We start from the raw sequence: 273,744 nt of genomic DNA, 5'->3' as shown, positions 1-273,744 counted from the left end.
GCTTGGACGTTCACTCTAGAAGGAAAAAATACATGCGACTATAATTAAGTAGAATAATCCATCCATCCATTATCTGTACATCTTATCCTCAGTAGGGTGGCGGGGGTGCTGGAGCCCATCCCAGCCATCTTCGGGCAGTGGGCAGGGGACACCCTGAACTGGTTTCCAGCCAGTCGCAGGGCACACAGGGACAGACAATTCACTCGCTCATTCACACCTAGGGACAAATTGGACCAGCTAATTAACCTGACATGCATGTTTTTGGAATGTGGGAGGAAACCAGAGTGCCCGGAGGAGACCCACGCAAGCACAGGGAGAACATGCAAACTCTACACAGGAAGGTTGGTAGCTGGATTTGAACCCATGACCTCAGAACTGTGCCGGATACGTGCTAACCACCGCGTCGCCGTGCTGCCCCTTTCTTATTCAAATTATTAATTCATTTTCTGCATTAAATTATTGTTGGTAATATACTGAATAAAGGGACAACCACAAACCTGTCTTTTTTCATTTGCTCCTTTTATACTTCCTTTTTCTCTTCACTTCTTCTTACAACACAATAATTCGTAATATAAGCAAGTGAGCCGTTTGAGAGCCGGCTCTCTTTAATGAATTGAGCCAAAAAAGCCGGTTCTCTAAAAAGAGACGGACTTCCTTTCACTACACAACTACCACAGAATGATGCATGATGGGAAATCCCCAGGCGGCAGACGCATGCGCACAGTAGCATCAAGCCAATCGCTTCGTTTGCAACGGAAAAAACGATACCGACGATAGAGGCTACCGCGGCGAACTGACTTGATTGATTTGCCGTTTCATGATAGTCGGTGTATACCGGATGGTACCCACTATTGACAAATTTGCGTTTTTCCGTACAGATTTTCTTGTACGTCGTACACGTCTTAAAATGCATAATAAACGTACTTTGTAGGGCAAAAACATACAGGTTGACAGGTATGATTCAGACGCATTTGGCCGGCATTTCCACGAGTATTTGCTTTCTGGGTTGTATACTGTATTCCAATTTGCGACAGTACACAGTTTTAAAATTTAGGAATGGGAAGGAAGAACGAACCTGGGATGGATGACAGGACAAATGGGGGTACCGAATGAGATGTTACAGAAATGCATGAATAAATGAAAAAAACGTATGTACGTGTGAAAAAGGAAGGATAAAATAGATGGAGAACTAGAATAGCTGTGCGCTGTTGGATGCGAAACCAATTTCATCCTCTTCAGTCATCCTCTTGCTCTTTTTATTTTCAAGCCAGAGGCGTCCAGGCCCACCGCAATTAGACCTTCTTTTTTTTTTTTCCCGTTTCCCTTTTCTCGTGGGTTATTAAGACTGTAGCACTGGACGAGGGGAATGTCTTGTTAAAAATCTGCTGAGTCAGCTTAAACAAAAATGCCAAGTCAGCTTTTGTTGTTGTTGCCGTTTTCACATTTGGGGTAACCTACCTGGTAAGCTCTAAAAGATGGTGTTGATGTTTAATGTCATTCTGGCCTGGGAGAGTGGAATGTCTTTCCGGAAAAGATGTTGGGTCAACACAACAGCTCATTTTCTAAACACAAAAGTGTTAAGGGTGAATAAATCAAATATTCTTTAAAAAAATATTAATGTACTTTAAAGGGACAGTGTGTAGTATTTTGATGTTCATTGTAGTTAAAAAACATTTAGCTCAGGAGGTAGAGCACTCATCTTGGGATCAAGAGGTCGCAGGTTTGATTCCCGGCTCCTCTGTGTTATATGTCGAAGTGTCCTTGGGCAAGACACTGAATCCCTAATGCCCCCAATAAGCAGGTAGGACTCCCTATTGATAGTTGAGTATGTGTGTGAGAATGGGTAAGTGTAAAGCACATTGTTAAGCGCTTTAGGAGGACTTCCTTGACTTGAAAAGGGATATATAAATGCAGACCATTTACCATTCATTAAAATAACAAACGGTGCAGCATCTAATGGCTATCCAGCTAGTTTTTTTTTTCTCACTGCTATCTTATCTTTCCTACTTTCATGCCTATATTTGCCATGATATCTTTAAAAAACTATTATTTAAGCCAGTGTCTAAGAACTACCTTGTAACATTTTTCTTATTTATCGTTAATATTCAGTTTCATCTTATTTTTCTCTTTTATGCTTTTATTACATGCTTGTCCAGTAACGCCGTGTCTAATCTCGTAGTAAACACTGTTTGCTATGTTGTTATCAATGACAATGAAGACTATTCTAATTTCTGAAACAACATTTTAATGAATGCATTGCATACATGTACTTCAAAGAGCCAATGCATTATTTGACCACTAGATGTTGCTGTATTGTGTAGTGCAACCAAAACCGAGTGCTGAAAGGCACAAGAAAGAATACAAACTAGAGAGACTCAAAGTGACCAAACCTCACTAAATTTCGTGTATTTTTATGGTGCCCAGCCTTTCGCATGCTTTTTGTTTTCTTTGGGCACCCGTAGCAGCAAGATGTCGGACAATTATGTCAGATTTCGTTGGGTATGGCTCAGGTTATGTATGATGGATAGAATTTTCTTGATCTATGGGTATTTTTCAAATGCACATTTGTGATAGTTCATGTATTTTTGTAATATTTTTTTAATGAATTAATTTTGTTATTTGCCCACAAGGAGGAGCTAAACAATTGTAATTGTCCTTTTAAGGAGCTAAATCCACTAATTTGTATCCATTTTATTTGGTCAATCTTGAGCAATAATTTGGGGTTGGCCTGGAGAGCCATGGGCACCACCAGGCTGGAATTGCTGAAGACACACCACAGGAAATGTTGCCCTTCGGACCCTAGAGGTTAAGGGACTAATCCCACCAACACCCACCCACCCAGCATGGCTGCTACTAAAGTAAAGAAGCAATTTGCATTTTAATTGATGCATAACGAACGCAATATTATTCAGAACATTATGTTTGGACGAGTGGGGGGGCAGGGAGCACAGCAGATGAGTGTGTAGCACGTCCGCGGCACAGGACTGGGGTCATGGGTTTAAATCCAGCCACCAGATTCAGATTCAGATTCAGATTCAGATATACTTTATTGTCATTCTTGTAACGTGTATACAGAACGAAATGTCGATACATCTGACCTGCACAGTTTCCTTGAATGTACAGATAAAAATACAATGTTGTATTGAGTTGGAGTATTGAAGTACTAATAATATACTAAATGATTACAGCTATGTATAGCATTATACATTAGTGCAAAGAGTGCAAGATGAGCAGCTAACCAGATGTGCAAAATGGGCAGTCAGGTAAACAAGTCACTATACAATAACAATAACACTGCAGTACGATAGTGCAGAGGAGAACATATGTGCAAAGGAGTGGCTAGGTATAAGAGAGCTTTTCTGTGCAGAGTTTGCATGTTCTCCCCGTGCTTGTTGGGGTTTTCTCCAGGCACTCCAATTTCCTTCCACATTCCAAAAAAACATGCATATCCAGTTGATTGGCCAGTCAAAATTACCCAAGATGTGAATGAGTGGGTGTGTTGTCCGTCTCTGTGTGCCCTTCAACTAGCTGGCAATCAGTACAGGTTGTCCCCTGCCCATTGCCCAAAGACAGCTGAGATGGACTCCAGCACTCCCGCGGTCTTACTGAGCATAAGCAGTGCAGATAACGTATGAGTAGACGAGCAAAATGTACACTTTTTTGTTGACTTCTGTTTTAAATATTTCTGCATGGATACTAAATACTTATTTTTATTTATTTATATAAAATACCTAAAATAATTGTCAAGGTAATTAACAGGATGAAATAATCTACAGTTTAACGTAAAACTTCCTTTATCATTTATCTTTAATCCCGTTCGTTTCCGTTATATACCGGAAGTGACGCAACGTTCAACCCCGGGTTTGTCAAGTGTGGGCGAAGTTTTGTCAACAGACTACCGCAGTCTGCAGCTTTAAGATAATAGCGATGGATTTCTGCCTTCTTTCTACACTTTGCTACTTGATATTACTTTATATATTCTTCAACCTTCTGGTGTTTGTCTTTGCGGATGCAGACTTGAGTTTATTGTGGGCGAGTGTGTTCGGACGAAAGTCAGGTGAGCGCACAGTAACATGCATCAAAGTTCGGACTAATATAATATTTTTGTAATTTTTTTACTTTTTTATTTTATGCATTTAGTCAGTTAACCCGATTGAACCTACCGAAAACCTAACAACTATATTCCAATAGCATCAGATTACTGAAACAATATTCCCTTATGCTTTTGTCAGAAGTCTTGACTTTGGCACGAAAGAAACATTTCCTTAATATAAAAATCACAAAAACACATAACATTAACATTAAATGTAATCATCTCCCATTAGCCAAAAGTGTGGTAAATTTACTTAACAACATTACAGCAATTTTATATCATTCAGATAGATTATCGTTTTTAATGTAATTTGTTTATTTAGAATACCTAAAATAATTGTCAATTTAATTATAACTGATTGAAATACAATAAAGTGCAAAAATATAAAAACCCTGCTTTCTTCAAGGAGGAGTAATTCCTGCTATATGATACAACACAAGACAAGATCATACATGGCCTGCGGGCCTTGATTTTGACGTATGTGTTCTTGCAAATACGGTATACAAGTTTCTCTTTGTTTTGCCTTTTTAATGAGTAACAAGGAAATACAGTATTTAAGATGATTTTTTGTTTGACTGTAAATATTTCACAAATCGAGGCACATTTTGAATGTTGCAAATAGGCCTGCAAGTAACGACTGTTAATGTTCGACTAGTCATCGACTCTTGAAACGATAATTCGTATTTTCTTCTTAAATTTCGCATGAAGTTCATTAAATTATATGGCAAATGATTATAAACACAAGACAATGAATACCTTGAAGTTGAAAGAAAAATCTCCTAGATGCAATTGGAACGCATCATCAGTGATGTATCCTGCGTTCAAAATTCGGGCCCCGCAACATCAGACACACTATCTACGACGGTAAAAAAATAAAGCTTTTATTAAAAAAAATACTCCACATTCTTACAAAAATCAAATAAAAGTGCACTGAAACCAAATAGGCTCTGTGCTCGATCAGTATAGACATACAAACATAAAGCTGTCCATCTTTAGGGAGAGGTCAAGTCATGTTTATTTGTATAGCCCTTAATCACAAAGAGTATCAAAGGGCTGCACAGACCAAAGACCATTGCGAACTATTATTACAGACTATTATGACACCATCCCCTCATCTAAAACTTACATGAGGGCAAATAATACACATATTATCAACATGAAATATAGATTATTCATATGGTCTAGAGTATAAGTGTGTTTTAAGCTTAGATTTAAACGTTTCCACTGAGGTTGCAGATCAAATATCAGGGGGAAGAGCATTCCCCAGCACCCGGGCCCGGATGGAGAACGCTCTCGAACTTGTGGATCTCTTCTTGGCTCTTGGGATCACTAGTAGACCAGCATTTTCAGAGCGAAGGCTCCGAAATGGAACATAGGGGGAAATTCAATCTGAAAGATATGAGGGAGCAAGTCCCTTGTATCATACCATCATAACCCTAAAATCCCTAAAACCCTAAAATCACATCTTAAGCTATCAGGGACCCAATGCAGGTTAGCTAAAATTGGGGTAATGTGATCAAAATTTATTGTCTTCGTTAAAAGCCTCGCTGCAGCATTTTTCACAAGCTGAAGGCTCTTGATTTTGGACTTAGGGAGGCCGGAGAGTAGTGCATTACAGTAATCGAGACAGGAAGTAACAAACGCGTGAATTCTAATCCCCGCATCTGACTGAGACAGCATAGGACGAATTTGAGCAATGTTGCGAAGATGAAAGAAAGCTGTTCTAGGAATATTCTTCACGTGTGTTTGAAAGGATCGCCAAATATGACACTTAATTTTTAACTGAGTCACTCTGGATGATATTACATTTGTCAATGGTCGCAGCAGTTTTTGAGAACAAGTCATGGCATTTAGATGGACCAATAACTAACATTTGGGTCTTTTCAGAGTTAAGGCGCAAGAAGTTGAGTGACATCATTATTTTATCTCGGTGAGGCAGGCCTCCAAATTTCCACAATTTAGTGTGGCAGATTCCTCCATCGGAAGATATAGTTGAGTGTCATCTGCGTAGAAATGGAAACTGATATTATACTTGCGAATAATATCACCCAATGGAAGCATGTAAATGCTGAAAAGAAGGGGGCCAAGTACTGAACCATGCGGAACACCACAGGTAACACTAAAGGGCTCAGATGTCATTTCACCATATTTAACACAGTGCGTCCTATCTGAGAGGTAGGATCTGAACCATAAGAGGACGGTTCCTGAGAGGCCAATCTGTTTTTCCAACCGTTCTAGTTAGATATTATGGTCCACAGTGTCAAAAGCAGCACTAAGGTCCAGCAGCAGCAAGAGTGATGAAGCGCCAGAGCCCATTGCCAGTAGAAGATCATTGGTTACCTTAATCAGAGCTTTCTCAGTAGAGTGGTTAGCCCTGAATCCTGATTGCATTGATTCAAAAAGATTGTTCTCGAATATAAAATCATTCAGCTGCTGTGCCAGGACTTTTTCAAGTAATTTAGAAAGAAACGGTAGGTTTGACACAGGTCTATAATTACATAAGCTTTCTGGATCAAGGTTGGGTCGTTTCTTTGTAGATTTAATAACAGCGGATTTAAAAGCTGCTGGAACTACACCTGAGGCGAGTGATATGTTTATAATATTTAGAACTGAAGGTCCAAGGACCCCCAAAATACCTTTAATAAGCAAACCCGGAAGCGGGTCAAACAGGCAAGTCATCGGTTTGGCCGTAATCACCACCTGTTTAAGATTATCGAGTGACAGATCACTAAATCGGGACAAATTCCCTGGACAGCCACCATGTCGTGCATCTATACATTTCAGCCCTTTAATATGTGATGTATTGAAGACCATAAAGTCATGGGCTGAGTGGGTAGAACTATCTAGGATAATCTGTTGCCTCGTTAGCGATGCTACAATGTTGAAAAAGATTTTGGGGTTATTCTTTCGTGCCGCAATCACCTTCGAAAAATAGGCTGATTTTGCAGATGCAAGGGCTACTTTATACTAACAAGTTGTCACACCAGGTAAATGCAAACTGAATGCAGGCAATAAACCGTAACTAAATAAACTAAAATCAAGTACGTTTTGTCCCTGTAAACTCAGAACAGGCTCATCAGCAGCAGTAAAACAGTAATTAAAACAATTACGATGTCCATTTTGTGAAGTACATTCAGAGGTCAACCGCCAATTCCGTAACAAACTACCTAACGATTCTCATCAGTTTGTACTTGAACGGTTTAACTACTGACGTTTGTTCTTCGGATTTGATGCGTTTAATTTCAAATACGTTTTTTAAGAACAGTCTGGCATAACACTCAAGCTCTTTTATAGCCAAATATACACATACGAAATGTACAATTAAAAAACATATTGGCTTGAACATAGTTGAATCTTACCAAGATGAGTCAAACTCTGTTTCGTTCAACTGTCCGACATGCTCTATAAATGTTCGTGTGTCACGGATACACCGCCATGATATGCAAGGTCTGCTTTGTAAGCCTCAGAAGTAGTCTTTTCATTAGTTGTATGCAGGTGTAACAGAGTTGAAATTTGATTGTTTTGAGTTTTTTTTTAATTCTCACGAAATCTGTTTTTGTTGCATTACTGTTAAAATTCTGGTACCGCATTCATTTGTTAAGCCATGGGCGTGTGCGACTGTCTTTTTCGTTTGGTACTTTATGGTCTTCTGCGCTTGCAGTACTTTCAGCTCAATAACATCGTGATGAAGATGTATGCAGTCGTGCACAGACGCCCTGACTTTTGTATTGTTTTGTTTACCGAATGCAGGCAATAAACCGAGTGACCGTGAACCCTTGTGTCGCGCATGATTGAGGGTCGTTACACAGGCTAAAATGCTTCAAAACATTTTGTATGCGTGGTTGACCTTAAGGCCGCCATTTTTGTATGTTTATGTTACCCCTTGAGACCCTATTGCGCATGACCGACTCTTAGCAGAGATAATTTTCATGTAGAGATGCCTCACTCTGTTGGTAAAAACGTGCCTGGCGAAAATAGTCGACATTTAATTTCATTTTCGACTATTTTTATTATTGATTTTTATGGACGACAACTATTTGTTGCAGCGCTAGATGCTAACGATTCGCTTTGCGAACCTTTCAAGAGTGTGCTTGTTTGTTTTTTCCCGATCAGAGGCGAAGTTGAAAGGTAAGGTGGTTTGGATCACCGGCGCCTCCAGCGGGATCGGCGAGGAGCTAGCATACCAGCTGGCCCGCTGTGGATCACGACTCATTCTCTCCGCCCGTCGCGAAGATGAGCTAAAGAGAGTTAAACGGCAATGCTTGGGTAACATTCACAGCTGACTTTTTCAATTTTCTTAACATGTTAAATGACTGTTGAAGCTCTTCTCTGTAGTTGTTGATGATAGGAATAGTGTCACGTAGAAGTCTTTTAAAAATGGTGCAATGTTTTCCTTTGTAAATGGTAAATTGACTGCATTTATATAGCGCTTTACAAGTCATTGAAGACCTCCTAAAGCTATAATGTATTTCACTCTTTCTTACACACACTCACACACCAATTGGGAGTCAGCACTACGAAACGCCTACCTGCTTACCGGAGGTATCAGGAGTTCAGTTTCTTAGTACTGGGTCATAAGCCCAAAGAACGAAAGACTTTATCAGTAAAGGGACAGTGTATTATTTAAAAAGCCAGCAGAGCACAGCAGAGCGGTAGGGGTGGGCAAACCTTTGCACACAGCTCGGTCTGCACTGAACGTAAATACGTCAGGATCCTCATTTGCAGTACTTTGTTACATTTTTAAAGAATAACTCTGCTTGCACATTGTTTTGAAACAACTATTTATGACAAAGATGAGGATGAAAATGAGCCTGAATGGACTTAAGTAATTGCAGGAGGGAGACCATTTATAAGTGGTATATTTGCAGGTTTGGGTAGGGTTTTTATGACTCAAAACACATGGTAAGCTTTCTCTCCTGGCTTTGATCTCCGGCAAAACTAACATAAAATGCGACAGAAACAAAATGAAAATAAATCCAAACAGCTTGCCAACATCATTTTTGCCGTTCCATGTATTCCAAGCCTGCACAAAATTTTGTAATTGTATTCATATTTAGTTTCTTTTGTCTTTTATTAGCATATTTGGTATTGGAGTAATCCAAAAGTAATTGAAAGTAATCCAGTTAAAGTAACCCTACCCAACCCTGTATATTTGTTTATATGGGACACAGGCTCTGGCCTTATTCTTATTTCATAAATGTAATCAAATCATCACACTAAAATCACACATTAAAATCAAATGCGCCGAAAATTTTGATTTTGTCTGGATTTGGTTTCGCAGTTTTGATTAAATTTGTCTTAAAATATATGATATGTCTCTCGCTCCCACCCAAAAAAAAAATATTTAGCTATTATGGTTCTTTGGGGTTAAAAAGGTTCCTGGCGCATGAAAAAAAACAAACTCATACGTCAAGGAATTTGTATTTATTTTAAATAACATGGGATCACCTGAGGGAGCTTGACAAAACTGTCGGCTGTTTTGGTTCTACGGGTACCCCTAAAAGACAAAAACCTCACAAAAGTTTAAGCAAAATCGAGAAGCAATCATTTTGTCTTTCGGTCACTGAATCTCCGTAGTTTGTACTCTTGTGCTTTGTAGCATATGTTTTTGGTTGCACAAGACAATTCAGCGACATCTAGTAGGTGAATATTACAGTGTCCCTTTAAGTCTGTCTACAAATGTCAATCTTAGAAATGGAAAATTGATCCGATGTATTAACCAGCCCCAGTTTTTCACGCCTCAATTAGATTTTTAAACATTTGATCACTGTATTTCTCTTTTTCAATACTCGCAGAGTCGTCAGGACTTAAAGATGAGGATATCCTTGTTCTCCCCTTGGATTTGTTGGAGAGAAAAACACATGAGGCCAAAACTCTAACGGCAATAGAGTTCTTTGGACAAGTATGAAACTTATTTTATACTTAAATATGCTTCAGCGTGCCAAAGCTCTTTTTTTTTTTTTTTAGGATAAAAATACAATCTGTGAACATTAGGGCTGAAATTAACGACTAAAAAAAATTATCTGAAATATCAGATATTTTTTTTCTTAAATTTAGCATGAGGTTGATTTAAATATGTGGCCAATTATAATAAACACGATAAAATGTGTGAAAAACACATCTTTTGTTGAACCTACAGGTGATCGTGGAAAAAAAACAGATAATTCTGGGTCTAAAATATACATACAGCAACACGAATTATCAATTTTGTTCAAGTCAACGATTCGCTTTTTCAGATCCATGCTGAGCTCCTTTGACTCTCTCATTGTAGCGTATGTGGGCGTTTGCATCCAATGAGCCCTATTTAAATGGCCTCAGAGAAGTCACCAACTGTAGTCACTCATAATCACTCACAAGAAGTTAAGAGAGCATGCTATGAAACTCATTTCCCTGACACGGCTTTTTAAGTCACCAAAATTGCTAATTCGTGTTGCTGTATGTATATTTTTGATCCAGCAGATTTGATCACTTTTTCTGTAAACCCAGGGGTGTCCAAACTTTTCAAAATGCGGGCCAGATTCGGTAAGCTTAAATTGTGTGAGGGCCGATCGAATTTTCTCTTTTTATGACACAGTCTTTAATAAATTCACCTTCCGAGAAAGGTTTGACGTGCTTGGCAATCGGTGTCTTGACCTCGTAGCTCGCCTTTGTAGAATTTTCATTTGGCTCGAGGCGTTCGTTTTTTTTATTGCTTCCCAAAGAAACAAAATCAGTGTTACTCTAGGTTTGATTTCCTTTATTGGATCCACCAACACCATTCAGTCATTCAGGTAGTCATGTATGTTATAAACCTATAATGTAATATACATACAGTGGAACCTCGGTTCTCGACCATAATCCGTTCCAGAACCCTGTCCGAGAACAGATTTGTTCAATCACCGAAATCATTTTTCCCATTAAAAGTCATGTAAAGCGTTTTAAACCGTTCCAACACCCTGAATGTTTACCATGAATGTTTAACGTAAACATGAAGCTAACCCAGGCTAATTGTACGTTCGTGTTATCGTAATCTTCCGTACGAAAGATTACGCTAACATTAACGTGTAAAAATAAAAAAATCAGGTCGTTTACAAGTCATTTAGCACCACAAGTGGCTAGCGCTTCATTGGAAAGGGGGCTCCGTTCCAACACCCTGAATTTTGGGCACAGTTCCAACACCCTGAATGTTCAACGTAATCATAAAGCTAACCCAGGCTAATCGTACGTTCGCGTTATCATAATCTTCCGTACGAAAGATTACGCTAACACGAACGTGTAAAAAAAAAAAAAAAAAAAGATAAAGAATTGTGAATAGGATTTCTTACCTTTGTGGTGGTCAGCAGAAGGCGCATGCTGTATTCTCTAGCAAGATCAGAAACTCGCACACCTCTTTCATATTTAGCTATTATGGCTTTCTTAAAGGCAATAGTTGTACAAACAACTTTTCTTTTTTCACCTGTCCTGCTTGCACCGACCTTCTTCGGAGGCATAGTTAGGGGCTAAAACACTCCGTTCACCGATATTAAACGCAAAAGCAAAAAGAGGCAAGTGCGCACGTGATATCAGTTGTGTCACGAGGGGTGGGGGCGAGCTACACGATCTACACCCGTACGCCGCTCAGCATCGCACTCTAGCGTACGCACTCACGCATTACCGGCGTTCGAACTCCGAATTTTTGACCGAACAGCGAAGCAAGAATTTCTGGAAATTTTTGGTCGACCGCCGATTCGTTCGAACTGAGAGGCGTTCGAAAACCGAGGTTCCACTGTAATTTACTTTACTTACATTTCAAGTACCAAATAAACAATAAGGCGGTTAAATGATATATATTTTAGAGCAGCATTAGCTATCCTAACTCCCCACAAACGTTTGAACAGAACAACTACAATACCCATACATCACTGCACTGAATGTGACCTTGCCGATTCTTTATATTTGAAAAACGCAAAACTGAACTAAAACAGTGATCACAAAGACAGCGGTGTTTAACGGCTTAAAGTAACAAAAGCCGACGAGTGCTCACAGTAATAATAACAGTCGAACTATAGCAAAATAAAGGAGGACTTACTATTGGCATTTCGCTTTGCTTAACGTACACTAATGTTTTAAGTTCTCGTGACTTGTTCTCCAAAGCACAATAACGTGTGCGCTCCCGTTTTAAATTCCAGAAGCGCAGTTGTTTCGGATTTCGGTAAAAAAATACTCCCATTTTTCACTTGCGGCGGCCCTCACTCTCAACTTTCCTTTTTTATTTATGTCGGAAATGAGGACGGTGGTCAAAGTGCTACTGCCACTCTCTGGTGAAATTGTGATATTTTTTTGGGTGCAATTGTTTTTTTAATACATTACTGGTGGGCCACCTTATTTCATGACAGAGGCCGCGGACCAGTAAAAATTTGATTACGGGCCATATCTGGCCCACGGGCCGGACTTTGGACATGCCTGTGTTAACCCATAATAAAGCTAAAAAGAACCAAACCTCATGAATGTTTCTGTGACAAAGAACTATCTGTTTCAATCACTCAGAGAAAAATCAGAGTTGTAACTGGAAACTCAAGAGAGCCATGACATTATGTTCTTCACAAATGTGTGTCCATTTTTTAGGGAGCGGTAAATAAGTAATAATTTTAAATCAAGTCAACATTTTATCCATATATACCAAGAACAAGCTCATAAGCAGCAGTAGAACAGTAAATCCATAAATATTCTGTGCATTTTTTGAAGTACATTCAGTGGTCGACTGCAAAGTCTGTATCAAAAATATTAAAGGACTCTTAACAGTTTGAAACCAAAGGGTTTTAACAACTGACGTTTGTTCTCCGGACTGTATGAATTTTATTTCAAATACGTTTTTAAGGCACAGTCTGGTATAAAGCTGAAGGTCTATTTTATCGTAAAATTGTGCATATACAGTAGTACAATGTACAATACATGTCTCCAAAACCGTATTGGCTTGTATGTTACTTGAATCCTACCGAGGCGAGTCAGACTTCGTTTCGTTCAACTGTCGGACGTGCTCTTGAAATATGTGTGTCAATTGTACTGCCATGATATTCTAGGTCTGTTTTGCAAACCTTGTTTTTTATTTGCCGTATCCAGGCTAAAATGCTTCCAAAGTTCGAACTTTTGGTACACGTACTTGATTATGTAATTTCTGTACGTTACCACTCGAGACAGTGGCGCATGAGCGATTCTAGCAGAGATCATTATCATGTAAGATGCCTCACTCTGTTGTAAAAACTGGCGACTATAATTTACAATGGAATATATTACCGACTATTTTTATTACCTATTTTTTCTGTCGAGTGATTGTGCGGACATGCATACAGACCTTTATGCCTTGACAATTTCCAGATCGACGTCCTGATAAACAACGGGGGTCGAACGCAGCGCTCTTTGTTCCTGGAGGCGAGCGTTGAGGTTTACCAGGCGCTGATGGAGCTCAACTATTTGGGCACGGTGTCGCTTACCAAGCAGGTTTTGCCTCACATGACTCGCCGCGGCACCGGCAGCATCGTGACCGTTAGCAGCGTTCTGGGCATCGCCGGGGCCCCCCTGGCTTCGGGGTACGCCGCCAGCAAGCATGCCCTTCAGGTAATGTTTAGACTGTAGCCAGATTTGTGGTAGTCATCAGCTTGAAGCATTAGACACAAAATAAAGAGCACGTTTTAATTGACACAATGCTTATACAAGAGGATTTCGTGCCATGGAGAGGATAACCTTGTGTCATGGCAACATGCATGCTAATGATGATTCCGGATCTTTGATTACCTTGTTCAGTCTTATTATTTTTAGCCCTTAATGATTGAGAAAAATATATATAACTAGAATGGTTGTGCACCATTAGAGGATCACCCACGTTGAGACACGACACAATTTTTGGGTGGCATTTCCCTTTTTGGCAAGGTGATTGGCACGTGAGAATGGAAAACCCAACGAGCAAGACTGAGTCTAGATTGAGACTAAAATGCTGCAATGGTGTTTATATTCAGTGTCGTTCTGGCCTGGTAAAGTGGAATCTCTTTCTGGGAAAAAGGCCTTAGTCAGCAAAACCAAAAGTGCTAAGTCATCTTTTGTTGGAACCTTTCACATCTTGGGTAACTTAACTGACTGCCTTTGAAAGATAGGTGTCATATCTAAACACCCCCCCCCCCCCCCTCTGAGGCGGATAAACACACCATGTTAAAGTGTTAGTGCCCAATTTCGTTGTCGCAATATGTTAACCCATTTTGTAACAATGACAATAAAGTTATATTCTATTCTATTCATTTAAGTGGTTGTCCAACGAACAATTTTTGCCATAGCTAATAGCTTTGCCAACTAGTGTGTCAAGGCACCATGTATTTTGTGCAAGAAATAGTTTTGTTTTTGTTTTGTTTGTTTCAATTGTGTTATTGTTGTTGACAAAAAATTTTAACTTGTCTTAAAGTGATTACAAAAGAGTTGTTTTTTTTAATTAGTCACTGATTGTGTGGTGTTACTCCCCACAATCATGCAGATATGTTCCAAAATATTCCACGCGCCATAGATCTCAAGAAAATAATGTTCAAGGTTAACATTTTGACTTCTATCGCCTAGAGTTGTGACGTCACCGAATGACAAGTATTCAAAACGGTGCGTCTCATTCAAAAACAGACAGCTTACAGTAATCAGCGAATCCATAGCCCTCATTTCCGCTTGGAATCATTGGAACTTTGCTTACCGTGTTGCAGGGAGACTGTTTTGTCCGAGTTGAGTGCTTTGATCATCTAGAGCTGCGTAGTGTACAGCGCGAGTTCCTTTTTAGCCTTCGCTGCCTTATAGGTATGTGATTGTGACATTTCCGTTTGTGTTTTTCGCTGCGTGCATTGCAATTACTATATTTTCAGATAACTGCCCGTTAGCGTGCGGTTTCCCTAAGGCTTCCAGTTTTGTTTGGTCTCGGTTAGCCCCGTTAAGTGGTCGGGTAGCTGGCTAGCCTGCCGTGTTCATTGTTTTTTTTTTCTCCCAGCTAAGTTCGTGTTTGTTGCGGTGGTAGTTTTGTTGTTGTTTACTCCCGGTTATCCTGGCTGCCTATTGCATGCTTTTGGTTGTCCAGTCTCCTATGTTTCCGCCAATCGGTCCTGGGTATCCCTTTTTAGCAGCCGGCTAGCCTGCCGTGTCCTGGCTGGTTTAGCCACTGTTAGCTCTCTGTATGTTATTTTTGCCAGTTAGCCCCATTTTGGCTGCTCACTATTCGTCGTACCATTGCTGCACCCACCTGTGACACAGCGCCTTGGGATTCTCCACAAAAAACACCCAAATTTGTCTTAAAACACTCAAAACCAATATGGTCACTGGCTTGCTGGTGTGCTTCACATGATGTAGAAGACGAGACTGACTGTCTTTAACATGCATAATTTCGGAAAATAATTGGTATATACCAATGACATGTGTATAAATATTTGCAAAAACGTACTATTGTAGAACATTTTGCATGTTTTAGAATTTGGGTATCCCTTTAAGATGTATAAACCCTGGGTCAAATTATACGCACTGTCCCTTTGAGCATACTGTGAATGCACACAAAAGGGTTGGTCAAGAAATTAATGATTTAAATGAAAGCTATCTGTAGAACAGGTTTTTACAATCAACAAATATTTAGATAACCACCATTTCAAATAGTGGAAAAATTATTCAACGGGAGAATGCCTTATGGTAAAGTTCACTATCATCCTATTTAAACATTGAACTCTTTTCCTCAGGGTTTTTTCAACTCCCTTCGAACTGAGCTCTACGAGTATCCCAACATCCTCATCAGCACAGTGTGTCCGGGGCCCGTGCAATCCTCCATAACTCAAAACGCCTTCACAGAGGAAGTACACAAGGTAGAAACGAATCTTTTACCGTTAACTCTCACTACAAGCTGCTACTTTTTTCTACATTTAAAACACTGCGGCTTACAATACGATGCATCCCTTTTTTTTTTTTACGGTCGCAAGGGTGTCAGTGGTGACTCCGAACGCACACTGAACCCTTCTCCCGGATCTCCTCTGCTGGTGCCGAGCAGCTGGCTTAGAACTAGTGCGGACCAGGGAAATTTGACTGTTTAAGACAAAGCATCGCGATTTCTGCCAAGTGCTCGGAATGTCAAAGTGAAAAGATTCAAATAAGTGACGATTCTCTTTAGTAGCCAAATGCCTCGTCATTTAATTAGTGACGTGCATGAATGGATGACTGAGACTCCCGCTTTTACTATGGAGGAAGATCACGATCTGGACAGAATCAGTGGGAAAATGTCTAAGAAAGTAACAAATTATGCCGCGGTTAAGACACTTCTTTACAGACTGTGTACACAGCTGTCAATCTCAACAATTAACTAGCAAAAGCAGTCTATATTAATTAAATCGGCATTAACAAATACTGTATTCTCAAAACAAAACTTAATTTACTGTACTGACTAAAATTCAGAAGCCTGTACATTCACAACTGCCTGTACACTTGCTGTGTCATGCAACAGATCTTAACCTCTTCCATCCCTTGCACACATGACAAAGTGATAGAGACAGTTTTGCTCTTACTACATCAAAATCCTTTTACATAACGACACTAGTTTCTAACTTAGGAGGGGTACACACTAATTATGGGGCCGACGGTTATCGGACCGATCACAGCTTAATATGATGTCACAGTTTTCAGCCCGATAGGAAAAATATACCCAATAAGTACCTGCTTCCACACTAAAATATTGAATCAGCTAACGCTACTTGTTATAAATATTACTAGTATGTGTCTTTTATATTTTATTCGTACTCGTGTGTTGATGCAAATCTTTACTGCATTAACTAGACTATAAGGCACACCTGAAAACTCCAAAACGGCCAGAAATTTGAAAGTGCGCCTTATAGCCTAGTGCGCATGGTACGGTGGATAAGATGGGATATGCATACAGTATTTAAATTTGAGCGTTACGACACGAGGTTTTACAATCTGTGCATCGGGTGTGCCTTATAGTGCGGAAAAATGTGATTTTTAGTAGACTGCTGAATTAGTTGATTGAGATTGACAGCTCAGCAAAACAGGTGTTTTGGTCATGGCAGAATTTGTTACTTTTCGGTACTAGGCGTTTCCCCTCTGATTTTTTTGAAATGTGAGAAATTGACGCGTAGCAGTTCATTGTTATGGCTGTTTAAGCCTGCGGCTTAAAATCCTGTGCGTTGACATTTTTTCCCTAAATTATCGCATGCGGTTTTTAATCGGGTGCACTCTGTAGCCCGGAGTTAACAGTAAACTACAAGAGTTTGATGTCACTTTTTGATCCAATTAAACGACATCTGTTCTTCAGACTGCGACTTCACAAGCTGACCAGGGACACAAGATGCCCACGAGTCGCTGTGTGTCTTTGATGCTGGCAGGGATCGCCAATGATGTCAAGGAAATGTGGATCGCGCAGCAACCCTTCTTGGCTTTCTACTATGTTTGGCAGTATGCCCCCACCATGGCTTGGTTCTTTACAAACCTTTTGAGCAAGAAAAGAGTGCAGAATTTCAAATCGGGTGTGGTAAGTGTACTTCTACATCAGAATATATGTCCATTTTGAAAGCTTTTTTGTGCAGTTGTCAGCCAAGGCCTTGATTCACCACAGCGGCCCATTTAACAAGTTGCATGAGCTGAGCTAGGGTGCAAATTTGTAGGCGCTCAACAGATTAGTTCTCCTTTTTTAGCCGTGTGAAAAGACCTTGACATAAAAGTATTGGTGCGTCTTGGGCGACTACAGCCTGGCGGTGCCCATCTCTCTCCAGGCCAGTGTGAGCTTGGTAGTTCTTGTAAAACAAGGGTCTCAAACCCACAGCCTGGGGGCCATTTGAGACCGGTGTGATGATGGTTTGACTCCCATGCCTTAATCTGTAAGTGTAACGTCAGTGCTCCCCATAAGAGTCTTATCTATGCTGGCTTAATGCTAGATAGTTAAGCAGGGTTCAAATTACTCGCAAATGCAGCCACAATTATATTGCATCCAGAATAATCTTGCAAAATATCAGTTTCGTCTTAAGTGTTTTAAACTTGATGTTTAAAAGCTGGTGAGCTTGGCTGGCGGCTCCTGTTGAAAGCATGAAATGGGGCAAAGTAGACAAAGACTGAGAGGGAGAGAGATGGAGAGGGAGACAATCAGGCAAAGGGAGAGAGGAAAAGAGAGGGAGACAGAAAGAAAGATAAAGAGAGAGGGAGAACAGAAAAAGAATGATAGAGATAGAGAAATAGACCGATAGGGACAGACTGACAGAGACAAAGAAACGGACATACAGAGGAAAAAGACTGACAGAAAGAGACAGGCAGACAGGGGGAGAGAGACAGATAAGGAGACAGAAAGAAAAGAGACAGAGGAAGAGAATGAGTGAGAGAGAGACAAAGACTGACAGAGGGAGGAACAGAGACAGAAAAAGACAGATAGAAAAATATGACATAGGGACAGACAGACGGAAAAAGAGGTAGAGAGATATAGACATCTAATTCAATTATTATTTACTTATAACTGGTTTATTTTTACAATTCTTGATTGTTATTCTTTATCCTTGGATCTTATTCTGTGTTGAAAAAAAAAAACATCTATATGAAAATGTTGGCATGTTTGATGCATTGCGGCCCCCCCGAGTAACTTGAGTTCAAAGCCCCTCTGGTGAATTGCAAATGACATTTTTAAAGCACAAACTCTTACTTTAAGACCACTAGATTTTGTGGTGCAACCGAAAACGAGAGCTAAAAAGCACAGAAAAGAATATAAACCACGGAGACTAAGTGACCAAGACGCACCATTTTGCTTTTCAGCTTTTTTTGTGTTATTTGGGTACCCATAGCAGATGACACATTTATGTTTGATGTTATATAAAACAAATTAAAATTCCCATTAGCATTTTTAGAGATGAAAGTTTATATGATGGCTCATGTTTTTTCTTTTTAATGAATCAATATTTTTTACCACTAGGACACACTTAATGCACACTTTCCCTTTTAGTGTCGTCCTAACGATCATTCGTTTTTAGGGTTACGTTATCATTTTAATCACATCAAATTTCTTTGTAAAATCTTTTTCAAGACAAAGTGCCACATTCCTTTTTAGGACTATAATAACACTGCTTGGCACGAGCGACTTGCTTTTACTATGGAAAACGTTTTTTTCAATTATTAAATTGTTTCTCTAGTTTTTACTACATGGATTGAAAAAAACTTACCTAAAATCGTGTCTAAATCATCTGGTTGTTTGACAAAATAAGTAAAAGATTATAATAAACTTGAATTCAGTTGAGCAAATACTAAATATTTAATTAAAACATGAAGTATTGTGTTCTTTTCTGTTGAAGGTGTTAGACACTAGAAACCTGTTGATTGCTGATTTGTATCCTTTCCCTTCTAGGATGCAGATGTCGCGTACTTCACCAAGCAAAAAGTCTCCTAAAAAGGCTCAAAGTGGACCGACTGCAATTGTTCATTTTGTTGGCGCAAAGTAAACTCCCAGCTTCTTACAAGCCATTTTATTATACACAGACATACTTATAAAAACGGATAATAGGTATACGATGACCAATCCAAATTGTTTTTTTCCCAAGTTGTAAACAAGTGAAGTGTAAACAAACAAATTGCACTGACAGCATGATATATTCAAGGCACATCCTTGATATAGTAACAGAAATTTGTTTCCCTTTAAAGCAGACGGGCAAGGTCATGATTTCAATATTGGAGCAAAAGAAGGTCCATCAACTCCCAAACCAGTTTGCGTTTGCCATTACTCGCCCCGATTGACGTTTTAGGTACCTGTTTCGTGTATAACCTGTATCAAGGTCGTATGCTGCCAACTCAGGTTGACGAGTGCAGAGTACACTCCAAAAAGAATGTCTGTTTTGCTGTGTATTTTTTTTTTCAATAATCGATGTTCCTGCTTGATGCTTCTTTGTACCATTGGACCAAAGCACTGTGATGAATAAAACATGTTGAAAAAGTCATAAGTCTAGGCATAAAAGCCGTTTTTCTGCTCTGGCATCTTCATTGGCGAAAGAGGAATTCTTTTGGTAGAGTGGAGGCGTGGGGACAAAGGTCTTTGTGGTCAAAGGCAGGGAAAGTGCAAGGGGGCTGATGAGTAGATGGGGTACCCCAGTGGGGGGTCCGCCGCCTGGACAGTCAAGTTCCGTAACATGAAGGGATGGGCTTGGATGCTGTAGCGCTCCTCGTCGTCGTTGGTGGCGTAGAGGAGCTCCCAGGACAGGTTGGCCCACTGACCCCGCACCCCTTCGCCGTTCAGACGGCCTATTTGCACCAACTGCTCCTGCAGGGACAGCACCCGACCCGTGTACGTACCCTGTGGATGGACACAATCCACTTTACTGACCTTGGTTGGGTTGACTGTGTTTCCAAAACATAGGAAGATTCTGGCGGGCTGCCAGGGTTTTATTGGTCCCGCCAGAGTCTCAAAAACTTAAGTGCAATCTCTGTCAGTCTAAAAGAATGTTTGCTTGTCAGCCGGTAAGGTGCTACAGCGTGCGCCTATTTACCCCACCTGCACCGCGATTAGATGGCTGGGTACAAAGTAACAGTGACGAGCGTTGTCAATTCTCTGCCACCAGAAAAAAGGTTCATCGCTGAGCGTTGCACGCACAAAACCTAGCACCACGTAGCACTTGCCGGCATTTTTAACGGGAGCAGAAAAGCGCGGCACTGATATTGCAAGCTCTTAGAAACAAAATGACTCGCAACTGGAAAAAATTTAGACGGACATGGGCCCTGACATAGGCACAGCCAAAAAGGCCATAAGGTGCACATTACAATATCCTCCAGCATCCTGTCATAGCAGGAATCACAAAAGCAGCGATCCTGATATTAAATACCTGATATTTAACAACAAATCACCAATATGAGTCCTACACTTACTGATCATTTCGATGATTTGGTCTGTGTACTGGCCGATACGATAGCTTAAATAGTACAGCATCGGCACAACACTATTTCTTTTAGTGTAATTAAATCACGAGCAGATTTCTTTTTTTTTTGCATTAAACTCCTCCCGTCTCGTTTACCGTGTGGGTGTTACCTGTTTGCTGTGTCATTGCCTATCATAACTAGTGTATTTATGATTCAATTGTTTACAAAAGGTACTCCTTCATCATTGATGTCGCGTCTCCATTTTGCTCTAAGAATGCACCGGATCAATGAGTTTAAAATTTAAATATACAACATTTTCTTCTAGGGGAGCCTGTGCCCAGGCTCCCTCTAGACCCAACCCACTAGATCTCACAAAATTCTATGGGAAACACTGAATGATGTTGAAAATCTAGGCTTACCATAGAAAGATCATGACCTAAAGAGAAGAGGAATGGCTTCTCCTGAAGGACGCTGTCGTGCCAGCCCTTCTCGGACACTAGTCCGATGTACCAGTCCCTTTCATATTCCTCCAAGGCACTGAACATTTCCTCAGGGGACTCCATGGGCCCAAGACTGGCTTGATCGAACAGGAGCTTGAAACTAAACCTGACAGTTTACAGCACAAAGACAGCAGTGGGTTATTGGATGGGCAGTTTGACCAGAATTATTTCCAGACTCACACCAAGAAAGAAAATCCACAAAAAAAAGACAAAATACTTCAAACCATTAGGAAAAATAGTTTGTTTTCACAAAAACAGATGACATCCCTAAAAGTAAATTGGGCAAATTTCCTGTGTCAGAAGTTTGTATCCCACTTGCAACCCCTTCTCACCAATAGGCATACAAGAAGGAACTAGTAAAAGGATGTGTGGGCTTTATAGTATTCCAGGCTCATTTTTCTTTAAAAATGAGAAACACTGTGCAGAAAATGTGCACACTTATCTGATGCAGCAAGCTTATTGTGCTTGTACTGTTTTAAATGTTTGAATATGTATGAACAGAATGAGCAAAACTTTCTTTAAAGGGGCAGTTTAGTGGTTAAAAAAAAACATTATAAACTCCATCCAGCCATCCATTATCTGCACCGCTTATCCTCAGTAGGGTCGCGGGGGTGCTGGAGCCCATCCCAGCTATCTTCAGGCAGTGGGCAGGGGACACCCTGAACTGCTTGCCAGCCAGTCGCAGGGCCCACAGGGACAGACAACTCACTCGCCCATTTACACCTTGGGACAATTTGGACTGGCCACTTAACCATGCATGTTTTTGGAATGTGTGAGGAAACCCACGCAAGCACGGGGAAAACATGCAAACTCCACACAGGAAGGTTTGATCTCATGACCTCAGAACTGTGCCACGCACGCGCTAACCACTGCGCAGCCGTGCTGCCCACTATAAGCTCCTATACTGTGTTGATTAAAATGTTTTAATTTTTTCTTAAATACTGTTTTTCTACTGCTTTTAAAAGTTTTAGTGTTATTTTTATTATTGTTTTCCCATAAATGTAAATGTGTTACCATTGTGTTAATGTTCTTTAGCGCCTCGTAGTAAAAAAATGATAGGAAAAAAAATACCCAAAAAGCAAAAATACATTTACCATCGTATAAGAAAGCATTTCAAAATATAGTTGAGGGTCGAGAAATTAGGATTTATTATTAGATAACATGAGCTTCACCTAAAGGAAGCTGACATAATTGTCCGCTATCTTACCGCACTGATTCCTAAAACCTCAAAAGGGCTGGGCAAGGAAATGAGGAATAAATGGTGCCCTTTGTCAGATTGTTGCCTTTGTAGTTTGAAATATTCCTTGTGCTTTTTAGAGCTTGTTTCCGTTGCACTACACCATACAGCAACATCTAGTGGATAAATAATACACACGTTCTTGTTAAGTGAATAAAGTAAAAAATACTTATACTAATACTTATTTTAGAACATTTCTCTCAATTTTCGCATCGTAACCACACAGGTTCAGGGCTAAAAAGTTTTACAATAATTTGATCATGATAATTAATAGAGCTGTACGGAATTTGAAACTTTTTTACTTTCCAATGCGATCACCTGGCTTATGTTATCATTAAAGCCCCAGTCAGCTGGTTTATGATGCGGGTGTAAGTATGTGCATTCCTTAGGACGCGCTTTTTTAATCTTTCTTGGGGTTTGGGTTGGTGTTTGGAATCTACTTGAAACAGGCCCTTTTCTTACTTTCAACACTTTCATGCTACACTAACAACTATAACGAGAAAAAAAAATCCAGCAGGGATAAGCATGATGTCACTCTAACACTCCGCCCAACCATTATACCTAATGTGTTCTGACCCAAACAGCTTTAGGCGCAAAGGAAAAGAAAGTATTAGCGTCCTTTGAACTCAGTTGGGGATTTTTGGATAAAAAAGCTAAAGCAATACTGCAAACAGTTACCTGAAAGCCCGAAGTGCGAGTTGATAAAGTTCTTTGCTGGAGGACAGCCACTCAAGGCCCTCCGTCCAGGGTACGTCTCCGCAGTAAAGCCTGTAGATATAACTGGGGCTGGTGAAGGTGGACTCTGCACCGAGCGCCACCAGGCATGACAGCGCCACCTGAGCATGGAGGTCCTTCAAAGTTTCGTCTTCCTTCAGAGCTTTGGTCATGTCCTCGGAGGAGTCGCTTTGCACCACAGGTCCAAACTGGCCCATGGCGAACCTGTACCAGTCCTCAGGATATACCGCCCTGAGCTGCAGCAGCCTGCTCGGTAACAAAGGTGCCGCTCTCCATCCAGTAGGCAGGTTGAACACTTCCGATTGAGGGCAGCTGAACATCAGCTGGCGGAGCGAGCCGGGGCTCTCTTTGAAAATCTCCGTATTGTGACCCTTGTCCGCTGCCGGCATCCCGATGCCGAGTCCTAAAGGCTGTAAAGGCTGCAGGGCGGAGAGGGCCATGTTTTCAAAAAGACTGTCCATCTCGACAGACCCCGGAAGAGAACCACCCGTATGTAACATGGTGTGTCCAGATTGGGCCTCGGCCGTTACCAAAGCGACCGTCCTCCTGGCAGTCTGCGGGCCGAAAAGATCGTCCTCATCCGACCAGTCGGCAAAGGACGTCGTGCTCGAGCTGTCCTGCCGAAATCGAAGAGAAGACACTTTGGATTCCACCACCACGGCCTCGTGCGGCGGGTTGCACGTGGTCTGCGCCTGCTGGGAAGACTGCGACTTGCGACCGCTGATTGCTGTCCCTTCTTCGCAGCTCCACATGGACCCTTCAAAGGTATTTGCAAACAGAATGTTTTCAATTAGACAGTGTTCCTCCCCACAATTGTGCAAATATGTTGCAAAAGATTCCACGCGCTGGGGGACTCGAAAAATTCACTCTCAAAGTTGAGAGATTCGGCTTGTTTTCTCTAGAGCTGCAACATCATTGAAGGAACACATCACTTTAAAAATAGCAACTCCCATTAACACAAAATGTGAGGCCAGCTCTGAAACAAACAGCAATTGTGTAGTGAACAGCATTGCATACCACTCATTTCTGCTTGGAGAAACTGGAACTTTGCTTATTCTTAGGGTTAGTACTCCTTTTTCTTGGCAAATTTCAAGCACTTTCTCAGTACCATTAAAAGAATGAATCCCGTGTGAATGAGGAATTTGTAGATCGACAAAAATATCAGCGATTTACATGTGTAATTTTTTATCCTGCATATGTATTTATCAAGACATGATTTTTAGAGCTTGAGTAATCAGTGAATATAGTTGTGGATCTGAACTATAAACATGTACATATTTTTTAGGTAACTCTCTCCCCATATAGGTGTTGGGTAAACATGACAGTAATTCATAGCTTACATTTTCAGTTGCAAGAAGTTCTTCTCATTACAATTTACTACTGGGAAACGCTACCTTTATATTTTGCACAGCCAATAAATAATGTCCATCATTGATCCGTAATTTTTGCACTAATAACATTTCCTCGTACCATGTTTAGGTGTAACATGCACCTGTCTACTTGGGCAGGACCTGAAAGATGCAATGACTTTACATAGAACAATACCATACAAACTAATGCCAGCTGCCATTAATCACAAGGGAAGAAATGCAACGGCAAAGCAAAGGCACTAGAAAGCAGTTTCTGCATCATGTTTAGCTAGACCTGTTAAGAAACATGGAAACTGTTTCCAGCATTTACAAGCACTTCACCCAAAATTCGAGCTCTGTTTAAACACGAGATTAAAATACAAGCATTTTCGAGGATTTAAAGCCCCCGTACAAATCCTGTACCCTTTCGCTGGGGGCCTTGTGACTGTTTTGTCCGAGTTGTGTGCTTCAACCTCCACACGCTGCTATTACAGTGTGCGTCCCTTGTTTTCCTTTGTCTCCTTTTTGGTTTTACAGTTGTAGATTTTCGTTTGTGTTTTTTCGCCGCGTGGGTCGCAGTTGGTGTAATTTTGTCCGGCGAGCTCCCCATAAATGTCCGGGCTCCCGAGGGCTTTCCCGTTTTATTTTCTTTCATTTGGCGCTCTTTGCCTGCCCACTGTGTGTTGTTTGGCCGTCTAGCCTGGCGGTAGCGGCGGTTTTGCCTTGTTCCTCAGTTTACTCCCGGCCAGAGTTCTACCAAAACATCCTACCCTGTTAAGATGTCCGTAGGCGGGCGGATCTATCAGCAACTGTGTTTTCTTTGTAACCAAGTAAAACCAGGAACACTAAGACTTAAAATGATAGAAAACAGAATTTTTACTGATGATGAAATACGTTTGGCATGAATAAATACACTTTACCGTCATTAACAAATACCATGCTAAAAAGCTACTACAGAAAAACAATCCCAGCTTAAAAGCTACATCGGAAGACTGTATTTTGAAGTAGTGAAAGATTCAAATAAGTCAATCTTAAATACTCACTGCTTTCAAATGATTGTATCATCGCTCTCAAAGGCACATATGATAAATAAGATGAAAACTTGCACATTTACTGAATGCGTGTGCATAAACACTGGGAATTGGTAGAAAGTCTAGATGGGTAGGATGGTATTCTAGACCACCGGCTTTGCGTTTATTACCGGAGTCGTTGTCGCTGTTGTTTACCGGTTAGCCTGGATGCTCACTAAAGCCACTTTTTCACTACACGGTTCTGGCCTTCCTCGCCCCGCCCGATTTCTTCCGGCCTCTCCCCAGGAATCTTTTCCATTATAGGTCGGTGCTGCGTCTTGACGTCATTTCACCGTCACATTTGGCGCGGATCTTGGGCGCGAACCAGGAGCACACTCTCACTCAGATAAGTCTCAATGGATGAACGTGCAGCAGAGCTATTAATGTACTTGGTACACTTAGTGTGGCTGTTTTTTGTAAAAAGACATGAGAGGCATATACATTTGGAAGCAGCAAGGTGAAAGACGTTTGCGACAGGGTTGCAGTTGCGGGAATAGAAGCGGCCGGGCTCCCAGGGACTGAGAACCTGTTACTTTTTAATAATGGAAAACCAACTCGGGAGAGGCGAGTTGGGTCAGAACTGTGTGATAGAAAAGGAGCATAAGTGCTTTTTGGATGGCCATGCTCGCATTTTTCCCGCGGCGGCCTTTTGCTGGTCGGTCCAGGTTAGCTCCCTGATGGCGGCTAGCCGTGTGTTATTTTTGCCGGTTAGCCCCTTTTTGGCTGTACCATTACATCCACCTGCAACACAACGTCTAGGCATTCTTCACAAAAACTACTTTCAAACTAACTTTGCTCAAAACACTCGTAATCTCTTTGATTGATTAACACGTAGAACAATGTGACAACCGGCAGTGCAGGTATCCTCCAATGATGTCACAGATCAGGATGACAGAGACAAGACATTCTGTCCTCAAAATGCATCCATCCATCTATCTGCACCGCTTATCCTCAGTAGGGTCGCGGGGGTGCTGGAGCCCATCCCAGCTATCTTCGGGCAGTGGCAGGGGACACCCTGAACTGGTTGCAAGCCAGTCGCAGGGCACACAGGGACAGACAATTCGCTCGCTCATTCACACCTAGGGACAATTTGGACCGCCCAATTGCATGTTTTTGGAATGTGGGAGGAAACCGAAGTGCCCGAAAGAAACCCACGCAAGCACGGGGAGAACATGCAAACTCTGCACAGGAAGGTTGGCAGCTGGATTTGAACCCATGACCTCAGAACTGTGCTGCACACGCGCTAACCATCGCGCCGCCATGCTCAAAATGCATTATCTCGGAAAAGAATTGGAATATATAGATGAAATATGAAAAGATTTTGTGCAAAAACCGCGAACCATTTCTTCACATTTGGCATCTCTAAGAATTTGGGAATACCTTTGTGCTTTTTAACGCAGTAACGCAGGAGCAGCCACACCAGGGCTTTCAGGAAGTCGTCCTGAAGCTTCCGCAGGTTGTCGTGCGAGTCGATGATGCCCGACAGGACGTTCCGGGCGTCCGAGTAGACGCGTACCGCCAATGCCGCGCATGGCGTTAGCGCGTTGGCCCAGTGCGGGTTCAAACCTTGCGTCAAACCGAGACGCTCCGGCCTTTCGAACGCAGCCTCGAAGACCTCGTCCACCCTGCGAGCCTCCACCGTGTGGCATGATGTCTCCTGTAGCTCCAAACCCTGAGGATAAAAGCCACGGTTAGGTCACTAACGGCGGGAATGTCAGGCATTCTATCTTATGCAGATCACAACTATCAGGGTTTGTGTGATATGTGGCCTTTTTCAAGATATATTTGCAGATATGGTCCAATGAAATTATCGGTTGTGCTTTTGTGGCCGTTATACGAGTAAGAATGACAAATCAGATGTATAGAAAATTCTAAACATGGGTTTCCTCCGGGCACTCCGGTTTCCTCCCACATTCCAAAAACATGCATGTCAGGTGAATTGGCCGGTCCAAATTGTCCCTAGGTGTGATTGAGCGAGTGAGTTGTCTGTCCCCGTGTGCCCTGCGATTGGCCGGCAACCAGTTCAGGGTGTCCCCTGCCCACTGTCCGATGATTGCTGGGATGGGCTCCAGCACCCCCGCGACCCTACTGAGGATAAGCGGTGTAGCTAATGAGATGAGATTAGGCAATTTTAAAGGGGAAAACATTTTTAATATATATTGGTTATTGCCTATTTATCTTAACATTCCTTTAGCTAATTTTCTCTTTTAAGTCTTTATTACTTGTTTGTTTTCAGTTAAGACTATACCAGTTTCAGTGAAAATGATGCCATTGTGTTTTCCTGGAAATGTCATGTATTGAAAGTACTAAGACAGATATCAGTGCTTTAACTGGAAACGGTCAAAAGAGTGATATTTAATAAGATGGACGAGTACCTATAACAAGTACCTGTATGAGTCCAGATAAAGCCTTGTTTTAAGGAATTGGTACTCATGTCGCCAATATCAACCTATAAAATCATTAGCATTTTTTGCCCTTAATTCCTTGTCATTTTAACTAAAACTATTGTTTAGGGATTTATAGTACTGTAATCCATCACTATAAGGTGCTTTACTTTCTAAGGTTTTGTTACTTCACGGATTTGCATCGCGCAATGTGTTCTGCATTCTGATTGGCTTAATATTATTTGATGGTACATTGGTTATTTGTAAAAACAAAAAAGTTTATAGAGTACTTGTGTTTGTTGAACAAATGCTTAAGCTTGCAAAATAGTTTATTCTTTGATTTCAATGTATAATATAGTATCTAATTGTATAATAATTGTAAAAAGAAGAGGTTTATACTAGACAGACTTGGCCTATCACGGGTTCATTTTGGAACCAGGTATAAAATGGATTTTTAGGGAGAGTAAAGGGTTTTTTGTATTAGGGGTATAAATATTTGCTATAATTACTTGAGAAACAAGTATCAGTCTGATAAGAAATAGTATGTAACATTCCTAGAACTACATCACCCCATAATTGCTATGCATTTAATGGATGCCTTCGTGTGAATGTCTTCAAAATAAATTTGTGGTTAAACCATGTAAATGTAGTTAAAAGAAATATTGACTTATTTTTTGGAAATTTCGTAAATATCAAGATGAAAAAAAATCCCAAATTGTTATCCATGCGGTTCATGTAAATGGTCTGCATTTTTATAGCGCTTTTAAAGTCAATGAAGACCTCCCAAAGCGCTTTACGATGCACTTCACACTTTTTCCTTTTACACACTAACTTAGTGATTTTCAACCACTGTGCCGCGAGAGGTCGTCAGGTGTGCCGTGAGAAATTATCCAATGTCACTTTTTAAAATCTTAACTTTTATAAAACATTTATGTATCATTTTCTGCAAAAATGATGTCATTGTCAAGTGTCTGTACTGTAAAAACTGGGGGTATTAAAAATAATATTGTAATTAAACATACTCTTCAGTGTCATTTTATAACATTTTTGGTTCATGGTGTGCTGCAAAATTTTTCTAATGTAAAAAACATGCCCTGGCTCAAAAAAGGTTGAAAAACACTGCACTAACTAGCCGGTAGCAACATCAGCCATGCAAAGCCTGCTATCGTGGGCATTAAGGATTCAGTGTCTTGCCCAAAGACACTTCCACATATAACACGGAGGAGTTGGGAATCGAACCTGCGACATCTTGATCCCAAGACAAACGCTTTAACTCCTGAGCTAATGCCGGCAATAATAATGAGTTAAACAACTCAAAATCAGAAAGTTTGTCACTGCAGTGACATTAAATTCTCCCAAATGTATGTTTTGGTGGACAAAAATGTTTCTGTGAAACGTCAAGAAAAAAATTGTCTTTTTCACATGACAGTGACAATATGTTGTATTTACGATCTGATACTATTTTCTATTTAGAATTGTACATTTCCAAATGCTGTAGGATATACAAAAGGTATCTGCGTATATGACAGATCATATCATTTTAAATACTTGGGTGGGATATATTTTTCTCTGTTCTAGGAGGAATACTATTGCAATGTGCGAAATATGGTGATATTCACTCACCCCAAACCCCTTTTTAACAATTGAAATGCAGTAAATAACATTTTCAATTATGTCAATGTGATTGCAAAACCTTTTTTTCCAATTAAAACTATCTTGAAGTTCAACATAAAAGGCTGATCACTGAATGGTCACTGCAGAGTATGTACCTTTATATTGACAGTGCAGTAGCCGTATCCTCGCTCCAAAATCATAATCCAAACCATGCGGTCCTGAAAGCGACCAAGAAAGTGAGAGCCTGGTGCTAAGGAGCCTGCGGATGGAACACATAATCACCATCACAATTTGAAACAGAACAAAAATAAAAAACAAAAAAAACCCAAAACGATCGAACAAAATGTTAATATCCCTCCTCTTACAAATTCTCAGAAAATGATTCATCGCTCCTTTGCCTGCCCTTGAATTTCCGTGAGCAGATTGTGAGCATTCATGTTTGGGAGTCTTTTGTTTTAGGTGGCTCAAGGATAATGTCACGTCCCGTGAAAACATGTCAGAACGTGATGGGAAGTGACATGAGGAGGGGGACTCCTTTACTGCTCGCTGCACACCCTCAAGTGTGAACAAAGCTTTGGATTTTTTGCACTGGACTATGAGCATCCAGTGCTTGCACTTGCTTAGAGCCTACAAGAAAGAATATTTCCTTCTGCCGTCTCATGAGAGAGGAAGGAACCAAATCCAGACAAAAACATGGAATTTAGTGCCCTTTGAATTTCACTCGTCTGTGTGAATTTCTTAACATTACTAAAGGCAATAATAGATTCTTTCTAGAATTTGACACGCTCCCCTTCAAACTGTCACAAGATCTAACACTAGATAGAAATAAAAAATGATGTCATAAATGTAATAATGCACAAATATTTTACGTATTATATTAATTGTGTGGTTAATTGATATCTCCCATATTAGAAATACCTTCACCGAATCCCCAAAATATTGGCCAATTGGCAGATAACTTTTGTCTTATTTTGGACATTTTGTTATTGCCTGTATTTCATGTTGATGAGGTCTGTGTAATGTCTGAGGTTTCCCTTGCAAGATCCATTGTAGCCTGGTAATCTACAGGGGGGATTACCTCATGTGAGCCACCTTCTCAAGGTTTTAGAGTTTTTTTCTTGCCCTCATATAGGTCTCAGATCAGATCATGTCATGGTGGTCTGTGCAGCCCTTTGTGACTTTTTGTGATTAAGGTCTCTACAAATAAACATGATTTGACTTGACTTGTTGAATTTAACTGTATTGTCAGCTAGGACTTTTTTTGTAAAATAAAAACAAATAATAATTAAAATTAAAGCCTATTTTTTTCAATTTTACCTTAAAAATTTAAGTACTATTTTCCTTATTCTACAATATTTACAAAAAAATTTATTTTTTACTATGCAACCATACTTTTAAATAGAATTCTTAAAATAAGCAGAATTTTGTGCCATGCCAGATATTTGTTATTTTACTATCACGTCAACTTGTTTTTTAAGTAAATAATTTAGGTATGAGTTTTTTTAATTGATTTTAAAGTTGTTTTCGAATTTAAAAATATTTTTGAAATTGTCTGACATTTTTCTCATTTTGCTGAAGACTAAACACCATCTTTGATGGATAGTATTTACTGGCGTAAAACATTTAAAAAAAAAGAATAAAGGACATGCTTGATAACTAACCCAGGGACCCTCTGGCAAATGCCATCCTTAGGGCAGTAGCAAGACTTCCGCTCATTTGCTGGTAGAAGATAGAGTCCGGGCACGGACAGGCAGTTCCAACGGGCCCCGGCCAACTGCGCTGAGGTCTGGGGAAGGCCACCAAGAAGATGGGGAGTGTGAAGAGGGGAAGCAGAGGGGCCGAGAGCAGGGCTGAAAGTGTGACTACGGCCAGGAGCATCGGGCAAAGGGAAGCGTTGACCGCCAGGAGGGTTCCAGCTGACTGCCGCCGCTGCTTTTTCTCGGTCCAGGATGTCACCAACACGGTGAGAGTGAATTTCAGCTTGGCCAGGAACTGGCTTAGGCGATCCATCAGGAGCCCAACCTATGAAAGTCATGTTTGATCACTGGTTGCGTGCATTTCTCCTTCCTTAATTTTCATACATTAATCGCTCAGTCTGGATATGAAGGCCATGTGAGCATTTGCCTTGTAGTGACTTTTTAAAAGACTTTAGAGAATATTGATTCATTTAAATTATTTTGAATCTCAGTCCAAATATATATATAGTTATAATGAAGGTGGCCATTATTTTTGGTGTCTTTGAAAAGTTAAAAGGAGAATATTTTCTCCATAAAGCATGTGTTAACAATACCCAACTGATTTCAAAGAGGCCTTATAATACCCATACACCAAGATGAAAATTGTATATAGAGAAAACACTTTTGGGAGGATTGTGAATAAGAAACCCTTTATTTTGGAAAACAATATTTATATCAAATTAAATATAAATAGAGGGTGTTTTTTTTTTTTTCATTAAATGCCTCCTGTTTCCAGTAGTTTTTCAAAGATTATTCTTTGTCGGATTTATTTTGAACCAACATATAATTTGTTTATAGTGTGTGTGGCTGGTAACTACTGATTGTTAAAATTGTAAACATTTTTGTTATTTAAATAAAAGATGACATTTTTAGGGTCATATTACACAATTTTCTTGACAACAAAAGTAATAGTAATTACTGTAGTAATAGTAGTAATGAGGATGCTCGATACCACTTTATTTAGACTGATACTGATGAGTCCTTAATACTTAAGTACTCTGAAACTTTGTACCATCCTTAAAAAAAGAGCACAATTGCAAATTTCCTAACGTTTAAATAAAAAAATTAAAATATGGATCCCGTATTTGTATACAACCAACACATTTTCTAAATACCGTACCACACATTTTTTTTTTTTTAAACTGCAATACATGCATTTAATTCCTAAATACTCAAGTACCTCTAATGATTATAAGGCGTTTGAGGCTCTTGTCATGCGGTCCTCTTTAATGTCAATTTATGTAGTAACCAGGACCATGCCCAGTTTTCTTAAATGAATTCTCTGAACTGTTGTCTGACCTAGTAACCTATGTGAATACCAGCTCAGTAGCCTAGATGGTAAGGCGCCCGCTTTGAGACTGGGAGGTCGGTGGTTCGCGCCCCGGCCGAGTCATTCCTAAGACTTAAAAAGTGGTCGGCGGCGCCCTCTGTTGGCTGCGGCTGCATCGGCTCGCTACAACGGGTCAGGTGCAATCGACATTTCGTTCTGTGTACATTGTTACACAGAATGACAATACAAGGAAATTATTATTATTATTATTATTATGAAGACAAAATAATAATCATGGAGGACTTTAACATTCATATGAACTCCGCGCTCAGTTCACTTACTGTTGCGTTTCGGTCTGAGTATCCATACCAACACTGATACCTGGTATCGACAATACTTCTCTACATCTCTAGGATCAAGTCATACAACACATGTTCTCACCAGTAGTAGTTGAACTCCTGTGCCAAGTTCGTCCCAGCCAGGCAGCTTGTTATTTCCGGCTACAAGGCGCACAATGACAACCACCACCACTTGCAGTAAAGCCTCCTCTGAGCTCTGCCATGCCTGAGAAAAAAAACATGCTTCAAAATTCATGTTGACCACACAAAAATGAGAGGGAAAAAGAAACGCTGTATGTTAGCTTTTGTTTGAACAACATATTTGCGCTTATCAAAAAATCAATATCTATTCTGTGCGCCTACCACTCTGAAGGCTCGTGCAAATCCCACACTGAGAGGAACCCCGTGGAGCTGCTGCAGGGATTCGTCCATTGACAGGAAGGCAATCAATGCAAATGGAGAAACTGGAAACACATGCACACAAACCGTTACACTGTCGTTAATCCCTTAGCTTTACAATGTAAAACAGTCGATTTCACCATGATCTCACCAAGATTGAGAAGGACTCTTCTGATGGCCGCCGCTACAAATAAGCCTCGGTTTTTCTGTTTGAAAGTCTGCACACTGGACATGCCTTTTGGGTACACCGGATTAAGGAATAAGCCAGCACATAGGTAGGCCCCTTGGATCTCTCTCAGAAGCCAGCAGAGGGAGAAAAGGACCAGTAGCAGGTAGCTGACAGGAGCTTGGGGTCCCTTGACTAAACTGTGAGACTGAGCCTGATTGTGGAAGTGATGCAACAGGCCCGTTTCCGCCACGGCCGCCAACAACACTCCCACGTAGAATGCCACTTCACCGCAGCCTAGGCTCCAGCCAAAAGTGTTGGAAAGCGGCGGGGGTGGCGACCTTGCGCTGCGGAGGCCCAAGTCCCTGCGCTCGGTCCTTGGGGCCCGGCAGAGTGCCCCGACTTGGCTGAGGTCCAAACTCAGCAGAAAGCCAGCGGCGGTGGAGAAGAGGACCACTCCCAGTGTTGAAGGGATGAAATAATTTGACACGGCCACGCCGGTCGAGGCGACAAACATCAAAAGCAGCCTAAGAAATGAGCACACACACAAGCAAGTGAATTTAAAACGTTTTTTTAAGTGCTACTTAATACAGTGGTCAAATAATAGACACTGTCCCTTTAATAAACGCTAGTGTGTACAGATGTGTGCACCCAGTGATATGAGTGAGAAGGGAAGTAGAGGGGTTTAGAAGTGGAAAATTGTGCAGGAATTCCAACTGACATCTGATTGGTGAAAAACACCACATTGGCTGTGTTTCTAGTGAGGAATTGGCGTTTTAAAATGCACAATAGTTGCAAATGCTTTGTTTGGATGAATATGCATCATGAAATCAATATGTTTCACACAAAACTACAACAACGTACGTTCAATGAGATCATTGTGTCTGAAGTAGGGAAAGTAGAAATCCTTTTTTTAATGCTATGTAAATCGTGGATTTTGCACCCTTTGCATGTTTCTGAAATACATTGCACGATGATAAAACGGAGTTGATTGTCCTGTGAGTGATACTCAAACACAAACCTGAAGTTGCTGGACATAGGGGAACCTCCTAATCCAAACACCAGCACCTGCTCCATTCCCCAGAGAAAAAAAGCATCCAAAGGAGGTAGTATACCAAGAGCCCACAGCAGAGGTAGGAAAAGAAAAAGCACATGAAGGACCTGACTGGCAAGTTGGAGTTCCGGAACTGGGCCGGATAACCTAAAAACGGCCAAGTACAGCATAATGTGAACAATAGATTTGAGTGCATCAATGCAGCTAACTTGTTACTCACCTGTCCGTCAGGTCCACAACAATGAAAATAAAAATATAAAGCGGTCGGGTGAGCGGGGTAATCTCATAAGTGTCCTGTGCCTGGAAAGTGGCAGTCTCTGTAGCGGTGTTGACGACCAGGGAATATTCAGCTATGCACAGAGTCACCCAACTCAGGATAAAAACCACCAGGGACACGCTAATGCTGCCATATAGAGAGGTCAGTCTGCCAAGTAGCACATACCAAGTCCCAAATCCACACAACAGCCCTGCCATTAAGGTGTGGATCACCACATTCAGGCCGAATCGCTTCCCGGGGGCAATGAATCGAACAGTTTCAGGGCTGACACAGTGAGTAAATTCAACTTCTTCTTCATCCACCAAGGTGTTGGGTGCCCTGATTCTCTCCACGGCGCCGCTGCGTCTTCCGGCATACAACGCCGCAGCCTGGACGCCCCCTGCCGCGGCGAACATCAGTGCACCGGCAAGCACGGCGCCGTGCACTTCCTTGAGAAGTTGCCACTGGCAGAGCAGCGTGCCAACACCACCGAACAACCATGGCGTCAGGAAAAGGAGGGCCTGATTGACATAGACGTACGGCGGGGCCCAGTAGCCCAACTTGAAGCGCGGACCCCCCAATACCGTTTGGGGGAAGCGCTTCCAGAAGAACTCCTGCTTGTACTCATTGAGAAGGGGCACATCAGGCCCCATTCTGACCATTCCCGAACGGGTGGCAGGTCATCTCCATGCAGCTGATGAATGGGCTGGTCTCAACGTTCCCATGTTGGGAAGAGGTGACGAATCACGCTTTCAACTAGGAAAAGGACACATAGAATGTCATGTATGAAACTAAATCCACATCATGGTCTGGAGTTGTTAGATTTTCTTTTCATTTACATTTACTTATAATCCAAACCTACTTTTACCACACATACAACATGAACTATAACACACCATATTTCTTTATTATAAGAGGCAAAGGATTTTAAGACACACTCGCAAAAATAGCCGCATAGAATTAAAACTACCGCAAGAGCTACAATTTTTATTTCTGTATAACCGGTCCACATTTTATACACTTACACTATATAATAGTGGAATGGTTGATCAGTACAAACATTTTTGCCTACTAGAAATTGCAAAACATTACATGCAATGGTATTTGAACCCGGGTCATGGCGGTGTGAGCGCCAAAACCTAACATGGCGCCCCCCTGAGCTCAGTTAACGTGCCTGCAGATCTGTCCTGAAAATAGCTGGGTCACTGTAATTTTCTAGCCAAATTATTTTTTTTTTTATTAGTTAGGTCTATTAAACCCTACTTCCAATAACTAACATAGTAATAACATAGTTACAAGTGATAACAGGATACTGGGTACCCTTTGCTTTAATTAGTAACAAAAAGAAGCTCTCAGCTTGAAAAAGGTGGGAGACCCCTACACTAGACCACTAGTGATACAGATGACATAATAAAAGTATATATACCACAGCCATATCCCCCTAGTGGGAGGTGGCTAGAGTCATTTCTGACTCTTTTTGGGAGATTGATTCAGAGGAGGGGATTCCCAGCCCCCTCGCTATACAGTATTTTATCTTATTGTCACACTATTTTTTATTGTCCAGAAACAAATGTTAAAGAATGGATAAAGCAGAGAGTTGTCCTAAAAGTAGTCGTTACCTAGAGTTTAAGTATCTCACCACAGCGTCTTGGGTTCGATTTCCTTTGCATACGATGTTTTGCAAAAATGGTCAGTAATGTTTTTCAATTGATCAATCATTGCACAAATGCAGTAGTGTAGCATTAAACCTCGTGGAGTATCGCATACGTATAAAAATTGTATGCATTACCAATCCTCTTAGCCGTATTTTGGGGTATATAAGATGCGTTAAGATAGATAGATAGATAGATAGATAGATACTTTATTCATCCCCGAAGGGAAATTCACTTTTCCAGCAGTATCCCTAAGCTGAGAACAATGGAAAATAACTGAGAACAATCGAAAATAACACGGGAGTTAAGTTATAAGGAGCACTTTCAAATTTCTAGGACATGTTTTTAGTGCCTCCTAATGATAAAAAAAAGTTGTTTAGATAATATGGATTTGAATAATAAGCAAAAATACATTAAATTTTTAATTACTCGTAAGTCTGAAATTTGTATTTATTTTACACAACAAGAGGGTCACATTAAGAGAGCTGACACGATTGTCTGCCCTCTTGCTGCTACAGATACTCTCAAATAAAGTTCATCGTGGAAGGCTAGGGGAAAAATGAGAAGAAAAAATGGCACAGTGCGTTCTCTGCGTTTCCGTAGTTTGCATTCTTCCTTGTGCTTTGTAGTACTCTTTTTAAGTTGCACTACACAATACAGCGACATCGAATGGTGAGATATTACACACTGTGACTTTAAATAAAAACACAGTTTTGATCTATTAGTGACAATATGACAATAAATCAACCTGTGTATTAGATTACTGTGAAGTATATTCATGTATAAAATGCATTACTTTGGAAAACATAGATTACTTAATGTAATTTTATCTGTATAGCAACAGCCATTGCATTGCCGAAACAGAGCGCACACACACACAGCAGAAGCGTAGTTTTTTAAGGTTAGGTTTAATTCAAATACTAATTTTATAAAACAAAAAAAAATATTTCAGTTTATTTCCCCAGTGTGTTTTTGTTAGCTGTATTGTTAGCTTGACTATTAGCTTGATGTCACAGACATACGTGGCATAAAAGCGTATTACGATGTTCGAGAGGGGGAATCTTACCTTGACACCCGGAATCCACAGAGAAGAGCAAAATTCAATTTGGTTTTTGATAAAATTAACAATAATGTCGCCAGAACCGCGGATATGGTTAGCATTAGCCGTTAGCCAGATGCTAAAAGCAGGCATCACCGATAACAACGCACACACGAGCTAAGAGCCAATAAACGTGAAGGGAAGGATGCTCCTAGCTCTCTGATTGGACGTAAACGTATACAGCCCCGCCTTCCTTCACAGCCTCACCAAAACATCAAGCCTCCTAGAAGTTTTTTTATAAAAAAATATGAAAACTCACAAATAACACAACTAAGTTTTCAGTATAATCATATTTGTATTTTAACGTTTGTAAACATGTATAAAGTATTGGGTGGGGTATCACGGCGACGCGTGCTGAGCACGTCTTTCTGATTGTGTGATGCACATTAGCGTTTATGCATTTTACACACAAAAAACTTAAAAGGACATTTGCGTAAACGTTTTATGATAATAAAGACAAAGACATTTCCATTTTAGCAGTATCGTGTGATTTATGTTGTTAAAGACACCCCTATTCTATTTCTAATTGATGATTTAGTGTAAATGCATTCTTAATATGTACATTGATGTGCATACAATGTTTCACAACGTTGATATTAATGACAATAGACACACTTCTAATTCTAATTAATATAACCCAGCACTGGCTCCAATGTGCTTATTTGACACCAAAAGATGTATCCTAATAGTCTTTTTTTGTTCTTTTTTATTTTTTTGTTACATGTTTATCCCGGAGAGCCACGTCTAATCTCGTTGTAAACAATGTTTACATTAACACAATTCTAATTGTAAAGGTAAAATGTTCAGAATTTTGATGGTACCGTATTTTCTAAATCTTTGATTTGTTTTCTTTATGATAAAAAGACAACTTTCTTTTTAAAAATATTTTTCAAAATGACTTTACCTCGAAAGAAGGATCATGAAGTGATCTCCTAAATGGCCACAATATGAACAAAAGTAAAAACAAAAATCTGCTGAAAAGGAGAGTAAACGTCTGTTATTCTGCGTTGTGCTTAAAGGGTGGTTCATTCGAGACTGCTTTCTATTGTTATCTTCGGAGAAAAAACATTTTCTATTTTTGTAGGATACAATAATGGATAACAACCGAAAACCTTGTTGTCACGACAACACGCATTGTAGCTTCTATAATCCCTCCCCAAGCCCCCGAACGATTTTCGTCAGAAATTATTGTTCCCCCCCCCCCCCCCCCCCCCCCCCCAACAGATACTTTAATTTTGATGCACAAATCATTACGGTATAATCATGCACTCACATTTCACAATGTTTGCTAAAGAGTGAATTTGTTTCTCTACATCGTCTCTATATTTAACCCCCTTTTTTATCCCTGGAGAAAAAATAAAAACACGGGAGGGGGGAAACAAAGAATCAAAATAAGATATTGTGCATGTTCTTCAAGGGCCAGTGAGTATTATTTAGCGCCTGTTAGTGGTATAGTGGTAAAAAACGTCCATTTAATAAAAACCAAACACACGATGATTTTAATTGTATATAAACTATCATATAAAAATACGTTCATTAGAATATTTATAAGTGGAGAAATAAGCATTTATTTTACATCAGATGAGCCTCGCCTAAAGGGAGCAGACATGATTTTCTACCATCCCGCTTTTACAGGTACCCCAAAAAAGCACCCATTTTCAGTTGTATTACACAATACAGCAACATCTAAATTATACATACTGTCTCTTTAAGGAACATGGTCCCTGTTGATCTGATAACCATCATCAGAAAGGCGAATGTGAGAATGTTCAATACCACTTTTTTTCAGGCCGTTATCTTGAGTAGTCATTGAAGAAGTAAGAGATTGTTCGTTTACATTCAGGTTGTGAGACGGGTAAAACATGCGCTGAAGCTGAGTAATTTTGTTGAGGTTTTTATTACAGAATATTTCGGGCAGTACAGAACAAGGCTGTATGATTCGCAAACACAAAATTTGCTGACAAACACTTTAATACGAACATACAAACTCCACACAGGAAGTCCGGTAGCTGGATTTGAACCGCTGGATTTGAACCCACACAGGAGGTTCCCAAGACCTTAGAACTGTGCCGCACACGCGCTAACCACTGCGCCGCCGTGCTGCCCCTAACAGAATTATCTGAAGCGGAAATTCACCAAAACAAGCAGTCTTTCTCTAAACTGGTTTTAACAGGAACTGATATGACAAGCCCAATTTCTGGTTACTAAATAAAACACAGCTGAGATAATGGAGAAGCTGAATAATCACATACAAATAAATGAATAAATCATAAAGGGTTGGGGTTGGTGTTTGGACTCTAGTTGAAGGCCTGTTCTTACTTTCGCCATTTTCATGCTACATGAAAAAAGTAAACAAAATAAAAACCTGTGGGAATGAACATGAGCACTTTGTGCCGTTCCTATATTTCACACAAGACTTAAGTTTGGTTGCTCTGGTTTGGTTTGTAGGCGCATATGTGGTTGTGTGGCAAGTAGGTGTGGCTTACAAAGGAAAAACAAACCAACAGGAAAACCATGGAGCAAACGTGGGTATGCAGCCCCAAAATGTATGGTTAAAGTATTTATGAATTCTTGGTAAAATCATCTTTGCAATACACCATGCCTGGAAAAAAACACCTGTCTTATACTGCTGACTTCAATCTAAATGTGATAAAGGACCTTGAATATAAAAACAAGCTGGAATCAGCAAGAAAGTTGGGTGTAGAAGAATACAAACTATGGAGACTCAGAGTGACCAAAGTGCAACATTTTTCTTCTCGTTTTTTTTGCCCAGCAATTTGCAAGCTTTTTGTTTTCTTTGGGTACCCGTAGCAGAAAGATGGCAGACAAACATGTCTAGGTGAGGCTAATGTTATGTAAAATAAATGATAATGTCGTGACCTATGAGTAAAAAATAGAAAAAAAACTTTATAAGATAGTTCATGTATTTTTGTTTAATATTCAAACCAATGTTTTAGTTTTTTTTAACGAATGAAGTTTCTTTTAACACTCAGAGGTGAAAAATGATACACATTGACCCTTTAATATTGCATTTATTGAGTGACAATTAACTATCCCTTTAAATGCAGGTTTCTAATTAATTAATGGCCTCTAGAACACACCCAATATTGTGACAGACCATAGCGAGTACCGATACCTATAAAAAGACTGGTATCAGCACTGATTCCTATACCAGAGAAAGGGTTTTGTTTTGGTACGGACGGAGGGGAGATTATTAATCAACTGATTTATTCGTTTATTGAGTAGGAATTATTACATTTTTCCACTAAAGCTAATTTTCTTAGGGTGGAGTAGTGATTTCTCAATTTTAATTGATCACTTTAAAAAAAATCGGTATGTCCCCACCAATATTATTTGATCACTTACAACATGTGCTATGTCCCCACCATAGCCATGGCCAAACCTACGCTGTTGTACTAGAGTATCAATACTCACTCCACGTCCTTTCTGTTCAAGGCTTAGTTTAATCGTGACCTCTAAACACAATACATTAAAAGTCAATACAAGATGATAAATTCATAATGCACATGGAGTTTCACGTTGCCCAGAGCTACGTACTCGCTTTTATCTGCTGGATAAAGCATCAATCAATGTCATCATGTCTGTAATGTCAACCAGGATGTAACGCACCCCCCTCCCGACGCTGGACCGGGAGTAGATAGCGCCGAAAACATGGTCCATTCAGCAATTATTCACAGAGTCTTGGACTAATGGCGCCGTGAATGCACACACAGCAAATGTAGGAAGTCAGTGGAGCGGCAGTAAGGGCCCCCATACGGAGCATGTGTTCTTTCTTCTGTGGATGTGAGTGTGCGCAGCGAGAGGGGGGGTGGAAAGTGCATCTTCTCGAACGGATTCATGAGGAGCACAAACATGTCTAATTATGAATCCGGATCATATCGGCGTAGGCCCCCGTCCCTCTCCGCCCTCCGTATCAGGCAGATGAAAACATAACCTGTCACATTCCATCCCATTAAACCAGCTATGAACCATGCAGCTGAGCTGCACAGAGAGGGGGGGAGGTTAGGATGGTAAGATAGGGGCAGCAGTGCATCTAGGTTCACCCATAAATTATTTACCGACTTTGGGCTGATTTCATTTTAATGTAAGAACGCTGACGGATTTGCAACGGGAGGTGTATTGAGGAGCACAGGTGTCACAGCGTAGAGACCCACAGACCACATCCGGATGCTGGGGGTGGTTGCATCCCTCACGAGTAAAACACTGTCCTTAACTACACTACTGTTCAAATGTTTGGGGTCACACAGACAGTTTTGTGTTTTCCATGGAAAAGTGACACCCTTATTTGAGTCAAGTCAAATCACATTTAATTGAAAACCCCTGATCATAAAATGTCTCAAAGGATTGCACATGTTACAATGACACCATGCCCTGATCTTAAACCAACACGAGGGCAAGGAAAAACTCGAAATCTCAGCACGAGGAAAATAAACCTTGAGAAGGGGCCTCAGAATTGGTAATCCCCCTTCTAGGATGACCAGGGTGCAATCGATTTAGCATTAGGTAAAAGTACACAAAAAAGTGAACATCAATAAAAGAAAGCAAAAGGTAATAAGTTGAAATTTGTCCAATAAGTCCCTAACAGCAACGATGCAGCTTCCCATCTCTGCTGGCTGGTAGAAGCAGGCGTTGAAATGCTTTAGGTCCAGACGCTGGACCCCTGACTCATCTCAAATCGCCAGTCTCCCTCGTATCACCACCAGCCAGGCAGTCGGAAAAAGACGGGAAAAGAAAAGAATGAGGTCGGCAGCAATTATAAGCTACTGAATAGAAGTGGGTCTATATATGTAACCGCGGTGTATCCGTCCCACCAAAGATCCACATTCACGCTGGACTGGATGATGAGGTTTTTATTACAGTTGCTGCAAATGAATGAGTCACAACACAACATGTGGAAAGCTTCTCTGCTGGCTTTGATCTTGTTGGCAGCTCTTGTCGCAAAGTCTAAAGCCAAACCAAACCTTAACACATACCAGCAGGTGGCACTATTGGACTCATCATTGCAGGACACTTATACAGACACTATACAACATATTTCAGCAGGAATTTCAATAAAACAAAAATTATTATTACACCCGTTACATATATAAAACTTCCACTGAGGTTGCAGGTCTTATCTCCGGAAGCAGAACATTCCACTGCACCGGGGCCCGGATAGAGAACGCTCTCGAGCCTGCAGACTTCTTTTGGGCTCTTGGAGTCAAAAATAGAGCGGCATTTACCGAGCAGAGGCTCCGTGCAGGAATATAGAGGGAAATCAAATTGGATAAGAGGGTGCAAGTCCATGCAAACATTTGTCTGTTGGTAAGAGAACCTTAAAGTCTTAAGCGGACTAGGAGCCAGTGCAAGTTAGCTCATATAGAAGTCATATCCTCAAACTTCTTTATCTTAGTAAAAAGTCTCGCTGCTGCATTTTTAACCAGCTGCAGACTTTTGATGCAAGACATCGAGAGACCAGAAAGCCATACATTACAGTAATCGAGCCCAAAAGTAATAAACACATGAACGATAATCTCAGCATCTGATTGAGACAGCTGATTTATTGAACATGTTCTTCAATGTCTGACTTCTTTATTCCATATTAACCTTTTCCCTTTGTAGGCCAGTCTCATTTACAGCTTTTTCTTTGACGCTCTGCCTTGAAGGCCAGCATCTCGGAGTTGCCTCTTCACTGTATTTGTTGACACTTGTGTTAGTAAGTGCTAGTGGAGGACCCGTAAGACTTCGGTGTCTCTAACTAGAAACGCTAATCTACTTGTTTCCACTTCTCTTTCTATTCTTTTTGCAACCGTTTTTTGAAGGATGTGGTACGCACAGTTATAGGAGATCTTCAGTTTCTTGGCAATTTCTTGTAGCCTTCATTTCTTAGAACAGGAATAGACTGTCGAGTTTCACACATAAGTTCTCTTGTACTGGGTTTTCTGAATGTTTAATCACATACACAAGTGGGATGCTCCAGATACTCAACTAACTCAAAGGAATGTCAGTTCTCTAACCAGCTAAATAAACTATTTTCAGCAGATTGTGTCTTCTGAGCTTGGTTATTTTATCTTCTACGCAGGGCCATGATTCTTACTCGTGCCCTTCTAACTATAATACAGGCGATTCAAACATACAACCCACGGGCTGGGTCAAGACCATTGGATGATTTAATCCAGGACACCATAATATTCTGATTATGTCGAAAAACAGGCGGGTCTCCTACAGTGTAGGTCTTTTTTAAATCAGAGGTTATGCTTTTTCTAACTACAGTGGTACCTCCGTCCTTAACCATAATGCGTTCCTGGTTGTTGGTTGAGTACCGATTTTTTTTTTCCCCACAGGAAACAATGGTAAGTATTTTAATCTGTTCCACCCATAAAAAAATACCTAAAATATTAAGAAAACGTGTATCTAAACAACATTAAAGACCATAAATGTGTACAAAATATATAATAAAGATAAAGAAGAAATATAAACTATTTTGTATCGGTTATACACCTTTGAACAGTGGTGTAATGGCATGCAGGAATGGGTGTGGGAAGGTTACTGCTTAGCCTTCTCTTTTATTAAGAAACCTGTCCATTGTCCATTATCACCATAGGCCATGGGAACCAAGTTCAAAAGCAAGCAAAAGCACAAACTAGGAAAAAAATAACTTAGAAAATACAAACCCCTTCACTCATTGGTAGAAATGGCGCTAATGGTAGGCTAACTCGCGCGGCCGAGTGCATCTCGGCTCCACTCGTTACGCGCCAGATCTCATTCGATTCGGCTATTTTCGGTTGGGCACCAAATTCTGTGTCGAGCATCGAAACATTTTTTGCGCACATTTTTTGGTCAAACACCGATTTGGTTGAGCATTCAGGCGGTTGACGACTGGGGTACCACTGTATACGCAAAGCAAAAACTCTATTCGACTGCTAGAAGACAGTGTTGACTTTATATAGTGTGGTGAGTTGGTTCAGGTATAAAACTGCATTCACAACTGTTAAGAGAAACCATTGAACACATTCCCCATTTTTCATTAATAATGTGTTATGTTTAGAAAAGTTCCGTTGTCACTCGTGCTTATAATATGTAGGGTAGAGGTCACTAATGTAGACTGAACACTAAAGCATATTACTGAAACCCACAGCTGGAAATTGGTTACATGCTTTTACTGATCCAGCCCGCCTCCAAACAGAAAGTCCCCATCTGGCCCCAGAGTCAAACTAAGTTTAACATCCCCGCTGTAATATTATTCTTTATGTTTAAACCTACATAATAGCCATAATGCAAATGTACCACACACAAATATGACATAATCATCCTGCGTAACATTAGCACACAAGGGATGAGCCCCCAAATCTGTGCACGTAAGTCCCATCAGCTGGAATTTTCACGTCAGGCGTGCCGGGCAAGATAATGAGGTTGGGCTCACTTGCAGTCATTGGCCCTCTTGCTTAATACAGAGCGTTAACGTAAATTAAGTCAAGTTAAGTACATGCATTAGAGGAGCTTGTTTTGGGGAGCTTTGGCGCTAAAAAATCCAGGAAGGATGTAAAAGTCAGACATAATCTTTCTATAATGCTGATTGACCTTCAAGTTGCTTTATTCAATTTAGAGACAATGCGCTATAGAAAAACGATGAATGGGTGGAAAGTAAAACGAAAGAAGTTTCTCGACTGTTTGACGCGAGCTCCATGGGCAAGGTTTTACCTTGACTTAAACAAGAAGACGGTCAATACAATGAAGTAAAAGTACTACCAGAGTCCTCGGTTTGAGACCGGTTGGAACGATATGTTGGCCTGGAGAGGGACGGGCGCCACCAGGCTGTCATTGCCCAATACACACAACAGGAAATGGTGCCCTACGAAACAAGAAGTTAAGGGATCCAATTAACCAACCAAGTGGGGAAGCAAGTGTCTGGAGAGTAACACTGATGGTGTTTTTTGACGTGCAAATGAAATGATACAGCTCTTTAAATGAGTACTCCACAATTCATCTGCTTAGTAATATTATTGTGTGTAGGTGTACTACATTGATCACATTTCTTTAGAATGTAGTTCCTTAACACTCTAAAATTTCACAAAATAATTAATCCGATTAATCTGAAAAACTAAGGTGTCCTGATCATTTTTTTCTCATGTTAGTAAATCAAAAATGTCACATCCAAATAAACTTTATTTATTATTTTGTATCTTTAAATAGTAACACTTAAACTGACTAAAAGATTCAAATATTTACTCTATTAATATAGTGCTTTTTAAAATAGTGTTTATTTATCGAAATCTGATTTTATTGTTTACCCCATCAATATTATTTTTGGGTCATACAGTTTTATAAATCTTAAACATTAAATCTAATAAAAAACTGTTTTAAGAAAAAACAGAACTTTAAATAAGGGATTTTTGATACGTTTTTTAGGCCGATGCTAATAATAGACATAATCCAGACAACTCTCGAAGTGTAGTGTTTCCCAAACTTTTTTTTTTTTAATTAAAAAATCTCGAGGCAAAAATAATTCTCGGCACCAGTTTTATGTTTTATTCAAAGCTTAAATTATCAGGTCGCCTAAATTCACAGAATAAAGTTTTTGTGATTACCGAGACTCAGAAGGTAACACAGGTTATTACTTTTGGTTAACTATTTTGCTATAATTTGAGATTTTTCTATGTTTAATTGTTTTACTATGTTTCTGTCTTTTTCTTTTTCTAGAAAAATAACTAAAGTAATCAATGTGAGCAAAAATGATCTGTCAGTGGAACTGAAATGTTTTACCGGGTTCTACCTTTTTCAGTTTTTAGTAAAATAAGAAAATAATTAAAATCAGCAGAATTATGTGCAAGATTTGTATTTACCCATCCATTATCTGCACCTCAGTAGGGGCGCGGGGGTGCTGGAGCCCATCTCAGCTGTCCTTGGGCAGTGGGCAGGGGACACCCTGAACTGGTTACCAGCCAGTCGCAGGGCACACAGAGACAGACACTTTGGACCGGCTAATTAACCTGACATGCATGTTTTTGGAACGTGGGAGGAAACCGGAGTGGTTAGGGAAACCCACACAAGCACAGGGAGAACATGCAAACTGCGTACAGAAGTATTCGATCCAATGACCTCAGAACTGTACCGCGGACGCGCTAACCACTCAGCCGCCGTGCCGCCCAATTTGTATTGAATTTGATTTTTTTTCTTAAATCCATTACAATCTTAAAACAATCATTTAATATTTTTCCAGCACTGTTTTTCCAAATAGTTTCGCAAGCCACTGTAAATAATTCTTAAATTATAACCGGGCACATTTTTCCTTTTTCAAAAAATAAATAAATAAACCGGTTAAAATTGATGTTTCACAAAGTTTGCTGACCTTCCACTTGAACTCTTGGGATGTCACATTCGACTCGTACGTGCATTCTCTTGAGAAAGAAAACCCTGAGGTTTTTCCAGGATAGATAATCTCACCTGCAACTCATATGAGGATGAACAATATCAAAAATGGACAGATGGACGGGCACATCCGTTTATGGCGTTTGCGTTAAGTACTACACTGTTGGATGCGATCGAAAAGAAAGCGCGTTATCCTGTGTACAAAAGTATTAACATCCTACAAGGGTGAGTGAACGAGTTAACTGGTTCATTTCCCGTTACATCCCATAAAAATTACAGAATCAATGACCTTTTTTGGCAAAGAGGCTAACATGATGAAACCTACAATCTCTAAAATCCATTTGGACCTCCCTCAAGATTACATCTTTATCCGAGTGATTGCAGATTATGGTCCGCGGAGAGGTGTGTTAAAGACGGATTATCCACTTGTTGGGGATGCGTCCCACCCAATGGACGGGAGCGGACATCTGTGAGGCCCCCACCCCCTTCTTGTTTGGGATAACAGTAAAAGTGACACCTAAAACCTCTCATCCTCAGATTACCGTGGTTAGTGATTCAAATGTACGGTCAGGGAATCACATGTCAGTGGAAACGCATTAAAAAATGGATGCACTACATGCTTTTCTAAAGCAGGCTAATTGTCTGGAGGGGTTGTTTGTGATATGAATTTTGTTTTGGCCGGTTTCGTAAAGCCGTTTGGACTCATGTTGCGGTACACTTTGGACTACAAGCTGTTCCTTTTCCTTTTAAAACGCTCAGTGCCATTGACGGGTATTGACGTGAAAATCTGTTTTGCCTTCAGTGCCATTGACGGCTACAAACGTCAAATCACTACTTCGCAATCAGTGCCATTGAGGGTGCCATTAGTCATACTTCCTTTTGTCATTCCAGTGAATCAGTTAAAGGGGCAATGTGTGATTTGGACCACTAGGTTTCAATATATTGTGTAATGCAACTAAAAACGGCTACTACAAAGCACGAGGGAAAATATGAACTACGGAGACTCAAAGTGATCAAACCGGATTTTTTTTACCAAAGTTTTTGGTTTTAGGGGGGTAAACTTAGCAGTAAGATAGGGAACAATTATGCCAGCTACCTCTAGGCGAGCTTCATGTTGTGTAAAATGAATAGAAATTTCTCGACTTACGATTATTTAAGAAAATGCATGTTTATGTGGTAGTCTACGAGGACAGCTGACTAGCCCACAGACTGGTTTTGAAAATAGCTCACCAGTGCAGAGTCATAGTGATTTTCTAGTAAAATTAGGTTTTAGGTTGACTCCAATAATCGACTTATCCGTTGCGATAATGTATAAATATGTTTTCAAAAGCATTGTCCCTTAGTGCCGAAACGTTAGATTGTTAAAAAAGAAAATAAACTATTTTAAAGGGTTTGACGCTGCTCATCAGTGTCATACTTCTAGGAATAACTTCTGTATGATAAATCACCATTAGATGGCAGGAGTGGCTTTGATCAGATCTTTGTCCACTCAAGCCACATTTAATTGTATAGCCCTTAATCAGAAGATGTCTAAAAGGACTGCACAGGATTACAATTACACCATCGCCTGATCTTAGACCAACATGCGGGCAAGAAAAAACTCAAAACCTCAGCATGAGGAAAAATGAAACCTTGAGAAGGGGCCTCACAAGTGGTAATCCCCCTTCCAGGATGACCAGGGTGCAATAGATTTAGCATTGGGTAACAGTTCACATAGCATAGTGAAAATCAATAAAAGAAAACAATAGGTAATATGTCCACATATCGAGGAAGCCCACTTCGTGTATGGGGCGATAGTGTGTAGGCGTTCCCATATGCCGAATAGGAGTAGTGAAGCAGTTTGGTGAGAGTTGTGAGACATGGAGTGCATGGACAAACACCGACAGTTAGGTCTTCAACAGTTTTTCCCCTCAAAAAAGATGACAAAGTCCCATCGTCATCGTCTGGTCAGAGATGGATGACATTACATGCACGTCTGCAGGAACGTTGTCGCACGAAGGGAACACGATCGCCATGGTGACTAAGATTGTGTGTGATCAATTCACCGGCAATATTGAGTGCTGAAAAGTTCTTGCAAAGTTTATGCATTGTTCATGCATAGTTCAGGCATGAGTTCAGTATAATTGCATTAAACAGATATTAAACAGTGCCCTTGTGTAGATATTGGAGGTATAACAAATGCAAAATAAAAGCACCAAAGTGAAAGTATGGCTAATATGCATCCTTTGAAAAAAAAAGAGTCGGGTTTTTTTTTGAGTTTTCATGGAAACAAATATTTTCAAGTAACTACAACTGTACTTTACTGAACAATGGAAAAAGCTTTTTTTTTTTTTTCAAATAAAAGATGAAGGCTGAAGCGGTTTTTGATGTCCTATGCCTATAAAGCTACGGAACAAAATTTTCTGTAGGCCTTCTAAAATTTGTCAAAATGGCAAAAATTGGCTGGCTCTCCCCATCAGAGAATAACGCATTAAACGGCAAACCTGGTAATAATGTAGTAAGAACATAGAATATAGTAAGTTGTTATTTTAGAATTGCATTTATAACTGACAGCCCTTTGCACTAATTAGTAACAAAAAGTACCTTTTTATGTATTTCTTGACCACTAGATGTCGCCGTTTTGTATAGTGAAACCGAAAACAAGTGCTAAAGAGCACCAGGAAGAATACAAACTACTGAGACCCAAAGTGACGAAACTGCACCATTTTATTTTCTCTTTTTTTTGCAGAGGTTTTTGGCAGGTTTTGCTTTTTTTATGTAACCGTAAAGGCACGATTTTTAGCTCCCTCTAGGTGTGGCTCATGTTATGTCAGAAAAATCCATATTCGTCCACCTGTGCACATTTTATATGAAAGGTCATGTTTTTCTGTTTATTACTCAAATTAATATTGTTTTTTGTACCACTGGGAGTCACTCAATAGTAAACAAAATCCCTTTAACTGTAAATAAGTATCCATCCGTCTATTATCTGCACCACTTATCCTCAATAGGGGCGCGGGGTGCTGGAGCCCATCTCAGCTGTCCTTGGGCAGTGGGCAGGGGACAACCTGAACTGGTTGCCAGCCAGAGACACACAACTCACTCTCTCATTCACACTTAGGGACAATTTAAACCTGCCAATTAACCTGACATGCATGTTTTGGGAATGTGGGAGGAAACCAGAGTGCCCGGAGGAAACCCACGCAACCATGGGGAGAACATGCAAACTCCACACAGGAAGGTTTGATCCCATGACCTCAGAACTGTGCCGCAGACCGGCTAACCACTCAGCCGCCGTGCTGGTGTAAATAAGTCATGTTTTGTAAATACCAGCAAACCTCAATAAAAACTTTAAACACGACACTTTCATCACATCGACAATGTTTGTCGAAAAATTAATAACAGTGGTGTATAAAGGTATAATCATAAGCATCTTCTGGACATTATCACAATATTAAAAAAATGTCGGATTGAATCAACCTGATACTTTATTTTTTTGTTTCACTTCCCATGGGGAAGGGGACACGCCGCTATCAAGTTGGTTCTTGTTTTCCGAGGCTGTTTGGCGCTCACATCCACATGAAGGCTCGGAGAATTTTTCTCTGCGGGCTTCTTGTCTGGTTTTAAGAAAATGCACGAAGGTGCTTCATTCAGTAAGCGTAAAACGAAAAGTAGAAAAGAAAAAAAGGCGCTCACGTTTGGGCGTGTACTGAACTTGGGCTTCCTCCTTGTTCGTCGGGAGCATGTCGTGTCCGTGAATGAGGCTCTGGATTCCCGTCATGGACATCCCCCTGACGGGCATGTACGTCATCAGGCCGGGCTGGTTGTTTTCCAGACTGAGGGCCCCGCAACACTCCTCGCAGTGCTTTGAAAGAAACAGAATCCAGGAAATCCTAACGTATTTTCCGCACTAAAAGCCGCACCAGATTATAAGGCGCATAGAATTAAAACTACAGTAAGGGCTAGGGTAGCACGAAAAACACACAAGTATTGTAATTGCACAATGATTGAGCAGTAGGAATCTATCAAGGATCACAAATGCATACAACTGCATAACATTGGATAGAACGGGAACCGAACCCTTGGGTGGAGTGCGCCGGATCCTATCCACTAGACCACGAGGGATACAGACGACACATGGCCAAAGGTTTTATCTCATCATCACACTATTTTAGTCACAGAACCAAATTGGCTTAAACACCTGCCTGGGGAACTTAGCTGCAATGCAAAACTTCAGGGCTGTTCTCTGCCTTGTTTTCCTCTCCCACCCTGTCCCATGAAGCTAACCCTGACCCTTTTAAAGGAGCAGTGTCAAAAGCCAGGCAGGTGGTTGTTTTAAACAAACCGGCGAATGTGTGATTGGAAAAAAATGAAAAATAACTGCACAGGATTCAAACCTAAGCTGTCTGGATGTGTTTTCATTTACTATACTATTTCAAAACGCTGCTCTTTTATTTTTATAATCGCATTTGTTTCCCAGATAGGGAGCTCGTTATGCACCTTCCATTTAGATGTTGTGTTTGTCTTATCCTCAAAATAAAAAAAAAACTAAATTGTGGCATTGTGGAAAGTTATTTGGTTGTTCTGAAATGAAGGAAGAAGTAATTTGGCAGTCCCAAAAATGCATGGCTGCACGTATTCAAATCGTTTGTCACTTAAAATGCTTAGTTTGAGCAGAGAAAAAGTGAAACAAAATTTTCTCAAATTTAACATATCTAGCACTGTGACTAAAATAGTGTGATAATGAGATCTCAGGGAGGGTTCACGTTAAACCAGTTTTAAATTGCTCATTGGCACCCTGTGCGTTTCAGGATCAACTTTAAGGTGTTTTTACTAGTTTTAAAATGTCTTGAGAGACTTGGGTCTTTCTATCTCTCTGATTAGCTTTTATTGTATCAGCCTCTGAATCCTTTGGCAGTGTTTTGTTGACTGTTATATTTTTATATATCAGTGTTTTCTCATTTTGGAAGCCAACACTGGTAGGGTGTGGTTCAATGGTTGAAATTCTGAGGCCATCTGCTGCCATCCCTATCAGTGTGAACAACCCTCCCCCAGGTCCTTTTCCTCACTTGGTTAGTATGTGCCTTGTTGTTATCGTACACTGCATGTTATACAGCATTTTGAATGACAATCTCTTGTCTGAAAAGTGATTTACAAATATATTTGGTTTAATTTATTAAGACTAAATGCTTTTTCATTTGTTGTCTGTACATTTAGTGGTCTAGTGCCGTGTTTGGCAACCACTCGACCCCAGGCCCGTACCGGGCTTCAAAGAAAGACAAATAATTACCATATTTTTTGCTAATACCTCAATCATTTGTTACACTAACGTTTAACGTTACTATATTACCCTATTTGAGCAATGTCTTATCAATCGACAAAAATCGCTGACCTCATTTGCTGAGCATATGATGGAAAGGGAATCAAACCTGGATCGCAGCGGTCACAGAGGTAAGAGCTCTGCCATTAGGCCACCACAATTGTGGATGACTAAGGAACAGGAATTCGAGTTTATTTCATTATCACACTGTTTCACAGTGCTGAGCCACGTCGAAAACAACGTAATGGAGCGTTATGGGAAAGAGTTCAAACAAAACCACGTTGTACAACATGGCATCGTGAGTCAAAATAGTTTGTTGATGAAATAAAATGGAATTCCATTTTCTTGTGACATCTAGATCCATGGTGGTTTAGTGATAACACATTGGATTTGGACTTATTATCACTGCTGTTATTATTATTACAATTGTATTTATTGGACCAGGTCAGGTGACTATAGACAAGACATTAAACTGGTCCCTGGTACAGAAAAAGTGTCTGACCACTGGTCTAGTGGATAGGACCGGTCGTGCTCCCCACCCCACCACGATCCGGGTTCGATTCCCATTGCACTCAATGATATGCAATTCTGAACAACCATTCACGTCCCTAGTGCCCTGGTGGTTAGGATTCAGTGCCCTAACCCACGCTACCCATTTCGATCCCCGCTGCCACCATTGTAAGGCAATTGTGATCGGCGCTAAACATTTTTCGACTTATCAATAATTGCACATATCGAATAACGCTTTTCCAATTCTGCCCACACATAAGGAGCTTGTCATATTTCTGGCCAATTTGGGATTTTTGGGTGCACTTTATAGCCCGGAAAATCCGGTAATTTTGAATCCCAAAGGTGAGGTGCGGTCATCACTCTTAATAGTCACATTTACAATTCAAATAAAAGCCGACGCTGCAGCGAACTCAGATGGAATTTGCTCTAATAAGAGAACTGCGCGTACCATCTCTGTCATTTCCACATGTTCAATTAGCGGGGCGGAAGGGGTCGTGTTGACCCGGCTAATAGGGAGTAAATCCACTGGTGCATTATCGGGCGGGCACATTTCATCTAATCAGCAGGATGATGCTAGCAGGCTTAGGCTGCTTTTAATTCAGGGCAACGGGAGAACTGGCCGCTCCGCTCCAATCGTGACGTGGAAAGCAGCCTTTCGCTAAAACCGGGAGAGTTTCATCTGTGATTTCTTTTATTCGGCTCATGTGTGCATAATGATGGAATAAGTCATCTATGACAAGACCTATAAGGGCTGCATAATTAAAGGAATAAAAGGCAAAATTGTTGTCCAGCGTCATTAAGGTGAAATCGACCATACCTAAAGGGACAGTAGTGGCTGAAAGATTTTTAAACATTGTGAAGAAAATAAGTATTTAAACACTGCTAGTTTGCTATTTCTCCCACTGAGAAATCATGGAGGGGTCTGAAATTTTCATCGTAGGTGCATGTCCACTGTGAGAAAGATAAACTAAAAAGAAAAAGCCAGAGAACAAAATGCATGATTTTTTCAACAATTTATTTGTGTGATATAGCTGCAAAGTATTTTAATACCTGAGAAAATTAATGTTAATATTTGGTATCGTAGCCTTTGTTTGCTATTACAGAGGTCAAATCTTTCCTGTTGTTTTTCACCAGATTTGCACACACTGCAGGAGGGATCTTGGGCCACCCCTCCACACAGATCTTCTCTAGATGAGTCAGGTTTCTAAGCTGTCGCTGAGAAACAAGGAGTTTGTGCTCCCTCCAAACATTTTCGAGTGGGTTCAGGTCTGGAGACTGGCTGGGACATGCTTGAACCTTGATATCCTTCTTACGCAGCCACTCATTGGCTGTGTGCTTCGAGTCGTTGTATTGTTGGAAGACCCAGCCACGACCCGTCTTCAATGCTCTGACTGAGGGAAGTAGGTTGTTCCCCAAAATCTCACACTACACGGCCCCAGTCATCCTCTCTTTATTGCAGTGCACTTGTCCTGTCCCATGTGCAGAAAAACACCCCCAAAGCATGATGCTACCACCCCCGCCCCTTCACAGTAGGGATGGTGTTCATTGAGAACCCACAAGGTGATATCGTGAACGGGACTCCTCCCCGATTGAGATTGACCATCATGTTTAGCTTCTTCCATTTTCGAATGATTGCTCCAACAGTGGACCTTTTTTCACCAAGCTACTTGGCAATTGCTCCGTAACACTTTCCAGCCTCGTAGAGGTGTACAATATTGGCTCTGGTGTCTTTGGACAGCTTTTTGGTCTTCGCCATGTTAAAAGTTATAGTCTTACTGATTCTATGGGGTGGAGCTAACAGCTAACAACCTCAAACAGGTGCATCTGATTCAGGATGATACATGGAGTACAGGTCTAATTGGCGGACTAACAGGTCTTTCAGGGTCAGAATTCTAGATGATAACAGGTGTTTAAATATTATTTCCAGCTGTATCACACGAATACATTTTTAAAAAATCATGCATTGTGATTACTGGATTTTTCTTTTTAGTTTATCTCTCTGTGAACATGCACCTACGATGAAAATTGCAGGCCCCTCCACGATTTCTAAGCGGGAGAAATAGCAAAATAGCAGGTTGTTCAAATACTTATTTTCTTCACTGTACAAGCTGAGCTTTTGGAAGTTCAAAAGCGGGAGATGTTATGCCGCACTCTAGTTTAACACATGAATCACATTGTGTCAAAACAACAAGTGCTTGTTTAAAACCGGAAGTGGCAAACCTTAAGCAATCGATTTTCTGAATTAAAAAAAGAAATACACAAAATGCTGAAAACTGGGATTGTAAACTACAGAAAATTAGGAGTATTTGGTAGCACTGTTGACGGTATTTATCTACCGAGTGTTGTCATAGTTTGTTGTGCCAGCTGGCTTCCAAAATTGTTAAATGCTCACCACAATCAGTCTCATGAATATTTATAATAAACAAACAGCATGTACATGTTTAAAACAGGGGGTGGCAAACTTTGACCAAAACGGTAATCTAAAGTGGCTTGCGAAACTATTTGGCCCCCTTGAACTATGTGACCTTTTGCCACATTTCAGTCTTCAAAAATAAATATATAACTGTAATTTATTGTGAAGACTCAACAATAAGTGGGACACAATCATGAAGTGGAACACACTTTATTGGATATTTTAAACTTTTTTAACAATTAAAAAGACAAAAAAGCGGGTGTGCAAAATTATTCAGCCCTTTACTGTCAGTGCTGCAAACTCTGTCCAGAATTTCAGTGGGGATCTCTTAATGACTAACGATAATAAATGGAATCGACCTGTGTGTAATCAAGCCTCTGTATAAATGTGCCTGCACTGTGATAGTCTCAGAGGTCTGTTTAAAGCGCAGAGAGCATAATGAAGAACGAGGAACACACCAGGCAGGTCCGAGATACTGTTGTGGAGAAGTTTAAAGCTGGATTTGGATCCAAAAAGTTTTAAACATCCCAAGGAACACTCGGCAAGCAATAATGTTGAAATGGAAGGAGTATCAGACCACTGCAAATCTACCAAGATCGGGCTGTACCACTAAACTTTCAGCTCATACAAGGAGAAAACTGATCAGAGATGCAGCCAAGAGGCCCATGAACACTCTGGATGAACTGGAGAGGTCTACAGCTGAGGTGGGAGAATCTGTCCATAGGACAACAATCAGTCGTTTACTGCAAAAATCTGGCCTTTATGGAAAAGTGGTAAGAAGGAAGCCATTTCTTAAAGATATTAAAACAAAAAGTGTCGTTTAAAGTTTGCTACACGCCACCTGGGAGACACACCAAACAAACATGTGGAAGAAGGTGCTCTGGTCAGATGAGACCAAAATTGAACTGTTTGGCAACAATGCAAGACGTTATGTTTGGCGTAAAAGCAGCACAGCTCATCACCCTCAACACACCATCGTCACAGTCAAACATGGTGGTGTGGCAGCATCATGGTTTGGACCTGCTTTTCTTCTGAAGGGACAGGGAAGATGGTTAAAATTGATGGGAAGATGGATGGAGCAAAATACAGGACCATTCTGGAAGAAAACCTGATGGAGTCCGCAAAAGACCTAAGACTGGGAGGGAGATGTCTTCCACCAAGACAATGACCCAAAACAAAGCAAAAGCTACAATGGAATGGTTCACCAAGAAAACATATTAAGGTGTTAGAATGGCCAAGTCAGAGTCCAGACATTAATCCAATTGAGAATCTGTGGAGAGCACTGAAAACTGCTGTTCACAAACGCTTTCCATCCAACTTCACTGAGTTCGAGCTGTTTTGCAAGGAGGAATGGGCAAAAAAAAAATCAGTTTCTCGATGTGCAAAACTGATAGAGACATACCCCAAGCGACTTGCAACTGTAAACGCAGCAAAAGGTAGCGTTACAAAGTATTAAAACAATGGGGCTGAATAATTTTGCACACCCACTTTTGCGTTTTTTATTTGTTAAAAAAAGTTTTAAATATCCAATAAAGTTTGTTCCACTCCATGATTGTGTCCCACTTATTGTTGATGCTTCACAAGGGGGCGGCAGTAGCTCAGGAGGTAGAGCGATCGTTTTAGGATTAAGGGATCCCAGTTCGAATCCCGGCTTGTCCGTGTTACATGTCGAAGTGTCCTTGGGTAAGACAATGAACCCCCAATTACCCCCAATAAGCAGGTTAGCGCCTTACATGGCTGCACAGATCACGGCCGCTATTGGGAAATGTGAAGCACAATGTAAAGCGCTTTGGGAAGTCATTGACTTGAAAAGCGCTATAGAAATGCAGATCATTTCATTTCAATGACAGTTTTATATCTTGATGTTCTTGAAGTCTGAAACGTGGCAAAAGGTCAAAGTTCAAGGGGGCCAAATAGTTTCGCAAGCCACCGTGATGTGAAGACTTTTTTGTTTAAATTTGAAAAAGTGGTAAATCTAAAAAAAAAAAAAATCAATAGGTCTTTTTAAGGGGAGAAAAGTGGTAATCTTACATGTAAAGCTGTAGTGTTTTGTAGGTATTTTGCTCCATGATGCAGAGCCAGACAATGAATGAAAAAAAAAAAATAGCATCAGCTGGAAAAATGAGTATAAGTTGGCCATACTGAGCAGGTCATAAGACAGACGATACATGTATAATATACACCATAGAATTTTTAAAAAATTATATTATTTATTTTTTCTGAGTACATTATTGGGCTGGAACGGATGGGCGCCACCAGGCTGTACTTGCCCAAGACACACCACAGGAGATGGTGCCCCTACGACCCTAGTGGTTAAGGGATCCCAATCAACCAACCAACCAACTGGCCCCATTCAACCAATCAACCAAAATTAAAAATAATTTGGGTAGAGCTGCCTCTCGACCAGTTTTGTTGTGGCCCCTGTGCAAAATATTTTGGGGGGATTTAAGGTAAACGCATTTATGATTTCATAATTGTGCTATGTACTGGCGTAATAAACTACATAAGATTCGTAGTATTTGGTCGCAATAAATATTCAGTGGCACAGTTTATTTTGGAGTGGAATAAAAACAAGTCTGAAATATAAGAAAAGTAAAAGGAGCAGTTATTAAACATAGTAAATGGCATAGTCTTTTTTTGCAAAACGTTTTCGAACTAGACTTTCTGCACTAAAGTAAGTGTACTTAAAGAAGGAGGATAGGCCTGGTTGTTAACACGGTGCATGCATTTCGAGCCATCGTGCCAGATCTTGGACTTGATGCATGCCACAATTAATAACCTGCTACATCATGTCAAGATTTCGAGACAAGAAGCTTGTCATTGCTGTCAATTGGACGTTTTGCATGATTTCAGTTATTACTTTTTTTTTTTGTTGATGTTGACTGTGTAGTGTCTGTTGATGACCTTGCAACGTCAATTGCAGCCTGGTCATGATGTGCAGTGTTGGGCCGTGAGGGCCTGCAAGGCCTTTTCAGCTGGCCTAAAAATATCTGAGCCATGGGATGTTAATTATATTTGTCTATCAATAATTAAAATTGTCCGCCTGCTTCTTTTCATTGCTTCTCCCTGGTTGTGCTGCCACCAGATGAGTGCTTTCACATTTAAACAGTCAAACAATCAGATTTCTGCCATCAAATGTTGCTCAGCAGAGAAATCTACCCAGACGCCTTCACAAAAAATCCTGAAGGCCCAACAGCTCGGAAAAACTGTTAGATTAGTCAATCAGATTTTGAGTTGGTGATGCATAGGCATTGTTGCAGGTGTAAGGAAGAATCAGCTTTGGGGTGTTAATGCAACAAAGTGATCGCACCAACAGCCGTTAAACAAGGAAATACACTTTTGTGTTGATTTATGGGAGAAAAGTCGGACAACTTCGAAGCAGGCAAGCCCTTCTCAAGCGGGATGGAATTTGTGACAAAACCTTTGTCTGCCACTTTCAGTCTAGAAGTAAAAGATTTGAATTTTGGGCTGGGTCTGTAAGTTGGAGGTGGGCAGCGTTTCTCTCTTGCCGACTTATATATTTTTACTATCAACCCGTCATTTATTTTTTTTAAAGTCTCATTGAAAGGTGGGGTGCATAATTTGAAATTTTGTTACTAACTGCCGCCATTTCCTGGCTAAAAGTCCTGATTGCAGCCTTAGGCAGCTAGTTCATACTGCGTGTACAAGTACATGAATTTCTGAGACACACTAGAATAAACTCTTCTTTTTTCATCTTTTTGGGAGTTTGGGTAGTCGTTTGAACTTTACCAGAAGCAGGCCTTCTCCTAATGTAACATTTTAATGCTCCACTTACAAATACAAATACATTAAATAACACCTGGAGGGGACAATCATGAAATCACTCCAGCAACCTACCAGCCTCCTTTCCTAAAACCTAATGTGTTTCGCCTTGAACAGCTCTAATAATAGTAAGATAATAGTAGATAGGCTCAGTGGAAAATAAAGTACAAGGGCTCTTTGAACTCAGTTCGGCTATTGTGAACACATACTTAATAGAGAAAATAATATTAAATAACTTTTTAAGGGCACCTCAATTAACTCACCCCACCTTTAACTTAGATTTCGTTACAAAAAAGAGACTTTATGTGTCGTGCGTTGCAGGGTTCTTTTCTGTCCGCGTTCGACGGCAGTTGGACCCAGAGAACTAGGCGGGCGGTGGGCCTACATCTCCTCTACTCCACCAAAGTCCTCACAAATAAAATAGGAATGAAGTAAAAAAAAAATATTATTGATCCTTTTTCATATGCGTCACAGCTGTAAATCCGGTTATTAAAATTCAGTATACTGAAGGCCTAGGTGTGAAATGTACACCCTGCCCCTGTTTTTGTACAAATGTGCTCCTATGCACTCCTCACTGTTGCATCTGTAATTTCGGCTCTGGTTCTCTCCTCTATGGTAACCGTCATCCCGTCCAGCACTTGCAACTGAGCCAGACTGCGCATCACTGCAGGCCTGTGGAGAGCGTTGCGAGCCACCTGACAACAAAACATAAATTAGAAATCACTCTCATTCAAACCGCAGCTGCCTTAAGGTATTTGCGATTCCATTTGGAGCCCCAAAAGATTGAAATATGTCTCTTATCTCATACTCCTTTATGCTCCTCCGGGCCTCCTTCGTTTAAATTCTGAGTGAGTGCCAGTAATAATGTCAGAGGACAGATTTTGGCGCTGACGATTTTGGCGCAATAATCTCATGTGGTCAGCGGCAGTATGCGTCGTCTCAAGGGTGGTTTTGGCCTATACCCCTTTGGCGTGATTAACTCCCACGAGAAACGAAAGGGTCTGATTTCAACGGAAGGGAACGAGTAAGCCACAGCTGAGCCAGATGGCGGGCCAACAGCTTTCGCCATTTGGTCAGTGGATTTGTCCTCAAAACCGGCCCCGTTCAAGCGAGAGCAGACGGAACGTCGTGTAATCTCTTAATTTGGGAGCATCGGCGTGTTGGATCGTCGCTGTGAGAAAGCGAGCCCGAAAATGAGCTTTAGATCATGCCGCAAAAAGCGATTAAGAGTTGTGATGGTGGGCGTGTACCTTGACAGGTGAGAGAAAATGCAATTTTAATCATGGTAAACCGGTTTGGAAAAGAATCCATGGGTACTGTAATTGTTCTTTCCTTATTCAGAAATGCCGTCACAATTAAAGATGCAATTACTTCTTCAAGGTCTCCTTATAATGGAATCTTCAACAAACACAAGCAATATATTCATTTACACTACAATACTAGATTGTAAATAAATGATTTGGTTTTGTAGTGTAAAAACAAAGGCTCGTGAACAGGGGATGAATTCAAAAGTCAGTTTATGGTGATTTTCAGAAAGAATGAATACGAAAATAATAAAACTGTGACAAAGTAAGATATTTTCTGGATTTTAAAAGAGAGGAACAGCGTTGCTGAAATATTAAAACATCATGCAAGGACATGCAAGAATAGGATGCGTTTATTGTGAAGTGTTTTTAAAGGCCAATGTCAAGTTTTCGATTCATTATTTTTTAAATAAAAATCCCCAAAAAAGTGTGGGGACCGATATCAAGTGCTAGGACGATACCATACTTTATTTTTAAGGTTCCCAAGTTCATTTGAGCTCAGGTAGAAAACACTTCCAAGGGGACAAACAAAAAAATGAATGCCTCTAAAAAGAGTGCCTTAGGTGTAGGGCTGGGAATCTTTCACAAGCTCCCATTTAAATTATAATAATGATTAAGGGATAAAAGATTTTACAATTTTTTAATTGGTTTTTAAAATTTTGTTTTTTTTCATTTCCACTACAGTACTGTATATTTTACTATGAAAACCCATGCAAACTATAAAATCATGCCTTATTTTTCTTGTGCTGCTCTCAGCATTGACTTGACATCCTTTTTGCGTTGAAGTTCATTGATTAAAAACTTTCCCTTTTGTTGTGTTGAAGCACATGTTCAGTCATTTTTGGGGTATTTTCAATACCACGCTTTACAGACCGATACAGTGTAGTTCTTGAGTGGTTATAAATAACGATACATATCTCTTTAGAACATAAAATGTCCTCTTTTCTGCAACAATTATAGATGATAGTTTTTTTTTTAAAAGTTAACCCGTAAATGTTTTCCTTAATGTGGCAATTATTTGACAGCAATTTTACCATTCCTTTTGAGTTTTCTTAATAAAAAGCCACTAGAATGAAGAACCAGTGATTAACTCATTTGGTCAAACTTACCGGGTTGCCAACAACGGAGAGTTCTGTTAGCGAAGGAAGAACCTCAAGTTTATCAATTTCGGAGATGTCCTATAAACATGGGAGACAAAAAAAGTAGAAATGTTTACATTTTCATTCCAGCAAGTCCGACTGAAACCGGGTGTGTTTGGGATAATAGAGGCATAAGTATCAAGCCTGAAACCTTTCATAATTTTTGGACGCAGGCAGGATTGAAGCAGCTGATGGCAGAGATTACGCGTTTAATCGTATGAGAGTTTGGGCACGCAACAGAGCTACTGGGAAGGAGGGGAGAGGTGGTGGCGGTAGTGGGGGAAGTTCTCTATGATTTGGAAGATTGACGGTCACGCTTGGAATTCACATCAGTGTTTCCAATATATTGAGAAGTTAATCAATTAATAAAGCTTATATTTATCATTATATAAATGCATATAGCCAATTTTAGATGATCGAAAAGCATAAGAAATATGGACAAAATGTTTAAACTGACAGGTAGGTAAATGTTCACGAACATTGTGCTTAATTTTGCTCAAAAACTCCCCAGATTAATGCATTTGAATTTAAAATGTACACAATTTTCTTCCAGGGGAGAATGCCCCCAGACTGTCCACCCACCAGGGCCTCACTAAATTCTACGGGAAACACTGCAGAGATGCCCTCCCGGTCGCCGTGCAGTAAATCTTAATTAAATAGGTGTAAGTAAGAGGGGATTGGCAGACACAAGTGTGCAAATCGCTCCCCCTCGCTGAGAAGGAGACAGAGAGCGAGAAGCTGATTACATGTTTCGCTGATTGGCCCCTCTGTCTTCTTACACACTGCCCTGACCTTCAATCACACTGGAGCCCCTTTTAATGCTAACCCTCACATTGCACAGTGGGGAATAATGAGTCATGATTACCATGTTTCACGTATAACTTTGCTGAATACAGGGAATGGGAAAAAACACATTCTATTCGACACTTTGTCCATATCAAACAATCATTTACAGCTCATCAAAATGTAATGGGGACCAGAAACTGTTTCAGCATGCTCATCTATTTGTTCCCTATTCAAAGCAAAATGGGGCTGAGAAAAAATGAGGATGACACCTTTTACTGATTGCCACTCGTTCATAGTGTGCCTTATGATGAACAACATAGATGAAGATAACCATTAAAATTGTCAATATACCCGAGGCTTGGTCATGCCCAGGTAAAGTTTGCAAATCTCATAATATAATTCAATGTAACATTCTTATCTGTATTAATTTATTACATTTACAGTCGATGTCATCTGCTATGGATGGGCGGTCTGCAATTATATAGCGCTTTTCAAGTCACTGAAGGTCTCCCAAAGCACTTGACAATTTGAGTCACACTTACCCATTCACACACACTCACACACAGAATGCAGCGTCAGCCATGCAAGGCAACTACCTTCTAACCAAGAATATTAGGGATTCAGTGTCTGGCCCAAGGCGACTGCTGCCATCAATATAATCAAAATGTGTCCAAATTAGCATCATTTTCCTATTTTGACTCCTTTTTTAAATTCCCTTAATTCTTTTTGTCCTCCATATTGCACTGTGCTTAGTGCGCTGCTGCACAGTGAGTATTATTACTAGATGTTGCTGCATTGTGTCATGCAAGCAAAAAGGAGTGCTAAAAGCACAGGGAAGAATGCAAACCACTCAAAGTGGCTCATTTTTTGCTCAACCTTCGCAAAGTTTTTGTTTTTCGGGTACACGTAGCAACAATATGGCGCACAATTATGTTAGCTCGCTCATGTTGAGTTAAACAAACCTACGAGTATTTTCAAAAAAATGCACGTTCATTATGACAGTTCATGTATTTTCTCTTTTAACTTAAATCAATAGTTTTTTTGAATGAACGACATTCGTCTTACCACTAGGTGGCGCTAAAAGATACACACCGCCCCCGATTTTAATTCAGCGTTTTCAGTTTACCTGCAGATTCGACAATTGGGTGAAGACCTTCTCACATCCGAGTTGGAAGCATTTATATGGACGATCGCCGGTGTGGGTTCTAGTGTGCTGCTATAGGCAGCATGACTTGAGATTTTTGCAAATTTTCAATCATCCATTCATTTTCTGCACCGCTTATCCTCACCAGGGTAGCAGGGCTTCTGAAGCCCATCCAAACCATCTATGGGCAATGGGCAGGGGACACCCTAAACTAGTTGCCAGCCAGTCGCAGGGCAAACAGAGACACACAACCTTTCACACACACTCAGAGTTCCATGCATGTTTTTGGAATGTGGAAGGAAACGGGAGCGCCCGGGAGAAACTAGGCACTGGGAGGCCAGTGGCTGGGTTTGATACCAGTACCTCTGAACTGTAGGGCTGATGCGCTAACCGATCAGCCACCGTGCCACCCTTATATATTTCAGTTTAAATTAATTAAAAATAATAAAATCTATATTCGGGCAGCACGGCGGCGCAGTGGTTAGTGCGTGTGCAGGCACAGTTCTAAGGTCTTGGGAACCTCCTGTGTGGGTTCAAATCCAGCGACCGGACTTCCTGTGCGGAGTTTGTATGTTCTCCCCGTGCTTGGGTGGGTTTCCTCCGGGCACTCCGGTTTCCTCCCACATTCCAAAGACATGCATTTCAGGTGGATTGGCCCTAGGTGTGAATGAGCGTATGAGTTGTCTGTCCCTGTGTGCCCTGCAATTGGCTGGCAACCAGTTCAGGGTGTCCCCTGCCTACTGCCAGATGATTGCTGGGATGGGCTCCTGCACCCCCGCGACCCTACTGAGGATAAGCGTTGCAGCTGACGAGATGAGATGAGATGAGAATCTATGTGCTGTCATGAATTTAAGTGTTATTTTTTTATGTCATCCAATGTTCTCATTTATTGGGAATTTGGGACTCATAGATCTGGGTTTTAATCAAAGGTTTTGGAGAGAGTAAATAAAGTTCAAGATCAGATTTTTGAACTGTGTAAGGCAGGGGTGTCAATATCGATTGTATGGGAGTGCCATACAAGAAAATAAACTACAAGCCAAGGGCCAGACTGATTGAATGTTGACATTTTTTTAAGACGACACATGTAGTTTAGTGAACCGAATCGAACCTAGTGACAAGGAATTACGTGTATTCTAATACAATCAGATAAATAAGCAATATATTCTTATGCTCTAACAGTAATCTTCAATATTAAAATAAACAAAAGACAAGTTGACATAAAAATCCTATTACATGACCAATAAATGAAAGAAGCCACTATTGAGGCACCATCAGTAAAAAAATAACCAGATTCTATTCGCCACTTTGTCTTTATCAAACAATCATTTTCAACTCATCAAAATCTAATGGAGACCAGAAACTAAAGGTAAGATTTTAAGCGTCAGCTCGACCTGAGACATGCCAAAAACACCATTCCTCCTCCCGAGTCCTCACAAGTAAAATATGAAAATTCAGGTTTGCTTTGGCTCGGTTCCTCAAATAAAGATAATTTGTAAGACTCAGGCTGGGCTGGGCTTTAATACCCATGGGTTGGATTATTTTAGGCCCTGTCTTACCTCATCAGAAACTGTTTCAGCATGCTCATTTATTTTTCTCCACACATTTTTTATTCAAAACCACAGGGGGCTGGAAATGAAATGAGGATGACACCTTTTACAGATTGCCACTCTATCGTAGAGTGCCTTATGGTTAACAGCACAGAAGAAGACAACCATTGCAATTGTCATACCTGAAGCTTGTTCATGCCCAGGTAAAGCTTGCGAAGCTCAGTGAGTGGGTAGAGATGATTGAGCTCTCGGATGCGATTCTCTGTCAGGTGGAGCTCTAGTAAGACATTCTGGGAACTGAAAGAGTTCTCATATAGGCCTCTTATCCGGTTTCTGTCTAGCACTAGCTCCCGCAGCTGGTGCAGACCCTCCAAACCTTCTACCTGGCTGATCTCATTCCCTGCAAGCAGTCGGAAGATTTTACAAAGGTTAGGGATTAAAAGCATCCAGCATCAACATTTTTACACAACTAAACTGCAGCATATATTATACTCGTCAAAGTCACTGGATAAGATAAAGTATTGGTTGCGTAATATTACATGAAAAGAATGTACGCTGCTACGCAGAAGCAGGAGAAGCAGATTCAAATTGATGTTAAGGTAGAGTATACATCAAGGCTTGGCACCATTAATTTGATTTCACTTCTTAGTCAATTTTGGAAACTATTCGCCTGAATACAAAACCATTAACAATTACATGGAAGAGCATAATTCAAAGCACCTCTTCAGAGCACTTAAACTCTACAAATGTTCAAAATTCAAGAATTCCAACACTTGTAGGAGCCTTGATTGGAAAACATTTCATTACCCGGAATTCAGATTATAAAAAACATTTCATCTTGCATTCTGGATGCTTCCAAAATTAAAAAGGTACAACCCAGCGGTTCTCAAACCTTTGACACCAGGTCAATAAATTTCTCTGCAAGCACAAAAATCGGATAATGACCAACACCATACAGTAGTGTGGTAAAAGTATCAATCGAAAACTTTTAATTAAATACGTATTGTACACCTTGAAAATAAAATGGGTCCAAAATAACCCAATTTCCAAGCACTACCTTGTATACATTTTTGCCTATTTACTTTAACATTATTTTTTAAGTCTTTATTACATGTTTATCCTATAGTGCAGTTTAATCTTGTTTTAAACAATATTTGCTTCATTGTTATCAATGACAATAATGACAATTATAATTCAATTATAAGAGTAGACCAAATGACTATTTGGATTATTTTGACCCAACTTTATAGGTTGTTTTGACTTAAGTTTACATTTTTATCCCTATAATTGGGGATGTTTTAATTTATAAAGAAAATGTGTATTTTATTATTTACAATCTCACCAGATCACCTTCTCCCCAACAAAAATGGGTTTTATTGTACAAAACAACCCAAAGAAATTGATCAAATTGATCCAAGTAGCAGATTGGTTAAATTCTTACCCAGTTTGGATTATTTTGTGGCAGAAATGAATTTATAATGTACATTTTAAATTATTGTCGACCAACATGTCATCGCAAATGATCATTTGAAATGTATTGCATACAATAATGACATGAATATAAAAAAAAAAATTATCAAACAAATGTTTTTAAGGGGCAAATACAGTGGTTAGCGCGTATGCGGCACAGTTCTGAGGTCATGAGATTTAACCTTTTGGGTCGGTTTCCTCCGGGCCCACCAGTTTCCTCCCACATTCCAAAAACATGCATGTCAGGTTAATTGGTCGGTCCAAATTGTCCCTAGGTGTGAATGAGTGAGTGAATTGTCTGTCTCTGTGTGTCCTGCGACAGGCTGGCAATCAGTTCAGGGTGTCCCCTGCCCACTGCCAGAGGATGGCTGGGATGGGCTCCAGCACCCCTGTGACCCTACTGAGGATAAGCGGTGCAGATAATTGATGAATGGGTGTTTTTGATGGATTAAATATAGTAGCAAACTGTAAATCAGTTATTCTTTTGTGTACCACGACATAAGAATCAGAGCACAGACAGGCAATTAATGATTGATAACCTTCCTGCTGATTGTGCGGAATCGATTTGTTGGTTAATTGTGTCTTGACCTGACAAGGTGCTATTAACTCACTGTGAGCTGGTACGTTCTCATTATAACATAAGACGTGGCCAAGAAGCAAAGGCAAATATTCGGAATATCAATATTTAAATGATTTAAAAGTAATTATTTAATGTGATTTTTTTTTCCCAAAATAAATTATACATAAAATTAATCTTGCAATCAGAAAGCTAAACAATAACTCAATTTGGGTTTAGAGCAGACCAGTGACATGCTGTCAGCGGGGCAGGAGGCTGTGCCTCACCTATCATTGTGATATATAAAAATATAATAGTTATATTTATTCAGCGTTATATTTCGCATTTACCTTCACAATTGTTGGATTTTCTTTTTTAAAATGGTAACGTTTTCAAAATACATTATGAATATTATTAAAAACATTAAATGTAACATTACCTGTTGAGCATCTGCAGATGCAGAGTGAGGCACGCAATTCTCTTGCCTCATGGCAGAGGGCTATAATCAGATCAAGGATTCTGATCCACTACTAGGATTATTTGACAAAAAATGTTTAAATGCAATCTAAAAAGGCCCATTTGATTCTACATGCCGAATACTGGTCCATTTGTTTAAAAGTTAATATTAGGTGACCTGAAATTGGCTTACTTTTTTTGAAAGAAAATCCCCAACAATTGGCTTATTTAGCCCAAAACAACAAATTTCCAATAATAAGCAGTTATTGGTTATTTCTACACAGTATGGGCTATTTTTCAAAGTGTTTTTTTTTTATTATAGACAAATTAATACCTGTCAACGTATACGTATTTTATATATATTTAATTTATTTACACAAGTTATCTTCGTTTTTATTCTACACAGGCAAAATGGCTCAGGGTTCAGAGGTCGGGAGCTGCAGAACCAAATTTGGCTGCCAGAGGGTTCTAGAGACCCCACGTAAGCAGAACACACAAGAACAGATGTTTATGGATTTTGTTGATATTCAATGGGGTGGATTGAAACAAAACCTAGCTAAAGACACATGCGGAGGCCTAAAGTACAACTGTGTAAAGTTTTACAAAAATCGGTTCAGCCGTTTTGGAGCCTATAAGTCACATACAACATACACACAAATTGGGATTAGTAAAGTAGTTTAGATGGATTACATTGAAATAGTCTGTCTTTCTTCTGGTGAATAGCTGCCGTGTTGTGTTTGTAAGGTTTATTATTGCTTAAAAAGGGGAATTGCAATCATTAACAAGGGGAGCAAATGGCTGAGGTTGACAGTTATGCAAATTATCTATCCATCCATTATCTTCACCGCTTATCCTCAGTAGGGTCATGGGGGTGTTGGAGCCCATCTCAGCAGTCCTCGGGCAGTGGGCAGGGGACACCCTGAACCGGTTGCCAGCCAGTCGCAGGGTACACAGGGACAGACAACTCACTCGATCATTCACACCTAGGGACAATTTGGACTAGCCAATTAACCTGACATAAATGTTTTTGGAATGTGGGAGGAAACCTGGAAAGCCCGGAGGAAACCCACGCAAGCACAGGGAGAACATGCAAATTCCACACAGGAAGGCTGGTAGCTGGATTTAATCCCATGACCTTAGAACTGTGCCACAGACGCGCTAACCACTTATCCGCCATGCCGCCTGGTATGCAAATAATTTTGTTTTATTAAATATCTCAAATATCAAAATGCTTTGTGCCGGTTACTTGGTTAAAAAATATATTTCACAAGGGACACCTCCAACACACACACTGATATAAGAGACAAAACATTCCCTGCTGTTTGTTTTTTGATGTTGACTAAGCCTGGAACAATCACAGAACCATCTGAGACGTTTTCAAACAAACAGAGTGCATAGAGGACAAGCAAAGTGGCCTCTGTGGCACCGATCAGCGTGATGGAGCGCTTCTCTATGAAAACCTATCAGAAGCTTTTGTAACAAAAGTCCCCAGCTCCTTTGTTGAAACCCCCCGTGCACCTGGATTTGAAACGAGCGCTTCGGTGTTTACCTTTTCACAGAGTGCGGGGAGGATTACCGGCACAGGTTTACATACCCTGAAGGAAAAGCGTTTTAAGATTGGTGAGCCTGCTGAGCTCCAGATTGGCCATATTGGAGATGCCATTGTGACTCAAATGCAGCACCTCCAGGCTGCCCATCAGAGGCTCCAGGATGATCGTCGGCGTGAGTTGCCTTCACAGAGGAAAAACGTGTTTTTGTAACTGCTCGGCTGCATTATTTTACCAAAGGGTACAATGAAATACCTCAAGAAATTTCACAGCAGGTAGGGCGGTTTGACTTTTTACACAACACCGATTTCCCAACAAAAGCTTTTCCAGTGATAAGCGGTTAAATGAAAATATATATATTTTTTTGCTTTAAGGACCAAACATTTTCCAGGTCAAATGAAAATAAAAACGTTCCAAAACAATGTAGCGTATACCGGACTTGATTACTTATCTTATTTTCAAATCAAAGGTAACTGAGTCATGATCTATCCTAATTGCTGGTAAATGCTGCCCTCTAACGGTTGAAGAGAGCTAGCCATATTAGCGAAATTGCTTGCCATGTTGCTCATTATCTGTTACATTATCTCGTTTATCAATAATCTGCTCACAACCATATTTTTTTTAGAAACCTTTAAAGATGACGTCCGAGTAAATAATGTTACACTGGCAAACAATTAGGTCAGTTTAAAATACAGGAAAAGGGAGTAATACTTTTCTTCGTTTCATATTTAGGGCAACTTTAATTGAATTAAAAATATAATTCATGTGCTTTAATTAACTTCATTGTCTTTGATCTAATCAAATATTTTCAGCACGAAATAAACATTTTGAATTGTTTAATGCAGGGGTGTCAAAGTCAAATTGAAGTGAGGGCCATGTAAAACATGTAAACTACAAACCAAGGGCTAGAGTAATAGAGAATTATATCGTATAGTGTACCTTATTTAACCTCCGGAAAAGCTATAGCATATTCAAATACGATCATATAAAGCAACATTTTCTTATGGCAAAATCACTTCCCGAAAAATATAGGAAATTCTCATCATTCACTGAATTACATGAATATAAAGTGCAAGGAGAAGTAACAAACAGTGAAAAAAATAAATGTTGCAGAGGCCAAACACAACTTTGTCGGGGGCCATATGTTGCTTGTTGGCCTTGACTCAGACATATGTAGTGTAAAGAAGTGGTGAATAAAAAAAACATACATGCAAAACAAGATCAGAAAGTCATTATTATAACACTGCATATTTCAGCTTACCTGCTCCCTTTGACTACACTCTGTTGGCCATAGCCACTGGAGTGCACTTTGTTGTGTAGCATTTGCCTATTTGTCAGAAAGGTCTTCTGCCTTGGCAGGATGGACTCGATGCGATTGTAATTTAAAGACAAGACCTGTAAAAAAGAAAGAAAAAATGTGATCGCATTTCATCCCTCCCACAACACCAGAGGTTATTTTTCTTCTCATTCCTCTTGTTTGTACTTTGACATTGGGTAGTTGGATCAGGCCTGAGAAGCAGGTGAGGTTGTTATGATCCAGGTTGATGGTGTGCAGGTTCAAGAACAGCTCAATCGGAGAAAGGTCCACGTTCCTGTTGACAAAGGAATGTGTTCTTTGAAAATATATGTGCTGCGATTGCGACTGATTTGAAAAGCCCACCTGATGGAGCAGGAGTTGAGTGTGAGGTGTGTGATGGTGTTGTAGTCGGAATGGCCCAATTTCTCGGCAACGAGGTCTGGCGTGAGTCGTCCTCCGAACATAGCCTTCGCATTTTCATATTCTTGAGCATCCTGGAGGGATGAAAATATAAATAAATCAATAAACTTGATGGAATACAATGATGTTGCTGACTCTACTGTTGGTCGCCATTTTTGGCACTACGTACTACTGAACTTCCGTCCAAGGCCCTCAGGGACGGCAGGTGAAATATTGCATAGATACGATAGTTCTTGAAGCTATCTGATAAGGGATTTCCGTGCAGATCCAGGATGATGAGGTTTTCCAAGGTCTTAAGAAAGGAAAATACAGTAAATGCTTTTGAAAAGTTTTTCAATTTGATGAAGCTGTTGGAAATACCATTGAGACATTCTATACACATTTTTTGCTGCCATAATTGGGATAGACTGACCTAAATTTTGGTCTGGAAATGAAAATTCAATGACTGTTATTAGCATTTTTCAGGTGCCATTTCATTTTTTCTTTTAAGTATTGTATTCTTTTTTTCTCGATAATGTTTTTAACTCACATATTTGTTTTAATAGAACAATATAATGTGTGAGTGACAGAAAAAAGTCAAATACAGTTGAATATGGATACCAAAATATTAAAATAAAACAGATGCATAATCTTGAGTATCGTCTTCTTTTTAAAATGGAAACTATAAAAAAAATGGAACTGAAAAAAGACCTTAAACCAGGTATAAAGGTGTTTGTTATAACTTAAAGATTTGTTTTTATGAAGAAAAATTCCCAAAAGTTATCCTGGAACTGAGCATATTTATCTTTCATCGGGTATGAACGTAAAGTTTCTCATTAAGGAGTTGTTGTTTTTTTCTACTCAAAAGATTCCCCCCAAATTAATCCTGAAAATGAACACAATTTAATTATATGGAATATGTCTTTCTCAGGGCAGCATGGCACCACAGTGGTTAGCGCGTCCGCGGCACAGTTCTGAGGTAATGAGATCGAACCTTCCTGTGTGGAGTTTGTATGTTCTCCCCGTGCTTGCGTAGGTTTCCTGCGGGCACTTCGGTTCCCTCGCACATTCAAAAAACATGCATGTCAGGTTAATAGGCCAGTTCGAATTGTCCCTAGGTGTGAATGAGCGAGTGGTTCTATGTCTGTGTGCCCTGCGACTGGCTGGCAACCACTTCAGGTGGTCCCATGCCGACCCCCCCCAAAGATAGCTGGAATGGGCTCCAGTACTCCCGCGACCCTACTGAGGATAAGCGGTGCAGATAATGGATGGGTCGATGGATGTTTTTCTCATTTGAAAAATTATTTTTAAACAGATAAATAATACAAAGATTAATTGTCATTAGCTGTGTATCATATATAATAATTTTGCAAATTTTAACAGGTTGACATTTTTCGCAAGAAAAGGAAAAGCATTCAAATCACGAAAAATTGTTTGATTTGGGAGACTACAAATACTTTTACACATCTTAAGCATTTTTTTTTTCAAATTACAAAATAATCATTTAAGAAATCAACTAAGAATTGTAATACCTACAGTGGTAAAAGGCAGGCACAATTTCATATTTTACTAGGAAACACATTTTAAACAAAGTGAAATTAAATAATAATAATTAAATTAAAAGGAGCAAACCATATTAGCTTCCAATTAATTGGGTCAACATATGTTTTTTTATGTTTGAATTATTTATTTGCATGGTAGGTCCTGATTAGATACAACGTGTCTGTCTGATCCCTAAATTCACCTTAAGATGGTACACATCCCTGGAGACAGAAATACGATTTTTGCCAGCATAGAGCTCCAGAAGCGCCCGGCATCTCTGAATGCCGTTCAGGGAAGTAATGAGGTTTTTCTCCACAGACAGAAACGTCAAATTCTGCAGCTGGTCCAGAACAGCAGTTTCGAAACTGGAAAGCTGATTTCCATCCATGCTTAGTTTCTTTAAACTCTGTAGTTGTGAGAAACCTAGACAATGAAACGAGAGAACTGTAGTATTTTCACGTTTCAGGCATTGATTTTTGCATTGATCCAACAGTCAGACTGACCATTGAATGAGCTTATGCTGTTGTGGTTTAAGGAGAGCTCTTCCAGATTAGTGCAGCAGTCAAGCCCCTCCACTTCACTGATGTAATTATTATCAAACGAAGCCCAGCGCAGGTTGACCAGGACATCTAGCTGGGTCAGCTTACAAATCCTCTGGTCGTTAAGATTCAGAGCGGTTATCTGTTCCAAATTCAGTCACAATGAGTACCTGAGGAACGGCCGGGGAGCTGAGGTTTTCTGATCAGCTGATTAGACTCACCTTTGAGGCCCAGTCTGGCTGCAGGTCCGGGCTTAGAGCTCTGGGTGGTGGAAGGAGCTCAGAGAGGAGCTGGTTTGTTGATGCCAGGCTGAGATTCCGGGGACGTTCGTTGGCCGTATGTGAGTGAGCAAGAATCATATCCTGTCAGATGAGATATAAGAAGTGCTAGGTTCACATGCATGCACAATAGTATGCCATAAAAATAATTTTCCATTTGTTTATCACTATCCCGAACAATAGCATTTAAATCACGAGTTTCAAACTCAATTAACTTGGGGTCTGGGTGGGGCTAGGCCAAATTACCACAAGAAAAGCTCTGATAAAAACTTTCCACTGACCCCAAACATCTTTAACAAAATTTGCTACATAGAATGAGATATAAAAATAAATTAAAAAAACATGAAAGTTAGTGTCCGTAACTCAAAAATATTGTATTGGCTTATGCCATCTTCGGGCTAAAATTATCTTTTCAGCTCCTTTTGTTGAGCATGCAAGTATGTGAAATTCTCAGATGCTGTCTAATAGACTCTTACTCTTTTTTGGGGGTTGGCATCTGGACTATAGTTGAAACAGTCCTTTACTTACTTCCACCCTTTTCATCATAGAATAAAAGAAAATCACCAGCATGCGGGATGAAATCTTTCTCCAACCCCTCTGCCTCCTTTTCTCCAGCGTACTGGAGACTCAAAGTGACCAAACTACACCATTTTTCTTCTCATTTTCTTGTCCAGTCTATCGCTTCTTTTCATGTCATTACATACGAGATTAAAAAAAGTTGAACAAATGTATGTGATATTAAAATTCTTCCAACAAAATAATTGAAGCTTAGTTTTGTAAGACCAACATCACTACCATTACAGTGTTTGAATTCACTTTTGTTTAAAACTAAAATATTACAGATACCATATTTGATGGCGTTTTCAGATATATGTGATTGCAATTTATAACAAAAAAATATTGACGTGTTAATAAACTGTCTATTCAATGAATTTTTTAATTCAGTCTACGAGTGCATTTTAAAAATTTTAATTAACGCTGTGCAGGTTCCAAGGCTGTTCCTATTTATTCTAGACTAAATGATAATGTGATGTAATAAAAACCCTGCTTATATAAAACTGAACTGTAAACTCAGCGAAAACCGTAACACAACAAGGAAATTCAGGATTTGAAAAAGACTAATAATTCTTAATGCATTCTAGTGAAGGAATTGTGGAATAAAATGTACTTTTACAAAATGACAGACTACAAACTCTACTTTCGTTTAGTTTTCCCCAAAATAATTGATGTACCATAAAATTGATTAATTATTTATGACTAATTTAATATATTATACCAAATTAGGTAAATTAATCAGTAAATAACTACTTGAATACCTAAAAGAAAAACACAATTTCAAACAACCATCACACTCACCTGGTTTATAACAGCTCTTTGGGTTTTGTAAAGAGCTTCAGCAAGTTCTCCCTCTGTAACCAGTGCATTATCCAGTTTTGTTAGTGTCTTCACAAAGCTCAGGATTGTCAGTCGGGCTTCCTCGGGCTGCCAGGTACAAAATAAATCTGGTTATGCTGCAAAATGTTTCAACAATTGTTATGTATTTGCTATCTGCACCTTATCCCAAGAATTGTGTTGTGTTTCCAGTATGTGCAAGGCAGGTGTGTTCATTTTCAGGACATTGGAATCTGCGCTGGCATTGGTCAACTTGTTCCAGCTCACATTGAGATGATTGAGCTGCTTTAAACCCTGGAGACCTTCGAGGCTCGTGAGTTGGTTGAAGCTGACATCTAAAAACTCCAGATTAGACTGGTAAGGAAGAAAAACGAAATGAGTCTTGATAAAAAATTGACGTAATTGCGACATGTGTGATTCAATACCATATTTGTGATGTCGGTTAGGGTGGTGATTTCATTGAAGCTGAGAGTGAGTTGGCAAAGAGCTGCTAGGGAGCAAATCCCCTTCAGACTTTTCAGGTTGTTTCCGTGAAGGTTCAGCACCTTTGGAATGAACATAAAATCAACAATGGCTTAATAAGTGTGTATTAAAATTTAAAAATTATAATCCACAATTTCAAGAAATTGTGTGTGAAGGCGTTAAGGTTGAAGGAATCATGCTGAATGACTGGAAAGGAATGGTCTGAAAATATTGCAGAAAAGGTTTGGATCCATCAATCCACAATGAAGAATAAAGTCAGCAAAATCAAACAAGGAGTAAGGCATTAAGAAGGAAGTGGGACGAGGAACTGACACGAATGATATACAGTGACCTCAAATACAGGGAGTGCAGAATTATTAGGCAAATGAGTATTTTGACCACATCATCCTCTTTATGCATGTTGTCTTACTCCAAGCTGTATAGGCTCGAAAGCCTACTACCAATTAAGCATATCAGGTGATGTGCATCTCTGTAATGAGAAGGGGTGTGGTCTAATGACATCAACACCCTATATCAGGTGTGCATAATTATTAGGCAACTTCCTTTCCTTTGGCAAAATGGGTCAGAAGAGGGACTTGACAGGCTCTGAAAAGTCAAAAATAGTGAGATATCTTGCAGAGGGATGCAGCACTCTTAAAATTGCAAAGCTTCTGAAGCGTGATCATCGAACAATCAAGCGTTACATTCAAAATAGTCAACAGGGTCGCAAAAAGCGTGTAGAAAAACCAAGGCGCAAAATAACTGCCCGTGAACTGAGAAAAGTCAAGCGTACAGCTGCCAAGATGCCACTTGCCACCAGTTTTGCCATATTTCAGAGCTGCAACATCACTGGAGTGCCCAAAAGCACAAGGTGTGCAATACTCAGAGACATGGCCAAGGTAAGAAAGGCTGAAAAACGACCACCACTGAACAAGACACACAAGCTGAAACGTCAAGACTGGGCCAAGAAAAATCTCAAGACGGATTTTTCTAAGGTTTTATGGACTGATGAAATGAGAGTGAGTCTTGATGGGCCAGATGGATGGGCCCGTGGCTGGATCGGTAAAGGGCAGAGAGCTCCAGTCCGCCTCAGACGCCAGCAAGGTGGAGGTGGGGTACTGGTATGGGCTGGTATCATCAAAGATGAGCTTGTGGGGCCTTTTCGGGTTGAGGATGGACTCAAGCTCAACTCCCAGTCCTACTGCCAGTTTCTGGAAGACACCTTCTTCAAGCAGTGGTACAGGAAGAAGTCCGCATCCTTCAAGAAAAACATGATTTTCATGCAGGACAACGCTCCATCACACGCATCCAAGTACTCCACAGCGTGGCTGGCAAGAAAGGGTCTAAAAGAAGAAAAACTAATGACATGGCCTCCTTGTTCACCTGATCTGAACCCCATAGAGAACCTGTGGTCCCTCATCAAATGTGAGATTTACAAGGAGGGAAAACAGTACACCTCTCTGAACAGTGTCTGGGAGGCTGTGGTTGCTGCTGCACGCAATGTTGATCGTGAACAGATCAAAGCACTGACAGAATCCATGGATGGCAGGCTTTTGAGTGTCCTTGCAATTGGTCACTGATTTGTTTTTGTTTTGTTTTTGAATGTCAGAAATGTATATTTGTGAATGTTGAGCTGTTATATTGGTTTCCCTGATGAAATTAAATAATTGAAATGGGTATACATTTGTTTTTTGTTAAGTTGCCTAATAATTATGCACAGTAATAGTCACCTGCACACACAGATATCCTCCTAAAATAGCTAAAACTAAAAAAGCCCCACTCCAACTTCCAAAATATTCAGCTTTGATATTAATGAGACTTTTGGGTTCATTAAGAACATGGTTGTTGTTTAATAATAAAATTAATCCTCAAAAATACAACTTGCCTAATAATTCTGCACTCCCTGTAGAGAAAAAGTAGAAATAAATATTTGAATCCATCAAAAAAGTTAAGTTATTGAAGAATGAAGACAGCCAAATTTGGAAAGGAATGGTGTAAGGCATCAAGAGGGAAATAAGTGGAAAAAAAATTATATAGTGAACCTGAAATACAGTAGGGAGTATGGTTTTGATACATCATAAAATGAGTTAGTGGGAGCCAAAAAGGAATGTAGCAAGGCATAATAAATGTGAGCTATTGAAAAATAAAGTCTGTGGGATCGAGGAAAAAAAATAGAGTAAGGCATCAAGAAGGTAAGGTTGTTGAAACTCATGAATGAAGATGATAATGGATTAAGAAATCAAGAAGGATGTGAAGTAAGATCAAAATCAAGGTATGGATGAAACAGTCAAGGAAATGAATGAAGTATGGCTACGAGAAGTTGGGCAGTGTAAAATCTTGAATGAATAAAGTAAATCTTCCCGCCATGCACTACGTGGTGGCTGATTTTGTAACCATAGAAAAAGATTCTGTATTAAATAAACCTAATTTAAAGCATTTTACTCTACATCTGATAGTCAGCTGATGACATGATTCTCCGTAAATATGGTCTAGTTACGTTCACAACAGTCCAGTGAATGAAACCGTGTAAAATATTTACTGCAAAACACACAATAATGCCGAGAGATAGAAAAATCCGCCTAAATGCATTTCTGGCTCGTTTGAACTTCGTTGTTGTAATGAGTTCATTTCTCCTCTTAATTTCTTTTAAAAGTAGACAAAACATATGAGATAATTTCCACTATGGCAGTTAGCCTCTGATCTTTTGATTGACACCACTCTGCCAATTGCAAGCTTTTTTTCACGGTCCCTAGACTGCCGTAGCCTATGAATACCTGTAGTGAGAAAAGTGGCTTCAAAAATCTTCAGCCAGCAGTAATCAAGTCAAATAGTGATTGACACATTGGTTGGCAAATACAATTCCCAACGAAAATGCATGCAATTGTTAAGTGTGAATTGAAATCAGAGCCGAAAATAACCGTCCGTGAATGCAACTCGGGATCAATTTTTACCCGCGAAAAGCTACTGAAAATATTCTATGAGACAGTAGTGGCAAGCGCCCTCTTCTATGCGGCAGCGTGTTGGGGAGGCAGCGTCAAGAAGAAGGATGCCTCTCGTCTCAATAAACTGGCTAGGAAAGCGAGCTCTGTTGTGGGCAAAGAGCTGGACAGCCTAAAAACAGTAGCTGAGAGACGAGCACTGAAAAAGCTGCGGTCAATCATAGACAATCCATCGCATCCACTACACAGCATTATCTCCAGACAGAAGAGCAGTTTCAGCGACAGACTGCTGTCACTGTCTTGTACTACGGACAGACTGAAGAGATCTTTTCTTCCTCATGCCATGAGGCTCTTTAACTCCACCCGGCAGAGTAAAGGCCCACATTAACCTATTATCGAATCTTACTGCAATATGTATTCTGTGTAGCACTATGTAGTTACTCTATATAACACGCTACAGTGGGCATTTGCACGTCACACTGGGTATTTGTATATTGTATTCTTTTGGCTTTTTTATTGTACTGTTCTCAGCTCAGGGATGCTGTTGGAAATGTGAATTTCCCTTAGGGGATGAATAAAGTATCTATCTATCTATCCCGTGCAAGTGTGCAAAATCAGTTGACTTCTGAAAAGAGGAGTCAAACATTTACAACTCTTTGACAATGTCTAAAAATTGGCTAAAGTAAAATGCACACTTGTAGAGGTCTTAGAGCTGTAAAACTGTTAGTCTCCAAATGGCCACTTTTGGAAAGGCTTTAACATACCTTTAGAAAAATGTGTAAAATACAGAGTTTAGTTTTTCAGATTGTGACCATGTTTGACCTGGGACCATGTAAGGCTTTACAGCTATTTCCCAGCTAAGATGCACATGCTACACTCTTCTGCAGGCATGAGATTTCAAAAGAAAATTCAGGCGAGAATAAAAACATTTCTGCGTCTTCTAAATCAGATTATTCAATGTCAGTAGCACTTGCAATGATTATTTCAGTTTGGGCCCAAACTTTTTGAGTGTTACCTTTCAAAAGAGATCAAAACCATACATATTCTCCAAACGGTTTAAGAGCATTTAATTAAATTTGGGTACGTCTTGGATTAGGAATTTTGAAGGATTGTTGAGGTGTGATGTCTTTTGTAGCTAAATCTAAGTTAAACAAGACTGCAAAAACAATTGCATATTTTATATGTCTGTGTCTTCAGATTTTCCATCATTGACCATAGCAGCAGAACCTCCTTAGAATCTAGTGTGGCACTTTTAAAGTGAGGCGGGCGGAGAGACAGAGAAAAAAAATTATGGGTGGATAATAGAAAGGCAGGAGTTCTTTAAATTGACTGGGCAGAAGCCAAAGCATCGAGAAGTTTTTTTAAATATTTGTAAGTTTAGGATCGACACACCATTTTAGTATCCATTTTATGAACATATATTTATTTTTTTAAAAGTCAGCGAAAGAGAAGCCCAGCCTGACCCGAACACAATGATTGACATAATAGGCCTGACCAGGGCCGAAATTCAGGTTGGGCTCTGACTCTTTCTCAAGAGATTACCTCTGATGCACACACAACACAATGAGTTATTTTAAATATGGAAATTACTCCTTCACACAAATAGACCTTACTGTGATGTCACGAAGAGCACTGGCCCCCGACAAACTCAAGAGAGCCTTTTCGTCCAAACAGGACAACTTGGGTTGCGGGTCCACGACAGGCTCCATGTTGATAACTTGCTTGTCCAATGAGGTGTCAAAGCTGGGAGGATCAAGGACGTGCATGCAGTCGTCAAGCGCCGCAGGCTGTTCGCTGCCCTTTGAAAAGTATACATTAGTCATTCCTGATCAGTTTGTTAATTCACATGTGGAAACAGGTGCCACCACTTACTCCATTAAGATATTCAAAACAAATCATGTACTCAGGCAAGACCAGGTCGTTGTCAAAAATGAACCACTGTCGTCCTTTGGGAATGGTTGTGTGTAGTCCGTCTAAATGAAAATTAAAGCTCCTTTCAAAATAAATGCTGAGATGTGTTATGTTTTATCACGTTAAGAATGTGATGTACCTCGATATTTGGTGTGCACACTGCGATACACAGAAGTGGCACGGGTGTAGTTTCTTCTTTGCACTGGTTCTCCCTCTCTGACCGGGACGCTGTTACCCAGATATACTTTAGCGATGATAATTCTGCCTGCAGAATAAACATGTAGAATTTACACAAACACACAACTGCGATGAATTTGCTGTCAAAGCTCTGAATTTAATTTCACAAACCGGATCGGAAAGGGATTTTATCCGTTCTCTTATGGGAGACTTCTTGCTCAGCGCGACGGAGCAAATGTTCAATTCTTGGCTGTTCGCACACAATCAGGCTGTTGGACAGAGGCACAGCTGATTCTTTTCCGAGGGCCTGTAGTGTGGGGAAAACACTGTCAGAATTTGGGCTCGTGTACTTTAGGGCTCATCAACTAAAATCTCTGGAGGCCCCTTTACTGCATTATTTGTTTTTCTTCCTGACCTGGATGAAGTCATCAGGATCTTAAACAGGCATTTTGTCGATTTAAATGAGTTGGAAGAAATAAACATCTGAAATGGATTCCAAGCCCAGCAAAAATTACATTGAGGTACATTGTCAGGCTTTGCTGATTATTTCCTGATGCTGATCATTTGAATAAGGTGTGTTGGCAAAATAGAACCATGCACAATCTTGACCCCCCCTTGCCACAACACACCTTATTAAATCATCAACGCGGTCCTTAAGGTTTTCTGTATAATTTGAAATCAAGTAGGAATTACTACCAGGTTCTCTTGATCATTTCCAGATCAAGATAATTGGAATTGGGTTTGTTGAAGACGGAATCTGAAAACGTGCATAAAATGAGCCAGCAAGTATGTGTGTTAGCAGAAAAAACCTCTTGAATATGGGTGCGGAATCCTCGTTCTTGAGAACAGTCATAACATTTTTCTATGTCACTCTACCCCAAAACAGCTGTTTAAAGAAGAGGTTCAGTATCAGCTTTCTTAAGCGCTTGCTGATGACCTGAAGCAAAGGAAACAAAAAAAATAAGCAATGTGATGACTCTGGATCACCAGGGTTCCCTACGTTTCCTGAAGAATATGCATGTGCTCTCCATCAACATATTTAATCCAAATGATGAAAAAGGCTTGAATTGAGCGAGGGTTACAAACTCTGGTCCTACACATGTACCTCCCTTCAACTAAAATGTTTAAATTATATGGTAAGGCCGGGTAATGACAACTGTGATCGTTAAAATCAGGTTTGATGGAGGAGAGGACCAAATACATGTTTCCATTACCATCACACCCGATTCAACTGGTAGGGAAAGCCTGAAACGATTAGCTTAATCAAAAGAGAGTGAAATCTATGTCCCTCCTCCTATGCACCTGATTCAAATGCTCATTAACAAGCTTTTCTGGGCATGTTAAAGAAGTTATTTAAAGGAGGGAAATGTGTTTACCTACCTCAACACCTCCTTTGTATGATCAAAGTAATATTTCCAGGCTTTCATTATTTGATTAAGGCCTGTATTAGGGGAAGACATGCAGTTTTCACTTCCCCCAACACACTTGATTCGATTAAGGAAACACTAAAAAGAGCACCGTATCACTTAAATCAGAAAATAAAGAACAAATATTGTTTCCCTTCAAGGCACTTGATTCAGATGATCCCGAACAATAAAGTTTCCTGGTTGTGTGAATTAGGTGTCTTGGGTGAGGGAAACACCAATGATGTAGATGTTTTATTTCCCTCAACACATTTTTACGATCAACTGTATAATTTCAGGCTTTTCTGATTTGAATCAAGTGTGTTGGAGAATGAAAACATGCACATTCTTCTTTTCTGCAACACACCAAAAGATATATTTCCCTATTACTCGAATCAAGTGGGTTTGAGAAGGGGAAACATGCAGGATACGGGCCGACAAGGAACATAATTGGTGAACCTTGCTGTATTTTCTTCATTGGAATGGACCATTTCTTGTTTGAAAAGCAGCACCTTGTATTCTTTTGCTGATTTAAAGCCTTCTTCCAGGATGTTCAACACGTCCAAACGGGTTTGGTCCACATCACCGACATAAAACAAGTGCTCGAGCATCCGCTTGTAATGTGGACTGTGGGAAATTCATGCATTTAACAATAAGTGTAGAACAAAAACAAAATAAAACAGGATTGATTTACTGTGCCAAGGTGACCGAATCTTCCCTGGCCAGCAGGGATTGAAGTTTATCCTTAAAGCGAAGCCTCAGACCGCTGTTGTGGACACGGACGACTCTGTTGACCCTGATGCCAGTGACGCCGAAACTCATAAAATCCGAGATTGAAAAACGAGAGAGCATGAGGTCGCAGCAGGAATTAAACCTGATCAAGAAAGAAAGCTTGGTAAAAACAGCATCAATATACAACAGATACAACAAGAGGCCGTTACCATGGATGTATAGAGCTGCCTTCCTCCAGGCGAATATTTCCAACACTCTGGAGCTCAGTTGACATAAAGTGCACAGTGTCCTCCATCTTTTCTGTCGCTTGGGACAAATTGTGCTGATGCCAGCTTTCAATTCTGAAGAAAGAAAAAGAGTGAAAATTGCCCTTGCTTTGAAAAAAACACACACAAACATATACATAAATGAAAGTAAGGTTGACATTTATGAATTATAAATATGACCACACAAACTAACTCATGCAGCCTCCTGGTCCATACAGTCAATCTCTGCTGTAGTACTTCAATCTTTCTCAGTATTTGCTCAGCGGAGGGGTCACAGCTGTCACCTTCCGTGCTTAAATCTTCATTCAGCGGACTGCAAGCATCTTCTGAAGACGTATCACAATGATAACATTCGAGCTGGGGACACAACACAAGGATAGCAAGTCACTAACCTCCTCCCGCAACATCGCTGAAGCGCTTTCTGGAGGCGTACCTACATTTTTTAAGGTGTAATTGAGTGACCTTATGCTTTCTTTTGGCGACTCCAAAGCAGCATTTTTCTTCTTGAGGAGGCGCAGCAGCGTCTCGGAGAGGTTCCTCCGTGGGGTGCGCGCTCGCATGTTGTAATACATCATCTTCTTCATTACGGTTGACTAAAAAGAAGCACGCGTCACCTCCGAAGACTTCGCATACAAGTATGTAAACACAACATGCTAAAACAAACTGTCAAAACTATGACAACGGTAGGGATTTGCGGCCTGCCAACGCATTTTTCAGCAGTAGGCAACATACCCTGAACCAAACTATCAATCATTTTATGCATGGTGTAACTTTTTGGTCTGATCCCCCTCAAAATGTCCACGTTTTGCCGCATGCCAAAGTTCAAATTGTAAAAATCCCAGTTTTAAAAAAGGTAGTCTGCTTTTGACGGATTGTTTTGGTTTTTAAGGATATAAATGTCCAAATAAATATTTACTTGTTGGTAATACCCCCGAAAATATGCGTTCTTGGTAAAGTACTTTTGAAGAAGAAAAAAAAAAAGATTAAAGTGGGCTTTGCATCCTTTACTTTTTTTATAAAAGGTTTTGGGCCCTCCTGCTCAAAAAGCAATTACTGTATTTTCTGCACTATAAGGCGCACCGGATTATAAAAAAGATTCTTTATATATAAGGCGCACTTGACTATACATACAGCACAGGCAATTAAAACTACAATAAGAGCCAGGGGTGCATGTAAAAGAAATAAATACGAATAATTTAACCTTAAATTACCCTTATGATATCTAGTTTCCCAATTGAAAATAGTTTTAGCAACAAAAAATTAACATTGTAACCATAAGAGGGCACTCAAAGACCACTCTAGATGTTTTTCAAAGGCAGAACAGTTACTGTATGTATTTCCAATTGTATCCATCGTATTTTCTGGTACATAAGGCGTACTGAGTTATAAGGCAAACTTTCACATTTTTGGCCAATTTGGGTGCGCCTGATAGTCCAGAAAATATGGTAAGTAAAAAAAACTACAAATACAATATGGGGTAAACGTGGGCTGATGTACTTATTTGATCAATTTAAACTAACATTCAGGGACGTTTTGAACAAATAAACACACTGGGGGGTTTCAAACAAGAAAACTGCCAAATACCCGCTGACGGCAGTACTGATTGATATCCTAATATAAGGCTGATCTCACTCACCCGTAACACAGAATTATTTTCTGAGTCTAGTTTTTGTACCTGAGCTACTTCGATAATTTGAGCGTTGGAGACGTCGTAAGTGTCGAGAAACGAGAGTAAGGGCAAGTGGTACATCACGTGTGTGGCGTAGTTACACAGCCGACACACAGGGTTGGGCGAGGATGTGAAGTCACTCAGAGACAGATCTTTTAGTTGGGACAGAGAAGTCAGTCGTATCAGCTCCTAAATAAAAAAACAAGAAGAAAGAATAACCTTTTTTCAATAAGAAATACATCTGTGGATGTAGAAACCAATAAAAACCAAAGGTATTAAATTGAATTACAATTATAATGACAATAAATGTATTCCCAATTAATAGACACAGTGCCTTTATATGATTTGCTTTTTTTTTAAATCAAAGAAAATTTGTCATATTTTCCAATGCCTGGAGGGAAAAAAATCAATCAAGATTTATTTTTGAGGCTTATTATTCAAGTCAAGTCAAGCCTTTACTCACAAGGATTCTCAAAGGGCTACACAGACCACAGACTATTGCAAACTACATACTATTATTACAAGATTTGATCAAAAACCTGCATGAGGGCAAGGTAAAACTCGAATCTCAGCATGACGAAAATGAAAAAAAAACTATAGTTTTCTGGGGATTAAGGAAGTTTTATCATAGGAAGGTGCTAAATAATACACATCTTCTTAAAATAACTAATCCATCCATTGGACAATTTTCGTGTGGCACACTGATTCAGAAACAAAAAAATTAACAAACATTTATGTCTTCATTTTTGGTCACTTCACCTTAAAGGAGCTGATCTTGTTGCCGGACAGATTGAGAGTGTGAAGTTTGACATTGTTGACAAGAGTGTTGCCTGAAAAGTTGCAGACGGATACAAAAAAAAATGCTGGGTTTCTGTTTTCTCCTCAACTTTACAAGAGAAGAGAAAATAGCTCACCAATTCTGTGGATGTTGTTGTTAGCGAGGTTTAGATCTTTTAGGTTCTTAAGAGTATCCAAGCCCTTAAGGAGGATGAACAATATTATTTTCATACAGACGATTAGGGTTAAAAAACAAACTTTAAAGATTTGGCAAACCTGTATCTGTGATATATAATTATTGTTGAGCCACAGGACCTCTATCCCCACATGCAATTTTAAATTCTTGATTTCACTTATTTTATTATCATACAAGTAGAGTTTCTTCAAATCTGGACAATGATGCACTCCTGAAATTTTCTGTCAGAGAAAAAAGTAGCAGAACTCAGAGCACATTTTGTCTGAATTCCAAGCGATACAAAGGTAGAGAAGAAACTCACAGTCACTTTACACTCGACTACCCATAGCTCTTGGAGTAACGGAGAGCTTTCCAATCCCTCGATGCGTTTGATGTTCTGCCCCACTATTTGAAGCTGGCGAAGCTTCGGGAAGTAGGAGAGGCCGACCATCCGAGGGAAACCGCTCAGAATGACTTCCAGGGAGGTGACACTGGACGCCTCTTCAGCTAGGTCGTCGTAGGAAATTCCATTGGCTACACACTGTTGGGGAACAGACAACATGTTTAGCGTAAGATGCAATAGCTTTGCCCCTCTGGCCATTAGACTGTTGCACAATCAATTCCACATATGGAAAACCTACACATCTTCTAAATCTGTGCATGTTTCTTTTCCTTGTATTGCTGGCAGTTATCAAATCACTTTGCCAGTCATTGCACATGTGCAAATCTTTTCTCCCTTGCACTTCATACTCTAATGTATTGTACTGTGAGAATTATGTTTACCAGAATGCCCATTTTTGCACATCTATTCCAGATTCTCCTCTTGCAGTAAAGTACAGTATTCATATGGCTAAAATTATTTATCTACGATTGCACACTCCTGGATTTGATGAACTTTTATATTTTGCTAAAACTGCAGGTAAGATTCATAACCTTTTTTTTCCGTCTACATGTGGATCTCATTCAACACACGTATCTCGAACGAGAAGGATGCTTTTCACACTGCTCCGTGTTCTTGTGTGATGATGTGATTAATATTACATCTACCATAAAACCTTGTAGTAAAAATTTGATTACACGATTTGATTAATGTGAATTGACAGTGTCAACCTTCACACTCTCAATTTATCCGGCAACAAGATCAGCTCCTTCAAGGTGAGGTGACCAAAAATGAAGAGATAAATGTTTGTTAAAATTTTTGTTTCTCAATCAGTGTGCCCCCGAAATTGTCCAAAATTAAGACAAAAAATTCTCAAAGTTACTTAATATTTTTTGCTTTAACTGACTTTTGTGCTTAAAAAATAAAAACAATGTTTCACTGGGAAATCATTTTCCCAAGTATAATTTCTCTTAGGGAGATGTTGTGTATTATTTAGCGCCTTCCTGTGATAAAATGTCCTTGATCCCACCCAAAAAACTATTGGTTGGAGTTTTTCTTTGCCCTCGTGTAGGTTTTAGATCAGGGGATTGTGTAACAATGGTCTGTAGTTTGCAATAATCTGTGGTCTGTGCAGACCTTTGAGACTCCTTGTGATTAAGGGCTAAGCAAATAAAAATGACTTGACTTGAAAAATGTATGGACTGTCAGGGGTACGGGCTACGGCTTTTTCCCCATCAGCCCTTTTTTTCCTTATTTTTTTCGTTTTCCATTATCGGCACTGCTTATCATCATTGCTTATACTCATTAGGGTTGCAGGGATGCTGGAGCCCATCCCAGCTACCTTCAGACCCACTGGACATCCTGAACTGGTTGCCAGCCAATCACAGGGGACACAGAGACAGACTACTCACTCGCTCATTCACACCTAGGGACAATTCAAACCGGCCAATTAACCTGACATGCATGTTTTTAGAATGTGGGAGGAAGCTGGAGAGTCCGGAGGAAACCCACGCAAGCACGGGGAGAACATGCAAACTCCGCACAGGAGGATTCGATCTCATGACCTCAGAACTGTGCCGCGGACGTGCTAACCACTCAGCCGCCGTGCCGCCTTCCTACTGTTTTGTCAGTTGTTAATCAAAATTAATGATTTTGAATTAATTGTTACCCTGTATCTGATGATCTGATGGAAAAAAATCAATGACTAAGTACAGGGTGTTTTAAAAATAGTATATACTTTGAGATGTAAATATCACAGAATGTACATAATGAATGTAAATGACATTAAAAAAATAATCATGTTAAAGATGATAAAACAAATTCTTCCAAATCTGAATGACATTCAAAAGCATGTGGATTATTTGAATGATTTCAAAAATGTTCAACATGCGCACCGCCTGAGACATGGCATAAGCCAAGTCGATAATCTAGCTCCTGCCAAACAAGCTGAAGCATATTTTGGGGAACAATCCCCGGCATGTTACTATCTTTTTTCGTTTTATAGACAAATGTTTTTCCAAAAGACAATAAGACAAAAGCATTGACTAATGTAGACAACTTGAATTAAGCCATTAAAAAAATGCAAAATTTTTAACAATTTTGAATTAATCTCTCATGTTATAGTTCCCTGAAAACAACCTGTACATTTCTTTGCAAAGTTAAAAAGTTGCTCTTCAAATTAAGGTATTAAATCATCAAACTCTTTGGTAAATAAAAAAAATTTTTGCATTAAAGGGCGGCATTAACTCAGGAGGTAGAGCGCTTGTTTTGGGATCAAGAGGAGGTCACTGGTTCAATTCTCGAAGTGTCCTTGGGCAATACACTGAATCCCTAATGCCCTTGATAGCAGGTAGTTGCCTTGCATGGCTGATGCCACTATCGGATAGTTAGTGTGTAAAAGGGGAAAGTGTGAAGCACAATGTAAAGCGCTTTGGGAGGTCTTCAGTGACTTGAAAAGTGCTATATAAATGCATTTACACATTTACACAAATGATCGTCTTGTGAGTTAGAACTGGGTTACGCATATAATTATTATAATGATGAATCCTTAATATTCAAAACACCCAGTATCTATGAATCTAAAAAATAATAAAACTTACTTCACGTTCAGTCACAAGATTAAAAAAAGTGATTTTAAAATACTGACCAGATCTCTGACCACCTCATCTTCATAAAATGGCTTTTCGAATTGTTTTACCGCACCCTTCTTCTGAGTTGACTGCATCTGATGAAGCAAAGATAAAAATGCAGGGTCATTTTTTTGCACAATCTACTGCCATTCCAAATCACTTACTCTACTGTGGCTTTTTAATGTGAATGCATTAAAATGAGACAATAATACAAAAAAAAAAAATCTAGCTAAGATTACAAGAGAGCCAATAAAATACTCCCTAAGTGTTTAATTTATGAAAATATTTTATTATTTGTAACAAAAAAAAACCAATCAATTTAATTTACTTAGCCGTTTAGCGTCAAACATCATAAGAAGACGGTGGCTCCCAGCTTTTTCAGTTTACCATCACATGATCCCTCAAGAGTAAATACGTGTCTACTTCTAAGATATATTTGTAGTGGACTTGCTGCACCGGTGTAAATCAAGTGAATAAATACATGCAGGCGTCACAAGCGATAACGCTCTTAGCGTCATCAAAACGTGCAACAAGTTTCCATGACAACGGAAGGAATTGTCATGACGCCATGTGCTGGTACACCTGGAGAGTGACGTAAGGCGCAAGGTAATGTTCGGAATTTGCAGTCAATTGACTTTTCTCATTTGCATATTCGCCAAAACTACCGTTTTATGCGTTAGACTCCCAGTTTTCTCCCTTGAAAACGCCTAGAGATTTTTTTTTAAATGTACCTTTTTTTTTCTTAAATTTAAACAACAATAAATACAATCTTGACTAGAAACTAGTGTTTGTTTATCTTGAAGCAGACTTTGTGCGTGAATAAGCAACTTTAACAGTTTATCTTACATTTCCGTTTTGGTGAAAGTTTTTCACTTCCGGTTTTAAACAAGCCCTTTTTTAATATTCCCGAGATGGATTTCATACCTGTCAACCGCAGCCAACTGCCCCCCTTATTTATGATTGTTATACCCCTTATCAAGTCAAGTCAAGTCATTTTTATTTGTATAGCCCTTAATCACAAAGTCTCAAAGGGATAATAAAACTTACAGACACAATGCAGCACCTATTAGACACATTATATAGAGGACCATTTGAGTAAATGAGTACAGACTAAGGGCGAGTCTGAATATGTACTGTAAAAACTAAGATCATGTGTGTGTGTGTGAACACGTTTATTTTATTTACAAAATAAACAACAACAAAATAATTCTTTCAACATCATTCTTGGTCCTTGCCCCACTTGTAGTAAATTCAGTGTTGAATATTATACCAAGCAGTATTTTTAAAAAATGGTATACGGCGTTCTCAATTTGAAATTATCCCAAAACGTATAAAATACTAAGAAAACAAAAATTGACAGGTATGGGATTGTCTTTCGCATCTAAAATAGAGTTCGTGATAAAATCTACCGCTATTTAATGTGAAAAAGTTGGCATGTTTGTCAACATAGAAGCGGTCTTTGTAGGCTTAATGAACATGGTGTTGAGTTAATGTTATTTTCATATACTGTACTCGTAAATATTATTCAGAAGTATTTTTCAAAAAGGTATTTCTTGAAATTTTTTATTTGTTAAGACAGTTACACGTTTTGATATCAAAAATCTATATTTGGAGATCCATGATTTATAAAACTGTAGACCATATCGAGGAAAATGTCTATTCCCATCACAACGTTGGAAGTCAGCCTGTATTGCAACTTCGGTAAGCTAAAATAAAAAGAAACCGTACCTGAAAGGAAACACATCCAAGAAAATGATGAAGAAAACAGGAGTAAAATTCTACATTGAGGGTAGATTTGTACCTTGCGTCCAACAAAACTTTTGGTCGTCTTGCTGACATGTGTCATGTTTGGCCTCCAGTCAGTCCGGTTGCTAGGAAGCCATTTTGAAAGCCGTCGCTGACAAATTGGCCACGTGAGGGCGCAACACGGCTTTGGTTTCTCACTAGGTTGGTAATTATTAGAATTATTTCCCGTAAAAATGTTTTACTACATCAATAATTGCAGTCAATTCATCAATCTCAGGCACCATGATTAAAGCAGCTCATATTGGGGTACTATGACGTCACCATCAAAGCAAGCAGTGAACTCAAAAGAATCGCGCCGGCTCCACCGGTGATGGGGTTTCTGGTTCATTTTTAGAGATCAGGCTTTTCCGGCTCGGCTCACTGAAAAGAGTCGTCTCTTTCGGCTCCTAAACGGCTCTTCAGATTAGTTTTTGTTTTTGATAATTTGCAAACAAACATTATGCACAAAATTAATTAATTTTGACATTTTATTATGCTAATTTATTATACTAGCGTGTATTGCTTCAATATACAGTGAACATTTACCTCATTTAATCTTTTAAATTGTTTATACTAACAACACAAGGATTACGCCACTCCTATTGACCGGTCACAAGCGCTTTCAAAAAGACAGAGACAGACAGACAGACAGACAGACAGAGAGAGAGAAAGAGAGAGAGAGAGAGAAGGGGAAATGACAGAGAGAGGTAAGGGGAAAAGAGAGAGAGAGATAAGAGTACAAGATAGAGAGATAAGGGAAATAGGGAAAGGGAGAGAAAGAGAAAAAGAGATAAGAGTAAAATATAGAGAGATAAAGGAAAGAGAAAGAGAGAAAGAGAGGAGAGGTAAAGAGAGAGAGATTAGGGGAATAGAGAAATATAGAGAGAATGAGAGATAGATAGAGAGAGAGAGAGAGGAGATAGAAAGAAAGAGAAAGTGGGAGAACAAAGGAGTAAAAAAAGAAGGAGTTAGAAGGAATGAGGAATAGAGTGAAAACTAAGAGGGTGAGAGAGAGGGAAAGAGAATGAGATAGACAGGAAGAAAAACAAGAGAGAACGAGCAAGAGTAAAAAAGAGAGGGAAAAAAGAAAGACGGTAAGAAAAAGTGATAGAAGAGGACGAAAGAGAAAGGAGAAGTGAGGGATAGAGTAAGAAAGTAAAACAATGAGAAAGAGAGCAAAAGAGAGAACAAGAGAGAAAGAAAAAGTGTGACTTTAAGGTGTGTTGTTTCTGTACTAGAATTTTGGGATTTTTTTTTTACATATTACTTATGTCTTTTTTATTGATCTTCACTATGTTGTGTGTGTTGTTACCCAATGCTAATCTGTTGCACCTTGGGCATCCTGGAAGCAGGATTATCACTTGGAGAATAAAAAAGAGAGAAAGGCAGAACACAGACAGAGGGAAAAAGAAAGAACGGAAGGGATGTGAGAGGGAGAAAAAAAGAAGACGACAAGAGAAACAGAGAAAAAGAATGAGAAAGAAAGAGTCGGGTAGGGGGGAAACAGCAAGAGATAGAAAAAAGAAAAGGAGTGAGAGATAGAGAAAGTGAGAGGGAGAAGATAAATAGAAAGAAAGAAAGAAAGAAAGGGAAACAGAAAGAAAAAGAGAGAAATAATTACAGGGGTCTAGATATAGAGAGATGGAAAGAGAAAAAGAAAGAGCAAGATAAAGAGAGGTGGAGAGAGAAATAGAGAGGCAGGGAGAAAATGAGGGAGAGCAAGAGAGAAAGAGGCAGAGAAAAAAGAAAGCGGGATGAAGAAAGGGAAGTGGAGAGCGAAAAGTGAGAAATAGAGAGAAAGGGAGAAAAATAGGTATAACAAGATAGAGAGGAAGGAAGAGAGAGACGAGATATATATGAAAAAGACAGGACAAGGAAGAGTCAGAGATATTCATGAGAGAGAAAAGAAAGAGGGTGACAAAAAAGAGACTGAGCTAGCATTTCGAAGGAAGCCGACCTCCTATCGGTTTGGAGACTGCTCCTGTCGATCGCTTTCAAGAGTCAGTTCACAACACCGTTTCGTTCGCCAACGACAGCTCACTAGGCTGCACTCCTGCTGCTCCAGGACCAATCGCGCCGCCTCACCCGGGGACGCGTCCACGCACACACGGCTTGACAGACGTCGCATTGCCGCGTGATTAAGCAAAAAAATAAAATAAATAATAATAAAGCCAGCCCAGCACCGCACGAAACCCGCACACTCGACGTGAGCATGTCCGGCGAGGAGCTCGGACCGGACTCCAAGTGGTTCGGCGACGACTACGGTCTGAATTTCGGCGGCGAAGTGAAGCCGAAAAGAAGCGAGCTCACCGAAGACCTGGATCGACAATTTCGCCCGTACCAGGACGTTGGGGATAGACCCCCCGTTGCCATGGAAACTGCATCTACAGGTAAGACCGCCTCATATGACTAAAATTCATAAACAGAAGGTTCCTTCAGTCACATCAAATCCCTCCCCCGCGTAAACAACGCCTGTTTAAATGTCTCGTTCAATTAATGGACGAGGGCTTTTGCAGCACTTCGCATCAACTGACTTCACTGCTGCAGGCCTGAATGCACATTGAATCACAGAACACGAGGTTGCCTTCAGAGCATGGGAAAGTGTCAAATCTGAACATTTCTGTAAAGACAATTTATCAGGCCCATTGTACTGACAGAATCGGCCGCATTAGTTCCCTTACATACTGACTGATCTGTCTCAGAAGAGCACCCCCATTATCATATACAAATCATCAACTAACTACCAAGTTTTCAGCAGAAATGCTTATTATAATATAAAACGGCAGTATGGATAGATTACAATACTCATAACCTGTACAACTAAACTAAGAAAGAAAAACAATTCGAGAGGCGTGGTCTAAATAAGTGAAATTATGCAGTTACATAAGTGTGCACACCCACTTATAACTGGGGCGTGGCTGGCTTCACATTGTAACGAAATCAAAGTCAGCATACCTATGCCATCCCGTTTAATGGGGCATTAGGATTAAATTGTGGTAAAACCAACTTCAAAAACATTAGAGTACAGTAATGAGATGAATGATCATACAAACAAGATTTTTTTTCAGTAAGCTTAGGTCAAGAATTTTGTATGTAGTTTTTTTTTTTTTTTTTTAACAAAACAAGCCTCACCTAGAGGATTTTGACATGGTTGTCCACCATCTCGCTGCTACGTTTACCCAAAGACTTATAACACCTTATGCTTGAGTGCTGGAAAGTCAGACAGGTCGAGGCAAGTTAATGAGAACTATGTTGAAGTTTGTGTTCTTCCTTATACCAGCTCAGTAGCCTAGATGGTAAGGCGCCCGCTTTGAGACTGGGAGGTCGGTGGTTCGCGCCCCGGCCGAGTCATTCCTAAGACTTAAAAAGTGGTCGGCGGCGCCCTCTGTAGGCTGCGGCTGCATCGGCTCGCTACAACGGGTCAGGTGCAATCGACATTTCGTTCTGTGTACATTGTTACACAGAATGACAATACAAGGAAATTATTATTATTATTATTATTATTATTGTGCTTAATTGTGGCACTTGCTTTTAGCTGAACTACAGAATACAGCGACATCTCGTGGTTAATTATTAGAACGTCCCTTTAAAGTGTTTCATTCCAAATGATAAGAGTTGTAGTTGGATAGTAGCTGACAATTTTCTTTGCAGTCCATCATTCTACTTTGGGGCAGGTTTGCTTATTCTGGAACAATGGAGGGGATAAGTGGCGTGCACAGATACACACTAGGTGGTGCTAGATCTTCTGCCCCTGTTGAAAAAAGTGCCCCATTCCAAATGTTTGTTTTGTTAATTTAAATAAAGTTTACTGGGTGTCATGATTACTGATTTAGATCACCTGTGCCCGCTCATTTGGTGCCAGCCGCTGCGGGCTACCTGATTGGTTCCGTCCTTTTTTAAGCCCCAACTTGTCACTCTCTGTTTGTCAGTCTGTCAGCGAACCTCTGTTGTTACAAGGCAAGCATTTTGACCCTGACTCCCGCCTGTCCCGTTTTTCCACCTGTCCGTTCCTGGTCTCCCTGTTTGTCTCCGGCTATGACCTGTTTTCAATCACGACCACGTCTGCTCTCCCGTCCCAGCTTACGACCTGTTTTTTGATCCCAAACACGTTTTTGCTCTCCTATCCCGGCTTTCAACCTGTTTTTCCTTCCCTGACACCGCCATCTCCTGCTACCGAAGATCCACTTCCGTATTTGGATCAAGATCTGATTGCGAGAGCGACTTGCTTCCCGTGTCCAGAAGGCACCGGATCGCGGGCGCTGCCTTTCCTCTTTCTACCTAATAAATTTGTGGTTAACGATACGCATTTGGGTCCTGATTCCGTTCTGGTCGTGACACTGAGGTTGTGAGAGGATTTCAGAAAAGTTGCACTATTAACTTAGTGCAGATTGTTGTTTGCACAAAAAAAAAACACGGGAAAATATTTTTTGTATGTTAAACTGATCCCATTTTGTCCGTTTCAGCTCAAATCTAGATCGTCTCGGTCATTGGTAGCAGACGTCATTGTAGGTTGTTAATATCGTTGCGGTATTCTACATTTCTACATAGGATGTCCTTCCGTGAGTAAATCGGTGTTGCGTTGTAAGGTTGATTATTGATTAATTAGGGTAATTGTAATCATTAATAAGGGGAGCGAGTGGTTGAGGTTGACAGGAATGGTAATTGAACATTTTCGATCCAGGATAAGCATGTTGTTACCGTCATATGAAAACAACTTTGCTAAAAGTTCCTTTTTCAGGAATACATGTATTATTCCCGCAAAAACTGAATCGACAGATTTGTATTATTTTTAGCATGAAAGTAAATATTCAATAAATATTGACGGATTGAGAAAACATCTCCTGATAAAATAACCACTGAGGGATGATTTATTTGACCAACAAACAAAAAGGATTTTAGAGATAAATGTGTCTGTTTTATCTTTAAAGTCAAACTGCCTTCAGAAGTCTTGTATGTCAGAATGGTTTATCTTTATATTAACTGTACACCTTTATAAGCAAATGCAAATATGATCCAAATCGCTACTTTTTTGTTTCCTTTGACACTTTCAAAAAATGCATATCACAGGGAAAATTACTATTAATTCAATACAGCAGGCAGTATTCAAACACCATTTAAGGATTGATTGAGTAAGCAGTCGATTGAGAAAATAACTGAAAAACAATAGAAATGTTTAGTGAAACTATTTTTCCTTGACAAAGATGTTAAACTGTTTCTTTTTCTAGTTTGGGGCTCACTGTTGGGGCGAGATAAAAATGGTGCTTGGCACTTTTCATCCACGAATTTGCTGAAAAATTCATGAGATGTGAAAAAAATAAAGAAAAAAGGCCTGGCTTTCTGCCTTGGCGGCTCCTGTCATTTCCCCTTCACTAGCTGTCACTAATACTAGTCAAGTCATGTTTATTTGTATAGCCCTTAATCACAAAGAGTCAAAGGGCTGCACAGATTATTGCAACCTACAGACTATTATGACACCATCCCCTGATCTAAAACCAACATGAGGGCAAGGAAAAACTCAAAAACCTCAACATGAGGAAAATGAATAAACCTTGAGAAGGGGCCCCACATAGGCAATCCCCATTTCAGGATGACCAGGCTGCAATATATGCTGTAATAACAATGAATACACGGATATCATCAACATAAAATATAGGCAGGGTTGGATAGGGTTACTTTAACTTGATTACTTTCAATTACATTTGGATTACTCCAATACCAAATATGCTAATAAAAGACAAAATAAACTAAATATGAATAAAATGATGACTCCGACGTGGTAAGCTTTCTCTCCTGGCTTTGATCTCTTTTATTTGCGGCAAAACTAACATAAAATGCGACAGAAACAAAATGAAAATAAATCCAAACAGCTTGCCATATCATTTTTGCCGTTACATGTATTCCGTTACTCCCCAAGCCTGCACAAAATTTAGTAATTTTATCGGCTATAGATAGAAGTGTGTTTTAACCTAGATTTAAACAATTCCACTGAGGTTGCAGATCGAATCTCAGGGAGAAGAGCATTCCACAGCACCAGGGCCCGAATGGAGAACGCTCTTGAACCTGTGGATCTCTTCTTGGCTCTTGGGATCACTAGTAGACCAGCATTTTCAGAACAAAGGCTCCGGACAGGAACATACGTAGGGGGGAATTAAATCTGAAAGATATGAGGGAGGAAGTCCATGCATGATTTTGTATACTACCAACAGAACCTTAAAATCACATTTTAAGATAACAGGGAGCCAATGCAGGTTAGCTAAAATCGAGGTAATGTGGTCAAACTTTCTTGTCTTAGTTCAAAGCCTCGCTGCAGCATTTTGTACCCGCTGAAGGCTCTTGATTTTGGACTTCGGGAGACCGGAGAGTAGTGCATTACAGTAACCGAGACAGAAGTTAACAAACGCATGAATTATAATCTCCACATCCGACTGAGGCAGCATAGGGCAAATTTTAACAATGTTGCGAAGATGGAAAAAAAGCTGTTCTAGTAATAGTCTTAACTTGTGTTTGAAAGGACAGATTGGGAAACATGTTTGGGAGTAAAAGCCCACATTAAACCCTAACCTCACATTTGCATATTTTGCTTTTTTTTTATTACAGTGTAAATTTTTTGGAACCTTATTTAAATGCCTTTTATTCTGCATGTTATAGAGCAGGGGTGACGAACACGTGGCTCTAGAGCGGCATGCGGCTCTTGGCCAATAAGAATGCGGCTCTTTGCCTCATCTTATTTTCTATATACTCTGGCTCTTTGCCTTGTTTCATGTTTAGGTTTTTTTGTGTGTATTGAGGGTGGACAATTTCCTTGAAATCAACACAAGAACAATACTTGTTGTATTGTAAGGAGAGGAGTGTGTTATGGGAAATAATGTGTTTTTAATTGTGTGTGTTTGTGTGTGTCTGTCTGTCATGGCAGGTCAGTGCGAGGTGTGGCTCTTTGACTCTCACAGTTAAAAATTTCGTCTCTTTGTGTCAAACGTGTTCGCCACCCCTGCTATAGAGGGTATTTTTGTATTCTATATCTCTTATTTCATTGTATTTTTTAACATGAGGATACTGCTGGAAATGTGAATTTCCCCACGGGGATGAATAAAGTTCCTATCTATCTATCTACATCTGTCTGTCTGTCCGTCCATCCATCCATCACATTGACAGAGAAGTAAAAAAAAAAAAAAGACAATGCAGTACTGCAAAAACACGAATATGAGCGATGTCTGTGAGACCGTGCATGCATATCTGACCACACTGTGTTAAATACAAAGCAGACAATACATCTCCTGACTTGATGAGTCAGACAATGTCGTCATTGGGGAAAACAACGGGAGAGGCTGTTGCTTGATTGTCTGTCTCCTTCCATGGGTGCGCCGGGCACTTAGTGGTCTCGGATGAGCCAGCGCCGTGATCTTTGCCGTGTTCCCAAAGGGGTGAGGTTGGACTTAATGGAGGTTGGAGGAGGGATACTATGGGGGTGGATGGAGTCTTGTGATGGAGGTGAAACGTAGGACATGGGAAGTAGGCAAGTGCACTGGGATTATGGATATTTTTTGTCAGGGAGTGATGCAAGGATTTCACAAGATTGTTTATTCGTCGTGTCTTTCCCCCAGTGCTTAAAATAGACTTGAGGTTTGTTGAACGTTTGGAGTCTCGAAAAGACTGATTTTTAACATTTATTCAGACTTTTAGTAAATTAGTCCAGAACAGCAACAGTCGGCAACCACCCGGGCACAGACCGGAAAGAGGCCGCGCAGAAAGAGAAAAATGGAACCTATTTTTTGCGTATACCATATATAGTTGTTTTTTCACCCCAAAAAAATCAAAACATGAGGATTTGCGGTATTTGAGCAATGATTGATCAATTGATAGTTAAAGCTGATCACATTTGCTCGATATAAGATACACCAAATTCTATACACTAAACAAGGAGGGAAGTACACGAGACAGGCATTAGAGTTACCCCCTCAAAGTATTTTTACTCACAGTGCCATGTTGTACAATTTTGCAATGGACCATAATGGGAAATAGTTCATCCGAAACAACGTTGTACTACCTGGCACTATGAGTTAAGATAGAGTAATAATGAAATCAATTCTGAAGCATTTTACTTCATTACAAAGTGGATTGAGGCTAATCATTTTCATTATCATTGTTATTGTTTTTATTACTAATATTATTAATTGGCCGGGCCGTGAGAATAGTGTCAGACATTAAACTGGTTTGCATGACCACTTTGTTGCAGTGTTTCCCAACCTTTTTTCGGCCAAGGCATACTTTTTTCATCAAAAAATCTTGAGGCAGAGTTTCCTACTACAATATATACAAATAAATTCCTGGCAAAGGGATCATGTTCTATTTTAAAGCTTAAATTATCATGTTGCCTAAATTGACACTATCACCGTAGCTCAGGAGGTAAAACAGGTTGTTAATTTTGGTTAACAATTATGTTGTAATTCTGGGGTTAAATATGTTTTAACCTAGTTTTCACATTTTACTATATTTTTGTTTATCTAGAAAAATAACAATTTCTTAAATGAGCTAAATGTAACTGCCAGTGGAATCCAAATTTTTTTACTAGGTTCTAACTTTGTTTTTATTAATTGTTGAAGAAGAAAATAAATAAAATCAGCAACATCATGTGCAAGATTTTTCCCTTTATTTGATTTATTCTTTTTTTGTGCTGTCTTAAATCGCTTCCTAAAAATAGGTTATTGCTTCTTTTCCCTTGAGCAGATGATTACTTAAGAAAAAAATAATGGTAACCTGTTGCCCCGTACTGGAATGGTTGAATGATACATTTACTCAGCTGATCACTAAAAGAAAGCAGAGATACTGAACAAGCGAGAGCAGCACATACTAGAATAGACTACTGTCATAATTACTGTTAATTAAAATAATCCTGGTATTTGCATTGAAACTGTTGTAATATTAAAATAGCATCCCTCCCCTTTTTTGACATGATCGTATAATCTCCTCATTTATAACTTTATCACAAACACTTGTTCTGATCAAGTATCCTCTGCATGCTACATCCAGACGTTGTTTAATGGAAGAGTAGGAGCAGAAATTGGGATGAGTTACAATATTGGAGCCATTATAGAAGCTTATGAATGAAATCCATTAATTTATTAATTAAATACAGTTTTTGGGGGGCTAGTATCAGACAATATCAAGATTGTACAGTATCAGACACCCCAACGTATTTGGAATCAATATCATACAAACTGGGTGGCGCAGTAGATAGCATGCATGAAAGTAAGGAATGTTTCTCATTAAGGATCTGTTTTGTTTTTTTCTTCTCAAAAGATTCCCCCCAAATTAATCCTGAAAATTAACACAATTTTATTACATGCAATTACGGCACCACAGTGATTAGCACGTCCGCGGCACAGTTCTGAGGTCATGAGATCAAACCGCTTGTGTAAAGTTTGCATGTTCTCCCCGTGCTTGCATGGGTTTCCTCCGGGCACTCCGGTTTCTCCCACATTCCAAAAACATGCATGTCTGGTTAATTGCCTGGTTCGAATTGTCCCTAGGTGTGAATAAGCGAGTGAGCTGTGTGTCTCTGTGTGCCCTGTGACTGTGTGGCAACCAGTTCAGGGTGTCCCCTGCCCACTGCCCGAAGATAGCTGGGATGGGCTCCAGCACCCCCGCGGCCCTACTGAGGATAAGCGGTGCAGATAATGGATGGATGGATGGATGATGCAAACTTTCGTATTGTTACTTTGATTGATCTGCTCAGCCTCAGGGATTAGGTATAGGACATATTACTGTCTGTTTACAGTGCTAACGCTAAAGAGGCGGGAAGTAAAATATGAGGCTCGTATCTGTGTTTATAAACCAGCATGGCGCTAGCCAATGCAAATACTAGCGCAAAGTATTGCAACACTTCTCATGGGATTGGAGAACATAAAAGTCCAGCTGCATTGTGTATTTTGGAGGTTGTTTCAGCGACTAAAGGCACTTTAAGAGAGAGTCCGCATTGTTATAAGAGTGAAATCATGAGTTAGATTGACAGTTCTACACACCTCATAATTCATCCATAAATACACCCACCGAAGAAAAAAAAATCAATATTGCATTATAGCCACAGCATCCAAATAGCCTTTATTCAAACTGTTCTGCATTGATTTACCTTAAGCCAACGGAACAATAACATATGCCCTGCGTTGCCTACGGTGATGCTTTTTAACATAATTGCACACCTCCATTGTTTGAGTCCAATACAACTCAAAGCAGTTAAGGATTTTCATCCTATTTGTTTGGCCTTATTGACCTATATGGGAAGGTAACTGCTTTCAAGCGTTGCAGTTGTCATCACCCTCACTTTTTGTTCCTTCTGAGAGATTTGAATGAGATTTCAAGCGGCCAAATCAAGCTAAACTAGAAACCATTTTAAGTTTGAGTTTGGAGATCACTGAATAGGAATTGTATACAGTACTCACTGACCAGCATAGTGACCTTGTATAGTCACAAATTGTTTTATCCTTTGAAGTTAATTTCAATCTGTTAATTGGTCAAAATGCTCACTGGGTATTTTTTCCCTCTAAAAATGCACATCATACACAAAATATTGATTGCATAGTTTTTAAGTCATGCACATTTTTCAGTTTGAGAAGCTATGACTGTTCAGGAAAAAAATTATAACACTACCGTTTTTAACATTACCAACCTCAAAGTATCTCATCTCATCTCATTAGCTGCACCGCTTATCCTCAGTAGGGTTGCGGGGGTGCTGGAGCCCATCCCAGCAATCATCGGGCAGTGGGCAGGTGACACCCTGAACTTGTTGCCAGCCAATCGCAGGGCACACAGGAACATCTTTTTAAAATAAAAACAGCAACTAAAAAGGAATGACTTTTCTTCCTTGACGTCTTTTGTTTAAAATCTGGGTTGTGAGACGGGTAAAACAATAGCAGGAGAGGAGCAGTTCCATTGAGGTTTTTATTACAGAATACTCTGGACACAAATGAGGTACGGTAGCTCAGGAGGTAGAGCGATCGTTTTAGGATTAAGGGATCCCAGTTCGAATCCCGGCTTGTCCGTGTTACATGCCGAAGTGTCCTTGGGTAAGACACTGAACCCCCAATACCCCCAATAAGCAGGTTAGCACCTTACATGGCTGCACAGATCACGGCCGCTATTGGGAAATGTGAAGCACAGTGTAAAGCGCTTTGGGAAGTCATTGATCATTTAATTTCATTTCATGAAGTGCATTCATTTAGCTTATTTAAGTGAAGGAGTTCTACATGACCGAACTAATAAAATGGTTTTAAATAAAGACATTTCCCGATCATAACTATATATTCAGGGAAATATTTTAATATTACAACAGAATAAACTCTTTAAATTAATATTTTTGTTAGAAAGTTTATTATTTATAGTTAAAACAGCTCTGCTGAGAGTTAATCATAATATGTTTTGCCTGCTTGCTTAGAAATTCTCTGCCACAAGGACGCCCCAATTATCATTATTTATACTCTATTCCAGACCTAAGCGCTCCGGTCCTGGAGGGCCATACGTCCTGCCAGATTTTGAAGTTTGCTCTTCTTTAACTCAGGTGATACAAATTATAACCTCGTTAGCAAGCTAGCAAGTGCTCGTTAACGATACTGGTGATTGGAATCACCTGTATTGGATCAGAGAAACCTCAAAAATCATGCAGAACATACGGCCCTCCAGGACCAGAGTGCCCAGGTCTGCTCTATTCTATTGTGCAAATACAATACTGTATGTGTCAGAATATATTTGTATGGAAAGTATTATATAGTTGGATTTTTAAGGGCATGATTTATTCCATGTTCAGGCATTATTGCATCTCCACGAGATGATCCCATTTATTATAATCCATACTCATTGCAAAGCAAAGAAAAAGATGGATTTTAATATGTGTACTTTCAATGCTTGATTTTAGAGCCCATATTGCAACTACTCAATTCTTGATTGAGAATTAGTTTATACTAACAAAGCCTTTGACAAACACAAAGGTTTTCCCTCATCCCACTAAAAATAATCACCACCGACTTATTCAAGCATGATTAATTGCATGAAAATGTTCAGAATTTTTATCATCATAGAAAACTCCCTCCCAAAAGACAGCTTTTTCCTGTATTTATACAGTAGTATAGTTATTTCTCCAGTAAAATAATAAAGCCTTTTGTCTAGTACGTTCAGTATTTTAGCATTTTTCTCTTAACAAATAGAAAAAGAACACTTTAAATCATTATACATATTATATAATATGATTTGGGCATGTTATGTTACTGGCCATAAATACAATTTTGATTTTTTTTTGCTATGGCAGATGATAATCTTCTTTAACATAGTAATGTTCTTTTATTCGAATAGTACCTGCCTTTTTTAACCGAAAAGCATCGATAGAAATAAATCTGCATTGACCAGCGGACAAACATTCGCCCTGATTCACAAAGCTTTTTGCCTGCCAAAAAGACAGATTTTTACATTTTAACTTGAAAGTCTTTCAATCAGGATTAACAAATTCCCGGCATATTCTCTGAATGGCAAATAAAGCGCAGATGGCCTTCATGAGATTGAACATTAGCTTGACAGATTACTTTCCACAAGGTCGTGGAGTGAAATCAACCTCCTGAAAGCTAACACTGCAGTCGAGAAGGTCTGGGATGGAGTAATTGAATCGTCCCTGAGCTGCGCCTTTGTTGCTTCCTTTTAAAGATAGACAAAAAGGGGAAATCAATTTATGGATATCTTTTTTGTTTTCGGGAAATTTTGAAAGGGGGAACATTTTATATACCGGTAATTTGTTTGAGTTATTTTTCCTTTTATATAACACTGCACCCTTTCAGTGATACTAATTACAGTGCCTGGCCTCTGCAAAAACTTTGACATATTGCCATTTTTCAGGCTTCAAACTTATAGATGAAAAAATGAAAATATTTTTTAAGAATCAACGTGTGACATAATCATGAAAATAAACCAAATTCATTCAACATATTATACTGTGGGGAAGCACGGTGGATGGGTGGTTAGAACGCAGCTTCAGTGTGGAGATCCAGGGTTCAATTTCAGCTACCGCACCCTCCCTGCGCGAAGTTTGCATGTTCTCCCCGTGCCTTTGTAGGTTTCCTCCAGGCACTCCAGTTTCTTACAACTTTCCAAAAACATGCGTGTCAGCTTGATTGCCCGGTCCAATTGTTCCTAGGTGTGAATTAGCGAGTGAGTTGTCTGTCTCTATGTGCCCTGCAACCTGCTGGCATCCCCCGCAACCCTAGTGAGGATAAGTGGTGTGGAAAATGGATGAGTAGATATTGTATTGTGCTAAAAAATGGGAAAAAAAGAAAGAAAAGTAGGCGTTGCAAAAATATATGACCCTATTTGAGTTAAAACTTTAGAGAACCTCAGTTTGCTGCGATCACAGCCACAAGTCTTCTTAGATAGATAGATGATAGATACTTTATTCATCCCCGTAGGGAAATTCACACTTCCAGCAGTATCTTTGTGTTGAAAATAAAACAATAATAAAGAAAAAAGGAATATAATACATAACTACCCAATGTAATGTGGTGATATAGAGTATTTAAATAGTGCTACATAAAATACACACTGTAATAAAAATAGGTTAATATGCAATGTGGGGGTGTGGTCTAATGTGGGCTTTTACTCCCCCGTGGGTTTTTGGCTTTGTCTCTAGAAATTTTGCACATTTTGACACAGTAATATTTAACCATTCTTCCTTACAAAACAGTTGAAGTCTCTTAAGGTGTAATAGTGATTGTTTGTGCACAGCCTTTTTCTTTAGACCTTTCCATAAATGCTCCTGAAGACTGAAGTCTGGACTTTGGCTTGGCCTTTAGGCTGTTAGTTTTAAACAGTTCCTTTGCAGATTTTGTTTTATATTTAGGGTGGTTGGTCCTGCTGAACAGTGAATCTGCGCCCCATTATCAGGTCTCTTGCAGACTCCCAACACATTTCTGCCAGATAAGCCTTGTATTTTGCTCCATCATCCTTCTTATCAACTCTAACTATCTTCACAGTCTCTGCTGAAAAGCAACCCCAGATCATGATGCTGCTGCCACCATGTATGACAGTGGGAAGGGTGTTTTCAGGGTCATGAGCGGTGTTACTCAAAACTCAAACGTAACGCTTTGCATTCAGCCCCAAAAAAATCTATTTGAAGTAAAAAAAAAAAAATCAACATCTTGTTCCATATGTTATTTGCGTCCCCCAGTAGCTTCAGAGGCCTTTTTATGGTATTGTTTCAGAAAGGTTTCTTCTTGCCACTCTTCCATAAAGGGGAGATTTATGCAGAGTACCACTAATGCTGCCTTATGCACACATTGTCCCACCTCAGTTGTGTATGCCTGCAGGACATCCAATGTGGTACTGGGCCTCTTGATTGCTTCTCTAATAAGTTTTCTGTTTGGGCTGAAAGTTTAGGAAAGATAGGTCGAGGTAGGTTTGCAGTGGTTTTATGCTCCCTCCATTTCGATATTATTGCTCGCACAGTGCTCTGGCAGATGTGTAAATGTTGCAAATTCTTTTATTATACCATTCCTGATTTGAACATTTCCATAACTTCATCCTGGACCTGCCTGGTTTTTCCTTTGGTCTTTATAATTATGTCTGTTTTCCAGTGTTTGCTTTCACAGACCTATACGCCTATCACAGAGCAGGTGCATTTAAAATGAGACTTAAATACGCATCGGTACACTCATTCACTGTTAGTCATTTAGCTCCACAGTGGATCATTCAGAAGTCATCAGGGAACTTTTGGAGTCCTTGGCTGAACTGGGAGAAAAGGGGGGCAATATTTTTGCAACACGTACTTTTCATTGTCAATATAAAATGGTGAAATAATTTGATTCCACTTCACTATTGTGGTTCACGTGTTGTTGATTCTTAGAACATATTTTCATTTAGCTTTAAGTTTGAAGCTTGAAATGTGGCAAAATGATAAAAAGTTCTTGGACGGGGGCAATACTTTCGCTAGGCAGTTTATGTGGGCAAAAATGTGAGAAATCATCCGTTGTCAACTCTAATCCCAAGGAATTGTGGGAAGGCTTTTTTGTTATCGCCTTGTTGGTCGCGACTAAAAATGCTCCCAGTATCTACAACTCAAAGTTTGGGCACAAGACCGATATTTTACCTTGTCACTGATGCGGCTGACTTATGCAACACCTGCTGAGCTTTTATGCTCGATGGAAAAAACCCAAAGGGGGCGGGTACTGTTTTACCCGCATTTAGGCCTGACTCAGATTAGCGTCCGTTTCGAAGCATCACACAACCAATCTCTTCTCGTGCCGGCTCCGAGTGGTTTCCAACATCTGCCGAGGAGGAGAAGGAATTTGTCAGTGATTTGAATCAGTGAGTGCTAGATTAGGAAGGCGTTGCCACAGTGATGGCCGAAGGGATCTCTACGCTGGGATTGGAATTAAGAGGATTAGGTTTTGATTTGTTTTAGTGTCATGTCAAGGGCGTTCATGCCCTTAAATTTGATTTTGGCCATAACATTAGGTACTCTCATACTTTGCATCTTTAGCTGCAGTGCCTAGCATGACTTATGGCCACACTGTACGCGCCGTGGTTTATTGTTAACGACAAAGGAGGAAAGGAAGGGCGGGGAGGCTTTTAGAGAGGAAGCAAAGGCAGGGCCATCTTGAACTGTTGCCCGCTTTGTCATTTCAGTTTTCAGCTACTGCTAACCCAAAGGCTGCAGTTTGAATTCCCCCCCTGATCCAAGCCCAGCAGCTGGAACCAGACTATTTATAGCACCACCCCTGCATGGGAAGAAGCGGGGGCTAGAGGACAGAAGGAGGAGCCATTGGTACTTGTGCATAGCGCAAATACATTTTAGTATGATCTCCAGGTGCTGGGTTGATACTTGCTATGGGGTGGATGTTATTCTGCAGAACCAGTCAAATGATGGACATGATACAGGCTGATGGATAAAGTCAATGTTGAATTCTGCTTACTTGTCACCCAAAAATAAAGAAATAATTTATTTGTTTTCATTCAAATATGTGTTGATAAAAATGCAGTCACGTAAAAGGCTAAAACCCAAAATGGTTGCAGCTCTGCGTGTTTTAGAGGTTTCCCTTTACATATTCTCCTGACTCATTAACAAGCTCTGTAGAAACCTGATTACCATACTTGTGATAGACTTGAGTTTAACAAGGAAAACCTTTAATACAGGGGCTGTTCAAAGTCAAACAGATAAAAAAGGCAAATAGAAAATTACAAGCTGAGAGCCAGACTAACCGAATGTTGAGACATTTTAAAATGACGCATATAGTTTAGTGAATCTAATTGAATCTACTGAAAAGATAACAAGTATATTACAATATGACCAGATAAATAAAACAATATTTTCTTTTGGCTTTGTCAATCTTTAATTTGTCCATGATATAAAAAGCTCTATACACTTGAACATGAAATAAAATAAGCTGGTTTTATTTTATTTTTTAGCAAAACTGAGCAAAAATAACTCCATAAAAATAATAACAAGAGCATTTTTTTTTTATCATTTACTAAACTGGAAGGAGAAGTAACATACAGTTAAAAAAAACAAAATACGCAACAGTTCCTGGTGTATGATACAATAATGACTCTCTTCAACACTCGGAGTCCAAAAAAGCCTTCACTGACGCCGTATGTGGCCCGCGAGCCTCGACTTTTACTATACGTATGTATGCGCTTTAGTAAATGCAGCGCTCAGGTGCTATAGGACAAGATTTTAAACCTATATATTATTTTTAATTACCTGAGGAAAAAAACACAAAAACAGCTATTAACACTTGTCTTGTCCAGGGAAGACAACGAAAGTCTTTGTAGACTGATGGGATGTATTAAAACTGCACTTCAGAGAACGGCCAAGATATACAGAGGAAGAGGTACGCAGAGAAAGCAAAATAGGTTAAAAAACAGAAGCCCCGCATCATCGTGTCTCCCTATTATATTTTTAAGAAAGTTTACCACACATGCATAAGACACACAAATAGACACATTTAAGATTGAATGGGAAAAGCAGGTGCTTATCTATCTGCTGGCAGTGAGTACAGGCACGAAAAATGTCACAGTTGCCCATTGCCCTCACTTGGCCCCGCCTGTTTGGCTCGTTGCCTTATTGGCTTCCCTCCTGTTTAAACTCAGTGCTCTCATTCACTCCTTGTCAGTCCGTCAACGAACCTCTGCACTTTCCAGTATCCGGTATTGATCCCGCCTTTCTCGTCCTGTCCGGTATTTGGCACCAGTCTCCAGTATCCGGTATCGATCCTGTCCGTCTCGTCCTGTCCGGTATCTTTCTCTAGTCTTCAGTATCCAATATCGATCCCATTTGTCTCGTCCGGTATCTTGCTTCAGTAGCCGGTATTGATCCCGTCCCTCCCGTCTGGTATCTTGCTCCATTAACAGGTATCGTTCCCGTCTGTTCCGTCCTGTCCGGTATCTACTCGTTTGTCCTGTATCGATCCCATCTGTCCTATCCGGTTTAGTTCTCGTCTTCCTCTCACTTCTCTGTCTCACTTCTTCCGCCCAGCGATCGCTGCATCACTGGCGTTTGTGTTCACGCGCATGACTGCCCCATTTCCGTAAAATAAAGCTTGTGTGAAAATGTTACACGTATGGATCCTCCGTCTGTTCGGGTTCTGACAGAAAAAACTATTTTTGCCCAAGTGAACATATATAACTGCAAGCTTTTTTAGCAACTAAAGGCGAAAAGGACATTCCCAATGTCTCCCCACGTGTTCTTTTCCTGGACCAGACAGAGTATTCGGACTTTGAAAAAACAGAGCTGGAGAAAAACAATGCAGTTGAGGACATTTATTACAAAGTTTTAAATGAAAGTCCAATCGATGGGAAGTGCGTCTCCCACCAAGAAAGGCATCCACAAATGTTTCGGCCCCTATCTTATCAGAAAAAGGCGTGGATTATGGAAAACGTAAATATGCCTAGGAGCTCACATTCCAAGATAAAGAAACAATCTCAATGAACAAGAGACTTTTGTTGAAACTGCTGGATTTTGAAGGTTGTATGATAAGGGTGGAAGACCATTGCTGGGAAAGTACTGATATGAAAGAATACAGAGAGTAAATACTCAAATATGTGAATTAACTTTAGTGCATTTATAACAACTAAAATAAATAATGTGTTTATCAAAGTAAAGCTGTAATGATCAAATAATACACTTAATATAGCTGGAAAACTCATGTTATGGTAACAACATACTCAGTGACCTATTTTAATAATCTAACGCAAACATAACAATAAAAACGTTTAAAGCATTTAAAGTTAGAAGACCATGAAAGCACAATGTTCCTCCCCTAAAACACTGCCTACCCCACAAAAACACACAAAGTACTACATCTTTTATTAAAAGATATGTAATTGAAAATAATAATTGCAATAATTATTTTTACTCTATTATTATTATTATTCTATTTTAAATTGTCTTTCCTGATAGAACACAAACAATACTTAAAACGCTAATTTTACAAGACAGGTCGTGTATTATTTTTTTGATTGTACTAGAGAAAATGGTAATTTATACTACAATAGGAAAAATTATCCTCGATATGGTCTCCATTTTCTAACAATGGGATAAGTATTGATTTTTTCTTTTTTTCAGTGGAAATTTTTTTTTAAATACAGTATCTCCATATCCATGTGTATTAATTTGACATATTACAACGTGTTACTTTTTTCAATCATAAAATGTTAGAAATTATGTTATACATTCTACAGGTAAATAAGGTGCCTAAAAATTTGTTATCAGGCCTAATTAAGTGTAAGCAGCTTTGAAATTATTGAAAATGTTTGAGTTGGGGAAAGAGTGCATGGGTGGTTTAGCATAATTTCAACGTTACTCAAAATGTAAAAAGCTGCCTGAAATAATGTTGTATTACTACCAGCTATAAGATTCTACAAATATTCTTATCTGCACCATTAATGAGCCCGGCCATTAACAAGTCTATCTTATGTTGGACCAGGGAGGCAAACTGAGGTCCAGGAGAGCCACAATTTGCTGTATTGGAGGAGGAAGACATGGAAAACAGGGCAGTACTTTGGTTCTCAAACAACCCGGGCTCTCTATCATTGCATTCAATAAACTGTACCTTTAATGTACCAGTCATTGCTTTCATTTGACAGTGGCCATTAAGCAATCACGTCATCTCAGGTACATTTTTATTATGTCAGGTTTTTGTGTCTGCCAAAACACACATACAGACACCAGAAAGTTACAACAAAACATTTAAATGTAAAGAATTTAATGATGACCTAAATTCCTACACTATGTTAATAATAGGTTAACTTCAGCATGGGAATTTTACCCCAGAACAAACATTTCATGTATTCCAATTATTTTTGGGTCTTGCACATCCTTGCCATCCATACCTTATAGTAGAGAAGCAGCTTTAGTGATGTGCATGATTTAGAACAGACTTTTGTTGTGGCTCTGTGGGTTCTGGTGGCTGAACAATCTTCCTTTGTCCTACACAAGAAGCCTCTGTTAGTGCGGCATGGCTGAGCTGCAAAACTGTGGCTCCGTGTTTTGAGTCTGACAAGAGTGCGATATGACATGTTAGAACTTTGTGACAAAGACTAATTTTAGATTTATTCACATATTAGTGATATTCACTCTAATTACATTCAACTTTTTTTTAGGTGACCCAATGTCAGGACTGTTCAGGAAGCCTATGAATGATGATGGTGACGTGTACACCTCCTTGCTCTCCAATCAGAGCTTTACCTCGGATCGAGAATTATCCTACCTGCCTGAGAACGGCAAGGCATCATCCCCAGGCCTGGACCACTTCTCCCCTGATGCATACAACTTCAGCTCCAGCATCAAGACCATGTCTGGCCTGTCCGAAGACAAGCCCAAGTCTCTGATTGTTATGGAAAAGACAGAATCCTACAACTACATGGACATAAGCCACGGGGAGGATGGCCAGGAACACAGCCTGGCGGGGACAGGATTAAGCGACTATGACTCACTGGGTGGTTACATGAATAAGAACCCTGGAAGAGATGAAGAAGAGGAAGAAGATGAGAATCTAGGTTCAGCCCTGGGGTCCCACGCTTTCCCCTATGTGGAGGAGCCGTCGGATGAAGAAGGATCAGACTACCGCTCCTACCGAAACCTCGGTGGCACGCCGCAGTCTGCCAGCCCCGTGAAGATCACCCTGACCGAGTCGCAAGCGTCAAAAGCTGAGCCTCAGAAGGGCCCCTCTCCTGCCGCTGGGAACGACCGTGAGAATGTGCTCAGTGTGGGGCTGCAAGGGGTCCCCACGGTGACCCTGTCGGAACCAGAGGATGAAAGCCCAGCTTCCACGCCTAACGCTTCACCTACACGTAAGCACAAGACATAACATGTAAATGTTTGATTTTGGGGGTGTTTGGGATGCCTTTCCTAGTGCGGAAATGGATTGTGAGTACAGTATGTGTAACCCCTGACAACAGATATGTTCTTTTACTTAAATGGATCACCCTATAGGAATTATACAAATATAGAAAATCTTAAGGAGAAAGGTTTTATAGCTACATTTTTTTCTGGTTACTGCTAAACAATAAACAAGTGTTCTAATATTTCTTTAAATCACTAGCAGGGATAAACAAAATATGATCTGGTTTTAGTTTTTGCTCCTTTCTACTGTTTGATGTTTTATTATAATAAATTCAAAAATATAGAAAATGCTTTCTGTTATGAAATAGGAAAACTAAAGATATAATTTAATAATTTTCAAATAATTGTTTTTAATATATTGTTGTAATATATTAGTTTCTGGTTTTAACTTTTACTTTTTAGAATTATTTTGTTCTCTTTTCAGGAGTTTATTTACTTTTCCCCAAATCAATTGTTTTTTAACAAATTTTACCCTACTTAAAAAAAAAAACACGCACACACCCCAAAATGGATAGAACAATGATTCAAAACCAAACATTCTATAAACGGGGGCGGGGGTTGCACCGTATCCCAGGTGTCTTCGGACACCTAAACTGGTTGACAATTTTTTGTTTCTGTTGAAAACAAATAATAAGTGTTCTAATGGTTTTGTAGATATGATCCTCTTTGAGTTTTTGTTCCACTCCTTTAATATATTTTTATTATATTTAAAAATAATGAACCTTTCATGCTATAAAATAGAAAAGTAATTATACAAGTTCATATTTTTCACAAATTGATGTAAGAGAAATTTTTAATTCTTAAAGCGACGTTGTGCATAATTTGGCGCTTCAATTGTTAAAAAAATGAATTCTGGGGGGGAAATAATAAACAAAAACACATTAACTATGATAATAAAGGTATATTTTATAAAATACTCCTAGGTCAAGAAATGATCATTTATTTTACTGAACATGAGCCTCACCTTAAGGCAGGGGTGTCCAAACTTTTCAGAAAGCGGGCCAGATTAGGTAAGCTGAAAATGCATGAGGGCCGACTATTCAGCCTGGCATTATTTAACAGTCTTAAATAAATTCACCCTCTGTGAAGCTTTGCAATTATTGGCGATCAGCGTTGCCGCCCGGTAGCTAGCCTTTGTAGTATTTTCATTTGACTCGCAGGATCTCGTGAAAAAGCGCTGCTGTGCCGTTAAAACAGATTCCGGTTGCTTCGCCTTTTCACGGCATTTGTTTACAGTTAGCTTTTTGTAGTCAGCATTTTTGGTCTGGCCTTGCGTCCTGATAACATATTTTTTGTAAACAGCCGCAGTCTCTTGGCAAACTAGGCAGAGGCGGTTGTTTTGGATTTTGTTAAAAAAAATACTCCAATTTACACTTGTGCTGGAAGCGGCAGCCCTCCCAGTCAACTTTCTTTTTTTATTTTTCGTTGCCATGTTGGAACTGGGATGGGCTAAAATTCTCACAGAAACTCAAGGGCAAAGTGGAAAGGGCTACTGCCATCATCTCGGGAAATGGTGATTTTTTTTCGGGGGTACAAATTTACTTTATACTGCGGTCAACATTACTGGTGGGTCACATATCATTAATCTTATGACAGAGGCTGCGGGCCGGTAAAAATTTGATCACGGGCCGTTAATGGCCCCCGGACCAGACTTTGGACATGACTGCCTTATAGGAACTGATATAATTGTACGCCATCTTGCTGCTACGGGTAGCCAAAAACCAAAAAAGGCTGGGAAGTAAAATGGTGCGTTTGTGTCACTTTGATTCTCCAAAATTTGGTTTCTTCTTAGTGCTTTTTGGCACTCACTTTTGGTTGCACTACACAGTACATACATACAGCAATGTCTATTAGTCACATAATACACACTTTCCCTTAAAATGAAGCTGATTACCTAATAATTTATACAGTCGATTTTTTTGTTTTCAGGGATCAGAATGGAGATTTTCATTTTCAGCTGAAATAGCCAGGGTCCAGGAATAAAGCAGGGCGGAGACCCCCCCCCCCCCCCCCCCAAGCTCCTAGGTTTTAGCCAATTTACTTGTCCAAAACCATGCTTATATTTATCATTTAAGTAACATTTTTAGAAGATTAAAATAATTTGCCCACATAACTGATTTTTTTGTAAATACTGCAAGATAAGTTCAAATGCAGTTCAGTCCCTGCAGCTTGAGCAACAATTCGGCCAATTTTTCTAACGGCCGCCAGGGTGCGCCAGAGCAATAAAGGAAAGAGTGAGACAGTCGGATTTTGAATTTGTTTGCTACGCAAGAGAAAAAGTGAAAAAGTCGGAATGCCTTTGGGGTTCAAAAACAGCGGAAATCCGCGGATCCGCGGAAAATTCTGATCCCTGTGTTTTGTTTTTTTGTTGTTTTATTTTACTTTTTTTCTAATTGGTTTTCAAAATAGTTTGTCTGAAGAATCTCTCTTTTTTTAATATTTTTTCTCTGAAAAAAAATCAAAATGGGAAAATATGCAATGATTCAAAAACAAAGAATGATTTACTAGTTGGGACTGGGGGAATTGCAGGCTATCCAAGCTATCTCTGAGCACATTAATTGGTTGCCAGGCAATGCAATAATCCATTAAACAGAACCCATCTCCCTAATATTACTAGTTTCAAAAATGTTTTTAGCAGTGTTAATAGTTGTGTGCTTATGTTTCTGCAGAAAAGGATTTCCCTTCCCATGATACTTTCAAGGCCGATACAATGAAGTCTGCGATGACAAATTATAGTGCGGGTCCACAAGTTGGCGGCAGGGACCAAGACGGCAGCAGTGCAGAATCTGGAGATTCAGAGATTGAGCTTGTGTCTGAGGAGCCCCCCAGGGCTAGTAGCAACCCGTTTTCCGAACCCCCTAAAAGTAAGTGCCCCTTAGACCAATCCAGCAACCCCTTCGACAGACCCCCTGTTGTTTCCAAGCCTGGTGTTGGCCTGGCTAGCAACCACACCCCACCTGCAGCTTATAGCATTTTGCGTGAGGAGAGAGAGGCAGAGCTTGACAGCGATCTCTTTATTGAGTCGGCGTCAGAAGAAAGTCCGAAAAGAGAGCAAGGCGTTGGAGGCCCCAGTGTGAGATCCGGCCCTCCCTCGCCCCTGGTTACAAGTGTTGCCGCCACTCGCAGCGCACCTCAGGTCGTGTTAGCTGAGCCCTTGGTAAAACCCGAAGAGGAGCGCCTGAACAGGCCCAAGCCTCCGACTGCTACAGTTCCCCCAGAGGTGCGTTCAGACAGATTCAGCATGGAGGACAAGAAGACCAACGAAGGCCAAGTGGATCTCGGGAAATCGGTTGCTTCCTTGCTCTTGGGAGGTTTGAACAAAGACAAAGGTATGTATGAGGATCCGCTTTTACTTTTTATTTTAACTCTGTTGGAGCTACCCAGGGTTCCTGCGCATTCTGGAAAAGTCTTAAAAGGCATTGATTTGAATCAGTGAGTGCTAGGCAAGGAATTCATTTTTCTAAGAAAATAAGGACTTAACTGGCATTAAAATGTCTTAAATCAGATTCTCATAAGTCTAAAAAATATGAACATGTGAATAACATTTCATTTTGTTTGAACTAAAAAGATTTAGTAAAATTTATCAATTTTAGTTTTTATTAATTTACCAATTTTCTTCTGTTGAAACATCCCGTGACCACAGTAATGAAACTATCAAAATGGTGATGTGGTTTCAGTCGGACCTTTCAGGGCAGACAAATCCCTTAGGTCTACCCACAATACACATAACAACTTTGGGCCGAGACGTTTACTTTGCACCATGAAAAAGTGTACATTTAATGAGAAGTGGCTGTCCGACACTGTTTTTAATATCACTAAGAGCTCTGCCAGGTAATGTGTATGTGCAAGAAATATATACATTTTTGCTTTAATTGTGTTTTTGTCGACTCGGTTTTACATTTGATTTCAAAATGAATTAAAAAAAGTCTTTAAGAGTTTTGAATTTAACTTTCTTAAAGCCGTAGGAACCCTGCAACCAAACGTGGCAGAAGTAGCTCAGGGGGTGAAGCGCTCGTCACGGGAACATGAGGTTTCAGGTTTGATTCCCAGCTCCTCTATATGTTGAAGTGTCCTTGGGCAAGACACTGAATCCCTAATGCCCCTGATGAGCTGGTAGTTGCCTTGCATGGCTGACGCTGCTATTGGTTAGTTAGTGTGTGTTAAAGGGAAAGTGTAAAGCGCTTTGGGATGTCTTTAGTGACTTGAAAAGCCCTATATGAATGCAAACCCTACCTTAGAATAAAAATTGTTTTGTTTCAAATTCGAGATAGCTTTTCCATTGGTGCACAGAACAAACTGTACAGAACAAAATCGACATAGTGCACGAACAAAAGGTTGATCAATTATTGGGCAATCGGCATAGCTGATTATCAGCATTGGTAATTCGGAATTTGACGGATATCCGTATCAGTATTTTTATTCTGTCAACAGGCCGATTAAATATATTTAAAGCTGACTTATTTAGGCTTATATGTAGCCGAGCCGCTTCCTCTCTTTTGCCTTTGGTCTGGGATGCTAGCCAGTCATGTTGGTTGTAAACACATATGTATTTATTAGCGATAAAAATAAATAAATCTAGGAGCTATTTAAGTTTTTATGTACCTTTATTCGAGTTCCTGCTAAGCCTAGTTCTATTTCATGCATTGTTAGTTTTCAGTTTAAGTGAAAGATTAGTCTTGTTCGTTGTGTTGAAATTTTCATGTATTTTCTGTAAAACGTTGCAGGCAGCTATCAAAGTTTTTATTTAAATTAATAATAAATATTGTTTCTTTGCTTTTTGCACTATTTTAAGCCTTTACAGAAAATAATATTGGCCCCAAATATTGGTTAGCGACCTCCTCTTAATACTGATGATCGGTATTGGCTCTGAAAACCCCTTATCAGACGATTCTTAGCAGGAACTCACAATAAATTACACAACACTTGTTTCTTTAGTTTTGCCGGTAGAGGCTAGAGTTGCTTAACTCTGAATTGTCAATCATATAGATAGGACGCTGACTCCCATCGCATGTTGGATACATGAAAATCCATATCGTACATATTCATCCGACCTCTTTCTTTGCGTTTATTCAGATTTTATTTTAAAATAAAATTTGTTAATTTGTTTAATTTGTTATTTTAAATATAATTGTGCACTGTCATTTGCTATTTTGACTATTGCGAACTGTTTACATCATTCTCACTATCAGCCAATCATGTTGCTGTTCTTTGATATCTACATACTTTAGGGTAGATCTCCTTTTGTACCCTAGGAGATATATCAACCTGTTCTAAAAGCCATCCCCAGAAACCTTTCTTTTTATTATTTCTTATCCGAGGTATCGCCTGCTCTCCTTGCCAGTTCAAAATCTAGTGACGTCTTCTCTCCTTATTTTGAGTGACTACTAAACTACTCATCGTTGCTCAGCATGGTTAGTGTGGATAGAAAATGAAGAAAATAATTACACGACGTACTACGATGACATTCCCATGTTATATCACTCTTGAGTGCGCTAAATTCCGCGCAGCATTAAATGGCCATGCAACGTCACCCGTAAAATTGACTCACCGAACCTTTAGGGTTCGTGCAGACCCAGGTTAAGAACCACTGCTCTACAGGTTGTTGTTCAAATATGCTACAATAATGTTTGATTCAATTGAATACAAACACCTGTTTACACCTATACACATACAGTGTGTTTGTGTCATGGCCCAGAAGTCACTCCGGCCTTTTGTAAGGCGGTTGTGAGCAAACTTTTTGAGTCACGGGACACTATGTGGTAAAAAAAATTGGCTCAGGAGCCAGGCAAGGAGGAAATAAATAATTAAATGATCTTCCTTATCCACCAATATCTCAGCAATACAAAAGATAAAGATATAGGCTTATCCAACATTTCTTAGTCAATGTTATTAAAAAAATACATTTCCAATTTTGAGGTATTTGTTTTTCAAACTGTTTTCAATGTAAGCGTTCAATTGATGCAAAAAGAATGACAAAAATGGAGATAAGTCTTAGTAGAAGCAGCAACAATATACAATAATGAATAAAAATGCAAAAATCTACATGTATGTTATATTTCATTTTTCTACAATTAGACCATTTCATATAGTTTTGAAACACTCATAGATAAAGCAAAATTATATATAATGCACCTTTTTAGGCACTAAATTTTATAATATGCATTAACCTTAGTTTAGAGCTCTAAAACCTTTGCAACCGTGTATTTTACTTTGGCCCATTTTTAGACATTGTGAAAAAGTTGTAAATGTTTGACTTTATCCAAAAGTCAATCACTAATTGTTCACACTTGCGTGTGATATTCACGCGTAGATTTGGATCCCAGGTAGCATTTACACATGTTTATTTTGGGTTCCAATTCAAATACACCCCGTAAAATTGCATAGATTTATGTTGGGAATTTCCTTGGCTAGCCAATGTGTCAACTGTCATTTGAATCGGTCACTTCTATATAATGGTTTTTGAAGACAATGTAGGCCATATCGGGGTTTTTTTAACAATAAATCCTTCATACATTATCACAGGTTAAGGACCGTGAAAAAGAGGTTGCAATTGGTCAAGAGTGGTGTCAATTGAAAGGTCAAAGGCTAACGGCCAGATTGAAAATCATCTGACGAGTCTGTTTACTTGTAAAAGGAAATTATGGTGCAAAACAAACTGATAACAAGGGTTGTCTATCGATTCAGAAATGCTTTTGTGCGATTTCTTTTTTGTATTTGTAGGCATTAACATGTGTTTTGGAGTAAACATTTTACACGGTTGGATTCACTAGACTCTCGTAACCAGACCATGTTTGTAAAGAATCGTTTGATCAGCTTGATACGTGAGCATGCTATTGGGGAACTATGGTGTGTTGGTTGGATCCCTTAACCACAAGGGTCATAGGGGCACCATTTTTCCTGTGGTGTTTCATGGGCAAGTACAGCCTCGTGGCGCCCATCCCTCTCCAGGCCAGCATTGCTGGCTTTATAGTTTTCGGGTATCTTTTACAGATTGATCGTGATGTTTATGCCATGAGTAAATTTGCAATGGTCATCATAACTTGAATCTCAACAATCTGACTGCCCGACGGAAAGCTAGAGGGTTAATTAACTCAGAATTATTTTTGTTTTTGCATGACATTTTTTTAAAAATATTTTGATACAGGAAAATTAAGTTATATATGTATATATGTATATATATATATATATATATATATATATATATATATATATATATATACAGGGTTGGGTAGGGTTACTTTAACTTGATTACTTTCAATCACTTTTGGATGACTCCAATACCAAATATGCTAATAAAAGACAAAAGAAACTAAATATGAATAAAATTATGACTCACAACACGTGGTAAGCTTTCTCTCCTGGCTTTGATCTCTTTGATCTCCGGCAAAACTAACATAAAATGCGACAGAAACAAAATGAAAATAAATCCAAACAGCTTGCCAACATCATTTTTGCCGTTCCATGTATTCCGTTACTCCCCAAGCCTGCACAAAATTTAGTAATTTTATTTATATTTAGTTTCTTTTGTCTTTTATTAGCATATTTGGAATGGGAGTAATCCAAAAGTAATTGAAAGTAATCTTGTTAAAGTAACCCAACCCAACCCTGTGTATATATATATATATATATATATATATATATATATTTAAAAGCAAGGATAGAGAAATGCACACATTAATGCTTCATGAATAACATTATTTTTATATGCTTGGGAACAAGAGTGGCAACAAATCAACAATTAAAAAAACGGGCCGTATGTGGCCGGCGGGCCATCGTTTGCCCACCCCCTGTTCCAGCGCAACCAATGGCTACCAGCTTGATCTTTTTTTCTTTATAATTTTTTGAACAAACTCTAGCAAACAACATTGTTGATTCAAAACAAGATAATGGGCAAAAAAATATATACATTTTACAAATAATTGGAGCACAATTTTCTGTCATGTGTCTTGGGCAAGTACAGCCTGGTGGTGCCCCGTCCTTCTCCAAATGTTTCAACCAGTTAGTAAAATACAGTATAGACAATTGTATTCACTTCATTTGACTAAAATTTAGTGTTGATTTTGGTTTGTAACGGCCTATGCTCGAACGCCATAAAATGATATGCAATGATATATCATTGAATTTTCCAAACAAGCCCTTCACAGTCAGTTTATAAATATGTGTTGTGGAGCAGAAACACGTTTGATTTATTATGAATCTGTGCTGAGTAGTACACACCTAAAATTGGTTAATTAAACGCACCACCATAGGTACCTAATCTAAATTGCAACCAAATTGTCATAAGTAGTAATTGGTAAAGTTATGGGTTTTGAAGCGGTGCCATTCATTTTGTATGTTCTCATAACTAAGCAGTTGCTGCCTATAGTGAAGTGTACTTAATTCAGTTCTTCTAAATAAACACTTGCTCATTCTGCTGCATGTATTTCTCTCTTGTTGTTTCATGGACGAGGCCACAAACAAAACAGGTTGGTTTAGAGGAGTACTCTTACCCAGCTTCCCCAGTTTTCTGTGCCAAGCATACGTGCGGTCCACTTTGGGAGTCTGCTTCCCCCTAGCGGTGGGTAGGAAAAAGAAAAAAATTAGTTAAAGTAATATCGACTGCAAAAAATATCACTTAAAAATGCTGTTAGTCAAAACCAATAATGTGGCTGTTTGACTCAATCAAATGTAACGATGAATGTCTGACATTTTGCATCAGATGGCATCCGGACGACTGTTGTTTTGACTAGTTTAAATCCTTGGATTAAGACAAGCACGGCATTCAGTTGGATAGTTCATTGAGTTCAAGATGCACTTTTACTGTTAAATGCGTATTTCGCCTGTTGCCGCTCATCCTCCACTCACCCTTTGTTTACATAATCTAGCGATCTCAAAAGTGGGGCAGCCTTTTGAGGTGCCTTACGCTTGCACTGATGGCTAATGAAATGTTTTTCTTTTTGTTATTTTGTGATTGTGGGTAGATCACTTGCAGGTTGAGTGGACTTTAACACATTAATGTTTTACAATATAGTTCATTTGATTATGCTTTGCTTGAGAAGGTTCTGGAAATACAGGACAAAAAAAAACAACCAGGTCACATGTCTATTTTTGCACCGCTAGAGGACGCAGTGCAACGTCAGAGGCTGGTGCCTCATCCCTAGTTGTCATAGCAACCCTGATGGGGGTAGCACGTTCTGTCTGGATGAGAGAATGTGTTTTTTCCTGCTTGTTAGTGGGTGTCGGCAACATGGAGGCTGCAGTGAACAGAAGGTGTGAGGTGTGGCTGCCTGCAGAGGCGGGGATGGGGGTGCATTCGGCGTGTTTTTCTCTCGACACGCTGACGTCATTGGTGACAGCGCAGTTTCACTTGCATTCAGGTACTCTGTATTTGTGTTACCTCTTTTTGTGGTTAGACTTAGTCTAAGGGACAAAGTCGGGAACACAGACACCCCCTCGAGGCAATAAACAAGCTCTACTGCCCCTTAACTTGAATGCACAATTCATGTATCTTCATATGCATTATTTAAGTAGAAGCACTCAGTGAGTCATGGTTGGAAAATGGATGAATAGTTTAGCGCAAGACGAAACATTATCAGCACAATTGGTCTGCAATTCTCAGCACAATCAGTTATGTACAAACAATAAAGACTGCAAGTGTTTTTTTTCGTTTAGGGGAAACAAAACTTAAGCTCTACATGATTAGGTAGTTAAGCAGTATACTTAAAAAGTGTGTATGGATCCAGATTAGCGCTAAAAATGTAATACTATTTTAGTGATTAATTGGATATAATACAATTACCTATAAAACAACATTATTAAAGAGTAAAAATGGGAAAAGCATCAATTCATGGTCATTTAGTTGCCAGTTTGGTCCATAACATGTCAGAACATTGGAAAACAGGAATCACAATTATAAAAAATACTATTGATACCCCAAATGTTTTGTTGATACAAACATTAAAAATTATGTTCTCACAACTTAATCAATGGGTTAAATGAAACCCCCTCATGAAAAATGATCAATATTGTAATTTTTTTTGAAAATAATGTGGTTTACAAGACCCATAGATTTCTCCTTTACATTAAACGCAAAAATAATATATCAAAGGAGGAACGTAAATATCAACAAGAATATACTGTTAGGAAGTTGAAATTTTGAATATTTTGAGAAAGTTTAATGCAAGTCGTGTTATTCTAAACCAGTGATGACAACCTCAGTTACGGGGCTGAAACCAGATTTTCTGTTCTCAGGCGGCCAGATCAGTAAAAGAACAAAAACTCCAAATTTTTACTCAGTATTTCAGTAGTAAGCTTCATTATTCTGCCAACATGAGTAAACTATCCTCATATTATAACAACATATGAGACATTGTCTTTTCTCAACACAACACTTGTATTCACAAACAATGGGGGAAAAATATTTTCATGTTCAGCATTGAATGTGCTTACTGGTTTAATTTAACAGTTGAGTGAATGCAGTTTTACACCTGAACCAACTCACCACACTATAAAAACTCAACACTGCCCTCTAGCAAGCAGAGAGTGCATTTGGGTTGCATCTACAGTAATCCCTCGGTTATCGCGGTTAATGGGGACCAAAACCACCCGCAAAAAGTGAAAATCCGCGAAGTAGCGACACCCCTTCAAAAATGCTTTTTTTTTTATTACTATTATTTTTTTAGACCCGCAAAGCTCTGAACCCGCGAACGTTGAACCGCAAAGTAGCGAGGTCCCACTGTATTTACAAAAATCACAACTTTAAATAAGAAACAGGGTTTGTACACCTTTCCCATGGTGTAATTCAAGCACTTTTTAAGGACTTTTGATGTGAACAATGTATTTTGCAGAGCCCCAAATATATCTGTGATTTACAATAAAATGATTTTTAATCTTTTGAGTGCATTTATCAAGACATTATTTTTAGATCTTGAGTCATGGATATATTTGTGGATCTGAACAATGTGTATGGAAATATTTTTGAGACAAATATAAACCCGTATAGGTGTAAAAAGGATAATAATAACAAGTAATTTGCTGCTTACATTTTCAGTTGCAGGAAGTTCTTACCAGTACAATTTACCACTGGGAAACACTACCTTCATTTTTTGCATGGTCTACAAAAAATGTCCATAATTGATACGTAATCCCTACACTAATAAACATTTCATAGTGCTCACTTTAAGTGTAGCATGCATCTGTCCTCTTGGGCGCGACTCATAGGGGGCGATGTCGCTTTAAAGGACAATGCTATCCAATCTAATACCAGCTGCCGTTAATCAAGAGGGAAGAATAAATGCAATAACAAAGCAAAGCCACAATGGAGCATTGTCGGTGTCATTTTTAAGCTGACTTTTGGAGTGACATGGCAACAGTTTAAAGTATATTACTCAAAATTGAAGCAATTTTCAATTTTTGAAAAAAAAGAACATTAAAATTGAAGCCTTTTAAAGGATTTGAAGCACCTATACAAACCCTGTAGGAAGGACCAATAGACTCTTCTTTTTTTAAGATATTTAAACATTTATAAGGGGCCAAAATAAATCATCCAACAGGTCGGATCCGGACCTCAGTATATGACATGCCTGGTCTGAACGATTAAATAAAATATAAAAAGTAGGCATTTAATTTGAATGTTTCCTTCAAACAATTATTAAAACGGAATTTAGTAGACTCAACATCTTTTTTTGTAGAATAATTTAAGAAAATAATCCACACGATACACATAATAGTATAAAAAGTAAGCGATAAGGTTACTAGGTCTACTTCCTTTGCCTCCTGCTTTAGGTTTTTGTTGAGATAAATGGTACTACAACCCCTATCAAGGCAAAAGCCTCCTTCACCATATCATCCTTTTGCTATTTACTGTCGCCCTGCTAGCCCGCTGCGGCTGCGACTGTGCTGTTTACAATTGGCAGCCTCCACCTCCCTCCCTCCTCCCGCTTCCCAAGCCAAAACGCATTTGACGATCCACAGCATCAGTGCGAGCTCTGCCAGCCAGCAGCATCTCGGAAACCTCTCCATCCGTCCCAGCTCCCTCCCTCCCATGCGCCCTCCTTCGCTGTGCCACGCGCCTGCATCCTTTCTCCGACCATTCATGCCTTTCCTGCGATGAGCGCCTGAGCACGAGCAGCAGAAGAGGCGCACAAAGGGAGATTTTTCTTTAAGGCGAAAAAGCCAGAAAACAAGGGATAAACATAATCACCAGCATGCAGGCCTCTGCAGACGTGACGAAGAAGGAGAGCTGGAGCGGATGGAAGGGCCAGGGTACCTTTTTGTTTTATTTTGCCAGTGTGTGTGTGTGTGTGTGCGCGCATTATAACCCGTCTATTGTGCATGTAATAAAATATCGTATATGACTTAAAATGCATGTTCTTGAATATGGCTGTGCTTCACATTTGTTTATTACTGAATTGTTGAGGGGCTGAATAGCGTCACTAACATTGCTTTTGCAGACACACCCTGATGATACAGTCAATTGTATAGCATGTGGGGGGGAACAAAATAGAGAGGCAGAGCTTAGTGGGGGTTGTAAGAATAACTTATAGACCTTGAGGATGTGCATGCAAAAATATTTAACATTTAAAATGGGGCTATGGTTTTACATGCTGCACATTTTTTTTTCTGTATGCAAGAGCACTGACAGACTGTCGCTATAGTTACCAGGGCACACCCATTCTTGTTACATCAACGCTAGCCGCTCTACCGTGATGGTAGCTCGTCAAGAGCGTTCTAAGCTGGTAGGGCATCCAGTCTTTCTACGTCTGTCTGCATCCGTTCTGAGGAAGGTAGTAGGGCATCCTGTCTTTCTCCGGCTGTCTGCATCCAGCAGAGGGTGCTTAAGGAAAGAAAATGGCGCCTAACCTTGTGGCCTCTGACTTGTAATGTGTCCAATCTCAGAATACTAGTTTGTCATTAGCCCTGTAGCTGCATGAGCAATGTGATTATATAACAACATTGACGTGCATGTGTAGTGTTAGCTGCTAAGATACAGCCATTAGCAAAATGGTTTTCGCATTTCATATCTTGACTACTGCCACAATAGATCTTTAGTAGCCCAATTGTGACGATTGAGCAGATAAAGGCTCAGGGTGGTATGGCTTTGAACTAGAAATAAGCTATAACTGACTCACAATTTGTGACGCCAGACTTATTCATAAGAACAAATCTTAATAATGAAGGAAAAAGAAAATGGATATAAATTACAACTAAATGTAAAAATTCTGACAATATTGCTTGGTGTTACAAATTACCTGTCTATGTTAAAAAAAACTTATATTTTATCAAGATCCACTGTTTTGACAAATGCTCTGTTCAATCAGTTCTATTAACCCGCAGGAACATTAGACAGAAATCTTACTGTGTCTAATTTCATTGCAGTTCCTCATTGGCTGAGGTAACAACAATTCATGGCTCACTTATTGTCTTAGTATGGGGATGTACATTTGCACGCCGATTCATGATTGGTCAATCAATGAGCAACAGTAATCTTTAGATTACATCAAATGGCAGTTTAAGATGAGCTGCCAAAACTTTGAGGTTGTACGTTTTTTATATTTAGAACAACAGCACATTATTTTCCTCAGATTTTACTTTGCCACTCTGACTTTGCCTTGGTTTGTCTTATAATGTTTAGATTTAGCTTTTTGGCATATTCTATCTGCAAGTTGCTGTTTGTTATTGAATCATTCCCCCCCAAAAATTGGCACTCTGAGATGAATAGAAACTGTTACTATAAATTCACACAATGCTGCTTTTAGATTCAAATAATGCCCCATACACTATTTTGTGCAAATTGCAACTCAAAACACTTTAAAGATTTTTGTATTTTACAGCATCAGTTGTAAACTAAGAAAATTTGCTACTTCTGTGGAATATTATGCATTGCTTAAAAAGGCATGCTGCAACTGGCTGGCAACCAGTTCAGGGTGTCCCCTACCCCACTGCCCGAAGATACCTGGGATGGGCTCCAGCACCCCTGAGACCCTAGTGAGGAGTGTGCAGATATTGGATGGATAGATAAATTGGCATGGTTATATATTCTTCTTTGAGTATGTATTAATTCATACTATTTCAACACATCTAAAATTAGTCAAATGTTTCAGTTGGCAACATGCCTGCCTTTTCAAGTTTCAAGTTTAAAGATCTTGACATTAGATGTCTAATTGCGTGGTTAGACAGTTGAAGTGATGACTTGTTTGAGGTCACAAGCATATCTGGTGATTTAATCAGGTCAGGCTAAACTAGTTTCACGACAGGAAAAAGGAGGAAGGGGGGAGCGATTAATTTTCTTTAAGGGTGATCAGAATTTGCGTTGGATTTCTTTTGCAAATTTAAGAGGACATAAGCAGCCCTTTAATATCTGCCGATAAAATAGTTTTTTCCCTCTTGGTCCGGCCGCTCGGCCAAATTCTTTAACTCAATCCGGCCCATGACTCAAAAATCACCCCTAAGCAAAGAAGTACTGACACAGTGACATTAAATTACTGACAGAATGATAAAATATTAAGATCAAACTAAATCTGACAACGACTTTATTCTCTTCCTCCATTGACATAAGCAAGTGCAGTCACCCGCGGCTTACCGCACCTTTGATAACTTGCTTTTTGTCCCTCTGTTATCCATGGTAAAAGGGAGTGGCAGTCATCTATAAGGGGTGTGCACACACTCGTCTCTATGCGCGCTCCCAGATTTGGACCGAATGAATATCACCCGGTTCCCAGAGGAACGCTCTTTCCCCTCCTTTCCTGCATCTCTCGGCGATAAAACGGAGTAAGGGCTGTTGTTATGGTAACTGCATCGGGCAGGTGCTACGAGGCCATTGTGATGAAGCGGCAGAAAATGGCCACTCAGTGTGCACGTCCACAGAAGACATGCAATTCAAATGTTAACACTTTAAATAGTATTTACAGTTTTCCTAATAAATTGTGTGCATGACTTGATGCCAACCAGACGCACGTGATGTACCCCCCAGCCTCCTTTAAAGTCTCGTCACACATTAGACAGCTGCTGATTGGCTAGTGAGTAGTAGTCACTCCTTTTCTGCGCAGAGTGTGAGTGGTGGTCAGGGGCAAGCCTGTCCTCTCCATGCTCTCCTTTTGTCTGTGAATAAAGCAGCTGCCTCTTTCCCTGTTCAGCCATGGGATCTGCAGGTCAGTATTCGCTTCGACTGCCTTAAGCTAATACTTTCACATATCCAGTATGGCTGTGTGGCACTAACTCCGCCAAAAGCAGCAAAGCTTCTTTGGCTTGTGTGTCTTTGTGTGTGTACTTAATGTAGGAGATACACACCTGTTTGAGAGTGTAAGTCTCCCAGCATCTGTATAGTCACAGTTGTTTTCACAGGGAGTTATGATAGAGCAAGTTCCCAAATCCTAATGACATTTTTGATGATAGTTGATTGGTCGTTGCCTATTGAAGTGAGACCGTAAGATGTTGCTTTAGAACATGAGGAGGCAGTGTCCATCCAAACAGTTACAAAGATTCCAAAGATGTTTAAATTATAGACCTCTTTTAAGGGCGACACAGTTGCCTATTCACAGGAGAGAAAAATGGCTGTCATCACGATGCCATTCACAGCTCTACAGCTAAAATTAGAGCAGGAGAAAAAGCAGTTGGACTCCTCAGGGAGGAGGCGAAAGGCACCATAGGGATCATTCTCAGGAGCGATTCTACTATTCTAAGCATTTGCCCGTGCTAAGACTCAGTCAGCTTTTAACGTATGTAAATGTCAATGGATCAGCAGTGATGAAATTAAGTCATAAAAGGCAGCTGTTACCATGGGAACAAGTTTATGTTTCCAGGTCATTGGCAAGGAGGAGGCACCTTGACCAAAAGTGAAACTTGCCCTAATTTTTAAGTGAGAAAAGCATAGTGAGTGTACCAACTCTGACTCGCCGCCATCCTAGATCACAGCTTATCAGTGCAGCCATGTCACATCGAACCGTTATCTTTGGAACGTCCGATTGCACCCCTTTTTTGTCAATCATTAATTCTTCTCTATTTGGACCAGGAGTACGTTTCTGCCTCTATGAGAGCAAACCAGGTGTTTAGTGGTGATAAATGTACTGAGAGCAATGCAGGTGGACATATATTTTGCAACAATGCACCTGTCACTGTGATAAAATAGTTGGAGAAAGAGAGGTTACGGCATTTTCGGAAGCTAACCCTGCATGTTTATTGTTCTCAAAGCTATTGACCTGCTCTACTGGAGGAATGTGAAGCAGTCGGGGGCCGTGTTCAGCAGCGTGCTTCTACTCCTCTTCTCCTTGACCCAGTTTAGCGTGGTCAGCGTAGGAGCATACTTAGCCCTGGCCGCCCTTTCCGCCACCATCAGCTTCCGTATCTACAAATCGGTGCTCCAGGCAGTGCAGAAAACTGATGAGGGCCACCCATTTAAGTAAGTCAACCACAACCACACAATATATTGTCATTCATAGAGCGCATGATGATACACTCCATTTTGTTTTCTTGTATCTGTACAGGGGCTATCTGGAGATGGAAATCGCTCTATCCCAGGACCAAATTAGTAAATATGCGGACAAAATACTTCTCTACACCAACACCTGCATGAAGGAACTGCGCAGGCTCTTCCTGGTTCAAGATCTGATTGACTCTTTAAAGGTTTGTAAATAACATGTTTCTACCAAGCAGAGTGTCTGCCTTCGTACATGATTGTTAAGGATTCGAAATGTATGTGTCACTAATGTTATAATTTTTGGCATCCTACCATTAAGATCCCAATTACTTTGGTGCTTTACTTACACTTCATCACAAAGGCCTCAATATAACTTGCCTGATTCTGTAGCTGGTTATCCTATGACCCACTTCTATGATCTCACATATTTACCATTGTCCCATTCCTCAATGTTCCGTGACGAGCAGACCATGTTTGGTAAAAAATGGAAACATCACCAAGAAAGATCTTTCTCACGGATATGTTTAAAATCTTGATCGTTTCTAAGTTTTTAATCTGTTTTAAAACCTATATTTCTGTTTAGTTTGCTGTGCTGATGTGGCTTCTGACCTACGTGGGCGCTCTCTTTAACGGCCTGACACTGCTCATTCTAGGTGAGGTCACCCTGACTCACACTCTCACTCTGTGTTGGATTTAGCGACTTTTTTTCTTTAGACTACACATCGGCAGCAACACATGTGGGTGTTCTCTATAATCCTATACTGTTTATGTAATTATAAATGAGGGAGGATGTCTTTAATCAGTGTGTTAGAAGCAAACATTAAACTAAATGTAGTATAGGTATTTATGCATTCCAATTAAGACATTGAGTTGGACTATTTTATAATCGTTAACTATCTGTGCCTGCAGCTGTGGTTTCCATGTTCACTATGCCTGTGGTGTATGAAAAGCATCAGGTAAATAAACTAGCACATATCCATTCATGAGTCTATGAAACAAAAATATTAATTTTGACCTTGTTTGTCATTTTTCTCTTGTTTGTAGGCGCAGATAGATCAGTATGTGGGACTAATACGGACACATGTCAACTCTGTGGTGGCAAAGTAAGTGAAATTTATTTAGTTCTCAAACCAAGTACAGATTATAAATATAAGTATGGACAACATTTAGGTGGTTAAGGACAATTCTAGTCTGTAAAAGTGCAATTCTGTGACTGACAGCCATCGTTCTCCTTGTTTAGTAAAAGCTAAATGAAGGCTAAATCTAGCACCATAAATAGACAAAAATGGAGCAGCAGCAGGTTTTACTGTCTAACAGTTACTTAATCCTATCACGAACATATAATTCTTACTTGTTCTCATGTCCAGGATTCAAGCAAAAATCCCTGGGGCCAAGAGGAAGGAAGAGTAGATCCATCCCATCTTAACTGAGGCGGTCGCTCATCCTTGAAGAGCTCGGTCACTATTAAAACGGGGTGTCACTCTTTGTCATCTTGGCGCTCACTAATAGCATCCACTAGAGAAGCCTTCACCTTTGTCTGGAGCAAAGCAAACACTAACAGAAGATCACACATTGATAACATCTTTAGATAGAAATAGTTCACGACTCAAAGACATAATGCAACAATACTTTTTTGTGTTGAATATTCAGTAGAAAAAAAAGCATGAAGTGGAGCCTTAGGTAAATATTTGCTATTCTTTGTGCCGTTTTTGCAAACCACTTTATATTTTTGCTTTTGCAGTGCTCACCACAAACTTTATGGTGCAGCACAAAAAATTTTACAGCTAAGTGGCCACAATCTTGTTCTGCTGCCAATGTTCGCTGCTTCATGTTTTAAGTAAGCAGATGGAGCTTCTCTGAATATGTCTCTAAGTGTGTATGTATATGTACACATGATATACATATAAACAATTTCCTTTTGGTGTTTCCAAGCACAAACTAATTTAAAAACAAGCGTCTTCGATGTGGTATTTGTAGATTTTTGTTTTTGTATACCAATAGGGAACAATACACGTTTTGGGTACTGTTGTACAACGACTATGAAGACAAGGTGTATCTGGAGATATCAAGCTTGTTTGAATAACTGTCCAATTTGTACTATGTTCTACTCTAATGTGTAGTTTTCCAGATCCTGGACTCTCAACTATTTGCACTTACACACTGTATTTAATTACAAGATCATGACAAAAATAAATGTACCGTGATATACAACACTTACTCTGGTTACTTACTCTTTGGTGATGTCAATGTCTGTGTGCATTGTGAGAATGAGTGTGACTGGCAAGTCTTATCTGGTGGAAACAAATGTTTTACTAGCAGTTTCTCAGCAATTATTTAAACAAGATAACATACATTTAGTCATTTAACTATATAAAAAATGTTTTGAAATGGCAACATGCACAACATCATTGAACATTAGAGTTCCATGAGAACCAAGAAACAATATTTTTTAACCCCAATTTTAAACAAAAATGTGTTGAGATGCAGCACATTTGCAATCAGTTATTGAGAAGAACAAGTGAATGAAGCTCAAAGAGTGCTGCTCTTGATTTTCTGGTAGCATCCTCTGCGTCGTCCATTTTGAGCAAAGACTCAATCTGTGGTAAAAAAGTAGAAAAAAAGTATGCAACATGAGTCTTATAGTAATCACTCTTATAACTGAGCCATGAATGAATAAGCAAAAAAAAAACTTTTGATCCCCATACTTGGTTCCATAGACCTGCTTTAGCAAAATACTCTGGCATGACTTCTTTCCTTGGAGGTGACTTGGTGAACAATCTATGTAAAAACATGAAAGAAATTAAAATAGTTTTCATTCAATTTTGGTGTACATGGGTAAGGGCAGGACCTTATGAGGCGATCACGACAGTCCTCCTGGAATTGCTTAATCTTGTCTGATGGCAAGTGCAAAGTGCCACCTGACCCTTCGCACACCAGGTTATTGATCGCCACCCGCAAAGCATTGATCTAAAGATATCCATGCAAAAAAAAAAAAATTAAACAAATGAAAACGTTAACACAGTCCTCAGTTTCTTCTGCTCTACTTAAGATATTTGAAAAATTATGAATCAAAGGTGTAGGGCAGGGGTTTGGGAACCTTTTTGACTCAGAGCCATAAAAGGCAAAATATTTTGAATGTTGTTTTTGAGAGAGCCACACCTTATACTGTATTTTAAGACATTTAACAAAAACACCAAACCATTTACAGACAAAAGCTAATTCTTCAGCGCACGTTTGATGATTTGATCAAATTTATAAAATAATAATAATGCCAGAGCCTGTGTCAAATATCATATACCTTAGAATTCAGTCTATAGAGCGCACCTGATCACAAGCCGCACCCAGTACATTTTAAAGGAAAAAAATATTTTGTAAATACATAAGCCATACCTGACTATAAGACGCGAGTGCCCACATTGAAACATTAGATATTTAAAAATAAAGACAGAAAGAGTTTTAATAATGTACAGTTACTTAACCTCTTAATGTTTCCAAGTTTGTGATAAACAAATACGTGTCTGTACAATGTCACCAGTCACTGAAATAAGTCATGCCACATATCATTGGAAAACTAAACTCTTGGGATTCAAGATATGATGACCATGAAGTATGAAATATACTCATAAGAGAAACATCATGATCAGTCTGAAACAAGTTACCCGAAAACTAAAAAGCCGACGTAACTCATCATTACGTCCCCTGGCCGTCGTCAACTTCTTTGAATGTACGCGAAAATGGCTTCATTACATCAAGACAATCTATTCAATATAACCGTGTAAAATATGTATTCCAAAACACACAATAATGCTGACAGGTGAATAGTAATCCGCCTAAAACATTTCTGCTTCGTTGGACGTTGCATCTTTTAATCCGTTCGTTTCACCACATTATTTTCACTTAAAAACAAACAGACTCGTAAAATGGTTCCCGATATGGTAGTTAGCCCTCCCCTTTCGATTGACACCTTTTCCATGTTTGTTTTATTCATGTATAAAGCGCGAAGTTACATTCAACTTCCTCAACACATGTGTGCCTAGTATTCGGGTATTAATGTTTGTTTTGTGGGTTTTCATCATATATGTCTCAACAGTGAATACCAATTGTTAAATGAGCTTCCATATAAAGGATTCATAGCGACATACAGCCAAAACAGCGTCTGCTGGTGTCTGTAGTTAAAACTTTGCCCTATATACACTGGACCTAACACTTGTTACTATCAGTCCAGCTTCGCCCTAGCGTGCACTAAAATCTGTGGGGAACGCGTTGACCCGGGGATATCCACGACGGCTGAACAAATTTTAATCTAACTTTGGAGTGAAGTAATCTACAGTATTGTGCTCTGTGCACACTAGATTGTTTTTGGACAGCGTGTTTTAATCTGATTTCCTCTCCTTTTACTAAAACAGCCTTGCAATTACCTCAGTGATGTCTTCAAAATCAAACATAACATCAAAAGCCAATTCAATGTCATGTTCAGGTAAGACGCTTCTTTGTGTTTTGTTGTTCCAGCCCAAACCACAGAGTGCACCAGTGTAGTGAGTGTTCTCTTCATTAGCTCTAGGAATGAAATGGAAATCTCAATATAGCATTGCAAATCTTTTAGATTTTAGGATATCACAAATATTTCAAACATGAAACATCTTTTCGGGAATGTCAATACAAGTTATTTTATTGTGATGAATATGATCAATTCTGGGTTTATTTTCTTATTGGCCACTAGATGGTGTTAATATAAAATAAACTGATAAAGCTAAAAAAGGCTGCCTACCTGAAAATAGTATGTATTTGTGTTAAAAACTAAATCACACCATCATAAACACGTAATAATCTGATATGAGTGTTAGTTTCACAATGTTATCAATGACAAAAAACCTATAAAAATCAATTCAGAAAAGTAAATGGTTTTCTCCCTACTGACATAAACACTGTACTTGTTATTCTTATCCTATATAAGTTTCAAAAATATGGGTTTGAACATTAGGTTTCACCAAGTAAATGTACAATTAAGCAAAATGATTAGGTTTTTCTATGCTGTGTATTTTACTCATTACATAGTGGCAGAGAGCAAATATTACTGTCTGTGTGTCAGTGTGGTGCTAATGTCCATGTGAAACGAACCGCAGCTCCATGACAGGGGTGAAGAGCATGGTAACAATAGCAGGTAGTCCAGGGATGTCTGGCATGAAAGTTGTGTCTTTCGGAACAATGTTGTTCCCTGAAATATAAAGCAATCATGTTTGTATTCTATATTATTGTTGAAACCAAAAACATATTTGTCCAGTGAAAGAAGATGTATTTTGCTGCCTGTCCCAAAAGGTATCTTAAAAAAATAATCAAAGAAAAAATAACTAAAAAAGCATGATTGACAATATTAAACCAAACTAAATAATGGCAAAATAATGTTCACAGCACACGTTGTAACAAATCGATCACTGTAGTTTTTTGAGCTGTGCTTGCAGGCTCCAGGCACCTGTTGAATTGATGAACACACTACCGGCAACCAGCATTCTTTGGTGCTTATAGTGAGGGTTTTCATTCAGAGCCATGTTGTTGACGCTGTATCGATCAATGGACACAGGCCTGGAAAAGACACACATCGTTACTTAGCGGAGGCAATGATCTCTTGAATTGAATTGTAAAGTTGAGCTGGGCAGACTTACTTGAAACACATTTGGTGGAACAAGCAGTGGAACTGGATTTTGTGAGGACTGCTTGGTCCATGCAAATTAACCTAAGAGAAAAAAAAGATTTTGAAGATTCATTCACATAGGTTGTAGGCATTGTGTGCCGTTGTCACTCTTCAACCATGGAGATCTTCCTACCAAAAATGCCCACCCGCAAAATTATCCATCTATCTATCTATCTACCTACCTACACTGGTCATATCCCTCGAGAGGGGTGACCGACAGCAAGATAAACACATACAAAAAAAAAGACAAAAAAATGGAAAAAGTAGCAAAAAAACACACACAAAAGTTTTGGACCATGGCCAACCCAAATGCCCAAACAAGTTAAGCACCTCGGCTTCCAAGTTGGTCATGCTTTCGTCCCTCCAGATGAAACGGAACACAAGAAAGCGGCCATGTCACTCGGGTCAGGGTGACACAACACATTCTTCTGTTCAACAGCAGGGCCCGACATCTTTCACTGGTTTACCCCTGCCGCATCATACGGGTGCCCTGCCCATCCCTTAAAACGTGTCCAAAAATCCCACTATCCTTTTACAACACCTCTCCACTCATTCTTTTCACCAACAAGAGATCTAGCTTCCACTATATGAAGATCTCTTTCCTGCAGTGCACTCATAACACTATGCATCGACGTCAATCACGGCCTCCCTTTTAGTCCCCTTCTATTTACTTCTGCTCTGTAGATCCTCTTCAATATTCGCTCCTCACCCATCCTCTCCATGTGTCCAAACCAACCGAGTACTCTCTCATCCACACGCTTGCTCAGTTCCACTACTACTCCAGTTCTGTCTCTCACAATTTCATTTCTCAATCTATCCAGTCTTGTCACTCCTAACATGCTCCTCAAACACTTCATCTCAAAAACATTTAATTTCCTTCTCAAATAATAATTGGTTTAGGTAAATCAAAACAGCAACCTCTTCTGGATGAACAGTAAAAATCTCTACTGAGCCTCATGGTAACTATTAAGACTTCAAATTCCTTCATAATTTCAAGATACAATCCTCTGAAGATAAACAAACCTTATTATTGTTTATCAAGAAAATGTTTCGTGTGTAAAAACAATACAGTGATTTAAGTTGCATTCACTACCTAGGGAGTTAAATGACATAATTATTTATCATCATTAAGGGGGACAAAGTAGAAAAACAAATCTTCAGATTGAATCTGTTTTTGAAATTAATAAAGTTTTATTGAATATATAAGATCAAGTTTTGATATTTTGGGATTAAATCATATCTTGCCTTTGTCCTAGAATAAGCTGTGCCCTTGGAAAAGTGGGAGAGGAGGCAGTCAATGAGCTGCTTTTCTTCTTTCTTTCGATCTTTCCAGGAGCTGCTGGCAGCATTTGGCACATACATGCCTGTTTCAATGTCTTTGTACAGAGAAATCAGCATCTCATGGTTTTGCTGGAAGGCAAAGATACAATATTACAAATTACAAATGTAAACGGCATCTTAAAAATTAAATTACCTTTTCCGATTCAAGCAAAAATTGAGGATTTTACTTTGTTGTCAAAAAATGTTTATCAACCCATTAAGGGTAAAAGTGCATAGCCACATTTTAACCAGTCGTGGCATCTTTCCTGCTACTAAGGCTGGGAACGCACAGACTTTTTTTGTTCCAGGTGTTCCAATGAAACGCATAAGAAAAAAAACAAGTGAGCGTTGTAGTCTTTACAGAATATCCTGGATTTTTAAGGGTGTAGTCCTTGTACATTATCCTGGATTTTTTGGGGCCTTTTGTGGCAAAGATTTGCACATTATAGAAAAAAATTGCAATGATGCGCTTGGGGAGTTTTCAAGAGCAGAATCAGCCAACCATAATTATTTTCGGTTTGGATGTACAGTATGTCTATAGACAGTGAAGTTGTAAACTAGCAATGGCTTTAAACAGACTAGAGGATATATAATCATCACTTTGTTCCCGAATTTTTAACAGCAAAACTGCGTCCTATGGTTGAAAATACTGTATATACACTGAAATCGTTTTTGGTTGCTCTTTTTATTCACATTAAAATGATAATAATAATAATAATAATAATAATAATAAATGAAAAAGGGAAAACTGTGGCTTCTCTTAGTTTTGAAACCAGTATTCAGTTGACACTCTGACATGGAAAAAAATAACAATAGTCATAAGGGAACGTTTTAGTAGTTGAGTTTGAATATTTCACAATACCTTGGAGTCAAAGCTTTCCTCAGCTTGGACTGCATGGCCCTCTTCCACAAAAATGTCAACTATGCTTCTGATTGTGGCATCACTGCCTACAAGCAGCTGCACACGCACCACTTCATGGAGGACAGAGTAAAGTGTCACAGCGACAGAGTTGCCCTTCACCAATGTTATGAATCGATGACGGGCACGGTTGCTCCACTGGTTGCCGAGGATAATGGACTCTGCTGATGGACGCATATTGATCACTTGAAACTCCTGAGCCTGAGGGTTGGAGATGGACATTTGTTTTATCTGAATATTAGCACCTCCCAAACTAAGGAGTTGAGAGTTACATCACGCTGATGTCACCTGGAAGGGGTGAGACTGGAGGTCAGATGGGAGCTCCCTTAGGCTGTTGCATTGCACAGTTTCTGTGTTGCCAAAGTCCAAGAAGAACACCTGCAAAGCAAAGACATTTTTATTGGGTGTACTGCTCTGGAGAGCAGAATGAGTTGGCCACATAATGTTACACACAAATATGTCATCCCATTAGCTACCAGCAAAAGTCACCTTCGCCTACCTCCACTGTGTTTTCACGTATATGCAGGATCTTGGCACGGTAGTAAAGGCTCTGTTCATTGACATCAACGTAAGGAGCCAGGCAAAGAAAGTTGGGATAGAGCGACACAGATACAGGCTGCAAGGTGCGTATGTTGATATCTCCTGTCATCTGCTCCTGCTTCTGCAAACTATCTCCATCTACCCGAAATCCCCAGAAATGTCCCACGTCCACCACCTGCAGCAAATACATTGACATGTTCAGACAGATCTAATGTGGCTGAAAAATCAGCATGAAGAAAAATGCAGACCGATGTGACGTTCACGGCAAAACTTTGATTAGGGGGCAGTTTCTCTGGGTCAAGAGAGCTGCTCACCACTCCCACTGGTAGGACTGACTGGCTTTGTAGGTCAACATACAAACTAAAACATGAAACAGACAGCAAGTGTCAAAATGATTGTGCTGCCACTTTCACATAGTACCTGCTCTTTAACTGACCAACACACGTTGCTTTTGAATGTCATTTTTTTTCACAATACTTATAATAATGAGTATTGTATTATTTAAACAGTTTTACCGTGCATATTTCATGTGGATTATTTGTCTTTCTCCTGCACAAAGTTCTATTTGATGAATGGGATAGACAGAAAGCTTCAATGCATGCTTCTCTTGGCCTAACAGGAGGGCAAGCGACACCTCAGGAAGTGTTGCGTTGTCTTGGGATGTCTTATAGAATTCCACATATGCCCTGTGTACACAGACAAAAGTATTCCAAAAACCTTAGATGTGATCATGTTGGCTCCTCTACATTTAAAAAAAAACATTTCATGTTTCACTACCTGGAACTATCAAAGGAAATGGCTTTAACGTGTCCACATTGTCGAAACATGGACAACAGCTGCTTGTAGTAAAGAAAACTGTACGGAGGGAGATTCCTCACCTGGGCAAGACATGCCATAGTGTTATGATTATGCAACATACATTATAGCACAATCAGGCAACATCTGATATATAACTACAAGTGAATTGAATAGATTTTTAGAGAAGTCAAAATTACATAAAAACTCACGAAGAGTTACATTTAAACAAAATTTTGCTTACGGGCTCAAAAACCCCATCAATCTTAATAAAATACCTAAAACATAATGAAAGGTATGAGCATGCTCTTTCAGTAAAGTAACCAGTGTTAAAGTGGCTGTTGAATTTAAAAAAACATATTATTGTGGCCCGGGTAAGTTCCTCATTTATGTAGTTTGCTAATCTCCTGAAAGTTTCTCTTAGGTTTTTCACCTAAACTAATTGCTGGGATGCTCCTACTCAATAAACACAAACTGCTTACATACCATCACGGTAGTTTTGGGGTTCAAGCCAATCAACTCTTTGGAAGCCAGATCCTCAGCGATCTCTCCCTGGACAAAGTAGTTGGGATAGTAGGCACCAGCAATGACAACCTGTATAAGAGAGGCCCATCTGTGGTGAGATTATCACACCAAACAATTAGGCCATTTTCTTCTGTTTGATCATGCCATTACCTTTCCAAAACTATGTGGGAGGGTCAAACAGAGATAAATGGCACTAATCAGACAAGTTGTTCACAAACCTGAAGAATGAATTTTTGTGTGTGCATGCTGGTGTAGTCTGAGGGGTGGGTGTTTTCCGGTACATGCATGTTGAAGTGCTTCACACGCTCTTTAAGATCAAGATACAACTCTGCAACCTATATAAACAGCAGTGAAAGGAAAAGGGACTGTTTCATCAGAGGTAGTCATTTATGAAGTTATGTTTGAGGCAAAAAACTTAAGGATGAGATATGCTGCTGGTTAATTTTACTAAAAAAAGGTTGACTTAAGATTGATTTATTGTATTTATAATTGTGTGCTACTAGAAACATAAATTTGTAAGGCTACGTAGGGTTCTTTGGGTGACATTTCTCAATGTGTTATGCTATTTTTGACCAAATAAGTGACGGTTAAGAAATCTTTTTTAAATGGTACCTCTCTGATCCTCTTGATATGAATAAGGTTTTCTTTCCCCCAAACCAGTTCATCCTCAGGATAAAGGACAAGCACAGAGTACAATAGATTTGTAACACTTTTAGAAATTGTCATAGAAAAGGTCATCTTTTCATTGGATAAGGATAGTGTTAATTAGATAATATCAATGAAAAAAAGAGGAAAAAAGATTTTTAACATTTTGGAGAACAAAAAACAAATTTTGTTAGACGTCACTTCATGCAAAGCACCTTCATGTTTCTCAGCTGTCCCTGCTTTTTGAAGGAAAGCCATGCCTGACAAAAGGAGAGAAAACATCCGTAAGTCAGTCTGGAAATACAAAATATGGTATTTTAATTTGGGAACTTGGCATTACCTTGAATGTGTTGACAAACGCTATGCAATCACTTTGGCTTCCCTGAGCAAAGGCCAGCTTACTTCTAGCATGCACAAATTCAGGGGAAATACATATCAATTTGAGGTGAAATTTATGCTGAACATTCCTATCTGACTATTCAGTCAACAGTTTTTTGCTTTAATTTCTAGAACGTCAACTTTGTGAGAGAGAGTAAAAATGTGGTTTGACTGTTTAGGTGGATGTGATAGGCATGTATGACCATGGGCATTTTTACAGATTTTTTTCATAATGGAGAAATGTTTTTCCAATTATAGGGCAACATAGGGACCCCTAAAGACACACCAAAAAACATGCAAAAATGTAACACCTGTGACCCGAAAGCTGTTGCATTGAAGGTATGGCAAAGAAACTCTTCATAGAGTTGCAAGCAGCTGAAGATAGAAATGGTTGTTAAGAGACTTTGTGCAAAACAAATATTTCAACATGAAAACAAATGTCTTTGTTAAGACAATGTGCAAAGGCTTACCAATGATGAGGCATTCATCAAGACAACCAAAGACGTGGCCCAAGACAATCATCTTTCCGAGGTTAAGATCCACAGGTAAGTGCGCAAGAACACGACCCAGGAACGTGAGCTCTCCATCTTCATTTTGACATTGACCATCCTGTTTAGCAGACAGTGCACCCATCTAATGTGGACAAATGATATGTAAAGAGTTCATGTTATTCTCTGCATTCAAAATTCTCATGCATAAGCTATTTTCATTGGTTTAAATATTATACATTTTCTTTAGATAGATAAAAAGAATAAATCTATCGAAGCCATGTGCCCCTAGTACAGGGGCCGCCAACCCAGTGCCCAGTGCCTGCAGGCACGCTGACGCCCACGGCGACATTATCACGTGCCTGCGGGCCCGTTCAAAAAAAGACCCAATCACAAAATATTAATCTCTAAAATGTGGTTAAATTGTGTTGCTATTTTTTTAATCGTATTTACAGTGATGTAAATTAAAAACCAATAGTATAAAAAATATATAAAAACCTAAAAAAATTAAAGTAGCAGAGTTCAATAATCTGAGAACTCTGACGTAACATGGAGCAGAGGTGAGTGCGCATGACAATCGCAGCCTCAATCTTGCGCGAAGGATTTAAAATCAATTTCTACATGCATAAACATGGCGGAAAAAGGAAGAAAACTTATACATTTCATAGTGAGTGGGAGGAAGATTTATTTTCATTGATGTAAAAGAAAACTGTGTGTGTCTCATTTGAGGAGCGACTGTGGCGGCGGCAAAGCGGCTCAACGTGCAGCTGCAATAAAGCACTCGTTACAAAAGCTTCCATGATACCGAAATTACCCGCTCGGCGGCCACCACGAACAGAAAAGGCCGGCGAGTTAAAGGCAACTTTGGGGAAACAGCAATCTTTTTTTAACAAGGCCGGTAAAAGCAACCAAAACCTCTTTTAGAGCCACACATTAAAGGAGGAAGAAGGCATTTTATGATGGGGGAGGTTCTTAACGAAGCAATGATGATTATTGCCAACGCCGTACTTAAAGATGAAAAGAATGACAGCAATATCCTCTCCACTTTCTCCAATGTCCAGCTGGGGACGGACACGGACAATTTACACTCCAGATTACAGTACACTGGTAAAAAGCTTGTAATGCCAGCCTTCCCACTAATTGGAAAACAAACACATGTCAATGTCGTTGGTGGCAACTGGCAACAGTTCAGTGCAAAGATGGAGTTAAAATATTGAAAAACTGTTAAAAATGTGTTACTAAGTTTAAAAGATATATTTTGTTTTAATGGATGCACCTTTAGTGATTAGTAGAAATATGATGTTTTATTTTTATTTCATTTTAAAATAGTTTATTTTTATTCCTAGATAATTTATCATTTGTACAAAAATGGTGCAGAGGTCATGAAACTGAAACTGATGATAGCGTTTTGAAAAATTGAAAGTGATTGCTAAATGTCATGAAAGTTGTCTTTTTTTTCTTTTTAAAGATTTGTAATAGAAATAATTGGAAGGTAAAGAAACAAAATATTGCATGTTGAAGTTTGTGTTTCCTACCTTGTTGAATCATCCTGAACAGTTATTAATCACCAAAAATCAGTTCTCACCCTAAATATCGCCAATATATAAAATTTAATTAATTCATTAAATTACAATTGTTGTTTCGGATGTGCGTTATCAAGATGCCCTTTGTGTTACTCCGTGCCCTTGAAGTTGCTCTCGGCCTCAAAAAAGTTGGAATCCCCTGACCAAGTGGGAGGTGGCCAGAGTCAAGAACACACTCACTTTCACCAAACATTCATTCCCCTTTGCTATTCCTAACTTGACACCAAACATTAAGTCCACAGCACAACAAGGGGTGAGTTGCTGTGCCATGCAACCCTTCATCGGCAGACAGGCCTGACAGCATACACTGGTTTACCCCCTCAGCATTATATGGTTCGATATCAGTCATTCTTAACTATCCTTGGCCATTCACATACATCGCTGGCACATGCTCTTGCATCCATTGAATTAACCAGCCTCATATCCAGAGCACGTTTCACCCCATCCATCCAATCATATTTAGGCTTTCCTCTTAGTCTATTTTCCACCACTTCTGCACTACACACTCTTTTAGTCCAACTGCCTTTATCTATTCTTTCCATATGTCCAAACCATCTCAGAACATTTTCATGAGTGATCACAGCATGCCTGCCAATTGTTATGGCCAACACATACTAAAGAAAACAAGTAGCACAAAACAAGTATTTTTTGTCTTTATGCATTACATAAAAGTTTATTCTTAAATTGGCAAACAACTAGTTTGACTCAAAACTATGTTTATCCTTATTCAGTCATGTTTTAATGCATGACAGAGGCCTCTTAAAGAATCCTGGATCCAATGTTCTTCAGTTGCATTTAACAGAATCATTTTCACCAAAAAAGAGAGCTTTCTGCATTTAGTAAATAACAAAACTCAAATGCACTGTCTCTCCCCTCCGGCATGAGACTATAGAGCATTGGAAAAATTGTTACCGTACTGAAAAAAAGATTACTGAAAGGATGTCTTCAACTTCAGAAGTTGTCAGTGTACAGTGCATCCGGAAAGTATTCACAGCGCTTCACTTTTTCCACATTTTGTTAGGTTACAGCCTCATTCCAAATTGTATTAATTTAATCTCTTATCTCAAAATTCTACACCAAATCCTCCATTATGACAATGTGAAAAAGTTTTTTTTTTTACTTTTTTGGAATTTGTTAAAAATAGAAAACTAAGAAATCACATTTACGAAAGTATTCACAGCCTTTGCTTAATACTTTGTTGATCCACCTTTGTCAGCAAATACAGCCTCAAGTCTTTTTGAATATGATCCCACAAGTTTAGCACACCTATCTTTAGGCAGTTTTACCCATTCTTCTTTGCAATAATTCTCAAGCTCAATCAGGTTGGATGGGAGACGTTTGTGCACAGCCATTTTCAGATCTCTCCAGAGATGTTCGATCGGATTCAAGTCTTGACTCTGGCTGGGCCACTCCAGGACATTCACGGAGTGGTTCTGAAGCCAATCTTTTGAGATCTTGGCTGTGTGCTTTGGGTCGTTGTCCTGCTGAAAAATGAACCTTCGCCCCAGCCTGAGGTCAAGAGCGCTCTGGAGCAGGTTTTCATCCAGGATATCTCTATATATTGCTGAATTCATTTTTCCTTCTATTCTGACTAGTCTGCCAGTTCCTGCTGCTGAAAAACATCCCCACAGCATGATGCTGCCACCACCATGCTTCACTGTAGGGATGGTATTGGCCTGGTGATGAGTTGTGCCTGGTTTCCTCCAAACATGGCGCCTGGCATTCACACCAAAAAGTTCAATCTTTGTCTCATCAGACCAGAGAATTTTGTTTCTCATGGTCTAAGAGTCATTCAGGTGCTTTTCGGCAAATTCCAGACGGGCTTCCATGTTCCTTTTACTAAGGAGTGGCTTTCGTCTGGCCACTCTACCATACAGGCCTGATTGGTGGATTGCTGCAGAGATGGTTGTCCTTCTGGAAGGCTCTCCTCTTTCCACAGAGGAACGCTGGAGCTCTGACAGAGTGACCATCGGGTTTTTGGTAACGTCCCTGACTAAGGCCCTTCTTCCCCGATCGCTCAGTTTAGAAGGCCGGCCAGCTCTAGGAAGAGTCCTGGTGGTTCCAAATGTCTTCCATTTACGAGTAATGGAGGCCACTGTGCTCATTGGGACCTTCAAAGCAGCAGAAATTTTTCTGTATCGTTCCCCAGATTTGTGCCTCAAGACAATCCTGTCTCGCAGGTCTACAGACAGTTCTTTTGACTTCATGCTTGGTGTTTGTGCTCTGACATGCACACTCAACTGTGGGACCTTATATAGACAGGTGTGTGCCTTTCCAAATCATGTCGTATCAACTGAATTTACTGCAGGTGGACTCCAATTAAGCTGTAGAAAGATCTCAAGGATGATCAGTGGAAAAAAGATGCACCTGAGCTCAATTTTGAGCTTCATGGCAAAGGCTGTGAATACTTATGTAAATGTGATTTCTTAGTTTTCTATTTTTGATAAATTCATAAAAAGTAAAAAAAAAAAAAAAACGTTTTCACATTGTCATAATGGAGTATTTTGTGTAGAATTTTGAGATAAGAGATTAAATTAATACAATTTGGAATGAGGCTGTAACATAACAAAATGTGGAAAAAGTGAAGCGCTGTGAATACTTTCCGGATGCACTGTAATTCACCATACAGCAGCCTGGAGTAGGACTGCAGATTTTTTGACCAATTTAAAATGATCTGTTTTTGTTGAACCAGTTACTGGCTAGTGCTACCATTGATATTTTCATATTTTCTTCATGTGAGGACAGCATGAGAGATCAACAGCAGAAAAAAAAGTTGTTGACACACTGCCTCGCGGTACTTTTTATAAATTGTTTAACAGTTACATTTAACGCCCAAACAATCAAATCAGACTTTCACACATAGAAAACACTTCCCATTGTAGCAAATATAAAGCATTTTACTTTTCTTGGTTCTGAAGGCACCTATGACTAAAAAGAGAGGGTGGTGGACAATGGTGAAAAATTTCAACTTTATACCACTGTTTATATTCTTTTGGCGTGACGCATTTCAAATTCTGATCAGGCGTTTGTTAATAATTATTCTCAATTTGAACCACTAAAAAATCATGCACACTCCAAATTATTACAATCAATGAACATCTCTCAGTAATTTTCATTTATGAAGCTAATGTGGGGCGTTTACCATTAAACCACCAAGATTCAATGTAGGGCCAAACCACAAAAAATGTTTCCCAAATAAAAAATCTTATCCTAAATCGCAGAGTATCAATACTTCTTCGGTTAGCATTGTACTCAAGACATAAGTTGACAGGCACCTACCTCTTTAAGTTGCAGCACAGTCCTTATAATCTCCCTGAGGTTGGGGGGTGAGGGAGCTGTCGAAAGGAGGGACCGAGGGTCCCCCATGTTCAACAGCTTCACCTTCAGCACTACATTGGACAGTGGGGCAAGCTGGAAGGACACACGGGACAGATCAGGATTAACCCCGAAAGGGTGCCATGATAAATTCAAAGTACATACCAGCATTTCAGGGGTCATGTAGTCAGGGATTTCATTTTTCCAGAAAGCTTTGCTGACAAGGCGGTAACAGTAACCCTTGGAAACTCGACCAGCTCTCCCTTACAGAGAAAATAATGTGAAAATGTGAATGTGATAATTTATTGTACCTAAAATGTTTGTGCTGTACCTTTTCGTTGGTTGCAGTTAGTCTTTGATGCCCATGTGAGACGCAAATATTGATAATTGGTTTCTTTGTCACACACCAACTGACGGGCCAAGCAGAAATCAATAACTGCGCACACAGGAAACAAATAATTAAAAATTGTATTCAAGAAAGAGATCTAAATCTCAACGTTTAGACCAAATATATTAAGAGATAAAAGAACACACCGTATTTGACGTCGGGTACGGTCACTGAACTTTCTGCGATGTTGCTTGAAAGAATGACCTGCAAAAACATTGTAAATTTGAACTGATAAAAAACTAAGATGATACTACTTTACCTTCCTGTACCCAGACACAGGACTCAGGAATACACCATATTGCTCCTCCATTGTGACAGTGGAGTGGAGTGCAAACAGTTGCAACCTAAGGAAAGAAATTCAAGTCATGTTTCAAGTCAAGTTTATTTGTATAGCTGAACGGAAAAACCATTACACCATTAAATTACACATAAATTGAAAAAAGTTTTAGGATTTTCTGAGTGTAATCATTTCAAGAGTAATTTCATACAAGGAAAAAAAACAACATCAAAGGAGGACCTCTTGTGGCCCAGCATGGACAGGGCTTGCTGCATATATCTGATCTCGTATATCCCAGGTAGGAAAACGAGCACACTGCCTCTCCCTGTGCTCACATTGTCTTCTTTCTCTGCAACGCTGCTAATTCACAATTTGACATTATTTAGTCAAAAAATTTGGAAAGACAACCAAAATGCCCAGCATTTACCCGTTATCGTCACTTTCCATGTTGTCAAAGTTATCAATGAGGTAGATGGCAAGTTTGTACATCTCTAATGGGATGGATGGTTCATCTAAATGTGTTGAATTTAGCTGGAAAAGAGAAGCATTAGAATTTATATCCAAGGAAAGCATAAGCAGGAATTAATTATGGATTGTACCGTAAATACACCAGAGTCTTGAAGGTCATCGAGGTAAAAGTCCTCAATGCCATAAGGTGCCCCTTCCACTTCAAACACATAGGCTGGGCTCATCTTTCCACGAACAGGGGTGCTGAAGTACTCTGCAAATTGTTTGCAGTTGATGGTGGCTGACATGAGGATTACCTGGCGAAAAAGGAAACAGTACTACTGTTGGGAACTCAATAAACATCACAAGATTCCACATATCCTCATATGCTTACCTTCACATAACGAGAGTTGGTGTTAAGAAGTTTCCTGACAATTAGCAGGAGAAAGTCCATCTCTACAGTGCGCTCATGAACCTTGGGCAAGAGTTTAGTTCTCACAGGTAAAATTTAAATGTGATGATCAGATGTTCAAATATTATAAGATTTTTTTTTTAAATGTTTATCTACCTCATCAATAAAAATATGAGAGAACTCTGTAAGGGTTTTGGCAGAAACCAGTTTTTCCAGCAACACTCCTGTTGTCATGTAGTTGAGTCGGGTGTGCTCAGTGGCAATTTTATCCAGTCCAACCTAAAATTAAGAAATTATATCAAATATTCCTTAAGGATATGGTTGTATTCAACCTCCTCCCAAGCAGCTTTCAGATTACAGTTATGCATGACAAAGTATCTTATTGTCAGTCACATTTTGTAAAGTTCATTTAATTTCTTGTGCAGTACACTTGCCAGTCCCCCTAAATCCCATGTGATACAAAAGGACAGGGATCAAATAAATGCAAGAATGAATTTAGAGGAGGAGTGAACAAAACAAATTGAAAAGGATAGAGAGAAAACCCTTCGAAGCAAAATCTATTGAACCACAAAAATTGAACTTTAATCTTATGCGACAAAAATGGGCTGAGATTTTCTCAAATTCTCAAAGGCACGCCTTAAAATAAAATGAAGTAATATAAACAAACATTAAACAAAACAAAAGGAAACCGGATTTTGTGTCATTAATGTAATTGTATACAACGTAACTATAAATGATGCACCGACCTGATATCCAACAAGGCTACCACAGGTACACTTTCTTTGGGCAGCCACCCATCGAGCAATACTGGTGGCCCCAATTTTGCGTGGTTGCGTGACTGCAATGTTGCAGGGAGTATTTTTGTCATTGTAGTGGTCCAGAATGTACTGTGGCAGCTGGGTGGTCTTGCCACTGCCCGTGGCTCCTCGAATAATCACGACAGAGTTGTTTTCTATGAGGGAAATCAGCTGGAAGAGCACACAAGCCAGCGTGCAAACACACGGACACATACAATTTCAAGTCATACCATAATTCAGATTGATATGCTTATTTAATAAATGCCAGATCAAAATGGGACACGCAACCAATGTAAAAAAAAATTAAAAAAATTCTAGTGGTACTTAAGAAAGGGGGGAAAAATTAATCCAAACATAATTAAGGTCCCATGCAAGGAAGCTCTGTGCATGGATTCTACTTTTTACCTCCTGTCTGTTCTTGGTAATGGGAAAGCTTTGATCCTTGCGGCTTGCCAGTGGAGGGAAGAGGCTTTCTTAAGATGCATATATTACACCATTGCATTGTTAATTGTTTGTAAATAAAAAAATATTGTCATCTGCAAAACCAAAAACACTCACTTTTCTGGTCATCTTTTTTCTCGTCCACACTTTTCAAGTGGTCCTCATAAGGTCTGGTAAAAGAAGAAGAATATAATCTTTAAATATTTGACTGATTGACATTTTATTTTTACAATGAATTCAAAATCCCAAACTTTACAATACAGTTGAGAAAACAAAGATAAAAGGGGCTGATGTGGAAAAAAACTGATTATCTTGGACCCATCACTATTTCACACGTTGTCTTTTATCGTGAAATTAATAGCTTTTTAATGATTAATCCTTGGATCATTGCTGTGCAACTGAAGTTAACACATTGATATTTATTCAACATGAAAAACAAACAAAGAAGAAATTTCTATGTAGTGATTTAAAGAAATGTCTTCCTATCCACACACATTTAATTCTAGCCCCTACTTGCCCCTAGCAATGGCAAACACAAACGCTGACGCCATCTCAACCCACATCTGCCCTCATTCCTTTCTTACTGTTGCAAGCACAAAACAGCTGACCGAGCGGAGAATAAGAAGAGAGGTGACAGCACTTGCAAACCACAGTGTGAGTAACTCTCCTAGAGGACCACACGGCGGCAGAAACAGAGACACAACCCAGGGCAAATGGTACTGTATAATACTTTGGACTATACTGGACAAACATAAAAGATCCGGTGGATTATTTAGAAACTTTGACAACTTGTTTGCAGTACACCTGTTTTTCTGTAAGTATCCCGTTTTCTCTTTTAATTTGCATGTTTGGAACTGTTAATATCATCCATTCTCCCACTTCAAAACCTGGTCATCCTCACCAAGGCTTTTGTGGTGTTGAGCAAAGATTCTGCATACATTTTCGGGTTGGAGATAATCATTTAAAGCTAACTGATTAAGGTATTGTTGTGTCTTTTTTTAAGTAAAATGTCTTACCTAAACTAGGTTACAAATGCCTCAAATTGGTCACAAGTGACAATGAGCTATCAAGTGAATCCATAATAAAGGTAAGATCTTAAGCCCCAGTCAGAGTCCGACCCAACCTGAATTTCGCCCCGGATCAGGCATAAAATGTCAATAATTGCGTCCGGGTTAGGCCGGGCTTTTCTCTTGCTGATGTTTAAAAAATTAAAAAATGTTGATAACATTGTCTTCTAAAAAGATGTGTGGATACTAAAAAAAGAAAACAAAATAAAAGAATTTGAAAAATATACCAAAAAAGAAAACAAAATTCAAAAATATTCTTCCTGTCTGTATATTATCCACCCATCATTGTTCTTCTTTGTGTCTCTGCCTCTCTGTCATCCTTAAAAAGCCGCGCTAGATTCTTAAGGACGAGCTGGTGCTGTGGTTCATGGCCCGATTTTCGACTCGTCAAAATGATGGACGGCCTAAAATGTTTCCGTCAACTCTTAAAAAATGCATCAGTAATGGAAAATTGTTGGTCAATGTAATCTCTGCAGACACAGAAATATTGCAAATGTAAATGTTTATACAGTCTGGTTTAACTCTAATTTTGTTTCAAAAGACAGGAGTTAATTTGTTATGAAAAATTACCTCTCCTCCTCCCAAGTCCTCACAAACAAAAGAAATTTTGGGTTTGCTTTAGTCTCAGTCCAGCAAATCAAGTTGATTCGTTGGGCTCGGGCTTTGTCTTGCCTTAATATCAGTGGGCCTGGGTCAGGCGGGATTTTTTTAGGCCCAATCTAAACTCTAATCCACAATAAATTAAGTTGAAATAGTAAGGAACACTGCAGTAAAAAAACCTGTCATTAATATTAATCATAAAATAATGTTATTTTGTATTGTTCAATGTTTCAGGGCTGTCTTTATTATGCCACTCTTCAGCTGGCTAAAATGGTACCATGGCAAATCCCCAAAGACTGAAACCTCATCCCAGAGCTCCGGGGATCGATCCAGCCAAGAGTTAATCCAAGAACTTTTAGGGCATGTCCAGGAGTGTGACTGCATGGCCCAGACGCTGGCGCAGGAGCGCAGGCTTGCTTACAGCCCCATGGATTACCTATCTTTTCAGAAATCCTGCAAGACGTTCATTCCCGCATCAGAGCTACACCAGCTGGAAGTGCTGTGTGCCAGCATACCGCCTGTTCACGCTGCGGCAGTGCTCTCCAGGTGTTTTTTTTTTTTTAGAAACTATGGCATTCTCAAATGCTGTGAGAAATCAAATACTGTAGTTGCTTCACCATCCAAATTCAGCTTGACAGCAGGCAAAGCGCACATGAGCCTAAGGGGGAAGAAGGCAGAGCAGACTGCCAACAAAGCCACTGCGTGTTAATGTTACACAATCAGGTCATGAGAATGGGAAGCAAAGGTGTAGCACTGCCTTACAGGCATCATGAGAACTATTTTTTAGCATTTCCAAGAACAATTGCATTGACAACAGAATGGTTGACTTAAAAATTGTCTTTGTCGATGTTCATATTTTTGAAATTATTTTTTGTTGATCTGGAAGATATGGTAAAACAAATTTAGCAGGGTGTTAAGTCCTGACATTTGTTGACTAAATGTATGACTGAAATAAATAAAAATTTTGGTTGCGTGTCTTTTCAGGTTCCGTGAAGTGCTTGCAGCCAGTAAAGTGATGCCATGGCAACTTGTTACCATCTTTAAGCTAGTACTAAGAGACATTGACCAAAGAAAACATGGCGAAGTGCACAGCCTCTCAGGGAAAGCGAAGCAGCTTTCAACGTCGGAACGCAACAAGTTGAAGCTGCATGATGCATATGCAAGCAGTATTGCGGAAATTCCAATGGAGGAAATCCCAACTGTGTCCGGATATGTGGACAGAGCCATGCGATACGCCAGTTGGTCCGGAGTCAAAAGGGAGTGGGAACTTCCATATTACTATCCAGGTCCTATGAGGGCAACATCAAAAGGACACACCTACAGTCTCAACTAGTCTGTAATATTTATGCTGCTCTTGATGTATGTTCAGGGAGCGCAATTTAAGCACTAGTTTTTTTCTCAACCTTTTTTAATCGATGTTTCTCTGGTGGAATTTTTTTTTTTAGACAAGTAAAGAAGTCCTTTATTGAGGCTTTTAACTTTGTACATTAACCCTGAAAATGAATACATAAAATATGTTCAGCATTCCATTAGAACAGAAAGTTAAACTTATTTTTTCTTCTTGTTCAACCATATTCTTTAGCTGTTTTTTCTTGTAAAATAGGAAAAAAATGTTGGATTTAACAGGAATAAGAGGGGGGTTTTCGACCCCTCTTTGAGGCATTTTACCTACACATAGACAACTAATTATTTTGTGTGTCCAAAAACTGTATATGTAAAATTAAGATGCCTGTCTGCTATTGATCGATGTCATAAAACAGGTCTGCCATTAGTTTGCGTCATTGCAAACTGAAAATGCTGATGTTATTGGCTGAACTACATCCCACGATGCCTTTCTCTTTATTCGATTCAAAATCTTATGTGCTTCGTAAGGAGATACAGTGCTGTATTTTTTGGGACTGTATTGATGTGCTTTGGGTTCCAAGACTTGCAGTCATGCTTTAGGGAGAAGGAAACACATAACCATTGGAACGAATCTTGCAATTATCAAGGAATACAAAGGCATACGAATCACTACCCTTGCAAAGGTGCATTGCCGTGACCAATCGACAATTGGGACCAAAATAAAAATGAACAAGACAATTAAATAAGTGGAAGGTTTGAAATCAGTTTCATTTTTAATCCGCTGTCACCGTCAAACGAACAAACAAGCTGCTTCTAGTCAACCACTGACCAGCAGTTTTTAATATGTCCACTGGATGTCGCTAAAGCCACGCGCCACTCCACCCATTGTAGCTGTATTTGCCGACTACCATGTTTCATTGCGCTTATGGCCAACATTCAAATAGCCAACTATATTTTCTGTAAATTATTTTATATAGCAATTTTATTTTTAAAGATATTGAATGTCATGCAATAAAAGGCTTCTGAAGTAGCCCTATCGCATTGAGTTTTTCAATGTGTAACTCCAATTAAAAAGCAAGTTGGAAATAAATACATAAACTGATAGAATGTCTTTCGTTGTTGCTTGCTGCCAGCAAAACAGGCACATCAGCGAAGACGACAGATTGGACCTGAGACTATAGATAACAATTGTTAACAAGACATTGCTTAAAAAAAAATAATAATAAATAAATACATTTTTTTTTTAAAAACTATTATTTTCTTTGTTGACGCCACCTTTGATGGTGTGATTCATAATGGACGGAAAAAAAAACGAACTAGACGAGTTTTGTCCAGGTTTTTTTCCCTCCCGGGAACATTCTTTGATCTCTTGGATGATTGGAAATCTCCAGGATCCGAGTGGTGAGCTACCCCAGACCAAGAATCCACATCAAGCATCAGATCCCTCATAGAGCTCTGCATCAAGGTCGCGGTAGGAATCGGGATATTCTTATGATCCAGACTGTGGACTAATGAACTTTGAGAAACCAATGAATCCCATGAACTTTGGATTTCTTGAATTGGAAAATATCGGAATTGTGTTTTCTTTGCTTATTTGATCGACCTTCTTGTCTTTCTTTGCTTTTTTTTTATGAAAATTCTTTTTATTCATTTGAAGTTGAAATATGAAGCGTATTATTATGTTTAATGTTTATTATATGTGTGACTTTAAATTCTGACATGAAACAGATTTAGGTTGATTATAAAACCCGGTCAGTGCACATAAATGTAACTCTTGCAACTAATAATAAGTTATGAACCGAAATTAGATTATATGACAGGTCATGAAACTGAAATAGAGATACCACAGGGTTAGTAACTAAGATTAACCAAATTTAGGATTTCTTACCTAACATCTGAAACCAAATAACAATGTTATTTGACTATACTTTCTGTTCAATGTTGTCTATTGTCTTGTTCATTGTTCAATAAATTGCTGGCTTTAATCTGAGTATGTCATCTTTCGGGGTTTTCTTCCCCCTTCTTTTTTGAAAAAGTTGTCGGCTATCCGGGCGGAGACGTTTTGTAAGTTGTACGCCCGACATAAAAGATGCACGCCCCGGGCGTCCAGGCAGACGTTATTTCAGACACTGTTATAGGACTTGAATTACAATCACCAAACTGTAAGTATTTGGGATCTATTTGAGATACATTTTACCCAGTGATGAGCAATTCCTCTTATTCGGGTAATGCCCTAGCTATTAAAGTAGGATATTGTAATTTATTGTGTCAAAAGTGGTCCTTAAATCTGCGGAATATAGTTTGTTCTCTATTTTTTTGCATTATATCTTCCACAAGATCAATCAGTGCCAGAGCCATAGAATGTTTTTCTCTGAAGCCATACTGTCTGAAATTTGGTGATTTATGCTCGTTAATGAAGCTTTTCAAACCTCTAACAAATAACTTCCCTAGAATCTTTTATAGTTAAGTTTTGATACCGGCCGATAATTTGTGAACTGCTGACAGTCTCTAATTTTGAGTACAGAGTAGGAATAATCCAGGCAACTTTCTCTAGTTCAGCAAATTAACCAGTGGCAAATAATAAGTTAAATATGTATGCTAGAGGGCCTGCAAATATTCTCAATTACTTGTTTGATAACAGTTATTTCATTGTTGTAGCAATCGTTTCACTGTTTTTTTTAAAACTTAAACTCTATTTATTTTGTATTTATGTATATATCGAAGCCATATCCCCTGATAGGAGGTTGGAAGAGTCAAGAACACACTCACATTCATTTTAATTTGTAGCATGCATAAAAAGTGAGTCTCCTGTGTCGATTGTATATACTTAAACTTCACTGTTTTGTCTATGTGTGATTTCAAATGCTAGCTGTGGTGAAATGTTAATAAAGACTTATTGAATGCTTCAGACAGAGCTCCATCATGTTATTGTTCGTTTTTATCATGTATTCAGGGAGGTTGGATGGTTGAGAATATTTATTACATTATCTATTAGGTTTTACCAACGTTTCATATTGTTCTTCTCTATAAGATCACGGTAACACGTGTTCTAACTGGATCGTATTATGCTTGTCAATTCGTTATTGTATTTTTTTTGTATATTTAACTTCAGACTCTATTGTCTGCTTCCTAAGGAATCTTTTATATAAAATGTTTTTTCTTATGGCATGCATTCAATAGTCCTTTAGGCACCCACGTGTTTGGCTTACCAGTATTTAATTTGGTATATGCATGACATACAACACGGCAGCGCAGTGGTTAGCGCGTGTGCGGCACAGTTCTGAGGTCATGAGATCGAACCTTCCTGTGTGGAGTTTGCATGTTCTCCTCGTTTTTTTCTCCGGTCACTCTGGTTTCATCCCACATTCCAAAAACAAGCATGTCAGGTTAATTGGCCGGTCCAAATTGTCCCAGAGTGTGAATGAGCGAGTGAATGGTGTTCCTTCTCTGTGTTCCCTGCGACTGACAGGCAAGCAGTTCAGAGTGTCCCCTGCCCACTGCCCGAGGAAAGCTGAGATGGGCTCCAGGATCCCAGCGACCCTACTGAGGATAAGCGATGCAGATAATGGATGGATGGAGATATAACTAGGTAGTGTGGATGGTATAGCTATTTAAATGAGTCCACAAAAATGGCATATACCAGATTGACATCTCTTTCATTAACAACATGGTCCCGAGTAATTTCTGCCAGACTCCAGTTAAAGACATGTTCTGATCTATGCCTGGACATCTTTGTTATAAATTTGCTTTGTTTTTTCTTTCAGTATACTTCTTTATCAAGAGACATATCGGTAAATGGTCACTATTACCATAATTAGTATTCCACATTGCATTTCAGTGTTAATAACATTAGTGAATCACCATTGAGGCCCGCGACCACGGTTCTAGGTTATCAATATAGCTAAATTATTTACAACGAACTGAAAAGAAAACATAAATATTTCCTTTAAGAATATTCTGTTAAAATAAACTCTAAAGTTAGACGGAAACGTGTTGCAAAAGGTAACAAGCACTGTGCAGCTAAAGGCTACACGTGCTAGCCAACTACTGAACTGTGAAAATTGACTTTTAGACACCTAAAAATGTGTCTTACCTGTTCCCTTCCAAAGATAACTTTTTTTCGTCCACTTGTTCCGAAAGTTTAATATTAGCAAACGTGAACCAAGAGGTGAAGGAAATTTGGTCAGACGTGAAAGACTCTGCCATGATGGAGACGTCAATCGAACTTTCGTGTGAGATTGCTCGCTTGTTGCTATCTTGGCGCGATGAGTACGTGAAGTGATGGCGGCAGCGAACTGACCGAATTCGGTGGATGAATTCAATGTGCTTCTTGAACAAATTATCGTCCAAAATTAATGAAAATTAATCGTTTGGAAACAACTTATGACAAATCAATCCACGCAGCGATCCCTTTTCCTTTAATTGACCGTTTTCTGTCGCAGTAGGAAAAACGCCTTTTTTCCCCAAAGATCATATTACTATATTGCATGTTATAAACGGTATTTTGTAGTATCGTTGTGTGAATATGACAAAAATGAAATAGTTAAATACAAACATTTTAAAAAATTGAAGTCAGTTATTCTCAAACTTTTTTGTCCCGAGTCATGCTTTTTTCATGAAAAAATACACGACTATCGAAAATGTTAACAAAAATAATTCCGAGCACCAGTTTATTTATTTTTTTGAATCTTTAATTCTCATGTGTAATTTGAGTAAGTAAGTTTTTATTCTTATTTTTAGTCACCGTGGCATAGGAGATATAATAGATCATTCATATTGGTTTTGAATTTGGACCTTACTATAGTATATTGTTACCCTTTTACTGTATATTTTATATTAAAAATATATTTTATCATGTTTGATATTTTTCTTAAATAATTAATGGTGGGTTGTGTGGTTTGAGAATTCCTTAACAAAATTAAAATAAATATTTACTTTATTAAGTATGTGTTAACAATGGTTAGTTCAAAGAGCCTCATATATATTCTTCTCACCGCACCTATATGCTGTTATCTTACTTTAATAATCGCTGTTCCGGCCACGAAGTGCATTAGGCTTGAGGAAAGGCGGCGGAGGGGACAGGGGTGATAGATTTCACGAGCTTGCTCGCGGTTTTCCTTTATTCTGGGATGAAAATAAGGAAAGTAAGAAAAGGACAGTTTAAAATACAATTCAATACGAACCCAAATCCCCCAAAAGATGAAAAAAAGGTAATTTGAGTTCATTTAAGAGTCAGGTACAGTACTTGCACGTGCAAAACAAGCAGCTTGATAGGGGCGGAAATGATGATTTTCCTTCCTTTCTGTCATGATTACTAACTCAGATCGCCTGGAGCAATCATATGGCGCCTGGGTGGGCGCCTTCAGATTGGCTGGCACTTCACTCTTAAGCGCGTTGCGTCCAGAGAGCAGTGTCAGAGTGTACATTTGTAACTCTGTGTGTTTCTCCTGATATCCCGTTCATTTAAGAACTCTGCTTACCCGTTTCCGACCTGTTTCCGTCCCACGCTTCGATCTCCTCTCCAGCCCCGGTAAACACGACCTGCCTGACTTCCGCACTACGATTCCAGACTCGTTCCGAAGTGATCTCCCCGGCGCCGCTGCTGACATCTGACGGCCATCACGTCTCCAGCAAGCCCTGAACGCTTCCTTAATAAAAGACTTAAACGAATGCTCTGGGGTCCACTGGTCTGTTCTGGTTTCCTGATACTTTCCTTCCTCAAAATTCAGATTATCAGAATATTGGCATCTTTATTGAAAAGTGTAGACTTGTTGTCTGCCTTCAGATAGAGAACAATAATTAAGATTACTTTAAAAGGGAAGGTACCTAGAAAAACATATGTCCCGTGTTACTTACAGTACCCCTAAAGTGTGTGGTCTGAAAATATATAAGCCCCTCCCCCACTTTCCAAGCCAGAGAACTCAATGTGGCTTCAGCTGTAATTTTTTATCTTTAATAGAATCCTCCAATATGACTATGCTTTCCTTTGTGGGGAGGGGGCATGCGCTGTGAGTGATATGCTTATTTATATGCTTACATACGTATGCTGCTGCAGAAAACTAGAATTCTCCTACTGTATCTACTGCATGACACAAGAGGCGGTTTAAAGGGGCATAGCGACAGAGCTGGGAATCCCCTCCTCTGTATCAATCACCGAGAAAGGGCCAAGATCGCACAGAGGGTGGAGTGCCCTCAACCACGCTAAAACTTGAGGTGCTGAACGCACATGGTTGTAGTCCGATTGAGAGTAAGAGAGGAAAAATGGGAAGTTTGTTTCTGAGAAGAAGGTTGTATGTCTTTGGATTGAGTGAAACTCGTTTGAGAGGGAGTGGTGAGGTGTGTTTTAGCAAAGTGGTCGGCAGAAGAGCTAGAAAAGGTGTGGCTTTGTTGGTGAGTGAGAGAGTGAAAGAGAGTACCGGAATGAAAAGAGGTGTCCGGGAGACCGATGTGAGTTAAGTGGGAAAGCGAGATGTGGGTTTTTCTAAATGTGTATGGTCCAGGTACTCAGAGATGTGAGGAGAGGAATAAATTCTAGAGCAGGGGTGGCTAACCCGGTCCTGGAGAGCCACACATCCTGCATGTTTTAGAGGTTTCTCTGCTCCAATACAGGTGATTCCGACCATCTTCATCATTATCAAGCTCACAAAGCTTGCTAACAAGCTGAAAATTGGCATCACCTGAGTTGGAGCACAGAAACCTCCAAAACATGCAGGACGTGCGGCTCTCTAGGACCGGGTTAGCCACGCCTGTTCTAGAGTGTTGCACAGTTTGGAGTGAATTGTCATGTGGTTGTGTTGAGATATTTGAATGCTAGAGTTGGTAATGTGAGGATGGAAGGAGTGTTTGGAAGATTTGGTGTCCCAGGAGTGAATGAGAGTGGCGAGAGACTGATTGTAATGTGTCTGGGGCGGGAGTCAATGGTAGGATATAACATGTTTAGGAAGAATGTCAACAAGTACTGTACACAAGGTTTAGAGTGGCAGATGGACAAACGGGTAAAAGAGCATTGATTGATTACATGTTGATCAGTAGGAATGTGTGTGGGAGATTATTGGATGTGAATGTAGAGCGGTGAAGTAGGTGGAATGTCTGACCACTATCTAGTGGAGGCAAATTTGAGAGTGTGTGGTAAGTGGCAGGGTAATGGAAAGAAAGGGCATGTGAGAGGGAGTGTTTTGACATGGTTTGGGGAAGATCTGTAGGGGGAGTGGAGAAAGAGTGGGAATGTCTGAAGACATACTTAAAGCGCACTAGTTTTTTTGTGGAATGCGCAAAGTTGGTGGAGGTGTAAGAAAAGGTAGTGAGTGGTGGAATGAGAATGTAAGAGCAGCATTTGTGGAAAAGACATATCATTTAGGAAATGGTTACAGAGCAATGATGAGGAAGTATATGAGATGTATAAAATGAAAATGAATGATAGATGAGGGAGGAAGTTTAGGAGAATAAAAGGATGTTTCGGAAGGAAGTGAAGAGGATAAGGAAGGGGAGACGGGTCAGGAGAGTGTGAAAGATCAGGATGGCAGGCTGTTGTTGGAAGGGCACGCAAGAGGTGCGTGAAAGATGGGCAGAGTATTTTAGTGACCTTTTAAATGTGACTGATGAGAGGGAGGTGTGTATTGTGCCTGTGGGTGGTAGACAGATGCCTTTGTTTGGTTAATTAAAATGAGAGGGAGATTGCAAGGTAGGAGTTGGAAGCAGCAGTTGGGTCAATATATGAAGGGAAGGCTGCTACGTTGGATTGCTGCATGGTAGTGCTTATGAAGAGATGTGGTGAATCTATGATAAATGTGGCTCGTAAGGTTGTTGAATTTATGTTTTGTGCTTGGAGTGGTACCAGAGGACTGGCATAGTGTATATGTGGTTGGCTTGTACAAAGAGAAAGGTGGCAGGCTGGTGTGTCATAGTTTGAGCGGAATAAAACTGTCGAGTGTGGTAGGAAAGCTTTATGGCAGGATTTTGATCGGAAGAATAAGGGATAAGAGAAGGATTACTTAGGCAGGAACAGTGGGGGTTTAGAAGAGGAAGGGGGTGCACAAATCCGATTTTTGCAGTTAAGCAGTTGTGCGAAACGTTTATAGTGAAAGGAAGAGAGGTGTATTGGGCATTTATGGATTTAGATAAAGCATATGACAGGGTAGATCAGGAGGAACTGTGGCAAATATATTGGGTGGGTGGCAGGATCCTGCATGCTGTGCAAAGATTGAATACGTATAGTAGAGCTTGTGTGAAAGTGGGGAGTAAAGAGAGGAGTGGTTTCCATTAAGAGTGGTTTTGAGGCAAGAGTGTGTCAGGTCACCTTGGCTGTTCAATGTGTATATGGATTGAGTGGTGCGTGTAAGAGCAGGGAGAACAGGTATAGTCTGTTAGGGGGGGCCTGCATGTAAGTCAGCTGTTTGCAGATTGACAGTGTGAAAGAGAAGAAAGCTTAAGGTGAATACAGACAAGAGTAAGGTGATGAGGTATTCAAGAGGTAGTGAGGTAGGTGGATTAGATATTTTGTTGAATGGTGTAAAGTTGCAGGAGGTAGATGGTGTTAAGTATTTGGGTTCAAATGTGGCAGCAGGTGGTGGTTTGGAGAAGGATGTAAAGAAGAAGGTTGATGAAGGGTGCGAAGCAATGGGTGTGCTGAACTGATTGTTTAGATGTAGAGATCTGAAATGGATGCAAAGTGAGGATTGTAGGTTGTAGTGGTACCAACAGTGAAGTATGGCTCAGAGCCAGGGGGGGTTGAGAGTACATGAGCGCAATAGGTTAAATGTATTTGAAATAAGATGTTTGCGTAGTATGCGTGGAGTGACACAACTGGATAGGTTAAGAAATTAGGTAGTAAGGATAAGAACTGGTGTGGTGAGAGAGAGCTTGCTGAGAAGGTTGATGAAAATGTTCTGAGATGGTTTGGACATGCGGAAAGAATGAATGAAGGCCGTTTGACTAAAAGAGTATGCAGTGCAGAAGTGAGGGGAAATAGAAAAGGAATAGAGAAGAGGGCCCAAATATGGTTGGATGGTGGAGGTGAAACGTGCTCTGGATGCTAGGTCAGTTAATTTAATGAATGTAAAAGTGTAGGCAAGGTATGTGAATGAGGAAGAATAGTTAAGAAGGACTGGTATTGACGCATATGATGCAGAGAGGGTAAACCAGTGTATGCTGTCAGGACTCTGCTGATGAACGGTTGCATGGCAAAGAAACTCACTCTTTGTTGTGCTGTGGGCTTAATGTTCGGTGTCAGGTTAAAAAGGAGCAAGGGCAATGAATGGTTGGTGAATGTAAGTGTATTCTTTAGTCTAGCCACATCCCATCAGGGGGATATGGCTTTGATATATAAATAGATAGACTACACTGAGTCACCGAGCCTTCTTTCAACACCAGCCAAGGTGTCGGTAGCATGACCAGGAGTTCCTGAGGTCAGTTCTTCACACTCAAACAATACACAACAGTCATATTCTTACAGACTAAACCATGAGAAGAAAACAACTTCAATGATCAAATAATGTCAAACTTTAGACCAAATTGGCATCACATAATGGCAACATCTCAGCTACAGAGCAAAAAGTAATTTCAACATAAAATAAAGCAAAAGAGGTTATTGTGGTTTAATTTGTCTAATGCCCAAAGCATATAAAATTCAACCAAAAACATAAATTGCCACAACACTACTGTCAGTTTATATTATTAACGTCAATTTGTGCAATTTTCTTTGTCGAGATGATCTAATTTGCACTTTCTTCGTTATGCTGGTTGTCTTAACGTGGTACACAAATAAATAAATAAACATGTTTACAAACATCTTTAATGTAAAACGTAATTGAAAACATGATTAAAAAAGAATTTCATGTGACTGTAAAAGCATCTGACCATTAAAACAAAATTTACATAGACATTGAGGTGAAAGATGTCAGCAACGGACCAGTGGTGTCTTGCATTAAGCTCATCTCCGACCGAAGCTTTTCGTTTTCCTTTGAGACACAAAAAGAAAATGAATACCATTGAGAACACCTATTTTCATGGGTGATATTCCAGACAACAATGAATTTTACCTGCTGCAGTCTGGTGTTTTCCTTTTTTAACTTGACCAAATATTCAATCTTCTGTTTGTGGTTCTTGTGTCCCACCAGTTTTCCATTCTCCTCGGACAGCTGAACGTTCTGTTTACGAAGAACTTCATTTTCCTGGAAGAAGAATCACTCTTTAAGTATCTATGCAATGTGCTTGGTGTCATTAATATGATTTGAAAAGCATAGTTTGGGCTGAGACCTTTAGGAGCTTCTCCTCATCTTGAACCTTCTGGTTCAGTTCTCTCAGTTCGGCAGCCAGCTGCTGTACACAAGTCTGAGACTGGGCCAACATGGATTCCTGCGCCTGCATTCTAAGAAACAAAGAGAAATAATCACGTTGAATCTTGATCACACAGAGTAGATGAGTCAATGAGCGAAACATGTACACAGGTAACAAAAAGGTGGTGGAAGGCCTTACTTTTTTTGCGTGTCAATCAGCCTTTGCATCACTTTTTCCTGTAACAATACAAACAGCAAAATAAATCACAATGAAAACTATCTAATTACTTGAATGTTTATTGAAGGTATTGTTGGATACATTAATCAAAACATGACACAAAGAAAAAAAAACTAATGCTAAGAGTGAGCATGGCCAAATATGGTCACCTTACGCCCCCTCCCCTAAGGAAATTTGACAGATCTGTTTCTGCCAACCTTTGCTTAAAGGTTTGCACCGTATTTGCACTAATAACCCGGTCAGGCAAAAAATTCCAAAGTTTTGGTATCCTGAAAGAAATAAAGTTTCCATGCAAGTTGCTGGTAGGTCTAGGCACCCGTAACTTATATCTGTGACCACGTAAACCATCATCACGACAGAACTCAAAAAATTGATCAAAAGGCACATCGATCATTCCATGCAGTACTTTGAACACAAAAATTAAATCAAATCGAATTCTACGGCGCTCCAAAAAGTCCAAGTTCAGTCTTTGTAGTCTTTCCGGATATGACAAGCTGTGCATCCCAGGTATCCGCTTCGTATACCGTCGTTGAACTCCTTCCAGTAGGTTAATGTCCTTGAGTAAGTAAGGGTTCCACACAACGCTGTTATAGTCTAACATAAACGCAAAACATTCAAACTAAGAATGCTGGGTTCTTGTTGTAAAAGTGTCTGTAAATGTTTGATGCTATGTTATTGGCTTTGTTGGTAATTTTGGCGATATGCGTGATAAACTTTAAGTTTGAAGTAAGAGTGACACCCAGATCCTTATGTTCAGTAACAACATGCAAATCATGATCATTAATGTTATACAGCGGAACAGAACCATGTAAAAACGACTGTGCTAAGCATTTATGAGATGACAATTGCAGTTGCCACTTTTCGGACCAAAGAAAAACTGATTTAATGTCATTTTGGAGAGAATCAATTGTTCCTGTCACCTGGGTTTTTGGTAAGAAAGCCGACAGTTTAGCATCATCGGCAAAAATTGAGATGTCACTACTTTGAATGGCCTCAGGTAGGTCGTTCACAAAAAACAGAAATAATAATGGTCCTAGTACTGAGCCCTGCGGTACCCCACTACAAACTTCCGACCACGCTGAAAGAACATCATCAATTTTTACGCATTGTTTACGATTTGACAAATATGCTGTTATCCATTCAAGCAGTTTTCCACTAATACCATAGCATTTCAGTTTTTGTAAAAGCTTGTTATGAGATACTTTATCAAAAGCCTTGCAAAAGTCTAATTATTTAACACATTAATTAAGAGCAACAAAAACACATACCTTCTCTTCTCGTTCTACTTGTAGCTCTTTAAGGAGAGACTGCTTGATGCCTTCAATGAGCTCTTCGCTAAAAGTTGGTTAGAAACATCATTAAAATCGTATCACTCGGCACTATGAATTATAATAATTATCTCACTCAACCTTTTGGCATTTCCACCCTGAGGTTTTTGGTTGTAGAACTGGGAAAGAAAGCCCTGAATCTCCATTTGGACCACCTCTTTCTCACTCAGCTGTGCCTGAGGACAAAGAGGCACATATGTAAAATGTTCTTATATAAGGCTTATCCTAATATAAACATTCCTAACATTTCTTAGTTTTAAACTCTATTTCTACCTTTGGACAGATACACTAAGATACACAAACTTTCTTATTTGAACCTGATTAACACATTCAGTGCCATATTGTATAAATACATTTTCAATAGCATTTCCCCTGAGTACCAAAACATATATATTTTTTTATATAATATTAGAAAGGATTTGGCACAGCTATTAAGTAAGTATCAAGCCTCTGGGAATGATTTCAGTAAGAAAAAAACCCATTACATGGCAGGAGTGGCTTAAACTAGCGATTGAAGTGTGTTGGAGGTCCCAGTATGGTTAGTAGGTAGTGAAGCAGTGTTTGAGGGAAGCGAATATATGGATAAGTACAGACAGATGACAAACTTTCTTCATCTTCGCTGGGGCAGAGAGGGATGACGTTTTGTGCACATTCACAGGAACACGATTGCCGTGGTGATCGAAATTGTGTGATCACAACACTGAAAACATAGGGCACTAAAAAGTCCGTGCAAAGTATATGAATCGGTCATGTGTTTTTGTTATAAAATGTTGTTTTGCAAGGAAAGTGCCCTTGTGATCATGGAAAGCATTGTATAGATCAGTGATTTTCAACTACTGTGCCGCTGCACACTAGTGTGCCGTGAGAGATTGTCAGGTGTGCCGTGAGAAATTATCCAATGTCACTTTTTCAAATTTAAAATTTTATAAAACATTTATGAATCATTTTCTGAAAATACTATATCATTGTGAAGTGTCTGTGCTGTAAAAACAGGGGGTATTATAAATTATATTGTAATTAAACAAACTGTTCAGTGTCATTTTACAGCATTTTTGGTTAGTGGTGTGACGCAAAATGTTTCCGATCTAATAAAACGTGCCCTGGCTCAAAAAAGGCTGAAAAACACTAGTATAGATATTGGAATTATCACAAGTGCAAAAAAGGCACCAAAGTCAAGTTCTGTGAAAAAGGGCCTTTTGTTTAAAGGATGCACTTTAATCAGAAGCTTTCTTGGAAATGAGTATTTTCAACCGTTGTTTACCAAACAATGTGAAAAGCTAGAAAGATACTTTTTCCACATTACAAATAAGGGTTGAAGATTTTTATGTCCTATGCCGATATAGCTAAAGAACTACATTTTCTGTAGGCCTGTAAAAATAGCGAAAAATGTCTAGCACCATTTGAAAGAAACGTCTGGCATTGAATTAATTAATATACTTTTGTAAGACAGTATTTTGAAACGTTTTTTCTTAAAACTATAAGGGGATTATTATTTCACAATGTATCCCCTTTAACATAGTTACATATTATTGATGAATTGTCAATAATCATTGCATTGCTATTGTACCTACTTTGAGACGGCGAATCTCCTCATTCTTGGCATATCTCTCAGCATTGAGCTCTGCTAAGAGAATCTCCATCGTCACCATGGAGGACCGCCGATTCTCCAGTTCCCTCTCTTGGCTCTCGAGGAGCAGGGACAGATCCCGGCCAAAGCTTCCAGGAGTACATGGGGTCTGAAAGGAGCAGAAAAAAGCATGTAACAAGGATGCTTGAGGCTGAGAGTAGACAAATAAAGAGAGTACCTTAGGTAGTGCTTGGGGAGTGCTAGTTGACTCAAAAAGCTTGAGATCTCCATTTTTTACAGTTTTTTCCACAGCTTCATGCTGTTGTTGTACCTGTGGCAAATACAACTCTAAGGTATGTGAATTATAACATTTGCTTCCCAGGAAGGTAGGTTTGACACTATCCACATTGGCGGACCCATTTTCAAGTTATTCACCAGCAGAGTAGAACAGTGAACATCTGCTAGAACCAAAGTTGTGCTAGCATGAGAAAATGCATAGAAGCCAGTTTTACTCTACTGTAATGATTGGCGGGCAAAATGATTTTATAAAATGATACCAAGTCAGTTGCTTAATGTCAACTGAAATGTAATTTTGGTCTGTTAAATTTAAAGCTTATATCAAAAATCTAATGGTTATCGTGATAGCAAAACATTTACTAGACTCATTTCTATAGGAGGAATGATCTCACCTTCAGCTGAAATTGAATGGCAGAACCGAAATGACTAATGAAAAGCACCATACAAAATTTATACAGGACATCATGATTTGTAATCACCCCCAAAGAGAAAAAACGTTTTGTTTTTCTTTATCAAATCAAATCAAGTTTTATGTATGATTTTCAATGATTTTAAAAGGAGTTTCTATTTTTGGGAAAAACCAGCTAATGTTGGATTGAAGTGTTCACAATTGTGATTTTAGCCTCCCACCAAAAAAGAGAAAAGAGGAGTATTAATAACCTTCTTCTGGAGACTCTGGATCACCATGTCCTTCTCAGCAACTTGCTCTTGAGCAGCTTGAAGGAGGTTGTAGTGCTCATCCAAAACTTTTGATAGTCGTTCAACTTCTTCGTTTGCGTAAATGATCTCATCCTGCAATACTTCAACCTGACAGATATGAGCATTTTTTAAATGAATATCAGCGAGTGACAAATGCCATCAAGTCATGTTAAATAGACCTACTTACCTCTATTTTGCTAGATACACTTCTTTTCTCTAGCGTTTCTCTCAGTTCTGTGATTTCCGCTTGCATCTTATTATTCAGCTCTCTGACACTATTCCGTTCTAAGCAGGCAGCATTGTACTTCGCCTGGGGGAGCAATGTGAAAATATGGTCAATTCAAAATTTTGATTTTTGCAAGCTACAGTAAATGAACAGCACAAATATGTCAAAAATAATGTCCTATAAAGGAATTAAAACAAAAATCCCCCGTGTGGACACTACTGCCAACGCTGTATTCGTTACAAGTGATCATTTAAATATGTTCTCCTCTGTTAAGCTAGGCTAGTAATGGGCCACACAAGAAATAGGTACACATTGCAGACAATAAAACGGGGTATCTCAGTATATCATGACTGCAAAGTTCAAAAAATGTTTTTCAGTACAGTAAGAATGGTGAACCCACAGTTTTAAGAAAAAAAACACTTGTACTGTTTTTGTCTAACTAACCAAATATGGTGATACAAGGCCATTTACAGTAATATAAGAATAAAGCTTCAAGTACAGAAATATCACTGTTGTCCCCTGACAGATGTGCAATAGTCTGTTCCTTGTGATTCAGCTCACTGCGGAGGTCTCTGGTTTGGTTTATTAGGTCACGGACAACATCCTGACAAAAATGAAAAGAGATTTAGGCAGGCAGCTCAAATGCTTGAAAGCAATTGAACACAGGACAACAATTCACTGAGGCTTACTTTGTCAAGTTCAATCTTCTGCTTCAGGACTTCTATGGTTTCTTTGGCAGTGAACAGGCTTTGCTCGAGGTGATGACGTTCGGAAACCTTTGAAATAACAACAGGGTCAAATGCAGTAAACAATGAAACCCCAAAGCTTAGTACCTTACTAACTATCAAAATATGATTAGCATTGTGTGGGGCTGTTTACGGAAACATTAACATTGTACATTAATGCGTACATTAATTGTGAAACTTAGGAGAGGTTCACAAAACTGTATTATAAGCAGTTTGTGGGGTTACTAAAACCAAAAATATGAAATAATTTCAAATATCAATTTTTCCAGGAAATGCATTACCATTTCCAGCAAGTTAATCAGTGCCACTCGGTGGCACTATAGCTTTGAACATTCTTTCATGCTTAAGTCATGCTTTGTTTTAACAGTTTCCAAACTAGAGCCCCGCCAGAGGACTGTTTTTAGCACTCTACACTAAAAATATTTGCTTTTTAAAAATATGTTTCTATACTAAAAAGCATGTGTCTAAATACCTTAAGATACATATTAACTATTTACAAATTAAATGAATCAGTGCAATAGTGTATATAGTAAATTACAGGGCCATAAAAATGGATGGACTGTTCATGACAATTAAAATGCAGTGTTGAAATGTTTTGAAATTCGAGCAATTTAACTCAACCAAGTTTGAGGAACAAACTATTTGGAACGATTAAATAACAAAAATTGACATACCTCTTGCTGAATTTGTGCAGTCAAGTCCAACACTTGTTTATTCAGGCGCATGTTCTCATCCAGTGTTTCACTAAGCTCTCTTTAGTAAGACCAAAAGATGTTTTAGGGTTTTGATGAGATGAAATATGAAAATGAAGATAATCCTTACTTGGATGTATTTTCTCTGTTCTCTCTTAGTTGGTAGGTCAGATTGCTAGTCTGTTCTTGCTCGGTTTCCAGTGAGTTGTTTAATACCTATAGATGAAAAGAACACAAACTTTATCTGCGTTAGAAGTCAAGGTGCTCATTTCCAAGTTGACTGACTGCAATCTGAGTCTTGAGTTCGCTGATCTCCTTTTGCCTTTCAAGCATCTGCTGAGACGCGTGATCCGCATCAAACTTTGCCTCTGCTTGCAGCTGGTCGTAAGAATCCTGCAAAGTGCTGTGTTGCTCCAGAAGCAGCTCCCAATCTCGCCTGACACGTCAAGCAATATTAATATTGTTGGGCAACAATAACGACAACACATCTACACTGATGGCTCCTTACTGGACTTTGTCAAGTTGAAGCTGTGTGGTGATCAGACTGCTTGAGAGCAGGCTCATCTCCTTCTGTTGTGAGTTTTGATTGGCTTTTAGCTCCTCCTTCACGGCAGCCAACTCCTTGTCGGACGATTGAAGGACCAGACGTAAGTCTCGGACCTCAGTTCTCAGTACTGAGATAAGGGACACAAATATAGAGCTTCATTAGTCAGCTAGAAAATTTGAAAGCCCTCGGCAGAAACAATACCTTGTGAAGTTTCCTGTTCACACTCATATTTCTGCTCCAGTCTGTTGATCATCTCCTGCAGTTCAAGATGATCTTGGGTCTTCTTAGCATTCTCAGTGGAAAGTGTCTGCGTCAGTATTCAGAGTAAGCCAATATTTTAATTTTGTAAGCTTTTTTGAGGATGGATTTACATAACATTATTAAAGTGACACATTTAAAATGAAAATTCCTCTAAAGTAAGGGGTAATTTGGGAGAGTAGCCGGCCAGACAAATAGTAAATCTAAACAACAGCTGAAAGTCTTGCTGGGTAAACAGTCAACGTGTTTGGATGCAAAAAGATTACATTTAAGAGTTGTAATTGTAATACAGGAAGTACTTTATCTATGAAATAGTACCATTCATAGCTAATAATATAGACTGTAAATCCAAACCCCCCAAAATGAGCAGTAAAATGGATATATATGCCACAATACTCTCGTACAAGACAACAAAGATGATAGTTTCCAGCGTGGCATAAAATGACGTAGCACGTTACACACAAAATATTATTTCACTTTCACTTATTGTGCTTTAATAAAAGACAAAATACATCATTATGTGTTTAGGTTGAAAGCCGTCCATCCGTCCACCAAGGAGGAAAATCGAGATGCTGCATGATAACTGTATTACAGTCCAGAATGTTCTCTTGTTGATGTTTTCAATGGAATATAAATAGGCTTAATATCAAACGCCATTTCACAGATGAAACATGGACATCATAAAATTTAATTTACCGAAATTCCGGACTATAGAGCGCACCGGATTATAAGCCGCACCAACCACATTTTAAGAGGGAAACCGCTTTTGTCCTTACACAAGCCGCACCTGTTTATAAGCCGCATGCGCCCACATCAAAACATGTAACACAATCACATAATTAGCCCAAACCAGGCTTTGAGCCCCGCGATTTCAACTGGGGGGTTTTGGGGTTTTTAAGGGTTATTGATCTATCTTCGTTATTCATTATCCATTATCCGTTATCGGTCAGTTCATAATACGCTACAAAGCCTAGGAGCCGGGACACTTACTCTCAGCCAAAAGGCCAAGCTAAGGTCCTAGCCCTAAAGCCTTGCTGCGATCATTGCGAATGCACCGTTCCCGGAGGTACTGCAATAACTGACTATAAATTACACAGTTCAAAGACCACAGCCGGCAAAATGAACATAAAATGATACCGGTACTTAATATTTGATGCAGACCTGCAGAGTCCCGGTACCCGTTGAAACTAATCCAAGGGAAAAAAGTCTATATTTCCAAAGGTAAGGGTGGGAAATATATATATCCACTATTGTCCGCCGCGACAAGAGGTCTCCCTCACCTTTACCACACTTCCCATCAGCCCGCGTTTGCTCCGCCCCTCTTTTTTAATTCGAAAAACAGTATGGGAAAGAGACTTTATCATATAGACGTCGTCCCACGCTAGCAACACGCTCGTAAAGTGAAGTTTACGTGTAGCAGCTCTGTTTCCTTCTTTATCGGACTGCTCGTTTGCTTCAGCTTAAAAGGTACGTAATGCGCCTTTCTTTATGCAATTTGCATGACGAGGATATGTCTACGCTAATTAAATTTGTGCACAAGCCAAGAAGTTGCAGTCTTCCTCGGCGCATATATTCCACCGGTCTAAATCTTACCTTTTGTACTCGAGCGCCGCTGGCGGCCGTTAGAAAAATTACATAAATTGGCCGCATCACTGAATAAGCCGCAGGGTTGAATGTTTGGGAAAAAAGTAGCGGCTTATAGTCCGGAATTTACGGTAATAGGTCATGTATGTCATAATATACATACGATTTGCTGCAATGTGAAAGCCCAACAATGCTATTACAGTATATCACCGCCATCTGATAAAGGCCATTCATGCTTGCCACTTGTGTTGCTTACAGGCACAATGCTTGCAATTCATTATTCAGCAAAATCAGATAAAAACCAAAAGTACTAAAAACGCTGACTATTTAAAATGAATGATCCAATTCCTCACCTCTTCTTTTTGTTTATACTCCTCTGACATAATGTGGATCTGCTCCTCTAGTTTTGTAATTTGCTGCATCAATTTACTGTTCTTGAGCTCCTCCTCTCCCAGCTGGGCCCGTACCTGACTCGCTTGCTCCTGACAAAACAAAACCATGTTGCACATTTTCTAACACACATTCTAGTCCACACATGGTTTCATTACCTGCACTTGACGCAGTTCTTCGGTCAGTGCCATCTTGGTAGTGTCTGAAGGAGGTGACTCTACCAAAATGTCATCTGGATTGTTGATGCTACCGTTCAAGTGTTCTGGGCTGGACAGCGGAAAGAGATGGGAGCGCAAGTTGTGTCCTTTGGTGGGTGTAGTGAGGATCTATATTTTTAAAGTAGAAGTTAGTCGTACAATATAAGACTTTATTTTTTGTTCAATGATTCGGACAAATATAAAATGACTCCGAAGCTCACCTTTAAGGTTTCAACATGCATTCTGTTCAATTCAGAGACTTCTTGCTTTTTGCAGGCATTTGTAGCTTCCAAAATATTCTCCAAATGCTTGTTGGACTTTTCAAGGTATCGTTTGTCCGACTCCAACTGACACATTTGTTTCCTTAAAAACACGCGCGCACACAAAGCCACATTCCGTCATTTTAACTCTCTTATAAAGGAAAGGTATCCGTTTAAGACATTATTTAATTCCAAATTTTCTAAACTGTCATCTAAGTAATAATAGTCAGAAAATCAGAAATGTAGTGGTTCTTTTGGCAAATAATTTTAACACACATTTTTAATGATTAAACAAAGTACATTCTTGTTTACATTACTACTCATACTTCTTTAATGATTAACAGTTCTTTAATTATATTACAACATTTAAAAAAAATATTTTAAGAGGATATTATTAGCTACCACACTCCAAATGTCCCCCGACAAAGTTTAGGAAAAAAATGCAGTAAAATATAGTTTTTTAGGTATTGTTTCACAAATTGATTATAATTATAAAAATAGTTTTTCCGGTTTAAAAAAAATAAATGCAATGTTGGGGGGCTAAAAATAGGAAAATATAATTAAAAAAGAAAGAATATCTGCAACTGCTATATATGGACATGTAGCTCATTTGGCTTTCTTAATTTACTAAATTTAGATATTAAAATGTAGTGAAAAAAAGGAAATAATATTCGAAATGAGCAGAATAATCTAAAAAATAAAAATGTTTTGCAGTAAAAGGCAGTTTACTTCAAAATATTTTACTTATTTCACATTTTTATACAATGTTCTAACTTAACAATAGAGTTGTGATGATTATAAAAATGTTATGTTAACCATAGATTACCTTCTATGCAGAAGCTACAAAATAATTAAAAAGGTATTGTGTTTTAACAACAACATATTCACTAGAAAATGTGTGTATTTAAAGCTACAAATTTTACTCTTTCGTTTCATAAAACACATATGTGGTGCCTGTGTATTAAACTCGATCGTACTTTGTGATTTCCTTATACTCCTCAAAAGCCTGCAAAACTGCAGCAAGGCTTTGTTGTTTCTGAAGCAGCTGAGCTTTCAGCTTCTCCATTGCAGATGGAGCGACCACATCTGTAGCTGAGGAGGTTGAAACACTGGCTGTTGCTGTAAAGATGCAAGAGATTTGTCACAAAAACAAACAAGCTCTGACCAATATTTGTATTTTACAACTGACTTTTTGTGTTTTTCTCTGCCTCCATGGCCCTTTGGAATTCTTCTTCCAGGTCTTGAGCAACTTGTGCCTCTTCTTCTTCAGCTTTCATGACTGACTCGAGGGAGCGAAGCTGACGATTCTCCTCTCTGAGACTGTAGTTTTCCGCTGCATATCGAGTCATCTTGGGGTGATGTTCAATCTTGAGGACAAACATACAGAAGAATATAGCAACGAAGCATGGGTGATAAACAATGAACGTTGTTGCTGTTGCTGAATTTGAGGGGAGGGGATCCACCTGGTCGCGTAGGATACAAATTTCTTCCTTTTGCCGGTCAATAAGAGCTTGCGACTCCACATCCCATAGTACGCCACTTTCTGCTTTGAGTTGTTTCTCCAAGCGACTGATATGATCCTCTCTGAACTTGATGATCAGGCGACTAGAGTGGATAAATTTGTCCTTTTGAGTCCATGCCTCCTCCAGCTGAGAGGCCTTCTTCAGCAGAACCTGTGTACAGTTGCACATAGAAAAGTAAGCAGTCTCATTGAAGATGTGACCAAAAGAGACGGTATTGTTGACAATTGAGTGTATGTATTCAAAGCCTCAATACAAATTATAGCAAAAGAAAAATGCTTGTTTTGCCTGTGTAACCATTTAGCAGTTATTAAATACAATTTCAATCAGTGCGAAATTCAAAATCAGAGTGACATGCCTTCTTCTCCTCATCCTGTTTCTTCCACAAACGAACGGCAGCAAAAAACTTGGCTTTATACAAGGAGACATGTTCGGTATCCATGGACGAACCTGATTGAGACAAGAACATTTGACCTTTAGACAAAAACTCAGAAAATGATAAATTGCAAACTAAAGGTCTCTTGTATTACTCGAGATGGGAACCCCTGGCCCTCCTGGTGCTACATCCTTCCCGTAATCCGATTGAGACGAGAGAGCTTGTGCTAGCTGCTCCTTCAGCTTTCTCATCTCAGCCTGGAGCTGTCTAACATTTCCTTGTGTGTCTTCATTGACGATTGCCTGTAAAACAATAGCAAGACTGAATTCTACAATCGCACTGGCCTAATATTTTTTACCTTTACCTTATTCTTGATTAACTTTGCTCTCTGTGCAAATTGTAACGTTGATAATGTTTCACCAAAACATTTTGATCCAGGGTGAACATTGGCTATGATGAAAGTCTTTGCATTTCCGCCAAGAGAGTCCTGAAATGTCAGAAAATGCTAATGGTGGCAGTTTCAACATAAAATATTCTGGATACTACATATAATGGGGAAGGGGCTACACAGCACAAGAAGGCATTGTTTTGTTTTATATTTTTTTCAGTGGTCTACAATAAAAAATACCTATATTTAGCAATACTTTTTACTCATGATTTCAATACATCAACACTGTAGCAAATCAATTCAATGTACTGTTAAACAGGTTTTTCCTTATAAGCATCTCACCCGCAGCAGAAATGTTAGTTTGGAGTCTCGATAGCAAATATGCCGGTTCTTTCCATTGCACACATCCACCAAAGCCATGATCACCTGGCCAAGGCACATGAGGGAGCGATTGATACTGCTAGCCTCCTGTAATACAAGCACAGAAAAAAAATCTGACTTAATTGAGAGAGCAATCTTCATTTAAACAGACATGCTAGGGCCAGGAAAGATAAGAAATCGAAATAGAAAAAAAAAGTTGTATTAAGCAAAAAGTATAAGCATAATATATAGACTTGAAATGAAAATTGGCAACTAAAACAAAGTAACAAATACATTTAATCTAACATATTTCACAGAAGACAGTCAATTTAATTTACTAGTAGTTGTTACTTAAAGCTATAATTTGACTTGAAAGAAACATCTCCAGAGTGATTGACATATAAATGATTTTGAAGTAACCTAAGATCAGGGTTTGTACACCTTTTTCATAGCCAAATTCAAGCACTTTCAAGGCCAGTTTTTCAATTTTTCCAGTACCTTAAAAAAAAAAGAAATCCAGCGCTGATCAAAAAGCGTTCGTCTTTTGTTGTTGACTTTGATAGCTAAAATAAAGTCACTATCCAACTCATACTTAATGCTATTTTGAGCTGTTCCTTTCTATATAATCTACGATCTTTTTGTGTCAACGGGCTACTATAAACTGACATGAATTCTGCCATTCTACTTCACAATGCATAAGCAGCTTGGGAAGGTCACACTTGTTTACAAACACGAAAAGGGTTTCCAGTTTCAGGGTAATAATTGAGTTCAACACAGAAGACAAAAAAAATAAAGAAAGTACTTTAGGTATAAAAAGCAGAAAAATTAGCAAATTTTGACTCAATTTAATGATATTGATTGCTACGGAGCAGAGGGCATTCAATCTTTTTAATCTTAGAGACTGCTGATCTTTTGCTTAATCTTTAAAGTATTTTATTTATATTCTTTGCATGTTTTCCACAGGATCTGTGTCTAAATGAGTTAAAATAGAATTGTAAATAGTTAATTCTTTTTCTGCATTTAATCAATTACTTATAGCATTGAAGAGTTAATATTTTTATTATTATTAATTTTCAGGGACTTTGTGTTGTTGTTCGACACTAAAACTGTTCAGTTTGTAAAAAGCTGAAAATGTTTTGTATTTTACAAAAAAAATTGTAGATCTGTGGATATTTTAATGTATACTTAATGTGTTTTCCGGAGATCCCCGCAAAATATATAAAATTACTAATTACTAAATAGTTTGGTGAATAATGTTTTATCATTATTGAGAATATATCATTTTAAAAACGAAAAAAAATCTGAGAAGCAGTTTGGGAGCAAAAGAGCTCTTTTCAGTGATTAGTGCTAAAAGAGACGGTTTTCTCAATAGAACGGTCCTCTAGGGCAGTGTTTTTCAACCTTTTTTGAGCCAGGGCATGTTTTTTTACATTAGAAACATTTTGCGGCACACCACTAACCAAAAATGTTATAAAATGACACTGAGCAGTATGTTTAATTACAATATAATTTATAATACCCCCAGTTTTTACAGCACAGACACTTGACAATGACATATTTGTAGAAAATTATTGATAAATCTTTTATAAAATTTCAAATTTTAAAAAGTGACATTGGATAATTTATCATGGCACACCTGCCGATCTCTCACTGCACACTAGTGTGTCGCAGCACAGTGGTTGAAAATCACTGCTCTAGGGTGCGACTAGTAGGGAGTGGTGACGCTTCACAAGACAAAGCCATAATGACAAGCAGGCGTGTCGGTGTCATTTCACAGACTTTTTTCCTTCTTCATTTATTGCGTAGTCTATAGCCAGACTGCCAAGACACATGGCAATGGTAACAATTTCCAGCATTTTCAAACACTTCACCCAAAATTCAAGTATTTTCCCGACCTTGTAAACACAACATCGAAATGTAAGCATTTTTGAGGATTTCCAGCACTCGTACAAACCCTGTAAGATGCATGAAACAAATATATTTGAATTTAAAAAATATATATATTCACCTTGAGCCTGGAGCCTTCAGTATGCGTGTCCTTCTGCCTTTCTGAACCAGCCAGATCAACCAGGTTCAGCTGAGACATTCGAATGTTTACCACCTCATTGATGGACTCCTTGGACTCCAGCATCATGGTGAACACAGCATGAGATCTGGAAGACTCACGGTTCATGGACGTGGAGGCCACTCTGCGATTACGCCAGCCACGAGACAGCACCTACACATGAAAGACCACAACAACCTTGTCCATAAAACAGTTAATTAGGAGGTTCATTTTCATTAGGTTATACATTTTTACCTTGTAGGCTTCAGCAGCCGAGCTGACAACCTTCTCCACGGCGCCCTCCACAAATACTCCCTTTTTGATGTTCTCCCTGACAAAGAGGCTTGCAGAAGCCGTGTCCAAGAGGTCAAAGATTTGTTCATTGTAAATCTCGATGAATGAACATTTACAGAGAAAGTTTTTGTTCTTGGACTGAAAGGAAAAATATATGATAAATATATAATAGATAAAATTGTCCACTTGATTCACACATATGAAATAGTGCAGGATGTGCAGCTCAAACGTACCACTTCTCTGTTGATGAGAAAGAAAAGGTATTCAAAACTGCGAGGAATTACGCCCCGAAGTTCATCAGTAAAGTTGTCCAACTCAGAGGGTCCTGATAACGGAACAAAATGTTTTTAATAGTGGTCATTCAACAATAATACACTGACTTTAACGTGACCTCTTACCTAGCATTGTGAACGTTTTTCCTGATCCTGTTTGGCCGCTGTAGAAGAAATAAACTAGATCATGAGAAATCCAAACAATTGATACTGCCAAAAATGCAGAGAAATGTAATAAAAACTGTATTTTTTGGTAAGCGAAACAATGCGGCTTAAAAAAATGGTGTATTTTGGAAATAAACATGTGGAAGTTCCAGACTTACTAGGCAAAAATTGTTCCATTGTATCCATTCATACAAGACTCCACAATATTCTTTGCCACCTTGGCAAAAACAGAGTCCTGTTGAACGACACACAATATTCCTTATACAATGAAATGTATGTATGGAGAGGATACCAACCAAAATTCTAGCCAACCTGTGAAGTATCCATGTCGGCAACATGATCATAGGTGAAGGTCCGTGGCTCAGGTTTGGAGAGAAGACGTATGGTGTTTGGTGAGGTGACGTTCAGACACAATTTCTGATCTGAATCAGTGGTGAGTCCGGTGCCCTTGGTCAGAGGTCGTACTCGGACGAAGACTTTGATTGAATCACAGTCACTGCTGGATGCAAATATTTTTAACGTCGACATTAGTACAGCTTCTTCTCTTACAATATTTAGGCAACAGTTTTCTTGTGCATATGTTGGAGTATCTAAAGATTTGTATGTTGTACTTAACTGTAACCTCTGTATGGAATTTGAGTTTACTGAATGGTGCTTTGGGTTTTTACGGATGTGGGAGATTTTGGTGATGATAACATGTTTGAGTTTACAGAACATATAGTTTGCAGCTAATGTATTTGTATTTTAATATTTAAAATTTAGCTGTTTACTTTGCTTACTTTTTTCCTGAATTATGATTGAATGAGTCTTTTGTGGGTTTTGGGACCTCGGTGAGGATTACATTGTCGAGTTTACAGAAAATATTAATCTTTACCTGCCAGTGGACAGGGAGGAATCGCAGTTTCCTGGCAAAACAAGCATAGGAATTGTTTATTCAATGTTCAATAAAACCGTAACCAATTTCCATTTTCCATGTTTTTAACAACTGAGGAACGTTTGTTTACCACTACAACAGACGTGGCAACAAAAGTAAAGGACTTTGAATTCAAATAATGTTACACGTAATAGTGTGTTTATTACCTTTTCCAACAGAATTCATGGTTGAAGTGGGTAAAACAAATCGCAGTTATGTGGATAATTCAAATGTTTCCATTATTAGTCAGACTGACAGGGTGGCGAACCTTATTTTGTTGCAAATTTGGCGGGCAGATTGCTTGTTCCTAGTTTTTCTTCTTCGTTGGTAATTCAGCGGAAGTTGATTTTTCTTTTTTTTACATGCGTGAACTAGTCTATTAAAATGTGTTAATAAAAATGTATTGACAAAACACTGGTTTGTGTATATTGTAAAACATGTATTGATTATAAAACGGGTGTGTATTTTAACGGTTGGTGATGACTTTTTTAAAATTCAAACAAACAAAAAAAGACATCCAAATCATTAATGTGACCTATTTTTATGTAGAAGTTAGTTTAAAATGTTTTAGACGTACTGTGATTTTGGAAAAAAGTACGTTGTTGCTAATTTATTAAAGTCGTTCTCGTGTCATTTCCGGGTTTCGCGTGATTGGCTTCTTCAAAAGTTTCCGATGTTCCTATTGGTCTGTTTAAGACATATAAACCCAAATCATTTTGCTATTCTTAACTGGTTTCGTCTGAAGGCGAGCCTGTCAGGTTTTTCCAATTGATTTTACACTTCGTCGCTTGCATTTATCGGACGTTTTTATGGTGCGTTTTGCAGTTTTTGTCAACCATTTCGTCATCGTTAAACATTATAATGGGGTTCGTTGATTTAATGGTAACACGGCTGTTCCACATTAATGTAATCTTGTTTGCCTTAGCCAGGGGTCAGGAACCTTTTTGACCCTAAAAACCATAAAAGCAAAAGTTTAAAACAAAATTGAGAGAGCCACTCTCCCAATCGGCTTGGAACAGAAGGTAAATGTTGTGAGATGGTTTTAAATTCAAAGTTAAAATCAGCACCGATAGAAGTATTAAAATTATAATGATTTTAAATGTCCTTTGCAACCTTCCTCGGACGATGCTCACACGTTTGGAGAGAAATGGGTTAAGATAGTTTGCAAGACGGATAAATGAGGTGTACAGACATCGTGTTTTTGAATAAAACCCAAACTGCTTTTAATCAGTTTACAACCGGAGTGTCGGGCTCATTTTAGCTCGGGAGCCACATAGTTGAAAAAGAGAACATTCTCTCATGGGCCATACTAGTGAATGAAGTGTGCCTGAGCTTTAGAGCTGGGGGTCTTTTGGAGGCTTACCCTTATAATTCAGAGATGTCAAATATGATTATAAAAATGTCGGGTGTTCCCCACCCTCAATATTTTTTTCCTCCAGGATTTAATCTCTAGTGTTTATGAACTGTGGTTTTGTAAAAAAAAAAACAACAACAATTGAATTTATTTCCAGTACAGTTTAACAAGGGAAGCTTATGCAGACTAAAAAGTGACAATGATGGCACACAAATTAAATGATATATGTTAGGACTTCAGGGTGGCACAGTTGTTGGCGCGTGTGGGGCACAGTTGTGAGACCGAACCTTCCTCTGTGGAGTTTGCATGTTCTCCCTGTACTTGCGTAGGTTTACACTGGGTACTGCGGTTTCCTCCCACATTCCAAAAACATGCATGTTAGGGTAATTGGCCGATCCAAATTGTCTCGTGGTGTGAATGAGCTGTGTGTCTGTGTGCCCTGCAATTGGCTGGTAACCAGTTCAGGGTGTCCCCTGCCCACTGCCCGAAGATTGCTGGGATGGGTTCCAGCACCCCTGCGACCCTACTGAGGATAAGTGATGGATGGGTGTTATGATTTCAGTCTTTTTCATTAAAAAAATTACCTCTTAAGTATTTGCATTCAAAAACTGATGAAGTAAGAATACTTAAGTTGCTGATGGCATAAAAACTTGTTTTTGCAATGTTAAATTTGTCAATGGCAGTGAATCTTTGAGTCTAAAATGTAAAGAAGCGGTTTCATTGCATGTTTTTGTCTAATTTTGCAAACGGCCAAGACGATAGTTCAGACTACACTGCAATTGCATTGTTATAACTCAAAGCATTCACGTCTACAACCTACAGGCCTGTCACACTTTTACAAGTCAGTTTTTCCATCTTGCTGACTCAGACTTTTTGGGGGATTTTTCAGGTGAAGGAGAGAATGACGAGCTGACAACCCTGTGACGAGCTCATCAGCGTGCAAAATGGCTGAATTCCTTTGACTTCTTGTACATATTCACTTGTTATAGTTTCTTTTCAGTTTGTCTCGTATGTTCTGCTTTTGATTTGACAATACTTAAAAAATGGTAACTAAAGAAAGGATTATGTTTTACCAAGTGTCTGAATTTTGGAAATCCTGGCAAATTCTGCAAACACCTTTTTTTTTTAGGGAAGATTTCTTCCACTCTGATTAACATCAAAGGGACACTGTTTGACATTTAGATGTCTCTATTTCTTGGTGCACCTGAAACAGTGCTACAAACCACAGGCAGAATACAAATGAGACGCTTGAGTCTGACAAAACTGCACAATTTATTTTTTTTGCCCAGCCTTTCCCAATTTTTTTTTCTATTTTTCCTTAATAAACCTTTTAGCATAAATGGTTGTAATGGTATTTTTTTTCACTTTTAAATTTGGGTCATTTTGATAAACAAATGTAAATTGAATTTTCAGAACTACAAAAAATGAAACTAAAGGTTTATTTTAAAAAGACTTGAAACGATTTAAAATATTTACAGATCTAAATACTAAGGATAAATAGTTTAAAGTCAACAACTCGGAATCCATGGAAAGAGATGCTCATTGACTAATCACTTGGGGGAAAAAAGAGCGCCACCTTTCCGTTTAAATACTGAAGTCTGATGTAAGTTGTTTCTGGGTGCGCTGCTGCTTATGTTTATGTAATGCAGTGCAAAAAAATAAACAAAAACGTTGGTAATAATGTGCCCTCTACCCCATGTATTTGATATGTCCACCCTGAGACTGATGCCACTTGTCCCGACCCACCAGTTGAGAAACATTGGTTTAAATGATAGCCTATTTACCTTTGCTTATTATTCAACACTATTGTTTTTAAATATACTTTTATACCACTAGTAGGTGCTAAATAATACAATGTCCCTTTTAATGCTGAATCTTTTTTTCTGTAAACAATTCGGGTTGTCCCTGCAGTATAGGAAATGAACCACTAAGCGTCAGTGTACAAACGCTGTGCCTTTTCATTGAAGTCACTTTCTTCATTTAAACCACTTCATAATTCAGTTTAATATGTTCTATTTTAACAACGTGAGGGTTTCTCTTCTTTTCATCGCTTAGTGTGCCAGAAAGAATTATTTGCACAAAAGTGGAGCAACAAAGAAAATGCTGCTTCATTAATCCCATTCTAAATGGGAGAATTTATAGTTTAGTGTATTTACTTTTTGTATCTAATGACTCTTCTCTGGAACTATAGTATCCACCGAAAGGAATAACTTCTCGACTTGAAAGCGTTTTTTAATGGGCCTTATATAATAGTTCATGTATTTTTCTGGGGGTTAATTAAATCAAGTTTTTAACTGAAGTTGAATTAATCACTGGGAAATAATACACGATGTTGACTGAGCCAATTTTATCCCTTCTAGTAATAATTACAGCATTGTAACATTGTAATAACATTTTACAAATCAAACTGGTCGCCCTTCAAAATGGCTCGAAGAAAGGGGGTGGGCAAACTACGGCCGGTGTTGTGCCCTTTTCCGACTCCTATGCAAATTCCTCCCCCCCTGATCGTATTCTATATAAAACGCTTATTAAAACAATAAAGCGAGCTAATTATAATAATTGGGAGATCCTAGTCTATATAACGCGTTTATTTAAACAATAAAGCGTGATCTTATTCTACAAATTGCGTTTTTTAACGCGGATGAAAATGTCACCAACGTCAATGTACGCTCCCGACAAAAGCGATCGTATTCTATATAATACGCTTTAAAAAAAATAAAGCGAGCTAATTATAATAATTGGGAGATCCTAGTCTATATAACACGTTTATTTAAACAATAAAGCGCGATCGTATTTTACAAAATGCGTTTGTTAACGCGGATGAAAAAGTCACCAACGTCACTGTACGCTATGATTTCCGCAATCACAACTAATTGTACACAAATAATATTTATTTGATTTACTATAATATCCGTATGTAATGTCTTTTTTATTATGAATGAAACCCTGGTTGCATTGGATCCCGCGGTGTAAACAAATTGTTGTTTTTTTGCATTTAAAATCGGAGGGGGGGGGGGGGGGGGGGGGAATTTGCATAGGAGTCGGAAAAGGGCACAACACCGGCGCCGGGATTGCCTCTTGCGGTTCGTTCTCGGCTTGTGTTTAGGCTGCGCGCCCCGTTAAAACCGCGCACGGGTGTCCGGCGGGTCACACGTCGGAGTGAGTTTGTAAAAAAAAGTTTTTCAAATTTTAAAGTATTGAAACCGGACTTCCAGAGATGCCTTGGACGAGCGCGTTCCCCCTTGTGCCTGCCAATAGTGGCTGAAATCCGGGCCGGTGTTTGGGGAATTGTGCGCGTATTATCGGGCCGGTGTTTGGGGATTTGCGCGCATAATATCGGCCCGGTGTTTGGGGAATTGTGCCCGCCACTAGTGGCTGAGAACTGGGCTAGTGTTGGGGGACTTGTGCCCTCCAATAGTGGCTGAAATCCGGGCCGGTGTTTGGGGAATTGTGCGCGTATTATCGGGCCGGTGTTTGGGGAATTGCGCGCGTATTATCGGGCCGGTGTTTGGGGAATTGTGCGCGTATTATCGGGCCGGTGTTTGGGGATTTGCGCGCGTATTATCGGGCCGGTGTTTGGGGAATTGTGCCCGCCACTAGTGGCTGAAATCCGGGCCGGTGTTTGGGGAATTGTGCGCGTATTATCGGGCCGGTGTTTGGGGATATGCGCGCGTATTATCGGGCCGGTGTTTGGGGAATTGTGCCCGCCACTAGTGGCTGAGAACTTGGCTAGTGTTTGGGGACTTGTGCCCGCCAATAGTGGCTTAAATGCGCACCGGGGCTATACCCGGGTCGGACGACCGATTTGCATCGACCAGAAAGTACAAGACCGTTAAATAGGTGAAAGTTCAATCGTTTGAGAGGCGGCGCTTTTGAATCCTCCCAAACGAGTGCCCTCCAGTGGCGCTTTTGCGGATGTGGCCTGCTCGTAGAGCTGTGCTGTCGGGGCCGGCGCCGGGATTGCCTCTTGCGGTTCGTTCTCGGCTTGTGTTTAGGCTGCGCGCCCCGTTAAAACCGCGCACGGGTGTCCGGCGGGTCACACGTCGGAGTGAGTTCGTAAAAAAAAGTTTTTCAAATTTTAAAGTATTGAAACCGGACTTCCAGAGATGCCTTGGACGAGCGCGTTCCCCCTTGTGCCTGCCAATAGTGGCTGAAATCCGGGCCGGTGTTTGGGGAATTGTGCGCGTATTATCGGGCCGGTGTTTGGGGATTTGCGCGCATAATATCGGCCCGGTGTTTGGGGAATTGTGCCCGCCACTAGTGGCTGAGAACTGGGCTAGTGTTGGGGGACTTGTGCCCTCCAATAGTGGCTGAAATCCGGGCCGGTGTTTGGGGAATTGTGCGCGTATTATCGGGCCGGTGTTTGGGGAATTGCGCGCGTATTATCGGGCCGGTGTTTGGGGAATTGTGCGCGTATTATCGGGCCGGTGTTTGGGGATTTGTGCGCGTATTATCGGGCCGGTGTTTGGGGAATTGTGCCCGCCACTAGTGGCTGAAATCCGGGCCGGTGTTTGGGGAATTGTGCGCGTATTATCGGGCTGGTGTTTGGGGATATGCGCGCGTATTATCGGGCCGGTGTTTGGGGAATTGTGCCCGCCACTAGTGGCTGAGAACTTGGCTAGTGTTTGGGGACTTGTGCCCGCCAATAGTGGCCTAAATGCGCACCGGGGCTGTACCCGGGTCGGACGACCGATTTGCATCGACCAGAAAGTACAAGACCGTTAAATAGGTGAAAGTTCAATCGTTTGAGAGGCGGCGCTTTTGAATCCTCCCAAACGAGTGCCCTCCAGTGGCGCTTTTGCGGATGTGGCCTGCTCGTAGAGCTGTGCTTTCGGGGCCGGCGCCGGGATTGCCTCTTGCGGTTCGTTCTCGGCTTGTGTTTAGGCTGCGCGCCCCGTTAAAACCGCGCACGGGTGTCCGGCGGGTCATACGTCGGAGTGAGTTTGTAAAAAAAAGTTTTTCAAATTTTAAAGTATTGAAACCGGACTTCCAGAGATGCCTTGGACGAGCGCGTTCCCCCTTGTGCCTGCCAATAGTGGCTGAAATCCGGGCCGGTGTTTGGGGAATTGTGCGCGTATTATCGGGCCGGTGTTTGGGGATATGCGCGCGTATTATCGGGCCGGTGTTTGGGGAATTGTGCCCGCCACTAGTGGCTGAGAACTTGGCTAGTGTTTGGGGACTTGTGCCCGCCAATAGTGGCTTAAATGCGCACCGGGGCTATACCCGGGTCGGACGACCGATTTGCATCGACCAGAAAGTACAAGACCGTTAAATAGGTGAAAGTTCAATCGTTTGAGAGGCGGCGCTTTTGAATCCTCCCAAACGAGTGCCCTCCAGTGGCGCTTTTGCGGATGTGGCCTGCTCGTAGAGCTGTGCTGTCGGGGCCGGCGCCGGGATTGCCTCTTGCGGTTCGTTCTCGGCTTGTGTTTAGGCTGCGCGCCCCGTTAAAACCGCGCACGGGTGTCCGGTGGGTCACACGTCGGAGTGAGTTCGTAAAAAAAAGTTTTTCAAATTTTAAAGTATTGAAACCGGACTTCCAGAGATGCCTTGGACGAGCGCGTTCCCCCTTGTGCCTGCCAATAGTGGCTGAAATCCGGGCCGGTGTTTGGGGAATTGTGCGCATAATATCGGCCCGGTGTTTGGGGAATTGTGCCCGCCACTAGTGGCTGAGAACTGGGCTAGTGTTGGGGGACTTGTGCCCTCCAATAGTGGCTGAAATCCGGGCCGGTGTTTGGGGAATTGTGCGCGTATTATCGGGCCGGTGTTTGGGGAATTGCGCGCGTATTATCGGGCCGGTGTTTGGGGAATTGTGCGCGTATCATCGGGCCGGTGTTTGGGGATTTGCGCGCATAATATCGGCCCGGAGTTTGGGGAATTGTGCCCGCCACTAGTGGCTGAGAACTGGGCTAGTGTTGGGGGACTTGTGCCCTCCAATAGTGGCTGAAATCCGGGCCGGTGTTTGGGGAATTGTGCGCGTATTATCGGGCCGGTGTTTGGGGAATTGCACGCGTATTATCGGGCCGGTGTTTGGGGAATTGTGCGCGTATTATCGGGCCGGTGTTTGGGGATTTGCGCGCGTATTATCGGGCCGGTGTTTGGGGAATTGTGCCCGCCACTAGTGGCTGAAATCCGGGCCGGTGTTTGGGGAATTGTGCGCGTATTATCGGGCCGGTGTTTGGGGATATGCGCGCGTATTATCGGGCCGGTGTTTGGGGAATTGTGCCCGCCACTAGTGGCTGAGAACTTGGCTAGTGTTTGGGGACTTGTGCACGCCAATAGTGGCTTAAATGCGCACCGGGGCTATACCCGGGTCGGACGACCGATTTGCATCGACCAGAAAGTACAAGACCGTTAAATAGGTGAAAGTTCAATCGTTTGAGAGGCGGCGCTTTTGAATCCTCCCAAACGAGTGCCCTCCAGTGGCGCTTTTGCGGATGTGGCCTGCTCGTAGAGCTGTGCTGTCGGGGCCGGCGCCGGGATTGCCTCTTGCGGTTCGTTCTCGGCTTGTGTTTAGCCTGCGCGCCCCGTTAAAACCGCGCACGGGTGTCCGGCGGGTCACACGTCGGAGTGAGTTCGTAAAAAAAAGTTTTTCAAATTTTAAAGTATTGAAACTGGACTTCCAGAGATGCCTTGGACGAGCGCGTTCCCCCTTGTGCCTGCCAATAGTGGCTGAAATCCAGGCCGGTGTTTGGGGAATTGTGCGCGTATTATCGGGCCGGTGTTTGGGGATTTGCGCGCATAATATCGGCCCGGTGTTTGGGGAATTGTGCCCGCCACTAGTGGCTGAGAACTGGGCTAGTGTTGGGGGACTTGTGCCCTCCAATAGTGGCTGAAATCCGGGCCGGTGTTTGGGGAATTGTGCGCGTATTATCGGGCCGGTGTTTGGGGAATTGCGCGCGTATTATCGGGCCGGTGTTTGGGGAATTGTGCGCGTATTATCGGGCCGGTGTTTGGGGATTTGCGCGCGTATTATCGGGCCGGTGTTTGGGGAATTGTGCCCGCCACTAGTGGCTGAAATCCGGGCCGGTGTTTGGGGAATTGTGCGCGTATTATCGGGCCGGTGTTTGGGGATATGCGCGCGTATTATCGGGCCGGTGTTTGGGGAATTGTGCCCGCCACTAGTGGCTGAGAACTTGGCTAGTGTTTGGGGACTTGTGCCCGCCAATAGTGGCTTAAATGCGCACCGGGGCTATACCCGGGTCGGACGACCGATTTGCATCGAACAGAAAGTACAAGACCGTTAAATAGGTGAAAGTTCAATCGTTTGAGAGGCGGCGCTTTTGAATCCTCCCAAACGAGTGCCCTCCAGTGGCGCTTTTGCGGATGTGGCCTGCTCGTAGAGCTGTGCTGTCGGGGCCGGCGCCGGGATTGCCTCTTGCGGTTCGTTCTCGGCTTGTGTTTAGGCTGCGCGCCCCGTTAAAACCGCGCACGGGTGTCCGGCGGGTCACACGTCGGAGTGAGTTCGTAAAAAAAAGTTTTTCAAATTTTAAAGTATTGAAACCGGACTTCCAGAGATGCCTTGGACGAGCGCGTTCCCCCTTGTGCCTGCCAATAGTGGCTGAAATCCGGGCCGGTGTTTGGGGAATTGTGCGCGTATTATCGGGCCGGTGTTTGGGGATTTGCGCGCATAATATCGGCCCGGTGTTTGGGGAATTGTGCCCGCCACTAGTGGCTGAGAACTGGGCTAGTGTTGGGGGACTTGTGCCCTCCAATAGTGGCTGAAATCCGGGCCGGTGTTTGGGGAATTGTGCGCGTATTATCGGGCTGGTGTTTGGGGAATTGCGCGCGTATTATCGGGCCGGTGTTTGGGGAATTGTGCGCGTATTATCGGGCCGGTGTTTGGGGATTTGCGCGCGTATTATCGGGCCGGTGTTTGGGGAATTGTGCCCGCCACTAGTGGCTGAAATCCGGGCCGGTGTTTGGGGAATTGTGCGCGTATTATCGGGCCGGTGTTTGGGGATATGCGCGCGTATTATCGGGCCGGTGTTTGGGGAATTGTGCCCGCCACTAGTGGCTGAGAACTTGGCTAGTGTTTGGGGACTTGTGCCCGCCAATAGTGGCTTAAATGCGCACCGGGGCTATACCCGGGTCGGACGACCGATTTGCATCGACCAGAAAGTACAAGACCGTTAAATAGGTGAAAGTTCAATCGTTTGAGAGGCGGCGCTTTTGAATCCTCCCAAACGAGTGCCCTCCAGTGGCGCTTTTGCGGATGTGGCCTGCTCGTAGAGCTGTGCTGTCGGGGCCGGCGCCGGGATTGCATCTTGCGGTTCGTTCTCGGCTTTTGTTTAGGCTGCGCGCCCCGTTAAAACCGCGCACGGGTGTCCGGCGGGTCACACGTCGGAGTGAGTTCGTAAAAAAAAGTTTTTCAAATTTTAAAGTATTGAAACCGGACTTCCAGAGATGCCTTGGACGAGCGCGTTCCCCCTTGTGCCTGCCAATAGTGGCTGAAATCCGGGCCGGTGTTTGGGGAATTGTGCGCGTATTATCGGGCCGGTGTTTGGGGATTTGCGCGCATAATATCGGCCCGGTGTTTGGGGAATTGTGCCCGCCACTAGTGGCTGAGAACTGGGCTAGTGTTGGGGGACTTGTGCCCTCCAATAGTGGCTGAAATCCGGGCCGGTGTTTGGGGAATTGTGCGCGTATTATCGGGCCGGTGTTTGGGGAATTGCGCGCGTATTATCGGGCCGGTGTTTGGGGAATTGTGCGCGTATTATCGGGCCGGTGTTTGGGGATTTGCGCGCGTATTATCGGGCCGGTGTTTGGGGAATTGTGCCCGCCACTAGTGGCTGAAATCCGGGCCGGTGTTTGGGGAATTGTGCGCGTATTATCGGGCCGGTGTTTGGGGATATGCGCGCGTATTATCGGGCCGGTGTTTGGGGAATTGTGCCCGCCACTAGTGGCTGAGAACTTGGCTAGTGTTTGGGGACTTGTGCCCGCCAATAGTGGTTTAAATGCGCACCGGGGCTATACCCGGGTCGGACGACCGATTTGCATCGACCAGAAAGTACAAGACCGTTAAATAGGTGAAAGTTCAATCGTTTGAGAGGCGGCGCTTTTGAATCCTCCCAAACGAGTGCCCTCCAGTGGCGCTTTTGCGGATGTGGCCTGCTCGTAGAGCTGTGCTGTCGGGGCCGGCGCCGGGATTGCCTCTTGCGGTTCGTTCTCGGCTTGTGATTAGGCTGCGCGCCCCGTTAAAACCGCGCACGGGTGTCCGGCGGGTCACACGTCGGAGTGAGTTCGTAAAAAAAAGTTTTTCAAATTTTAAAGTATTGAAACCGGACTTCCAGAGATGCCTTGGACGAGCGCGTTCCCCCTTGTGCCTGCCAATAGTGGCTGAAATCCGGGCCGGTGTTTGGGGAATTGTGCGCGTATTATCGGGCCGGTGTTTGGGGATTTGCGCGCATAATATCGGCCCGGTGTTTGGGGAATTGTGCCCGCCACTAGTGGCTGAGAACTGGGCTAGTGTTAGGGGACTTGTGCCCTCCAATAGTGGCTGAAATCCGGGCCGGTGTTTGGGGAATTGTGCGCGTATTATCGGGCCGGTGTTTGGGGATTTTTGCGCGTATTATCGGGCCGGTGTTTGGGGAATTGTGCCCGCCACTAGTGGCTGAAATCCGGGCCGGTGTTTGGGGAATTGTGCGCGTATTATCGGGCCGGTGTTTGGGGATATGCGCGCGTATTATCGGGCCGGTGTTTGGGGAATTGTGCCCGCCACTAGTGGCTGAGAACTTGGCTAGTGTTTGGGGACTTGTGCCCGCCAATAGTGGCTTAAATGCGCACCGGGGCTATACCCGGGTCGGACGACCGATTTGCATCGACCAGAAAGTACAAGACCGTTAAATAGGTGAAAGTTCAATCGTTTGAGAGGCGGCGCTTTTGAATCCTCCCAAACGAGTGCCCTCCAGTGGCGCTTTTGCGGATGTGGCCTGCTCGTAGAGCTGTGCTGTCGGGGCCGGCGCCGGGATTTCCTCTTGCGGTTCGTTCTCGGCTTGTGTTTAGGCTGCGCGCCCCGTTAAAACCGCGCACGGGTGTCCGGCGGGTCACACGTCGGAGTGAGTTCGTAAAAAAAAGTTTTTCAAATTTTAAAGTATTGAAACCGGACTTCCAGAGATGCCTTGGACGAGCGCGTTCCCCCTTGTGCCTGCCAATAGTGGCTGAAATCCGGGCCGGTGTTTGGGGAATTGTGCGCGTATTATCGGGCCGGTGTTTGGGGATTTGCGCGCATAATATCGGCCCGGTGTTTGGGGAATTGTGCCCGCCACTAGTGGCTGAGAACTGGGCTAGTGTTGGGGGACTTGTGCCCTCCAATAGTGGCTGAAATCCGGGCCGGTGTTTGGGGAATTGTGCGCGTATTATCGGGCCGGTGTTTGGGGAATTGCGCGCGTATTATCGGGCCGGTGTTTGGGGAATTGTGCGCGTATTATCGGGCCGGTGTTTGGGGATTTGTGCGCGTATTATCGGGCCGGTGTTTGGGGAATTGTGCCCGCCACTAGTGGCTGAAATCCGGGCCGGTGTTTGGGGAATTGTGCGCGTATTATCGGGCTGGTGTTTGGGGATATGCGCGCGTATTATCGGGCCGGTGTTTGGGGAATTGTGCCCGCCACTAGTGGCTGAGAACTTGGCTAGTGTTTGGGGACTTGTGCCCGCCAATAGTGGCTTAAATGCGCACCGGGGCTATACCCGGGTCGGACGACCGATTTGCATCGACCAGAAAGTACAAGACCGTTAAATAGGTGAAAGTTCAATCGTTTGAGAGGCGGCGCTTTTGAATCCTCCCAAACCAGTGCCCTCCAGTGGCGCTTTTGCGGATGTGGCCTGCTCGTAGAGCTGTGCTTTCGGGGCCGGCGCCGGGATTGCCTCTTGCGGTTCGTTCTCGGCTTGTGTTTAGGCTGCGCGCCCCGTTAAAACCGCGCACGGGTGTCCGGCGGGTCACACGTCGGAGTGAGTTTGTAAAAAAAAGTTTTTCAAATTTTAAAGTATTGAAACCGGACTTCCAGAGATGCCTTGGACGAGCGCGTTCCCCCTTGTGCCTGCCAATAGTGGCTGAAATCCGGGCCGGTGTTTGGGGAATTGTGCGCGTATTATCGGGCCGGTGTTTGGGGATATGCGCGCGTATTATCGGGCCGGTGTTTGGGGAATTGTGCCCGCCACTAGTGGCTGAGAACTTGGCTAGTGTTTGGGGACTTGTGCCCGCCAATAGTGGCTTAAATGCGCACCGGGGCTATACCCGGGTCGGACGACCGATTTGCATCGACAGAAAGTACAAGACCGTTAAATAGGTGAAAGTTCAATCGTTTGAGAGGCGGCGCTTTTGAATCCTCCCAAACGAGTGCCCTCCAGTGGCGCTTTTGCGGATGTGGCCTGCTCGTAGAGCTGTGCTGTCGGGGCCGGCGCCGGGATTGCCTCTTGCGGTTCGTTCTCGGCTTGTGTTTAGGCTGCGCGCCCCGTTAAAACCGCGCACGGGTGTCCGGCGGGTCACACGTCGAAGTGAGTTCGTAAAAAAAAGTTTTTCAAATTTTAAAGTATTGAAACCGGACTTCCAGAGATGCCTTGGACGAGCGCATTCCCCCTTGTGCCTGCCAATAGTGGCTGAAATCCGGGCCGGTGTTTGGGGAATTGTGCGCGTATTATCGGGCCGGTGTTTGGGGATTTGCGCGCATAATATCGGCCCGGTGTTTGGGGAATTGTGCCCGCCACTAGTGGCTGAGAACTGGGCTAGTGTTGGGGGACTTGTGCCCTCCAATAGTGGCTGAAATCCGGGCCGGTGTTTGGGGAATTGTGCGCGTATTATCGGGCCGGTGTTTGGGGAATTGCGCGCGTATTATCGGGCCGGTGTTTGGGGAATTGTGCGCGTATTATCGGGCCGGTGTTCGGGGAATTGTGCCCGCCACTAGTGGCTGAGAACTTGGCTAGTGTTTGGGGACTTGTGCCCGCCAATAGTGGCTTAAATGCGCACCGGGGCTATACCCGGGTCGGACGACCGATTTGCATCGACCAGAAAGTACAAGACCGTTAAATAGGTGAAAGTTCAATCGTTTGAGAGGCGGCGCTTTTGAATCCTCCCAAACGAGTGCCCTCCAGTGGCGCTTTTGCGGATGTGGCCTGCTCGTCGAGCTGTGCTGTCGGGGCCGGCGCCGGGATTGCCTCTTGCGGTTCGTTCTCGGCTTGTGTTTAGGCTGCGCGCCTCGTTAAAACCGCGCACGGGTGTCCGGCGGGTCACACGTCGGAGTGAGTTCGTAAAAAAAAGTTTTTCAAATTTTAAAGTATTGAAACCGGACTTCCAGAGATGCCTTGGACGAGCGCGTTCCCCCTTGTGCCTGCCAATAGTGGCTGAAATCCGGGCCGGTGTTTGGGGAATTGTGCGCATAATATCGGCCCGGTGTTTGGGGAATTGTGCCCGCCACTAGTGGCTGAGAACTGGGCTAGTGTTGGGGGACTTGTGCCCTCCAATAGTGGCTAAAATCAGGGCCGGTGTTTGGGGAATTGTGCGCGTATTATCGGGCCGGTGTTTGGGGAATTGCGCGCGTATTATCGGGCCAGTGTTTGGGGAATTTTGCGCGTATTATCGGGCCGGTGTTTGGGGATTTGCGCGCGTATTATCGGGCCGGTGTTTGGGGAATTGTGCCCGCCACTAGTGGCTGAAATCCGGGCCGGTGTTTGGGGAATTGTGCGCGTATTATCGGGCCGGTGTTTGGGGATATGCGCGCGTATTATCGGGCTGGTGTTTGGGGAATTGTGCCCGCCACTAGTGGCTGAGAACATGGCTAGTGTTTGGGGACTTGTGCCCGCCAATAGTGGCTTAAATGCGCACCGGGGCTATACCCGGGTCGGACGACCGATTTGCATCGACCAGAAAGTACAAGACCGTTAAATAGGTGAAAGTTCAATCGTTTGAGAGGCGGCGCTTTTGAATCCTCCCAAACGAGTGCCCTCCAGTGGCGCTTTTGCGGATGTGGCCTGCTCGTAGAGCTGTGCTGTCGGGGCCGGCGCCGGGATTGCCTCTTGCGGTTCGTTCTCGGCTTGTGTTTAGGCTGCGCGCCCCGTTAAAACCGCGCACGGGTGTCCGGCGGGTCACACGTCGGAGTGAGTTCGTAAAAAAAAGTTTTTCAAATTTTAAAGTATTGAAACAGGACTTCCAGAGATGCCTTGGACGAGCGCGTTCCCCCTTGTGCCTGCCAATAGTGGCTGAAATCCGGGCCGGTGTTTGGGGAATTGTGCGCGTATTATCGGGCCGGTGTTTGGGGATTTGCGCGCATAATATCGGCCCGGTGTTTGGGGAATTGTGCCCGCCACTAGTGGCTGAGAACTGGGCTAGTGTTGGGGGACTTGTGCCCTCCAATAGTGGCTGAAATCCGGGCCGGTGTTTGGGGAATTGTGCGCGTATTATCGGGCCGGTGTTTGGGGAATTGCGCGCGTATTATCGGGCCGGTGTTTGGGGAATTTTGCGCGTATTATCGGGCCGATGTTTGGGGATTTGCGCGCGTATTATCGGGCCGGTGTTTGGGGAATTGTGCCCGCCAATAGTGGCTGAAATCCGGGCCGGTGTTTGGGGAATTGTGCGCGTATTATCGGGCCGGTGTTTGGGGATATGCGCGCGTATTATCGGACCGGTGTTTGGGGAATTGTGCCCGCCACTAGTGGCTGAGAACTTGGCTAGTGTTTGGGGACTTGTGCCCGCCAATAGTGGCTTAAATGCGCACCGGGGCTATACCCGGGTCGGACGACCGATTTGCATCGACCAGAAAGTACAAGACCGTTAAATAGGTGAAAGTTCAATCGTTTGAGAGGCGGCGCTTTTGAATCCTCCCAAACGAGTGCCCTCCAGTGGCGCTTTTGCGGATGTGGCCTGCTCGTAAAGCTGTGCTGTCGGGGCCGGCGCCGGGATTGCCTCTTGCGGTTCGTTCTCGGCTTGTGTTTAGGCTGCGCGCCCCGTTAAAACCGCGCACGGGTGTCCGGCGGGTCACACGTCGGAGTGAGTTCGTAAAAAAAAGTTTTTCAAATTTTAAAGTATTGAAACCGGACTTCCAGAGATGCCTTGGACGAGCGCGTTCCCCCTTGTGCCTGCCAATAGTGGCTGAAATCCGGGCCGGTGTTTGGGGAATTGTGCGCGTATTATCGGGCCGGTGTTTGGGGATTTGCGCGCATAATATCGGCCCGGTGTTTGGGGAATTGTGCCCGCCACTAGTGGCTGAGAACTGGGCTAGTGTTGGGGGACTTGTGCCCTCCAATAGTGGCTGAAATCCGGGCCGGTGTTTGGGGAATTGTGCGCGTATTATCGGGCCGGTGTTTGGGGAATTGCGCGCGTATTATCGGGCCGGTGTTTGGGGAATTTTGCGCGTATTATCGGGCCGGTGTTTGGGGATTTGCGCGCGTATTATCGGGCCGGTGTTTGGGGAATTGTGCCCGCCACTAGTGGCTGAAATCCGGGCCGGTGTTTGGGGAATTGTGCGCGTATTATCGGGCCGGTGTTTGGGGATATGCGCGCGTATTATCGGGCTGGTGTTTGGGGAATTGTGCCCGCCACTAGTGGCTGAGAACATGGCTAGTGTTTGGGGACTTGTGCCCGCCAATAGTGGCTTAAATGCGCACCGGGGCTATACCCGGGTCGGACGACCGATTTGCATCGACCAGAAAGTACAAGACCGTTAAATAGGTGAAAGTTCAATCGTTTGAGAGGCGGCGCTTTTGAATCCTCCCAAACGAGTGCCCTCCAGTGGCGCTTTTGCGGATGTGGCCTGCTCGTAGAGCTGTGCTGTCGGGGCCGGCGCCGGGATTGCCTCTTGCGGTTCGTTCTCGGCTTGTGTTTAGGCTGCGCGCCCCGTTAAAACCGCGCACGGGTGTCCGGCGGGTCACACGTCGGAGTGAGTTCGTAAAAAAAAGTTTTTCAAATTTTAAAGTATTGAAACAGGACTTCCAGAGATGCCTTGGACGAGCGCGTTCCCCCTTGTGCCTGCCAATAGTGGCTGAAATCCGGGCCGGTGTTTGGGGAATTGTGCGCGTATTATCGGGCCGGTGTTTGGGGATTTGCGCGCATAATATCGGCCCGGTGTTTGGGGAATTGTGCCCGCCACTAGTGGCTGAGAACTGGGCTAGTGTTGGGGGACTTGTGCCCTCCAATAGTGGCTGAAATCCGGGCCGGTGTTTGGGGAATTGTGCGCGTATTATCGGGCCGGTGTTTGGGGAATTGCGCACGTATTATCGGGCCGGTGTTTGGGGAATTTTGCGCGTATTATCGGGCCGGTGTTTGGGGATTTGCGCGCGTATTATCGGGCCGGTGTTTGGGGAATTGTGCCCGCCAATAGTGGCTGAAATCCGGGCCGGTGTTTGGGGAATTGTGCGCGTATTATCGGGCCGGTGTTTGGGGATATGCGCGCGTATTATCGGACCGGTGTTTGGGGAATTGTGCCCGCCACTAGTGGCTGAGAACTTGGCTAGTGTTTGGGGACTTGTGCCCGCCAATAGTGGCTTAAATGCGCACCGGGGCTATACCCGGGTCGGACGACCGATTTGCATCGACCAGAAAGTACAAGACCGTTAAATAGGTGAAAGTTCAATCGTTTGAGAGGCGGCGCTTTTGAATCCTCCCAAACGAGTGCCCTCCAGTGGCGCTTTTGCGGATGTGGCCTGCTCGTAAAGCTGTGCTGTCGGGGCCGGCGCCGGGATTGCCTCTTGCGGTTCGTTCTCGGCTTGTGTTTAGGCTGCGCGCCCCGTTAAAACCGCGCACGGGTGTCCGGCGGGTCACACGTCGGAGTGAGTTCGTAAAAAAAAGTTTTTCAAATTTTAAAGTATTGAAACCGGACTTCCAGAGATGCCTTGGACGAGCGCGTTCCCCCTTGTGCCTGGCAATAGTGGCTGAAATCCGGGCCGGTGTTTAGGGAATTGTGCGCGTATTATCGGGCCGGTGTTTGGGGATTTGCGCGCATAATATCGGCCCGGTGTTTGGGGAATTGTGCCCGCCACTAGTGGCTGAGAACTGGGCTAGTGTTGGGGGACTTGTGCCCTCCAATAGTGGCTGAAATCCGGGCCGGTGTTTGGGGAATTGTGCGCGTATTATCGGGCCGGTGTTTGGGGAATTGCGCGCGTATTATCGGGCCGGTGTTTGGGGAATTGTGCGCGTATTATCGGGCCGGTGTTTGGGGATTTGCGCGCATATTATCGGGCCGGTGTTTGGGGAATTGTGCCCGCCACTAGTGGCTGAAATCCGGGCCGGTGTTTGGGGAATTGTGCGCGTATTATCGGGCCGGTGTTTGGGGATATGCGCGTGTATTATCGGGCCGGTGTTTGGGGAATTGTGCCCGCCACTAGTGGCTGAGAACTTGGCTAGTGTTTGGGGACTTGTGCCCGCCAATAGTGGCTTAAATGCGCACCGGGGCTATACCCGGGTCGGACGACTGATTTGCATCGACCAGAAAGTACAAGACCGTTAAATAGGTGAAAGTTCAATCGTTTGAGAGGCGGCGCTTTTGAATCCTCCCAAACGAGTGCCCTCCAGTGGCGCTTTTGCGGATGTGGCCTGCTCGTAGAGCTGTGCTGTCGGGGCCGGCGCCGGGATTGCCTCTTGCGGTTCGTTCTCGGCTTGTGTTTAGGCTGCGTGCCCCGTTAAAACCGCGCACGGGTGTCCGGCGGGTCACACGCCGGAGTGAGTTCGTAAAAAAAAGTTTTTCAAATTTTAAAGTATTGAAACCGGACTTCCAGAGATGCCTTGGACGAGCGCGTTCCCCCTTGTGCCTGCCAATAGTGGCTGAAATCCGGGCCGGTGTTTGGGGAATTGTGCGCGTATTATCGGGCCGGTGTTTGGGGATTTGCGCGCATAATATCGGCCCGGTGTTTGGGGAATTGTGCCCGCCACTAGTGGCTGAGAACTGGGCTAGTGTTGGGGGACTTGTGCCCTCCAATAGTGGCTGAAATCCGGGCCGGTGTTTGGGGAATTGTGCGCGTATTATCGGGCCGGTGTTTGGGGAATTGTGCCCGCCACTAGTGGCTGAAATCCGGGCCGGTGTTTGGGGAATTGTGCGCGTATTATCGGGCCGGTGTTTGGGGATATGCGCGCGTATTATCGGGCCGGTGTTTGGGGAATTGTGCGCGTATTATCGGGCCGGTGTTTGGGGATTTGCGCGCGTATTATCGGGCCGGTGTTTGGGGAATTGTGCCCGCCACTAGTGGCTGAAATCCGGGCCGGTGTTTGGGGAATTGTGCGCGTATTATCGGGCCGGTGTTTGGGGATATGCGCGCGTATTATCGGGCCGGTGTTTGGGGAATTGTGCCCGCCACTAGTGGCTGAGAACTTGGCTAGTGTTTGGGGACTTGTGCCCGCCAATAGTGGCTTAAATGCGCACCGGGGCTATACCCGGGTCGGACGACCGATTTGCATCGACCAGAAAGTACAAGACCGTTAAATAGGTGAAAGTTCAATCGTTTGAGAGGCGGCGCTTTTGAATCCTCCCAAACGAGTGCCCTCCAGTGGCGCTTTTGCGGATGTGGCCTGCTCGTAGAGCTGTGCTGTCGGGGCCGGCGCCGGGATTGCCTCTTGCAGTTCGTTCTCGGCTTGTGTTTAGGCTGCGCGCCCCGTTAAAACCGCGCACGGGTGTCCGGCGGGTCACACGTCGGAGTGAGTTCGTAAAAAAAAGTTTTTCAAATTTTAAAGTATTGAAACCGGACTTCCAGAGATGCCTTGGACGAGCGCGTTCCCCCTTGTGCCTGCCAATAGTGGCTGAAATCCGGGCCGGTGTTTGGGGAATTGTGCGCGTATTATCGGGCCGGTGTTTGGGGATTTGCGCGCATAATATCGGCCCGGTGTGTGGGGAATTGTGCCCGCCACTAGTGGCTGAGAACTGGGCTAGTGTTGGGGGACTTGTGCCCTCCAATAGTGGCTGAAATCCGGGCCGGTGTTTGGGGAATTGTGCGCGTATTATCGGGCCGGTGTTTGGGGAATTGCGCGCCTATTATCGGGCCGGTGTTTGGGGAATTGTGCGCGTATTTTCGGGCCGGTGTTTGGGGATTTGCGCGCGTATTATCGGGCCGGTGTTTGGGGAATTGTGCCCGCCACTAGTGGCTGAAATCCGGGCCGGTGTTTGGGGAATTGTGCGCGTATTATCGGGCCGGTGTTTGGGGAATTGTGCGCGTATTATCGGGCCGGTGTTTGGGGAATTGTGCCCGCCACTAGTGGCTGAGAACTTGGCTAGTGTTTGGGGACTTGTGCACGCCAATAGTGGCTTAAATGCGCACCGGGGCTATACCCGGGTCGGACGACCGATTTGCATCGACCAGAAAGTACAAGACCGTTAAATAGGTGAAAGTTCAATCGTTTGAGAGGCGGCGCTTTTGAATCCTCCCAAACGAGTGCCCTCCAGTGGCGCTTTTGCGGATGTGGCCTGCTCGTAGAGCTGTGCTGTCGGGGCCGGCGCCGGGATTGCCTCTTGCGGTTCGTTCTCGGCTTGTGTTTAGCCTGCGCGCCCCGTTAAAACCGCGCACGGGTGTCCGGCGGGTCACACGTCGGAGTGAGTTCGTAAAAAATAGTTTTTCAAATTTTAAAGTATTGAAACTGGACTTCCAGAGATGCCTTGGACGAGCGCGTTCCCCCTTGTGCCTGCCAATAGTGGCTGAAATCCAGGCCGGTGTTTGGGGAATTGTGCGCGTATTATCGGGCCGGTGTTTGGGGATTTGCGCGCATAATATCGGCCCGGTGTTTGGGGAATTGTGCCCGCCACTAGTGGCTGAGAACTGGGCTAGTGTTGGGGGACTTGTGCCCTCCAATAGTGGCTGAAATCCGGGCCGGTGTTTGGGGAATTGTGCGCGTATTATCGGGCCGGTGTTTGGGGAATTGCGCGCGTATTATCGGGCCGGTGTTTGGGGAATTGTGCGCGTATTATCGGGCCGGTGTTTGGGGATTTGCGCGCGTATTATCGGGCCGGTGTTTGGGGAATTGTGCCCGCCACTAGTGGCTGAAATCCGGGCCGGTGTTTGGGGAATTGTGCGCGTATTATCGGGCCGGTGTTTGGGGATATGCGCGCGTATTATCGGGCCGGTGTTTGGGGAATTGTGCCCGCCACTAGTGGCTGAGAACTTGGCTAGTGTTTGGGGACTTGTGCCCGCCAATAGTGGCTTAAATGCGCACCGGGGCTATACCCGGGTCGGACGACCGATTTGCATCGAACAGAAAGTACAAGACCGTTAAATAGGTGAAAGTTCAATCGTTTGAGAGGCGGCGCTTTTGAATCCTCCCAAACGAGTGCCCTCCAGTGGCGCTTTTGCGGATGTGGCCTGCTCGTAGAGCTGTGCTGTCGGGGCCGGCGCCGGGATTGCCTCTTGCGGTTCGTTCTCGGCTTGTGTTTAGGCTGCGCGCCCCGTTAAAACCGCCCACGGGTGTCCGGCGGGTCACACGTCGGAGTGAGTTCGTAAAAAAAAGTTTTTCAAATTTTAAAGTATTGAAACCGGACTTCCAGAGATGCCTTGGACGAGCGCGTTCCCCCTTGTGCCTGCCAATAGTGGCTGAAATCCGGGCCGGTGTTTGGGGAATTGTGCGCGTATTATCGGGCCGGTGTTTGGGGATTTGCGCGCATAATATCGGCCCGGTGTTTGGGGAATTGTGCCCGCCACTAGTGGCTGAGAACTGGGCTAGTGTTGGGGGACTTGTGCCCTCCAATAGTGGCTGAAATCCGGGCCGGTGTTTGGGGAATTGTGCGCGTATTATCGGGCTGGTGTTTGGGGAATTGCGCGCGTATTATCGGGCCGGTGTTTGGGGATTTGCGCGCGTATTATCGGGCCGGTGTTTGGGGAATTGTGCCCGCCACTAGTGGCTGAAATCCGGGCCGGTGTTTGGGGAATTGTGCGCGTATTATCGGGCCGGTGTTTGGGGATATGCGCGCGTATTATCGGGCCGGTGTTTGGGGAATTGTGCCCGCCACTAGTGGCTGAGAACTTGGCTAGTGTTTGGGGACTTGTGCCCGCCAATAGTGGCTTAAATGCGCACCGGGGCTATACCCGGGTCGGACGACCGATTTGCATCGACCAGAAAGTACAAGACCGTTAAATAGGTGAAAGTTCAATCGTTTGAGAGGCGGCGCTTTTGAATCCTCCCAAACGAGTGCCCTCCAGTGGCGCTTTTGCGGATGTGGCCTGCTCGTAGAGCTGTGCTGTCGGGGCCGGCGCCGGGATTGCATCTTGCGGTTCGTTCTCGGCTTTTGTTTAGGCTGCGCGCCCCGTTAAAACCGCGCACGGGTGTCCGGCGGGTCACACGTCGGAGTGAGTTCGTAAAAAAAAGTTTTTCAAATTTTAAAGTATTGAAACCGGACTTCCAGAGATGCCTTGGACGAGCGCGTTCCCCCTTGTGCCTGCCAATAGTGGCTGAAATCCGGGCCGGTGTTTGGGGAATTGTGCGCGTATTATCGGGCCGGTGTTTGGGGATTTGCGCGCATAATATCGGCCCGGTGTTTGGGGAATTGTGCCCGCCACTAGTGGCTGAGAACTGGGCTAGTGTTGGGGGACTTGTGCCCTCCAATAGTGGCTGAAATCCGGGCCGGTGTTTGGGGAATTGTGCGCGTATTATCGGGCCGGTGTTTGGGGAATTGCGCGCGTATTATCGGGCCGGTGTTTGGGGAATTGTGCGCGTATTATCGGGCCGGTGTTTGGGGATTTGCGCGCGTATTATCGGGCCGGTGTTTGGGGAATTGTGCCCGCCACTAGTGGCTGAAATCCGGGCCGGTGTTTGGGGAATTGTGCGCGTATTATCGGGCCGGTGTTTGGGGATATGCGCGCGTATTATCGGGCCGGTGTTTGGGGAATTGTGCCCGCCACTAGTGGCTGAGAACTTGGCTAGTGTTTGGGGACTTGTGCCCGCCAATAGTGGCTTAAATGCGCACCGGGGCTATACCCGGGTCGGACGACCGATTTGCATCGACCAGAAAGTACAAGACCGTTAAATAGGTGAAAGTTCAATCGTTTGAGAGGCGGCGCTTTTGAATCCTCCCAAACGAGTGCCCTCCAGTGGCGCTTTTGCGGATGTGGCCTGCTCGTAGAGCTGTGCTGTCGGGGCCGGCGCCGGGATTGCCTCTTGCGGTTCGTTCTCGGCTTGTGATTAGGCTGCGCGCCCCGTTAAAACCGCGCACGGGTGTCCGGCGGGTCACACGTCGGAGTGAGTTCGTAAAAAAAAGTTTTTCAAATTTTAAAGTATTGAAACCGGACTTCCAGAGATGCCTTGGACGAGCGCGTTCCCCCTTGTGCCTGCCAATAGTGGCTGAAATCCGGGCCGGTGTTTGGGGAATTGTGCGCGTATTATCGGGCCGGTGTTTGGGGATTTGCGCGCATAATATCGGCCCGGTGTTTGGGGAATTGTGCCCGCCACTAGTGGCTGAGAACTGGGCTAGTGTTAGGGGACTTGTGCCCTCCAATAGTGGCTGAAATCCGGGCCGGTGTTTGGGGAATTGTGCGCGTATTATCGGGCCGGTGTTTGGGGATTTGTGCGCGTATTATCGGGCCGGTGTTTGGGGAATTGTGCCCGCCACTAGTGGCTGAAATCCGGGCCGGTGTTTGGGGAATTGTGCGCGTATTATCGGGCCGGTGTTTGGGGATATGCGCGCGTATTATCGGGCCGGTGTTTGGGGAATTGTGCCCGCCACTAGTGGCTGAGAACTTGGCTAGTGTTTGGGGACTTGTGCCCGCCAATAGTGGCTTAAATGCGCACCGGGGCTATACCCGGGTCGGACGACCGATTTGCATCGACCAGAAAGTACAAGACCGTTAAATAGGTGAAAGTTCAATCGTTTGAGAGGCGGCGCTTTTGAATCCTCCCAAACGAGTGCCCTCCAGTGGCGCTTTTGCGGATGTGGCCTGCTCGTAGAGCTGTGCTGTCGGGGCCGGCGCCGGGATTTCCTCTTGCGGTTCGTTCTCGGCTTGTGTTTAGGCTGCGCGCCCCGTTAAAACCGCGCACGGGTGTCCGGCGGGTCACACGTCGGAGTGAGTTCGTAAAAAAAAGTTTTTCAAATTTTAAAGTATTGAAACCGGACTTCCAGAGATGCCTTGGACGAGCGCGTTCCCCCTTGTGCCTGCCAATAGTGGCTGAAATCCGGGCCGGTGTTTGGGGAATTGTGCGCGTATTATCGGGCCGGTGTTTGGGGATTTGCGCGCATAATATCGGCCCGGTGTTTGGGGAATTGTGCCCGCCACTAGTGGCTGAGAACTGGGCTAGTGTTGGGGGACTTGTGCCCTCCAATAGTGGCTGAAATCCGGGCCGGTGTTTGGGGAATTGTGCGCGTATTATCGGGCCGGTGTTTGGGGAATTGCGCGCGTATTATCGGGCCGGTGTTTGGGGAATTGTGCGCGTATTATCGGGCCGGTGTTTGGGGATTTGTGCGCGTATTAGCGGGCCGGTGTTTGGGGAATTGTGCCCGCCACTAGTGGCTGAAATCCGGGCCGGTGTTTGGGGAATTGTGCGCGTATTATCGGGCTGGTGTTTGGGGATATGCGCGCGTATTATCGGGCCGGTGTTTGGGGAATTGTGCCCGCCACTAGTGGCTGAGAACTTGGCTAGTGTTTGGGGACTTGTGCCCGCCAATAGTGGCTTAAATGCGCACCGGGGCTATACCCGGGTCGGACGACCGATTTGCATCGACCAGAAAGTACAAGACCGTTAAATAGGTGAAAGTTCAATCGTTTGAGAGGCGGCGCTTTTGAATCCTCCCAAACCAGTGCCCTCCAGTGGCGCTTTTGCGGATGTGGCCTGCTCGTAGAGCTGTGCTTTCGGGGCCGGCGCCGGGATTGCCTCTTGCGGTTCGTTCTCGGCTTGTGTTTAGGCTGCGCGCCCCGTTAAAACCGCGCACGGGTGTCCGGCGGGTCACACGTCGGAGTGAGTTTGTAAAAAAAAGTTTTTCAAATTTTAAAGTATTGAAACCGGACTTCCAGAGATGCCTTGGACGAGCGCGTTCCCCCTTGTGCCTGCCAATAGTGGCTGAAATCCGGGCCGGTGTTTGGGGAATTGTGCGCGTATTATCGGGCCGGTGTTTGGGGATATGCGCGCGTATTATCGGGCCGGTGTTTGGGGAATTGTGCCCGCCACTAGTGGCTGAGAACTTGGCTAGTGTTTGGGGACTTGTGCCCGCCAATAGTGGCTTAAATGCGCACCGGGGCTATACCCGGGTCGGACGACCGATTTGCATCGACCAGAAAGTACAAGACCGTTAAATAGGTGAAAGTTCAATCGTTTGAGAGGCGGCGCTTTTGAATCCTCCCAAACGAGTGCCCTCCAGTGGCGCTTTTGCGGATGTGGCCTGCTCGTAGAGCTGTGCTGTCGGGGCCGGCGCCGGGATTGCCTCTTGCGGTTCGTTCTCGGCTTGTGTTTAGGCTGCGCGCCCCGTTAAAACCGCGCACGGGTGTCCGGCGGGTCACACGTCGGAGTGAGTTCGTAAAAAAAAGTTTTTCAAATTTTAAAGTATTGAAACCGGACTTCCAGAGATGCCTTGGACGAGCGCATTCCCCCTTGTGCCTGCCAATAGTGGCTGAAATCCGGGCCGGTGTTTGGGGAATTGTGCGCGTATTATCGGGCCGGTGTTTGGGGATTTGCGCGCATAATATCGGCCCGGTGTTTGGGGAATTGTGCCCGCCACTAGTGGCTGAGAACTGGGCTAGTGTTGGGGGACTTGTGCCCTCCAATAGTGGCTGAAATCCGGGCCGGTGTTTGGGGAATTGTGCGCGTATTATCGGGCCGGTGTTTGGGGAATTGCGCGCGTATTATCGGGCCGGTGTTTGGGGAATTGTGCGCGTATTATCGGGCCGGTGTTCGGGGAATTGTGCCCGCCACTAGTGGCTGAGAACTTGGCTAGTGTTTGGGGACTTGTGCCCGCCAATAGTGGCTTAAATGCGCACCGGGGCTATACCCGGGTCGGACGACCGATTTGCATCGACCAGAAAGTACAAGACCGTTAAATAGGTGAAAGTTCAATCGTTTGAGAGGCGGCGCTTTTGAATCCTCCCAAACGAGTGCCCTCCAGTGGCGCTTTTGCGGATGTGGCCTGCTCGTCGAGCTGTGCTGTCGGGGCCGGCGCCGGGATTGCCTCTTGCGGTTCGTTCTCGGCTTGTGTTTAGGCTGCGCGCCTCGTTAAAACCGCGCACGGGTGTCCGGCGGGTCACACGTCGGAGTGAGTTCGTAAAAAAAAGTTTTTCAAATTTTAAAGTATTGAAACCGGACTTCCAGAGATGCCTTGGACGAGCGCGTTCCCCCTTGTGCCTGCCAATAGTGGCTGAAATCCGGGCCGGTGTTTGGGGAATTGTGCGCATAATATCGGCCCGGTGTTTGGGGAATTGTGCCCGCCACTAGTGGCTGAGAACTGGGCTAGTGTTGGGGGACTTGTGCCCTCCAATAGTGGCTAAAATCAGGGCCGGTGTTTGGGGAATTGTGCGCGTATTATCGGGCCGGTGTTTGGGGAATTGCGCGCGTATTATCGGGCCGGTGTTTGGGGAATTTTGCGCGTATTATCGGGCCGGTGTTTGGGGATTTGCGCGCGTATTATCGGGCCGGTGTTTGGGGAATTGTGCCCGCCACTAGTGGCTGAAATCCGGGCCGGTGTTTGGGGAATTGTGCGCGTATTATCGGGCCGGTGTTTGGGGATATGCGCGCGTATTATCGGGCTGGTGTTTGGGGAATTGTGCCCGCCACTAGTGGCTGAGAACATGGCTAGTGTTTGGGGACTTGTGCCCGCCAATAGTGGCTTAAATGCGCACCGGGGCTATACCCGGGTCGGACGACCGATTTGCATCGACCAGAAAGTACAAGACCGTTAAATAGGTGAAAGTTCAATCGTTTGAGAGGCGGCGCTTTTGAATCCTCCCAAACGAGTGCCCTCCAGTGGCGCTTTTGCGGATGTGGCCTGCTCGTAGAGCTGTGCTGTCGGGGCCGGCGCCGGGATTGCCTCTTGCGGTTCGTTCTCGGCTTGTGTTTAGGCTGCGCGCCCCGTTAAAACCGCGCACGGGTGTCCGGCGGGTCACACGTCGGAGTGAGTTCGTAAAAAAAAGTTTTTCAAATTTTAAAGTATTGAAACAGGACTTCCAGAGATGCCTTGGACGAGCGCGTTCCCCCTTGTGCCTGCCAATAGTGGCTGAAATCCGGGCCGGTGTTTGGGGAATTGTGCGCGTATTATCGGGCCGGTGTTTGGGGATTTGCGCGCATAATATCGGCCCGGTGTTTGGGGAATTGTGCCCGCCACTAGTGGCTGAGAACTGGGCTAGTGTTGGGGGACTTGTGCCCTCCAATAGTGGCTGAAATCCGGGCCGGTGTTTGGGGAATTGTGCGCGTATTATCGGGCCGGTGTTTGGGGAATTGCGCGCGTATTATCGGGCCGGTGTTTGGGGAATTTTGCGCGTATTATCGGGCCGGTGTTTGGGGATTTGCGCGCGTATTATCGGGCCGGTGTTTGGGGAATTGTGCCCGCCAATAGTGGCTGAAATCCGGGCCGGTGTTTGGGGAATTGTGCGCGTATTATCGGGCCGGTGTTTGGGGATATGCGCGCGTATTATCGGACCGGTGTTTGGGGAATTGTGCCCGCCACTAGTGGCTGAGAACTTGGCTAGTGTTTGGGGACTTGTGCCCGCCAATAGTGGCTTAAATGCGCACCGGGGCTATACCCGGGTCGGACGACCGATTTGCATCGACCAGAAAGTACAAGACCGTTAAATAGGTGAAAGTTCAATCGTTTGAGAGGCGGCGCTTTTGAATCCTCCCAAACGAGTGCCCTCCAGTGGCGCTTTTGCGGATGTGGCCTGCTCGTAAAGCTGTGCTGTCGGGGCCGGCGCCGGGATTGCCTCTTGCGGTTCGTTCTCGGCTTGTGTTTAGGCTGCGCGCCCCGTTAAAACCGCGCACGGGTGTCCGGCGGGTCACACGTCGGAGTGAGTTCGTAAAAAAAAGTTTTTCAAATTTTAAAGTATTGAAACCGGACTTCCAGAGATGCCTTGGACGAGCGCGTTCCCCCTTGTGCCTGCCAATAGTGGCTGAAATCCGGGCCGGTGTTTGGGGAATTGTGCGCGTATTATCGGGCCGGTGTTTGGGGATTTGCGCGCATAATATCGGCCCGGTGTTTGGGGAATTGTGCCCGCCACTAGTGGCTGAGAACTGGGCTAGTGTTGGGGGACTTGTGCCCTCCAATAGTGGCTGAAATCCGGGCCGGTGTTTGGGGAATTGTGCGCGTATTATCGGGCCGGTGTTTGGGGAATTGCGCGCGTATTATCGGGCCGGTGTTTGGGGAATTTTGCGCGTATTATCGGGCCGGTGTTTGGGGATTTGCGCGCGTATTATCGGGCCGGTGTTTGGGGAATTGTGCCCGCCACTAGTGGCTGAAATCCGGGCCGGTGTTTGGGGAATTGTGCGCGTATTATCGGGCCGGTGTTTGGGGATATGCGCGCGTATTATCGGGCTGGTGTTTGGGGAATTGTGCCCGCCACTAGTGGCTGAGAACATGGCTAGTGTTTGGGGACTTGTGCCCGCCAATAGTGGCTTAAATGCGCACCGGGGCTATACCCGGGTCGGACGACCGATTTGCATCGACCAGAAAGTACAAGACCGTTAAATAGGTGAAAGTTCAATCGTTTGAGAGGCGGCGCTTTTGAATCCTCCCAAACGAGTGCCCTCCAGTGGCGCTTTTGCGGATGTGGCCTGCTCGTAGAGCTGTGCTGTCGGGGCCGGCGCCGGGATTGCCTCTTGCGGTTCGTTCTCGGCTTGTGTTTAGGCTGCGCGCCCCGTTAAAACCGCGCACGGGTGTCCGGCGGGTCACACGTCGGAGTGAGTTCGTAAAAAAAAGTTTTTCAAATTTTAAAGTATTGAAACAGGACTTCCAGAGATGCCTTGGACGAGCGCGTTCCCCCTTGTGCCTGCCAATAGTGGCTGAAATCCGGGCCGGTGTTTGGGGAATTGTGCGCGTATTATCGGGCCGGTGTTTGGGGATTTGCGCGCATAATATCGGCCCGGTGTTTGGGGAATTGTGCCCGCCACTAGTGGCTGAGAACTGGGCTAGTGTTGGGGGACTTGTGCCCTCCAATAGTGGCTGAAATCCGGGCCGGTGTTTGGGGAATTGTGCGCGTATTATCGGGCCGGTGTTTGGGGAATTGCGCGCGTATTATCGGGCCGGTGTTTGGGGAATTTTGCGCGTATTATCGGGCCGGTGTTTGGGGATTTGCGCGCGTATTATCGGGCCGGTGTTTGGGGAATTGTGCCCGCCAATAGTGGCTGAAATCCGGGCCGGTGTTTGGGGAATTGTGCGCGTATTATCGGGCCGGTGTTTGGGGATATGCGCGCGTATTATCGGACCGGTGTTTGGGGAATTGTGCCCGCCACTAGTGGCTGAGAACTTGGCTAGTGTTTGGGGACTTGTGCCCGCCAATAGTGGCTTAAATGCGCACCGGGGCTATACCCGGGTCGGACGACCGATTTGCATCGACCAGAAAGTACAAGACCGTTAAATAGGTGAAAGTTCAATCGTTTGAGAGGCGGCGCTTTTGAATCCTCCCAAACGAGTGCCCTCCAGTGGCGCTTTTGCGGATGTGGCCTGCTCGTAAAGCTGTGCTGTCGGGGCCGGCGCCGGGATTGCCTCTTGCGGTTCGTTCTCGGCTTGTGTTTAGGCTGCGCGCCCCGTTAAAACCGCGCACGGGTGTCCGGCGGGTCACACGTCGGAGTGAGTTCGTAAAAAAAAGTTTTTCAAATTTTAAAGTATTGAAACCGGACTTCCAGAGATGCCTTGGACGAGCGCGTTCCCCCTTGTGCCTGCCAATAGTGGCTGAAATCCGGGCCGGTGTTTGGGGAATTGTGCGCGTATTATCGGGCCGGTGTTTGGGGATTTGCGCGCATAATATCGGCCCGGTGTTTGGGGAATTGTGCCCGCCACTAGTGGCTGAGAACTGGGCTAGTGTTGGGGGACTTGTGCCCTCCAATAGTGGCTGAAATCCGGGCCGGTGTTTGGGGAATTGTGCGCGTATTATCGGGCCGGTGTTTGGGGAATTGCGCGCGTATTATCGGGCCGGTGTTTGGGGAATTGTGCGCGTATTATCGGGCCGGTGTTTGGGGAATTGTGCCCGCCACTAGTGGCTGAAATCCGGGCCGGTGTTTGGGGAATTGTGCGCGTATTATCGGGCCGGTGTTTGGGGATATGCGCGTGTATTATCGGGCCGGTGTTTGGGGAATTGTGCCCGCCACTAGTGGCTGAGAACTGGGCTAGTGTTGGGGGACTTGTGCCCTCCAATAGTGGCTGAAATCCGGGCCGGTGTTTGGGGAATTGTGCGCGTATTATCGGGCCGGTGTTTGGGGAATTGCGCGCGTATTATCGGGCCGGTGTTTGGGGAATTGTGCGCGTATTATCGGGCCGGTGTTTGGGGAATTGTGCCCGCCACTAGTGGCTGAGAACTTGGCTAGTGTTTGGGGACTTGTGCCCGCCAATAGTGGCTTAAATGCGCACCGGGGCTATACCCGGGTCGGACGACCGATTTGCATCGACCAGAAAGTACAAGACCGTTAAATAGGTGAAAGTTCAATCGTTTGAGAGGCGGCGCTTTTGAATCCTCCCAAACGAGTGCCCTCCAGTGGCGCTTTTGCGGATGTGGCCTGCTCGTAGAGCTGTGCTGTCGGGGCCGGCGCCGGGATTGCCTCTTGCGGTTCGTTCTCGGCTTGTGTTTAGGCTGCGCGCCCCGCTAAAACCGCGCACGGGTGTCCGGCGGGTCACACGTCGGAGTGAGTTCGTAAAAAAAAGTTTTTCAAATTTTAAAGTATTGAAACCGGACTTCCAGAGATGCCTTGGACGAGCGCGTTCCCCCTTGTGCCTGCCAATAGTGGCTGAAATCCGGGCCGGTGTTTGGGGAATTGTGCGCATAATATCGGCCCGGTGTTTGGGGAATTGTGCCCGCCACTAGTGGCTGAGAACTGGGCTAGTGTTGGGGGACTTGTGCCCTCCAATAGTGGCTGAAATCCGGGCCGGTGTTTGGGGAATTGTGCGCGTATTATCGGGCCGGTGTTTGGGGAATTGCGCGCGTATTATCGGGCCGGTGTTTGGGGAATTTTGCGCGTATTATCGGGCCGGTGTTTGGGGATTTGCGCGCGTATTATCGGGCCGGTGTTTGGGGAATTGTGCCCGCCACTAGTGGCTGAAATCCGGGCCGGTGTTTGGGGAATTGTGCGCGTATTATCGGGCCGGTGTTTGGGGATATGCGCGCGTATTATCGGGCCGGTGTTTGGGGAATTGTGCCCGCCACTAGTGGCTGAGAACATGGCTAGTGTTTTGGGACTTGTGCCCGCCAATAGTGGCTTAAATGCGCACCGGGGCTATACCCGGGTCGGACGACCGATTTGCATCGACCAGAAAGTACAAGACCGTTAAATAGGTGAAAGTTCAATCGTTTGAGAGGCGGCGCTTTTGAATCCTCCCAAACGAGTGCCCTCCAGTGGCGCTTTTGCGGATGTGGCCTGCTCGTAGAGCTGTGCTGTCGGGGCCGGCGCCGGGATTGCCTCTTGCGGTTCGTTCTCGGCTTGTGTTTAGGCTGCGCGCCCCGTTAAAACCGCGCACGGGTGTCCGGCGGGTCACACGTCGGAGTGAGTTCGTAAAAAAAAGTTTTTCAAATTTTAAAGTATTGAAACCGGACTTCCAGAGATGCCTTGGACGAGCGCGTTCCCCCTTGTGCCTGCCAATAGTGGCTGAAATCCGGGCCGGTGTTTGGGGAATTGTGCGCGTATTATCGGGCCGGTGTTTGGGGATTTGCGCGCATAATATCGGCCCGGTGTTTGGGGAATTGTGCCCGCCACTAGTGGCTGAGAACTGGGCTAGTGTTGGGGGACTTGTGCCCTCCAATAGTGGCTGAAATCCGGGCCGGTGTTTGGGGAATTGTGCGCGTATTATCGGGCCGGTGTTTGGGGAATTGCGCGCGTATTATCGGGCCGGTGTTTGGGGAATTTTGCGCGTATTATCGGGCCGGTGTTTGGGGATTTGCGCGCGTATTATCGGGCCGGTGTTTGGGGAATTGTGCCCGCCAATCGTGGCTGAAATCCGGGCCGGTGTTTGGGGAATTGTGCGCGTATTATCGGGCCGGTGTTTGGGGATATGCGCGCGTATTATCGGACCGGTGTTTGGGGAATTGTGCCCGCCACTAGTGGCTGAGAACTTGGCTAGTGTTTGGGGACTTGTGCCCGCCAATAGTGGCTTAAATGCGCACCGGGGCTATACCCGGGTCGGACGACCGATTTGCATCGACCAGAAAGTACAAGACCGTTAAATAGGTGAAAGTTCAATCGTTTGAGAGGCGGCGCTTTTGAATCCTCCCAAACGAGTGCCCTCCAGTGGCGCTTTTGCGGATGTGGCCTGCTCGTAGAGCTGTGCTGTCGGGGCCGGCGCCGGGATTGCCTCTTGCGGTTCGTTCTCGGCTTGTGTTTAGGCTGCGCGCCCCGTTAAAACCGCGCACGGGTGTCCGGCGGGTCACACGTCGGAGTGAGTTCGTAAAAAAAAGTTTTTCAAATTTTAAAGTATTGAAACCGGACTTCCAGAGATGCCTTGGACGAGCGCGTTCCCCCTTGTGCCTGCCAATAGTGGCTGAAATCCGGGCCGGTGTTTGGGGAATTGTGCGCGTATTATCGGGCCGGTGTTTGGGGATTTGCGCGCATAATATCGGCCCGGTGTTTGGGGAATTGTGCCCGCCACTAGTGGCTGAGAACTGGGCTAGTGTTGGGGGACTTGTGCCCTCCAATAGTGGCTGAAATCCGGGCCGGTGTTTGGGGAATTGTGCGCGTATTATCGGGCCGGTGTTTGGGGAATTGCGCGCGTATTATCGGGCCGGTGTTTGGGGAATTGTGCGCGTATTATCGGGCCGGTGTTTGGGGATTTGCGCGCGTATTATCGGGCCGGTGTTTGGGGAATTGTGCCCGCCACTAGTGGCTGAAATCCGGGCCGGTGTTTGGGGAATTGTGCGCGTATTATCGGGCCGGTGTTTGGGGAATTGTGCGCGTATTATCGGGCCGGTGTTTGGGGATTTGCGCGCGTATTATCGGGCCGGTGTTTGGGGAATTGTGCCCGCCACTAGTGGCTGAAATCCGGGCCGGTGTTTGGGGAATTGTGCGCGTATTATCGGGCCGGTGTTTGGGGATATGCGCGCGTATTATCGGGCCGGTGTTTGGGGACTTGTGCCCGCCAATAGTGGCTTAAATGCGCACCGGGGCTATACCCGGGTCGGACGACCGATTTGCATCGAACAGAAAGTACAAGACCGTTAAATAGGTGAAAGTTCAATCGTTTGAGAGGCGGCGCTTTTGAATCCTCCCAAACGAGTGCCCTCCAGTGGCGCTTTTGCGGATGTGGCCTGCTCGTAGAGCTGTGCTGTCGGGGCCGGCGCCGGGATTGCCTCTTGCGGTTCGTTCTCGGCTTGTGTTTAGGCTGCGCGCCCCGTTAAAACCGCGCACGGGTGTCCGGCGGGTCACACGTCGGAGTGAGTTCGTAAAAAAAAGTTTTTCAAATTTTAAAGTATTGAAACCGGACTTCCAGAGATGCCTTGGACGAGCGCGTTCCCCCTTGTGCCTGCCAATAGTGGCTGAAATCCGGGCCGGTGTTTGGGGAATTGTGCGCGTATTATCTGGCCGGTGTTTGGGGATTTGCGCGCGTATTATCGGGCCGGTGTTTGGGGAATTGTGCGCGTATTATCGGGCCGGTGTTTGGGGAATTGTGCCCGCCACTAGTGGCTGAGAACTTGGCTAGTGTTTGGGGACTTGTGCCCGCCAATAGTGGCTTAAATGCGCACCGGGGCTATACCCGGGTCGGACGACCGATTTGCATCGACCAGAAAGTACAAGACCGTTAAATAGGTGAAAGTTCAATCGTTTGAGAGGCGGCGCTTTTGAATCCTCCCAAACAGGTGCCCTCCAGTGGCGCTTTTGCGGATGTGGCCTGCTCGTAGAGCTGTGCTGTCGGGGCCGGCGCCGGGATTGCCTCTTGCGGTTCGTTCTCGGCTTGTGTTTAGGCTGCGCGCCTCGTTAAAACCGCGCACGGGTGTCCGGCGGGTCACACGTCGGAGTGAGTTCGTAAAAAAAAGTTTTTCAAATTTTAAAGTATTGAAACCGGACTTCCAGAGATGCCTTGGACGAGCGCGTTCCCCCTTGTGCCTGCCAATAGTGGCTGAAATCCGGGCCGGTGTTTGGGGAATTGTGCGCGTATTATCGGGCCGGTGTTTGGGGATTTGCGCGCATAATATCGGCCCGGTGTTTGGGGAATTGTGCCCGCCACTAGTGGCTGAGAACTGGGCTAGTGTTGGGGGACTTGTGCCCTCCAATAGTGGCTGAAATCCGGGCCGGTGTTTGGGGAATTGTGCGCGTATTATCGGGCCGGTGTTTGGGGAATTGCGCGCGTATTATCGGGCCGGTGTTTGGGGAATTGTGCGCGTATTATCGGGCCGGTGTTTGGGGATTTGTGCGCGTATTATCGGGCCGGTGTTTGGGGAATTGTGCCCGCAACTAGTGGCTGAAATCCGGGCCGGTGTTTGGGGAATTGTGCGCGTATTATCGGGCTGGTGTTTGGGGATATGCGCGCGTATTATCGGGCCGGTGTTTGGGGAATTGTGCCCGCCACTAGTGGCTGAGAACTTGGCTTGTGTTTGGGGACTTGTGCCCGCCAATAGTGGCTTAAATGCGCACCGGGGCTATACCCGGGTCGGACGACCGATTTGCATCGACCAGAAAGTACAAGACCGTTAAATAGGTGAAAGTTCAATCGTTTGAGAGGCGGCGCTTTTGAATCCTCCCAAACGAGTGCCCTCCAGTGGCGCTTTTGCGGATGTGGCCTGCTCGTAGAGCTGTGCTTTCGGGGCCGGCGCCGGGATTGCCTCTTGCGGTTCGTTCTCGGCTTGTGTTTAGGCTGCGCGCCCCGTTAAAACCGCGCACGGGTGTCCGGCGGGTCACACGTCGGAGTGAGTTTGTAAAAAAAAGTTTTTCAAATTTTAAAGTATTGAAACCGGACTTCCAGAGATGCCTTGGACGAGCGCGTTCCCCCTTGTGCCTGCCAATAGTGGCTGAAATCCGGGCCGGTGTTTGGGGAATTGTGCGCGTATTATCGGGCCGGTGTTTGGGGATATGCGCGCGTATTATCGGGCCGGTGTTTGGGGAATTGTGCCCGCCACTAGTGGCTGAGAACTTGGCTAGTGTTTGGGGACTTGTGCCCGCCAATAGTGGCTTAAATGCGCACCGGGGCTATACCCGGGTCGGACGACCGATTTGCATCGACCAGAAAGTACAAGACCGTTAAATAGGTGAAAGTTCAATCGTTTGAGAGGCGGCGCTTTTGAATCCTCCCAAACGAGTGCCCTCCAGTGGCGCTTTTGCGGATGTGGCCTGCTCGTAGAGCTGTGCTGTCGGGGCCGGCGCCGGGATTGCCTCTTGCGGTTCGTTCACAGCTTGTGTTTAGGCTGCGCGCCCCGTTAAAACCGCGCACGGGTGTCCGGCGGGTCACACGTCGGAGTGAGTTCGTAAAAAAAAGTTTTTCAAATTTTAAAGTATTGAAACCGGACTTCCAGAGATGCCTTGGACGAGCGCGTTCCCCCTTGTGCCTGCCAATAGTGGCTGAAATCCGGGCCGGTGTTTGGGGAATTGTGCGCATAATATCGGCCCGGTGTTTGGGGAATTGTGCCCGCCACTAGTGGCTGAGAACTGGGCTAGTGTTGGGGGACTTGTGCCCTCCAATAGTGGCTGAAATCCGGGCCGGTGTTTGGGGAATTGTGCGCGTATTATCGGGCCGGTGTTTGGGGAATTGCGCGCGTATTATCGGGCCGGTGTTTGGGGAATTTTGCGCGTATTATCGGGCCGGTGTTTGGGGATTTGCGCGCGTATTATCGGGCCGGTGTTTGGGGAATTGTGCCCGCCACTAGTGGCTGAAATCCGGGCCGGTGTTTGGGGAATTGTGCGCGTATTATCGGGCCGGTGTTTGGGGATATGCGCGCGTATTATCGGGCCGGTGTTTGGGGAATTGTGCCCGCCACTAGTGGCTGAGAACTTGGCTAGTGTTTGGGGACTTGTGCCCGCCAATAGTGGCTTAAATGCGCACCGGGGCTATACCCGGGTCGGACGACCGATTTGCATCGACCAGTAAGTACAAGACCGTTAAATAGGTGAAAGTTCAATCGTTTGAGAGGCGGCGCTTTTGAATCCTCCCAAACGAGTGCCCTCCAGTGGCGCTTTTGCGGATGTGGCCTGCTCGTAGAGCTGTGCTTTCGGGGCCGGCGCCGGGATTGCCTCTTGCGGTTCGTTCTCGGCTTGTGTTTAGGCTGCGCGCCCCGTTAAAACCGCGCACGGGTGTCCGGCGGGTCACACGTCGGAGTGAGTTTGTAAAAAAAAGTTTTTCAAATTTTAAAGTATTGAAACCGGACTTCCAGAGATGCCTTGGACGAGCGCGTTCCCCCTTGTGCCTGCCAATAGTGGCTGAAATCCGGGCCGGTGTTTGGGGAATTGTGCGCGTATTATCGGGCCGGTGTTTGGGGATATGCGCGCGTATTATCGGGCCGGTGTTTGGGGAATTGTGCCCGCCACTAGTGGCTGAGAACTTGGCTAGTGTTTGGGGACTTGTGCCCGCCAATAGTGGCTTAAATGCGCACCGGGGCTATACCCGGGTCGGACGACCGATTTGCATCGACCAGAAAGTACAAGACCGTTAAATAGGTGAAAGTTCAATCGTTTGAGAGGCGGCGCTTTTGAATCCTCCCAAACGAGTGCCCTCCAGTGGCGCTTTTGCGGATGTGGCCTGCTCGTAGAGCTGTGCTGTCGGGGCCGGCGCCGGGATTGCCTCTTGCGGTTCGTTCTCGGCTTGTGTTTAGGCTGCGCGCCCCGTTAAAACCGCGCACGGGTGTCCGGCGGGTCACACGTCGGAGTGAGTTCGTAAAAAAAAGTTTTTCAAATTTTAAAGTATTGAAACCGGACTTCCAGAGATGCCTTGGACGAGCGCGTTCCCCCTTGTGCCTGCCAATAGTGGCTGAAATCCGGGCCGGTGTTTGGGGAATTGTGCGCGTATTATCGGGCCGGTGTTTGGGGATTTGCGCGCATAATATCGGCCCGGTGTTTGGGGAATTGTGCCCGCCACTAGTGGCTGAGAACTGGGCTAGTGTTGGGGGACTTGTGCCCTCCAATAGTGGCTGAAATCCGGGCCGGTGTTTGGGGAATTGTGCGCGTATTATCGGGCCGGTGTTTGGGGAATTGCGCGCGTATTATCGGGCCGGTGTTTGGGGAATTGTGCGCGTATTATCGGGCCGGTGTTTGGGGATTTGCGCGCGTATTATCGGGCCGGTGTTTGGGGAATTGTGCCCGCCACTAGTGGCTGAAATCCGGGCCGGTGTTTGGGGAATTGTGCGCGTATTATCGGGCCGGTGTTTGGGGATATGCGCGCGTATTATCGGGCCGGTGTTTGGGGAATTGTGCCCGCCACTAGTGGCTGAGAACTTGGCTAGTGTTTGGGGACTTGTGCCCGCCAATAGTGGCTTAAATGCGCACCGGGGCTATACCCGGGTCGGACGACCGATTTGCATCGACCAGAAAGTACAAGACCGTTAAATAGGTGAAAGTTCAATCGTTTGAGAGGCGGCGCTTTTGAATCCTCCCAAACGAGTGCCCTCCAGTGGCGCTTTTGCGGATGTGGCCTGCTCGTAGAGCTGTGCTGTCGGGGCCGGCGCCGGGATTGCCTCTTGCGGTTCGTTCTCGGCTTGTGTTTAGGCTGCGCGCCCCGTTAAAACCGCGCACGGGTGTCCGGTGGGTCACACGTCGGAGTGAGTTCGTAAAAAAAAGTTTTTCAAATTTTAAAGTATTGAAACCGGACTTCCAGAGATGCCTTGGACGAGCGCGTTCCCCCTTGTGCCTGCCAATAGTGGCTGAAATCCGGGCCGGTGTTTGGGGAATTGTGCGCATAATATCGGCCCGGTGTTTGGGGAATTGTGCCCGCCACTAGTGGCTGAGAACTGGGCTAGTGTTGGGGGACTTGTGCCCTCCAATAGTGGCTGAAATCCGGGCCGGTGTTTGGGGAATTGTGCGCGTATTATCGGGCCGGTGTTTGGGGAATTGCGCGCGTATTATCGGGCCGGTGTTTGGGGAATTTTGCGCGTATTATCGGGCCGGTGTTTGGGGATTTGCGCGCGTATTATCGGGCCGGTGTTTGGGGAATTGTGCCCGCCACTAGTGGCTGAAATCCGGGCCGGTGTTTGGGGAATTGTGCGCGTATTATCGGGCCGGTGTTTGGGGATATGCGCGCGTATTATCGGGCCGGTGTTTGGGGAATTGTGCCCGCCACTAGTGGCTGAGAACTTGGCTAGTGTTTGGGGACTTGTGCCCGCCAATAGTGGCTTAAATGCGCACCGGGGCTATACCCGGGTCGGACGACCGATTTGCATCGACCAGAAAGTACAAGACCGTTAAATAGGTGAAAGTTCAATCGTTTGAGAGGCGGCGCTTTTGAATCCTCCCAAACGAGTGCCCTCCAGTAGCGCTTTTGCGGATGTGGCCTGCTCGTAGAGCTGTGCTGTCGGGGCCGGCGCCGGGATTGCCTCTTGCGGTTCGTTCTCGGCTTGTGTTTAGGCTGCGCGCCCCGTTAAAACCGCGCACGGGTGTCCGGCGGGTCACACGTCGGAGTGAGTTCGTAAAAAAAAGTTTTTCAAATTTTCAAGTATTGAAACCGGACTTCCAGAGATGCCTTGGACGAGCGCGTTCCCCCTTGTGCCTGCCAATAGTGGCTGAAATCCGGGCCGGTGTTTGGGGAATTGTGCGCGTATTATCGGGCCGGTGTTTGGGGATTTGCGCGCATAATATCGGCCCGGTGTTTGGGGAATTGTGCCCGCCACTAGTGGCTGAGAACTGGGCTAGTGTTGGGGGACTTGTGCCCTCCAATAGTGGCTGAAATCCGGGCCGGTGTTTGGGGAATTGTGCGCGTATTATCGGGCCGGTGTTTGGGGAATTGCGCGCGTATTATCGGGCCGGTGTTTGGGGAATTGTGCGCGTATCATCGGGCCGGTGTTTGGGGATTTGCGCGCATAATATCGGCCCGGTGTTTGGGGAATTGTGCCCGCCACTAGTGGCTGAGAACTGGGCTAGTGTTGGGGGACTTGTGCCCTCCAATAGTGGCTGAAATCCGGGCCGGTGTTTGGGGAATTGTGCGCGTATTATCGGGCCGGTGTTTGGGGAATTGCACGCGTATTATCGGGCCGGTGTTTGGGGAATTGTGCGCGTATTATCGGGCCGGTGTTTGGGGATTTGCGCGCGTATTATCGGGCCGGTGTTTGGGGAATTGTGCCCGCCACTAGTGGCTGAAATCCGGGCCGGTGTTTGGGGAATTGTGCGCGTATTATCGGGCCGGTGTTTGGGGATATGCGCGCGTATTATCGGGCCGGTGTTTGGGGAATTGTGCCCGCCACTAGTGGCTGAGAACTTGGCTAGTGTTTGGGGACTTGTGCACGCCAATAGTGGCTTAAATGCGCACCGGGGCTATACCCGGGTCGGACGACCGATTTGCATCGACCAGAAAGTACAAGACCGTTAAATAGGTGAAAGTTCAATCGTTTGAGAGGCGGCGCTTTTGAATCCTCCCAAACGAGTGCCCTCCAGTGGCGCTTTTGCGGATGTGGCCTGCTCGTAGAGCTGTGCTGTCGGGGCCGGCGCCGGGATTGCCTCTTGCGGTTCGTTCTCGGCTTGTGTTTAGCCTGCGCGCCCCGTTAAAACCGCGCACGGGTGTCCGGCGGGTCACACGTCGGAGTGAGTTCGTAAAAAAAAGTTTTTCAAATTTTAAAGTATTGAAACTGGACTTCCAGAGATGCCTTGGACGAGCGCGTTCCCCCTTGTGCCTGCCAATAGTGGCTGAAATCCGGGCCGGTGTTTGGGGAATTGTGCGCGTATTATCGGGCCGGTGTTTGGGGATTTGCGCGCATAATATCGGCCAGGTGTTTGGGGAATTGTGCCCGCCACTAGTGGCTGAGAACTGGGCTAGTGTTGGGGGACTTGTGCCCTCCAATAGTGGCTGAAATCCGGGCCGGTGTTTGGGGAATTGTGCGCGTATTATCGGGCCGGTGTTTGGGGAATTGCGCGCGTATTATCGGGCCGGTGTTTGGGGAATTGTGCGCGTATTATCGGGCCGGTGTTTGGGGATTTGCGCGCGTATTATCGGCCCGGTGTTTGGGGAATTGTGCCCGCCACTAGTGGCTGAAATCCGGGCCGGTGTTTGGGGAATTGTGCGCGTATTATCGGGCCGGTGTTTGGGGATATGCGCGCGTATTATCGGGCCGGTGTTTGGGGAATTGTGCCCGCCACTAGTGGCTGAGAACTTGGCTAGTGTTTGGGGACTTGTGCCCGCCAATAGTGGCTTAAATGCGCACCGGGGCTATACCCGGGTCGGACGACCGATTTGCATCGAACAGAAAGTACAAGACCGTTAAATAGGTGAAAGTTCAATCGTTTGAGAGGCGGCGCTTTTGAATCCTCCCAAACGAGTGCCCTCCAGTGGCGCTTTTGCGGATGTGGCCTGCTCGTAGAGCTGTGCTGTCGGGGCCGGCGCCGGGATTGCCTCTTGCGGTTCGTTCTCGGCTTGTGTTTAGGCTGCGCGCCCCGTTAAAACCGCGCACGGGTGTCCGGCGGGTCACACGTCGGAGTGAGTTCGTAAAAAAAAGTTTTTCAAATTTTAAAGTATTGAAACCGGACTTCCAGAGATGCCTTGGACGAGCGCGTTCCCCCTTGTGCCTGCCAATAGTGGCTGAAATCCGGGCCGGTGTTTGGGGAATTGTGCGCGTATTATCGGGCCGGTGTTTGGGGATTTGCGCGCATAATATCGGCCCGGTGTTTGGGGAATTGTGCCCGCCACTAGTGGCTGAGAACTGGGCTAGTGTTGGGGGACTTGTGCCCTGCAATAGTGGCTGAAATCCGGGCCGGTGTTTGGGGAATTGTGCGCGTATTATCGGGCTGGTGTTTGGGGAATTGCGCGCGTATTATCGGGCCGGTGTTTGGGGAATTGTGCGCGTATTATCGGGCCGGTGTTTGGGGATTTGCGCGCGTATTATCGGGCCGGTGTTTGGGGAATTGTGCCCGCCACTAGTGGCTGAAATCCGGGCCGGTGTTTGGGGAATTGTGCGCGTATTATCGGGCCGGTGTTTGGGGATATGCGCGCGTATTATCGGGCCGGTGTTTGGGGAATTGTGCCCGCCACTAGTGGCTGAGAACTTGGCTAGTGTTTGGGGACTTGTGCCCGCCAATAGTGGCTTAAATGCGCACCGGGGCTATACCCGGGTCGGACGACCGATTTGCATCGACCAGAAAGTACAAGACCGTTAAATAGGTGAAAGTTCAATCGTTTGAGAGGCGGCGCTTTTGAATCCTCCCAAACGAGTGCCCTCCAGTGGCGCTTTTGCGGATGTGGCCTGCTCGTAGAGCTGTGCTGTCGGGGCCGGCGCCGGGATTGCATCTTGCGGTTCGTTCTCGGCTTTTGTTTAGGCTGCGCGCCCCGTTAAAACCGCGCACGGGTGTCCGGCGGGTCACACGTCGGAGTGAGTTCGTAAAAAAAAGTTTTTCAAATTTTAAAGTATTGAAACCGGACTTCCAGAGATGCCTTGGACGAGCGCGTTCCCCCTTGTGCCTGCCAATAGTGGCTGAAATCCGGGCCGGTGTTTGGGGAATTGTGCGCGTATTATCGGGCCGGTGTTTGGGGATTTGCGCGCATAATATCGGCCCGGTGTTTGGGGAATTGTGCCCGCCACTAGTGGCTGAGAACTGGGCTAGTGTTGGGGGACTTGTGCCCTCCAATAGTGGCTGAAATCCGGGCCGGTGTTTGGGGAATTGTGCGCGTATTATCGGGCCGGTGTTTGGGGAATTGCGCGCGTATTATCGGGCCGGTGTTTGGGGAATTGTGCGCGTATTATCGGGCCGGTGTTTGGGGAATTGTGCCCGCCACTAGTGGCTGAAATCCGGGCCGGTGTTTGGGGAATTGTGCGCGTATTATCGGGCCGGTGTTTGGGGATATGCGCGCGTATTATCGGGCCGGTGTTTGGGGAATTGTGCCCGCCACTAGTGGCTGAGAACTTGGCTAGTGTTTGGGGACTTGTGCCCGCCAATAGTGGCTTAAATGCGCACCGGGGCTATACCCGGGTCGGACGACCGATTTGCATCGACCAGAAAGTACAAGACCGTTAAATAGGTGAAAGTTCAATCGTTTGAGAGGCGGCGCTTTTGAATCCTCCCAAACGAGTGCCCTCCAGTGGCGCTTTTGCGGATGTGGCCTGCTCGTAGAGCTGTGCTGTCGGGGCCGGCGCCGGGATTGCCTCTTGCGGTTCGTTCTCGGCTTGTGATTAGGCTGCGCGCCCCGTTAAAACCGCGCACGGGTGTCCGGCGGGTCACACGTCGGAGTGAGTTCGTAAAAAAAAGTTTTTCAAATTTTAAAGTATTGAAACCGGACTTCCAGAGATGCCTTGGACGAGCGCGTTCCCCCTTGTGCCTGCCAATAGTGGCTGAAATCCGGGCCGGTGTTTGGGGAATTGTGCGCGTATTATCGGGCCGGTGTTTGGGGATTTGCGCGCATAATATCGGCCCGGTGTTTGGGGAATTGTGCCCGCCACTAGTGGCTGAGAACTGGGCTAGTGTTAGGGGACTTGTGCCCTCCAATAGTGGCTGAAATCCGGGCCGGTGTTTGGGGAATTGTGCGCGTATTATCGGGCCGGTGTTTGGGGATTTGTGCGCGTATTATCGGGCCGGTGTTTGGGGAATTGTGCCCGCCACTAGTGGCTGAAATCCGGGCCGGTGTTTGGGGAATTGTGCGCGTATTATCGGGCCGGTGTTTGGGGATATGCGCGCGTATTATCGGGCCGGTGTTTGGGGAATTGTGCCCGCCACTAGTGGCTGAGAACTTGGCTAGTGTTTGGGGACTTGTGCCCGCCAATAGTGGCTTAAATGCGCACCGGGGCTATACCCGGGTCGGACGACCGATTTGCATCGACCAGAAAGTACAAGACCGTTAAATAGGTGAAAGTTCAATCGTTTGAGAGGCGGCGCTTTTGAATCCTCCCAAACGAGTGCCCTCCAGTGGCGCTTTTGCGGATGTGGCCTGCTCGTAGAGCTGTGCTGTCGGGGCCGGCGCCGGGATTTCCTCTTGCGGTTCGTTCTCGGCATGTGTTTAGGCTGCGCGCCCCGTTAAAACCGCGCACGGGTGTCCGGCGGGTCACACGTCGGAGTGAGTTCGTAAAAAAAAGTTTTTCAAATTTTAAAGTATTGAAACCGGAATTCCAGAGATGCATTGGACGAGCGCGTTCCCCCTTGTGCCTGCCAATAGTGGCTGAAATCCGGGCCGGTGTTTGGGGAATTGTGCGCGTATTATCGGGCCGGTGTTTGGGGATTTGCGCGCATAATATCGGCCCGGTGTTTGGGGAATTGTGCCCGCCACTAGTGGCTGAGAACTGGGCTAGTGTTGGGGGACTTGTGCCCTCCAATAGTGGCTGAAATCCGGGCCGGTGTTTGGGGAATTGTGCGCGTATTATCGGGCCGGTGTTTGGGGAATTGCGCGCGTATTATCGGGCCGGTGTTTGGGGAATTGTGCGCGTATTATCGGGCCGGTGTTTGGGGATTTGTGCGCGTATTATCGGGCCGGTGTTTGGGGAATTGTGCCCGCCACTAGTGGCTGAAATCCGGGCCGGTGTTTGGGGAATTGTGCGCGTATTATCGGGCTGGTGTTTGGGGATATGCGCGCGTATTATCGGGCCGGTGTTTGGGGAATTGTGCCCGCCACTAGTGGCTGAGAACTTGGCTAGTGTTTGGGGACTTGTGCCCGCCAATAGTGGCTTAAATGCGCACCGGGGCTATACCCGGGTCGGACGACCGATTTGCATCGACCAGAAAGTACAAGACCGTTAAATAGGTGAAAGTTCAATCGTTTGAGAGGCGGCGCTTTTGAATCCTCCCAAACGAGTGCCCTCCAGTGGCGCTTTTGCGGATGTGGCCTGCTCGTAGAGCTGTGCTTTCGGGGCCGGCGCCGGGATTGCCTCTTGCGGTTCGTTCTCGGCTTGTGTTTAGGCTGCGCGCCCCGTTAAAACCGCGCACGGGTGTCCGGCGGGTCACACGTCGGAGTGAGTTTGTAAAAAAAAGTTTTTCAAATTTTAAAGTATTGAAACCGGACTTCCAGAGATGCCTTGGACGAGCGCGTTCCCCCTTGTGCCTGCCAATAGTGGCTGAAATCCGGGCCGGTGTTTGGGGAATTGTGCGCGTATTATCGGGCCGGTGTTTGGGGATATGCGCGCGTATTATCGGACCGGTGTTTGGGGAATTGTGCCCGCCACTAGTGGCTGAGAACTTGGCTAGTGTTTGGGGACTTGTGCCCGCCAATAGTGGCTTAAATGCGCACCGGGGCTATACCCGGGTCGGACGACCGATTTGCATCGAACAGAAAGTACAAGACCGTTAAATAGGTGAAAGTTCAATCGTTTGAGAGGCGGCGCTTTTGAATCCTCCCAAACGAGTGCCCTCCAGTGGCGCTTTTGCGGATGTGGCCTGCTCGTAGAGCTGTGCTGTCGGGGCCGGCGCCGGGATTGCCTCTTGCGGTTCGTTCTCGGCTTGTGTTTAGGCTGCGCGCCCCGTTAAAACCGCGCACGGGTGTCCGGCGGGTCACACGTCGGAGTGAGTTCGTAAAAAAAAGTTTTTCAAATTTTAAAGTATTGAAACCGGACTTCCAGAGATGCCTTGGACGAGCGCGTTCCCCCTTGTGCCTGCCAATAGTGGCTGAAATCCGGGCCGGTGTTTGGGGAATTGTGCGCGTATTATCGGGCCGGTGTTTGGGGATTTGCGCGCATAATATCGGCCCGGTGTTTGGGGAATTGTGCCCGCCACTAGTGGCTGAGAACTGGGCTAGTGTTGGGGGACTTGTGCCCTCCAATAGTGGCTGAAATCCGGGCCGGTGTTTGGGGAATTGTGCGCGTATTATCGGGCCGGTGTTTGGGGAATTGCGCGCGTATTATCGGGCCGGTGTTTGGGGAATTGTGCGCGTATTATCGGGCCGGTGTTTGGGGATTTGCGCGCGTATTATCGGGCCGGTGTTTGGGGAATTGTGCCCGCCACTAGTGGCTGAAATCCGGGCCGGTGTTTGGGGAATTGTGCGCGTATTATCGGGCCGGTGTTTGGGGATATGCGCGTGTATTATCGGGCCGGTGTTTGGGGAATTGTGCCCGCCACTAGTGGCTGAGAACTTGGCTAGTGTTTGGGGACTTGTGCCCGCCAATAGTGGCTTAAATGCGCACCGGGGCTATACCCGGGTCGGACGACTGATTTGCATCGACCAGAAAGTACAAGACCGTTAAATAGGTGAAAGTTCAATCGTTTGAGAGGCGGCGCTTTTGAATCCTCCCAAACGAGTGCCCTCCAGTGGCGCTTTTGCGGATGTGGCCTGCTCGTAGAGCTGTGCTGTCGGGGCCGGCGCCGGGATTGCCTCTTGCGGTTCGTTCTCGGCTTGTGTTTAGGCTGCGTGCCCCGTTAAAACCGCGCACGGGTGTCCGGCGGGTCACACGTCGGAGTGAGTTCGTAAAAAAAAGTTTTTCAAATTTTAAAGTATTGAAACCGGACTTCCAGAGATGCCTTGGACGAGCGCGTTCCCCCTTGTGCCTGCCAATAGTGGCTGAAATCCGGGCCGGTGTTTGGGGAATTGTGCGCGTATTATCGGGCCGGTGTTTGGGGATTTGCGCGCATAATATCGGCCCGGTGTTTGGGGAATTGTGCCCGCCACTAGTGGCTGAGAACTGGGCTAGTGTTGGGGGACTTGTGCCCTCCAATAGTGGCTGAAATCCGGGCCGGTGTTTGGGGAATTGTGCGCGTATTATCGGGCCGGTGTTTGGGGAATTGTGCCCGCCACTAGTGGCTGAAATCCGGGCCGGTGTTTGGGGAATTGTGCGCGTATTATCGGGCCGGTGTTTGGGGATATGCGCGCGTATTATCGGGCCGGTGTTTGGGGAATTGTGCCCGCCACTAGTGGCTGAGAACTGGGCTAGTGTTGGGGGACTTGTGCCCTCCAATAGTGGCTGAAATCCGGGCCGGTGTTTGGGGAATTATGCGCGTATTATCGGGCCGGTGTTTGGGGAATTGCGCGCGTATTATCGGGCCGGTGTTTGGGGAATTGTGCGCGTATTATCGGGCCGGTGTTTGGGGATTTGCGAGCATAATATCGGCCCGGTGTTTGGGGAATTGTGCCCGCCACTAGTGGCTGAGAACTGGGCTAGTGTTGGGGGACTTGTGCCCTCCAATAGTGGCTGAAATCCGGGCCGGTGTTTGGGGAATTGTGCGCGTATTATCGGGCCGGTGTTTGGGGAATTGCGCGCGTATTATCGGGCCGGTGTTTGGGGAATTGTGCGCGTATCATCGGGCCGGTGTTTGGGGATTTGCGCGCATAATATCGGCCCGGTGTTTGGGGAATTGTGCCCGCCACTAGTGGCTGAGAACTGGGCTAGTGTTGGGGGACTTGTGCCCTCCAATAGTGGCTGAAATCCGGGCCGGTGTTTGGGGAATTGTGCGCGTATTATCGGGCCGGTGTTTGGGGAATTGCGCGCGTATTATCGGGCCGGTGTTTGGGGAATTGTGCGCGTATTATCGGGCCGGTGTTTGGGGATTTGCGCGCGTATTATCGGGCCGGTGTTTGGGGAATTGTGCCCGCCACTAGTGGCTGAAATCCGGGCTGGTGTTTGGGGAATTGTGCGCGTATTATCGGGCCGGTGTTTGGGGATATGCGCGCGTATTATCGGGCCGGTGTTTGGGGAATTGTGCCCGCCACTAGTGGCTGAGAACTTGGCTAGTGTTTGGGGACTTGTGCACGCCAATAGTGGCTTAAATGCGCACCGGGGCTATACCCGGGTCGGACGACCGATTTGCATCGACCAGAATGTACAAGACCGTTAAATAGGTGAAAGTTCAATCGTTTGAGAGGTGGCGCTTTTGAATCCTCCCAAACGAGTGCCCTCCAGTGGCGCTTTTGCGGATGTGGCCTGCTCGTAGAGCTGTGCTGTCGGGGCCGGCGCCGGGATTGCCTCTTGCGGTTCGTTCTCGGCTTGTGTTTAGCCTGCGCGCCCCGTTAAAACCGCGCACGGGTGTCCGGCGGGTCACACGTCGGAGTGAGTTCGTAAAAAAAAGTTTTTCAAATTTTAAAGTATTGAAACCGGACTTCCAGAGATGCCTTGGACGAGCGCGTTCCCCCTTGTGCCTGCCAATAGTGGCTGAAATCAGGGCCGGTGTTTGGGGAATTGTGCGCGTATTATCGGGCCGGTGTTTGGGGATTTGCGCGCATAATATCGGCCCGGTGTTTGGGGAATTGTGCCCGCCACTAGTGGCTGAGAACTGGGCTAGTGTTGGGGGACTTGTGCCCTCCAATAGTGGCTGAAATCCGGGCCGGTGTTTGGGGAATTGTGCGCGTATTATCGGGCCGGTGTTTGGGGAATTGCGCGCGTATTATCGGGCCGGTGTTTGGGGAATTGTGCGCGTATTATCGGGCCGGTGTTTGGGGATTTGCGCGCGTATTATCGGGCCGGTGTTTGGGGAATTGTGCCCGCCACTAGTGGCTGAAATCCGGGCCGGTGTTTGGGGAATTGTGCGCGTATTATCGGGCCGGTGTTTGGGGATATGCGCGCGTATTATCGGGCCGGTGTTTGGGGACTTGTGCCCGCCAATAGTGGCTTAAATGCGCACCGGGGCTATACCCGGGTCGGACGACCGATTTGCATCGAACAGAAAGTACAAGACCGTTAAATAGGTGAAAGTTCAATCGTTTGAGAGGCGGCGCTTTTGAATCCTCCCAAACGAGTGCCCTCCAGTGGCGCTTTTGCGGATGTGGCCTGCTCGTAGAGCTGTGCTGTCGGGGCCGGCGCCGGGATTGCCTCTTGCGGTTCGTTCTCGGCTTGTGTTTAGGCTGCGCGCCCCGTTAAAACCGCGCACGGGTGTCCGGCGGGTCACACGTCGGAGTGAGTTCGTAAAAAAAAGTTTTTCAAATTTTAAAGTATTGAAACCGGACTTCCAGAGATGCCTTGGACGAGCGCGTTCCCCCTTGTGCCTGCCAATAGTGGCTGAAATCCGGGCCGGTGTTTGGGGAATTGTGCGCGTATTATCGGGCCGGTGTTTGGGGATTTGCGCGCGTATTATCGGGCCGGTGTTTGGGGAATTGTGCGCGTATTATCGGGCCGGTGTTTGGGGAATTGTGCCCGCCACTAGTGGCTGAGAACTTGGCTAGTGTTTGGGGACTTGTGCCCGCCAATAGTGGCTTAAATGCGCACCGGGGCTATACCCGGGTCGGACGACCGATTTGCATCGACCAGAAAGTACAAGACCGTTAAATAGGTGAAAGTTCAATCGTTTGAGAGGCGGCGCTTTTGAATCCTCCCAAACGAGTGCCCTCCAGTGGCGCTTTTGCGGATGTGGCCTGCTCGTAGAGCTGTGCTGTCGGGGCCGGCGCCGGGATTGCCTCTTGCGGTTCGTTCTCGGCTTGTGTTTAGGCTGCGCGCCTCGTTAAAACCGCGCACGGGTGTCCGGCGGGTCACACGTCGGAGTGAGTTCGTAAAAAAAAGTTTTTCAAATTTTAAAGTATTGAAACCGGACTTCCAGAGATGCCTTGGACGAGCGCGTTCCCCCTTGTGCCTGCCAATAGTGGCTGAAATCCGGGCCGGTGTTTGGGGAATTGTGCGCATAATATCGGCCCGGTGTTTGGGGAATTGTGCCCGCCACTAGTGGCTGAGAACTGGGCTAGTGTTGGGGGACTTGTGCCCTCCAATAGTGGCTGAAATCCGGGCCGGTGTTTGGGGAATTGTGCGCGTATTATCGGGCCGGTGTTTGGGGAATTGCGCGCGTATTATCGGGCCGGTGTTTGGGGAATTTTGCGCGTATTATCGGGCCGGTGTTTGGGGATTTGCGCGCGTATTATCGGGCCGGTGTTTGGGGAATTGTGCCCGCCAATAGTGGCTGAAATCCGGGCCGGTGTTTGGGGAATTGTGCGCGTATTATCGGGCCGGTGTTTGGGGATATGCGCGCGTATTATCGGACCGGTGTTTGGGGAATTGTGCCCGCCACTAGTGGCTGAGAACTTGGCTAGTGTTTGGGGACTTGTGCCCGCCAATAGTGGCTTAAATGCGCACCGGGGCTATACCCGGGTCGGACGACCGATTTGCATCGACCAGAAAGTACAAGACCGTTAAATAGGTGAAAGTTCAATCGTTTGAGAGGCGGCGCTTTTGAATCCTCCCAAACGAGTGCCCTCCAGTGGCGCTTTTGCGGATGTGGCCTGCTCGTAGAGCTGTGCTGTCGGGGCCGGCGCCGGGATTGCCTCTTGCGGTTCGTTCTCGGCTTGTGTTTAGGCTGCGCGCCCCGTTAAAACCGCGCACGGGTGTCCGGCGGGTCACACGTCGGAGTGAGTTCGTAAAAAAAAGTTTTTCAAATTTTAAAGTATTGAAACCGGACTTCCAGAGATGCCTTGGACGAGCGCGTTCCCCCTTGTGCCTGCCAATAGTGGCTGAAATCCGGGCCGGTGTTTGGGGAATTGTGCGCGTATTATCGGGCCGGTGTTTGGGGATTTGCGCGCATAATATCGGCCCGGTGTTTGGGGAATTGTGCCCGCCACTAGTGGCTGAGAACTGGGCTAGTGTTGGGGGACTTGTGCCCTCCAATAGTGGCTGAAATCCGGGCCGGTGTTTGGGGAATTGTGCGCGTATTATCGGGCCGGTGTTTGGGGAATTGCGCGCGTATTATCGGGCCGGTGTTTGGGGAATTGTGCGCGTATTATCGGGCCGGTGTTTGGGGATTTGCGCGCGTATTATCGGGCCGGTGTTTGGGGAATTGTGCCCGCCACTAGTGGCTGAAATCCGGGCCGGTGTTTGGGGAATTGTGCGCGTATTATCGGGCCGGTGTTTGGGGATATGCGCGTGTATTATCGGGCCGGTGTTTGGGGAATTGTGCCCGCCACTAGTGGCTGAGAACTTGGCTAGTGTTTGGGGACTTGTGCCCGCCAATAGTGGCTTAAATGCGCACCGGGGCTATACCCGGGTCGGACGACTGATTTGCATCGACCAGAAAGTACAAGACCGTTAAATAGGTGAAAGTTCAATCGTTTGAGAGGCGGCGCTTTTGAATCCTCCCAAACGAGTGCCCTCCAGTGGCGCTTTTGCGGATGTGGCCTGCTCGTAGAGCTGTGCTGTCGGGGCCGGCGCCGGGATTGCCTCTTGCGGTTCGTTCTCGGCTTGTGTTTAGGCTGCGTGCCCCGTTAAAACCGCGCACGGGTGTCCGGCGGGTCACACGTCGGAGTGAGTTCGTAAAAAAAAGTTTTTCAAATTTTAAAGTATTGAAACCGGACTTCCAGAGATGCCTTGGACGAGCGCGTTCCCCCTTGTGCCTGCCAATAGTGGCTGAAATCCGGGCCGGTGTTTGGGGAATTGTGCGCGTATTATCGGGCCGGTGTTTGGGGATTTGCGCGCATAATATCGGCCCGGTGTTTGGGGAATTGTGCCCGCCACTAGTGGCTGAAAACTGGGCTAGTGTTGGGGGACTTGTGCCCTCCAATAGTGGCTGAAATCCGGGCCGGTGTTTGGGGAATTGTGCGCGTATTATCGGGCCGGTGTTTGGGGAATTGTGCCCGCCACTAGTGGCTGAAATCCGGGCCGGTGTTTGGGGAATTTTGCGCGTATTATCGGGCCGGTGTTTGGGGATTTGCGCGCGTATTATCGGGCCGGTGTTTGGGGAATTGTGCCCGCCAATAGTGGCTGAAATCCGGGCCGGTGTTTGGGGAATTGTGCGTGTATTATCGGGCCGGTGTTTGGGGATATGCGCGCGTATTATCGGACCGGTGTTTGGGGAATTGTGCCCGCCACTAGTGGCTGAGAACTTGGCTAGTGTTTGGGGACTTGTGCCCGCCAATAGTGGCTTAAATGCGCACCGGGGCTATACCCGGGTCGGACGACCGATTTGCATCGACCAGAAAGTACAAGACCGTTAAATAGGTGAAAGTTCAATCGTTTGAGAGGCGGCGCTTTTGAATCCTCCCAAACGAGTGCCCTCCAGTGGCGCTTTTGCGGATGTGGCCTGCTCGTAGAGCTGTGCTGTCGGGGCCGGCGCCGGGATTGCCTCTTGCGGTTCGTTCTCGGCTTGTGTTTAGGCTGCGCGCCCCGTTAAAACCGCGCACGGGTGTCCGGCGGGTCACACGTCGGAGTGAGTTCGTAAAAAAAAGTTTTTCAAATTTTAAAGTATTGAAACCGGACTTCCAGAGATGCCTTGGACGAGCGCGTTCCCCCTTGTGCCTGCCAATAGTGGCTGAAATCCGGGCCGGTGTTTGGGGAATTGTGCGCGTATTATCGGGCCGGTGTTTGGGGATTTGCGCGCATAATATCGGCCCGGTGTTTGGGGAATTGTGCCCGCCACTAGTGGCTGAGAACTGGGCTAGTGTTGGGGGACTTGTGCCCTCCAATAGTGGCTGAAATCCGGGCCGGTGTTTGGGGAATTGTGCGCGTATTATCGGGACGGTGTCTGGGGAATTGCGCGCGTATTATCGGGCCGGTGTTTGGGGAATTGTGCGCGTATTATCGGGCCGGTGTTTGGGGATTTGCGCGCGTATTATCGGGCCGGTGTTTGGGGAATTGTGCCCGCCACTAGTGGCTGAAATCCGGGCCGGTGTTTGGGGAATTGTGCGCGTATTATCGGGCCGGTGTTTGGGGATATGCGCGTGTATTATCGGGCCGGTGTTTGGGGAATTGTGCCCGCCAATAGTGGCTTAAATGCGCACCGGGGCTATACCCGGGTCGGACGACCGATTTGCATCGACCAGAAAGTACAAGACCGTTAAATAGGTGAAAGTTCAATCGTTTGAGAGGCGGCGCTTTTGAATCCTCCCAAACGAGTGCCCTCCAGTGGCGCTTTTGCGGATGTGGCCTGCTCGTAGAGCTGTGCTGTCGGGGCCGGCGCCGGGATTGCCTCTTGCGGTTCGTTCTCGGCTTGTGTTTAGCCTGCGCGCCCCGTTAAAACCGCGCACGGGTGTCCGGCGGGTCACACGTCGGAGTGAGTTCGTAAAAAAAAGTTTTTCAAATTTTAAAGTATTGAAACCGGACTTCCAGAGATGCCTTGGACGAGCGCGTTCCCCCTTGTGCCTGCCAATAGTGGCTGAAATCCGGGCCGGTGTTTGGGGAATTGTGCGCGTATTATCGGGCCGGTGTTTGGGGATTTGCGCGCATAATATCGGCCCGGTGTTTGGGGAATTGTGCCCGCCACTAGTGGCTGAGAACTGGGCTAGTGTTGGGGGACTTGTGCCCTCCAATAGTGGCTGAAATCAGGGCCGGTGTTTGGGGAATTGTGCGCGTATTATCGGGCCGGTGTTTGGGGAATTGCGCGCGTATTATCGGGCCGGTGTTTGGGGAATTGTGCGCGTATTATCGGGCCGGTGTTTGGGGATTTGCGCGCGTATTATCGGGCCGGTGTTTGGGGAATTGTGCCCGCCACTAGTGGCTGAAATACGGGCCGGTGTTTGGGGAATTGTGCGCGTATTATCGGGCCGGTGTTTGGGGATATGCGCGCGTATTATCGGGCCGGTGTTTGGGGACTTGTGCCCGCCAATAGTGGCTTAAATGCGCACCGGGGCTATACCCGGGTCGGACGACCGATTTGCATCGAACAGAAAGTACAAGACCGTTAAATAGGTGAAAGTTCAATCGTTTGAGAGGCGGCGCTTTTGAATCCTCCCAAACGAGTGCCCTCCAGTGGCGCTTTTGCGGATGTGGCCTGCTCGTAGAGCTGTGCTGTCGGGGCCGGCGCCGGGATTGCCTCTTGCGGTTCGTTCTCGGCTTGTGTTTAGGCTGCGCGCCCCGTTAAAACCGCGCACGGGTGTCCGGCGGGTCACACGTCGGAGTGAGTTCGTAAAAAAAAGTTTTTCAAATTTTAAAGTATTGAAACCGGACTTCCAGAGATGCCTTGGACGAGCGCGTTCCCCCTTGTGCCTGCCAATAGTGGCTGAAATCCGGGCCGGTGTTTGGGGAATTGTGCGCATATTATCGGGCCGGTGTTTGGGGATTTGCGCGCGTATTATCGGGCCGGTGTTTGGGGAATTGTGCGCGTATTATCGGGCCGGTGTTTGGGGAATTGTGCCCGCCACTAGTGGCTGAGAACTTGGCTAGTGTTTGGGGACTTGTGCCCGCCAATAGTGGCTTAAATGCGCACCGGGGCTATACCCGGGTCGGACGACCGATTTGCATCGACCAGAAAGTACAAGACCGTTAAATAGGTGAAAGTTCAATCGTTTGAGAGGCGGCGCTTTTGAATCCTCCCAAACGAGTGCCCTCCAGTGGCGCTTTTGCGGATGTGGCCTGCTCGTAGAGCTGTGCTGTCGGGGCCGGCGCCGGGATTGCCTCTTGCGGTTCGTTCTCGGCTTGTGTTTAGGCTGCGCGCCTCGTTAAAACCGCGCACGGGTGTCCGGCGGGTCACACGTCGGAGTGAGTTCGTAAAAAAAAGTTTTTCAAATTTTAAAGTATTGAAACCGGACTTCCAGAGATGCCTTGGACGAGCGCGTTCCCCCTTGTGCCTGCCAATAGTGGCTGAAATCCGGGCCGGTGTTTGGGGAATTGTGCGCATAATATCGGCCCGGTGTTTGGGGAATTGTGCCCGCCACTAGTGGCTGAGAACTGGGCTAGTGTTGGGGGACTTGTGCCCTCCAATAGTGGCTGAAATCCGGGCCGGTGTTTGGGGAATTGTGCGCGTATTATCGGGCCGGTGTTTGGGGAATTGCGCGCGTATTATCGGGCCGGTGTTTGGGGAATTTTGCGCGTATTATCGGGCCGGTGTTTGGGGATTTGCGCGCGTATTATCGGGCCGGTGTTTGGGGAATTGTGCCCGCCAATAGTGGCTGAAATCCGGGCCGGTGTTTGGGGAATTGTGCGCGTATTATCGGGCCGGTGTTTGGGGATATGCGCGCGTATTATCGGACCGGTGTTTGGGGAATTGTGCCCGCCACTAGTGGCTGAGAACTTGGCTAGTGTTTGGGGACTTGTGCCCGCCAATAGTGGCTTAAATGCGCACCGGGGCTATACCCGGGTCGGACGACCGATTTGCATCGACCAGAAAGTACAAGACCGTTAAATAGGTGAAAGTTCAATCGTTTGAGAGGCGGCGCTTTTGAATCCTCCCAAACGAGTGCCCTCCAGTGGCGCTTTTGCGGATGTGGCCTGCTCGTAGAGCTGTGCTGTCGGGGCCGGCGCCGGGATTGCCTCTTGCGGTTCGTTCTCGGCTTGTGTTTAGGCTGCGCGCCCCGTTAAAACCGCGCACGGGTGTCCGGCGGGTCACACGTCGGAGTGAGTTCGTAAAAAAAAGTTTTTCAAATTTTAAAGTATTGAAACCGGACTTCCAGAGATGCCTTGGACGAGCGCGTTCCCCCTTGTGCCTGCCAATAGTGGCTGAAATCCGGGCCGGTGTTTGGGGAATTGTGCGCGTATTATCGGGCCGGTGTTTGGGGATTTGCGCGCATAATATCGGCCCGGTGTTTGGGGAATTGTGCCCGCCACTAGTGGCTGAGAACTGGGCTAGTGTTGGGGGACTTGTGCCCTCCAATAGTGGCTGAAATCCGGGCCGGTGTTTGGGGAATTGTGCGCGTATTATCGGGCCGGTGTTTGGGGAATTGCGCGCGTATTATCGGGCCGGTGTTTGGGGAATTGTGCGCGTATTATCGGGCCGGTGTTTGGGGATTTGCGCGCGTATTATCGGGCCGGTGTTTGGGGAATTGTGCCCGCCACTAGTGGCTGAAATCCGGGCCGGTGTTTGGGGAATTGTGCGCGTATTATCGGGCCGGTGTTTGGGGATATGCGCGTGTATTATCGGGCCGGTGTTTGGGGAATTGTGCCCGCCACTAGTGGCTGAGAACTTGGCTAGTGTTTGGGGACTTGTGCCCGCCAATAGTGGCTTAAATGCGCACCGGGGCTATACCCGGGTCGGACGACTGATTTGCATCGACCAGAAAGTACAAGACCGTTAAATAGGTGAAAGTTCAATCGTTTGAGAGGCGGCGCTTTTGAATCCTCCCAAACGAGTGCCCTCCAGTGGCGCTTTTGCGGATGTGGCCTGCTCGTAGAGCTGTGCTGTCGGGGCCGGCGCCGGGATTGCCTCTTGCGGTTCGTTCTCGGCTTGTGTTTAGGCTGCGTGCCCCGTTAAAACCGCGCACGGGTGTCCGGCGGGTCACACGTCGGAGTGAGTTCGTAAAAAAAAGGTTTTCAAATTTTAAAGTATTGAAACCGGACTTCCAGAGATGCCTTGGACGAGCGCGTTCCCCCTTGTGCCTGCCAATAGTGGCTGAAATCCGGGCCGGTGTTTGGGGAATTGTGCGCGTATTATCGGGCCGGTGTTTGGGGATTTGCGCGCATAATATCGGCCCGGTGTTTGGGGAATTGTGCCCGCCACTAGTGGCTGAGAACTGGGCTAGTGTTGGGGGACTTGTGCCCTCCAATAGTGGCTGAAATCCGGGCCGGTGTTTGGGGAATTGTGCGCGTATTATCGGGCCGGTGTTTGGGGAATTGTGCCCGCCACTAGTGGCTGAAATCCGGGCCGGTGTTTGGGGAATTTTGCGCGTATTATCGGGCCGGTGTTTGGGGATTTGCGCGCGTATTATCGGGCCGGTGTTTGGGGAATTGTGCCCGCCAATAGTGGCTGAAATCCGGGCCGGTGTTTGGGGAATTGTGCGCGTATTATCGGGCCGGTGTTTGGGGATATGCGCGCGTATTATCGGACCGGTGTTTGGGGAATTGTGCCCGCCACTAGTGGCTGAGAACTTGGCTAGTGTTTGGGGACTTGTGCCCGCCAATAGTGGCTTAAATGCGCACCGGGGCTATACCCGGGTCGGACGACCGATTTGCATCGACCAGAAAGTACAAGACCGTTAAATAGGTGAAAGTTCAATCGTTTGAGAGGCGGCGCTTTTGAATCCTCCCAAACGAGTGCCCTCCAGTGGCGCTTTTGCGGATGTGGCCTGCTCGTAGAGCTGTGCTGTCGGGGCCGGCGCCGGGATTGCCTCTTGCGGTTCGTTCTCGGCTTGTGTTTAGGCTGCGCGCCCCGTTAAAACCGCGCACGGGTGTCCGGCGGGTCACACGTCGGAGTGAGTTCGTAAAAAAAAGTTTTTCAAATTTTAAAGTATTGAAACCGGACTTCCAGAGATGCCTTGGACGAGCGCGTTCCCCCTTGTGCCTGCCAATAGTGGCTGAAATCCGGGCCGGTGTTTGGGGAATTGTGCGCGTATTATCGGGCCGGTGTTTGGGGATTTGCGCGCATAATATCGGCCCGGTGTTTGGGGAATTGTGCCCGCCACTAGTGGCTGAGAACTGGGCTAGTGTTGGGGGACTTGTGCCCTCCAATAGTGGCTGAAATCCGGGCCGATGTTTGGGGAATTGTGCGCGTATTATCGGGCCGGTGTTTGGGGAATTGCGCGCGTATTATCGGGCCGGTGTTTGGGGAATTGTGCGCGTATTATCGGGCCGGTGTTTGGGGATTTGCGCGCGTATTATCGGGCCGGTGTTTGGGGAATTGTGCCCGCCACTAGTGGCTGAAATCCGGGCCGGTGTTTGGGGAATTGTGCGCGTATTATCGGGCCGGTGTTTGGGGATATGCGCGTGTATTATCGGGCCGGTGTTTGGGGAATTGTGCCCGCCACTAGTGGCTGAGAACTTGGCTAGTGTTTGGGGACTTGTGCCCGCCAATAGTGGCTTAAATGCGCACCGGGGCTATACCCGGGTCGGACGACCGATTTGCATCGACCAGAAAGTACAAGACCGTTAAATAGGTGAAAGTTCAATCGTTTGAGAGGCGGCGCTTTTGAATCCTCCCAAACGAGTGCCCTCCAGTGGTGCTTTTGCGGATGTGGCCTGCTCGTAGAGCTGTGCTGTCGGGGCCGGCGCCGGGATTTCCTCTTGCGGTTCGTTCTCGGCTTGTGTTTAGGCTGCGCGCCCCGTTAAAACCGCGCACGGGTGTCCGGCGGGTCACACGTCGGAGTGAGTTCGTAAAAAAAAGTTTTTCAAATTTTAAAGTATTGAAACCGGACTTCCAGAGATGCCTTGGACGAGCGCGTTCCCCCTTGTGCCTGCCAATAGTGGCTGAAATCCGGGCCGGTGTTTGGGGAATTGTGCGCGTATTATCGGGCCGGTGTTTGGGGATTTGCGCGCATAATATCGGCCCGGTGTTTGGGGAATTGTGCCCGCCACTAGTGGCTGAGAACTGGGCTAGTGTTGGGGGACTTGTGCCCTCCAATAGTGGCTGAAATCCGGGCCGGTGTTTGGGGAATTGTGCGCGTATTATCGGGCCGGTGTTTGGGGAATTGCGCGCGTATTATCGGGCCGGTGTTTGGGGAATTGTGCGCGTATTATCGGGCCGGTGTTTGGGGAATTGTGCCCGCCACTAGTGGCTGAGAACTTGGCTAGTGTTTGGGGACTTGTGCCCGCCAATAGTGGCTTAAATGCGCACCGGGGCTATACCCGGGTCGGACGACCGATTTGCATCGACCAGAAAGTACAAGACCGTTAAATAGGTGAAAGTTCAATCGTTTGAGAGGCGGCGCTTTTGAATCCTCCCAAACGAGTGCCCTCCAGTGGCGCTTTTGCGGATGTGGCCTGCTCGTAGAGCTGTGCTGTCGGGGCCGGCGCCGGGATTGCCTCTTGCGGTTCGTTCTCGGCTTGTGTTTAGGCTGCGCGCCCCGTTAAAACCGCGCACGGGTGTCCGGCGGGTCACACGTCGGAGTGAGTTCGTAAAAAAAAGTTTTTCAAATTTTAAAGTATTGAAACCGGACTTCCAGAGATGCCTTGGACGAGCGCGTTCCCCCTTGTGCCTGCCAATAGTGGCTGAAATCCGGGCCGGTGTTTGGGGAATTGTGCGCATAATATCGGCCCGGTGTTTGGGGAATTGTGCCCGCCACTAGTGGCTGAGAACTGGGCTAGTGTTGGGGGACTTGTGCCCTCCAATAGTGGCTGAAATCCGGGCCGGTGTTTGGGGAATTGTGCGCGTATTATCGGGCCGGTGTTTGGGGAATTGCGCGCGTATTATCGGGCCGGTGTTTGGGGAATTTTGCGCGTATTATCGGGCCGGTGTTTGGGGATTTGCGCACGTATTATCGGGCCGGTGTTTGGGGAATTGTGCCCGCCACTAGTGGCTGAAATCCGGGCCGGTGTTTGGGGAATTGTGCGCGTATTATCGGGCCGGTGTTTGGGGATATGCGCGCGTATTATCGGGCCGGTGTTTGGGGAATTGTGCCCGCCACTAGTGGCTGAGAACATGGCTAGTGTTTGGGGACTTGTGCCCGCCAATAGTGGCTTAAATGCGCACCGGGGCTATACCCGGGTCGGACGACCGATTTGCATCGACCAGAAAGTACAAGACCGTTAAATAGGTGAAAGTTCAATCGTTTGAGAGGCGGCGCTTTTGAATCCTCCCAAACGAGTGCCCTCCAGTGGCGCTTTTGCGGATGTGGCCTGCTCGTAGAGCTGTGCTGTCGGGGCCGGCGCCGGGATTGCCTCTTGCGGTTCGTTCTCGGCTTGTGTTTAGGCTGCGCGCCCCGTTAAAACCGCGCACGGGTGTCCGGCGGGTCACACGTCGGAGTGAGTTCGTAAAAAAAAGTTTTTCAAATTTTAAAGTATTGAAACCGGACTTCCAGAGATGCCTTGGACGAGCGCGTTCCCCCTTGTGCCTGCCAATAGTGGCTGAAATCCGGGCCGGTGTTTGGGGAATTGTGCGCGTATTATCGGGCCGGTGTTTGGGGATTTGCGCGCGTATTATCGGGCCGGTGTTTGGGGAATTGTGCCCGCCACTAGTGGCTGAAATCCGGGCCGGTGTTTGGGGAATTGTGCGCGTATTATCGGGCCGGTGTTTGGGGATATGCGCGCGTATTATCGGGCCGGTGTTTGGGGAATTGTGCCCGCCACTAGTGGCTGAGAACTTGGCTAGTGTTTGGGGACTTGTGCCCGCCAATAGTGGCTTAAATGCGCACCGGGGCTATACCCGGGTCGGACGACCGATTTGCATCGACCAGAAAGTACAAGACCGTTAAATAGGTGAAAGTTCAATCGTTTGAGAGGCGGCGCTTTTGAATCCTCCCAAACGAGTGCCCTCCAGTGGCGCTTTTGCGGATGTGGCCTGCTCGTAGAGCTGTGCTGTCGGGGCCGGCGCCGGGATTTCCTCTTGCGGTTCGTTCTCGGCTTGTGTTTAGGCTGCGCGCCCCGTTAAAACCGCGCACGGGTGTCCGGCGGGTCACACGTCGGAGTGAGTTCGTAAAAAAAAGTTTTTCAAATTTTAAAGTATTGAAACCGGACTTCCAGAGATGCCTTGGACGAGCGCGTTCCCCCTTGTGCCTGCCAATAGTGGCTGAAATCCGGGCCGGTGTTTGGGGAATTGTGCGCGTATTATCGGGCCGGTGTTTGGGGATTTGCGCGCATAATATCGGCCCGGTGTTTGGGGAATTGTGCCCGCCACTAGTGGCTGAGAACTGGGCTAGTGTTGGGGGACTTGTGCCCTCCAATAGTGGCTGAAATCCGGGCCGGTGTTTGGGGAATTGTGCGCGTATTATCGGGCCGGTGTTTGGGGAATTGCGCGCGTATTATCGGGCCGGTGTTTGGGGAATTGTGCGCGTATTATCGGGCCGGTGTTTGGGGAATTGTGCCCGCCACTAGTGGCTGAGAACTTGGCTAGTGTTTGGGGACTTGTGCCCGCCAATAGTGGCTTAAATGCGCACCGGGGCTATACCCGGGTCGGACGACCGATTTGCATCGACCAGAAAGTACAAGACCGTTAAATAGGTGAAAGTTCAATCGTTTGAGAGGCGGCGCTTTTGAATCCTCCCAAACGAGTGCCCTCCAGTGGCGCTTTTGCGGATGTGGCCTGCTCGTAGAGCTGGCTGTCGGGGCCGGCGCCGGGATTGCCTCTTGCGGTTCGTTCTCGGCTTGTGTTTAGGCTGCGCGCCCCGTTAAAACCGCGCACGGGTGTCCGGCGGGTCACACGTCGGAGTGAGTTCGTAAAAAAAAGTTTTTCAAATTTTAAAGTATTGAAACCGGACTTCCAGAGATGCCTTGGACGAGCGCGTTCCCCCTTGTGCCTGCCAATAGTGGCTGAAATCCGGGCCGGTGTTTGGGGAATTGTGCGCATAATATCGGCCCGGTGTTTGGGGAATTGTGCCCGCCACTAGTGGCTGAGAACTGGGCTAGTGTTGGGGGACTTGTGCCCTCCAATAGTGGCTGAAATCCGGGCCGGTGTTTGGGGAATTGTGCGCGTATTATTGGGCCGGTGTTTGGGGAATTGCGCGCGTATTATCGGGCCGGTGTTTGGGGAATTTTGCGCGTATTATCGGGCCGGTGTTTGGGGATTTGCGCGCGTATTATCGGGCCGGTGTTTGGGGAATTGTGCCCGCCAATAGTGGCTGAAATCCGGGCCGGTGTTTGGGGAATTGTGCGCGTATTATCGGGCCGGTGTTTGGGGATATGCGCGCGTATTATCGGACCGGTGTTTGGGGAATTGTGCCCGCCACTAGTGGCTGAGAACTTGGCTAGTGTTTGGGGACTTGTGCCCGCCAATAGTGGCTTAAATGCGCACCGGGGCTATACCCGGGTCGGACGACCGATTTGCATCGACCAGAAAGTACAAGACCGTTAAATAGGTGAAAGTTCAATCGTTTGAGAGGCGGCGCTTTTGAATCCTCCCAAACGAGTGCCCTCCAGTGGCGCTTTTGCGGATGTGGCCTGCTCGTAGAGCTGTGCTGTCGGGGCCGGCGCCGGGATTGCCTCTTGCGGTTCGTTCTCGGCTTGTGTTTAGGCTGCGCGCCCCGTTAAAACCGCGCACGGGTGTCCGGCGGGTCACACGTCGGAGTGAGTTCGTAAAAAAAAGTTTTTCAAATTTTAAAGTATTGAAACCGGACTTCCAGAGATGCCTTGGACGAGCGCGTTCCCCCTTGTGCCTGCCAATAGTGGCTGAAATCCGGGCCGGTGTTTGGGGAATTGTGCGCGTATTATCGGGCCGGTGTTTGGGGATTTGCGCCCATAATATCGGCCCGGTGTTTGGGGAATTGTGCCCGCCACTAGTGGCTGAGAACTGGGCTAGTGTTGGGGGACTTGTGCCCTCCAATAGTGGCTGAAATCCGGGCCGGTGTTTGGGGAATTGTGCGCGTATTATCGGGCCGGTGTTTGGGGAATTGCGCGCGTATTATCGGGCCGGTGTTTGGGGAATTGTGCGCGTATTATCGGGCCGGTGTTTGGGGATTTGCGCGCGTATTATCGGGCCGGTGTTTGGGGAATTGTGCCCGCCACTAGTGGCTGAAATCCGGGCCGGTGTTTGGGGAATTGTGCGCGTATTATCGGGCCGGTGTTTGGGGATATGTGCGCGTATTATCGGGCCGGTGTTTGGGGAATTGTGCCCGCCACTAGTGGCTGAGAACTTGGCTAGTGTTTGGGGACTTGTGCCCGCCAATAGTGGCTTAAATGCGCACCGGGGCTATACCCGGGTCGGACGACCGATTTGCATCGACCAGAAAGTACAAGACCGTTAAATAGGTGAAAGTTCAATCGTTTGAGAGGCGGCGCTTTTGAATCCTCCCAAACGAGTGCCCTCCAGTGGCGCTTTTGCGGATGTGGCCTGCTCGTAGAGCTGTGCTGTCGGGGCCGGCGCCGGGATTGCCTCTTGCGGTTCGTTCTCGGCTTGTGTTTAGGCTGCGTGCCCCGTTAAAACCGCGCACGGGTGTCCGGCGGGTCACACGTCTGAGTGAGTTCGTAAAAAAAAGTTTTTCAAATTTTAAAGTATTGAAACCGGACTTCCAGAGATGCCTTGGACGAGCGCGTTCCCCCTTGTGCCTGCCAATAGTGGCTGAAATCCGGGCCGGTGTTTGGGGAATTGTGCGCGTATTATCGGGCCGGTGTTTGGGGATTTGCGCGCATAATATCGGCCCGGTGTTTGGGGAATTGTGCCCGCCACTAGTGGCTGAGAACTGGGCTAGTGTTGGGGGACTTGTGCCCTCCAATAGTGGCTGAAATCCGGGCCGGTGTTTGGGGAATTGTGCGCGTATTATCGGGCCGGTGTTTGGGGAATTGCGCGCGTATTATCGGGCCGGTGTTTGGGGAATTGTGCGCGTATTATCGGGCCGGTGTTTGGGGATTTGCGCGCGTATTATCGGGCCGGTGTTTGGGGAATTGTGCCCGCCACTAGTGGCTGAAATCCGGGCCGGTGTTTGGGGAATTGTGCGCGTATTATCGGGCCGGTGTTTGGGGATATGCGCGCGTATTATCGGGCCGGTGTTTGGGGAATTGTGCCCGCCACTAGTGGCTGAGAACTTGGCTAGTGTTTGGGGACTTGTGCCCGCCAATAGTGGCTTAAATGCGCACCGGGGCTATACCCGGGTCGGACGACCGATTTGCATCGACCAGAAAGTACAAGACCGTTAAATAGGTGAAAGTTCAATCGTTTGAGAGGCGGCGCTTTTGAATCCTCCCAAACGAGTGCCCTCCAGTGGCGCTTTTGCGGATGTGGCCTGCTCGTAGAGCTGTGCTTTCGGGGCCGGCGCCGGGATTGCCTCTTGCGGTTCGTTCTCGGCTTGTGTTTAGGCTGCGCGCCCCGTTAAAACCGCGCACGGGTGTCCGGCGGGTCACACGTCGGAGTGAGTTTGTAAAAAAAAGTTTTTCAAATTTTAAAGTATTGAAACCGGACTTCCAGAGATGCCTTGGACGAGCGCGTTCCCCCTTGTGCCTGCCAATAGTGGCTGAAATCCGGGCCGGTGTTTGGGGAATTGTGCGCGTATTATCGGGCCGGTGTTTGGGGATATGCGCGCGTATTATCGGGCCGGTGTTTGGGGAATTGTGCCCGCCACTAGTGGCTGAGAACTTGGCTAGTGTTTGGGGACTTGTGCCCGCCAATAGTGGCTTAAATGCGCACCGGGGCTATACCCGGGTCGGACGACCGATTTGCATCGACCAGAAAGTACAAGACCGTTAAATAGGTGAAAGTTCAATCGTTTGAGAGGCGGCGCTTTTGAATCCTCCCAAACGAGTGCCCTCCAGTGGCGCTTTTGCGGAATATGGCCTGCTCGTAGAGCTGTGCTGTCGGGGCCGGCGCCGGGATTGCCTCTTGCGGTTCGTTCTCGGCTTGTGTTTAGGCTGCGCGCCCCGTTAAAACCGCGCACGGGTGTCCGGTGGGTCACACGTCGGAGTGAGTTCGTAAAAAAAAGTTTTTCAAATTTTAAAGTATTGAAACCGGACTTCCAGAGATGCCTTGGACGAGCGCGTTCCCCCTTGTGCCTGCCAATAGTGGCTGAAATCCGGGCCGGTGTTTGGGGAATTGTGCGCATAATATCGGCCCGGTGTTTGGGGAATTGTGCCCGCCACTAGTGGCTGAGAACTGGGCTAGTGTTGGGGGACTTGTGCCCTCCAATAGTGGCTGAAATCCGGGCCGGTGTTTGGGGAATTGTGCGCGTATTATCGGGCCGGTGTTTGGGGAATTGCGCGCGTATTATCGGGCCGGTGTTTGGGGAATTTTGCGCGTATTATCGGGCCGGTGTTTGGGGATTTGCGCGCGTATTATCGGGCCGGTGTTTGGGGAATTGTGCCCGCCACTAGTGGCTGAAATCCGGGCCGGTGTTTGGGGAATTGTGCGCGTATTATCGGGCCGGTGTTTGGGGATTTGCGCGCATAATATCGGCCCGGTGTTTGGGGAATTGTGCCCGCCACTAGTGGCTGAGAACTGGGCTAGTGTTGGGGGACTTGTGCCCTCCAATAGTGGCTGAAATCCGGGCCGGTGTTTGGGGAATTGTGCGCGTATTATCGGGCCGGTGTTTGGGGAATTGCGCGCGTATTATCGGGCCGGTGTTTGGGGAATTGTGCGCGTATCATCGGGCCGGTGTTTGGGGATTTGCGCGCATAATATCGGCCCGGTGTTTGGGGAATTGTGCCCGCCACTAGTGGCTGAGAACTGGGCTAGTGTTGGGGGACTTGTGCCCTCCAATAGTGGCTGAAATCCGGGCCGGTGTTTGGGGAATTGTGCGCGTATTATCGGGCCGGTGTTTGGGGAATTGCGCGCGTATTATCGGGCCGGTGTTTGGGGAATTGTGCGCGTATTATCGGGCCGGTGTTTGGGGATTTGCGCGCGTATTATCGGGCCGGTTTTTGGGGAATTGTGCCCGCCACTAGTGGCTGAAATCCGGGCCGGTGTTTGGGGAATTGTGCGCGTATTATCGGGCCGGTGTTTGGGGATATGCGCGCGTATTATCGGACCGGTGTTTGGGGAATCGTGCCCGCCACTAGTGGCTGAATCCCGGGCTAGTGTTGGGGGACTTGTGCCCGCCAATAGTGGCTGAAATCCGCGCCGGTGTTTGGGGAATTGTGCGCGTATTATCGGGCCGGTGTTTGGGGATTTGCGCGCATAATATCGGCCCGGTGTTTGGGGAATTGTGCCCGCCACTAGTGGCTGAGAACTGGGCTAGTGTTGGGGGACTTGTGCCCTCCAATAGTGGCTGAAATCCGGGCCGGTGTTTGGGGAATTGTGCGCGTATTATCGGGCCGGTGTTTGGGGAATTGCGCGCGTATTATCGGGCCGGTGTTTGGGGAATTGTGCGCGTATTATCGGGCCGGTGTTTGGGGAATTGTGCCCGCCACTAGTGGCTGAGAACTTGGCTAGTGTTTGGGGACTTGTGCCCGCCAATAGTGGCTTAAATGCGCACCGGGGCTATACCCGGGTCGGACGACCGATTTGCATCGACCAGAAAGTACAAGACCGTTAAATAGGTGAAAGTTCAATCGTTTGAGAGGCGGCGCTTTTGAATCCTCCCAAACGAGTGCCCTCCAGTGGCGCTTTTGCGGATGTGGCCTGCTCGTAGAGCTGTGCTGTCGGGGCCGGCGCCGGGATTGCCTCTTGCGGTTCGTTCTCGGCTTGTGTTTAGGCTGCGCGCCCCGTTAAAACCGCGCACGGGTGTCCGGCGGGTCACACGTCGGAGTGAGTTCGTAAAAAAAAGTTTTTCAAATTTTAAAGTATTGAAACCGGACTTCCAGAGATGCCTTGGACGAGCGCGTTCCCCCTTGTGCCTGCCAATAGTGGCTGAAATCCGGGCCGGTGTTTGGGGAATTGTGCGCATAATATCGGCCCGGTGTTTGGGGAATTGTGCCCGCCACTAGTGGCTGAGAACTGGGCTAGTGTTGGGGGACTTGTGCCCTCCAATAGTGGCTGAAATCCGGGCCGGTGTTTGGGGAATTGTGCGCGTATTATCGGGCCGGTGTTTGGGGAATTGCGCGCGTATTATCGGGCCGGTGTTTGGGGAATTTTGCGCGTATTATCGGGCCGGTGTTTGGGGATTTGCGCGCGTATTATCGGGCCGGTGTTTGGGGAATTGTGCCCGCCACTAGTGGCTGAAATCCGGGCCGGTGTTTGGGGAATTGTGCGCGTATTATCGGGCCGGTGTTTGGGGATATGCGCGCGTATTATCGGGCCGGTGTTTGGGGAATTGTGCCCGCCACTAGTGGCTGAGAACATGGCTAGTGTTTGGGGACTTGTGCCCGCCAATAGTGGCTTAAATGCGCACCGGGGCTATACCCGGGTCGGACGACCGATTTGCATCGACCAGAAAGTACAAGACCGTTAAATAGGTGAAAGTTCAATCGTTTGAGAGGCGGCGCTTTTGAATCCTCCCAAACGAGTGCCCTCCAGTGGCGCTTTTGCGGATGTGGCCTGCTCGTAGAGCTGTGCTGTCGGGGCCGGCGCCGGGATTGCCTCTTGCGGTTCGTTCTCGGCTTGTGTTTAGGCTGCGCGCCCCGTTAAAACCGCGCACGGGTGTCCGGCGGGTCACACGTCGGAGTGAGTTCGTAAAAAAAAGTTTTTCAAATTTTAAAGTATTGAAACCGGACTTCCAGAGATGCCTTGGACGAGCGCGTTCCCCCTTGTGCCTGCCAATAGTGGCTGAAATCCGGGCCAGTGTTTGGGGAATTGTGCGCGTATTATCGGGCCGGTGTTTGGGGATTTGCGCGCATAATATCGGCCCGGTGTTTGGGGAATTGTGCCCGCCACTAGTGGCTGAGAACTGGGCTAGTGTTGGGGGACTTGTGCCCTCCAATAGTGGCTGAAATCCGGGCCGGTGTTTGGGGAATTGTGCGCGTATTATTGGGCCGGTGTTTGGGGAATTGCGCGCGTATTATCGGGCCGGTGTTTGGGGAATTTTGCGCGTATTATCGGGCCGGTGTTTGGGGATTTGCGCGCGTATTATCGGGCCGGTGTTTGGGGAATTGTGCCCGCCAATAGTGGCTGAAATCCGGGCCGGTGTTTGGGGAATTGTGCGCGTATTATCGGGCCGGTGTTTGGGGATATGCGCGCGTATTATCGGACCGGTGTTTGGGGAATTGTGCCCGCCACTAGTGGCTGAGAACTTGGCTAGTGTTTGGGGACTTGTGCCCGCCAATAGTGGCTTAAATGCGCACCGGGGCTATACCCGGGTCGGACGACCGATTTGCATCGACCAGAAAGTACAAGACCGTTAAATAGGTGAAAGTTCAATCGTTTGAGAGGCGGCGCTTTTGAATCCTCCCAAACGAGTGCCCTCCAGTGGCGCTTTTGCGGATGTGGCCTGCTCGTAGAGCTGTGCTGTCGGGGCCGGCGCCGGGATTGCCTCTTGCGGTTCGTTCTCGGCTTGTGTTTAGGCTGCGCGCCCCGTTAAAACCGCGCACGGGTGTCCGGCGGGTCACACGTCGGAGTGAGTTCGTAAAAAAAAGTTTTTCAAATTTTAAAGTATTGAAACCGGACTTCCAGAGATGCCTTGGACGAGCGCGTTCCCCCTTGTGCCTGCCAATAGTGGCTGAAATCCGGGCCGGTGTTTGGGGAATTGTGCGCGTATTATCGGGCCGGTGTTTGGGGATTTGCGCCCATAATATCGGCCCGGTGTTTGGGGAATTGTGCCCGCCACTAGTGGCTGAGAACTGGGCTAGTGTTGGGGGACTTGTGCCCTCCAATAGTGGCTGAAATCCGGGCCGGTGTTTGGGGAATTGTGCGCGTATTATCGGGCCGGTGTTTGGGGAATTGCGCGCGTATTATCGGGCCGGTGTTTGGGGAATTGTGCGCGTATTATCGGGCCGGTGTTTGGGGATTTGCGCGCGTATTATCGGGCCGGTGTTTGGGGAATTGTGCCCGCCACTAGTGGCTGAAATCCGGGCCAGTGTTTGGGGAATTGTGCGCGTATTATCGGGCCGGTGTTTGGGGATATGCGCGCGTATTATCGGGCTGGTGTTTGGGGAATTGTGCCCGCCACTAGTGGCTGAGAACTTGGCTAGTGTTTGGGGACTTGTGCCCGCCAATAGTGGCTTAAATGCGCACCGGGGCTATACCCGGGTCGGACGACTGATTTGCATCGACCAGAAAGTACAAGACCGTTAAATAGGTGAAAGTTCAATCGTTTGAGAGGCGGCGCTTTTGAATCCTCCCAAACGAGTGCCCTCCAGTGGCGCTTTTGCGGATGTGGCCTGCTCGTAGAGCTGTGCTGTCGGGGCCGGCGCCGGGATTGCCTCTTGCGGTTCGTTCTCGGCTTGTGTTTAGGCTGCGTGCCCCGTTAAAACCGCGCACGGGTGTCCGGCGGGTCACACGTCTGAGTGAGTTCGTAAAAAAAAGTTTTTCAAATTTTAAAGTATTGAAACCGGACTTCCAGAGATGCCTTGGACGAGCGCGTTCCCCCTTGTGCCTGCCAATAGTGGCTGAAATCCGGGCCGGTGTTTGGGGAATTGTGCGCGTATTATCGGGCCGGTGTTTGGGGATTTGCGCGCATAATATCGGCCCGGTGTTTGGGGAATTGTGCCCGCCACTAGTGGCTGAGAACTGGGCTAGTGTTGGGGGACTTGTGCCCTCCAATAGTGGCTGAAATCCGGGCCGGTGTTTGGGGAATTGTGCGCGTATTATCGGGCCGGTGTTTGGGGAATTGCGCGCGTATTATCGGGCCGGTGTTTGGGGAATTGTGCGCGTATTATCGGGCCGGTGTTTGGGGATTTGCGCGCGTATTATCGGGCCGGTGTTTGGGGAATTGTGCCCGCCACTAGTGGCTGAAATCCGGGCCGGTGTTTGGGGAATTGTGCGCGTATTATCGGGCCGGTGTTTGGGGATATGCGCGCGTATTATCGGGCTGGTGTTTGGGGAATTGTGCCCGCCACTAGTGGCTGAGAACTTGGCTAGTGTTTGGGGACTTGTGCCCGCCAATAGTGGCTTAAATGCGCACCGGGGCTATACCCGGGTCGGACGACCGATTTGCATCGACCAGAAAGTACAAGACCGTTAAATAGGTGAAAGTTCAATCGTTTGAGAGGCGGCGCTTTTGAATCCTCCCAAACGAGTGCCCTCCAGTGGCGCTTTTGCGGATGTGGCCTGCTCGTAGAGCTGTGCTTTCGGGGCCGGCGCCGGGATTGCCTCTTGCGGTTCGTTCTCGGCTTGTGTTTAGGCTGCGCGCCCCGTTAAAACCGCGCACGGGTGTCCGGCGGGTCACACGTCGGAGTGAGTTTGTAAAAAAAAGTTTTTCAAATTTTAAAGTATTGAAACCGGACTTCCAGAGATGCCTTGGACGAGCGCGTTCCCCCTTGTGCCTGCCAATAGTGGCTGAAATCCGGGCCGGTGTTTGGGGAATTGTGCGCGTATTATCGGGCCGGTGTTTGGGGATATGCGCGCGTATTATCGGGCCGGTGTTTGGGGAATTGTGCCCGCCACTAGTGGCTGAGAACTTGGCTAGTGTTTGGGGACTTGTGCCCGCCAATAGTGGCTTAAATGCGCACCGGGGCTATACCCGGGTCGGACGACCGATTTGCATCGACCAGAAAGTACAAGACCGTTAAATAGGTGAAAGTTCAATCGTTTGAGAGGCGGCGCTTTTGAATCCTCCCAAACGAGTGCCCTCCAGTGGCGCTTTTGCGGATGTGGCCTGCTCGTAGAGCTGTGCTGTCGGGGCCGGCGCCGGGATTGCCTCTTGCGGTTCGTTCTCGGCTTGTGTTTAGGCTGCGCGCCCCGTTAAAACCGCGCACGGGTGTCCGGCGGGTCACACGTCGGAGTGAGTTCGTAAAAAAAAGTTTTTCAAATTTTAAAGTATTGAAACCGGACTTCCAGAGATGCCTTGGACGAGCGCGTTCCCCCTTGTGCCTGCCAATAGTGGCTGAAATCCGGGCCGGTGTTTGGGGAATTGTGCGCGTATTATCGGGCCGGTGTTTGGGGATTTGCGCGCATAATATCGGCCCGGTGTTTGGGGATTTGCGCCCGTATTATCGGGCCGGTGTTTGGGGAATTGTGCCCGCCACTAGTGGCTGAAATCCGGGCCGGTGTTTGGGGAATTGTGCGCGTATTATCGGGCCGGTGTTTGGGGATATGCGCGCGTATTATCGGGCCGGTGTTTGGGGAATTGTGCCCGCCACTAGTGGCTGAGAACTTGGCTAGTGTTTGGGGACTTGTGCCCGCCAATAGTGGCTTAAATGCGCACCGGGGCTATACCCGGGTCGGACGACCGATTTGCATCGACCAGAAAGTACAAGACCGTTAAATAGGTGAAAGTTCAATCGTTTGAGAGGCGGCGCTTTTGAATCCTCCCAAACGAGTGCCCTCCAGTGGCGCTTTTGCGGATGTGGCCTGCTCGTAGAGCTGTGCTTTCGGGGCCGGCGCCGGGATTGCCTCTTGCGGTTCGTTCTCGGCTTGTGTTTAGGCTGCGCGCCCCGTTAAAACCGCGCACGGGTGTCCGGCGGGTCACACGTCGGAGTGAGTTTGTAAAAAAAAGTTTTTCAAATTTTAAAGTATTGAAACCGGACTTCCAGAGATGCCTTGGACGAGCGCGTTCCCCCTTGTGCCTGCCAATAGTGGCTGAAATCCGGGCCGGTGTTTGGGGAATTGTGCGCGTATTATCGGGCCGGTGTTTGGGGAATTGCGCGCGTATTATCGGGCCGGTGTTTGGGGAATTGTGCGCGTATTATCGGGCCGGTGTTTGGGGATTTGCGCGCGTATTATCGGGCCGGTGTTTGGGGAATTGTGCCCGCCACTAGTGGCTGAAATCCGGGCCGGTGTTTGGGGAATTGTGCGCGTATTATCGGGCCGGTGTTTGGGGATTTGCGCGCATAATATCGGCCCGGTGTTTGGGGAATTGTGCCCACCACTAGTGGCTGAGAACTGGGCTAGTGTTGGGGGACTTGTGCCCTCCAATAGTGGCTGAAATCCGGGCCGGTGTTTGGGGAATTGTGCGCGTATTATCGGGCCGGTGTTTGGGGAATTGCGCGCGTATTATCGGGCCGGTGTTTGGGGAATTGTGCGCGTATTATTGGGCCGGTGTTTGGGGATTTGCGCGCGTATTATCGGGCCGGTGTTTGGGGAATTGTGCCCGCCACTAGTGGCTGAAATCCGGGCCGGTGTTTGGGGAATTGTGCGCGTATTATCGGGCCGGTGTTTGGGGATATGCGCGCGTATTATCGGGCCGGTGTTTGGGGAATTGTGCCCGCCACTAGTGGCTGAGAACTTGGCTAGTGTTTGGGGACTTGTGCCCGCCAATAGTGGCTTAAATGCGCACCGGGGCTATACCCGGGTCGGACGACCGATTTGCATCGAACAGAAAGTACAAGACCGTTAAATAGGTGAAAGTTCAATCGTTTGAGAGGCGGCGCTTTTGAATCCTCCCAAACGAGTGCCCTCCAGTGGCGCTTTTGCGGATGTGGCCTGCTCGTAGAGCTGTGCTGTCGGGGCCGGCGCCGGGATTGCCTCTTGCGGTTCGTTCTCGGCTTGTGTTTAGGCTGCGCGCCCCGTTAAAACCGCGCACGGGTGTCCGGCGGGTCACACGTCGGAGTGAGTTCGTAAAAAAAAGTTTTTCAAATTTTAAAGTATTGAAACCTGACTTCCAGAGATGCCTTGGACGAGCGCGTTCCCCCTTGTGCCTGCCAATAGTGGCTGAAATCCGGGCCGGTGTTTGGGGAATTGTGCGCGTATTATCGGGCCGGTGTTTGGGGATTTGCGCGCATAATATCGGCCCGGTGTTTGGGGAATTGTGCCCGCCACTAGTGGCTGAGAACTGGGCTAGTGTTGGGGGACTTGTGCCCTCCAATAGTGGCTGAAATCCGGGCCGGTGTTTGGGGAATTGTGCGCGTATTATCGGGCCGGTGTTTGGGGAATTGCGCGCGTATTATCGGGCCGGTGTTTGGGGAATTGTGCGCGTATTATCGGGCCGGTGTTTGGGGATTTGTGCGCGTATTATCGGGCCGGTGTTTGGGGAATTGTGCCCGCCACTAGTGGCTGAAATCCGGGCCGGTGTTTGGGGAATTGTGCGCGTATTATCGGGCTGGTGTTTGGGGATATGCGCGCGTATTATCGGGCCGGTGTTTGGGGAATTGTGCCCGCCACTAGTGGCTGAGAACTTGGCTAGTGTTTGGGGACTTGTGCCCGCCAATAGTGGCTTAAATGCGCACCGGGGCTATACCCGGGTCGGACGACCGATTTGCATCGACCAGAAAGTACAAGACCGTTAAATAGGTGAAAGTTCAATCGTTTGAGAGGCGGCGCTTTTGAATCCTCCCAAACGAGTGCCCTCCAGTGGCGCTTTTGCGGATGTGGCCTGCTCGTAGAGCTGTGCTTTCGGGGCCGGCGCCGGGATTGCCTCTTGCGGTTCGTTCTCGGCTTGTGTTTAGGCTGCGCGCCCCGTTAAAACCGCGCACGGGTGTCCGGCGGGTCACACGTCGGAGTGAGTTTGTAAAAAAAAGTTTTTCAAATTTTAAAGTATTGAAACCGGACTTCCAGAGATGCCTTGGACGAGCGCGTTCCCCCTTGTGCCTGCCAATAGTGGCTGAAATCCGGGCCGGTGTTTGGGGAATTGTGCGCGTATTATCGGGCCGGTGTTTGGGGATATGCGCGCGTATTATCGGGCCGGTGTTTGGGGAATTGTGCCCGCCACTAGTGGCTGAGAACTTGGCTAGTGTTTGGGGACTTGTGCCCGCCAATAGTGGCTTAAATGCGCACCGGGGCTATACCCGGGTCGGACGACCGATTTGCATCGACCAGAAAGTACAAGACCGTTAAATAGGTGAAAGTTCAATCGTTTGAGAGGCGGCGCTTTTGAATCCTCCCAAACGAGTGCCCTCCAGTGGCGCTTTTGCGGATGTGGCCTGCTCGTAGAGCTGTGCTGTCGGGGCCGGCGCCGGGATTGCCTCTTGCGGTTCGTTCTCGGCTTGTGTTTAGGCTGCGCGCCCCGTTAAAACCGCGCACGGGTGTCCGGCGGGTCACACGTCGGAGTGAGTTCGTAAAAAAAAGTTTTTCAAATTTTAAAGTATTGAAACCGGACTTCCAGAGATGCCTTGGACGAGCGCGTTCCCCCTTGTGCCTGCCAATAGTGGCTGAAATCCGGGCCGGTGTTTGGGGAATTGTGCGCATAATATCGGCCCGGTGTTTGGGGAATTGTGCCCGCCACTAGTGGCTGAGAACTGGGCTAGTGTTGGGGGACTTGTGCCCTCCAATAGTGGCTGAAATCCGGGCCGGTGTTTGGGGAATTGTGCGCGTATTATCGGGCCGGTGTTTGGGGAATTGCGCGCGTATTATCGGGCCGGTGTTTGGGGAATTTTGCGCGTATTATCGGGCCGGTGTTTGGGGATTTGCGCGCGTATTATCGGGCCGGTGTTTGGGGAATTGTGCCCGCCACTAGTGGCTGAAATCCGGGCCGGTGTTTGGGGAATTGTGCGCGTATTATCGGGCCGGTGTTTGGGGATATGCGCGCGTATTATCGGGCCGGTGTTTGGGGAATTGTGCCCGCCACTAGTGGCTGAGAACTTGGCTAGTGTTTGGGGACTTGTGCGCGCCAATAGTGGCTTAAATGCGCACCGGGGCTATACCCGGGTCGGACGACCGATTTGCATCGACCAGAAAGTACAAGACCGTTAAATAGGTGAAAGTTCAATCGTTTGAGAGGCGGCGCTTTTGAATCCTCCCAAACGAGTGCCCTCCAGTGGCGCTTTTGCGGATGTGGCCTGCTCGTAGAGCTGTGCTGTCGGGGCCGGCGCCGGGATTGCCTCTTGCGGTTCGTTCTCGGCTTGTGTTTAGGCTGCGCGCCCCGTTAAAACCGCGCACGGGTGTCCGGCGGGTCACACGTCGGAGTGAGTTCGTAAAAAAAAGTTTTTCAAATTTTAAAGTATTGAAACCGGACTTCCAGAGATGCCTTGGACGAGCGCGTTCCCCCTTGTGCCTGCCAATAGTGGCTGAAATCCGGGCCGGTGTTTGGGGAATTGTGCGCGTATTATCGGGCCGGTGTTTGGGGATTTGCGCGCATAATATCGGCCCGGTGTTTGGGGAATTGTGCCCGCCACTAGTGGCTGAGAACTGGGCTAGTTTTGGGGGACTTGTGCCCTCCAATAGTGGCTGAAATCCGGGCCGGTGTTTGGGGAATTGTGCGCGTATTATCGGGCCGGTGTTTGGGGAATTGCGCGCGTATTATCGGGCCGGTGTTTGGGGAATTGTGCGCGTATTATCGGGCCGGTGTTTGGGGATTTGCGCGCGTATTATCGGGCCGGTGTTTGGGGAATTGTGCCCGCCACTAGTGGCTGAAATCCGGGCCGGTGTTTGGGGAATTGTGCGCGTATTATCGGGCCGGTGTTTGGGGATATGCGCGCGTATTATCGGGCCGGTGTTTGGGGAATTGTGCCCGCCACTAGTGGCTGAGAACTTGGCTAGTGTTTGGGGACTTGTGCCCGCCAATAGTGGCTTAAATGCGCACCGGGGCTATACCCGGGTCGGACGACCGATTTGCATCGACCAGAAAGTACAAGACCGTTAAATAGGTGAAAGTTCAATCGTTTGAGAGGCGGCGCTTTTGAATCCTCCCAAACGAGTGCCCTCCAGTGGCGCTTTTGCGGATGTGGCCTGCTCGTAGAGCTGTGCTTTCGGGGCCGGCGCCGGGATTGCCTCTTGCGGTTCGTTCTCGGCTTGTGTTTAGGCTGCGCGCCCCGTTAAAACCGCGCACGGGTGTCCGGCGGGTCACACGTCGGAGTGAGTTTGTAAAAAAAAGTTTTTCAAATTTTAAAGTATTGAAACCGGACTTCCAGAGATGCCTTGGACGAGCGCGTTCCCCCTTGTGCCTGCCAATAGTGGCTGAAATCCGGGCCGGTGTTTGGGGAATTGTGCGCGTATTATCGGGCCGGTGTTTGGGGAATTGCGCGCGTATTATCGGGCCGGTGTTTGGGGAATTGTGCGCGTATTATCGGGCCAGTGTTTGGGGATTTGCGCGTGTATTATCGGGCCGGTGTTTGGGGAATTGTGCCCGCCACTAGTGGCTGAAATCCGGGCCGGTGTTTGGGGAATTGTGCGCGTATTATCGGGCCGGTGTTTGGGGATTTGCGCGCATAATATCGGCCCGGTGTTTGGGGAATTGTGCCCGCCACTAGTGGCTGAGAACTGGGCTAGTGTTGGGGGACTTGTGCCCTCCAATAGTGGCTGAAATCCGGGCCGGTGTTTGGGGAATCGTGCGCGTATTATCGGGCCGGTGTTTGGGGAATTGCGCGCGTATTATCGGGCCGGTGTTTGGGGAATTGTGCGCGTATTATTGGGCCGGTGTTTGGGGATTTGCGCGCGTATTATCGGGCCGGTGTTTGGGGAATTGTGCCCGCCACTAGTGGCTGAAATCCGGGCCGGTGTTTGGGGAATTGTGCGCGTATTATCGGGCCGGTGTTTGGGGATATGCGCGCGTATTATCGGGCCGGTGTTTGGGGAATTGTGCCCGCCACTAGTGGCTGAGAACTTGGCTAGTGTTTGGGGACTTGTGCCCGCCAATAGTGGCTTAAATGCGCACCGGGGCTATACCCGGGTCGGACGACCGATTTGCATCGAACAGAAAGTACAAGACCGTTAAATAGGTGAAAGTTCAATCGTTTGAGAGGCGGCGCTTTTGAATCCTCCCAAACGAGTGCCCTCCAGTGGCGCTTTTGCGGATGTGGCCTGCTCGTAGAGCTGTGCTGTCGGGGCCGGCGCCGGGATTGCCTCTTGCGGTTCGTTCTCGGCTTGTGTTTAGGCTGCGCGCCCCGTTAAAACCGCGCACGGGTGTCCGGCGGGTCACACGTCGGAGTGAGTTCGTAAAAAAAAGTTTTTCGAATTTTAAAGTATTGAAACCGGACTTCCAGAGATGCCTTGGACGAGCGCGTTCCCCCTTGTGCCTGCCAATAGTGGCTGAAATCCGGGCCGGTGTTTGGGGAATTGTGCGCGTATTATCGGGCCGGTGTTTGGGGATTTGCGCGCATAATATCGGCCCGGTGTTTGGGGAATTGTGCCCGCCACTAGTGGCTGAGAACTGGGCTAGTGTTGGGGGACTTGTGCCCTCCAATAGTGGCTGAAATCAGGGCCGGTGTTTGGGGAATTGTGCGCGTATTATCGGGCCGGTGTTTGGGGAATTGCGCACGTATTATCGGGCCGGTGTTTGGGGAATTGTGCGCGTATTATCGGGCCGGTGTTTGGGGATTTGCGCGAGTATTATCGGGCCGGTGTTTGGGGAATTGTGCCCGCCACTAGTGGCTGAAATCCGGGCCGGTGTTTGGGGAATTGTGCGCGTATTATCGGGCCGGTGTTTGGGGATATGCGCGCGTATTATCGGGCCGGTGTTTGGGGAATTGTGCCCGCCACTAGTGGCTGAGAACTTGGCTAGTGTTTGGGGACTTGTGCCCGCCAATAGTGGCTTAAATGCGCACCGGGGCTATACCCGGGTCGGACGACCGATTTGCATCGACCAGAAAGTACAAGACCGTTAAATAGGTGAAAGTTCAATCGTTTGAGAGGCGGCGCTTTTGAATCCTCCCAAACGAGTGCCCTCCAGTGGCGCTTTTGCGGATGTGGCCTGCTCGTAGAGCTGTGCTGTCGGGGCCGGCGCCGGGATTTCCTCTTGCGGTTCGTTCTCGGCTTGTGTTTAGGCTGCGCGCCCCGTTAAAACCGCGCACGGGTGTCCGGCGGGTCACACGTCGGAGTGAGTTCGTAAAAAAAAGTTTTTCAAATTTTAAAGTATTGAAACCGGACTTCCAGAGATGCCTTGGACGAGCGCGTTCCCCCTTGTGCCTGCCAATAGTGGCTGAAATCCGGGCCGGTGTTTGGGGAATTGTGCGCGTATTATCGGGCCGGTGTTTGGGGATTTGCGCGCATAATATCGGCCCGGTGTTTGGGGAATTGTGCCCGCCACTAGTGGCTGAGAACTGGGCTAGTGTTGGGGGACTTGTGCCCTCCAATAGTGGCTGAAATCCGGGCCGGTGTTTGGGGAATTGTGCGCGTATTATCGGGCCGGTGTTTGGGGAATTGCGCGCGTATTATCGGGCCGGTGTTTGGGGAATTGTGCACGTATTATCGGGCCGGTGTTTGGGGATTTGCGCGTGTATTATCGGGCCGGTGTTTGGGGAATTGTGCCCGCCACTAGTGGCTGAAATCCGGGCCGGTGTTTGGGGAATTGTGCGCGTATTATCGGGCCGGTGTTTGGGGATATGCGCGCGTATTATCGGGCCGGTGTTTGGGGAATTGTGCCCGCCACTAGTGGCTGAGAACTTGGCTAGTGTTTGGGGACTTGTGCCCGCCAATAGTGGCTTAAATGCGCACCGGGGCTATACCCGGGTCGGACGACCGATTTGCATCGACCAGAAAGTACAAGACCGTTAAATAGGTGAAAGTTCAATCGTTTGAGAGGCGGCGCTTTTGAATCCTCCCAAACGAGTGCCCTCCAGTGGCGCTTTTGCGGATGTGGCCTGCTCGTAGAGCTGTGCTTTCGGGGCCGGCGCCGGGATTGCCTCTTGCGGTTCGTTCTCGGCTTGTGTTTAGGCTGCGCGCCCCGTTAAAACCGCGCACGGGTGTCCGGCGGGTCACACGTCGGAGTGAGTTTGTAAAAAAAAGTTTTTCAAATTTTAAAGTATTGAAACCGGACTTCCAGAGATGCCTTGGACGAGCGCGTTCCCCCTTGTGCCTGCCAATAGTGGCTGAAATCCGGGCCGGTGTTTGGGGAATTGTGCGCGTATTATCGGGCCGGTGTTTGGGGAATTGCGCGGGTATTATCGGGCCGGTGTTTGGGGAATTGTGCGCGTATTATCGGGCCGGTGTTTGGGGATTTGCGCGCGTATTATCGGGCCGGTGTTTGGGGAATTGTGCCCGCCACTAGTGGCTGAAATCCGGGCCGGTGTTTGGGGAATTGTGCGCGTATTACCGGGCCGGTGTTTGGGGATTTGCGCGCATAATATCGGCCCGGTGTTTGGGGAATTGTGCCCGCCACTAGTGGCTGAGAACTGGGCTAGTGTTGGGGGACTTGTGCCCTCCAATAGTGGCTGAAATCCGGGCCGGTGTTTGGGGAATTGTGCGCGTATTATCGGGCCGGTGTTTGGGGAATTGCGCGCGTATTATCGGGCCGGTGTTTGGGGAATTGTGCGCGTATTATTGGGCCGGTGTTTGGGGATTTGCGTGCGTATTATCGGGCCGGTGTTTGGGGAATTGTGCCCGCCACTAGTGGCTGAAATCCGGGCCGGTGTTTGGGGAATTGTGCGCGTATTATCGGGCCGGTGTTTGGGGATATGCGCGCGTATTATCGGGCCGGTGTTTGGGGAATTGTGCCCGCCACTAGTGGCTGAGAACTTGGCTAGTGTTTGGGGACTTGTGCCCGCCAATAGTGGCTTAAATGCGCACCGGGGCTATACCCGGGTCGGACGACCGATTTGCATCGAACAGAAAGTACAAGACCGTTAAATAGGTGAAAGTTCAATCGTTTGAGAGGCGGCGCTTTTGAATCCTCCCAAACGAGTGCCCTCCAGTGGCGCTATTGCGGATGTGGCCTGCTCGTAGAGCTGTGCTGTCGGGGCCGGCGCCGGGATTGCCTCTTGCGGTTCGTTCTCGGCTTGTGTTTAGGCTGCGCGCCCCGTTAAAACCGCGCACGGGTGTCCGGCGGGTCACACGTCGGAGTGAGTTCGTAAAAAAAAGTTTTTCAAATTTTAAAGTATTGAAACCGGACTTCCAGAGATGCCTTGGACGAGCGCGTTCCCCCTTGTGCCTGCCAATAGTGGCCGAAATCCGGGCCGGTGTTTGGGGAATTGTGCGCGTATTATCGGGCCGGTGTTTGGGGATTTGCGCGCATATTATCGGCCCGGTGTTTGGGGAATTGTGCCCGCCACTAGTGGCTGAGAACTGGGCTAGTGTTGGGGGACTTGTGCCCTCCAATAGTGGCTGAAATCCGGGCCGGTGTTTGGGGAATTTTGCGCGTATTATCGGGCCGGTGTTTGGGGATTTGTGCGCGTATTATCGGGCCGGTGTTTGGGGAATTTTGCGCGTATTATCGGGCCGGTGTTTAGGGATTTGCGCGCGTATTATCGGGCCGGTGTTTGGGGAATTGTGCCCGCCACTAGTGGCTGAAATCCGGGCCGGTGTTTGGGGAATTGTGCGCGTATTATCGGGCCGGTGTTTGGGGATTTGCGCGCATATTATCGGCCCGGTGTTTGGGGAATTGTGCCCGCCACTAGTGGCTGAGAACTGGGCTAGTGTTGGGGGACTTGTGCCCTCCAATAGTGGCTGAAATCCGGGCCGGTGTTTGGGGAATTGTGCGCGTATTATCGGGCCGGTGTTTGGGGATTTGTGCGCGTATTATCGGGCCGGTGTTTGGGGAATTTTGCGCGTATTATCGGGCGGTGTTTGGGGATTTGCGCGCGTATTATCGGGCCGGTGTTTGGGGAATTGTGCCCGCCACTAGTGGCTGAAATCCGGGCCGGTGTTTGGGGAATTGTGCGCGTATTATCGGGCCGGTGTTTGGGGATATGCGCGCGTATTATCGGGCCGGTGTTTGGGGAATTGTGCCCGACACTAGTGGCTGAGAACTTGGATAGTGTTTGGGGACTTGTGCCCGCCAATAGTGGCTTAAATGCGCACCGGGGCTATACCCGGGTCGGACGACCGATTTGCATCGACCAGAAAGTACAAGACCGTTAAATAGGTGAAAGTTCAATCGTTTGAGAGGCGGCGCTTTTGAATCCTCCCAAACGAGTGCCCTCCAGTGGCGCTTTTGCGGATGTGGCCTGCTCGTAGAGCTGTGCTGTCGGGGCCGGCGCCGGGATTGCCTCTTGCGGTTCGTTCTCGGCTTGTGTTTAGGCTGCGGGTCCCGTTAAAACCGCGCACGGGTGTCCGGCGGGTCACACGTCGGAGTGAGTTCGTAAAAAAAAGTTTTTCAAATTTTAAAGTATTGAAACCGGACTTCCAGAGATGCCTTGGACGAGCGCGTTCCCCCTTGTGCCTGCCAATAGTGGCTGAAGTCCGGGCCGGTGTTTGGGGAATTGTGCGCGTATTATCGGGCCGGTGTTTGGGGATTTGCGCGCATATTATCGGCCCGGTGTTTGGGGAATTGTGCCCGCCACTAGTGGCTGAGAACTGGGCTAGTGTTGGGGGACTTGTGCCCTCCAATAGTGGCTGAAATCCGGGCCGGTGTTTGGGGAATTGTGCGCGTATTATCGGGCCGGTGTTTGGGGATTTGTGCGCGTATTATCGGGCCGGTGTTTGGGGAATTTTGCGCGTATTATCGGGCCGGTGTTTGGGGATTTGCGCGCGTATTATCGGGCCGGTGTTTGGGGAATTGTGCGCGTATTATCGGGCCGGTGTTTGGGGATATGCGCGCGTATTATCGGGCCGGTGTTTGGGGAATTGTGCCCGCCACTAGTGGCTGAGAACTGGGCTAGTGTTTGGGGACTTGTGCCCGCCAATAGTGGCTTAAATGCGCACCGGGGCTATACCCGGGTCGGACGACCGATTTGCATCGACCAGAAAGTACAAGACCGTTAAATAGGTGAAAGTTCAATCGTTTGAGAGGCAGCGCTTTTGAATCCTCCCAAACGAGTTCCCTCCAGTGGCGCTTTTGCGGATGTGGCCTGCTCGTAGAGCTGTGCTGTCGGGGCCGGCGCCGGGATTGCATCTTGCGGTTCGTTCTCGGCTTTTGTTTAGGCTGCGCGCCCCGTTAAAACCGCGCACGGGTGTCCGGCGGGTCACACGTCGGAGTGAGTTCGTAAAAAAAAGTTTTTCAAATTTTAAAGTATTGAAACCGGACTTCCAGAGATGCCTTGGACGAGCGCGTTCCCCCTTGTGCCTGCCAATAGTGGCTGAAATCCGGGCCGGTGTTTGGGGAATTGTGCGCGTATTATCGGGCCGGTGTTTGGGGATTTGCGCGCATATTATCGGCCCGGTGTTTGGGGAATTGTGCCCGCCACTAGTGGCTGAGAACTGGGCTAGTGTTGGGGGACTTGTGCCCTCCAATAGTGGCTGAAATCCGGGCCGGTGTTTGGGGAATTGTGCGCGTATTATCGGGCCGGTGTTTGGGGATTTGTGCGCGTATTATCGGGCCGGTGTTTGGGGAATTTTGCGCGTATTATCGGGCCGGTGTTTGGGGATGTGCGCGCGTATTATCGGGCCGGTGTTTGTGGAATTGTGCCCGCCACTAGTGGCTGAAATCCGGGCCGGTGTTTGGGGAATTGTGCGCGTATTATCGGGCCGGTGTTTGGGGATATGCGCGCGTATTATCGGGCCGGTGTTTGGGGAATTGTGCCCGCCACTAGTGGCTGAGAACTGGGCTAGTGTTTGGGGACTTGTGCCCGCCAATAGTGGCTTAAATGCGCACCGGGGCTATACCCGGGTCGGACGACCGATTTGCATCGACCAGAAAGTACAAGACCGTCAAATAGGTGAAAGTTCAATCGTTTGAGAGGCGGCGCTTTTGAATCCTCCCAAACGAGTGCCCTCCAGTGGCGCTTTTGCGGATGTGGCCTGCTCGTAGAGCTGTGCTGTCGGGGCCGGCGCCGGGATTGCATCTTGCGGTTCGTTCTCGGCTTTTGTTTAGGCTGCGCGCATATTATCGGCCCGGTGTTTGGGGAATTGTGCCCGCCACTAGTGGCTGAGAACTGGGCTAGTGTTGGGGGACTTGTGCCCTCCAATAGTGGCTGAAATCCGGGCCGGTGTTTGGGGAATTGTGCGCGTATTATCGGGCCGGTGTTTGGGGATTTGTGCGCGTATTATCGGGCCGGTGTTTGGGGAATTTCGCGCGTATTATCGGGCCGGTGTTTGGGGATTTGCGCGCGTATTATCGGGCCGGTGTTTGGGGAATTGTGCCCGCCACTTGTGGCTGAAATCCGGGCCGGTGTTTGGGGAATTGTGCGCGTATTATCGGGCCGGTGTTTGGGGATATGCGCGCGTATTATCGGGCCGGTGTTTGGGGAATTGTGCCCGCCACTAGTGGCTGAGAACTTGGCTAGTGTTTGGGGACTTGTGCCCGCCAATAGTGGCTTAAATGCGCACCGGCGCTATACCCGGGTCGGACGACCGATTTGCATCGACCAGAAAGTACAAGACCGTTAAATAGGTGAAAGTTCAATCGTTTGAGAGGCGGCGCTTTTGAATCCTCCCAAACGAGTGCCCTCCAGTGGCGCTTTTGCGGATGTGGCCTGCTCGTAGAGCTGTGCTGTCGGGGCCGGCGCCGGGATTGCCTCTTGCGGTTCGTTCTCGGCTTGTGTTTAGGCTGCGCGCCCCGTTAAAACCGCGCACGGGTGTCCGGCGGGTCACACGTCGGAGTGAGTTCGTAAAAAAAAGTTTTTCAAATTTTAAAGTATTGAAACCGGACCTCCAGAGATGCCTTGGACGAGCGCGTTCCCCCTTGTGCCTGCCAATAGTGGCTGAAATCCGGGCCGGTGTTTGGGGAATTGTGCGCGTATTATCGGGCCGGTGTTTGGGGATTTGCGCGCATATTATCGGCCCGGTGTTTGGGGAATTGTGCCCGCCACTAGTGGCTGAGAACTGGGCTAGTGTTGGGGGACTTGTGCCCTCCAATAGTGGCTGAAATCCGGGCCGGTGTTTGGGGAATTTTGCGCGTATTATCGGGCCGGTGTTTGGGGATTTGTGCGCGTATTATCGGGCCGGTGTTTGGGGAATTTTGCGCGTATTATCGGGCCGGTGTTTAGGGATTTGCGCGCGTATTATCGGGCCGGTGTTTGGGGAATTGTGCCCGCCACTAGTGGCTGAAATCCGGGCCGGTGTTTGGGGAATTGTACGCGTATTATCGGGCCGGTGTTTGGGGATACGCGCGCGTATTATCGGGCCGGTGTTTGGGGAATTGTGCCCGCCACTAGTGGCTGAGAACCGGGCTAGTGTTTGGGGACTTGTGCCCGCCAATAGTGGCTTAAATGCGCACCGGGGCTATACCCGGGTCGGACGACCGATTTGCATCGACCAGAAAGTACAAGACCGTTAAATAGGTGAAAGTTCAATCGTTTGAGAGGCGGCGCTTTTGAATCCTCCCAAACGAGTGCCCTCCAGTGGCGCTTTTGCGGATGTGGCCTGCTCGTAGAGCTGTGCTGTCGGGGCCGGCGCCGTGATTGCCTCTTGCGGTTCGTTCTCGGCTTGTGTTTAGGCTGCGCGCCCCGTTAAAACCGCACACGGGTGTCCGGCGGGTCACACGTCGGAGTGAGTTCGTAAAAAAAAGTTTTTTAAATTTTAAAGTATTGAAACCGGACTTCCAGAGATGCCTTGGACGAGCGCGTTCCCCCTTGTGCCTGCCAATAGTGGCTGAAATCCGGGCCGGTGTTTGGGGAATTGTGCGCGTATTATCGGGCCGGTGTTTGGGGATTTGCGCGCATATTATCGGCCCGGTGTTTGGGGAATTGTGCCCGCCACTAGTGGCTGAGAACTGGGCTAGTGTTGGGGGACTTGTGCCCTCCAATAGTTGCTGAAATCCGGGCCGGTGTTTGGGGAATTGTGCGCGTATTATCGGGCCGGTGTTTGGGGATTTGTGCGCGTATTATCGGGCCGGTGTTTGGGGAATTTTGCGCGTATTATCGGGCCGGTGTTTGGGGATGTGCGCGCGTATTATCGGGCCGGTGTTTGTGGAATTGTGCCCGCCACTAGTGGCTGAAATCCGGGCCGGTGTTTGGGGAATTGTGCGCGTATTATCGGGCCGGTGTTTGGGGATATGCGCGCGTATTATCGGGCCGGTGTTTGGGGAATTGTGCCCGCCACTAGTGGCTGAGAACTGGGCTAGTGTTTGGGGACTTGTGCCCGCCAATAGTGGCTTAAATGCGCACAGGGGCTATACCCGGGTCGGACGACCGATTTGCATCGACCAGAAAGTACAAGACCGTCAAATAGGTGAAAGTTCAATCGTTTGAGAGGCGGCGCTTTTGAATCCTCCCAAACGAGTGCCCTCCAGTGGCGCTTTTGCGGATGTGGCCTGCTCGTAGAGCTGTGCTGTCGGGGCCGGCGCCGGGATTGCATCTTGCGGTTCGTTCTCGGCTTTTGTTTAGGCTGCGCGCATATTATCGGCCCGGTGTTTGGGGAATTGTGCCCGCCACTAGTGGCTGAGAACTGGGCTAGTGTTGGGGGACTTGTGCCCTCCAATAGTGGCTGAAATCCGGGCCGGTGTTTGGGGAATTGTGCGCGTATTATCGGGCCGGTGTTTGGGGATTTGTGCGCGTATTATCGGGCCGGTGTTTGGGGAATTTCGCGCGTATTATCGGGCCGGTGTTTGGGGATTTGCGCGCGTATTATCGGGCCGGTGTTTGGGGAATTGTGCCCGCCACTTGTGGCTGAAATCCGGGCCGGTGTTTGGGGAATTGTGCGCGTATTATCGGGCCGGTGTTTGGGGATATGCGCGCGTATTATCGGGCCGGTGTTTGGGGAATTGTGCCCGCCACTAGTGGCTGAGAACTTGGCTAGTGTTTGGGGACTTGTGCCCGCCAATAGTGGCTTAAATGCGCACCGGGGCTATACCCGGGTCGGACGACCGATTTGCATCGACCAGAAAGTACAAGACCGTTAAATAGGTGAAAGTTCAATCGTTTGAGAGGCGGCGCTTTTGAATCCTCCCAAACGAGTGCCCTCCAGTGGCGCTTTTGCGGATGTGGCCTGCTCGTAGAGCTGTGCTGTCGGGGCCGGCGCCGGGATTGCCTCTTGCGGTTCGTTCTCGGCTTGTGTTTAGGCTGCGCGCCCCGTTAAAACCGCGCACGGGTGTCCGGCGGGTCACACGTCGGAGTGAGTTCGTAAAAAAAAGTTTTTCAAATTTTAAAGTATTGAAACCGGACCTCCAGAGATGCCTTGGACGAGCGCGTTCCCCCTTGTGCCTGCCAATAGTGGCTGAAATCCGGGCCGGTGTTTGGGGAATTGTGCGCGTATTATCGGGCCGGTGTTTGGGGATTTGCGCGCATATTATCGGCCCGGTGTTTGGGGAATTGTGCCCGCCACTAGTGGCTGAGAACTGGGCTAGTGTTGGGGGACTTGTGCCCTCCAATAGTGGCTGAAATCCGGGCCGGTGTTTGGGGAATTTTGCGCGTATTATCGGGCCGGTGTTCCGGGATTTGTGCGCGTATTATCGGGCCGGTGTTTGGGGAATTTTGCGCGTATTATCGGGCCGGTGTTTAGGGATTTGCGCGCGTATTATCGGGCCGGTGTTTGGGGAATTGTGCCCGCCACTAGTGGCTGAAATCCGGGCCGGTGTTTGGGGAATTGTGCGCGTATTATCGGGCCGGTGTTTGGGGATACGCGCGCGTATTATCGGGCCGGTGTTTGGGGAATTGTGCCCGCCACTAGTGGCTGAGAACCGGGCTAGTGTTTGGGGACTTGTGCCCGCCAATAGTGGCTTAAATGCGCACCGGGGCTATACCCGGGTCGGACGACCGATTTGCATCGACCAGAAAGTACAAGACCGTTAAATAGGTGAAAGTTCAATCGTTTGAGAGGCGGCGCTTTTGAATCCTCCCAAACGAGTGCCCTCCAGTGGCGCTTTTGCGGATGTGGCCTGCTCGTAGAGCTGTGCTGTCGGGGCCGGCGCCGTGATTGCCTCTTGCGGTTCGTTCTCGGCTTGTGTTTAGGCTGCGCGCCCCGTTAAAACCGCACACGGGTGTCCGGCGGGTCACACGTCGGAGTGAGTTCGTAAAAAAAAGTTTTTTAAATTTTAAAGTATTGAAACCGGACTTCCAGAGATGCCTTGGACGAGCGCGTTCCCCCTTGTGCCTGCCAATAGTGGCTGAAATCCGGGCCGGTGTTTGGGGAATTGTGCGCGTATTATCGGGCCGGTGTTTGGGGATTTGCGCGCATATTATCGGCCCGGTGTTTGGGGAATTGTGCCCGCCACTAGTGGCTGAGAACTGGGCTAGTGTTGGGGGACTTGTGCCCTCCAATAGTGGCTGAAATCCGGGCCGGTGTTTGGGGAATTGTGCGCGTATTATCGGGCCGGTGTTTGGGGATTTGTGCGCGTATTATCGGGCCGGTGTTTGGGGAATTTTGCGCGTATTATCGGGCCGGTGTTTGGGGATGTGCGCGCGTATTATCGGGCCGGTGTTTGTGGAATTGTGCCCGCCACTAGTGGCTGAAATCCGGGCCGGTGTTTGGGGAATTGTGCGCGTATTATCGGGCCGGTGTTTGGGGATATGCGCGCGTATTATCGGGCCGGTGTTTGGGGAATTGTGCCCGCCACTAGTGGCTGAGAACTGGGCTAGTGTTTGGGGACTTGTGCCCGCCAATAGTGGCTTAAATGCGCACCGGGGCTATACCCGGGTCGGACGACCGATTTGCATCGACCAGAAAGTACAAGACCGTCAAATAGGTGAAAGTTCAATCGTTTGAGAGGCGGCGCTTTTGAATCCTCCCAAACGAGTGCCCTCCAGTGGCACTTTTGCGGATGTGGCCTGCTCGTAGAGCTGTGCTGTCGGGGCCGGCGCCGGGATTGCATCTTGCGGTTCGTTCTCGGCTTTTGTTTAGGCTGTGCGCATATTATCGGCCCGGTGTTTGGGGAATTGTGCCCGCCACTAGTGGCTGAGAACTGGGCTAGTGTTGGGGGACTTGTGCCCTCCAATAGTGGCTGAAATCCGGGCCGGTGTTTGGGGAATTGTGCGCGTATTATCGGGCCGGTGTTTTTGGATTTTTGCGCGTATTATCGGGCCGGTGTTTGGGGAATTTCGCGCGTATTATCGGGCCGGTGTTTGGGGATTTGCGCGCGTATTATCGGGCCGGTGTTTGGGGAATTGTGCCCGCCACTTGTGGCTGAAATCCGGGCCGGTGTTTGGGGAATTGTGCGCGTATTATCGGGCCGGTGTTTGGGGATATGCGCGCGTATTATCGGGCCGGTGTTTGGGGAATTGTGCCCGCCACTAGTGGCTGAGAACTGGGCTAGTGTTTGGGGACTTGTGCCCGCCAATAGTGGCTTAAATGCGCACCGGGGCTATACCCGGGTCGGACGACCGATTTGCATCGACCAGAAAGTACAAGACCGTTAAATAGGTGAAAGTTCAATCGTTTGAGAGGCGGCGCTTTTGAATCCTCCCAAACGAGTGCCCTCCAGTGGCGCTTTTGCGGATGTGGCCTGCTCGTAGAGCTGTGCTGTCGGGGCCGGCGCCGGGATTGCCTCTTGCGGTTCGTTCTCGGCTTGTGTTTAGGCTGCGCGCCCCGTTAAAACCGCGCACGGGTGTCCGGCGGGTCACACGTCGGAGTGAGTTCGTAAAAAAAAGTTTTTCAATTTTTAAAGTATTGAAACCGGACTTCCAGAGATGCCTTGGACGAGCGCGTTCCCCCTTGTGCCTGCCAATAGTGGCTGAAATCCGGGCCGGTGTTTGGGGAATTGTGCGCGTATTATCGGGCCGGTGTTTGGGGATTTGCGCGCATATTATCGGCCCGGTGTTTGGGGAATTGTGCCCGCCACTAGTGGCTGAGAACTGGGCTAGTGTTGGGGGACTTGTGCCCTCCAATAGTGGCTGAAATCCGGGCCGGTGTTTGGGGAATTGTGCGCGTATTATCGGGCCGGTGTTTGGGGATTTGTGCGCGTATTATCGGGCCGGTGTTTGGGGAATTTTGCGCGTATTATCGGGCCGGTGTTTGGGGATTTGCGCGCGTATTATCGGGCCGGTGTTTGGGGAATTGTGCCCGCCACTAGTGGCTGAAATCCGGGCCGGTGTTTGGGGAATTGTGCGCGTATTATCGGGCCGGTGTTTGGGGATATGCGCGCGTATTATCGGGCCGGTGTTTGGGGAATTGTGCCCGCCACTAGTGGCTGAGAACTTGGATAGTGTTTGGGGACTTGTGCCCGCCAATAGTGGCTTAAATGCGCACCGGGGCTATACCCGGGTCGGACGACCGATTTGCATCGACCAGAAAGTACAAGACCGTTAAATAGGTGAAAGTTCAATCGTTTGAGAGGCGGCGCTTTTGAATCCTCCCAAACGAGTGCCCTCCAGTGGCGCTTTTGCGGATGTGGCCTGCTCGTAGAGCTGTGCTGTCGGGGCCGGCGCCGGGATTGCCTCTTGCGGTTCGTTCTCGGCTTGTGTTTAGGCTGCGCGCCCCGTTAAAACCGCGCACGGGTGTCCGGCGGGTCACACGTCGGAGTGAGTTCGTAAAAAAAAGTTTTTCAAATTTTAAAGTATTGAAACCGGACTTCCAGAGATGCCTTGGACGAGCGCGTTCCCCCTTGTGCCTGCCAATAGTGGCTGAAATCCGGGCCGGTGTTTGGGGAATTGTGCGCGTATTATCGGGCCGGTGTTTGGGGATTTGCGCGCATATTATCGGCCCGGTGTTTGGGGAATTGTGCCCGCCACTAGTGGCTGAGAACTGGGCTAGTGTTGGGGGACTTGTGCCCTCCAATAGTGGCTGAAATCCGGGCCGGTGTTTGGGGAATTGTGCGCGTATTATCGGGCCGGTGTTTGGGGATTTGTGCGCGTATTATCGGGCCGGTGTTTGGGGAATTTTGCGCGTATTATCGGGCCGGTGTTTGGGGATTTGCGCGCGTATTATCGGGCCGGTGTTTGGGGAATTGTGCGCGTATTATCGGGCCGGTGTTTGGGGATATGCGCGCGTATTATCGGGCCGGTGTTTGGGGAATTGTGCCCGCCACTAGTGGCTGAGAACTGGGCTAGTGTTTGGGGACTTGTGCCCGCCAATAGTGGCTTAAATGCACACCGGGGCTATACCCGGGTCGGACGACCGATTTGCATCGACCAGAAAGTACAAGACCGTTAAATAGGTGAAAGTTCAATCGTTTGAGAGGCGGCGCTTTTAAATCCTCCCAAACGAGTTCCCTCCAGTGGCGCTTTTGCGGATGTGGCCTGCTCGTAGAGCTGTGCTGTCGGGGCCGGCGCCGGGATTGCATCTTGCGGTTCGTTCTCGGCTTTTGTTTAGGCTGCGCGCCCCGTTAAAACCGCGCACGGGTGTCCGGCGGGTCACACGTCGGAGTGAGTTCGTAGAAAAAAGTTTTTCAAATTTTAAAGTATTGAAACCGGACTTCCAGAGATGCCTTGGACGAGCGCGTTCCCCCTTGTGCCTGCCAATAGTGGCTGAAATCCGGGCCGGTGTTTGGGGAATTGTGCGCGTATTATCGGGCCGGTGTTTGGGGATTTGCGCGCATATTATCGGCCCGGTGTTTGGGGAATTGTGCCCGCCACTAGTGGCTGAGAACTGGGCTAGTGTTGGGGGACTTGTGCCCTCCAATAGTGGCTGAAATCCGGGCCGGTGTTTGGGGAATTGTGCGCGTATTATCGGGCCGGTGTTTGGGGATTTGTGCGCGTATTATCGGGCCGGTGTTTGGGGAATTTTGCGCGTATTATCGGGCCGGTGTTTGGGGATTTGCGCGCGTATTATCGGGCCGGTGTTTGTGGAATTGTGCCCGCCACTAGTGGCTGAAATCCGGGCCGGTGTTTGGGGAATTGTGCGCGTATTATCGGGCCGGTGTTTGGGGATATGCGCGCGTATTATCGGGCCGGTGTTTGGGGAATTGTGCCCGCCACTAGTGGCTGAGAACTGGGCTAGTGTTTGGGGACTTGTGCCTGCCAATAGTGGCTTAAATGCGCACCGGGGCTATACCCGGGTTGGACGACCGATTTGCATCGACCAGAAAGTACAAGACCGTTAAATAGGTGAAAGTTCAATCGTTTGAGAGGCGGCGCTTTTGAATCCTCCCAAACGAGTGCCCTCCAGTGGCGCTTTTGCGGATGTGGCCTGCTCGTAGAGCTGTGCTGTCGGGGCCGGCGCCGGGATTGCCTCTTGCGGTTCGTTCTCGGCTTGTGTTTAGGCTGCGCGCCCCGTTAAAACCGCGCACGGGTGTCCGGCGGGTCACACGTCGGAGTGAGCTCGTAAAAAAAAGTTTTTCAAATTTTAAAGTATTGAAACCGGACGTCTAGAGATGCCTTGGACGAGCGCGTTCCCCCTTGTGCCTGCCAATAGTGGCTGAAATCCGGGCCGGTGTTTGGGGAATTGTGCGCATATTATCGGGCCGGTGTTTGGGGATTTGCGCGCATATTATCGGCCCGGTGTTTGGGGAATTTTGCCTGCCACTAGTGGCTGAGAACTGGGCTAGTGTTGGGGGACTTGTGCCCTCCAATAGTGGCTGAAATCCGGGCCGGTGTTTGGGGAATTGTGCGCGTATTATCGGGCCGGTGTTTGGGGATTTGTACGCGTATTATCGGGCCGGTGTTTGGGGAATTTTGCGCGTATTATCGGGCCGGTGTTTGGGGATTTGCGCGCGTATTATCGGGCCGGTGTTTTGGGAATTGTGCCCGCCATTAGTGGCTGAAATCCGGGCCGGTGTTTGGGGAATTGTGCGCGTATTATCGGGCCGGTGTTTGGGGATATGCGCGCGTATTATCGGGCCGGTGTTTGGGGAATTGTGCCCGCCACTAGTGGTTGAGAACTGGGCTAGTGTTTGGGGACTTGTGCCTGCCAATAGTGGCTTAAATGCGCACCGGGGCTATACCCGGGTCGGACGACCGATTTGCATCGACCAGAAAGTACAAGACCGTAAATAGGTGAAAGTTCTATCGTTTGAGAGGCGGCGCTTTTGAATCCTCCCAAACGAGTGCCCTCCAGTGGCGCTTTTGCGGATGTGGCCTGCTCGTAGAGCTGTGCTGTCGGGGCCAGCGCCGGGATTGCCTCTTGCGGTTCGTTCTCGGCTTGTGTTTAGGCTGCGCGCCCCGTTAAAACCGCGCACGGGTGTCCGGCGGGTCACACGTCGGAGTGAGTTCGTAAAAAAAAGTTTTTCAAATTTTAAAGTATTGAAACCGGACTTCCAGAGATGCCTTGGACGAGCGCGTTCCCCCTTGTGCCTGCCAATAGTGGCTGAAATCCGGGCCGGTGTTTGGGGAATTGTGCGCGTATTATCGGGCCGGTGTTTGGGGATTTGCGCGCATATTATCGGCCCGGTGTTTGGGGAATTGTGCCCGCCACTAGTGGCTGAGAACTGGGCTAGTGTTGGGGGACTTGTGCCCTCCAATAGTGGCTGAAATCCGGGCCGGTGTTTGGGGAATTGTGCGCGTATTATCGGGCCGGTGTTTGGGGATTTGTGCGCGTATTATCGGGCCGGTGTTTGGGGAATTTTGCGCGTATTATCGGGCCGGTGTTTGGGGATTTTTGCGCGTATTATCGGGCCAGTGTTTGGGGAATTGTGCCCGCCACTAGTGGCTGAGAACTGGGCTAGTGTTGGGGGACTTGTGCCCTCCAATAGTGGCTGAAATCCGGGCCGGTGTTTGGGGACTTTTGCGCGTATTATCGGGCCGGTGTTTGGGGATTTGTGCGCGTATTATCGGGCCGGTGTTTGGGGAATTTTGCGCGTATTATCGGGCCGGTGTTTAGGGATTTGCGCGCGTATTATCGGGCCGGTGTTTGGGGAATTGTGCCCGCCACTAGTGGCTGAAATCCGGGCCGGTGTTTGGGGAATTGTGCGCGTATTATCGGGCCGGTGTTTGGGGATTTGCGCGCATATTATCGGCCCGGTGTTTGGGGAATTGTGCCCGCCACTAGTGGCTGAGAACTGGGCTAGTGTTGGGGGACTTGTGCCCTCCAATAGTGGCTGAAATCCGGGCCGGTGTTTGGGGAATTGTGCGCGTATTATCGGGCCGGTGTTTGGGGATTTGTGCGCGTATTATCGGGCCGGTGTTTGGGGAATTTTGCGCGTATTATCGGGCGGTGTTTGGGGATTTGCGCGCGTATTATCGGGCCGGTGTTTGGGGAATTGTGCCCGCCACTAGTGGCTGAAATCCGGGCCGGTGTTTGGGGAATTGTGCGCGTATTATCGGGCCGGTGTTTGGGGATATGCGCGCGTATTATCGGGCCGGTGTTTGGGGAATTGTGCCCGCCACTAGTGGCTGAGAACTTGGATAGTGTTTGGGGACTTGTGCCCGCCAATAGTGGCTTAAATGCGCACCGGGGCTATACCCGGGTCGGACGACCGATTTGCATCGACCAGAAAGTACAAGACCGTTAAATAGGTGAAAGTTCAATCGTTTGAGAGGCGGCGCTTTTGAATCCTCCCAAACGAGTGCCCTCCAGTGGCGCTTTTGCGGATGTGGCCTGCTCGTAGAGCTGTGCTGTCGGGGCCGGCGCCGGGATTACCTCTTGCGGTTCGTTCTCGGCTTGTGTTTAGGCTGCGGGTCCCGTTAAAACCGCGCACGGGTGTCCGGCGGGTCACACGTCGGAGTGAGTTCGTAAAAAAAAGTTTTTCAAATTTTAAAGTATTGAAACCGGACTTCCAGAGATGCCTTGGACGAGCGCGTTCCCCCTTGTGCCTGCCAATAGTGGCTGAAATCCGGGCCGGTGTTTGGGGAATTGTGCGCGTATTATCGGGCCGGTGTTTGGGGATTTGCGCGCATATTATCGGCCCGGTGTTTGGGGAATTGTGCCCGCCACTAGTGGTTGAGAACTGGGCTAGTGTTGGGGGACTTGTGCCCTCCAATAGTGGCTGAAATCCGGGCCGGTGTTTGGGGAATTGTGCGCGTATTATCGGGCCGGTGTTTGGGGATTTGTGCGCGTATTATCGGGCCGGTGTTTGGGGAATTTTGCGCGTATTATCGGGCCGGTGTTTGGGGATTTGTGCGCGTATTATCGGGCCGGTGTTTGGGGAATTTTGCGCGTATTATCGGGCCGGTGTTTAGGGATTTGCGCGCGTATTATCGGGCCGGTGTTTGGGGAATTGTGCCCGCCACTAGTGGCTGAAATCCGGGCCGGTGTTTGGGGAATTGTACGCGTATTATCGGGCCGGTGTTTGGGGATACGCGCGCGTATTATCGGGCCGGTGTTTGGGGAATTGTGCCCGCCACTAGTGGCTGAGAACCGGGCTAGTGTTTGAGGACTTGTGCCCGCCAATAGTGGCTTAAATGCGCACCGGGGCTATACCCGGGTCGGACGACCGATTTGCATCGACCAGAAAGTACAAGACCGTTAAATAGGTGAAAGTTCAATCGTTTGAGAGGCGGCGCTTTTGAATCCTCCCAAACGAGTGCCCTCCAGTGGCGCTTTTGCGGATGTGGCCTGCTCGTAGAGCTGTGCTGTCGGGGCCGGCGCCGGGATTGCCTCTTGCGGTTCGTTCTCGGCTTGTGTTTAGGCTGCGCGCCCCGTTAAAACCGCGCACGGGTGTCCGGCGGGTCACACGTCGGAGTGAGTTCGTAAAAAAAAGTTTTTCAAATTTTAAAGTATTGAAACCGGACTTCCAGAGATGCCTTGGACGAGCGCGTTCCCCCTTGTGCCTGCCAATAGTGGCTGAAATCCGGGCCGGTGTTTGGGGAATTGTGCGCGTATTATCGGGCCGGTGTTTGGGGATTTGCGCGCATATTATCGGCCCAGTGTTTGGGGAATTGTGCCCGCCACTAGTGGCTGAGAACTGGGCTAGTGTTGGGGGACTTGTGCCCTCCAATAGTGGCTGAAATCCGGGCCGGTGTTTGGGGAATTGTGCGCGTATTATCGGGCCGGTGTTTGGGGATTTGTGCGCGTATTATCGGGCCGGTGTTTGGGGAATTTTGCGCGTATTATCGGGCCGGTGTTTGGGGATTTTTGCGCGTATTATCGGGCCAGTGTTTGGGGATTTGCGCGCATATTATCGGCCCAGTGTTTGGGGAATTGTGCCCGCCACTAGTGGCTGAGAACTGGGCTAGTGTTGGGGGACTTGTGCCCTCCAATAGTGGCTGAAATCCGGGCCGGTGTTTGGGGAATTGTGCGCGTATTATCGGGCCGGTGTTTGGGGATTTGTGCGCGTATTATCGGGCCGGTGTTTGGGGAATTTTGCGCGTATTATCGGGCCGGTGTTTGGGGATACGCGCGCGTATTATCGGGCCGGTGTTTGGGGAATTGTGCCCGCCACTAGTGGCTGAGAACTGGGCTAGTGTTGGGGGACTTGTGCCCGCCAATAGTGGCTGAAATCCGGGCTGGTGTTTGGGGAATTGTGCGCGTATTATCGGGCCGGTGTTTGGGGATATGCGCGCGTATTATCGGGCCGGTGTTTGGGGAATTGTGCCCGCCACTAGTGGCTGAGAACTGGGCTAGTGTTGGGGGACTTGTGCCCGCCAATAGTGGCTGAAATCCGGGCTGGTGTTTGGGGAATTGTGCGCGTATTATCGGGCCGGTGTTTGGGGATATGCGCGCTTATTATCGGGCCGGTGTTTGGGGAATTGTGCCCGCCACTTGTGGCTGAGAACTGGGCTAGTGTTTGGGGACTTGTGCCCGCCAATAGTGGCTTAAATGCGCACCGGGGCTATACCCGGGTCGGACGACCGATTTGCATCAACCAGAAAGTACAAGACCGTTAAATAGGTGAAAGTTCAATCGTTTGAGAGGCGGCGCTTTTGAATCCTCCCAAACGAGTGCCCTCCAGTGGCGCTTTTGCGGATGTGGCCTGCTCGTAGAGCTGTGCTGTCGGGGCCGGCGCCGGGATTGCATCTTGCGGTTCGTTCTCGGCTTGTGTTTAGGCTGCGCGCCCCGTTAAAACCGCGCACGGGTGTCCGGCGGGTCACACGTCGGAGTGAGTTCGTAAAAAAAAGTTTTTCAAATTTTAAAGTATTGAAACCGGACTTCCAGAGATGCCTTGGACGAGCGCGTTCCCCCTTGTGCCTGCCAATAGTGGCTGAAATCCGGGCCGGTGTTTGGGGAATTGTGCGCGTATTATCGGGCCGGTGTTTGGGGATTTGCGTGCATATTATCGGCCCGGTGTTTGGGGAATTGTGCCCGCCACTAGTGGCTGAGAACTGGGCTAGTGTTGGGGGACTTGTGCCCTCCAATTGTGGCTGAAATCCGGGCCGGTGTTTGGGGAATTGTGCGCGTATTATCGGGCCGGTGTTTGGGGAATTGTGCGCGTATTATCGGGCCGGTGTTTGGGGAATTTTGCGCGTATTATCGGGCCGGTGTTTGGGGATTTGCGCGCGTATTATCGGGCCGGTGTTTGGGGAATTGTGCCCGCCACTAGTGGCTGAAATCCGGGCCGGTGTTTGGGGAATTGTGCGCGTATTATCGGGCCGGTGTTTGGGGATATGCGCGCGTATTATCGGGCCGGTGTTTGGGGAATTGTGCCCGCCACTAGTGGCTGAGAACTGGGCTAGTGTTTGGGGACTTGTGCCCGCCAATAGTGGCTTAAATGCGCACCGGGGCTATACCCGGGTCGGACGACCGATTTGCATCGACCAGAAAGTACAAGACCGTTAAATAGGTGAAAGTTCAATCGTTTGAGAGGCGGCGCTTTTGAATCCTCCCAAACGAGTGCCCTCCAGTGGCGCTTTTGCGGATGTGGCCTGCTCGTAGAGTTGTGCTGTCGGGGCCTGCGCCGGGATTGCCTCTTGCAGTTCGTTCTCGGCTTGTGTTTAGGCTGCGCGCCCCGTTAAAACCGCGCACGGGTGTCCGGCGGGTCACACGTCGGAATGAGTTCGTAAAAAAAAGTTTTTCAAATTTTAAAGTATTGAAACCGGACTTCCAGAGATGCCTTGGACGAGCGCGTTCCCCCTTGTGCCTGCCAATAATGGCTGAAATCCGGGCCGGTGTTTGGGGAATTGTGCGCGTATATCGGGCCGGTGTTTGGGGATTTGCGTGCATATTATCGGCCCGGTGTTTGGGGAATTGTGCCCGCCACTAGTGGCTGAGAACTGGGCTAGTTTTGGGGGACTTGTGCCCTCCAATAGTGGCTGAAATCCGGGCCGGTGTTTGGGGAATTGTGCGCGTATTATCGGGCCGGTGTTTGGGGATTTGTGCGCGTATTATCGGGCCGGTGTTTGGGAAATTTTGCGCGTATTATCGGGCCGGTGTTTGGGGATTTTTGCGCGTATTATCGGGCCGGTGTTTGGGGAATTGTGCCCGCCACTAGTGGCTGAGAACTGGGCTAGTGTTGGGGGACTTGTGCCCGCCAATAGTGGCTGAAATCCGGGCTGGTGTTTGGGGAATTGTGCGCGTATTATCGGGCCGGTGTTTGGGGATATGCGCGCGTATTATCGGGCCGGTGTTTGGGGAATTGTGCCCGCCACTAGTGTCTGATAACTGGGCTAGTGTTTGGGGACTTGTGCCCGCCAATAGTGGCTTAAATGCGCACCGGGGCTATACCCGGGTCGGACGACCGATTTGCATCGACCAGAAAGTACAAGACCGTTAAATAGGTGAAAGTTCAATCGTTTGAGAGGCGGCGCTTTTGAATCCTCCCAAACGAGTGCCCTCCAGTGGCGCTTTTGCGGATGTGGCCTGCTCGTAGAGCTGTGCTGTCGGGGCCGGCGCCGGGATTGCATCTTGCGGTTCGTTCTCGGCTTGTGTTTAGGCTGCGCGCCCCGTTAAAACCGCGCACGGGTGTCCGGCGGGTCACACGTCGGAGTGAGTTCGTAAAAAAAAGTTTTTCAAATTTTAAAGTATTGAAACCGGACTTCCAGAGATGCCTTGGACGAGCGCGTTCCCCCTTGTGCCTGCCAATAGTGGCTGAAATCCGGGCCGGTGTTTGGGGAATTGTGCGCGTATTAACGGGCCGGTGTTTGGGGATTTGCGCGCATATTATCGGCCCGGTGTTTGGGGAATTGTGCCCGCCACTAGTGGCTGAGAACTGGGCTAGTGTTGGGGGACTTGTGCCCTCCAATAGTGGCTGAAATCCGGGCCGGTGTTTGGGGAATTGTGCGCGTATTATCGGGCCGGTGTTTGGGGAATTGTGCGCGTATTATCGGGCCGGTGTTTGGGGAATTTTGCGCGTATTATCGGGCCGGTGTTTGGGGATTTGCGCGCGTATTATCGGGCCGGTGTTTGGGGAATTGTGCCCGCCACTAGTGGCTGAAATCCGGGCCGGTGTTTGGGCAATTGTGCGCGTATTATCGGGCCGGTGTTTGGGGATATGCGCGCGTATTATCGGGCCGGTGTTTGGGGAATTGTGCCCGCCACTAGTGGCTGAGAACTGGGCTAGTGTTTGGGGACTTGTGCCCGCCAATAGTGGCTTAAATGCGCACCGGGGCTATACCCGGGTCGGACGACCGATTTGCATCGACCAGAAAGTACAAGACCGTTAAATAGGTGAAAGTTCAATCGTTTGAGAGGCGGCGCTTTTGAATCCTCCCAAACGAGTGCCCTCCAGTGGCGCTTTTGCGGATGTGGCCTGCTCGTAGAGCTGTGCTGTCGGGGCCGGCGCCGGGATTGCATCTTGCGGTTCGTTCTCGGCTTGTGTTTAGGCTGCGCGCCCCGTTAAAACCGCGCACGGGTGTCCGGCGGGTCACACATCGGAGTGAGTTCGTAAAAAAAAGTTTTTCAAATTTTAAAGTATTGAAACCGGACTTCCAGAGATGCCTTGGACGAACGCGTTCCCCCTTGTGCCTGCCAATAGTGGCTGAAATCCGGGCCGGTGTTTGGGGAATTGTGCGCGTATTATCAGGCCGGTGTTTGGGGATTTGCGCGCATATTATCGGCCCGGTGTTTGGGGAATTGTGCCCGCCACTAGTGGCTGAGAACTGGGCTAGTGTTGGGGGATTTGTGCCCTCCAATAGAGGCTGAAATCCGGGCCGGTGTTTGGGGAATTGTGCGCGTATTATCGGGCCGGTGTTTGGGGATTTTTGCGCGTATTATCGGGCCGGTGTTTGGGGATTTGCGCGCGTATTATCGGGCCGGTGTTTGGGGAATTGTGCCCGCCACTAGTGGCTGAAATCCGGGCCGGTGTTTGGGGAATTGTGCGCGTATTATCGGGCCGGTGTTTGGGGATATGCGCACGTATTATCGGGCCGGTGTTTGGGGAATTGTGCCCGCCACTAGTGGCTGAGAACTGGGCTAGTGTTTGGGGACTTGTGCCCGCCAATAGTGGCTTAAATGCGCACCGGGGCTATACCCGGGTCGGACGACCGATTTGCATCGACCAGAAAGTACAAGACCGTTAAATAGGTGAAAGTTCAATCGTTTGAGAGGCGGCGCTTTTGAATCCTCCCAAACGAGTGCCCTCCAGTGGCGCTTTTGCGGATGTGGCCTGCTCGTAGAGCTGTGCTGTCGGGGCCGGCGCCGGGATTGCCTCTTGCGGTTCGTTCTCGGCTTGTGTTTAGGCTGCGCGCCCCGTTAAAACCGCGCACGGGTGTCCGGCGGGTCACACGTCGCAGTGAGCTCGTAAAAAAAAGTTTTTCAAATTTTAAAGTATTGAAACCGGACTTCTAGAGATGCCTTGGACGAGCGCGTTCCCCCTTGTGCCTGCCAATAGTGGCTGAAATCCGGGCCGGTGTTTGGGGAATTGTGCGCGTATTATCGGGCCGGTGTTTGGGGATTTGCGCGCATATTATCGGCCCGGTGTTTGGGGAATTGTGCCCGCCACTAGTGGCTGAGAACTGGGCTAGTGTTGGGGGACTTGTGCCCTCCAATAGTGGCTGAAATCCGGGCCTGTGTTTGGGGAATTGTGCGCGTATTATCGGGCCGGTGTTTGGGGATTTGTACGCGTATTATCGGGCCGGTGTTTGGGGAATTTTGCGCGTATTATCGGGCCGGTGTTTGGGGATTTGCGCGCGTATTATCGGGCCGGTGTTTGGGGAATTGTGCCCGCCACTAGTGGCTGAAATCCGGGCCGGTGTTTGGGGAATTGTGCGCGTATTATCGGGCCGGTGTTTGGGGATATGCGCGCGTATTATCGGGCCGGTGTTTGGGGATTTGTGCGCGTATTATCGGGCCGGTGTTTGGGGAATTTTGCGCGTATTATCGGGCCGGTGTTTGGGGATTTTTGCGCGTATTATCGGGCCAGTGTTTGGGGAATTGTGCCCGCCACTAGTGGCTGAGAACTGGGCTAGTGTTGGGGGACTTGTGCCCGCCAATAGTGGCTGAAATCCGGGCTGGTGTTTGGGGAATTGTGCGCTTATTATCGGGCCGGTGTTTGGGGATATGCGCGCGTATTATCGGGCCGGTGTTTGGGGAATTGTGCCCGCCACTAGTGGCTGAGAACTGGGCTAGTGTTTGGGGACTTGTGCCCGCCAATAGTGGCTTAAATGCGCACCGGGGCTATACCCGGGTCGGACGACCGATTTGCATCGACCAGAAAGTACAAGACCGTTAAATAGGTGAAAGTTCAATCGTTTGAGAGGCGGCGCTTTTGAATCCTCCCAAACCAGTGCCCTCCAGTGGCGCTTTTGCGGATGTGGCCTGCTCGTAGAGCTGTGCTGTCGGGGCCGGCGCCGGGATTGCATCTTGCGGTTCGTTCTCGGCTTGTGTTTAGGCTGCGCGCCCCGTTAAAACCGCGCACGGGTGTCCGGCGGGTCACACGTCGGAGTGAGTTCGTAAAAAAAAGTTTTTCAAATTTTAAAGTATTGAAACCGGACTTCCAGAGATGCCTTGGAGCGCGTTCCTCCTTGTGCCTGCCAATAGTGGCTGAAATCCGGGCCGGTGTTTGGGGAATTGTGCGCGTATTATCGGGCCGGTGTTTGGGGATTTGCGCGCATATTATCGGCCCGGTGTTTGGGGAATTGTGCCCGCCACTAGTGGCTGAGAACTGGGCTAGTGTTGGGGGACTTGTGCCCTCCAATAGTGGCTGAAATCCGGGCCGGTGTTTGGGGAATTGTGCGCGTATTATCGGGCCGGTGTTTGGGGAATTGTGCGCGTATTATCGGGCCGATGTTTGGGGAATTTTGCGCGTATTATCGGGCCGGTGTTTGGGGATTTGTGCGCGTATTATCAGGCCGGTGTTTGGGGAATTGTGCCCGCCACTAGTGGCTGAAATCCGGGCCGGTGTTTGGGGAATTGTGCGCGTATTATCAGGCCGGTGTTTGGGGATATGCGCGCGTATTATCGGGCCGGTGTTTGGGGAATTGTGCCCGCCAATAGTGGCTGAGAACTGGGCTAGTGTTTGGGGACTTGTGCCCGCCAATAGTGGCTTAAATGCGCACCGGGGCTATACCCGGGTCGGACGACCGATTTGCATCGACCAGAAAGTACAAGACCGTTAAATAGGTGAAAGTTCTATCGTTTGAGAGGCGGCGCTTTTGAATCCTCCCAAACGAGTGCCCTCCAGTGGCGCTTTTGCGGATGTGGCCTGCTCGTAGAGTTGTGCTGTCGGGGCCGGCGCCGGGATTGCCTCTTGCGGTTCGTTCTCGGCTTGTGTTTAGGCTGCGCGCCCCGTTAAAACCGCGCACGGGTGTCCGGCGGGTCACACGTCGGAGTGAGTTCGTAAAAAAAAGTTTTTCAAATTTTAAAGTATTGAAACCGGACTTCCAGAGATGCCTTGGACGAGCGCGTTCCCCCTTGTGCCTGCCAATAGTGGCTGAAATCCGGGCCGGTGTTTGGGGAATTGTGCGCGTATTATCGGGCCGGTGTTTGGGGATTTGCGCGCATATTATCGGCCCGGTGTTTGGGGAATTGTGCCCGCCACTAGTGGCTGAGAACTGGGCTAGTGTTGGGGGACTTGTGCCCTCCAATAGTGGCTGAAATCCGGGCCGGTGTTTGGGGAATTGTGCGCGTATTATCGGGCCGGTGTTTGGGGATTTGTGCGCGTATTATCGGGCCGGTGTTTGGGGAATTTTGCGCGTATTATCGGGCCGGTGTTTGGGGATTTTTGCGCGTATTATCGGGCCAGTGTTTGGGGAATTGTGCCCGCCACTAGTGGCTGAGAACTGGGCTAGTGTTGGGGGACTTGTGCCCGCCAATAGTGGCTGAAATCCGGGCTGGTGTTTGGGGAATTGTGCGCGTATTATCGGGCCGGTGTTTGGGGATATGCGCGCGTATTATCGGGCCGGTGTTTGGGGAATTGTGCCCGCCACTAGTGGCTGAGAACTGGGCTAGTGTTTGGGGACTTGTGCCCGCCAATAGTGGCTTAAATGCGCACCGGGGCTATACCCGGGTCGGACGACCGATTTGCATCGACCAGAAAGTACAAGACCGTTAAATAGGTGAAAGTTCAATCGTTTGAGAGGCGGCGCTTTTGAATCCTCCCAAACGAGTGCCCTCCAGTGGCGCTTTTGCGGATGTGGCCTGCTCGTAGAGCTGTGCTGTCGGGGCCGGCGCCGGGATTGCATCTTGCGGTTCGTTCTCGGCTTGTGT

At 45.2% G+C, this 273,744-nt stretch overlaps 7 protein-coding genes and 1 long non-coding RNA gene across 17 annotated transcripts; 4 read left to right on the top strand and 4 right to left on the bottom strand.

Annotated features, from left to right (window-relative positions):
- Positions 1–3,839: 3,839 nt before the first annotated feature.
- dhrs7 (dehydrogenase/reductase (SDR family) member 7) lies at positions 3,840–20,031 on the top strand. The gene is made up of 7 exons (XM_088354309.1): positions 3,840–4,057; positions 8,207–8,359; positions 9,889–9,995; positions 13,427–13,666; positions 15,796–15,918; positions 17,376–17,591; positions 19,443–20,031. Exons 1-7 carry the CDS (start codon positions 3,928–3,930, stop codon positions 19,482–19,484), a joined length of 1,011 nt encoding a protein of 336 aa, XP_088210435.1. The 5' UTR covers positions 3,840–3,927; the 3' UTR covers positions 19,485–20,031.
- pcnx4 (pecanex 4) lies at positions 19,546–38,865 on the bottom strand. 2 transcript variants are annotated; one of them, XM_088354307.1, is made up of 12 exons: positions 38,705–38,865; positions 35,014–35,805; positions 34,761–34,940; positions 33,725–34,266; positions 33,538–33,638; positions 33,278–33,400; positions 31,492–31,852; positions 29,986–30,089; positions 27,213–27,504; positions 23,357–24,170; positions 21,361–21,547; positions 19,546–20,381 (listed from the first exon to the last, which is right to left on the bottom strand). In XM_088354307.1, exons 2-12 carry the CDS (start codon positions 35,709–35,711, stop codon positions 20,130–20,132), a joined length of 3,654 nt encoding a protein of 1,217 aa, XP_088210433.1. In that variant the 5' UTR covers positions 35,712–35,805; positions 38,705–38,865; the 3' UTR covers positions 19,546–20,129. The 2 variants fall into 2 exon arrangements, with proteins under 2 accessions (XP_088210433.1, XP_088210432.1); XM_088354306.1 differs by lacking the exon at positions 38,705–38,865 and adding an exon at positions 37,768–38,141.
- An 11,753-nt stretch (positions 38,866–50,618) lies between these two features.
- Positions 50,619–91,960, bottom strand: lrrc9 (leucine rich repeat containing 9). 5 transcript variants are annotated; one of them, XM_088355169.1, is made up of 32 exons: positions 91,833–91,960; positions 88,108–88,185; positions 85,404–85,622; positions 85,183–85,323; positions 85,044–85,107; positions 84,889–84,959; positions 84,136–84,318; positions 82,898–83,053; positions 82,654–82,817; positions 82,404–82,535; positions 82,157–82,336; positions 81,975–82,089; positions 80,231–80,366; positions 80,022–80,147; positions 79,844–79,944; positions 79,585–79,770; positions 74,996–75,115; positions 74,733–74,924; positions 74,535–74,660; positions 73,122–73,262; positions 72,865–73,042; positions 72,564–72,784; positions 71,010–71,132; positions 70,784–70,914; positions 70,607–70,715; positions 70,385–70,518; positions 69,171–69,307; positions 65,277–65,494; positions 61,588–61,656; positions 59,750–59,869; positions 50,845–51,013; positions 50,619–50,765 (listed from the first exon to the last, which is right to left on the bottom strand). In XM_088355169.1, exons 2-32 carry the CDS (start codon positions 88,183–88,185, stop codon positions 50,650–50,652), a joined length of 4,356 nt encoding a protein of 1,451 aa, XP_088211295.1. In that variant the 5' UTR covers positions 91,833–91,960; the 3' UTR covers positions 50,619–50,649. The 5 variants fall into 5 exon arrangements, 4 of the variants coding, with proteins under 4 accessions (XP_088211295.1, XP_088211292.1, XP_088211293.1 ...); XM_088355166.1 differs by lacking the exon at positions 91,833–91,960 and adding an exon at positions 89,819–90,150; XM_088355167.1 differs by lacking the exon at positions 91,833–91,960 and adding an exon at positions 89,892–90,150.
- rtn1a (reticulon 1a) lies at positions 91,859–128,850 on the top strand. 4 transcript variants are annotated; one of them, XM_088355172.1, is made up of 9 exons: positions 91,859–92,265; positions 109,505–110,194; positions 112,916–113,575; positions 126,414–126,621; positions 126,707–126,845; positions 127,223–127,292; positions 127,549–127,595; positions 127,684–127,742; positions 128,007–128,850. In XM_088355172.1, the coding sequence occupies exons 1-9, from the start codon at positions 92,088–92,090 to the stop codon at positions 128,047–128,049; spliced, it is 2,094 nt and encodes a 697-aa protein (XP_088211298.1). In that variant the 5' UTR covers positions 91,859–92,087; the 3' UTR covers positions 128,050–128,850. The 4 variants fall into 4 exon arrangements, with proteins under 4 accessions (XP_088211298.1, XP_088211299.1, XP_088211300.1 ...); XM_088355173.1 differs by lacking the exons at positions 91,859–92,265; positions 109,505–110,194; positions 112,916–113,575 and adding an exon at positions 119,447–119,602; XM_088355174.1 differs by lacking the exons at positions 91,859–92,265; positions 109,505–110,194; positions 112,916–113,575 and adding an exon at positions 122,177–122,489.
- tdrd9 (tudor domain containing 9) lies at positions 127,835–153,029 on the bottom strand. 2 transcript variants are annotated; one of them, XM_088355170.1, is made up of 35 exons: positions 152,703–153,029; positions 145,716–145,768; positions 145,563–145,630; positions 145,107–145,328; positions 144,517–144,639; positions 144,343–144,423; positions 144,101–144,265; positions 143,929–144,032; positions 143,742–143,861; positions 143,484–143,568; positions 143,371–143,428; positions 143,168–143,272; positions 143,002–143,099; positions 142,801–142,932; positions 137,921–138,083; positions 137,762–137,825; positions 137,413–137,476; positions 137,288–137,332; positions 137,040–137,093; positions 136,646–136,762; positions 136,389–136,496; positions 135,885–135,985; positions 135,623–135,793; positions 135,356–135,467; positions 135,067–135,282; positions 134,856–134,945; positions 134,511–134,768; positions 133,574–133,738; positions 132,300–132,370; positions 132,110–132,219; positions 131,758–131,854; positions 131,058–131,196; positions 129,488–129,606; positions 129,345–129,417; positions 127,835–129,236 (listed from the first exon to the last, which is right to left on the bottom strand). In XM_088355170.1, the coding sequence occupies exons 1-35, from the start codon at positions 152,813–152,815 to the stop codon at positions 129,138–129,140; spliced, it is 3,963 nt and encodes a 1,320-aa protein (XP_088211296.1). In that variant the 5' UTR covers positions 152,816–153,029; the 3' UTR covers positions 127,835–129,137. The 2 variants fall into 2 exon arrangements, with proteins under 2 accessions (XP_088211296.1, XP_088211297.1); XM_088355171.1 differs by having other exon boundaries at positions 143,742–143,858.
- On the top strand, positions 146,231–150,652 carry rd3l (RD3 like). Its single transcript, XM_088355176.1, has 3 exons — positions 146,231–146,412; positions 147,500–147,811; positions 148,250–150,652. Exons 2-3 carry the CDS (start codon positions 147,513–147,515, stop codon positions 148,596–148,598), a joined length of 648 nt encoding a protein of 215 aa, XP_088211302.1. The 5' UTR covers positions 146,231–146,412; positions 147,500–147,512; the 3' UTR covers positions 148,599–150,652.
- Positions 153,030–158,383: 5,354 nt separating the features above from the next.
- Positions 158,384–174,554, bottom strand: kif15 (kinesin family member 15). Its single transcript, XM_088353933.1, has 35 exons — positions 174,412–174,554; positions 174,206–174,236; positions 173,644–173,830; positions 173,490–173,566; positions 173,293–173,330; positions 173,128–173,219; positions 172,856–173,032; positions 172,565–172,774; positions 170,539–170,664; positions 170,173–170,295; positions 169,963–170,110; positions 169,791–169,882; positions 169,376–169,585; positions 169,102–169,279; positions 168,890–169,031; positions 167,874–168,015; positions 167,614–167,781; positions 167,419–167,547; positions 165,425–165,530; positions 165,185–165,350; positions 164,962–165,112; positions 164,807–164,892; positions 164,659–164,737; positions 163,928–164,014; positions 163,738–163,842; positions 163,200–163,322; positions 162,974–163,120; positions 162,255–162,347; positions 162,021–162,185; positions 160,531–160,625; positions 160,390–160,456; positions 159,083–159,120; positions 158,864–158,975; positions 158,647–158,778; positions 158,384–158,565 (listed from the first exon to the last, which is right to left on the bottom strand). The coding sequence occupies exons 1-35, from the start codon at positions 174,428–174,430 to the stop codon at positions 158,479–158,481; spliced, it is 4,128 nt and encodes a 1,375-aa protein (XP_088210059.1). The 5' UTR covers positions 174,431–174,554; the 3' UTR covers positions 158,384–158,478.
- Positions 174,555–174,962: 408 nt separating this feature from the next.
- Positions 174,963–176,674, top strand: LOC148351674 (uncharacterized). Its single transcript, XR_015852929.1, has 2 exons — positions 174,963–175,056; positions 176,488–176,674. It is a non-coding gene; the product is annotated as an uncharacterized LOC148351674 (long non-coding RNA).
- The last annotated feature ends 97,070 nt before the right edge of the window (positions 176,675–273,744 follow it).

The sequence above is a fragment of the Urocampus carinirostris genome, chromosome 15, assembly GCF_059441175.1.
Source record: "Urocampus carinirostris isolate Australia breed hairy pipefish chromosome 15, RoL_Ucar_1.0, whole genome shotgun sequence".
In the NCBI taxonomy this organism is placed as follows: domain Eukaryota; kingdom Metazoa; phylum Chordata; class Actinopteri; order Syngnathiformes; family Syngnathidae; genus Urocampus; species Urocampus carinirostris.
Note: the sequence above shows the minus strand (reverse complement) of the source record. Positions and strands in the feature narration are given on the sequence as shown.

What these genes read in the sequence shown, in the direction of transcription:
- rtn1a (XM_088355172.1), top strand. Translation starts at nt 92,088, where the DNA reads ATGTCCGGCGAGGAGCTCGGACCGGACTCCAAGTGGTTCGGCGACGAC. An exon ending in CATGGAAACTGCATCTACAG is followed by an intron (nt 92,266 to 109,504) that starts GTAAGACCGCCT and finishes ACTTTTTTTTAG; the next exon opens with GTGACCCAATGTCAGGACTG. An exon ending in GCCTAACGCTTCACCTACAC is followed by an intron (nt 110,195 to 112,915) that starts GTAAGCACAAGA and finishes ATGTTTCTGCAG; the next exon opens with AAAAGGATTTCCCTTCCCAT.
- tdrd9 (XM_088355170.1), bottom strand. Translation starts at nt 152,815, where the DNA reads ATGGCAGAGTCTTTCACGTCTGACCAAATTTCCTTCACCTCTTGGTTC. An exon ending in ATCCACATGAAATATGCACG is followed by an intron (nt 135,468 to 135,622) that starts GTAAAACTGTTT and finishes TTCATGTTTTAG; the next exon opens with TTTGTATGTTGACCTACAAA. An exon ending in TTCCACCAAATGTGTTTCAA is followed by an intron (nt 132,220 to 132,299) that starts GTAAGTCTGCCC and finishes TGTCTTTTCCAG; the next exon opens with GCCTGTGTCCATTGATCGAT.
- dhrs7 (XM_088354309.1), top strand. Translation starts at nt 3,928, where the DNA reads ATGGATTTCTGCCTTCTTTCTACACTTTGCTACTTGATATTACTTTAT. An exon ending in CAATAGAGTTCTTTGGACAA is followed by an intron (nt 9,996 to 13,426) that starts GTATGAAACTTA and finishes GACAATTTCCAG; the next exon opens with ATCGACGTCCTGATAAACAA. An exon ending in TCACAGAGGAAGTACACAAG is followed by an intron (nt 15,919 to 17,375) that starts GTAGAAACGAAT and finishes TCTGTTCTTCAG; the next exon opens with ACTGCGACTTCACAAGCTGA.
- kif15 (XM_088353933.1), bottom strand. An exon ending in TTTGTATCCTACGCGACCAG is followed by an intron (nt 169,280 to 169,375) that starts GTGGATCCCCTC and finishes TTTGTCCTCAAG; the next exon opens with ATTGAACATCACCCCAAGAT. An exon ending in GTGTATCTAGCAAAATAGAG is followed by an intron (nt 163,121 to 163,199) that starts GTAAGTAGGTCT and finishes CATATCTGTCAG; the next exon opens with GTTGAAGTATTGCAGGATGA.
- lrrc9 (XM_088355166.1), bottom strand. Translation starts at nt 89,929, where the DNA reads ATGTCAGCAAGACGACCAAAAGTTTTGTTGGACGCAAGGTACAAATCT. An exon ending in GGCAGCTCTATACATCCATG is followed by an intron (nt 82,337 to 82,403) that starts GTAACGGCCTCT and finishes TTTCTTGATCAG; the next exon opens with GTTTAATTCCTGCTGCGACC. An exon ending in GTGCTCTTCGTGACATCACA is followed by an intron (nt 75,116 to 79,584) that starts GTAAGGTCTATT and finishes TTCATTCCAAAG; the next exon opens with GTGCTGAACCTTCACGGAAA.
- pcnx4 (XM_088354307.1), bottom strand. Translation starts at nt 35,711, where the DNA reads ATGGTCAGAATGGGGCCTGATGTGCCCCTTCTCAATGAGTACAAGCAG. An exon ending in TTGCACGAGCCTTCAGAGTG is followed by an intron (nt 33,401 to 33,537) that starts GTAGGCGCACAG and finishes TTTTTTTCTCAG; the next exon opens with GCATGGCAGAGCTCAGAGGA. An exon ending in CAGGAGTTCAACTACTACTG is followed by an intron (nt 31,853 to 33,277) that starts GTGAGAACATGT and finishes TGACTTTCATAG; the next exon opens with GTTGGGCTCCTGATGGATCG.
- rd3l (XM_088355176.1), top strand. Translation starts at nt 147,513, where the DNA reads ATGCCACTCTTCAGCTGGCTAAAATGGTACCATGGCAAATCCCCAAAG. An exon ending in GCTGCGGCAGTGCTCTCCAG is followed by an intron (nt 147,812 to 148,249) that starts GTGTTTTTTTTT and finishes GTGTCTTTTCAG; the next exon opens with GTTCCGTGAAGTGCTTGCAG.